This window comes from Stegostoma tigrinum, chromosome 2 (genome assembly GCF_030684315.1).
Source record: "Stegostoma tigrinum isolate sSteTig4 chromosome 2, sSteTig4.hap1, whole genome shotgun sequence".
In the NCBI taxonomy this organism is placed as follows: Eukaryota; Metazoa; Chordata; class Chondrichthyes; order Orectolobiformes; family Stegostomatidae; genus Stegostoma; species Stegostoma tigrinum.
In genome coordinates, this window is record NC_081355.1 from 46,059,107 (window position 1) to 46,347,464 (window position 288,358).

The following is a 288,358-nucleotide window of genomic DNA, read 5'->3' on the forward strand; positions in this document are numbered from 1 at the left end:
CCCTAAAGGAAGGAAATGGTGGCTCAGTGGTTAGCACTGCTGCCTCACAGCACCAGGGACTTGGATTCAATTCCACCCTTGGGCCACTGACTGTGTGGAGTTTGCACATTCTCCCCATGTCTGCATGGGTTTCCTCTGGGTGCTCTGGTTTCCTCCCACAGTCCAAAGATGTGCAGGCCAGGTGGATTGGTCATGCTAAATTGCCCATAGTGTTCAGGGATGTGTAGATTAGGAGGATGCATCTGGATGGGATGGCTTGAGAGTCTGTGTGGACTTGTTGGGCCGAAGGACCTGTTTCCACACTGTAGGGATTCTATGAAAAGACATTAGTGAAATTAGTGGATAATACAATAGCTGCGGCCAGATAGCTCGGGGTCAGTTTCTTGAACTTCGGAGATTCTCATCTCTTGGTTATGTTCATCAGCCAGGGTTTTCCTGTTTGGCCCAGGCTAACATCCCCAATCAATGGCCTTATGGTCAATGAGGTTAACCTGGTTCCAATCACTACATCCATCCCCACCTAAGTCCAGGGAAGAAGGCCTGGTCTTTCACTTGTAATTTTTCTTGTGATGTTTTCACCCCAAGTCTGATTCCTCTGATTTGGACTTTGACATGGGCAGCGAGTACCGGAATGTAGCCCACATCTTGCATCCAGAGTGTCTAGGGAGAATTTCGTCCTGTTCTTCCAGTGGTATTGATACCTAGGCCGTATCCACCTTGGACTCTGAGGTTTCCTCAACACCAGCCAGAGATGGAGAACCTTTGGTTTCCAACAGGCAATCTGGCTGTTCTGAGGCACCAGGTATGTTTTGCTCCTGCCCCATTTGGGAGATAATGACTTTCAGGCAATTCACACATTTGTTCAGGATGGTATCATCTACCCAAACTTTATAAGTGACGGGGCTTTGCGTCAACCTTGCCTCATGGCCGCACAGGGCCATTTCCATGGGTCTGGCACCAAACTTCGTCCCCTGAATTAAATTATCCACTCACTTAGAGGCAGCAGGTGGCTGACATTGGCATTCCAGCTAACAAAGTGTGAAGCTGGATGAACACAGCAGGCCAAGCAGCATCTCGGGAGCACAAAAGCTGACGTTTCGTGCCTAGACCCTTCATCAGAGACGGGGATGGGGAGAGGGTTCTGGAATAAATAGGGAGACAGGGGGAGGCAGACCAAAGATGGAGAGAAAAGAAGATAGGTGGAGAGGAGAGTATAGGTGGGGAGGTAGGGAGGGGATAGGTCAGTCCAGGGAAGACAGACAGGTCAAGGAGGCGGGATGAGGTAGTAGGTAGGAAATGGAGGTGCGGCTCGAGGTGGGAGGAAGGGATGGGTAAGAGGAAGAACAGGTTAGGGAAGCGGAGACAGGCTGGGCTGGTTTTGTGATGCAGTGGGGGGAGGGGACGAGCTGGGCTGGTTTTGTGATGTAGTCGGGGGAGGGGACGAGCTGGGCTGGTTTTGGGATGCGTTGGGGGAAGGGGAGATTTTGAAGCTTGTAAAGTCCACATTGATACCATTGGGTTGCAGGGTTCCCAAGCAGAATATGAGTTGCTGTCCTTGCAACCTTCGGGTGGCGTCATTGTGGCACTGCAGGAGGCCCATGATGGACATGTCGTCTGAGGAATGGGAGGTGGTGTTAAAATGGTTCGCGACTGGGAGGTGCAGTTGTTTATTGTGAACCGAGCGGAGGTGTTCTGCAAAGCATTCCCAAGCCTCCGCTTGGTTTCCCCAATGTAGAGGAAGCCACACCGAGTACAATGGACACAGTATACCACATTGGCAGATGTGCAGGTGAACATCTGCTTAATATGGAAGGTCATCTTGGGGCCTGGGATGGGTGTGAGGGAGGAGGTGTGGGGGCAAGTGTAGCACTTCCTGTGATTGCAGGGGAAGGTGCCGGGTGTGGTGGGGTTGGAGGGGAGTGTGGAGCATTCCTGCTGTTGTTTTAGTCTTATTTCCACCCAGGTCTGGGAATATCACATTTAACCTGATCTTCGTCTTCATCACATCAGCAGCTCTGTTAGAGCTATCCCCGTAGTTATGTCTGGGGTGGTCCTCTAATCAAACAGGAACTGGGACAGTTTAGTATTAATTAACATTGTAGGCTGCTTCTTTAACTCTGCCTTCAATGTTTGGACCACTCTTTCCACTAGACCATTGGACAATGGAAGGTATGGAGCTGTCCTTATACGCCAAATGCGATTTGACTTTAGGAAATATTCAAATTCTCTGCTGATAAATGATGTCCCATTGTCCATGACCGATATTTCCAGGAGTCCATGTATTGCGACAATGCTCGCAGCTTCTCAATCATCATCCCTGAATGAACTTTATGCATGTCCAACCAATTTGAATGGGTGTCCACAATGACCAAATACATTGAGCCCATGAAAGAACCAGCATAGTCAACAGGCAACCAAGTCCAGGGTTTTCCCAACTATTCCCACAATTGAGAGTGCTCTGCTGGCAATTTTTATCGTTGTTGGCACTTTGGACACTACCCCACTAATGCAACACTGTTGGCACTCAACTTCAACCACCGGACATTACTTCTTGCTTGTATCTTAATCTTAGATGACCCTGGTGGCGTTTAGCCAGTATATGGCGATAACCTGTACTCCAGACAATCACCCTTGCTCCCCAAAATAATATGTCGTCCTCTACAGTGATCTGGTCTTGCCAGATCCAGAAAGGTTTCAATCCTGGTTGGGATGGCCCTTTTGTTTCCCCCAGCACCAGCAGCTGTTTTAGTTTCACTAGGACAGGATCCTTTTGTGTCCACAGTTGGATATTGTCAGCAGTGGCTGGAAGGGTGTCCAGGAAATTCAAAACCACAAAGAACTCTTCCAGGGGAGGCGCCACCAGTGGAGTATCTGCCAGTGGGAGGGGGCTCAAGGCATCTGCGTTAGCCACTTGACTTCCTGCATGGTGTTCTAACTTGTACTTTTACTCACTGAGAATAAGGACCCAATGCTGAATTCTACCAAATATTATAGGTAGCACCACCTTGTCTTCCTCCATTAGTCCTAACAGGGGTTTGTGATATGTCACTATGCCAAATTCCCCGCTGTAAAGGTATTGGTGGGGCTTCCTCACACCAAAGATGACTGCCTAACCTTCCTCCTCTATCTGGGCATATTTGCATTTAGCATCAGCCAAAGTCAGGGAAGCATTCGTTTTCAGGCATTCCTCCCCATAGGGCCACCAGTGAGCTAATACTAGCCCTGATGTTGTATAAGCATGTCAGCACTACATTTGACTTCAATCACAGTGGGCCAACACTGTAGATGACGATAGCTGCTTTTTCACTTCCATAAAGGCTAACTCTTGGTTATGCATCATTTTTAAGGCTGACCCTTTTTCAATAGCACATGCAAGGGTACCAAGATGGAAGTCGGGTTATGTATGAGTTTTCCATAATAACTCACTAACCTGAGGAAACACCTAAACTCCAGTACAGATGTGGGAGCTGGGGCACCTTTCATCACCCTCACTTTCTCTTCCAATGGGTGTAACATAGTTTTGTCAACCCTGTAGCCCAAGTGGTCACTTGGGGTGCTTGGAAAATACACCTTAGAAGGGAAAATTGTATGCCTGCCTGGGAGAAATGTTTAAGCACCATCTCCAAGTTCTCCAAGTGCTCTTTATTGGTCTTCCCTGTTATTAATATGTCATGTAGATAAATGGCAACTTGGGATAGCCCTTGTAAAATGTTTTCCATGGTCCACTGGAAAAGGGTACAGGCTGATGATACCCCAAATAGCAATCTTGTATATTGATATAAACCCTTATGGGTATAACTTGTAGCACACTTTTGGGTCTCCTCATCCACTCACAATTGCAGGTAGGCATGGCTCATGTCCAGCTATGTAAAGCCTCCCTGCCAACTTTGTGTATAAGTCCAGTATGTGAGAGAGTGTTATTTATCCAGCTGCGAGAAGCGGTTTACCATTTGCTTTCAAAAATGAACTGAGTTATCAGGCTATGCAACTGATACAACTGGTGATGCCCATTCTGCAAATTGTGCTGGTTTGATGATTCCTGTGCTCTCCAGCCTCCTGATTTCTGCATCTACTTTTGTCTGCAAGGCAAATGACACTGGGAAGGCCTTGAAAAATCTCAGAATTGCTTCCTGCTCAACACGTAAAGTGGCTTTGGCTGCGTTGATAGTCCCAAGCCCTTCCTGAAATACTCCAGGGTATTTTACTAGGACTTCACTAAGGCAGCTATTTTCTAATTGAAAAATGATGAACCAATCCAGGTGAATCTTTCTTAACTGGCTTGGGCCTGAGCCTTTTACTATCAGAGTTCACTGCACCAACTGCTTCCCATTGGAGACCTGAACCGAAGACATACCCTTAATCTGCAATGGTTCCCCAGTACATGTTCTCAATCTGGGTGAGGTCTTGTACACACAATGGTTGGAGTCCCAAGCAAATATTGTTAAAGACTGATTCTGCAACCACAGATGCAGCTGCACCAGTATCACCGTCTAAAGGAATTGGGTGACCATTTAACCAAACATTAATTTTGATCGGTTCCGATTTTAATGCCATTAGGAATTCAGTTTTTCCAAACCACATGTAGAGGTCTTTCCACAATGTGCACTCTCCTGGGTACTGGCCTACAAGTTTTCTTACTTAAGTCAGGCTTAAGTAGGACATCTTTGCTGTCTTGTGTCCGCATACCAGCAGCAACTACAATGGCTTGCCGGCCCAAATCCTGGACAATTTTTTAGGCTGAGGCTGGCTTTTGTAATGGAGTTCTGCTGCGAGGCTCTGCAATTGCCTACAATCAAGTGGTGTTCCCCAAGCTCAGTCAGAGAGGTAAGGGATGCCTGGTAGCTTCTATGTTCTAATTGGCTCATTTTCTGATGACAACACCAGTTGTAGTGCCTTTTTGGAGTCCAGTTGGGCTTCAGCTAGTAGGCACACATGCATGGTCACATCATTAATCCCACATACCAAACAGCCTCTCAGCCTCTCACTCAGAGTTAACCCAAAATCACATGCCTCTGCTCGTCATCTCAACCTCGTCAAAAATTCCAATACAGATTCACCCAGTTCTCTAACAGCTGAATAAAACCAATAGAAGAGGTTTGGCATCGCAGCATTCCTTAACCAACCCCATCAACTCTTAGGAGGTTTTATTGTCTGGTCCTTCTGGGAAAGTTAAGTCCCTTGTAACGGAGAATGTTGTAGGTCCGCATTAGTCGTAAGGATTATTCATTGCTTTTCATCTGCCCCAATGTCATTTGCCTGTGAAAAGTATTATATTTTTCCATATACTGGGCCCAGTCTCCATTAGCAGGATCAAATGAGTCAAGCTTATAAAGTCATGATGCAAGAAATGCTTACCCAAAATCAAAGATGGCTGTTGCAAGTGAATATTCTTCAAGCATGTCCTGTTTTCTGTTATCGCTATTGAAATAACTACACTGAGGCCAGTATCCTGTTACCAAGTCACGCTTTGTTTACTTATGCACTGAGGAGATTCTAATTTCCTGGTTTTTTTATATAAATACCCCTACACTACTGCCATACAGCTGTAGTCCATATTTTCTCCCACACCCACACTGTGTGTGTAGGTGTGAGACACAGTAAAAACACCAGGTGCAAATTACTTTATTAGCATACCACCACCAAGAAAAACACTGATGTGACCAAAGAACCAGTAACAAGCAGTGTCCCATAGGGCCAATACATATGAGAATGAAAAAGTGGCGGGGGGGGCAGGGATCAAAGTAAAGTAGAGGTAGAGGGGGAATCTCCTTGTGAAATTGGTCAGCCAGGGCTTCCCTGATTGGCCCTAGTTAACAACCCCAATCTTGTAGTCAACGAAGTCAACCTTGTTCCAATCACTACAGATATAAATAGCATGGCTACACTGTTTCTACAAATTATATTTGTACATGAGTCTAAACTTTGTACTATGTACCTTGCTTTAAGATTGATTAAATTGTACTTAATTTATTAGTAGGTTGTCCTTTGTTCCTTTATTCGTAATTTTATCTCTGGCACCTTGTTTTGACAAATTATTTCTATCAATCATAAGATAACCAAGTGTGTAGCTGGATGAACACAGCAGGTCAAGCAGCATCTCAGGAGCACAAAAACTGACTTTTCAGGCCTAGACCCTTCATGATGAAGGGTCTAGGCCCGAAACGTCAGCTTTTGTGCTCCTGGGATGCTGCTTGGCTTGCTGTGTTCATCCAGCTTCACACTTGGTTATCTTGGATTCTCCAGCATCTGCAGTTCCCATTATCTCTGATCACAATTTTAACCTCACAGCGAAGCCTCTTCCAGGATGCTCTGATGAAGGGTCTAGGCCTGAAACATCAGCTTTTGTGCTCCTGAGATGCTGTTTGGCCTGCTGTGTTCATCCAGCTTCACACTTGGTTATCTTGGATTCTCCAGCATCTGCAGTTCCCACAATCTCTATTTTTATCAATCAGCTTGGTCTCTTAAATCATAGAATCCCTACAGTGCAGAAAAAGACAATTCGGCCCACTGAGTCTGCAGCACCTCTCCAAAGAGGATCCTGTCCTTTCCCTGTAACTGCACATGTAGCATAGTTAACCCACCTAGCCTAGCCTGCATATCCCTGACCACTACAGGGCAATATAAGCATGGTTAATCCACCTAACCTACACATCTTTGAACTGTGGGTGGAAGCCAGCGTACCTGAAGGAACCTCACGGAGGAATGGGGAGAACATGCAAACTCAACCCAGACGGTTATTCAAGGTTAAAATTGAACCCAAGTCCCTAGTGTTGTGAGATACCAATGCTAACCATTATGCCACCATGCAACTCAAACTGAATCAAATTTAGCCCAATTTAATTGGAGGGAGTATTGGTATTGCCATAAACACATTTTAAACTCCACAATGAGTTTCCCACAATTTTTTGCTCTTCCCATTCTTAACAGTTCAGGTAAATAATTACTCAATTCTAAAAATTTACTATTAACATTCCTAACATCTGGAAATGAGGAGTGAAGATTAAATGGTATAGCCAACGGATTCCACCAGGCACACTCCTGGTCTTGGATGGAAATTTTCTATTACAATTATCCCCTCTTCAGCTCATTAATCAGGCAGCCAGTGGTTTCAGTGCTTCATTCATGGAATCATGGAGGTGTGAAAGGTGGGAATACCGGCCACTGCCAAGACTTTGCAACATTCCCATTGCTGGCGCCATATTTAAACTCCAGCTCCAGGAAATTTCAGATGCTGGAAACCAAGGAATTCCCTTCACTCTGTGGTCCTGCACTATTATACCAAAGAAAATGGCTCAGGTGGTCAATTTAGCTCCTCATTTTCCCATGGGGACCAGAAGTGTTAGATGATGGGATGCTGGAAAGAAAAGCAGTACATTTTCCTGCTGATCGGCATAGGAGGCAACATCACTAGAAACGGCTAGCCTGGAGACAGACTGTGGCCCAGGTCAGTGGAGTGCTCAGGTGAAAAGTGGTACACAGCAATGCAGAGAGGTTAATGATCTGCTGCAGCTGAAAGGGTAAGTCCCACCATCTCGTCATAACTAGCTCACACTCAGAGGGCCATCATGCTCTGCACTGCACGCTCTTTTTACCAAGGCACTATCACTCTCATGACTGCATTCAAAGGCTCTCGTCCACCTCATGGTCTCAAACTACAAACCCTTCCTGCCCTCTGTGCTTCCTACTCACTCACTGGGGACATCTTTTCATCTTTCTTTCTCATGTATCTTCCATCCACATCAATCATTTTAAATTTGTCTCTGTCTTATTGCAGGAAATAACCTTGGAACTCTTGGAAATGTATGGTCCACTTTACTGACTGTAGCAGCATGTCCTGACTCATTGTAGTCTCCCGTAATTCTCATTAAGGATTAGACCATACGATTTTTGGACATGACCAATTGTATGAAGCATGTGCAATGTGTTTGCTGTATAATATACTGTTGCATGCTGTAGGTGTGAGATTAATGTATTACAGAGCAATGAACAGCAACATTTCCACTCATTTGACTGTTCAGCAGCTTGCCACTGAGGTAGAAGCCTCCATGTAAGCAAAAACTGAGATTTAAGAAAGTAATCTAAGAGCCACTGGAAGCATCCTGTATAGACATAATGAAATGTGCCACATCATAAGTGTCCCTGCTCATCAAAGTAGAGTTTTGAAAAGCTGATGTGGTGTGTGAGCTGCTCTTAACATAACCATATATTGATATAGTGAGGCTAGTGACTTGCCAATGCCCACTTGTGTAGATGAAAGATAGAAGATGATGGTGTCCATGGAGTATGCAGGATCACTATTGTGAGGACATGTTTGGAAGAAGACCTGGTGAAGTGAGCAGCAAGTTGTGGCACCAGATTATAGCTCTGAATCATAACAGTCCCTTAAGTGTGGAAAAGGCCATTTGGCCCATCAAGTTTGCAAAGACCTTCTGAAGAGCATGCACCCAGACCCAGCCTTCATCCTACCCATGTAACCCCACATTTATTATTGCTTATCTACCTAGACTGCACATTCCTGAACAATATGGGGGCAATTTAGCAATACCAATCGGCCTAACCTGCACAATCCCTGGTATCAAGTTACTGAATCTTTGTTGCACTTAGCCTATCACAAATATATCTTCTCTCAAGTAGGGAGACTAAAATAAACTGCAGAGACCAATATCCCATCACGAAGTCACCCTTTATTTACTTGTGCACAATACACTGGCTGTGGCCTGCCAGCTCAGAGTCAATCCCCTGAACTGAGGAGGTTCTAATTTTCCTGGTTATTCTTTTCATCTCATCTCCTGGTTATACATTTTTTGGAGATTCTAATCTCCTGGTTATGTAGTATTTATTTTCCCTAACACACTTGTTGTGTGTGTGCAGGCGTGAGACACTGTAAAAAACACTAGGTCTGCAAATAACTTCATTAATACTTGCAGTTTTAAGGGTGGCAAGGTGGTTGAGTGGTTAGTGCTGCTGCCTCACTGCAGCACCAAGGACTTGGGTTCAATTCCACCGTCAGGTGACTGTGTTGAGTTTGCACTTCTCCCTATGTCTGCATGGGCTTCTGCTGGGTGCTTCAGTTTCCTCCCACAGCCCAAGGATATGTAGGTTAGGTGGGTTAGCCATGCTAAATTGCCCGTAGCATCCGGGGTGTGTAAATTAGTTGGATTATATATGGGAAATGCAGGGTTACAGGTAAAGGCTGGGAGAATGGGTCTTGCTGCAATGCTCTTTGGAGGTTTGGTGCAGACTTGTTGGGCTGAATGGCCTGATTCCACACTGTAGGTATTCATTGAACATACCACTACCAGTAAAAACACCCTTATGACCAAAGTGTCAGTATCAGGCATCAAAGTGAGGAGGAGGGTAGAGATCAAAGGGGGAAACAAAGCACTCCACATGGTCTCAAACTACAAACCCTCCTCTCCCAAAAGGCACTGAGAACGCCAATGCATACTGCATGCTCCTTCTCCTGGGACACCCGTTCACGGATGTAGCCACAGAAAAGGGGCAGGCAGCCAACCATAATATTCCCCTCCGTGCCCTGCTGCTGGTGCCTATTAATGACCAGCTTAGCCAGGCCCATGATGAGACCCACGAGGAGATCCTCTGACCTGCCCATCTCCCACTGTACCAGGTGCCCAAAGATCAAGAGCATGGGGCTGAAGTGCCACCAAAAACACAAAAAGACGTCTTAGAGGTAACTGAAAAGGGAATGCAAGTGCCCATACGCAATATGTACATAAGTCCATGGCCTCTGCAGTGCTGCAAATCAGAGAGGTTGGCTGGGAGTCCATGAACGACTGAAAGCTGTGGTTACATGGGACTGCTGTGTGCAATACCCTCCACCCCAGATTCCCGAGGGAAAGAGGGAGGACTCCCGTGCAGAGCACAAAACCTATTTATATTTGTTGGCCATGGCTTCCTGATTGGCCCAAGCTAACAACCCTAATGAATGACCCCATAGTCAACAAGGTCCACTTGCTTCCAACCATGACAGAGACCAAAACTGCACTTAATATTCCAGGTGCAGTATCACCAAGACACCATATAATTGCAGGAAAACATATTTACTTTTGAACACAAATTCTCTTGTAATGATTGCCAACAAATCATTTGCTTTCCTAATTGCTTGCTGCCCCTGTCTGTTCAAGGACATCCAGATCCTTTTAAAAGTCTCTATTGTCCAAAATATCACCATTTAAGTAATAATCTGCCTTTCTGTTTTTTACACCTAAGTTAGTAACTTCTATCCACATATGCAATTTGTTTTCTCACACATTCGACTTGTCGAGATCACCCTGTAGAACATAGAACATAGAACATTACAGCACAGTACAGGCCCTTTGGCCCTCATGTTATGCCAACCTGTCATATTGAAATCAAGCCCATCTAACCTACACTATTCCATGTACGTCCATATGCTTATCCAATGACGACTTAAATGTACCCAAAGTTGGCGAATCTACTACCGTTGCAGGCAAAGCGTTCCATTCCCTTACTACTCTAAGTAAAGAAACCACCTCTGACATCTGTCCTATATCTTTCACCCCTCAATTTAAAGCTATGCCCCCTCATGGTCGCCGTTACCATCCTAGGAAAAAGGGTCTCCCTATCCACCCTATCTAACCCTCTGATTATTTTATATGTCTCAATTAAGTCACCTCTCAACCTTCTTCTCTCTAATGAAAACAGCCTCAAGTCCCTCAGCCTTTCCTCATAAGACCTTCCCTCCATACCAGGCAACATCCCAGTAAATCTCCTCTGCACCCTTTCCAAAGCTTCCACATCCTTCTTATAATGCGGTGACCACAACTGTACGCAATACTCCAAGTGCGGCCGCACCAGAGTTTTGTACAGCTTCACCATAACCTCTTGGTTCCGGAACTCGATACCTCTATTAATAAAAGCTAAAACACTGTATGCCTTCTTAACAGCCCTGTCAACCTGGGTGGCAACTTTCAAGGATCTGTGTACATGGACACCGAGATCTCTCTGCTCATCTACACTACTAAGAATCTTACCATTAGCCCAGTACTTTGCTTTCCGGTTACTCCTACCAAAGTGTATCACCTCACACTTGTCTGCATTAAACTCCATTTGCCACCTCTCAGCCCAGCTCTGCAGTTTATCTATGTCTCTCTGCAACCTACAGCATCCTACGTCACTATCCACAACTCCACCGACCTTAGTGTCGTCTGCAAATTTACTAACCCATCCTTCTACGCCCTCATCCAGGTCATTTATAAAAATGACAAACAGCAGTGGACCCAACACAGACCCTTGCGGTACACCACTAGTAACTGGTCTCCAGGATGAACATTTCCCATCAACTGCCACCCTCTGTCTTCTTTCAGCAAGTCAATTTCCGATCCAAACTGCTATATCTCCCACAATTCCATTCCTCCGCATTTTGTACAATAGCCTACTGTGGGGAACCTTATTGAACGCCTTGCTGAAATCCATATACACCACATCAACCAGTTTACTCTCATCTACCTGTTTAGTCACCTTCTCAAAGAACTCAATAAGGTTTGTGAGGCACGACCTTCCCTTCACAAAACCGTGCTGACTATTCCTAATCAGTTTATTCTTTTCTAGATGATTATAAATCCTATCCCTTGTAACCTTTTCCAACACGTTACCAATAACTGAGGTAAGGCTTACTGGTCTATAATTACCAGGGTTGTCTCTACACCCCTTCTTGAACATTTGCTATCGTCCAGTCGTCTGGCACTATTCCCGTAGACAATGACGAGTTAAAGATCAATGCCAAAGGCTCGGCAATCTCCTCCCTGGCTTCCCAGAGGATCCTAGGATAAATCCCATCCGGCCCAGGGGACTTATCTATCTTCACCCTCTGTAGGATTTCTAATACGTCTTCCTTGTGAACCTCAATCCCACCTAGTATAGTAGCCTGTATCTCAGTATTCTCCTCGACAACATTGTCATTTTCTAGAGTGAATACTGTCAAAAAATATTCATTTAGTGCCTGCCCTATCTCCTCTGACTCCACACACAACTTCCCACTACTATCCTTGATTGGACCTAATTTTACTTTCGTCATTCTTTTATTCCTTAAATACCTATAGAAAGCCTTAGGGTTTACCCTGATCCTATCCGCCAACAACTTCTCATGTCTCCTCCTGGCTCTTCTGAGTTCTCTCTTTAGGTCTTCCTGGCTACCTCATAGCCCTCAAACACCCTAACTGAGCCTTCACATCTCATCCTAACATAAGCCTTCTTTTTCCTCTTGACCAGAGATTCCACCTCCTGCATAAACCACTGCTCCCGCACTCTACAGCTTCCTCTGTGTCTGACAGGTACATACTTATCTAGGACACACAGGAGCTTTTTCTTGAATAAGCTCCACATTTCCAAGGTGCCCATCCCCTGCAGTTTCCCTCCCCGTCCTATGCTCCCTAAATCGTGCCTAATCTCATTGTAATTGCCTTTCCCCCAGCTATAACTCTTGCCCAGTGGTATACACCTATCCCTTTCCATCACTAAAGTAAACATAACAGAATTGTGATCGCTATCACCAAAGTGCTCACCTACTTCCAAATCTAACACCTGGCCAGACTCATTACCCAGTATCAAATCTACTGTGGCTTCGCCCCTTGTTAGCCTATCTACATACTGTGTCAGGAAGCTCTCCTGCACACACTGGACAAAAACTGACGCATCTATAGTACTCGAACTATAGTGTTCCCAGTCAATATTTGGCAAGTTGAAGTCCCCCATGACAACTACCCTGTCTCTCTCACTCCTATTGAGAATCATCTTTGTTATCCTTTCCTCTACATTTCTGGAACTATTCGGAGGCCTATAGAAAACTCCCAACAGGGTGACGTCTCCTTTCCTGTTTCTAACCTGAGCCCATACTACCTCAGTTGACGAGTCCCCAAACATCCTTTCATCCAACTGTAATACTGTCCTTGACCAACAATGCCACACCTCCGCCCCTTTTACCATCTTCTCTGTTCTTACTGAAACATCTAAACCCAGAACCTGCAACAACCATTCCTGTCCCTGCTCTATCCATGTCTCCGAAATGGCCACAAAATCGAAGTCCCAGGTACTAACACATGCTGCAAGTTCACCCACCTTATTCCGGACGCTCCTGGCATTGAAGTAGACACACTTCAAACCAACTTCTTGCTTGCTGGTGCTCTCTTGCGTCCCTGAAACTTTATTTCGGACCACCCTACTCTCAACCTTTTCAATACTCGAACTACAATTTTGGTTCCCATCTCCCTGCTGAATTAGTTTAAACCCACCCGAATAGCCTTAGCAAATTTCCCCCCCAGGATATTGGTACCCTCTGGTTCAGGTGAAGACCATTCTGCTTGTAGAGGTCCCACCTACCCCCAGAAAGAGCCCCAATTATCCAAGAATCCAAAACCCTCCCTCCTGCACCATCCCTGTAGCCACGTGTTCAACTCCTCTCCCTCCCTATTCCTCGCCTCACTAGCACGTGGCGCGGGCAACAAACCGGAGACAACAACTCTGTTCGTCCTAGCTCTCAGCTTCCATCCTAGCTCCCTGAATTTCTGCCTTAAATCCCCATCTCTCTTCCTACCTATGTCATTGGTGCCAATGTGGACCACGACTTGGGGCTGCTCCCCCTCCCCCTTAAGGATCTCAAAAGCATGATCAGAGACATCACGCACCCTGGCACCTGGGAGGCAACACACCAACCGTGAGTCTCTCTCGTCCCCCTAACTATGGAGTCCCCAATGACTACAGCTCTGCTCCTATTCCCCCTTCCCTTCTGAGCAGCAGGGACAGACTCTGCGCCAATGACCTTTGTCCCACTGCTTTCCCCTGGTAAGTTGTCCCCCCAACAGTGTCCAAAACGGTATACTCATTGTTGAGGGGAATGGCCACAGGGGATCCCTGCACTGCCTGCTGGTCCCCTTTCCATCCCCTGACCATAACCCATCTGCCTTTTTCTTGTACCTGAGGAGTGACTACCTCCTGTTCTCAGAATGTAGAGCTCTGGGGAAGGGTCACTCGACCTGAAAAGGTAACTCCTGTCCACAGATGCTACCAGATCGACTGAGCTTTTCCAGCAATTTTTTTTCTGTACTGTATATGCAGTGAATGAGCTCCCACAGTTTTCAATAAAGTAGCCTCTGAAATTCCTAAGTTAAATGACGGAAGGGTTTGAATGTCACCATTACAATGAGGAACCTGATGAGGTGTATCCTAAGACTTTGTGGAAGGCTAGGGAGGAAATTGCAGCGTCCCTAGTAGAGATATTTGAACCATCAATGGCCCCAGGTGAAATACCTGAAGATAAGAGGGTGGCTAATTTTGTGTCATTATTTAAGAAAGGCTGGAAGGAAATGTTTCGGATCTATAGACTGGCGTGCCTAAAATCTGTAGTGGGTAAGTTGTTCGAGGCAAGACAAGTGTGTTGTTAAGTGTATCAGAGATAATGGGAACTGCAGATGCTGGAGAATTCCAAGATAATAAAATGTGAGACTGGATGAACACAGCAGGCGAAGCAGCATCTCAGGACCACAAAAGCTGACGTTTCGGGCCTAGACCCTTCATCAGAGAGCAGCACAAAAGCTGACGTTTCGGGCCTAGACCCTTCATCAGAGCTCTCTGATGAAGGGTCTAGGCCCGAAACGTCAGCTTTTGTGCTCCTGAGATGCTGCTTGGCCTGCTGTGTTCATCCAGCCTCACATTTTATTATCTTGTGTTGTTAAGTGTGTTCAGGAGGAATTTCTCAGGCAGTCTGTAGATGGCCCAACTCAAGAAAGGGCAAAACTTGACCTCCCCTTGGAAAATACAGCAGGGTAAGCGATGGAAATGTTATTGGGGGAGCACTTTGGAACCAGTGACCATTATTCCATTTGTTTTTAAACAGTGATGGAAAAAGATAGGTCTTGTCTTCATGCTAAAGTTCTAAGATGGGGCAAGGCCAATCTTTGACAGGAAAGGCAAGGACTTGTTTGGGATAGTCCGTTTGTGCATGGGAAAACATGTCTCACAAATTTGATTGAGTTTTTTGAAGTGGTCACCAAGAAAATAGATGAGGGCAGTGGATTTTAACCATGCTTTTGATACAGCACTGCATGGTAGATTGTTGAATAAAGTTAACTCTCACAGGATCCAGGGAGAACTAAGCAATTGGATAAAAAATTGGCTTGACAGTAGAAGACAGAGGGTGGTAGTAGAAGATTGTTTTTTAGACTGAATGTCTGTGACCAGCAGTATGCCACAGGGATCAGTGCTGGGTCCATTGTTATTTAGCATTTTATAAATTATGTGGATGAGAATTTAGAAGGTATGGTATAGTAGACAGTGAAGAAGGTTATCTGGGAATGCAGCAAGATCTTGATCAACTAGACCAGTGGGTCACGAGATTGCAGGTGGCATTTAATTTAGATAAATGCAAGGTGCTGCATTTTGGTGGGACAAACCGGGGCAGGATTTACACAACGATTGACATTTAGACTGGTACAGATGGGATAGATTTGGAGAGATACGGATGAAGCGCAGGCAAATGGGTCTAGTTTAATTATGAAAATTGGGCAGTATGGGCAAGTTAGGCCAAAAGGCCTATTTCCATGCTTTAGACCAAAATGACTCTATGATGGTCTGCAGTTTTGTTGCTGGACTAGTAATCCAGAGACCCGAGTAATGCTCCGGGGGCAGGGCTTGAGCCTGACCATGTTGATGATGGAATTTGAACTTTAAAAATATGGAGTTAAAAGTCCTATAATGTCAGTGAAATTGTTGATTGTAAAAATCCACCCGAGTCAATAATGTCCTCACTTAGTCTGCGTGACATGTGATTCCCATCGCACAGCAATGTGACTGACTCCTAACTGCCCTCTGAAATAGCCTAGCAAGTCACAAGGTTGTATCAAACTGCAAAGTCTCAAAAAATTAAACTAAATGGGCCAGGTGGCACTGACCTAGGCATCATAAAAAACAACAGCAAACTCAGATTGTCTTTGCACAGTCTTCCTTACCAAGATATTGGGGATCATGCCTGAATTGGAAGCACTGTCCTGGATGATCTTGCTGCACAGTCGCAGAGTGAATGGATGACCCTTTAGAACTGAGGCAAGGAGGAATTCCTTCAGCCAGAGGGTGTTCAATCTGCTGAAATCATTGCTGCAGAAGGCTGTGGAGACCAAGTGACTGAGCACATTTGAGGCAGGGATAGACAGGTTTTTGATTAGTAAAGGGATCAAAAGTTATGGGCAGACTGCAGGTGAACAGGCTTGAGAAACATATCAACCATGGCAAAGCAGACTCAATGGGCTGAATGGCATAATTCTGCTCCTATATTTTATGGTCTTATGGAGTTTTTCCTCGGATTCCAACTAGATTTTGTGCTGGGAATCCCTGGTGCCACATTCGGTCAAATGTTGCTGTATGTTGTTAAGGGCAGTCACACTCATCTGATCTCTAGAATTCAACACTTTTGCACATATTTATATTAAGACTGAAATAGACCTGGAGCTGAGTGTTCTGGCAGACTTCAATCTGTGTGCTGGTGAGTACATTGTTGAGTAAGTGCCCAGTGATTGCATTGTTGATGACATTTTTCATCACATTATTTTAGACTGTACATAAAATGATGAGGTGCAGTTGGCTGGACTGGATTTGTTTTGTAGACAGCGCACACCTGGACGATCTTCCAAATTCTAATTTCTATAGAAGAGTCAATGGATTTGAAATGTTAACTCTGTAAACTCTCCACAGATGCTGCAAGACCTGCTGAGTTTTTCCAGCAATTTCTGTTTTTATGCATTTTTCACAGTGTTGGGTAATTGTCAATTTTGTGGCTGTACTGGAAAAGCTTGGCTGGGGAAGATCTGATTCCTGAGACTAAGTCTTCAGTACTACAGCCAGAGTTCTATCAGGGCTGTATCAAGTGCTTGCAGCTATTTCTTAATATCACATTGTTTGTATTTAATTGTGTGAAGATTGGCATGCATGATAGAGGGGACCTCAGCAGGGTCGAGCTTGAGATGGACTAACCACTCAGCACGTCTGGCTAAAGCTGTTTGCTAATGTTTCAGTCTTGTCTTTCACATTTTTATGCTGTATTTTGTTTTTGAGATGTCTCATGCATAGATGACAGTTTCACAGCAAAATGAATTTGCAGAGGCCAGCAATTTTACAGATGGTATGTTGCCTCCAGGTGCCAGGATCCGTGACAACTCGGATCATGTCTTCAACATCCTTAAGGGGGAGGGTGAGCAACCAGCAGTCATGGTACACATTGGTACCAATGACATATGTAGAAAAAGGACTAAGAATGTGAAAAACGAGTACAGGGAGTTATGTTGGAAGCTGAAGTCTAGGACAAACAGGGTAGTTATCTCTGGATTACTACCAATGACACATGGTAACGAGAAAAGAAATAGGGAACGACTGCAGCTAAACACTTGGCTACAGGGCTGGTGTAGGAGAGAGGACTTCCGTTATGTGGATAATTGGAGCACATTCTGGGGAAGGTGGGACCTGTACAGTAAGGATGGGTAGCATGTGGACAGGAAGGGCACAAATATCCTGGGAGGGAGATTTGCTCGAGCTATATGGGATGGTTTAAACTAGATTGGCAGAGGGTCGGGGACCAGATTTGTAATTCAGAGGATGAGGTATTCAGCCTTCCAACAGACACAACAGGTTGTTAAGAAAGAAATGCAGTCGATGGAGTGTAATTCTGGACACAGGGATGGTTTGAAGTGTGTATATTTCAATGCTAGAAGTATCAGAAATAAGGGGGATGAACATAGAGCATGGATCAGTACTTGGAATTACGATGTTGTGGCCAGTACAGAAACCTGGGTAACTCAGGGGCAGGAATGGTTGTTGGAAGTTCCCGGTTTTAGATGCTTTAAAAAAAATAGGGAGGGTGGTAAAAAAGGCGGCGGAGTGGCATTGCTAGTCAGGACTAGTATAGCAGGTACTGAAATGCAGTTTGAGAATGACATGTCTACAGTGTCAGTTTGGGTAGAAGTCAGGAAAAAGAAAAGAGCAGTCACTTTATTTGGATTTTTTTTTTACAGACCCCGTAATAGTTGCAGTGAAGTGGAGGAGCGGATTGGGAGGCAGATACTGGAAAGGTGCAGAGGTCACAAGGGTTGTAGTCATGGGTGACTTCAACTTTCCAAATATTGATTGGAAACTTTTTAGTTATATTAGTTTAGATGGAACAGATTTTGACCAGTGCATTCAGGAAGGATTCTGACGCAGTATGTAGATAGAACAACACGAGGAGAGGCCACTTTGGATTTGGTGCTTGGCAATGCACCAGGCCAAGTGTCAGACCTAGTGGTAGGAGAGCATTTTGGCGGTAGCGGTCATAACTCTGTTACTTTTACAATAGTCATGGAAAAGGATAGGTACATACAGTGGGTAAGGTTTATAATTGGGGGAAGGGTAATTCTGTTAGGCAAGAACTGGGTGACATAAAATGGGAACAGATGCTGTCAGGGAAGAGCACCATTGAAATGTGGAGATTGTATAAGGAGTGCATACTGTGTGTGCTCGATATGTTCGTCTCTAGCAGGCAGGGAAGATGCGGTGAGTGAGGGAGCCTTGGTTCTCAAGAGGTCGAATGACTGGTTAAGAGGAACAAGGATGCTTATATAAGGTTTAGGAAACAAGAAACAGAAAAGGTTCTAGAAGAATACAAGTTAGCCAGGAATGAGCTGAAGAAAGGGCTTAGGTGAGCTATAACAGGGCATGAGAAAACCTTGGCAAATAAAATCAAGGAAAACTCCAAGGCTTTTTACACATACGTCAGGAATAAAAGACTGACCAGAGAAAGTATAGGGCTGATCAAAGATTGTAAAGGGAATTTGTGCATGGAGCCTAAAGAGACAAGAGAGGTCCTTAATGAATACTTTTCTTCGATATTCACAATTAAGAGGGACCTAGTTGTAGGGGAGGGCAGTGAAACAGGCTGGCAGGCTTGAGGAGACCTATGTTAGTAAGGAAGATATACTAGGAATTTTGAAGAACTTGAAGGTAGAAAAGTCCCCCGAGCCTGATGAGGTTTATCCAAGGACTCTCTGGGAAGCGAGGGAAGAGATCACAGGGCCTTTGGCAGTGATCTTTTCATCCTCACTGTCCGCAGGTATAGTGCCGGAAGATTGGAGAGAGGCGAACGAGTAGGGATAACTCCGGAAATTACAGGCCAGTTAGTCGTACTTCAGTGGTGGGCAAATTATTGGAAAGGGCTCTGAGAGATAGGATTTATGATCACTTGGATAGGCATAATTTGTCAGTATGGATTTGTGAGGGATAGATCATGCTTCACAAACTTTACTGAATTCTTTGAAGAGGTGACCAAACACATGGATGAAGGTAGAGTAGTGAATGTGGTATACATGGATTTAAGTAAAGCATTTGATAAGTTTCCCCATGGTACGCTCTTGCAGAATGTAAGGAGGCATGGGATAGGGGGAAATGTGGCAGATTGCATTCAGAATTGGCTGACCCTTCGTCTTCTAAGGATGGTAGTGGACGGAAGATATTCAACATGATGCTCAGTTACGAGTGGTGTACCACAAGGATCTGTTCTGAGTCCTCTTCTATTTGTGATTTTTGTAAATGATTTGGATGTGGGAGTGGAAGAGTGGATTAGTGAGTTTGCGGACGATATGAAGGCGGGTCATGTTGTGGATAGTGCAGAGGGCCATTCTAGGTAACAAAGGGACATTGATAGGATGCTGAGCTGGGCTGACAAGTGGCAAATGGAGTTTAACCCTGAAAAGTGTGAGGTGATTCATTTTGGAAGGACAAACTTGAAAGCAGAATACAGGATTAACAGAAAGATACTTGGCAGTGTGGAGGAGCAGAGGGATCTTGGGATTCATTTCCACAGTTTCCTGAAAGCTGTCACCCAGGTGGATAGAGTTGTTAAGAAGGCGTATGGTGTGTTAGCTTTCATTAAAAATTGGGTGGAGGTAGATATAGGGAAGATGTCAGAGGTAGGTACTTTACTCAGAGAGTGGTAGGGGCATGGAATGCATTGCCAGTGGAGGTGGCTTCATTAGAGGTATTTAAGCAGCTATTAGATAGGCATATGTATGATACTATAAGGTAGGGGTGGAGGTTAGATAGGCCTTAGGATTAGGGTGAAAGTTCAGCACATTATCTTGAGCCAAAGGGCCTGTACTGCGCTGTGCTGTTCTATGTTCTATGTTCTATTTAATCATTACTACGCATATGAAGTATGATCTTTGCAGCAACAAATCCAAGAAAAATGCAAAGATCATCTGCAATCTTTCTATATACTCATCTTGATCTCACAGATGGTTTTGGCTTGGTCAGCCGGGACGGACTGTACAAGGGAGTCCTCAAATCTAGCTATCTGTAGAAATTCATCACCACCCTCCACCTGCTATATCCTTGCCAATGGATTCACGACAGAGGTGAAGCAAGGCTGAGTTCTGAAGGAGGGTCACTTGACTTGAAATATGAACTCTGCTTTCTCTCCAGGCCATCTGAATTTCTCCAGCTATTTCTGTTTTTTGTCGAAGCAAGATTGGATTATCAAACCAATGTCTTCTCCTCCTTCCTCGCTACAACAATACATTCCATGTCTTTAAAGCATCCGACTGTTGGGGACTATTCCACAGAATAAGTTGCAATCTGTTCAATTTGCATCATCTCCAGTCCAAAATTACTCTCGCCGCAACCTCTGCCATTGAGCCGCAGCACACAAATGATACTTGCACGAGTACACATGTAAGCTAAGCTCCAGACTATCATTATTGCATTTATAGAGGCATCTGAGGCCTTAGTTTAAATATCCGTCAGGCAAATGTCCACTACCAGTCACTCCAACTGAGCAACATTACAGTTCCTATAGCTTGGGAACCTCCTTTCAGCGAGGGCAGACACTGAAGATGCAATTCCACATCACCTTCTGCGTTGGAGTACTGTTTAAGGAACCGAATATTCATTTGACTAAGACCTCAAGCCTGAAGTTGGATTTTGGGGACACTTAAAAACTAAATTTTCCTGTGCAGAATGAGATTTCATTTAACAGCCATTACAGCAGTACTTAAGTTCGCAAAATTCTAGTATATGAAAACAAAGGGAAGAATTACAAGAAAATGGAGATCAAGATGCCCGTCGAAGTAGCATCAACAATTTATCTGGCACCAAAAAGACCTTTATAATCTGTGTGTTCTCAAAAATAAGTATTTACTCTCAGAAAGAATCCTAAGTTAACCCTCAGGAGAAGGCAGGTATGCTCTGCATCCAATCACCTCATGAATTTAAACAGATGATTGATACAGCATCGACAGCAAACCCCCAAAATAAGGTGTATTAACAGGGACAGGATGTTAGGATGGGGAAAGCAGATCCAGGGTGAGGAGCCACACTGTCTTCTAAGGGGAGACCTGGAGTTCTCTTACGTCAACCTGAGGAAGTACAAAGACGACTGTTTCCAGGACTATCAAAGACCATCAGACACCACCACGAAACGGCTTAGGACTAGTGGGGCACTTACCAGTGGGACAATGGGATTGCTTGGCCTTGACACCTCCATTCTATAGAACAGCTCTGGGATCAGTAAAACAATAGACAATAGACAATAGACAATAGGTGCAGGAGTAGGCCATTTGGCCCTTTGGGCCAGCACCACCATTCATTATGATCATGGCTGATCATCCACAATCAGTATCCTGTTCCTGCCTTATCCCCATAACCCTTGATTCCACTATCTTTAACAGCTCTATCTATCTCTTTCTTGAAACTATCCAGAGACTTGGCCTCCACTGCCTTCTGGGGCAGAGCATTCCATATATCCACCACCCTCTGGGTGAAGAAGTTTTTCCTCAACTCTGTTCTAAATGGCGTACCCCTTATTCTTAAACAGTGTCCTCTGGTTCTGGACTCACCCATCAGCAGAAACATGCTTCCTGCCTCCAGAATGTTCAATCCCTTAATAATCTTATATGTCTCAATCAGATCCCCTCTCATACTTCTAAACTCAAGTGTATACAAGCCCAGTCACTCCAATCTTTCGAAATATGTTAGTCCCGCCATTCCGGGAATTGACCTCGTGAACCTACGCTGCACTCCCTCAATAGCCAGAATGTCCTTCCTCAAATTTGGAGACCAAAACTGCACACAATACTCCAGGTGCAGTCTCACCAGGGGACTCTACAGTTGGAGAAGGACCTCTTTGCTCCTATACTCAATTCCCCTTGTTATGAAGGCCAGCATGCCATTAGGTTTCTTCACTGCCTTCTGTACCTGCATGCTTGCTTTCATTGACTGATGTAGAAGAACACCCAGCTCTTGTTGAACTTCCCCTTTACCTAACTTGACTCCATTTAGATAGTAATCTGCCTTCCTGTTCTTGCCACCAAAGTGAATAACCACACATTTATCCTCACTAAACTGCATTTGCCATGCATCCGTCCACTCACCTAGCCTGTCCAAGTCACCCTGTGCTCTCATAACATCTTCCTCACATTTCACACTGCCACCCAGCTTTGTGTCATCAGCAAATTTGCTGATATTACTTCTAATGCCTTCGTCTATATCATTAAAGTATATTGTAAATAGCTGCGGTCCCAGCACCGAGCCTTGTGGAATGCCACTGGTCACTGCCTGACATTCCAAAAGGGACATGTTTATCACTACTCTGCTTCCTGTCAGCCAGCCAATTTTCAATCCAAGCCAGTATTTTACCCCCAATACCATGTGCCCTAAATTTGCTCACTAATCTCCTATGTGGGACTTTATTAAAGGCTTTCTGAAAGTCAAGGTATACTAAATCCACTGGATCTCCCTTGTCCACCTTCATAGTTACATCCTCAAAAAACTCCAGAAGATTAGTCAAGCACGATTTCCCCTTTGTAAATCCATGCTGACTCTGACCTATCCTGTTACTGCTATCCAAATGATTCGTAATTTCATCTTTTATAACTGACTCCAGCATCTTTCCCACCACTGACGTCAGGCTAACAGGACAATAATTGCCTGTTTTCTCTCTCCCTCCTTTCTTGAAAAGTGGGACAACACTAGCCACCCTCCAATCCACAGGAACTGATCCTGAGTCTATAGAACATTGGAAAATAATTACCAATGCATCCATGATTTGTAGAGCCACCTCCTTAAGTACCCTGGGATGCAGACCATCAGATCCCGGGGACTTATCAGCCTTCAGACCTAACAATCTAACCAATACCATTTCCTGCCTAATATAAATTCCCTTTAGTTCATTAATTACCCTAGGTCCTTCAGCCACTATAACATCTGGGAGATTACTTGTGTCTTCCCTAGTGAAGACAAATCCAAAGTGCCTATTTAACTCTTCTGCCATTTCCTTGTTCCCCATAATAATTTCACCCGGTTCTGTCTTCAAGGGCCCAATTTTAGTCTTAACCATTTTTTTTCTTTTCACATACCTAAAAAAGCTTTTACTATTCTCCTTTATATTTTTGGCCAGTGTGCCTTCGTATCTCATTTTTTCTCCATGTAATGCCTTTTTAGTTATCCTCTGTTGCTCTTTAAAACTTTCCCAGTCCTCCACATTCCACATTTCCACATTCTTATGTGTCACACATTGTATACTTCCTTTCTTTGCCTAATTAACTAACGCATCATGTCCAATATACCACTTCTCAATAAACATAGAACATAGAACAATACAGCGCAGAACAGGCCCTTCGCACAAACCTGTGAACTAATATAAGCCCCTCCCCCCTACACTATCCTATCATCATCTATATGCTTATCCAAGGACTGTATAAATGCCCCTAATGTGGCTGAGTTAACTACATTGGCAGGCAGGACGTTCCATGCCGTTACCACTCTTGGAGTAAAGAACCTGCCTCCGACATCTGTCTTCAATCTATCACCCCTCAATTTGTAGCTATGCCCCTTTGTACAAGCTGAAGTCATCATCCTCGGAAAAAGACTCTCGCTGTCCACCCTATCTAATTCTCTGATCATTTTGTATGTCTCTATTAAATCCCCTCTTAGCTTCCTTCTCTCCAATGAGAACAGACCCAAGTCCCTCAGCCTTTCTTCATAGGACCATAGCACATCCTGGTAAATCTCCTCTGCACCTTTTCCAATGCTTTCACATCCTTCCTGTAATGGGGCGACCAGAACTGCACACAAAATTTCAAATGAGGCCGCAATTGCATTTTGTACAGTTGCAGCATGACATCACGGCTCCAGAACTTAATCCCTATACCTATAAAAAGTAACACACCGTAAGCCTTCTTAACAGCACTATCAACCTGGGTGGTAACTTTCAGGGATTTATGTACATGGGCACCAAGATCCCGCTGCACATCCACATTACCAAGAATCTTTCCATTGACCCAGTATTCTGCATTCCTATTATCCTTTCCAAAGTGAATCACCTCACATTTTTCCACATTGAACTCCATTTGCAACCTTTCAGCCCAATTCTGCAGTTTATCCACGTCTCCCTGCAACCTGCAACATTCTTTCACGCTATCCACCACTCCACCAACTTTAGTGTCATCTGCAAACTTACTAACCCATCCACCTATGCCTGCTTCCCAGTCATTTATTAAAATGACAAACAACAGTGGTCCCAAAACAGATCCTTGAGGCACACCACTAGCAACCGGACTCCAGGCTGAATATTTTCCATCAACCACCACTCGTTGCCATCTGACAGAAAGCCAGTTTCTAATCCAAACTGCAAAATCTCCCTCAATCCTGTGCCTCTCCATTTTCTCAAATAGCCTACCATGTGGAACCTTATCAAAGGCTTTACTGAAGTCCATGTACACCATGTCAACTGCCCTTCCCTCATCCACATGCTTGGTCGCCTTCTCAAAAAAACTTAATGAGGTTTGTGAGACACGACCTGCCCTTGATGAATCCATGTTGACTATCTCCAATCAAATTGTTACTTGCTACATGATTACAAATCCTATCTCTTATAATCTTTTCCAAAACTTTTCCTACAACAGACGTAAGGCTCACAGGTCTATAATTACCTGAGTCATTGCTACTGACCTTCTTGAACAAGGGCATGACATTTGCAATCCTCCAGTCCTCTGGTACTAAACCTGTAGACAATGAGGACTCAAAGATCAAGGCCAAAGGCTCCGCCACCTCCTCCCTAGCGTCCCAGAGAATCCTCGGAAAAATCCCATCCGGCCCAGGGGATTTATCTACCTTCACACCTTCTAGAATTGATAACACCTCCTCCTTACTAACCTTAATCCTTTCAATTCTAGTAGCCCGTAACTCAGTCATCTCCTCTACAATATTCTACTGTTTCTCAGTGAAAACAGATGAGAAATAATCATTTAGCACCTCTCCGATCTCCACAGGGTCCACACATAACTTCCTACTTCTGTCTTTGACTGGCCCTATTCCTACTCTAGTCACCCTCTTACTCCTCACATACCTATAGAAAGCTTTAGGGTTCTCCTTTATTCTACTTGCTAATGTCTGCTCATGTCCCCTCCTTGCTCTTCTTAACTCTCTCTTTAAATCTTTCCTAGCTAATCTGTAACTCTCCAACGCCTCATCTGAACCATCTCGTTGCATCGTCACATAAGCCTTCCTCTTCCGCTTAACAAGAGATACAATTTCTTTAGTAAACCACGTTCCCTTACCTTATCACTTCCTCCCTGCCTGACAGGGACATACCTATCAAGGACATGCAATATCTGTTCCTTAAACCAACTCCACATTTTGATTGTCCCCATCCCCTGCATTTTGCTAACCCATTCTATGCCTCCTAAGGCTTGCCTAATCGCATTATAATTTCCCCTTCCCCCATCTATAACGCTTGCCCTGTGGCATGTTCCTATCCCTTTCCATCGCTAAAGTAAACATAACCGAATTATGGTCACTCTCTCTAAAGTGCTCACCTACCACTAAATCAAACACCTGGCCTGGTTCATTACCAAGTACCAGATCCAGTGTGGCCTCCCCTCTTGTTGGCCCTTCGACATACTGAGTCAGGAAACCCTCCTGCACACATTGGACAAAAACTGATCCATCCGACATACTAGAGTTATAGCATTTCCAATCAATATTATGGAAGTTAAAGTCTCCCATAATGACCACCCTGTTCCTTTCACTCCTGCCCAGAATAGTTCTGCCAATCCTCTCCTCCACATCCCTGCAACTTTGCGGAGGCCTATAAAAAACTCCCAGCAGTGTTACCTCTCCTCTCCTGTTTCTGAACTCATCCCATACCACCTCAGTAGATGAGTCCTCATCAAAAGTTCTTTTAGCCACCGTTATACTGTCTTTGACTCACAAAGCCACATCTCCCCCTCTTTTACTATCAGAAAATTCTTATAAATCACTGGTTGCCTTTGTTAGTAACTGTAATCATGAATCTCTTAAAATCAACACTGACGCCAAGCTCATTGTCTACAGGACAGCAGTGTCACCACCCCTCCTGTGTACATCAGAGAACAAAGAACAAAGATCTGTACGGCACAGGCCTTTTGGCGCACCAAGATTGTGCCAACAAATGATGCCTTTTTGAGCTAAAAGCCTCTTGTCTATCCGCTGTCTGTATCCCTCTATTCATATATCCATCAAGATACCACTTAAACATTATTGTTGTAGGGAGGAGGCGAAGGCCTCTCACTAGGTTGTTAATATAGAGATCCATACAACATTCTGAGCACCCAGGTTTGAATCCTGTCATGGCAGATGGTGGAATTTGAATTCAAGAAAATATCTGGAATTAAAAATTTAATAATGACCATTAATCCATTGTTGATTGTCAGAAAAACTAATGTCCTTTGCGGAAGGAAACTTCCATCCTTACCTTGTCTTGCCTACATGTGACTCCCGACCCACAGCAATGTGGTTGACTCTCAACTGCTCACTGGACAATTACAGATGGGCAATAAATGCTGCCTAGCCAGTGATGCCCTCATCCCATTAATGAATAAAGAATAAAGTATCAGTCTCCACGACCTCATCTGGCAGCACATTCCAGGCACTCTGTGTAAAAAGAACTCGCCCCTCACGTGTCTTTTAAATTTACATGCTTTTACCTTAAATCTATTTTTTGTATTCATTCACAGGATGAGGGCATTGCTAGCTAGGCCAGCATTTATTGCCTATCCCTAGAAAGACTGTTTAGGCCCTTAGATGATGAGAAGGGAGGAAGTAAAGGGGCAGTTGTTGCATCTTGTGCTGTTATATTGGAAGGTGCAGTGGCAAAGGGGAGTGGTGTTGTTGGCTGAGAAATGTCCTGCACCACCCTCCCCTTTCCACTTCTTGGATACCATCCCCTCCCGTCGCTCAGAGCTGATCCCTTACTGTCCCTTAGCACGGTCCCCTTCCCAGCCTCAGATGCCAGCCCCTTCTGTCCCCCAAAGGTCACTCACCCCGATCCCAGCCCTCGCTGTGTTTTCATCATACCTCCTGACATTCCCCTCTGTCAAGCTGAACATACTGTCCTCAGCTTCATACATTTACAACACCATCTTAATGAATTTTGGGCATGCCATAATGTTGAACTGTTTTTCCGTCACCTCCATCTTGACGCTTACTTCTCTGGGTTGGACACCCCTCCTCCACTCTCTCACTGATCCCTTCACTCATCTCCAGCATTCATCTTCTACATGGATGCCTTCCCCTGGTATTTACAAGCCCTAGATCTCCTAATTGAAAACTGTTGGCGTAACATCGACAGTCTCAATTTCTCTGCTCCTCTCACCCACCCTAACCTGTCTCTTTCTGAAATTGTCAACTCTGCACTCTCAGGTTTGACCCTAACTTTGTCATCAAACCCACCAACAAGGGTGGTACTGTTGTAGTCTGGTGCACTGATCTTTGCCTTGCAGATACTCAACTCCGACTCTCGGGCACTTCCTTCAACCCTCCTTAGCCCCAAATCCATTGTTGCCAGGACTGTCATTGACCTCATTACCTTCAGAAATCCTCCTCCTCCTGCTTCCAACATTACAGTTTCACAACCCTGGACAGCCCGCTTCTCCTCCTTCACAAATTCCACAAACCAAACTGTCTCAGTGGGCCTGCTGTATTCAGCCTGTTCCTGCTCCACTGAGCTCATTCCTCCCACCTTGACTCCATCCTCTCTCTACTTGACCAGACACTGCCCACCTACGTCCGTGATTCCTCTGATGCCCTCTGCCATATTGACAACTTCCAGTTTGCTGGCTCCAACTGCCCATCTTCACCATGGTTGTCCAATCTCTCTATATCTCCATTCCCCACCAGGATGGTCTGAGAGTTATTGGCTTCTCCCTCGACCAGAGGCCAGAACAATTCCCATCCACCACCACTCTTGTCCACTTGGTTGAACTTGTTCTCACACTGAACAAATTCTCCTTAATTCATTTCATTTCTGCCAAATTGAAAGAGTGGCTATGGGTACTCGCATGGCTCCCATTTATGCCTGCCTATTTGTGTCATATGTGGAACAATCCTTGTTCTGGTCTTACACTGACCCCTCCCACAACTTTTTTTTTGGTTCATTGATGACAGGTTCAAAGCTGCTTAATGCTTCTGCCTGGACCATGAAAAATGCTGCTTGGCCTGCTGTGTTCATCCAGCCTCACATTTTATTATCTTGGAATCTCCAGCATCTGCAGTTCCCATTATCTCTGATCCATGAAAAATGTGTTCATTTTGCCTTCAATTTCCATCCCCCTACAACATTCACATGGTCATCTCTGACACTTCCCTTCTTTTCCTTGACCTCTCCATCTCCATTTCAGGGAATAAATTATCCTCTATCATCCACTACAAAGCTACTGACTCCCATAGCTACCTTCATTACAACTCTTCATATCCCATGTCCTGTAAGGACTCCATCCCATTCTCCCAGTTAATATGCCTATGTCATAGCTGTTTGTATGATGCTACCTTCTAAACATCACTGCTGACATGCCTTCCTTCTTCCCTAACCATGGTTTCCTGCCCACTGTGATTAACAGGAGTCTCAACCGTATCTGACCTATCACCGTACTTCTGCCCCTGCCCCTTCCCAACACACCCAAAAGCATGATCAGGTCCCCCTTATTCTCACTTTTCATTCCTCCAACCTCTACATTCAAAGGATGATTCTCTGCCTTTTCATACAATTCCAGAACACCACCACCAAACACATCTTCCCCTCAATCGTCTGTCTGCATTTCACAGGGAACCCCTTTCCTCTGGGAAACCCTAGCCCATTCCTCAAAGCCCATTCCACCAACCCCTTCCCTAGACACCTTCACATGTAACCACAGAAGGTGCAACACCTGCCCCTTCAACTCCTCCCTGCTCACCATCAAAGAGCTTAAACAGTCTTTCCAGTTGATGCCGCATTACAGCTGTAGCTCCTCCAATCTGGTCTATTGCATTCTCTGCACCTAATGTGGCCTACTCAACATTGGAGAAACCAAAAATAGACTGTGTGACTGCTTTTCAGAATGCCTCCAGTCTGTGCGAATGACCCCAACTTTCCCAATGCTGGTCATTTTAACACATCATCCTGGTCACATGCTCACTCGAACTGAAGGAACAACATCTCATCTTCAGACTAGCAATTTACAACTGGACTTAATATTGAGTTCAGCACTGTCAGATTGTAAATCCATTCCCATTCCTTTCCCTTTCTCGAGGTCAGCCACCTGCATTCTGACCCCACTACCAAGGATATATTTCCCTACCCATCCTTATCTGCCTTCCAGAGAGACCGCACACTCCACAACTCCTTCATCCACTCCACTGTCCCCACTAGCTCCACTACCCCCGGCACCTTTCCCTGCAACCGCAGGAAGTGCTACACCTGCTCCTACACCTCCACCCTCACCTCCATCCCAGGCCCCAAGAAAACCTTCCACATTAAACAGCTGTTCTCCTGCAAATCTGCTAATGTGGTTTATTGTATCCACTGTTCTTGATGTGGCCTCCTCTACATAGGGGAAACCAAACAGAGGCTTGGAGACCGCTTTGTGGAGCACCTACACTTGGTTCGTGACAAATGACAACACTTCCAAGTCGCAAACCACTTCAACTCCCCCTCCCACTCCTTGGATGACCAGCGCCACAACAATGCCACCCAAAAACTGGAGGAACAGCACCTCATACTCCGCCTGGGAATCCTACAACCCAAGGGTCTCAATGTGGACATTACAAGCTTCAAAATCTCCCCATCCCCGACCTCATCCCAAGACCAGCCCCCCATTTGTCCTCACCTCCTTGACCTGTCCGTCTTTTCTCCCACCTGTCCAGTCCTCCCACCTCACTGACCAATCCCCATTCCCACTTCCTACCTACACTCACCTCACCACTACTAGCCTCATCCCCACCTCGTTGACTGTCCGTCTTCTCTCCACCTATCTGTTCCACCTTCTACCTTCTATCATTGCCTCTCCCCTCTCTATTTATTTCAGAGCGGCCTTCACCTCCCCCATTTCTGAAGAAGGATCTAGACTCAAAATATCAGCTTTTCTGCTTCTCTGATGCTGCCTGGCCTGCTGTGTTCATCCAGCTCCACACCTTTTTTCCCAGACTTTTTCTTGGGTGTCATTTCTTTGGCAGCTCACTTAAAAACGGAAATATTTTGCTTCTCCCAAATTCCGAAAAGAAAAAGTTGACGGGCTACCATGTTTACAACACAGCTACCCCACTATGTTAAGAGTTACTGGATCAGATGCAAATTTTATGGACCCTAACAATTCCTAACTTGTTTCTTTAGATATCTGGAAAAGAACATCTTAGAAGCAAAGACATTCTCCCAACCCTCCTCTTCCACTTTGAAACTAAAATTACTTTGCAATCTGTGACTTATCTGGATTAGATGGACTTCCAATATTAACCCACAATTTGGAATATTGTAGACTGTATGCATGTAACAAAACAATGAGAATTGTGCATACAAATTAACAAATCCCAGGATATTCAGCTTCAAGTTTATCATTGATGCTTCTACATCTTTGGACAGTGGCTTGAGCCTTGTATATGAATACCTGCAAAAGTCTGTAGGAAAATGTCTAATCCCTCCCATTCCCAGTACCATTTCAGGAGTATTAATCATCAAACACTCACATGCTTACAGAGCTTCATGTAAATTAAGGTGTTTCCTGAATTTTCAATTCTGACAATTTATTGGTTAAATTTTAATCAATACCCAGAATTCACACAAGAACAATTCTAACTGGTCTCCCATCTATTGTCCCACACTTTAAAGAATTACTACCAGTTAGCAAGTTCAAATTAAATTCATAAGGAGTGAGTACATGGGAAGACCAAGAACTGAAATTTCCATTCAGCCAACAAAAATATAGAGAATACACAATGAAACATGATTAGGGATCACAGAACCCAGAGGCAGCCAATTAAAAACCATTTCCATGCTACTAATTCCATAAGGCAGGCAGGGGTATCGGTCTGAGTGGAGCACTCTTTGGAGTGTCAGTGTGGGCTTGAAGGGCTGAATGACCTGCTTCCACCCTGTAGGGATTCTATGATTCTATTCTATGTTCTCGGGACCCTGTTCAGCATTCAACTGTATGGGGCCCATCCAGCTGAACTTTGCAATCATTCAAATGAGGAAGCAGCACAAAATCTATTTACTGTCTGCACCAACATGATTGGGCTTGGGCTCATCATCGTGATCCCCTGACCTGTATCTATCATTAGATACAGACCAATTTTTAATCCGTTGAGTATATGGAATTGTGAAAACAAGGGAAACTGGTTTAGCAGCCTCTTAAAGAGGTACTTACTTTTATTTCCATGCTAACCCAGCCGCTATTACCCATTTTACACAACTGCAAATAGTCAAATATGATATTATGGCTCAAAATTAGGGCAGCATTTTTGTTTTGGAACCAATTGAACATTTTGATTAATCTTTGGTTTAATTTGGTTGAGGTAAAGATGCAGGAATTTCTGTATGCCCATTGCAGACCCTAAAAACAGCAAAAGCAAGATGTCACTGAGCTAATGACAGAACAGGAAAGTTCATTATACCTACAGGAATACCAACATGGCTACTAGTCTCACTTAATAACTACAACAGTTCAGTAACTAATTTTTCTGATCATACCACCAGTAAATCAACATTTTCCCAAGCACAAAGAACAGGAAAAGGAAATTGCCAGATCTCCACCCTTCAAAAGCGAAATGTTATCCCCACATTCTTCACAAATGTTGGTTGATTGACTAATCGTTTCCAGCAGTTTCTGCTTCTATGTGTCAGATTTCTAGAGTTTTCCTGGGACAGGGAGTAAAGTTTCACAAGAGACACAACTGTGTTCTCAGTTTTCTGACTCGCTTTCCTTTTCGGATGCTGGCTGGAAGCCTACAACTGCAACACTTCGGCCTGTCTCCAAATCCCTGCCACACAGAGAAGCATGAGTCAGGCAAAGAATTTTCAGACGTAACTTGAAAAAATGTTTTCATTCAGATAGTCCAAAGACCTAGAAGCTGTTGAGCACTGTGTTCAGAAAGACCAGAGAGCCAGCTACAGAACTAAGAGAACAGACTACTGAAAGCCTGGCACAGCAAATCTGAGTTATCTTCGGTCTGCTCAGAAACAGCAAACTTCATTCTCACAGCACTGTCACATGTGTGGGGAAGGAGGCAGGGTTATATGCAGGCTTAGTCCTGGAAAAATACAGGAATGTTGGAAACCTGACATGATCCTGCCCAATTCTGAGTTTCACTGGAATATATTCCAGTGCAAGTAGGAAACTTGCTTTGGAACTGACAAAACAAACAAAAAATTGCTGGAGAAACTTCTGAAGAGAAAACTGAGCTAATATTTCGAGTGGGGCGGCATGGTGGCTCAGTGGTTAGCACTGCAGCCTCACAGCGCCAGGGACCCAGGTTCGATTCCAGCCTCAGGTGACTGTCTGTGTGGAGTTTGCATATTCTCTCCGTGTCTGTGTGGGTTTCCTCCAGGTGCTCTGGTTTCCTCCCACAGTCCAAAGATGTGCCAGTTAGGTGGATTGGCCATGATAAATTGCCTGTAGTGTTCAGGGGTGTGTGGGTTATAGGGGGATGGGTCTGGGTGGGATGCTTCAAGGGGCAGTGTGGACTTGTTGGTGAAGGGGAAAAGGAGTGAGCAGAGAGTTGGAGATGGAATCAAAAGTGAAAGAGAAAAGGATGGGAAAGCAGATAAATAGATTGTTGAGTCATTTAAGGAAAAAGAGAAGTTAAATAGCTGATAACAGGAACTATGAGCAGCTGAAAATGGGTTGGCTGTGCTGAAACTTAACCATTTCTTCTCAAAAACAGAATTTGCTGGAAAAGATCAGCAGGTCTGGCAGCATCTGTGAAGAGAAAATCAGAGTTAATATTTTGGGTCCAGTGACTCTTCCTCAGAGCTGTTCTGAGTTCTGAGGAAGGGTCACCAGATCTGAAATGTTAACTCTGATTTTCTCTTCACAGATGCTGCCAGGCCTGCTGAGCTTTTCCAGCAGCTTCAGTTTTTATTCCTGATTTACAGCATCCGCATTTCCTTTGGATTTCATTTCATCACAGAATTGGGATATAGGGACGTAAGGAATGGACATGGAAGGAGGTGTTCATCGTCTGTAACTGTCAAGATCAATCTTGAATCCTGAAGGTGGTAAGTCCCTTAAGTAGAAGATGAGGTATAGTTCATCCAGCTTGCATTGATCCTCGCTGGAATACTCCAGTAAGCCCAAAACAGAAATGACAACATGGTGGTGTGTTGTTGGGGCAGGCACCTGGAAAATCTGCATCATTTTTATGGCATGGAGCTTAGGAATTCTGCAAAGTGGCCTCCCAGTTGTATTTCATATCCCCAATGTAGAAGTGAACACACTAGTGAGGAGCGAATACAGTAGACTAGATTGAATGAAATGCTGATAAATCACTGCTTTACCTGGACAGTGTGTCATATGCTTTGGATAGTGAGGAGGGAGTAAGCAAAAAAGCAAGCACCTTCAGTGATTGCAAGGAAAGGTGTCATGGGATATAGGAAGATCTTGGGAATAGAGGATAAATGGGCCAGAGAGCATCTTCCAGTGGGTCATCAGATGTTAGTTTGCTCAGTTGACTAGAAGGCTGGTTTGCAGAATGAAGTGTTGCCAACGGCATGGGTGCAATTCCTGCACCATCTGAGCTTACCATGAAGGCTTCCTCTTTTCAATCTCCCGCCTAAACTGAGGTGTTAAACCACCATAAGTCACCCCTTTTTAATGAGAGAGTAGGATTACAGTGGCTTTACTTCCTTCTGCACTGCAATGATTGTCAAACTCTATAACAAAAACAGAAATTGCTGGATAATTTCAGCAAGTCTGAGCACCTGTGAGGAGAAAGCGGAGTTAATATTTTGGGTCTGGAGCATTCTGAAACATCTCTCCATAAAATGCTGCCAGGTCTGCCAAGGTTCTCCAAAAGTTTCTGTTTTTGTTCCTGATTTTTAAAAAATCTGTAATCATTGTTGATGGTTTGAAATCTTCATTTAACATTTTCTGCTTGTGGGGTTCGTTGGGGTGGGAGGCAGGTATCAAGGCCATTATGCCAAAGGGCAGCATGGTGGCTCAGTGGTTAGCACTGCAGCCTCACAGCACCAGGGACCCAGGTTTGATTCCAGCCTCGAGTAACTGTCTGTGCAGAGTTTGCACATTCTCCCCATGTCTGCATGGGTTTCCTTTGGGTGCTCCAGTTTCCTCCCACAGTCCGAAGATGTGCAGAGTAGGTGGATCGGCCGTGCTAAATTGCCCGTAGTGTTCAAGGGTGTGTGGGTTATAGGGGGATGGGCCTGGGTGGGATGCTGCAAGGGGTGGTGTGGACTTGTTGGGCCGAAGGGTCTGTGCCACACTGTCGGGAATCTAATCTTTCTACCGCTGTATGCGAGTTCAAATCCAGCAGTCACATAAATGAAGAGCTGTGTCAGATGAGCTCTCTCCATGTTGTATACATTAAAAGGAAGCTGTACAGCTTCTCTTAGACCTTGTGATAGTTAAGGTGATTAACTCTCTGAATGATTCAACCCCCACTTTAATTAATTAGGAAGAAGTCAGTTCACACTTCCAGAAGATCATTATCTCTGTCTCCAACCCAAGGAGGCATTATGGAGACACACAGTGATATAAATTAATTGTCAAATTAATTTTGACAATCGGTGGTTTTTTCAATGTTCTTTGTTTCATTTAAGAGCTAACTTTTAAAATTCCAACATTAGAAACAGCTGATTAAATCGCACTTTTGAATTTGAGATTAACATATTTTTCTAAGAAGTCAAAGAAAAGATTCACCACCAACTTCTTAAGGCCAATTATTGATAGGCAACAAATGCTGACCTAGCCAGCAATTCCCACATATTGTGATTTTTTAAAAAAAATGTTTAAGTGGTTGGGTAGCGTGCCAATCAAGCAGGTTGCTTTGTCCTGGATAGCGTTTAGATTCTTGACTATTGCTGCACTCATTCAGGTAAGTGGGGCTTATAGCACCTCTTGATTTATGTCTTGCAGATGGCGACCAGGTATCACAACTTGAAGATGGTTATTCTTGGCTTAATTGCCTGCTTCTGGCTTGCTTTTGCAAACATAATGTTTATGTGGGCACTGCAATTAGGTTTCAGATCTTTGACAACTTCCAGAATGTCGATGGTGGGGGTTTGGAGATTGTAATTAGTATTGTGTCATTAATGCCTTTGAATGTCAAGGCATCATGGTTAAATTCTTTTTTATTGGATATGGCACTTGTGTGACATAAACAATACTTTCCATTTATCAGCCAATCTTAATGTTTTCCTTATGATGCTGCATGTGGGCATGGACTGCTTTAGTATTCTTTGTGAATGTTACTTAACATTACACAATCATCAGTGAACATCTCCACTCTGACATTATTATAGAGGAAAGATTTTTGATGAGGCAACTTAAAATTAGCCTTGGACGTTGTCCTAAGGAATTCCTGCAACATTTGTCCCGTAGCCTCCAACAACCAAAGCAATCAGCTTTTTTTGCCAGGCATGGCTCCAGCCCATGGAAACTTTCCCCTAATTATCTGATTACCATTGACTTCAATTTTACTAGGGCTTCTTGATATTCCCTTTGATTTCAAACACAGTTATTCCCATCTCAACTCTTAATTTTAGCTTTGTCCATATTTGGACCAAGTAATGAGAGGTCAAGCTAGTGGCCCTGCCAAAACCCAAACTGAGCATCAGAGAACGGGTTATATGCTGAGTAAGTGCTGTGAGTAAAATACTGAGGAAGTCAAAGACTGAGGGTTGGCACTAGAAAAAGATATGCCTCTCACTATTGATCTTATATGGTTATTGAACATCTTGTGGCAGAATGTATCCATGCTCTCAGGACCATTGTCTTAGGCATTCCTAGACATGACTGCTTAGTTTGATCCCTGGCCTCTTCGTCCCTTCCCCAAGAAACAACTTTCACATAATACTCCAACCAGGACACTCAGGCCCATAACTCTATGTAAAATGGTTGGAGTATGGAAATGAACCCAAACTAGATCTGAGCTATATCAGAGATAACAAAGTGTGGAGCCGGATGAACACAGCAGGCCAAGCAGCATCTTAAGAGCACAAAAGCTGATGTTTTGGGCCTAGAGCGTTCATCAGAAAATGTCGAGGCCCAAAACATCAGCTTTTGTGCTCCTAAGATGCTGCTTGGCCTGCTGTGTTCATCCAGCTCCACACTTTGTTATCTCGGATTCTCCAGCATCTGCAGTTCCCATTATCTCTGAGCTATATCTGATATGTGATACATGGACTTAATTTCACCTAATTGTGAAATTTTTTAAATGCCTGAATTATTATTGATTAAGTTGTTGGTACTGACACACTGTATTCAGGGCATTTTGAGCCAGAATCATATTGAGATGTGTTTGCACCGGAAGCTGGACTCTGAACTGTCTGTGGCTTAAGTGATCACCAGCAGTTTCCTTGGAGCAGAGTCAAGAGGCAAATGTAAAATTCTGATTCCATGTCATACTACAGTGTGACATACTACAGCTCCTGAACTGCATTGACTTATTTATCAAATCAATGGGGAATGATTTTCCATTAAGTTTTAATGCGACAGCAGTGAGTTCTCGAAGCACAGATCTTCATTGCAGGTGCACTGGCAGCTAGCATTGGGAAAAGACTGCAGAAGCGAAACTGTACACAGGAACAGGATTCTAGCTCCAGGATTAGACCAAGCTGCAACTCAGGATTGCTTGCTTGGTCTTTTAGCACTCATTTAGCATCTTATTGTATGCTTGCACCAATGCATGCTTTGCATTACCTTGTCTTGCTGTGCCGATAACCTCTGTCACATAATCAACTAGCTTGCTTTGCTGCTCAGTTGAGAAGGTACACATCTTGCTGTACTACAGTGTGCTATGTCAATCTTGCACCAGTTGCCAGCAGCTTACACAACATATACACTGTGTGTGCAGTAAACAGGCATCATGTTTCAATGTTTAGGGGATTGGTCTCCACCAAGGCCCATGGAGGGTCCCATCATAGTAAGTCAAAGGCAGCCTCTGATATAAGTCCAGAGGTTATGGCCACAATCAGGCATATGCTGGGAATTAATCCAGCATGCAGCCCATTCCCTTGAGGTCTGAAAAATGAGTTATGGCCAGTGTTGTGACTTCATAACAGCCTGCCCCATTTGGGTATGCAGTTAGGGCTAACATAGCCTGGGAAATGTACAGCCTCCAGCTAGGGATCTGGATTCTTCTTAGACTGTCTGGGCTTAGACACTATCAGCTCATCAGGTCCTTTGATAGAAACTAAAATTAAATGGAGATAGCTTAATTAGGTTCATGGACTCCCAGCCTGTAAGTGCTAATCAAATTGCAAGAAAGAAAACTTATAACTTATCAATTTCTGCTACGTACTGCGTTCTATGTATGAATGCGTTATAGCAGATTTCAGCCCTCATTCAGTACTGAAGAGTGCTGTTTTTCAATCTTTGGATGTAGTTCAGGCCCTGATCTTTGGCCTCTCAATACAGACATGAGTGAATAGATTAGAGGACCTTCATATGAGTCAGTGCTTGGGCCTGGCCCAAGCAGCAGACCCTGGAGGAGGCCACTAGACCTGACTACCTGCCTGCTTTCTGCAATTACATCCTGAGTATCCACAGAGAAGGAGCATCTGGTGTCACTGACTCACTTCAGATCTTCTGTTGAGTGCATCATTTGCCCCAAAATAACATTTCAAATTAAAATCTTTTTTTTCCGATAGTTCTCCTTTAGGAAGCTGTTAAAATGCAATTAATTAAATAATTTCTGAAGAAGGGTCTAGGCCCAAAACTTTCCTGCTCCTCTCTGGCTGTTTAGCCTGCTGTGTTCATCCAGCTCTACACCTTGTTATCTCTAATTAAATAATTAGTTGTTTGTTTTCTGGTTCTAGAAGGCGCTTGATAAGGTGCCACATCAATAGTTATTGTGAAAAATAAATGTTTATTGGTGGTACATTTGGCATACATAGAAGAATGGCTGGCTAACAGAAAACAGAAAGTAGACATAAATATAACTTTGATAAATGGATCTTTTGCAGGTTTGCAAAATGTAAAGAGTGATGTGTGCTACAGGGATTGGTGCTGGCGCCTCAACTGTTTACAATTAATACATAATAATTAAGATGAGGGGATGTTAGGATAAGCTGTCAAATTTGCTGATGACATAAGTTAAAAAGCAGAGCCTCAAAAGTTCCAACTTCGGCATTATTACCTGAGCCACAAATTGGAAATTTTTGCAGACTTAAAATGGACAAATCCACCGGTCCAGGTGAGATGTATCCCAAGCTGCTGTGGAAGATGAGCGAGGAAATTATAGGGGTCCTGACTGAAATTTTAAATCGTCTCTGGCCAGGGGAGGTACTAGAGGCCTGGAGAACAGTTAATGTGGTTCATTTTACAACAAAGATTGTAGAGATAGACCAGGGAACTATAGACTAGTGAGTCGAACATCAGTGGTAGGGAAACACTGGAGAAACTCGTGAAGGAGTAAACTAATCTCCATTCAGAGAGGCAAATTTATAATTCAATTAGCCAACTATTTTAATTGCATCAAATTGCCATACATTATGTATCTACTAATCACCTGAAAGCATCCTATTCTATGATTTTGTAAGATATCACATTATGGGCTTCTTCATCTTTATATCATAAAACTCTTTTTTTACTGGCCCATTCACAAGCGCTCTATGTTTAGTATGACTACTGTTCTTGTTCATTCATAAACTTTACTAACGATCCATTCACACATGTTCTATACTTACTACTAATACTGAGTTCTGATTCATTCATAAATTTACCACCCACACACCAGCACATTAAGCTAACTATCACGGCATTCCATTCATCCACTCATAGGATAGCGGTCTTGATATTTCATGATCATCAAATAGAGTTTCCGTGAAATTGAATGAATAAATAAGTAAACGAGCAGTAGTAGTGAAATCCCAAGACGTGGCTGTGACACTCTTTCAGAGTGAGTGAAATTCCAAGACACAACTGCGGCACTCAGTTTGTTGCTCTCTGTTTATTTTGCTAAGTTTGTAAACAATTCTTCACTTAGTTAAATCATATATGCCTAATTATTTTCTCTAGTATTTTCTAACGTAAAGATAAGGGGACTAACCTTTCTTAATCCTTTGGATTATTTGTTCTTGGGTATGAACCTCGTTTAATCACTTCTGATGTATGTGTACATGACCCTTAGAACAGAACATAGAACAGTACAGCACAGAACAGGCCCTTCAGCCCACAATGTTGTGCCGACCATTGATCCTCATGGATGCACCCTCAAATTTCTGTGACCCTTATTTTGTAATATTTGTTTGATCATCACTATGAATTCCTGATTTCTTATTTATTCCTAGTTTACCACACTTGCTTGATTAAAAACTTGAATTTTGATGTTCTATTTATGTAAAGTCTGAAAATGTTGTTTGATCTCAGTTGAGTGTCAGTTCCTAACATGCTATTTGCAAGAGTTTAGTTGTTTGAGTGTATGTTGTGCTTTGCTTGAGCTTGGATGATCGTATAGTAACCACACAGAAATTGGTCTGTGATCATGTGATCCATCATAATTCATGTTCAGGATTACGAGGAGGAAGTGTAGCCAGATAGATCACTCAAAGTGGCAGAATTGGATAATTCGCCAGGCATGTTGGGAAATCAGGCCAAGCATTGGCCAAAGCACCTATGCAAAGATACTGAAATAAACAAGCTGCTATGAAGTGAGGTTGGATAAGCTTGGGTTGCTTTCTTTGGAGCAGAGTAAGTTGAGAGGGATAAAGTTAGGGTTAGAAATGTATAAGAGTATGAGGGGCATGAACAGAGTGAATAGAAAGTAGCTTTCCCTTTAGTTGAAGGGTTAATAACAAAGAGACATAATTTTAAAGTGAAAGGCAGGAGGTTTAGTGTCGATTTAAAGAAGTAACATTTTCACGCAAAAGGGTGTCAGGGGTCTGGAATGCACTGCCCGGGAGGGTAGTTGAGGAAGAAAACCTTACAATCTTTAAAATGAGCATCTAAAGCATCACAATATTCAAGATTATGATTCCCCAAGAGTAGGAAAGTGGTACAAGTGTAGGTAGTGGTATATTTTTGGCAGGATAGACTTGATGGGGCACAATGCCTCTTCCCATAGATTCATAGAATTATACAGCACAGATTTATAGCCCTTTGGTCAATCATGTCAATGCCAACAAACAAACACCCAAAAACCTGCACTTGGCCCATTGCCCTGGCATTTTAAGTGCACATCCAGTTATCTCTTAAATGTTGCAACAGAACCTGCCTCCACAATACTCTTAAGAAGCACATTCTTAATTTCTACGATTCTTTGGGTGAAAAAATCATTTCTCAAATGCCTGCTAAACCACTTGCTCCTCATCTGAAACTAATGACCTCTGGCCTTCTATACAATGCGATTCTGTAATTCACATTCAAATTGGTGAAGTGCAAATCAGCTGAGAGAAATGAATATATAGCTCAAAGACTGGGCTGGGAGAAATGAGAGAAATGTTTTGTGGGGACCAATACTGGAGGTAGTGGAATCTGCACCATTGGGCCTGTCTCCATCTGAACTGTGTCAGGGCCACTGTGTTGGCCAAACACATAATTAAGAAAGTAGAGAGAGTTCTAAATTAAATATTGGGGAAAGGGATCGAATTTCCGAAAATGCAGCCAAGGCACGGCTAAAGAGAAAGGTATTTTTGGGGAAATGACAAACAGATTATGACAGGAAAGCGTAGTGAGTATGAATCAAAGAGTCAACCAACAGATAAAACTAGAATTTACAAAGAGAGTAAAAAGATAAAACTAATGGCTCGGTGCATGAATGCACATAGCAGTGAGGGCAAAATGAATGAACTCGGAGAGTAAATAGAAATGAATGATCCTGATCTGATAACCATTACATAGACATGTCTGTAAAATGATACGTGCTGGGTTCTGAATCTTGGAGGTTATTGATATTTAGGAATAGTCATCCCTCAACCTCCTACATTCCAGTCCCAGCCTATCCAGTCTATTCTTATATCACGATTCAATTTTATATCTCTATTCCTGGCAACATCATAGTAAAGATTTTCTGAACCCTCTCCAGTTTAATAATACCCTTCCTATAATGGGGTGATCAGAACTGAGCACAATACTCCAGAAGAGGCCTCACCAATATCTTGTAAAACCTCAATATGACATCCCAACTGCTACACTCAAAGGCCTTAGCAATGAAGTAAAGTGTTATAAACGCCTTCTTAACTTTGTCTCGCTATGATGACCCCTTCAATCTCTCTGTTTAACAGCAACACCCGGGGACCTACCATTAATTGTATAAATCTTGTCCTTTGTTGTATTACCAAAAAGCAATACCTCACATTTGACCAAATTAAACTCCATTTGTCACTCTTCAGCACATTGACCCAATTGATCAATCTTAGATAACTCCTTCACTGCCCAATGTACCACCAATGTTGGTGTCATCCGCAAACGTATTAACCATGCCTTCAATATTCTCATGTGAATAATTTATATAAATGACAAACAAAAGCGGACCCAGTACTGATACCTGTGGAACGCCTCCAGGTCAGAGACCTCTGGTCCAAAAAACAACCACCAACCTATGTCTCCTACTATAAAGCCAATTTTTTTTATCCAATTGACAACTTCAACCTGAATGCCATGTGACAGAATTTTACTATATTAATATATATAGAATCGCTACAGTGTGGAAACTGGCCCTTCAGCCCAACAAGTCCACACCAACCCTCAGAGCATCCCATCCAGACCCATCCCACGATAACCCACTGAAACTACACTCCCCTGAACATCACAGGCAATTCAGCATGGCCAATCCACCTAACCTGCACATCTTTGGCCTGTGGGAGGAAACTGGAGCATCCAAAGGAAACCCACACAGACACAGGGAGGATGTGCAAACTCTAAACAGTCACCCTAGGGTGGAATTGAACCCAGGCCCAGGCAACAGTGCTAACCAATGAGCCACTATGTTGCCCAAATTACTAATTAGTTTAACATGCAGGACCTTGTCAAAGACTTTACTAAGACCCAAGGAAACAACGTCAGCAAGGCTGTTGCCGTTAGGTTCTTACCAAATTGTGGCTCCATACCATCAAAGCTTAAAGTTGCCCTCAGGTGTCAGTATCTGAGGTGGGCAGAGATTCAAGAGTCAGCCTTGCAGATGCTCCTTGTAAGCCTTCTGTACTCTTCTCCTCAGAGGTGAAGGTGGTGGCGTCTGGGTGAATTGGGCTTTTTGCCACAAGGATTGTGGAGATATTGGCTGTACCTGCAAGATGCAAGAGCAAAAGCCATCTTAGCCTATAGCTGGAAGTGGTGTACAAGAATGAGACTGATAGCAGGCCTTGGATATCTCTATATCCCGGCAGGAATAGTAGTGAACTTCTCCTGTGAGAGTCAGGATTCACCCCTTGAAAGGGGGCGAGGAGCTGAATTTTGGGAACCTCCCCACCATTATTTTCTCACTGAGATAAAAGGAGGGGTTTAATGAGATGAAAATGGTGGCACATCTGTTGGTGCTAGTGTGATGGGTAGACACGTGGTGAGGTGTTCCAAGGCAGTGAGGAAGCAATGCAGAGGACATGGTGGGTTAGTGATGTGGGAAATTGGGTTAGGTGAGAGTGAGTGAGGGTAAATAGTTTAGGTATGGTTTAGAAGGGGTGGACGCTTGGAAGTTGTTTCCGGTAGGTGGGGAGACTAGGATCCGTGGGCACAGCCTTAAAATTAGAGGGGGTAAATTTAAAACTGAAATGAGATGACATTTCTTCACCCAGAGAGTGGTGGGCTTGTGGAATTCATTGCCGCAAGTGCAGTGGAGGCCGGGATGTTGGATGCCTTCAAGGCAGAAATTGACAAATTCTTGATCTCAGAAGGAATCAAGGGCTACGGGGAGAGTGCAGGGAAGTGGTGTTGAAATGCCTATCAGCCATGATTTAAATGGTGGAGTGGACTTGATGGGCCGAATGGCCTTACTTCCACTCCTATGTCTTATAGTCTTATGGTCTTAAGATAATAGTAACAGTGGCAGCGTAAGAGCCTTCAAGCTAGGTTGTCAGTATCTAGTGTTACTGTCTCCTCTGCAGTCCTCTGGAAAGAGAGCTTTTCTCTGCACAATCTTCTCAAAAAGAATTTCCATGTTCCTGGTGGAGAACTATGGCGCCATCTCCACCTTCTCTGATATGTTCAGGTTCTGTCCACCTATGAGTACAGCAGCTTTGGAATGCCATTGCTCAACCGGATGCACAGCCAGCTTGTAAAGATTCTACGGACATACATACTCATTTGGCATATATTCACTGAGTTCTAGGAATAGTGTCTCACAGGATGAAGCTGAAATTATTAATGAAAGATGCCATAATGGGATGGCAGGTAATTAATGTGACACTTTTATTAACATATGGTAGGGCAGCAAGGTGGCTCAGTGGTTAGCACTGCTGCCTCACAGCACTAGGACCTGGGTTCGATTCCACCTTGTCTGGGCGGAGTTTGCACCTTGTCTGCATGGGTTTCCTCTGGGTCCTCTGGCTTTCTTCCACTGTCAAACGATGTGCAGTTTTAGGTGGATTGGCCATGCTAAATTGCCCATAATATCTAGGTGGATTAACCATGGGAAGTGTTACAGGGATGGGGAGGGGGTCTGGGTCTGTATGGGGTGCTGTTCTGTTGGTGTGGACCCAATAGGTCGAACGGCCTGCTTCCACACTGCACAATAGTTGGCAGGCACCAAAAACAGCATGCCATACTTAAGAGTAAATCAATCTGGTTAGCAAGTTCTCAACCCTCTCAGACTACCAGTGTAGTCCAGGTATGGAAACTTATCCTGGAAGATACAGTTTACAGATTGAATTCAATATTTGCAATTTAAACCTGAGGCTTGTGCCATATACTTCCTTTGTCAGTGCTTCTGGTTCTCAAAATGCTCTGCTTTGAAGTATCTAAGATCTTTTTATTACATGAGAGGTGCTTTAAAATTGAAAATTAAAAGCAAAAGAACAGTGAGGTTGGAATTATCACAGCCGTTGAACTACATAGGGATTGACAAATCAATTGGGAAAATAGAATGAGATCAGGAGAAATGAGAATCTAGATAATAAGAAGAAAAATTTGATTCTCCAACCAAGGTGAATCTCACTAGAGAGTGAATATTGAGACAATTTTCTTCTAATTGGAGAGCTGGAATGGTTTCGTAAAGCATTGATAATGTTTGACAAATCCAACTGAATGTTTTGAAGGGATGTCTAAAGTAGTGGACAGGGATTTGTGTTTATACTTCCGGAGGGCATTTGATAAAGTACATCATAAGAGGCTGTTCACAACTGTTAAAGCCTACGGAATTGAAGGCACGTTATTAATCTTGCTAGGGGATTGACAATGATAATGGGCAGAGGATAAGGATAATGAGAAGGTGCTCACATCGCAGGATGCAAATAGTGGTGCCTTACATGAATTTGTGTTCGGGCACCAAATATTCACAATAATTATTGAAAACAACCACACATTTTCAACATACACAAAGATGGGCAGCATTGTAAGCAGTGTCAGCTGCAGCATGAAGCTACAAAGTGATATTGATGGATAATTGAAGGAGAACTCTGGCAAATGGATTTCAATGATGACAAATGTGAGATTATCCCATTATACTGAAGAAGGACAGAATAAGGTACTTTCTAAATGGTGGAATACTTTCTAAATATTTTCTCACACATATAATAAATAAATCACTCATACATAAAAATACTTTCTAAATACTTTCTAAAAGTTGGAATCAATGGCCATCCAAAGGCTCTTGGGCACCCAGACACAAAAATCATTAAAATGTCATGAACAGGTCGAGAAAATAATTTTTAATAAAGGTTAATAGAATCTTGGCATTTACATCTAGTGGACAAACATACTGAAATCACACTTTAGGCATGCAAAGCCTTGTTTAGGCCATATCTGATGTGGTGTGAATAGTTCTGATACCATTCCTTCAGAAGGCTAGATTAAACTTGGAAGGAATGCAGCCTTGATTTGTCAGAATCTGAATGATACCAGTGCTACAGAGTTAACTTCTGAAGCCATATTACAAAAACTGGGATTGCAATCCTCGGAAATGGATAAGTAAGGGCTGAATAATCAATGTTTTCAAGACGTTAAGGGGAATGGTTAGAGTAAATAGAGAGAATCAATTTCCATCAGTTGGTGTATTCAGAACTGCATTCTACTAATTAGAGCCATCTGCTATGAGTACCTCTTCAGTGTTGTTGTGAAGGGAAACTGGGGTCGCATGGTGGCTCAGTGGTTAGCACTACAGCCTCACAACACCAGCAACCCAGGTTCAATTCCACCCTCAGGTGACTGTGTGGAGTTTTCATGTTCTCCCCATGTCTGTGTGGTGTGCTCAAGTTTCCTCCCACAGTCCAAAGATGTGCAGGATAGGTGGATTGGCTGTGCTAAATTGTCCATAGTGTTCAGGGCTGTGTAGATTAGGGGGGTGTGTCTGGTGGGATGCTCTGAGGGTCAGTGTGGATTTGTTGGGCTGAAGTGCCTGTTTCTATACTGTAAGGATTCTATTTGCTGTAAAATCCAGGTTTTTGGCCCAAAGAAAGAGCAATATATTTTCAAGTCAGTTTAGTAGTCTGTGGTATGGAGGGAATGATGGTGTTTCCATGTGCAGATCTTTAAAAAAATGATGGAAATGCATATATTTGCATAGGAGCAATAGAGTCAGCTGCGGCTCATTTCCCACGGTCTGAGTGATGTGGCTGTAGCAAGATGTGTGAGAAAATCAGGCAACAAGTATGGGAAGTCCCGCATTGATATTGGGATCATCTCACTTCATCTCTTATGCTTTTTATGAGCAATGTGGTGAGATTCTTGCTACATAGCGACAGGATACCATTTGAGGATCATTGTTCCTTGTTAAAGGTCTAGATCATGCCACAATTCACCTAATAGCACACTCCCATTAGACTTGATAAAAAAGTTAGATGCCAAGAAAATGCAACATTGAAACCAGAAGAAGCACCTGGCAGATTTAGCTCACTGTTTGCTTCAAATCACCTCCATGTTGGACACTTGGACACTAACATCTTAGGGCGTGCTCCATGGGCACTGCTTACATCCCACATCCATGGACACTGGCATCTGACTTATGGCTCTGTCTAAGAATTCTCATGGTCCATCTCTAATCCACTTACAAATCACCTCTGTACTTCTGAACTATATCATTCAGGTAACTATCATGGTAATGCTGAATTGACTGCAAATCCCTGTGCACTTAGAGACAAAAACCCAGCTCATGGACTGGACCAGGCTGCATCTCTAGGCTTTTCACTTTTGTCACCGTGTTCACTCACTTTCACACTGCCCGGATCCCCACAGCTTTCCTGCCTTGCATTACCTTGCCCCCTCAACCAGGGACACCAAGTTTATACTGCTGCAGTCTTGCCTTGCTGTTTAGCATAGACACAAAACCAGGAAGTTCTCATAATTGACAGTAGGGCTATTCTCAGGGGATCTTAGTTCAGTAAGTCAAGGACAGCTTTCAATACCTGTCAAGGACGGCTTCCTATATCAGTCAAGGCTTTGCCCAGGGCAGTCAGATTCAAAATCCTTTACTCATAATGGATGAGGAATGTATAGAACCCCTACAGTGTGGAAGCAGGCTATACAGCCCATCAAGGCCACACTGATCTTCCAAACAGCATTCCTCCCAGATCCCTCACCTACACTGTACCCATAAACCTGCATTTCCCATGGCTAACCCACCTAGCCTGCCCAACCCTAGATACTATTTACTTGCTACTACATACTACATACTACAATTCACCATGGCTATTCCTCCTAACCTATACATCTTTCGACTGTGGGGGGAAACCGGAGCACCCAGAGGAAACCCACATGGACATGGGGAGAATATACAAATTCCACACAGACAGTCACCCAATGGTAGAATCGAATCCAGGTCCTTGACGCTGTGAGGTAGCATGCCCACTGAAACATTTATGATGTGGAGAGGAGTCACTGAAACAACTACATTGCAAAATCAACAAGTTTCATCCCACAATCAGGCTTAACATGGACTAGTCTTTGGAGTCAGTCTCATTCTTGGACACACACATCTCCATCAAGACAGACACCTCTGTACCTCACTCTACCGCAAGCCCATGGATAACCGCATGATGCTGCATTTCCCTAGCTTCCACTCTAAACATCTGAGCCATCCCTTATGGACAAGCCCTGCGCATACACAGGATCTATTCAGATGAATAGGAACGAGACAGATATCTGAAGGTGTTGAAGGACGCCCTCATAGGAACAAAATATGATGCTCAACTCATTGATTGCCAGTTCCGATGTGCCACAGAGAAAAACCATCGTAACCTCTATAGAAGACAGACATGGGATAGGTCCAATAGGATACCCTTCATCGTCAAGTGCTTCCTAACTACACCATGTTCTTCACAGCCTTCAACACATTATCAATGACGATGACCACCTCGCCAAGGTCTTTCCCATGCCTATACTTCTCACTTCAAACAACCACCAAACTTGAAACAGACCATTGTTTGCAGCAAACTACCCAGCCTTCAGGACAATATTGACCACAACACATTACAACCCTGTCATGCCATCTCTGCAAGACATGGGCGCTACCACCACACGTAGAAACAACAATGATCATGTGCACAGCAGATACTCATATGATTCAGCCAACGCTGTCTATCTCCTGTGCTGTAGGCAAGGATGCCCCGAAGCATGATATATTGGAGAAGCCATGCAGATGCCATGACAACGGATGAATGGACACCTCACAACAATTGCCAGACAGGTAATTTCCCTCCCAGTGGGGGAACACTTCAGTGATCAATGATGCTCGGTATCAGATCTTTGGGTAAATGTCCTCCAAGGCAGACCTCGGGATACACAAAAGCACAGAGTCGCCGAGCAGAGGCTGATAGCCAAGTTCGGTACCCATGAGGACAGCCTCAACTGGGATCTTGGGCTCATGTTGCACTATACGTAAGCCCAAAACACTGTACACTCTTTCACACACACAAACATACATACGTACACACACACTTACTTACACAAACACATGCACACACGCGCACATACACACACTCACATGCTCACACACAGATCCTCTCTCATACAAACACTGTCTCTCAAACATACAGATACTTTCTCTCTTTCTCCCCCTACCTCCCAATCACCCACCACACACACACACATGCACACACGCACGCATGCACGCACGCACACACACGTGAATTTATGGGGTGAATTTGTATTTGCAGATACATTCTATTTTGTTCAAAAAGCACATAATTTATAGACAATCAATGTGGCGTTTTATAAATTCCTACTTTATAAATTCAGACTCCAAACCAAAACTCAAACTGATTGTAAACAAGGCCTCACAACCAACATGCACTGTCTGACCTAAAATGACACCTCCACTTTACACTGATAAAACATTTAGTTCTCTCAGGACAGTAACTTGAAAGGAATTTGGGGATTTACATATACATATTAATCAATTAAAACGACCTAACTGATTAAAGATTTAACCCGCATCTTAAGTTTGTTTAGTACATCCTCATTAGTGGTATGACCCTTTGATCTTTTACTTCTAAATGTTGTATCTGATACTACCTCTCTCACTAACACTTGAAGAAGGAGTAAGGCTCTGAACCAAAGAAACCTGTTGAACTATAACCTGGTGTTGTGTGATTTCTGCCTTTTTTTTAAAACCCGTAATTTTCTCTCTTCATTCCTTGATGCTGCCGCTTTCAACCAAATGATGGGCTAATGGTTTTAGGGGGTGGGAAAGATGAAAGTTAGGGAAGCTAGTGCAGACAATAGTAAGAGTGGTAAGTATGAGTCTGTGTACAGTATGAATGGGAGATATCAGAGAGAAGGTGATGGTAGTGCAATGGAGAAGGGTGTTGACCTTCTTCCTACATTTCTGGGCAAGAAGATGATTAAGAGTGCTTTAAACTGAGTGATAAACTCAGACCAGGCTGGTGTGATCTAGTGTTAGACTATAAGACCATAAGACATAGGAGTGGAAGTAAGGCCATTCGGCCCATCAAGTCCACTCCGCCATTTAAATCGTGGCTGATGGGCATTTCAGCACCACTTCACTGCACTCTCCCCGTAGCCCTTAATTCCTTTTGAGATCAAGAATTTGTCAATCTCTGCCTTGAAGGCATCCAATGTCCCGGCCTCCACTGCACTCCGCGGCAATGAATTCCACAAGCCCACAACTCTCTGGCTGAAGAAATGTTGTCTCATTTCAGTTTTAAGTTTACCCCCTCTAATTTTAAGGCTGTGCCCAGGGGTCCTAGTCTCCCCGCCTAACGGAAACAACTTCCTAGCGTCCACCCCTTCTAAACCATACATTGTGTTGTAGTCTGAACTACTGGTCCTGGGGCTAGAGGAAGTCCTGCATGATGTCACCCTGTCCAGCAGGACCTTTATGATTTCTGCTAACAAAGTTGGGTGCCGAATTCTCCTGTCTGCTAGGTCCAGGGTAAATGTCAGGAACTAGCAGCTCTGGACTGATAGTTCTTGCCCACAATGGCTTTTTAAGGAAAACACATGCACCTAGACATTTATGAATTCTGGGGTATCTGCTGAATGATGAGTTAGTCCAGGAATGGAGTGTAGTAAGATCAGATGGGAGAAATGCCATAGGAAAGTGATAGGTATTGAATGAGGTGTGTTTGGTGTGATAGGATGAGAAACCCTCCGTAAAATCCTACACGACTTGAATTTAGCCAACAAAATATGATTTTCAACCCATCAGTCTGCTACCCATGTCCTTTTCAGTGTTGGAGATCACATGTCTGGAATGTATTGCATGAATTACTGCATCCAGTAACTAGTACTCACTTTTACCATTGCTGGTGATGAAGACAGTGAATGCTTAAGGTGGTGGTTGTGGTGTTGCTCAAGCTATTTGTTTTGCCTTGATGTTGTATGTTTTGAGTTGTCTTAGTACCGCACCCATTAAAGCAAATGGCAAGTATTCTATCACCCTACCGTCTTGTGCCTTGTGGTGTTGAACACAAGCTTTGGAGAGTCAGAGATGGGTTACTTATCACAAAATTCCAATGTTTCACCTCATCTGTAAATGGAGCACTTAGCTGGCTAGTCCAGTTAATTTCTGTCAATGGCAACCTCCAAGACTTTGATAGTGAGTGTTTTAGTGTATGTCAAAAAGAGATGGTTAGATTCTTGCTGGAGATAATCATTTGTTTGGCATTTGTGTGACACAAATCATAATTGAGTCTTGCACTTTGCATAATTGTCCTGTATTTTGTGGGCATTACATATCTGGGCAGTTTTCAGTATTGTTTATTAGAGGCCAATGTCATAGCTGTACTGGGAATAGATTGGGTTGGGGGCACAAGCAATTTGGGAAAACAAGTTTTCAGACCGAGGGTCGCTCCATCTAAAACATTAACTCTTGAGTTCTCTCCACAAATGCTGCCAGACTTGCTGAGCTTTTCCAGAATTCTCTGTTTTTGCATCTAATTTACAGCATCCACAGTTTTTTCAGTTTTTATTCAGGATCTGAGACATTGTGAATGGTGCTTAACAGTTAGTGTTATGTTTAATCGTCAGTGAACCACTCCCAGTTCTGACCATATAATGGAGGGAAATTCTTTGATTATGCAACTGAAGAAGGCAGGATCAAGGTCATGATACTGATGAACTCAAGCAGCTGAGATAATCAGCCTCAACAATCGCAACTAATCCTTTTTTTGGGTTAAGTATGATGTTAAGCAGTACAGGGCTTTCTTCCTGATTTCTATTTACATTAATTTTGCTGAGGCTCCTTGATTCTGCATTCAGTCAATGCTACCTTGATGTCATTCTCATCTCACTCTGGAGTTTGGCTCTTTTGTTCACATCTGGACCAAGCCTGCAATGAGACCTAGAGTTGAATGGTCTTGATGAAATTGGCCATTGCTACTTAGAACATAGAACATAGAACATAGAACAGTACAGCACAGAACAGGCCCTTCAGCCCACAATGTTGTGCCGACCATTGATCCTCATGGATGCACCCTCAAATTTCTGTGACCATATGCATGTCCAGCAGTCTCTTAAATGACCCCAATGACCTTGCTTCCACAACTGCTGCTGGCAACGCATTCCATGCTCTCACAACTCTCTGCGTAAAGAACCTGCCTCTGACATCCCCTCTATACTTTCCACCAACCAGCTTAAAACTATGACCCCTCGTGCTAGCCATTTCTGCCCTGGGAAATACTTGACAGCACTTTCAAGGGCATTCATATTTCTGTATTGCTGATTGAGAATATACTGATGAAATGATAATTGGTCTGATTGCTTTGTTCTGCATTTTGCGGGCAATGCATACCTGGGCAATTTTCAGCATTGTTTGTCAGATGCCAATGTCTTAACTGTACTGGAATACATTGGCTAGGGGCACAAGTATTTGGGAGAACAAGTCCTCAGTACTACTGTTGAGATGTCAGATGTCCAGGCTTTGCTATAACTAATTTGCATCTGTTTCTCCAATTGGCATGAATTGAGTTGGTAGTTAAAAGCCACCTGAAATGGTCAGCCGCACCATATACCACAATGCATCATGTGCATAGCACTTTTGATTGTAAATGCTTCAGAACTGTCTTTAACTCTCTTTATGGCTACCCCATCATTGAGGATAGGGATAATAAAGTGTGAAGCTGGATGAACACAGCAGGCCAAGCAGCATCTCAGGAGCTCAAAAGCTGACGTTTCGGGCCTAGACCCTTCATCAGAGAGGGGGATGGGGTGAGGGTTCTGGAATAAATAGGGAGAGAGGGGGAAGCAGACCGAAGATGGAGAGAAAAGAAGATAGGTGGAGAGGAGAGTATAGGTGGGGAGGTGGGGAGGGGATATGTCAGTCCAGGGAAGATGGACAGGTCAAGGAGGTGGGATGAGGTTAGTAGGTAGGAGATGGAGGTGCGGCTTGGGGTGGGAGGAAGGGATGGGTGAGAGGAAGAACAGGTTAGGGAAGCAGAGACAGGCTGGACTGGTTTTGGGATGCAGTGGGTGGAGGGGAAGAGCTGGGCTGGTTGTGTGGTGCAGTGGGGGGAGGGGACGAACTGGGCTGGTTTAGGGATGCGGTGGGTGAAGGGGAGATTTTGAAGCTGGTGAAGTCCACATTGATACCATTGGGCTGCAGGTTTCCCAAGTGGAATATGAGTTGCTCTTCCTGCAACCTTCGGGTGGCATCATTGTGGCACTGCTGGAGGCCCATGATGGACATGTCATCTAAAGAATGGGAAGGGGAGTGGAAATGGTTTGCGACTGGGAGGTGCAGTTGTTTATTGCGAACCAAGTGGAGGTGTTCTGCAAAGCGGTCCCCAAGCCTCTGCTTGGTTTCCCCAATGTAGAGGAAGCCACACCGGGTACAATGGATGCACTATACCACATTGGCAGATGTGCAGGTGAACCTTTGCTTAATATGGAAAGTCGTCTTGGGTCCTGGGATAGGGGTGAGGGAGGAGGTGTGGGGGCAAGTGTAGCATTTCCTGCGGTTGCAGGGGAAGGTGCCAGGTGTGGTGGGGTTGGAGGGCAGTGTGGAGCGAACAAGGGAGTCATGGAGAGAGTGGTCTCTCCGGAAAGCAGACAAGGGTGGGGATGGAAAAATGTCTTGGGTGGTGGGGTCGGATTGTAGATAGCGGAATGTCGGAGGATGATGCGTTGTATCTGGAGGTTGGTGGGGTGGTGTGTGAGAATGAGGTGGATTGAGGATAGGGATGTTTGCGGAGCTTTCTCCTCTGGTGAATTGTTTAATTAAACATTGGATGTAGCAGAACTTTTCTTTTGAAAAAGATCCAAATACTGCTGCCATGCACATCATTTATTGCACATTTCCTGATTTACTTGAGTGCCTCGCTGGGCCATTCAGACAGTAATTAAGGGTCAATCACATTGCAGTGGGTCTGTAGTCACATGTAGTCCAAATTGTGTAATGTTGGCAGATTCCCATCCTTAAAGGGCATTAGTGGACCAGATTTATATTTATGATGGTTTGATAGTTTCATGAATATTATTGTTGAAATTAGCGTTTTATTCCAGATTGCTAAATTGAATTTAAAGTCTTCCAGCTTCCATAATGGGATTTGAACCCAAGGATCTAGAACATTAGCTCAGGCCTCTGTGTTCCCAGTAATATTATCAGTATGCTAGCATCCCCCACGACAAAAAACTGATTCATTGGTTGTAAGATTGTTACACTCTATTATATGCAGCTTCCATTGTATAGCATACAAATAGTTGTGTTGCACCTTCATCAGGTTGGCACCTTATTTTAGCATTGTGTTCTCTGTGCTTCTGAACCAGGACCGATGCCTTAGCTTGACGCTAACGCTTGAGTGAGGGCTGTGCTTGGCTATGATCCGTAAATATTATGGTTGAATTCTGCTGATGATAGCTCACAACGCCCCATGGATGACCAGTTTTGATTAGTCCTCACTATCCATCACAGCAGAATCCTGCCTCCCTTTAAATCTTTGGAATATACTTTAAAGACCAGCAATTCTTCTAACTGACAATATTTTAAGCTTTTCAAATTTGGATACATACTACTTCTTTTTGTCACGTTTATAAGGCATATGATTTCGTTTAATTCCGTAGGCTTGCCATGCCTCTGCTGCTATTTCGCACCGCAGTGATCCACTTATTTTCTTACTTCACTGGCGTTTTGATCATAGCGCTAAATATTAAAGGGACCCTGTCCCTGGGACCTGGGGTGTCGGCAGTGAGACTGGCGCGTTGAGGAGGGGCTGGCAAGTGGCACTATTATTGGGCCCACGTGTTTGTGCCTCATCACCCTACTGCTATCCTGAGCCGCTGTTCGCTTTTCCTTCACTCATCATGTTGTCTCTGGGCACGGCGAGTAGCGTGATTGCGAGAGGCTTGTGGGTGTGAGTCACGATTGTTTCTGGCTCGTTTGCTGTACTGTTGGTCGTTGTTTTTCGCCCTCCTTGTTTACTGCACAGCAAAATGGCAAATGCGGCAGAAACTTCTGGGCGAGCTTCTCTTTTATATTGTGTGGAAAGAAAAGAGGTTGTCAGCTCTTCCAACCCAGTGTATTTCTGCTGAAATCCTCCTCTCTTTCCTTCCGAGTCTCATCCATCTGTGCATGTCGACTAGAAGAAGCAGGTGCCATGCTGAAAGTGACCGGATTTCAGACCCATTATTGGCCATTGGTTCGGTTCCTCGTCCCCCTGGCAATCACTAATATAGCAGTAGATCTCGGGGAACAGGTCAGTGATTTTTTAAAAAAATTTTCATTTTTTAATGATTTAATTTATGGTGTACTTTCACTTTCTAGTGGTGTATTATTAGCCGACGGCTACTGTAATATTTAGTATGCGCCACTGGGCGCTTTAAGTGTCTGTACGAAATATTATCGCGAAGACATTGAAGTGATAGGACGTTTTCTGCCGGGCTCTTAGGCTTGTCACCTTGATCAACCGGGCACTGATCGATAACACCGCTGCAGCCCCCTGACTGTGGTGTCACGTATAATCAGCGCGTAAGTCTCTGGCAGGCCCGTTATTCTGTTTATTTTGAGTAAAATTTTCAATTGATCAGTATTATACCTGAACTAAATTTGACTCCTGTGGAATCCCGGTCAAAGTGCGTGGATATGAGGCAGGCATCCGTTGGATCACTTGCCATTCCTCGGCCATGTTACGCAGAATTCCACATCCTATAATAGAATATTAATGCATCAGATCCTCCGCCCCCCCACCTCCGCTGGCAGAGTTCTTGGTTCAAAAATAGATCAATTGCAGTGTTCATCTGTTATATGTATGTTTGTTATGTAAATCCTGATTCCATGTCTCGATTTTCAAATACCCAACCTCTTCCATTCACTTCCATTATTTCCTAATCATGCTGTCTGGCCATCAAGGTCTAACTGTACCAAGTCTGCCTCTCTGGCGACTGCTATCTCAGTTGCAGCTGGGGAAAGGTTCATTTCATCAGCCAGATTGTGTGTCCACAGATTAATCTACTGTGTTTGCATAATGCTGCTGATTCAAACTGTTTGTTTACTGACTGGCTGCATTCCTTAGTATAAGAGACAATCTCATAAGGTGGCAAAGCTGGTGAAAAATTCTGCAATTGAATTTGCTTCAAAATTAGAGGCACCTCTATGATTAATACATTTGCAATTATCTTTTTAATGTCCCCTGTACTGATGGTTAAAATGACCAGTGTAATTTCTCTGGAGGTAGCAATAAGTCATGTTGAAAGCTTCCTTATATCTACACCAATTGTTATATTTAACTTGTCTGCAGTTAAAAGGTGAACAAGCAGCCAGGATATCCACCTATCTTGGCTGCAAAGTGAGCATGCATGGATATCCATTAGAGTACAGGTTGAGTTATCATGCCATTCTGATTGTTTGTTGGCAGACTCCATTCAATGTGAAGGCTTGCATATGATGAATGGGGAGTGGGTAGGAGAGTTGAAAATTAACTTGTCCTGTCAGCACCAACATCCATGGCTGCTTGTTTTCTAAAATGTCACCTGCAGTTCTATTATCAGTTCTACTTCTGAGATCACATTAAACTTAAGTTTGCAACCTGTGTGCTCTTTACCATTTGCCCATATGGGTATTCCATGAAACATCATGAATTATTTTGCCATATTATGGTGCAATATATAATCTTGGAAATTATAATTAGCTGCTCAAGGTGGCCTAACCACAGATCACTGTATACTTTGTATGGCGGCATGGTGGTTCAGTAGCTAGTGCTGTTGCCTCACAGCACCAGGGACCTGGGTTTGATTCCACCCTTGGGCAACTGTCCGTGTGGAGTCTGTGCATTCTCCACATGTCTGCATGGGTTTCCTCTGGAGATGTGCAAGCTTGGTAGATTGGCCATGCTAAATTGCCCGCACCGTTCAGGGATGTGTAGATTAGGTGAGTTGTAAGGGGATGTGTCTGGGTGGGATGCTCTGAGGGTCAGTGTGGACTAGTCGAACCAAAGGGCCTGTTTCCACACAGTAGGGATTCTATGAATTGGAATTAGCCTAGATTAAAGAAATCTGAATTTCATTGGTGGATTGGACATGGTTTTTTCTCCCTTTCTGAAAATCTGTCATGATCATATTAATTTCCAAAATGGCCAATTCTCATGTAATCATTCTGATAATGACCAAGTCAGCAGCCCTGTATAATAAGAGATGCAAAATTGGAGGAACAGAAATGAGGTGATATCCATGAGGCGTTGACGAAGGATGCTTCTTTGAAGGCAACAGGTACTGGCATATGGAAGCAAAAATTGCAGTGCTGGTCATTATGGATAGGCATTGAAGATGTCATCCAAAGAAAGAGGAACACAGTTGTGACTTTGAAATATTTTCTACTTGTGCTTGGAGTAAAGTCAGTGTTTAAATAGCTTTAAATAGTTTTGCTTGTTCTAGACCATTACTGAATACATTCTATGTTGTGTGTCTGATATATACAACACTTCATTTGTTTGTTGAAGTTATGGCATGTATAATGTTGTTTCAGCAGGATAACAGACACTGAATCAGCTTGATCCTTAATTGGGGGATATCTCAGTCTGATCCTTTGATAGTATAAGGGTTGCTTTACATAGAAATCACACCAAAGAAACAGACCATTCAGCCCAACAGCATTCTGAAGTGTTTATGAGTCTTCTTTATGTCACGACTTTTGTCTAATTAACATACTGATAAAGTTCCAAGTTTTCATGATTAAATTTACTCAAATATTAATGAGTTGGGTTCAGAGGCAAAATGCAATGGTTCGCTGACACTGTACAAGTAAATTGTTGACCATATTTATTCGTAGCAATCCACAGGTGACATGAATCCCTTCCAGTCTGACTATAAACAATAGAATTTGTCCTATGAAGTAATCAGCAGACGAGAATGTTAATAGTAAAACATTAAATTTAAGACTGCTTTCAGATGGCCCCCTTGTGGCATAGTGGTAAGCATCCCTACCGGGTTCAGGTCCCACCTGCTCCACGGATGTGTAATAACATCGCTGAACAGGTTGATTAGAAAAATAGGTTAAATTAAGAAAAAGAGTGCTTTCAAGCAAAATATGACGAAAGGCAGAATAGACTTCCAGGTCAACCAGTGATGATGGCATTTCTGAAACTATTTCAGAACAACTAGATGTTCAAAAGTAGTAGGAGATTGTTGGTTCTGCACAGGGATGAAACCAGATGCATCAGCTGAGATCCCTCATCAGAAGACACATTAGACCTCCCTGAAGTATTATGTACAAATGTAGATACCATGTTATAAAATAGATGCAAATGCATTGGAGAGAGTGTATAATTGATTTACTAGAATGAATGAGAAGTTTCAGTGTGAGGATAGATTGAAGAAGTTGGGACTTTTCATGCTGGGGGAAAGAGCTGAGAGGAGATCTGATTGAAGTTTTGAAAATCGTGAGCAGGCTAGACAGAGTAGAGCTATTTCTGATTCACAGAAGATCATAGATCATAGAATCCCTACAGTGTGGAACAGGCCCTTCTGCTCAACAAGTCCACTTGGACACAAACACACAAAAACAAAGTTGCTGGAAAAGCTCAGCCGGTCTGGCAGCATCTGTGAAGGAAAAACCAAAGTTAACGTTACGGGACTGGTGACCCTTCCTCAGAACGGATAGAAGGGTTCCCGGACCCATAACTTTAACTCTATTTTTTCCATTCACAGATGCTGCCAGACCTGCTGATCTTTTCCAGCAACTTTGTTTTTGTTCTTGATTTATAGCATTCAGTCTTTCGGTTTTTATTCAGTCTACACCGGCCCTCAGAGCATCCCACCCTGACCCAACTCCCTTACAACTCACCTAATCTACACATCCCTGAACACCTTGGGCAATTTAGCATGGCCAATCCACCTAGTCTGCACATCTTTGGACTGTGGGAATAAACCAGAGCACCCGGAGAAAACCCACACTGACACGGGGACAACATGCCAACTCCTCATGGTTGCCCAAGGATGGAATTGAACTCTGATCCCTGGTTCTGTGAGGCAGCAAGGGGGCATAGATTTCAGGCAATGTACAAATGAAGCAAGGGTGTTATAAGAAACACATTTTCATACAGTGAGCAGATAGGGTATGGAATGCGCTGCCTGGAAATGTGGAGGAGGCAGGTTCAACTGATGCTTTTGATTGTTACTTAGGTAGTAAATTGTGCTGGGATATAGGAAAAAGACAGGAGGTTGACACTAGATAATAGTCAGAGAAGGCATAATGGGCCAAAAACCTCATTCTGCAATTTTGTGATGAATTATCTTGTCACCTGATTAAAAGGCTGTGTGTTATTCCAGGCTTTGAGGTTAATCTAGTTCCTATAGTCTCTAGAAAACAACTAATAATTTTACACACACACATCGTATATGTCACTGGAATTTTGTGAAGTACAATCAGTCATAGTGCTGTTTAAAACTAACGGTGGCAGCAATGAGTTAGTGTTCTGTCATGACATTGTCCATCCTCCTCTCACAACAAAAATAAATTTGCCAGTGCTGTAATGTATTATACTTTTATAAGTTGAGCCAATGTTTAAAAATGCATGTGAAAAATGAGATGTGTGGATTCCAAACCTGAACTTTATGCTTTTCATGAGAGAACATTGCAAATCCTTAATTTGTGCATTAACGCACTATTTACCCCAGATGTGCACAAGATTTCCCAACATGGTGTAGTGTAATTTATTTGCACTGTGCTGCAGCATTGAAAATTTCACAGCCAATCATTAAGTTTTGTTTTACAATTGCTGTATAATCCCATACTCTGATTCAAGGCTAAAACCAGTACAGAAATATTGGTGTGAACTACATGGCTTGACCTTGAAGTAGTGTTTCTCTGAAGTCTTTATAGTAAATGAACTAAAACAATGTTTTACATGACTTTGGGTACTACACAAATTCTAATGCTATCATGTGTGTGCAAAGAACAGTACAGCAGAGGAACAGGCCCTTTGGCCTACTGAGACTGCCAACACAGCTTTGCTTCTACACTGTTTGTGTCTACCTATTCATATCTGTCAAGATGCCTTTTAAACGTTGTTAAGGATCCACTTCCTCCACCATCTCTGGCAACGCATACCAGGCACTTAAATCACTTTTTTTTTAAAAAGAAATTCCCTGTATATTTCCTTTAAACTTTCCACCTTTTACTTTAAACCTATATCACATTGTAATTGACATTTCTAACCTGGAGAAAGACTCTGATTATCCATTCTATTTATGCCTCTTAGAATTTTGTAAACTTCTACCGGGTTGCCCTTCATGCTTTGGTCAAATGACAACAAACCCAAGTTTGTCGATTCTCTCTTCATACTTAATACCTTCAAAAACCAGCAAAATCCTGGTAAGCCATTTCTGTACCCTCTGCAAAGCTAACACATTCTTCTTGTAGTATGGTGGCTAGAATTGGACTCAAATGTTGCTGAACTAAAATTCTATACAACTGCAACATGACAGACCAATTTTTGTACTCAGTGCCCGGCAAATAAAGGCAAGCATGCCATATACCTTTTTGACTAACTTATCCATTTGTGCTGCCACTTGCAGGGAACTGTGGACCTGGAGCCCTGGATCCCTCTCTATTTGATGCTGCTAAGGGTTTTGCCTCTTACCGTATACTTTTCTCCTGAATTAGATCTCCCGATTTAAAAAGAAGTCTGTCCCTACACTGTCCATTTCCCTCTATTGCCTGCCTGTTCATATATATCTGTCAAGATACCTCTTAAACTATGCTATTCTATCTGCCTGTGCCACCACTTCAGGCGGTGCATTCCAGTGCATACCTGGGAGTGTCTGTCGAGAAAGAAAGAGTTAACGTTTCAAGTCCGATAGTCTAGCATGACTCTTCAGAACTGAAGAAAAGTTGTGCTAGAAATGAAAAATTAACTCTCTTTCTCTCCATCCATGGATGCTGCCAAACCTTCTCCTACAAACACAGATTGTTGGAGTCTGAAATCACGCTTGCACTGAAATTTGTGTAAAATACTACATTTTTGTGATAGGCAGACATCTTTTAGGCATAAAGACGGCATTCTGCTAGTGACAAATAAACACTCATGTTTGTATGTCATGGTATCAGCATGAAACAATGACCTTCATCTGTTGCTCAAACCTTTCGGATATTCTACCCCTTCAGTGTAGATGTTTTTAAATCCAGTCGTTCAGCTATGTTATGACAGACATATAGGGCAGATTGGGACTTGAACACGGACCTTTTAGCCCAGTGGTAAACGCATACCAATGCACCACAAGTCCTGTTAAAACTGTGATCTGCAGTGTTCCAACTTGCCCAGGGATGGAGCAATAGATTTCCAATCCATAGCCTTAACTATGTGGTTACAACTACATATAATCATAGTCATATTGTTCTGAAAAGGCTATTTAGCCCATTGAGTCTCTGTCGATTTACACTGCAGTGCTAACCACTGAGCCTCACAGCACCAGGGACCCAGGTTCGATTTCAGCCTCGGAGGACTGTCTGTGCAGAATTTGCACATTCTCCCCATGTCTGCATGGGTTTCCTCCGGGTACTCTGGTTTCCTCCCACAGGGTGGTGCGGACTTGTTGGGCCAAAGGGCCTGTTTCCACACTGTAGGGAATCTAATCTAAACACTAATTCCCGTTTCCAATGCTTTGCCCATAGCTTTGAATGTTATGACATTTCAAGTGCTCATTCACCCTTTAAAGATTCAGGTTTCCCGCATCAGCTATCCTCCCAGACAGGGCGTTCCAGACGTCTACCATTCTCTGAATGAAAACATTGAGCCTTGAACCCCCTTTAAACATTTAAAATCATGCCCCCTTATTATTTACCTTCCAGTTGATGAGAACAGTTGCTTCCTATCCACTCTGTCCATGTCCCTCATAATTTTATTTACTCCAATCAGGTACCACCTCACCCTTACCTGCTTTAAGGAAAGCAAGCCTGGCCTATCAAACCTCTCTTCATGGCTAATGTAGTCCAGCCCAGGCCACATCCTGGCGAATCTCCTCTGCACCCTTTGCAGTGCAATCTCATCATTCCTATAGTGAGATGACTAAAATTGCACGCAGTACTCTTGCTGTGGCCTGAACAAAATTTTTTTATGGCACCAATGTGACCTTCTTGCTTTTATAATCTCTGCCAAAACTAATAATGGCAAGCATCCTGTGTTGCCTTAACTATACCTTTAACCTGTCTTCAGGGATCTGTGGACAAGCATCATAAGATTCCTCTATTCCTCTGAGTGTAGTGAAAGGAAATTCTTTAGAGGAGATACCAATCAGGGTAGATAATAGGGAGCTAGCACATGTAAATTATTTGAATTTCCAAAATGCATTTGATAAGATGCTGCATGTAAAACTGCTGAACAACATAAGACCATGATGTTGTAGATCATATATAGTGTGGATGGAATTGGCTAACTAATGGAAGAGAGGGAATTTGGATAAAGGGGCACATTCAAGTTTATAAACTGTATCTAGTGGAGAGTCAGAACTCGACTCCTGTATAATAGCACTTGGAGCAGTCCTTCCCGGACCTAGGCAAGCTGAGACTTTGGTCACCAGGTCCTGCCAATTCGCTGGCCAGATTCCTCGGCCGGCTAAGGTAGACCCCAGATACAGGAGATGGGTGGTACTCTAACTCCTCTGGCAGAGAGTCCACCCACCATGGACTGACCACGAGTCCAGAACATTTGGCTCAGTTGTCCCTGGCAGAAGATGCTGCCAAGTACACTGCCTGGCACTTGCATATTCTCTCTGGCTCAGCTGGGTTGGTGAACATGAGGAGCATGGTGTTGGTGTAAGTGAAAAGGATCATGGCCGTGCCTGGCCTGCACAGAACCTGCCCCGACAACATTGTCCACAAGAAACACAGGAAAGGCTCCACAGCTGGCCAGACAAGGGGTAGACCTGAAGCGAAGGGGTGTCATAAGGGACATGTTAACTTTAACCAGACACTCTGTGATGGTGGTCAAAAGTCGGATCTGGGCAACGAACTGTGTCCCTAACCGGAATAACCAGTCCAGGGCAGATATTCGTGATCGACCCTGTCAAGTGCCTTCTCCTGATCCAGGGACAGGAAGGCACTCAACAGACCAGTCCAGTAATAAAAATGGATCAGGTCCTGGACCAGATGGACATTGCTGTTAATCCTCTGGCCCGGTACCACGTATAACTGATCAGGGTGGATCATGCGGGCCAGTTTGGATGCCAGATGAGAAGCCAACATTCTGGTGAAGATTTTATAATCCGTGCTGGGGAGGCAGACCGGACATCAGTTCTTAAGAGAATGAAGGTCCCCTTTCTTTGGCAGCAGCACAAAGCCTCTCCTGTGTCAAGAAAGGGGCAACTCTGTGGCCATGAGACACTCTCCAGGACCTGCGTGCAGTTGACAAACCCCCTCCCCCACCCCAGGTTGTCCCAGAACAACTCCACAGTCAGCTCATCCAGCCCCAGGGTCTTGACCCTTGAGAGCCAGGGGAGTGTGCCTGTCACCTTCTCAAGTGATGGGATGTTGAGTCTTCTGGCATCCTCTGGGCTGAACTGCAGCAGGTCCTTCCAAAGAATTCTGCGAGCATTCTTGCTGGATGGATTCGGAGAGAACAGAGCTGCGTAGTAGGTGTTAATCTGGGCCATTATGCCCTGCCGATCCAAGATGAGGGACTTGTCATCGGCCAGCAGCAGAAGGAGCTTCTGATGGATACCACACCTATTTTCCAGCAAGTAAAAGAAGGTGAAGCGTGGTCCAGATCCTGGAGGAGCCAGATCCGTGACCTGTAGGTTGCAGAGTGCGGCCTTCTTTTCTTCGTTCCCCCCGTCACAGGGCTGTGCACCTCCTTCTTCAACTCATTGATCCTGGATTTCTGCCTCTGTCGAACCCGTTTCATGCTTCTGACAGAAGATGAGACGTGAGCCTTGCCCATGTCCCACCATAGCCTCCAGGAGGGGAAGGATCCCATCCTTCTCCAGTTGACCCAGAAGCAACAAAACGAGCCCTGGAACAGCTCATCCTCCAGCAGCAGGTTGTTAAAATGCCAGTACCCAGACCTGAGAGTGCACCGAACAGGAGCTTGCCCATGCCAGGCGATCATCCATCCAAGGGGGATGGGTCTGGGTGGGATGCACCAAGGGTCAGTGTGGACTTGTTGGGTCAAAGGGCCTGCTTCCACACTGTAGGGTTTCTAATTCTAATGCATAGTACCTGCCACATGGAAGCTGCTGGAATGCAGGTGTACATCCATGAAACGTACAGGTATTCCATCCTTGACTGCCCAACCCCAGACCTCGTGAAGGTCAAGGTGATGGAGTCAGGATGGTGATTCTGCCTGATGTCCACAAGGTAGAAGGACGTGACTAAGCTCTCCGACATCAAACCAAACTGGGTGGATGCGAGTGGGGGTCCAGGCAAGGGCAACAGTAGCAAAAGCAGAGGTGGAAGGCCAAGGTGATGACAGCAGCAGTGGATCCAGGGAACCCCAGGCTGCAGTTGCAGCGGCAGTGAAAATAGGAGGCGTACACAGCCAGGAAATAATTGAGTTGACGGCACGGCCCAACAAGCAGAGTTTCCTTCTCATCCACGGTACACTGGCTGTGGCCTCACAGCTTGGAATCAGTTCTCCACTAAAGAGATTCTAATCTTTTTGTTAGGGGGTTCTAATTGCCTGGTTGTATTTTTTTTCCTTTTTGCCACTTCAGAATCTCCTAAGCTTGGAGTCAGTCCTCAACTGAGGACATTCGAATCTCCTGTTTTAATTGGTCAGTCAAGGCTGTCCTGATTTGTGATTTTTAACCTGGACCAATCAAGAGCCTCATTGCCAGTGAGATCTACCTGGCTAAAATCACTACAGAGATCAAGGCTGGATGTTGTCCAGATTTTTCCACATTCGAACCTGAATTGCTTCAGTAGCTAATGGTGTTGCAAATGGTGCCTAAACATTGTGCATTCATTAGTGAACATCCCCATTTCTGACCTTTTCAATGATGGAGCAAAGTTCATTGAAGCAGCTGAAAATGGCTGGGCCTAGGACACCCTGAGGAAATACTGCAGAGGTGTCCTGGAGCTGAGATGACCGACCTCCAACAATCACAACCTCTTCTTCCTATAGAACAGTACAGCACAGCATGTGCCCTTCAGCCTCTGCCAGGTATGACTCTAATAAGTGAAAATGTTGTCCACACGCCCCCCCCCCCCCACCAATACCCATTGATCCCAGAGATGTTGCTGGACCTGCTGAGTTTCTCCAGCATTCTCTGTTTATTCCTTTTAGAAGCTTTGTTTTAAGAAGCAAGCAGCAAATATATCACCAGCTGCACAGGTAAACAGATAGCACAGGCTTGTAGTGGCCTCTTGTGGTATAGAAGTGGTGTCTCTACCACAGAGCCAGGAGGCCTACATTCAAGTCTAACCTGTTCCAGAGGTGAGTAATAACATCTCTGAGCAGATTCCTTTCAAAACAAAAATCAGCTCAAGCTCATAGTGGCTTCTTGTAGTGCTGTTATAGTTTCCCTACTTTTGGGCTATGAGGACTGGCTTCAAGACCCAGAGGTGTTTTACAACATATCGAAAAGCTGTGAGGGAAATAGGTAGTCATAGAATCAGACAGCTGTACCGCATGGAAATAAGACCCTTTGGTCCAACTCATCCATACCGACCAGATAACCTAAATTAACCTCGTCCCATTTGCCAACATTTGGCCCATATCCCTCTAAACCTTTCCTATTCATGTAACCGTTCAGATGCTTTTTTAAATATTGTAATTGCACCAGCCTCCACCGCTTCCTTTGGCCCCTCATTCCATACATGCTCCACCTGTTGCATGAAATAGTTGCCTCTTGGGTTCGTTTTAAAACTTTCTGCTCTCACCTTAAACTAATGAACTCTAGTTGTGGTCTCCATTGCGCTATTCACCCTATCTATGCTCCTCATGATTTTATAAACTTGTGTAACGTCACCCCTCAGCCTCTGAAGCCGCAGGGAATATAGCGCCAGCCTTTCCCTTGAGCTCAATCCCTCCAACCCTAGCAACATCCTTGTAAACATCTTCTGAACCCTTTCAAGTTTCACAATATAGAAAGAAAACCAGAATTAAGTGCAGTATTCCAAAAGTGATCTAACCAATGTCTTGTATAGCCTCAACATGAGCTCCCAACTGCTCTGAGTCTGGAATCAGTTGAGGTGCAATTGGGCAATGGCATTCTAGAACATAGAACATAGAACATTACAGCACAGGCCCTCGATGTTGTGCCGACCTGTCATACCGATCTCAAGCCCATTCTAGCAGTAAGTTAGACCCCTCAGGAAAATGTGAAAAACTTTCCTGAAAGGCTCAAAAACCCAGGGGGCACGTGGCCGTAAGACACAAAATTTAGGATTATGTTGAGATGTGGGGGAATCAGGAAAAACAAATTTAAGTCCACTACAAAAGAAGATGCAGAGAGAAAAGTACAAATTTACCTTTTTGCCAAGAAAAATGGCACATATAATCCCAACAAGAAGAAAGAATGGAGTGAACCTTTAACAGTGTTCAAAAAGGCATGATACATCGCAAAAAGACAGTAATCCTCCATTTTGATTTCTAAAACTGGAGTAAAATATTGAACAATTTATAAGCTTGAAAATGTTTAAAAATAATTCAAAAGCTTTATCAGAAAGATATTGCTATACTAAAGAATTTTAAAACTTTAAAATGTTGCAGCTGTACCAGACATTGTGTAGGCCTCTTTTGGAATACTGCATTTAATTCTGGTCTCCCTGATATAGAAAGAATATTGTGAAACTTGAAAGGATTTAGAAAAGATTTACAAGAATGTTGGAGGGTTTGAGCTGTACGGAGAGACTGAAAAGGCTGGGGCTGTTTTCCCTTGAGTGTTGGAAGCTGAGAGGTGACCTTACAGAAATTTGTAAGATCATTAGGGGCAGGTATCAGATCTTGTGGTGGGAGAGCATTTTGGTGATAGTGACCATAACTGCCTCACATTCTACATAGCTATGGAGAAGGAGAGGATTAGGCAAAATGGGAGGATATTTAATTGGGGAAGAGGAAACTATGATGCGATTAGACATGAGTTAGGAAGCATGGACTGGGAGCAGTTGTTCCATGGTAAGGGAACTATAGACATGTGGAGACGGTTTAAGGAACAGTTGTTGGGAGTGATGAGTAAATATGTCCCTCTGAGACAGGCAAGAAGGGGTAAGATAAAGGAACCTTGGATGACGAGAGCGGTGGAGCTTCTAGTGAAAAGGAAGAAGGTAGCTTACATAAGGTGGAGGAAGCTAGGGTCAAGTTCAGCTAGAGAGGATTACATGCAGGCAAGGAAGGAGCTCAAAAATGGTCTGAGGAGAGCCAGGAGGGGGCACGAGAAAGGCTTGGCAGAAGGAATCCGGGAAAACACAAAGGCATTTTACACTTACGTGAGGAATAAGAGAATGGTCAAAGAAAGAGTAGGGCCGATCAGGGATAGCATAGGGAACTTGTGTGTGGAGCCTGAGGAGGTAGGGGAAGCCCTAAATGAGTTTTTTGCTTCTGTCTTTACGAAAGAAACCAACTTTGTAGTGAATGAAACCTTTGAAGAGCAGGTGTGCATGCTGGAATGGATAGAGATAGAGGCAGCTTATGTGCTGAAAATTTTGTCAAACATTAAGATTGACAAGTCGCCAGGCCCGGATCAGATTTGTCCTCGGCTGCTTTGGGAAGCGAGAAATGCAATTGCTTCGCCACTTGCGAAGATCTTTGCATCCTCGCTCTCCACTGGAGTCGTACCTGAGGACTGGAGAGAGGCAAATGTAATTCCTCTCTTCAAGAAAGGAAATAGGGAAATCCCCGGCAATTATAGACCGGTAAGTCTCATGTCTGTCGTCTGCAAGGTGTTAGAAAGGATTCTGAGGGATAAGATTTATGACCATCTGGAAGAGCATGGCTTGATCAAATACAGTCAACACGGCTTTGTGAGGGGTAGGTCATGCCTTACAAACCTTATCGAGTTTTTTGAGGATGTGACTAGAAAAGTTGATGAGGGTCGAGCTGTGGATGTGGTGTATATGGACTTCAGTAAGGCATTTGATAAGGTTCCCCATGGTAGGCTCATTCAGAAGGTCAGGAGGAATGGGATACAGGGGAACTTAGCTGCTTGGATACAGAATTGGCTGGCCAACAGAAGACAGCGAGTGGTAGTAGAAAGAAAATATTCTGCGTGGAAGTCAGTGGTGAGTGGAGTTCCAAAGGGCTCTGTCCTTGGGCCTCTACTGTTTGTAATTTTTATTAATGACTTGGACGAGGGAATTGAAGGATGGGTCAGCAAGTTTGCAGACGACACAAAGGTCGGAGGTGTCGTTGACAGTGTAGAGGGCTGTTGTAGGCTGCAGCGGGACATTGACAGGATGCAGAGATGGGCTGAGAGGTGGCAGATGGAGTTCAACCTGGATAAATGCGAGGTGATGCATTTTGGAAGGTCGAATTTGAAAGCTGAGTACAGGATTAAGGATAGGATTCTTGGCAGCGTGGAGGAACAGAGGGATCTTGGTGTGCAGATACATAGATTCCTTAAAATGGCCACCCAAGTGGACAGGGTTGTTAAGAAAGCATATGGTGTTTTGGCTTTCATTAACAGGAGGATTGAGTTTAAGAGTCGTGAGATCTTGTTGCAGCTCTATAAAACTTTGGTTAGACCGCACTTGGAATACTGCGTCCAGTTCTGGGCGCCCTATTATAGGAATGATGTGGATGCTTTGGAGAGGGTTCAGAGGAGGTTTACCAGGATGCTGCCTGGACTGGAGGGCTTATCTTATGAAGAGAGGTTGACTGAGCTCGGTCTCTTTTCATTGGAGAAAAGGAGGAGGAGAGGGGACCTAATTGAGGTATACAAGATAATGAGAGGCATAGATAGAGTTGATAGCCAGAGACTATTTCCCAGGGCAGAAATGGCTAGCACGAGGGGTCATAGTTTTAAGCTGGTTGGTGGAAAGTATAGAGGGGATGTCAGAGGCAGGTTCTTTACGCAGAGAGTTGTGAGAGCATGGAATGCGTTGCCAGCAGCAGTTGTGGAAGCAAGGTCATTGGGGTCATTTAAGAGACTGCTGGACATGTATATGGTCACAGAAATTTGAGGGTGCATACATGAGGATCAATGGTCGGCACAACATTGTGGGCTGAAGGGCCTGTTCTGTGCTGTACTGTTCTATGTTCTATGTTCTATGAGGGGAGTGGATAGGGCAAATAGACAAGGTCTTTTCCCTGGGGTGGGGTAATCCAAAACTAGACGTCAAAGATTTAAGGTAAGAGGGGAAGGATTTTAAAAGGGACCTAAGGGGTAACTTTTTCATGCAGAGGGTAGTGTATGGAATGAGCTGCCAGAGGAAGTGGTGGAGGCTAGCACAAGGTGCAACATTTAGAAGGCCTCTGGATGAGTACATGAACAGGAAGGGTTTAGAGGGGTATGGGCTAAATGTTGGCAAACGAGACTAGATTTATGTAGGATATCTGATCGGCATGGACAAGGGTCTGTTTCTGTGCTGTATATTTCTATGATTGACTGACTCTATGGCTCTAATTCAAGAAATACAAATGCTTTCAAACATTCAAAGGACGGAAATAGCAAATCACTACAGAATAACAAACAAATGTAATTGAAAACAATGTTAGAAGAATTTTCTGCAGTTCATTTGTGATACAGACTTGACTAAATTGAATAAACAAAAAGTATATAGATACTATCCATGTGATCTTTATAGATGAACGAGGAAGTGGAAGGGTGGGTCAGTAAGTTTTCCGATGATGCAAAGGTTGGTGGAGTTGCGGACAGGGTGGAAGGCTGTTGTAGATTGCAATGGGACATTGATAGAGCTGGGCAAAGAAGTGGCAGATGGAATTCAACCCAGAAAAGTGAGAAGTGATTCCTTTTGGAAGGTTGAATTTGAATGCAGAATACAGGATTAATTCTCAGTAGTGTGGAGGAACAGAGGGATCTTGGGGTGCATGCCCATTGATCCCTCAAAGTTGCTACCCAAGTTGATAGGGTTGTAAAGAAGGCATATGGTGTGTTGGCTTTCATTAGCAGTGGAATTGAGTTTAAGAGCTGTGAGGTTATGCTGCAGCTCTATAAATCTCTGGTTAGACCACACTTGGAATATTGTGTTCAGTTCTGGTCACCTCGTTATAGGAAAGATGTGGAAGCTTTAGAGAGGGTGCAGTGGAGATTGCCTGTGCTGGAGGGCAGGTCTTATGAGGAAAGGTTGAGGGAGCTAGGGCTTTTTTTCATTGGAGTGGAGAAGGATGAGAGGTGTACAATATGATGAGAGGCATAGATAGAGTGGATAATCAGAGACTTTTTCCCAGGGAGGAAATGACTCTTATGAGGGGGCACAATTTTAAGGTGATTGAAGGAACGTATAGGAGAGATGTCAGAGATAAGTTCTTCGCACAGAGAGTGGTGGGTATGTGGAATGCAATCCTGGCAGTGGTAGTGGATTCAGATACTTTAGAGACATTTAAGCGACTCTTGGATACGCACATGGAGGATTGTAAAGTGTAGGATATGCAGGGTAGTTTGATCTTAGTAGGATAATAGGTTGGCACAACATTGAGGGCCGAAGGACCTATACTGTGCTGTAGTGTTTATGTTCTATGTTCTATACTATCAAGCTTTATAATGATTTAAAATAAGTTTGTGTTCCTGAAGACAAGCCTATAGAACTTCGATTTGAAACAATATAGGAGTGGTTAAAATACTTCCAGAGTAAAATATTTTAATCAGTAAGAAGGTGTAGAAAAAGACATGATACTTTGTAACAGATTCAACATCAGAAATGGTTCTAACGGAGCACAATATTAGAATTCATAGAGAAAACAGTCTCTTCAATACAGAAGTTCTTCCAAATTGAATATCAAATCAGAAATAGAACATGTTCATGTGCTTCAATATTTGTCAGGGCCTGCAGCTGATAATGTTGTAAATTGCCAGAAAATAAAAGTTACTGACGTTTTTGACCACAAGAAAGCTCTGTGCAATTTCTTTACCTCAAGAACAAATACAGTTCTTTAATCAATGTTTTAATAGAGGAGTTCAATTTCCAGGAGAATCTAGTCAATTTTAATAATAAACTCTATAGATTAATTTGAAATCTGTGAATATGGAGCCTTGCAGTCAGAATTGAGAGAGAACTAGAAGCATAAATACTTGTTGATATGTTCACCTTCACAGTCGGTGAGGTGAGGTTGCTAGCTTCTTGCTGAGAACACTTCCTCCACCCTCTTCCGCTAGTTTGTTTTGCGTTGTTGACTCTCACCTTTCTCCCTCGCCCTCCCTCTCCTATAGTGCAAGGATAATGCATACTACTGCACCCATTTCTCAAAAGACTTTGTTTGTTAGACTGTGTATTTCAGGACAAAGTCCTTCAAAACCTGCCACACCACTCCCTGTGGACTTTAGCAACTTGGAACAATTCTGGACATTACCAACACAGCCACAGTTGTAGCACTAGCTGAAGTAAATTGGTCAATCAGCTACTAACCTAAAAAGTATTACTCTCTTCAGTTAACACTGGTGGAGTTTGCAGTTGATGAACGCCTGTTCAGCAGTCTGAGCTTGAGAGCATGTATTAACAGGAACATTGAGCCCCAAGATGCACTACTTAAGTCAAATCAACAGTGCTTGCTCATTGATATTGTCGTCTGCTTGGTCTAATGGTGTTGTGGTGTAGTGGCATTGTCCTTACTTCTGGGCCAGAAGTTCTGGATTCAGGTTCCACATCTGTATACTTCTGGCCAGAGCTTCCTGCACACATGCCACACCTTCACTGAAATGGCCAACTAATGTGTCTTGCATCACAAGTGTTTGTTGCAGGCATCATTTGGATGATAAGAGGTTTTTTTGGCTCTGACTGTCAGTGGTCTCATTTCTCACATCTGTTTTATTTATGTCAAATTTGAATACGGAACAATTTTATTAATTTATTGTCAATCATATAAATAATTTAAATCATTTGATGCCAGATCTTAGTATATGCCATTTGGTTGCCCGTTGTGTTGTGTGATAGAGAAACTATGCCAATTAGTTTGAGTAAAAGAACTAACTACTTTAAGGAAAGGTGAATGCATACTGATGGCTAGTCTGAGAGACAGCACTTAACAGTTGGTGTGTGCAGCTTTTTTAAGCATTTACAGGCTGAATCTAGTGTTAAAAAATATGGATTACATGTTTTCCTCCAAAGACTTGCAAGTTACATTTTTTGACAATTTTTTGAGCTGTGAACTACATTCGTGTGTAATTGTTTAACCTCCTCGCTTTCTGTAACCTTGTAATGACCTATCCTTGACCCACGCTGGTTTTCAATGCTTTGAACGGGATAGTTGTAGATTGCCAGGCATTCTGTTTTATCTGTCAGAAGTTTTGCATTATGAATATTGTGAATTCCAAGTTACCATGGCAGTGAGAGAACTTAAACTCAATTGACTAAATAAATCTAGAATAGACATCTGCCCAGTGAGAGTAATAATCAGATTTAGAGTTTAATATTGGCACTTGGAGCTCTGACCACAGCAGTGAAATCTAGTGACTCTCCCACCAACCTGATGAGGGCAATCCTGATTAAGTTAAGTGTTGTGCCATATTGTAACAAAATTCCTGCTGCTAAGGATCTTTAATTCACCTTGGACATTAAATCATTGAACCATCTAGTGGGCTGACACCCTCTCAACCCCCCCTCCCCCACCTAAGTTAACAGATTCCAGTACCAACAATGCCAGAAGGAAGGATGAGCATTGGTGGTAATGGTAAGGTTTACCAATGGATCTTTTAGAAACTGCATAACTGCTGAATCCCAGGGGGTGGGTTTGCCTGGGGAGAAAAGGAAGTGAAGCAGGACAATGACTTCCCTTCTTGATACCCAGTCTCTGGGTGTACAGTTCTCTGAAAGTTGAGTCACAGGTAGATAGGACAGTGAAGAGGGCCTTTAGCACACTGGCCTTCGTCAGTCAGGGCATTGAGTACAGAAGTTGGGAAGTTATGTTAAAGTTGTACAGGATGTTAGTGAGGCTGCAGTTGGAGTGTTATGTTCAGTTTTGGTCATCTTGCTGTAGGAAAGATATTATTAAACTGGAAAGAGTGCAGAATAAATTTATCAGAATGTCGCCAGGACACAAGCAACTGGGTTATACAGAGAAGTTGGACAAACTGGGACTTTTTCCTTTGTAGCACAGGAGACTGAGGGGGAATCTTGCTGATCATGAGAGGCATGGATAAGGTGAATGCACTCAGTCTTCTTCCCAGGGTTGGTGATTTGAGGACTAGAGGGCATCAGTTTAAGGTCAGAGGGGAAAGAATACATGGGAACCTGAGGAGCAATTTTTTTTTTACACAGAGGGTGGTACGCATATGGAATAAGCTGCCAGCAGAAGTATTTGAGGTGGATACATTAACAACATTTATAAGGCATTTGGACGAATATATGGATAGGAAAGGTTTAGAAGGATATGGGCCAGGTGCAGGGAAATGGGTTTGCATGGATGGACATTATGGTCAGCATGGACCAATTTGGATTGAAGGGCCTGTCCCCTTGCTGTAGGACTCTATGACTCTAATTCCTACAGTTCAATATTGTCTTTCTCGTTGAATTTGCTATGTAATGGCCAAAATATATTCTCCTGAATGCATTTAAAAATTCTTACTACTTCTTTGGCTTAAATCCTGATTGGATCTCCATTAAGGGGCAGGGACCAAGGGATTTATGTGCATAGATTTTTGAAGGCAACATAATACAGTGAGAAGTTATTTAACACATCATAAGGAATCATCACTTTCATAAGGAGAGGCATCAAGTACAAAATGCTGAACATTTTTTTAAATCATTCTATAGACGTGAAGCTGCTGGAAATGGAAGATTTATCACATTGCACAAGGAATTTTACTGAAGTGAGGTTGGAGGAGCTGGAGTTGTTTCCTTTTTGGAGTAAAGGAGATTTTGATAGAGTCGTCTAAGATTATGACATCTTTTGATAAGAGAACCCAGGAAAAGGCTACAATGATAAAATGAACAAGTTTAGCAGCATCTGTGGGGAAAGAAAGTTAATATTTTTGAGTCCAGTATAACTCTTCTTGTCTGTAGTATTTTGCTTTGAAAAAAAGATGTTCTCATTAAGTGATGGTCCAGCACTAGGGGACAGACTTAGGGTTTTGAGATGAGATGCTGAGGAATATACAAAAGGACTTTGCTAAATGTTCCTTGATGCTATACTTGGTCAAATGCTGTCTTGATGCCCAGACATTACTGTCTGTTTTTACATGTTTTCTAATGAAACTGTTGAGAAATGTGGAGCAAATGGGTCTTGAATCTGGGTCTCCTGCCTCAGAATGGGGATGCAGCACTGTGTCACTCGGTATGTCTTTTTATGCTTTTCATTATATTTTCTCGTGTGCCAATTTCTCCATCTAAATTTGCTTTCGGTCATCCTTTGCAGGACTGTAACATGTTCCCAATTTTCTGGCCTACCACTAATCTTTGCAGCATGGTACAACTTTCAACTGATACTTCCTTAATCTCTAAGTAGCCGCTGAGGGTGTAGCCTTCTCAAAGTCTTTTCTTTCTCAATGGAATATATTTTTATCAAGAGTTATGAATTAACTAACAGGGTAACATGATGGCTCAGTGGTTAGCACTGGTGCCTCTCGATGTCAGGGACTCAGGTTCAATTCCAGCCTTATGTGACTGTCTTCTGTGTGGAGTTTTCACCAGTTTCACCATCTCTGCATGGGTTTCACCAGGTGCTTTGGTTTCCTGCCACAGTCCAAAGACATGCAGATTAGGTGGGTTGGCCATGGTAAACTGCCCCACATTTGTCCAGGGATGTGCAGGGTTAGTCATGATAAATGCAAGATTGAGGTTAGGCTGGGGAGCTGGGTCTGGGTGGCATGTTCTTCAAAAGGTCAGTGCAGACTCAGTGGGCCGAATGGCCTCTTGCTGCGCTGTGGTGATTCAATGATCTCTTGTAAATATATGTTACTGCTCTATACCATCTTAGTTTTGAATCTATTTTCCCATTCTACTGTAGCAAACTCTGTTTAGATTCCCTGAGAATTGCCTTTATTTAAATTAAGACTCCACTTTCCAACCTATAACTTTCATTCTCAAAGTGAAAGTGAAATTCTAATAAATTATATCAGAGATAATAGGGTAGTTCCTATTATCTCTGATACAATTTTAGCCCCACTGCGAAGCCTGTTCTAAGGATGCCTACCCTGAAGAAGTTACCCTCCTCCCTCTGGACAAACATTAGTGGATCTCTCTTCCACTGCAACTCGCTTGCAATCTCTTCAGTCCTAAAACTGCTCAACCATGTATCTAACAAATTATGGCCACTGTTAACAAGAGGAACCCTTTTGGTGAGGTCATTAATTAATCCCACATTATCAGATCAAAGCTAGCAGGTTCCTTGGTTGGTTCCAGAATTCATTGATCTAAGGAACTGTCATAAGCATATTCTTTGAATTCATCTATGGGCTCCTTTGCCAATTTGATTAATTTGACCCTGTGCATGCTGTAATATTTGCAGAAACATTTGAAAATCACTTAATATTTGATCTTTAAATTCATATTAACTGTACAGGTCTGGTAGTCTGGTATTGGAAGTGTGAAAGTTCACACATAAAAATCAAATTGAGTGTAAGATTTCAAGCTTCTGTGCAGCAATACGATTCACATTGTTGATAATGATTTAGAGGAAAAAATGTAATAAATCTCATGATAAGGAGATAATTTTATCTTAGGAACGAATTTTCCACGCAATAGCCTAAACATTGGGTATGTGGTTAGGTTTCAAAACAACTGGCTCAGGTCCCATTACCCTCTGCCTATTTTCAGCTCTAAGCAATGACGTGGGAGATGTTTATTTCCAAATAAAAAGCTTATCCCCACCCAGCTGCTTTTGAACCACCCATGATCCCTCTTCAAGTCCATTTTGAATGTTATATGAGTACTCATTGGTTTGTACCCTTAAATAAGACTTCCAGCCTTACAGTGCTATGGGTACCAAAGGCTGCAGCAGTTCAAGAAGGCAGCTCACCATTGTCTCCAACCTCAGCATGGTCTTTTTCCAATTGTTGGAATTAGCTTAATTGAAGTGTTTCTGCCTTGCAGTTTCATGTAGAAAAGGTACATAACATACTTACCACTTTATGACTTAAAATATAGTGGCTATTTCACCTCAGACTTTCCATGTATGTTGAAGATTTTTAGGTCCGCAAACAACTCAACAATTTTGCGCACAGCAAGACTCGAATCCCCAGGTTCATAGTTTTTTATTTTTATTCATTCATGGGAAGAGGGTGTCATTGGCTAGGAAATATTTATTGCCCATCCCTAATTGCTCAGAGGGCAGTTATGAGTCAGCCACGTTGCTGTGGTTCTGGAGTCACATGTAGGCCAGACCAGGAAAGGATGGCTGTTTCCTTCCCTTAAGGACATTAAAGTTTATTACACGGTTGTTCCTAGTATAGGCTAGGTACCTGTAGCCTGTTCAGTAAGAGACAAGGGAAGACTTATGTTAAGTGATGCTCAGTGGTTAGCACTGGCAATTTCACCTTCTGGCAACTGTCTGTGTGGATTTTGGACATTTTTCCCTGTGTCTGCGTGGGTTTCTTTCAGGTACTCCAGTTTCCTTCCACGGTCCAAAGGTGTGCAATTTAGGTGGATTGGCTATGCTAAATTGCCCATAGCGTCTAGAGTGAGAAATGCAGAGATATGGTAGGGGGTGGCTCTGGGTGGGATGCTGTTTGGAAGGCTAGTGTGGACTCAATGGGCTGAGTGGCGTGCTTCCACACTTTCGGGATTCTAAGGAAATTTATTAGAGTTCTTAGAGAATGTAACAATAAGTATTGGTAACTATGCCCTTGACGTTAATCATGACATTTTATAAAGCCTGTCTCTCTCGTTGGTTTTCTTGATGGGGCTGCACACTGGCTTCCTGCACTTTCACTGCTAGCTTGTGTGTTTGAGGGGCAGAGACACTGCCTGTTTTTTGGATGGGGATGGTGCATATGTGTAATATAAATTGCCAGTTGAAGTTTAACTTCGTAATTGTCCCTGTCCACAGAAAAAGCAGACAACCAGCTTTATCCAGCACTGTTTTGCTACTCAACTACAGTAAATCTATCTTCAAATGTATAATTGTAAGCATACTGAATCAAAAGTTTCAACACTTCTCAGGATTTATGTGTGAAATTGTATCATGTAAAAAAGCATGCTGCAATACATTGTTTTGTAATTTTACAAGTCACATTTCACATTGTGTGGGACTTAGACATGACTTTTTTTGCTGAAACTGAGTCTGTTAACATCAGAATGGAGGCTAAGTTGAGGCTTTTGGCAGCATTGCTTAAATGTGCCATTATTGCAATGACTATCAACAGCACATTTGAAAACTGATCTTGCGCTGGCTCATTCTTGCCAAGTAAGTTGAATGACTTGTGCAAAACTGATTTTTTAAGGAAAACTCTTGAGGGCACTGTAACCATAGGGACTCAGTGTTGCTAGTAAATCTTAGGTTGCTCACACACAAAGTAAAATCACATTAAATCCTATTGAATTGATATTAAAAGGTAACTTTATGGATTCCACTGTAACTGCTTCTCTCCCATCTTCTGTCATCTCTGAATAGGCACTAAACAGGGGTATAGCAGCTGTTAAAGAGGATGCCATTGAGATGCTTGCTAGCTATGGGCTGGCCTACTCCCTCATGAAGTTCTTCACTGGACCAATGAGTGACTTTAAGAATGTGGGACTAGTATTTGTTCACAGTCGGCGCGATAGAATCAAGGCTGTCCTGTGCATGGTCACAGCTGGTACTGTGGCTGCCATATTTCACATTCTAATAGGTAACTTTTCTATCTTCATATCTGAGTGTGATTTTGAAAGTTTAGTTAATTATGTTAGTTCATTATTCTGAGAAGTATTGGATATCTGTTTAAACTTCTTTGTATTAAAGAGTCCTACAAGAGTCAACGTTAACTCTGTTTCTCCCTTCATAGATGCTGCCAGACCTGCAGTGTTTCTCCAGCACTTTTGATTTTATTTCAGGTGTCCAAATTCCACCACATTTTGTTTTTCTTTGTATTGGTATTGGACTAGCTTGCATGCTTTTTAGTTTCTTAAAATCCTGCTGAATTATTTTATCCTTGGCTTGTTGCATGTCCAGAAGTGAATCTTGAAGGAAGCACCAATGATATTTCATAGAACAGGATGACAATACTTTGTATTTTTTTAATGCCTTTAATGTGACGACAATAAAAATTCGTAAGTTTGTTATCAAACAGCATTTGACACAATAACAAATTTGAGCAGAATTAAAACAGCTTGATTAAGGGGATAGGTTTAAAGGAGGGAAGAGAAATAAGTTCTTAACCTTTTGAAGCATGACCAATAGTGGAAGTGTGATTAAAATGGGAGTGGGGAGGCGAATGAAGATTTTCAATAAGTAGAAAAGAAGGAGTGTAGCTATTTCAGAGGCTGGAGTAGATTGAGGATTAAAAAGGGCCTTGAAGGCAAGAATGTGAACTGCTAATATTGACATATTGCTTAACTGGAAAGCATTGTAGCTCAGGGCATGCTAAATGAACAGGATAATGAGATATTTTCATTTCCTGCCAATATGGCACAAAATCTTCCTGGCTCATCAAGAAGACCTGGACGGAGGATGCGCAGAGTGAGCTATGGAATGGCACCACATACTAGGTCCAGTGCAGGTAAAGGATAAATGACTTATCCTTGCAGAGTGAATTGGACTGACAAGTTGGTGAAATGTGCAATAAAAGTGGGTGGGGACAGAAGGAGTACTTGATTATTATGGCTGTTGATTCATGCACTGTGCCTCTTACCTGCTTTAGTTGCAATGTCTGCATGTTTGTGTGTCACAGAAATCTTCTACTTCTATGTGGCACCTACCTTTCACGAGACTTAAACTTGGGAAAGGCATAGTAACCCTTCATGTATCTGTTGAACAATTCAGCTGTACAGAGGTTCTCCTCTGCTCTGCTTGATGCCTAACTTGTTTTGTCCTTGTATGGACAAAAGCAAAGAGTGGGGAAAGAGGAACAGGTATTTGTCTGTTCACCACAACAACCTGGAGGCATTTGAGCTCCAATGGAGCAGCTACTCAGAAATTGAGTTTTGAGTGGCAGACGTGGGAAGTGTTTGTTTGAGTATCAATAAAAAGATTGATGCACACATAGATGGGAGTGTACTATTTAATATTCATGCAGCTAATACTAGTTGTTTTCCTGCCGCAGGTTCGACTGCAGCAGAGACTCGCCAGTGAACCTTTTCAGAGCTCCTCTGGAGACAATAGTCCAACATAGAGTCATAGAACTACCATACCTACCTGGGTGAAAATATCTTTCCTTAGATCTCCTCTAGGTAGCCTCTCCAGTTTTTAGATCTATAATACCTCCTCAAGAAAGACCTTCTCTGCAAATCAGTTACGTGCTCCTCCTATCTCTAGCACTTCCTAAAAGTTTACTGAAAGTTTCCCAACCGAGAATTGATACTTCTTTCATGAGTAGCATCCAGTCTCTCTTTCTGGGTGGAATTTCCTCTTTATGACAAGAGAGGTGCCGAAAAGTGCAAATAAGTGGGCAAGTTGGCTCTGGAGAAATAGTCTTCCCCCTTCGTGCCACCTCAGCAGTTGAGTGCTGGGTGAGTACGTCCTTTTAGGGATTTTGTCAACTAGGGTGGCACGGTGGCTCAGTGGTCAGCACTGCTGCCTCACAGCGCCAGGGTGAGGGTTCAATTCCACCCTCTGTGCAAACTCCACATAGACAGTCACCATTCTCCCCGTCTCTCTACGTGGATTTCCTCCAGGTACTCTGGTTTCCTCCCACAGCCCAAAGATGTGCAGGTTAGGTGGATTGGCTTAGCTAAATTGCCTGTAGTGTTCAGGGGTCAGTAGATTAGGTGCAATGTAAGGGGGATGTGTCTGGGTGGGATGCCCCACGGATTGGTGTGGACTTGTTGGGCTGAACAGCCTGTTTCCACACTGTAGGGATTCTACGATTCTCTGATTCACCAGCAATTAAGATTGTTAAGTAGTCAATCAACAGTCACTTAAGGGCTTCAACTCACCACAAGCCTGATTACTTAAAATGGGGCCAATTAAAGGCTGTTATGGGTACAAGGGGTGACTGCCTGTAACACCCTTCTCCCGAAGCTTCTCGACCAAAGCGAAGTAGAAGAAAAATGCTTACCCTATCCCTGTTGGATTCCCCGAGACCTAGGCCCCAACCAATGGCCTGTAAAATCCAGAATCTGTGAGCCTTTGATTTTGGTGAGATAGGACTCCACAGTTGAAGTCTGTAATTGACCAAGAAGTGTTAAACCAGCTCAATGGAGCTTAACTGAGCAGGCTTTCTTGGTGGGGAACTGTGTCACTCACCATTGAACATGACCATTGGGGGGGGAAACAAAAAACTCTTGAGCTATCTGGCATAAGAAAGTCATCTAAGAATCTTTGGCCAGGTCAATGGCTGTGAATCCTCTGGTGAATAATGTACTTCCTGACTTCCCAAAGTCTGTCCACCATCTATGATATACAAGACAGATAACTCTCCACATGCCTAGATAAGCAACTCTGATAATATACAACAAGCTCCACACCACCAACAGATCGTCCAACCCTTTTGATGAGTACTCCATCCACCACATTAAGCATTCTGTCCTTGTATCTCTGGTGCACAGAGATAGCAGAATGTGCCGGCTACAAGATACATTGCAGTAATTTGTCAGGCTTTGTTTGACAGTATCTTCCACACTGACCTCTACCACCTGGAAGATGGAGAACAGAAAACACACAGAGCACTGAAAATTCCTGGTCAAGCCACACATCATCCTGACTGAGAACTATATCACCATTCCTTCATTGTTGATGGGTCAAAATCCTGGAATCCTGGAATGCTGGAACAGCAGTATGGGTGTTCCACACCACATGAAATGGCAGCAGTTCACGAAGTTGGCTCATCACCTCGCGAGTAGTCAAGACTGAGTAATAACTGCTAGTGACGTTTGTTGCCCATGGATGAAAATACATGGTTTAATACATTTCTTGGGACCTGGCTTTCTGTGCCAACCCAAGGGCTACAATGAGTTTGGAATGTTTTTCCCACATTTTCTAATGAAAGTGAATGCATAACATAAACAAATGTGTGGAAAGTACACAGTAAATGGTATGAACTTTAGGAGCATTGATATACAGAGGGATCTTGGGGTGCTAGTCTGTAGCTCTCTGAAAGTGGCAACACAAGTGGATAAGGTGGTACAGAACACCTATAGCATGATTGCCTTCATCAGTTTGGGCATTGAACATGGAAGTTGGAAAATCATATTCAAACTGTGTAAAACATCAGGCCACATTTGGGGTATCTTGTACAGCTTTGGTCACCATGCTGTTGGAAGGAGGCTGTGGATAAGGTACAAAAGAGGTTTTCTAGGATGTTGCTTGGATTGATCTGTATTAGCTATAAGGAGATGTTGGACAAAATTGGACTGGTTTTGCTAGAGTATCAGATGTTGAGGGCCAACCTAATAGAAATGTACAAAATTATGAGAAGAGTGGATAGTTGTGTGTTTAACTGGAGTCTTTTTCCCAGGGTGGAAATGTTAAGTGCTAAAGGGCATAGGCTTTAGGTACGAGTCAAAAAACTTTTTTATACAGAGGGTGTTGGGTGTCTGGTACATGCTGCCAGGAAAAGTCATAGAAGTGGAGACAATAGCAAAGCTTAAGACCAACACATGAACAGGCAGGGATTAGAGGGCCATGTGCAGGTAGATGGCATTAGTTTAGAATGACATTCTAGTTGGCACAGACATGGTGGGCTGGAAGGCCTGATCCTATGCTATCATGTTCTAGAATCTATGTTAATCATAATACATAATTTTGTACAAAATTCTATCTTGTTAGAGAGGCCAGAAGAATGGCAGCCTTGTAAAATGAAAATATTAGTATGGGTAAAATAGAGGTTAGTATTTAAAGCATAAAGTACAAGGGTACAGAGAGTGTCACTTTACTGTTGGCTTTACCTGATTGATCCTGAACGTCCTAAACAGGAATTTGTTCCATTTCACAATACCAGAGCCACTTGCTTTCCAATAAACATGAATGTTTAACAAAAAGAATGTATGAGTTTTTTTTGTTGATTTTAAAGTTGTTGTCATAGTATTATATTTCAGTAAACTGTGTCAAATGTTGCACAGAGCCTAATTATTTATTTGTAAGCTTTTATTTACAGAAATGTATATTGTGTACCATGCAACCACAACAGAATAATATTTTGGCTGCAGTTATTTGTCAATGAATACCCAACACTTGAATACAATTAACTCCCAAATGGTATATAATTAATAAATGAGAGCTGTCTGGTTTGAGTCTGTATCTTAGCCTTTTGTGTGTATAGAAGCAAACTGTTGGTCACACTGATTCCTTAGCTGCAGGGTAATATTTTAAAATGGCTATTATGTAGCGTCAGGTACACTTTAAATACTATAATAGAGGTTGTAGCTGACATCAAACATTTAAAGAGATTTTATTTTAAAATGGGGTTATAGAGAAAGACTAACTGTACAAATTTCAGGGATCAATCAGCTGCTAGGTATGACTTTGACTATGTTCAATTTACCCCCCTTTTATTTTGTGTTTTCAGCATATACGGATCTGGGATATTACATTATTAACAAATTACATCATGTGGATGATTCTGTGGGAAGTAAAACAAGAAAGGCTTTTCTATACCTGGCTGCCTTCCCGATGCTGGATTCCTTGGTAAATTAAAATCTTTAATTTTTGACAAATGTTACTTAAGCTTTTGTTTCCTACAGTGAAAGGCAAATATTGATCTTTCATAGGAACCTATAATTATGAATGGAAAATAGAAACCAGACGTCCTAGTTTCAGCAGGCTGTAAGGTCTAGTGCTCCGTTTAGCCCTTAGCAACCAGTTTAGTGACCCAAATTAAAGGGCTACTGTTCAATTAATGAGGATGCATGGATTGTACTAAGTTTGTTGACACTGGTCTCAGACTGGCAGGTTCTATTAAGTAAGGGTGGTTCATTGAGTGGCAGAGAGCCTTCATTCCCACATGGGCCTTCTTTGTGGGACACAATGTGGCTCAAAAGGACAGCCCCCAACTCCAAAATTCCAGGTTTCACTGGTCAATTTGCAGTGTGGAACTGGCTGCTAAGGGCATGAAGTGGCCTAATATTGGCCACCAGGTGGGCAACTGATCCATCAATTTACCCAATGCCTTTTGTTGCTATTTTTCCAGCTTTTCTACCCCTTTCCAGCTTTTATTTGAAATCCAAGTTAAATAGCAAAGGAATAAAGCTTGGTTGCCATACTGTCAGCTGTAACATAATTTCTCAACTCATATCAGCTAAACGTATCAAATTTGAAGCACAAATCTTTGCCTTAATTTAAGTTAAAATTTGTGTGGATGGACAAGTGGACTGATGGTTCTGGCCTACCATAAGTCATTTTATTTGTTTGTTATTTCTGAAGATAGCTACCTCCAATAAATAATTTTCCGAGAATGCTGTCTCGCTGTCAGTTGAGGCCCTTATAATCTTACCCACTGACCACTTGTGTGCCTCATCCACTGGTGCTGCTACTAACCCAATTATAGTTTCATCTGTAACATCAGGAAGCCAGAACAGAACAGACTGTCTGGGATAAGTCTGCAATTTTACAGTATTAAAATAGTTAGTGTTGTTAGTCAACCTCAAGACATCTGACTCAACAGGAGACTGACTCTGTGGTTTGTTATGCAAACTGACGTATAGAAAACCACAAAGTGCATCACAGTGATAATAGCTTGCAGACTTCAGTCATTCAGTAAGCCCGACACACCACATGGGTAACATCAGAAAAGCTGAAGCCTTTACCTCCATCTAAGTAACATACCCTAAAATAACGAGGCAACAATGGCAGTGATGGTCATAGCATGTAGACATGAAAATCTAGTAATGACTGCTAATCAGTGGCAATTAGTGGATGCACCAACCCTCCAAAGAGCATCCCACCCAGATCCTTGCCCTATCTGTTTTACTCCACATTTTACCATAGCTAATCCACCTAGTCTGCAATCCCTAGTCACTGTGGGGCAATTTAGCAGGACCACTCCCCCTAACCTACACATCTTTGGTCTGTGGGAGGAAACTAGAGCACATGACAGAAATCCATGCAAACTCCACACATGCAGTCACCTGAGGCTGGAATCGAAGCCAGGGCCCTGGTGCTGTGAGGATAACCATTGTGCCACCCTATGGAATGTCGAAATGACAAGAGCCAATTCAATTTCTTTAGTTAAATCTACTCCTCAACCAGTATTAGACATGAAATAAAAACCAAAATAGAAGTCATATAAGAGATACAGGATATAGAATGAAAGTCACTGAAATAACTGCACAGAAGCTGGTAGCCTATCATCAAGTTAATCTTTATTTACATGTGTACATTACACTGGCTGTGATCAGCCAGCTTGGATATAGTCCTAGAAGTCAGGAGACTCTTTGAATTCGCTGTTTATTGTTTTGTTTTGGTTACCTCCACACTACTGCTATCCAACAATAGTGCTTTTTTACCCCCACAATGCCTGTGGTGTCTGTGTGTAAGTGCAGGGACTCAGCGAAGACACCATTGTACAAATAATTTTATTCAATATTTCCACCACCAGGAAAAACACCTACATGGCTGGGAACCAGTCACAAGCAAGACCTGATAGGGGCAATGCTTTTGTGGGGAATAAAGAAGCAAATGGGGATGGTGGTATTTAAATCAAAACAGAGTTGAAGGGGGAAATAAAGCAGTCAGCCCCAATGGGTGCCCCTGCTCCCTAAAGAAGTTGAGAGAAATCCTCAGTTTCTATTCTTTTTATACCCCTACAATGCCTTACAGCAGCAGAGCTTATTTTACCCCACAGCACCTGTGTTGTGTGTTGAAGTGCAGGAATCAATAAAAACACCATGTGCAAATAATTTTATTCAATACTTTCCACTGCCAGGGAACCAGTATCAGACGGAGCCTGGTAGGGGCAGTACGTAAGTGAAGGGAAGGATAAGGATCAAATCAGTACAGAATTGGAGGAGGTAAGTAAAGCACTCCACCGTCGCAGTGCCCACTTCTCCCTCGAGGGATTGAGAGAAATTCTGTTTTTATATTTGTAGCTAGGGGTTCCCTGGTTAACGACCCAAATCAAGGATTTCTTGTCAATAAGATCCATCTGGTTCCAATCACTACATCCATCCACCCAAGTCCGGCAGTCTAGGTTTGGCCTTTCTCTGATCACTTCTCTTGGGACATTTTTGCCCTAGGTCTGGTTCCTGCCACTTGCACACTGGCGATTTGTACTGGACCATAGCCCATCACTTGCTTTTGGAGCATCATGGGAGAGTTTCCTCCTCCTCTTCCAGCAGTAATGGTATTGAGGCTGCATCTGTCTTTGGTCTTTGTGGTTTCCTTGATGCTAGACAGAGGGGGAGAAACCACAGTTTCTGACAGGCCCATCTGGCTGTTCTGAGGGGTCAGGTCTGTTTTGCTCCAGCCCTGTTTGTGAGGTAGCAGCATTCAGGTGATCTACATGTTTGTTCAGAACTGCCTCAAGTAGCCAAACTCCGTATGTCATGGGACCTGACCTCACCTTGTAAATGCGGGGACATTTCCATGGTTCCAGCACCAAACTTCATCTTCTGGAGTCATGTTTTTCTTGTTTTAAGGAAGCATGTGGCTTTCTCTTTTTAATGAAGCATGTGGCCAGTATTGGTATTCCTGCTTCTATTATTTTCTTGCTTGTGCGCTCTCTCTCTAACATTTTCTCTCATGCACAATGTCACCCTCTCACTGGGAATAATAGGTTTAACTGTATGAGGAGTCTTCATCACATCAGCAATTCTACTGCAACTATCCCTGTAGTTGTGTGAGGGGTGGTCCTTTTAATCAAACAGGAGCAGGGACAGTTTGGTATCAAGGACTGCTGTTTCCATCGGACAATTGGACAATGGACGATATGGAGCTCTCTAAACATGTGGAATGTCATTCAACTTTAGGGAAGACTTGGATTGCTTGCTGGTAAATGAGACCCTATTGTCCGTGACCAATACTTCTGGGAGTCCATGTATTGGAAAACGATGCTTGCGGCTTTTCAGTAGTCATCCCTAAGTGTGCAGAACGAATTCTATGCCTGCCCAATGGGCACTTACAATGACCAGGAACATTGAGTCCACGAAAGGACCGACATAATCAACATGTAACTGAGTCCAGGATTTGCCTAGCTGTAGACTGGTGGTGGCAATTTTTATTCTTGTTGGCACTCTGGGCATTAGACCCCTCCCAAAGCAACTATGTCAGCATCCAATCTTGGCCACCAGTTAAAATGTTTGGCCATATCTTCATTTTGGAAACCCTGGATGACCCTGGGTGAGTTCAACAATGATCTTTACTGAGGACAATCACTATTGCTCCATGTAATAATATGCCGAGCTGTGTGGTGATCTGGTCTCAATGTGTCCAGAAAAGTTTCCGTCCTGGTTGTGATTGACCCATCTGTTTTCCCCCACTACCACCAGCTGTTTTAGTTTTACCAGGACACGATCTTTTTGTGTTAACAGTAGTATATTAGCAATGAGCAGAACTGTGTCCAGGAAGTTTAAAACCAAAACAGTCTTCCTGGGAGGCACCACACATGGATTTTCTGCCAGGGAGAGGTGGATCAAGGCATCTGCATTAGCCACTTGGCCTCCTGGACAGTGTTCCAACTTGTGTATACATTGAGAATAAGGGCCCACTGTTGAATTCGACCAGAAGCAATGGGCAACATGGCCTTGTCTTTTTTTGGTGGCCCTCGCAGAGGTTTGTGGTCCTTACCATGACAAATGTACATCCATAAAGGTATTGGAACCTCCTCACACCGAAGGTGACCATCAAACCTTCCTTCTCTATCCGGGTGTATTTGCATTTGACATCAGCCAAAGTCTGGGAAGCAAAGGCTACAGGGCATTCTGGTCTGTTGGGCCATCTGTGAACAACACTTCCCTGATACAGTATAGGGAGGCAGCGCATGACAGAACCATATCTTGCTTCAGATTATAGTGGGCCAACACTGTAGATGACGATGGTGAAGTGAAAAAACAGCTAAAGGGACCATTTCCAAGGCTGAGTCTTTTTCAATAGCAGGTGTAAGGGTGCCAATATGGAGGCCAGGTTACGCATGAATTTTTCATATTTCACCAACCCAAGGAAAAGTCTAAGGTCTGGTACAGACATGGGAGTTGGGGCATTGTTGATCACCCTCCCTTTGTTTTCCAATGGGTGTAACCCAGTTTGATGACTCTGTAATTGAAGTAGATCACTTAGGGTGCCTGAAACACACATTTTTTCCTGTCTAAGACATCCCCACCTGGGAGAAATATTTAAGCACTATGTCCAAGTGTTCTTTATTGGTCTCCCCAAATGTCAGCATGTTATCTGGAGAAATGGCAACCTGGGCTAGCCCTTGTAAATTGTTCTCCATCATCTGCTGGAAAAGGGCACAGGCTGCTGATACCCCAAATAGCAGACTTGTACATTAGAAGAAACCTTTACGGGTATTAATTGTGGCATACTTCTGGGACCTGTCATCTGTTTGCAATTGCAGATAGGTGTGGCTCATGCCCAGCTCCATAGGATCATATATCGTAGAATCTCTATTGTGTGGAAACAGGCCCTTTTGGCCCAACAAGGCCACACCGTCTCTTGGAGCATCCCACCCAGACCATTCCCCTATAACCCATCTAACCTACACCTTCCTGAACACTATAGGCAATTTAGCATAGCCAGTCCACCTAGCCTGCACATCTTTGAACTGTGGGAGGAAACCGGAGTGCCTGGAGGAAACCCACACTGACCCAAGGAGAATGTGCAAGCTCCTCACAGACAGTTGCCCAAGGTTGGAATTGAATCCAGATCCTGTGAGGCAGCAGTGCTAACCACTGAGTCACCATCCAGTCTCGCAGGACAGCAGCCCCTCCTCCCGTCAATTTTGCGTACATGTCCTGTTATGTGAGAGATTGTATTTTTATCCAGCTGCAAGAAGCAGTTTACCATTTGCTTAAAATCCCCACAAAGATGACCCAAACTGTCAGGCTTTACAGTTGGGTACAACGGGTGCTCTGTTTATATTCTCAGCCTGGCTGACGTGTTGTGCAAGTTTAAGGGTTGGTGTCCAGACCAAATCTAGTTAAAGACAGATTCCACAACCGCTGATACAGCTGCGCTGGTGTTAACCTCTATGAGAACCAGATGACCAATTCACCAAACATTAATTTTAATTGGTTCTGACTTGGATGTTGCTAAGCAATTTAATTGTTCCACCCGAAACATAGGCAGGCTTTCCAGGGTTTGTACTTTCTGTATACTGGCCTACAAGTTCTCTTACTCAGTTCATTCCTTGTAGAACTATTTTGTTGTCTTAAGTTCACAAACCGGTAGCAACTACAATGCCTTGCTGGTTCAGATCCTAAAGAACAGTTTAGCCATTTGACAGAGGCTCAGCTTTGTTATGGGGTTTTGCTGTGGACTTGCCTAGGATCCTTCTGCTCAGGTTCTGCCCTGGGAGAGGCTCTGCAATTGCCTACACTCAAGTGGTGTTCCCTAAGCTTGTTTGGACAGGTGAAGGTTTCACTGGCATTGGGATGCCCTGTTGTTCCCATGCTCCAGTTGCCACACTTTCTATTGAGAAAGCCAGTTGTAGTGCCTTTTTGAAGTCCAGTGTGCTTCAGCTAGTAGGTGCTTTTGTACTATTATGTCACTAATCCTATATACCAAATTGTCTCTCGGCATCTCATTCAAGGTTAACCTAAAAACACATCCCTCTGTCAGTTGTCTTAACCTTGTCCGAAATCCTGATACAGCTTCACCTGGTTCTCGATCAGCTGAACAACGTGGATATTATCTCAAAATAGGTGATTCAGGGTTGTAATATTTCTTACCAATGCTGTCAACTCTTGGAAGGTTTTGGTGTTTGGTGCCTCTGGGAAAGTTAAACCCTAATAATTGAAAATGCTGTGGATTTGCAAGCAGTCAGAAGGATTAGTCATTGCTTTTCATCTGTCCCAATGTCATTTGTCTGGGAAAAAAGTAATGCATTCTTTCCACATACTGGGCCCACTCTTCAATGGCACTTTAGAACAAGTCAAGCTTCCGAAATAAAGGCATTATGCCAGAAATGCTTACCTCATCTCAAACATGACTATTACAAGTGAATGTTCTTCAGCCACATGCTATTTTCACTCATTGCCACTGAAATAGCACCAAGGAGGCTGGTATCCCATCATCAAGTCACTCTTCATTGACATGTGCACAGACTGAATCCCCTCATTATTGATCCTTTGACTAATATGTCCCATCCCAGGCAACACAGTGGATCTCCTCTACACCTCACCCAGGATATTTTTGTGAAGAAAACAATCAGAATTAATGTTTTGGTTCTGGTGACCCTTCCTCGGAGCTCACCAGACTTGAAACGTTAACTCTGATTTTCTTTTCCCTGACAGATGGTGCCAGACCTGCTGAGCAAGTTCTGTTTTTGAGCCTGATTTACAACATCTGCAGTTCTTTTGGTTTTTACAGAGTATTTTTGTGACTGGAAACCTGTGTCAGGTTTACCAAGGATTCCGTGCTGGGTCCCTTGCCGTTTTGTAGTGTATGTTAAGGTTCTAGCCACAAATACATGCGATTTAGTCAGTAAATTGGCAGATGACATGACATGTGAATCTCTGCTAACTAATTCTTCTGATTAGATGCTGTCATATGTAATATAAAAGAGCAAAATGCCTTCTCTTCTGCACACACAACTTCCCAACTCCACTGAAAGCACATGGCACAAAATGGAAAAAAAGATTATGTTGCTCCACTCCAATAAAACTTCAGTCTCTGTTTGCTGCTTAGGATATTCCCTGATCCCATGTGGAAAATGCAAGTCACTCAACCTCACCTATTTATTCACGCCTGCATATATTTCTGTGATATAAATGCTACAAACTTGATTCAGTGCTCTTCATTTATACTGCAGTCTTCCTCAGTTGTACTAAAATACATTTCCGAGACAAGAGCATGACTGGGCATACTTGTCCAGAGATGGACAGAATGCATTGTACCCTATAAGTTCCAGAACACTCGGAGCACAGGTGCAAGGGAATACACCTGGGGAAATTACTAGACCTACTTAAGCATCATTGAGAATGCCCTGGGGGGAAAAACATTAGTGATTTTCAAAAGGATTTTTCTTGAAACTTGAAATGACTGCTGTATTTTAACAGTACAATGACAAATTGGGCTTACATGACAACCGTAAGAAGTTATTATCTCATTATGACCACTCATTAGAATGTGTGTACAATTATTACAGAGACATCATTTTACTATAACTTCAATGAATTAAATCTAAAAAATGAACAGTTCTGTGTTGGAGCTGTGGAATTATTTACAAAGCAAGCGGCAAAAGATTCCCATTGATTGGAAATACATATTGCAAATGCAAGTAAAACCTTCATGCAGACATGGGAAGGTGCTATATTCTGTTTTGTGTTCAGGCACATCTAAATCTGCACTTATCAGAGTGACTCACATGAAAGCATGTGAAGAAATTTTGTATAACTTTGAATTTTTGCTTGTACTGACAGGTTCAGGATTTGAGAGATTCTTACATTGTGTTTATGATCAATGGGCTTGAACATTACAGAATACAATTTTCATACAAACCTTATGCGGTTTCAGAAAGACAATGATTTCATTGATTATACTGAGACTCAGGAGTTTGTTTAACAGAATTTAAGTAACACTTTTTTACAGGATTGAGCAGGATAAGATCTGATTAACTTTGTTTATTTTTCTGTTTTCCTTGAGCTTTCTTTCCCTACCATTCTGTAGAGTGATTTTTTTTTGCATGTTTGCCAGGATTGCACCTGCCCTCTTCTAATATGTTGGTGTTGAATGTGAGATGTGTGACAAGAGAGTCAATGCTGTTCTCGCCTGCATTCACTTGCCAAACTGAACAATTAGAAAGATACAGAAACTCATTCAACTCCATTTTCCTATTCCTGGAGTTTCAAGTATAGTGCAGTCTGTTCTGCAGTGTCTGCCAAACAGGGGAGGGAAAATTAGGGAGAGTTCTTGGTTATAAATAGTCCTTGATTAGATTGGTTAGGTGTATCTATTTGACAGGCGCAGATGTGATGTGCCACAGGGCGGTTTACTGTGCTGAAGATCCTTATGATTGTATGATGTTTACTGGCAACTGGCTACATTGACAATGGATTCAGAACTGTTTCTCAATTTGAGGGTGGTGAATGAGAAACAGGAAAATACACAAGAAAATGTTTTTTTTTCTCTCACCATAAAGCCATAAAATGAAAAAGAAGAGTTTTAATGACTTTTGCACTGGACCAAACCATTTTGCATAAATGGATACATTGGCATCGATGGGAATTGGTTCTGCTCTGGTTTGAATGTATAACCTATTTGCATGTACAACAATTGGAAGCTCATTTTGTGTTACTGATCTTCAGTAGAAATGTGACCTGAATTGAATTTTATTTAATACTCCTTTTTTTAGGCATGGACCCATGCTGGCATTCTGCTGAAACATAAATACAGTTTATTGGTGGGCTGTGCCTCAGTTTCAGATGTCATTGCTCAGGTAAGAGGCCAATGATTTGTGCCGTCAAAAACTTGGGGAGAGTAGAATGGGGAAGCGTAAAGATTTTAAAGCTCATGATCTGCATCTAAACAATTCGGTAGAATGTTCTATATTTTGCATTCTTTCCTTGATTTCCTTCATAATTAATTGAGAAATGTGCATTAGAGGTTGGTGGGAGAAAATAAAATAATTCATAAAGATTTAAATTGTGCTTTGCTGGACAGCTATCTTAACATAGATTAATTATAAATTGTGATTGAAATACATATTCAGTGTAAGTCCGTGATCCATGCTGAATTCTACATGTGGTACTTTTGTACTCCGGAAACAAGGTACAGTCAGTTCGTACACCTTATCCCGGACCTAATTAATAGGAGCATAGAGTAAAAGAGCAAGGAGGTTATGGTGAACAAGAGATAATGGGAACTGCAGATGCTGGAGAAGGGTCTAGGCCCGAAATGTCAGCTTTTGTGCTCCTGAGATGCTGCTGGGCCTGCTGTGTTCATCCAGCCTCACATTTTATTATGGTGAACAAGACACTTGTTAGACCTCAGCAGAAGCATTGTGTATAATTCTAGGTTCCATACAATAAGGATGTGAGTGTATTTGGGAGAGGGTAGTTTGAAGAGGTTGAGACTGCCTCCTCAGAGTGAAGAAGCCTAAGGAGAGATCTAATGGAAGTTTTCAAAATCATTAGAGGACCAGATAGGATAACTAAGGAAAACATGTTCTAACTTGTCAAATGGTCAAGAGTGAGAGTGTGCAAAGATGTGATTTGTAAATGTAACAAATGTGCTGTGAGACAAAACTTACTCACACAATGAGTGATTCAGGTCTGGAAATCCAGTGCCGGGAAGTTTGATGAATGGAATCCCTACAGTGTGGAAATGGGCCCTTTGGCCCAACAAGTCCACGCCGACCCTCCGAGCATCCCACCCTGACCCATCCCCCTATAACCCACCTAATCTAAATATCCCTGAACACTACGGGCAATTTAGCATGGCCAGTCCACTTAACCTGCACTTTGGACTGTGGGAGGAAACTGGTGCACCCAGAGAAAACCCACGCAGACATGGGGAGAACGTGCAAACTCCACACAGACAGTCACCTGAGGGTGGAATCGAACCTGGGTCCCTGGCGCTCTGAGGCAGCAGTACTAACCACTGAGCCACCGTACCGGAGAGAGAATCCATTGAGGTATTCAATAGAGCATTATAGATCTCTATTTGAATGAAAGCAATGTGTAAGGGTGTGGAGAAAAGGCAGGAGAATGGCAATAGCTTGTCAGAGATAGTAAGAACTGCTGATGCTGGAGTCTGAGATAATGGGGTATGGAGCTGGATGAACACAGCAGGCCAGGCAGCATCAGAGCAGCAGGAAAGCTGCCATTTCGGGTCTGGACCCTTCACCTGGAATGTCAGCTTTCCTGCACCTCTGATGCTGCCGGGTCTGCAGCATTATGTTGTATTGCTTGTTGGACAACCAGTGCAGATGTAAGGACAAAGAACATTACAGCACAGGAACAGGCCCTTTGGCCCTCCAAGCCTGCACCAACATGCTGCCCATCACAACTAAAATCCCCTACCATTCTGGAGAACACATCCCTCTATTCCCATCCTATTCGTTGTCAAGACGCCTTTTAAAAGTCACTATAGTATCTGCTTCTACTACCTCCCCTGGCAGTGAGTTCTAGCCACCCACCTCCCTCTGTGTTTTAAAAAAAAATGTCTTGTACATCACCTTTAAAACCTTGCTCCTCACATGTTGAGCTTATGCTCCCTGGTAACGGACTCTTCCTCCCTGGGGAAAAAGCTTCTGACTGTCCACTCTGTCCATGCGCTTTGTAATCTTTGTAGGGCTCTATCAGGTCACCACTGATCCTCTGTCGTTCCAGTGAGAACAACCCAAGTTTATTCAATCTCTCCACATAGTTAATGCTACTACCAGGCAGCATCCTGTACCCTCTCCAAAGCCACCACATCCTTCTGATAGTGTGGCTACCAGAATTGAACACAATATTCCAAATGTGGACTAACTAAGGTTCAATAAAGCTACAACATTACCTGCCAGTTTTTAAAATCAGTGCCCTGGCCGATTGAAGGTAAGCATGCCGTATACTTTGCTGACTACCCTCCCCACCTGCATTGCCATTTTCAGTGACCTGTGTACCTGTATACCCAGGTCCCTCTGCCCATAAGTACTCTCAAGGGTTATGCCATTTAGTATATATTTTCCATCTGGTTTAGAACTTGCAAAATGCAATACCTTAACACGTCCTCTCTCCCCAAGTCACCAACTGATCTATATCCTACTGTACCCTTTGACAGTCCTCATCGCTATTCATAATTCCACCAGCTTTTGTGTCATCGACAAACTTACCAGTCAAACCAGTTACATTTTCCTCAAATCATTTATATACGTATTACAAATTGTAAAGGTCCCAATATTGATCTCTGAGAAATGCCACTAGTCATAGCCCTTCATTCAGAAATGTACCCTTCCACTGCTACCTTCTGTCTTCTATGGCCAAGCCAATTTTTTTTATCCATCTTGCAAGCTCACCTCTGACCGCATGCGACTTTACCTTCTGTATCAGCCTGTCCTGTCAAAGGTCTTACTGAAGTCCATGTAGACAACATCTACCACCCTACCTTCATCGATCATCTTCATCACTTCATCAAAAAACTCAACCAAGTTAGTGAGACATGACTTCCTCTTCACAAAATCATATTGCCACTTGCTAATACGCCCACTTATTTCCAAGTGGGAGTAAATCCTGTCTGGAAGAATCCTCTCCGATAATTTCCCTATCACTGACATAAGGCTCACTGATCTGTAAGTAGATGGATTATCCATGCAACCCTTATTAAGCAAAGAAACAACATTGGCTATTCTCCAGTCCTTTGGGATCTCCCCTGTAGCCAGTGACAATACAAAGATTTCTCTCAAAGTCCCAGCAATTTCCTCCCATGCCTATCTCAGTTTCTGGGGTATATCCCATCAGGCCTTGGGGACTTAATGTTTTTCAAGACCTCCAGTACCACCTCCCGTTTGATCTCAACAGGACCCAATCTATCTGCACACCTTTCCCCAGACTCCTCACCCACCAAGTCCTTCTGTATGGTGAATACTGACGCAAAGCACAGATTTAATACCTCCTCCATTTCCCCTGGCTCCACACACACATTCCTTTCCCTGTCCCTGAGTGGGCCAACCCTCTCTCTGGCTACCCAAATGCTCCTTATGTATGAAAAGCCTTGGGGATTTTCCTTCATCCTGTTGGCCAATGACTTTTCATGACCCCTTTTAGCTCTTCTGACTCCTTGCTGAAGTTTCTTTCTACTTTCCTTGTATTCCACCCTTGCTTTGTGTGTGGCCACCCTCCTAGCCTTGATAAATGCTTCCTTTTTCTTTTTGACTAGGCTCATAATATCTCTCATTATCCAAGGTTCCCTCAACTTGCCGTGCTTATGCTTCATCCTTACAGGAATGTGCTGGTTCTGAGTTCCCAGCAACCTACACTTGAAAGCCTCCCACATACTATTTATGACTATTTGGAAAAGCATAGCGTGATTAAAGGGAGTCAGCATGGGTTTGTGAGGGGCAGGTCATGCCTTACAAATCTTATTGAGTTCTTTGAGGAAGTCACGAGACAGGTTGACGAGGGTCGAGCAGTAGATGTGGTGTACATGGACTTCAGCAAGGCATTTGATAAGGTTCCCCATGGCAGGCTCATTCATAAAGTCAGGAGGTATGGGATACAGGGTGATTTGGCTGTCTGGATTCAGAATTGGTTGGCTGACAGGAGGCAGAGAGTGGTTATAGATGGTAAGTATTCTGCCTGGAGGTCAGTGCTGAGTGGTGTCCCGCAGGGCTCTGTTCTTGGGCCTTTGCTCTTTGTACTTTTTATAAATGACTTGGATGAGGAGGTTGAGGGGTGGGTTAGTATGTTTGCTGATGACACAAAGGTTGGAGGTGCCGTTGATAGTATCGAGGACTATTGCAGGCTTCAGCGAGACATTGACAGAATGCAGAGCTGGGCTGAGTCATGGCATATGGAGTTCAACCTGGATAAATGCGAAGTGATGCATTTTGGAAAGTCGAACTTAAATGCTGAATATAGGATTAAATGCAAGATTCTCGACAGTGTGGAGGAACAGCAGGATCTGGGTGTTCAAGTACATTGCTCCCTGAAAGTTGCCACCCAGGTTGTTAAGAAAGCATATGGTGTTTTGGCTTTCATTAACAGGGGGATCGAGCTTAAGAGCCGCGAGGTTATGCTGCAGCTCTACAAAACCCTGGTGAGACCACATTTGGAATATTGTGTCCAGTTCTGGTCGCCCTATTATAGGAAAGATGTGGAGGCTTTGGAGAGGGTGCAAAGGAGGTTTACCAGGATGATGCCTGGACTGGAGGGCTTGTCTTATGAGGAGAGGTTGACTTTTCTCTCTGGAGAGAAGGAGGAAGAGAGGTGTACAAGGTAATGAGAGGCATGGATAGAGTCGATAGCCAGAGACTTTTCCCCAAGGCAGGATTGACTGCCACGAGGGGTCATAGTTTTAAGGTGTTAGGAGGAAGGTATAGGGGAGATGTCAGAGGGAGGTTCTTCACCCAGAGAGTTGTGAGCGCATGGAATAGTTTACCAGTGGTAGTCGTGTAAGTGGAGTCATTAGTGACATTTAAGCGACTGCTGGACATACACATGGACAGCAGTGAATTGAGGGGAATGTAGGTTAGGTTGTTTTATTTTTGGATTAGGATTATTCCACGGCACAACATCATGGGCCGAAGGGCCTGTACTGTGCTGTACTTTTCTACTTTCTATGTTCTATACTAGAGGTTGATTTGCCCTCAAACATCTGCCTCCAATCTATATTCTTCAGTTCCTGCCTATCATGGTCAGTTTGAGATTCTGTGAAACATGCCAAAAAGCATGTAGTTATTGGATATAAACAACAGATTTTTGTTGTTTGGGTATGTTTTTAAGGATATCTGCAGCAATTCATGGAATAATGCGGTAAATGCTGTATGATAGCACAGTTATGGTCAAAGTTCAAAACTTGCATTGCCAAGCAAACACTGGATATAAAGTTTGGCTCTTTCTTGAGGTCTGAATTGAATGTTTTAAAATTTCTGACTAAGAGACATTTATACAGAATGATGTACAAATAACATACCTGAAAGATTGTAATTTTGAGATGGTATAAAATTATGTCTGAAGGTAAGAGACCAATTTCACGGATTCTTGAACCATTCTTTCGCTCTTAAGAAGTGATCATAAGTGGTGAGAGCTTTCATTCCTCTAATAAAAATGTGAAGTAGCAGGAATTTGAGACATTTCTACTAATGTGGATGAAGGTCAATTTGATTCTTCATTCCAGAATATCTACCTTAACATCATCTTATTACAACATCTCTTTCTTGTGATCCTCAACAATTATTCCCAATTGCTGGGTTGAGCCATTGGTAATTTTCTTCAGAACAATGTAATTTCTGAATTCTGTCATAAACTTACACTTACTGAGCTTCTACCTTCTTATCCAGCTGACTTAAATATAAATATTGTTACAAGTTGATTTTTGCTGATTACCTTCTACGCACTTCTGAAAAATCTATAACACTTCTTGTGAGTATTCACTTCTTATTATATGTCCTTTATTGCTCACCCTTCTAACATTGTGAATCATACTTATAATTGTCCTCTACATTGCCTAACAGTCATAGAACAGAGCTGTGCATCACTCTGCTTCTTTCCACTTCATTACACAGAGAAAGGGGGGATAAAATGAAGATGGTTTAAAGCAGAAAATCTCAAGAGGATGAAAGGAGATAGCAAGGTGGAAGCTGACCTGTGTTGTGCCCAATGTGCAAATCCATGTGGTGAAAATGGAAATTCATTTGACTTCCTCAGTAACTGTCAATAATACTGTCTTCTCAAGTTGCCCTCTTGCCATTATCATAGTGATCATATTGACAACTCGTATTTATATAGCACTACCAATGTAAAACGTGCCAAGGTATTTATGTAGAATGTAGTCTGTTTATGGAATATAGTTCACTTCACAAAATCAGTATTACAAGAGGTTGGTGGTCAAATGATTTTTTGCTTTATTGTGTTTATTAACATGTACTTCACATTCATTTAACTATTTGCAAGTCAGAAGCTGGTGTTTAGCTTAATCTTTACTTTCTTTCCAGATTGTATTTGTATCCATTTTGCTGCACAGTCATCTAGAATGCACAGAGCCGCTCCTGATTCCAATTCTGGCCTTGTATATGGGAGTGGCCATCCGCTTTACCATGGTGGGGCTTGGATATTATAAAAATGTGCATGACATCATTCCTGAGAGAAGTGGACCTGAAATGGGGGTAAATATCAAGTTCACTTAATTAATGACAGGAAAAGATTTTAAATAGTGTAATGCTGGTAATAGACGGAATATTTAAGGGAATGTATGTAGAAAGTAATAAAATGATCTTCCATATCAGCATGAAAACTTTGGACAGAACGCCCTAAGTCTGCATTACAGACACAACTGAAATGTGCAATGTTTTAATAAATCTGATGTTTCAGGATTGTAGTTATGTTGTGGTTTGTGGTATAGTTTCAATTTTGCTTCGAGCAGCTGTGCAGCATCTCTGGTCTTAGGCTCGTATCAATCTATATCTGACTGCTTTGGAATTTATATAAGCACAGCTTAGAATGATGCATATCCTGTCACGGTGCCAAACCTTCAAACATAATCTGCCCTAAATGCTGAAGTTTGAAGTTAACAATTGCCATCATTATGAGACACTCACAGCTGTATAGCATAGAAACATGACTTTTGGTCCAACTCGTCTGTGCCAACCAGATATCTTAAATTAATCTAGTCCCATTTGCCACCATTTGGCGCATATCCCTCTAAACCCTTCCCATTGAGATACCCATCAAGATGCCTTTTAAACGTTATATTTGTACCAGCCTCTACTACTTCGTCTGGCAGCTCATTCCATACATGAAACGCCCTCTGCCTGAAAAGTTGCCCTTCAGTTCCCTTTTAAGTCTTCCCCCTCTCACCTTAAACCTATGCCGTCTAGTTTTGGACTAGAGAAAAGACCTTGGCTATTCATCCTATCTATGTCCATTATGATTTTATTCACCTGCTGTGCCTTCTTTCCCAAGAATAGGTCAGGATTTGCTCCTTCTCTAATAGTTACATCCATATATTGAATCAGTAAATTTTCTTGTATGCACTTAACAAATTCCTTTCCATTCAAGCCCTTAACACAATGGCAGTCCCAGTCTATGTTTGGAAAGTTCAAATCCCCTACCACTGCCTCCTTATTATTCTTGCCCATAACTGAGGCCTCCTTACAGATTTGCTTCTCAATTTCCTTTTGACTATTGGTTGGGTTGAGGTGGGGGGGGGGGGGGGGGTCTATAATACAATCCGAGCAAGGTGATCGTACTTTTCTTCTTCCTCAGTTCTACCCAAATAACTTCCCTGGACATGCTCCCAGGACTGTCCTCCCCAAGTACAGCTGTAATGTTACCCCTAAACAAAAATGCCATTCCCGCTCCTGTTTTGCACCCCCTTTCTAACCTTCCTAGAGAATCTATAGCCTAGAACAGCCCTGCCCATCCTTGAGCTATGTTTCTGTAATCACCATGATATCCAATCCTATGTTCCCAACAATGCCCTCAGTTCAATTACCTTCCCGGTCAGGCCTCTTGCATTGAAATAAGTTTATTTTAATTTATCAGTTCTACCTCATTCTCTGCTTTGTTCCTGCCTGCCCTGACGGTTTGACTCTTTCCTTTGCCTAACTACACCACTCTCAGACTTGGCCAATTCTGTTTTGAATTTGCCACTTGGAGATAGCAAGAACTGCAGATGCTGGAGTCAGAATGAACGTAGTGTGGAACTGGAGGAACACAGCAGGCCAGACAGCATCAAAGGAATAGGAAATTCGACATTTCAGGTTGGGACCCTTCTTCAGAGCTGTGAAATAAATAGAGGGAGGAGGGGTGGGGCTGGGGGTAGTTGGTATGATGGTGATAGGTGGATGCAGGTGAGGTGTGGTGGGGATTGGTCAGTGGGAAGGGTGGGGTAGATAGGTAGGAGAGGAGGTGGACAGGTTGTGTCCGGTCAAGGAGGTGGCAGGTGGGATGGCTGAGGCTGGGGAAAGGTGAGTGGGATGATCATAGATGGATGCAGGTAAGAGTAGTGGGGATTGTTTCAGTGGAAAGGGTGGGGCACATAGGTGGGGAAGAAGATGGACAGGTTGTGTCAGGTCAACTAGGCGGGGAGGAAAGGGAGGTTTGGACATGGAATGAGGTCGGGGGTGGGGACAATTTAAATCTGGTGAAAAGTGTGTTCAGGCCATCGTGCTGTAGGCTCCCAGGCTGAATATGGGGTGTTGCTCCTCCAGTCAATGTGCAGCATCATTTGTGTCACTGGAGGAGGCCCAGGATGGACATGCCATCAAGGGAATGGGAGGGGGAGTTAAAATGGTTAGCAACTTGAAGGTGGTGTTGATTATCACGTACAGAGCACAGATGCTCCACGAAATGGTCCCCGAGTCTGCGCTTGATCTCTCTGATGTAGAGGAGGCCACATTGGGAGCAATGGATACAGTTAGTTTACTGTTTTGAATGCTAATTGGATGATGTAATCAAAATGTTTAGGGGATGAGTCTGTTGTTTTGTTTGCTTGTTAAAAACATTAACATATCAATTCACATGAGATTATCCAACTTGGCTGCCAGTTAAATCTCTCAGAGATAATGGGAACTGCAGATGCTGGAGATTCCAAGATAATAAAATGTGAGGCTGGATGAACACAGCAGGCCAAGCAGCATCTCAGGAGCACAAAAGCTGACGTTTCGGGCCTAGACCCTTCATCAGAGAGGGGGATGGGGGGAGGGAACTGGAATAAATAGGGAGAGAGGGGGAGGCGGACTGAAGATGGAGAGTAAAGAAGATAGGTGGAGAGAGTGTAGGTGGGGAGGTAGGGAGGGGTTAGGTCAGTCCAGGGAAGACGGACAGGTCAAGGAGGTGGGATGAGGTTAGTAGGTAGCGGGGGGTGCGGCTTGGGGTGGGAGGAAGGGATGGGTGAGAGGAAGAACCGGTTAGGGAGGCAGAGACAGGTTGGACTGGTTTTGGGATGCAGTGGGTGGGGGGGAAGAGCTGGGCTGGTTGTGTGGTGCAGTGGGGGGAGGGGATGAACTGGGCTGGTTTAGGGATGCAGTAGGGGAAGGGGAGATTTTGAAACTGGTGAAGTCCACATTGATACCATATGGCTGCAGGGTTCCCAGGCGGAATATGAGTTGCTGTTCCTGCAACCTTCGGGTGGCATCATTGTGGCAGTGCAGGAGGCCCATGATGGACATGTTATCAAGAGAATGGGAGGGGGAGTGGAAGTGGTTTGCGACTGGGAGGTGCAGTTGTTTGTTGCGAACTGAGCGGAGGTGTTCTGCAAAGCGGTCCCCAAGCCTCCGCTTGGTTTCCCCAATGTAGAGGAAGCCGCACCGGGTACAGTGGATGCAGTATACCACATTGGCAGATGTGCAGGTGAACCTCTGCTTGATGTGGAATGTCATCTTGGGGCCTGGGATGGGGGTGAGGGAGGAGGTGTGGGGACAAGTGTAGCATTTCCTGCGGTTGCAGGGGAAGGTGCCAGGTGTGGTGGGGTTGGAGGGCAGTGTGGAGCGAACAAGGGAGTCACGGAGAGAGTGGTCTCTCCGGAAAGCAGACAGGGGACGGGATGGAAAAATGTCTTGGGTGGTGGGGTCGGATTGTAAATGGCGGAAGTGTCGGAGGATAATGCGTTGTATCCGGAGGTTGGTAGGGTGGTGTGTGAGAACGAGGGGGATCCTCTTTGGGCGGTTGTGGCGGGGGCGGGGTGTGAGGGATGTGTCGCGGGAAATGCGGGAGACGCGGTCAAGGGCGTTCTCGATCACCGTGGGGGGAAAGTTGCGGTCCTTAAAGAACTTGGACATCTGGGATGTGCGGGAGTGGAATGTCTTATCGTGGGAGCAGATGCGGCGGAGGCGGAGGAATTGGGAATAGGGGATGGAATTTTTGCAGGAGGGATCTCAGGCAACCAGCTTGTAACTGATGTCCATTTCAAGCCAGCACATCCCTCACCTTCCTGGACCTCTCAGTCTCCATCTCAGGCAACCAGCTTGTAACTGATGTCCATTTCAAGCCATCTCCAGCACATCCCTCACCTTCCTGGACCTCTCAGTCTCCATCTCAGGCAACCAGCTTGTAACTGATGTCCATTTCAAGCCCACCGACTCCCACAGCTACCTAGAATACACCTCCTCCCACCCACCCTCCTGCAAAAATTCCATCCCCTATTCCCAATTCCTCCGCCTCCGCCGCATCTGCTCCCACGATAAGACATTCCACTCCCGCACATCCCAGATGTCCAAGTTCTTTAAGGACCGCAACTTTCCCCCCACGGTGATCGAGAACGCCCTTGACCGCGTCTCCCGCATTTCCCGCGACACATCCCTCACACCCCGCCCCCGCCACAACCGCCCAAAGAGGATCCCCCTCGTTCTCACACACCGCCCTACCAACCTCCGGATACAACGCATTATCCTCCGACACTTCCGCCATTTACAATCCGACCCCACCACCCAAGACATTTTTCCATCCCCTCCCCTGTCTGCTTTCCGGAGAGACCACTCTCTCCGTGACTCCCTTGTTCGCTCCACACTGCCCTCCAACCCCACCACACCCGGCACCTTCCCCTGCAACCGCAGGAAATGCTACACTTGTCCCCACACCTCCTCCCTCACCCCCATCCCAGGCCCCAAGATGACATTCCACATCAAGCAGAGGTTCACCTGCACATCTGCCAATGTGGTATACTGCATCCACTGTACCCAGTGCGGCTACCTCTACATTGGGGAAACCAAGCGGAGGCTTGGGGACCGCTTTGCAGAACACCTCCGCTCAGTTCGCAACAAACAACTGCACCTCCCAGTCGCAAACCATTTCCACTCCCCCTCCCATTTTCTTGATAACATGTTCATCATGGGCCTCCTGCACTGCCACAATGATGCCACCCGAAGGTTGCAGGAACAGCAACTCATATTCCGCCTGGGAACCCTGCAGCCATATGGTATCAATGTGGACTTCACCAGTTTCAAAATCTCCCCTTCCCCTACTGCATCCCTAAACCAGCCCAGTTCATCCCCTCCCCCCACTGCACCACACAACCAGCCCAGCTCTTCCCCCCCACCCACTGCATCCCAAAACCAGTCCAACCTGTCTCTGCCTCCCTAACCGGTTCTTCCTCTCACCCATCCCTTCCTCCCACCCCAAGCCGCACCCCCCGCTACCTACTAACCTCATCCCACCTCCTTGACCTGTCCGTCTTCCCTGGACTGACCTATCCCCTCCCTACCTCCCCACCTACACTCTCTCCACCTATCTTCTTTACTCTCCATCTTCGGTCCGCCTCCCCCTCTCTCCCTATTTATTCCAGTTCCCTCCCCCCATCCCCCTCTCTGATGAAGGGTCTAGGCCCGAAACGTCAGCTTTTGTGCTCCTGAGATGCTGCTTGGCCTGCTGTGTTCATCCAGCCTCACATTTTATTATCTATAGTTAAATCTCTCAGCAGTTTTTAAAAATAAGGAACAAAGACTTGTCTGTCTATTAAAATTATTTGAATTTATAACAATGAACTTCATCCATCGACTTTCTTTAAAAATCATGTCAAGGCATTTTACAGAAGCATTCAGCTAAATATTTGACAGCAATCCAAAAGTGGTGGTGGAGATGGCCAAAATCTAAGTCAACAAGGTGGATTTATTAAGAGGTATCTTAAAGGAGATAGAGCTGGAGACTGGAAGAGATTAATGGCGAGAATTCTAGTACGAAAGGACTAAGTAACTGAAGGCATAGAGACCATTCGTTAATCAAAGGGAGGTGCAATTCTCAAAAAAGAGTCAAAGCTTATATAAAATCCAAAGTGGTCAATTATAGGCTGACATGAACCTAAAACTAGAGATGTTGCACAGTTATTCAAAGCAAAGATAGAAATATACCACAAACCATAAAATAATTACAATCCTGAAACATCAGAATTCAGGGATTGCGTTGTAGGACTAGAGGATGTTAGAGATAGAAAACATGAAGAAATTTAAATCTTAAAAGTTTTCTACTTGATGCCATGGAAGATTGGCTAGCAAAGTATATTGAAGCTTGAACTTGGAGGGGAGAAAGATATGGTATAGGGTTTAAGTGGTAAATGAGCTGCAATGATAGAAGAGGTGTGTGGAGGAATTGTTCATATTGTTATGAAAGTGGAAATAAGTTGTCTTTGCGATAGAAAAGATAGATAGGAAGAGAAATATATCAGAAATGAAGGTTGACATCAGAAAAAGTGCTAAAATTGTGAACTGTTGGATTTAAACTCAGATGATGTCTAAGGAATGGGATGGAATTTTTGTTTATAATACTGACTTTATGATGGGGGCAAAAGACAATGGCTTTAGTCAACCCAGTGATTAACTTGAAGGAAATTGCAGTTGAAATGAAAATGTCTAGCACAGATTCTGACAACAGAGGGATGAAAAAGAAGGTTTTCTAGGAGACAAAGGCATCAATGGTGGAGGTAAGAAACCAGCTCAATAAATGTATGGATTAAGAAGGTATATGGAAAAGAGAGAGTCAAGTATCTGTTAGTTAGGACTTTGGAATTGCAGTTAAAAACAGTTTGGGGATGAGTTATCATTCCAGGATTGGATACATAAACAATAATTACAGCACAGATGGAGGACATTCTGTTTGTTTCCCTCTCTCTAAGAGAACTTTAGGTATTCTTGCTCCCTCTGCTTGATTCCATTGCCATGTAATTTTATATCCTTTTCAAACGTTTGCCTTTTGAAAGCTGCGGTTTATCCTTCACTGTACTCTCAAGCAACACAGTCCAAACACTTAATATTTTTTCCCAGTCACTTAAACTGCTGTGTTCAGTTGTTGACTTTTCTGCCAAAGGGAAACAGCTTTCTGTGTACTCTAATAAAAACTAAAAGAACTGCAGATGCTTTAAGTCAGGAACAAAAACAAATTTGCTGAAAAAGCTCAGCAGGACTGGAGGCAAAATCGATGGATCTGCCTGCAAAGTTCATTGTTTCAGCCTGCTCCTAACCCTCAGAACACCTCTCTTCCAACTTTGACTCAGTCTTCTTTCCCCTGGTCCAATCTTTGCTCACATACGTCCATGATTCTTTTGACACCTTACACCGGTTTCAAAACTTTCAGTTTACAGGTTCCAGCAGCCTGCTCTTCACCATGGACATGTAATCCCTTTACATGTCCATTCCCCACCAGGAGGGTTGTAGAGCTGTCCACTTTGCTCTTCCTGGAGCAAAGCCCTGAACCATCCCTACCTCCCACCACCCTCCTCAGCTTGGCCGTACTCGTCTTCACCCTCAACAACTTCTCTTTTAACTCCTCTTGTTTTCTTCAGGTAAGAGGGGTGGCCGTGTGTCCCCGCATGGGCCCTCGTTATGCCTGTCTCTTCATGGGGTATGTGGAACATTCCTTGTTGCAGTCCTATTGTGGGCCCCCACCCACGACTCTTTCTCAGATACATTGATGATATCATCAGTGCTGCATCCCTCTCTTGTCCAGAATTGGAAAAGTTCATTGATTTGGCCTTCAAATTTCATCCTGCTCTACTTTCACCTGGTGTATCTCTGATACCTCCCTTCCCTTCCTCAACATTTCTGTTCCCATTTCTGGGGATAGATTGGCCACTAATATCCACTAAAATCCACCGACTCCCACAGCTATACCGTACATTCTGACTATACATTCTCACATCCTGCTTCCTGTGAAGACTCCATCCATTCTCTCTGTTCCTGTGTCTCCGTTGTATATTTTCAGATGAGGCCAACTTCAAGGGAGCCTTCGAAATGTCCACCTTCTCCCTCAACTGAAGATTCCCCACCTCTGTTGTCGACAAGGCCCTCAAGCAAGTCCAACCCATTTCCTACACTTGCGCCCTCACCCCTTCTCATCCCTCCCGCAATGGCAGTAGGGATCCCTTTGTCCTTACCTACTACCTACCAACATCCACATCCAGAAGATCAGCAGATGCCATTTCCACCACCTCAGGTGAGATGCCACCACCAGACACCTACTCCCCTCGCCTCCCTTGTCCACCTTCGGCAGGGACCGTTCCGTCCAGGATACCCTGACCCACACTTCCTTCAACTCCAACACCTCCCCACAGCTCTACAGCATCTTCTCCTGTAACCAGCAAAAGTGCAATACCTGCCCATTTACCTCCTCCCTCCCCGGTATCGAAGGGCCCAAACATACCTTCCATGTGAAGCAACACTTCACCTGCGCTTCCCAGAATCTAGCCTATTACATTCGCTGCCCACAATGTGGTCTTCTCTACATTGGGGAAATGAAAGGGTGAACACTTCACAGAACATCTACATTTTGCTCGCAAAAAGAACCCTGAACTACCTGTTGCCTGCCCTTTAACACACCACCCTGTTCTTTAGCCAACATCTGTGTCCCTGGCTTGCTGCAGTGTTCCACTGAAGCTCAACATTAGCTGGAAGAACAACACCTCATTTTCCGCTTGGGGACCCTACAACCCTCCAGACTCCATGCCGAGCTCAGAGATAATGGGAACTGCAGATGCTGGAGAATCCAAAATAACAAAGTGCGAAGCGAGATGAACACAGTAGGCTAGGCAGCATCTCAGGACCCGTCTCTAGGCCTGAAACGTCAGCTTTTGTGCTCCTGAGATGCTGCTTGGCCTACTGTGTTCATCCAGCTTCACACTTTGTTATCTTGGATTCTCCAGCATCTGCAGTTCCCATTATCTCTGAACTCGGCATGATGGGAACTGCAGATGCTGGAGAATCCAAGATAACAAAGTGTGAAGCTGGTAGAACACAGTAGGCCAAGCGGCATCTCAGGAGCACAAAAGCTGACGTTTCGGGCCTAGAGAAGGGTCCTGAGATGCTGCCAGGCCTGCTGTGTTCATCTAGCTTCGCACTTTGTTATCTTCAATACCGAGTTCAATAATTTTAAGGCCTAACCTCTCCCATATCCCAGCCCCCTACTCCATACACCAGGCCTTGTTATCACATAGTTTGCCGTTGCACACCACCTTGTTATTAGTCACTAACAGTCCCTGTTAATGATCAGGCTGCAAGGATGAATAGTTGTTATCAAGTCCTTTGTCTGTCCAACTGTTCTCCGGTTTCTTTAGGCTCAGTTCTATCGTTTACTCCCTATCCCACTCCCTCCCCCTATTTTCTGCATACAAACTGTTGTTTTTCCAGCCACCATCAGTTCTGAGGAAGAGTCACCGGACCCAAAACATTAACTCTGGATTTTTTTTCTTCAAGATGCTGCCAGGCCTACTGAGCTTTTCCAGCAACTTCGTTTTTGTTTCTGTCTACACTGTTTGGACCTTTCATGATTTTGAACATCTTTAAATTTCTTGTCAATACTCTCTCTCTTCTTTAAGGAGAACTGTCCCAATTGCTCCAATCCAACCATATAACTGAAGTCCCTCTCCTCGAAAACCATTCCACTAAGTTCTTTTTTTCTGTACCATCTCTAATGCATTAATTCTTCCTGAAGCAATGTGACCAAAATTGGATGCGGTGCTCCAGTTGAAAACAAGTCAGCATTATTTTTTAAAAACTGGACCAGAAACTACTGGAGAGACTCAGCTGGTCTGGAAGCATTTGTGGAGAGCAAGCAGAGTTAACATTTTTATTCTAGTGACCTTTAACTCGAAACATTAATTCGGCTTTTCCCCACAGTTGCTGCCAGACCTTTTGAGTTTCTTCAACAGTTCCTGTTTTTGTTTCAGATTTTCAGCGTCTGTAGTTCTTTGTTTTATTTCAGAATTTTAGGAAGTTTCATTATAATTTCTTTGGATTTGTTTTCAAATGCCTTTATTTGTGAAACCCAGAATCTTGTCAAAGCAAAATACTCAAGATGTTGGAAATCTGAAACAAATACAGAAAATACTGGAAAATCCCAGCAGGTTGGGCTGCAGCTATGGAGAGAAAAACAGTTCATTGTTTCAAGTCTGATGAGATTCTTCTACTGAAGTTCTTCTATTCTCGATGGGGTAGATGTGTGAGGATATTTCAACTCCTGGAGGATCCAAAAATGGCAAGCTGAATACAGTTTAAAATGAGGGTTCTCCCATTTAAGATTAAAATGACGAAGAATTGTTTATCTCATTGAGCTGTTATTTGTTGGAGCTTTCTGCCTCTGAGAGCAATGGAAACGGAGTAATTGAATATATTCACGGCTGAGTTTGACAGACTTTTGATCAACTGGTAATGGGGCCAGCTGGAATATGATGTTCACAAAAAAAGAATCAGCCTTGACTTATCAAATGGCAGAGCTGAGTAGGCTCAGCGAGCCAAATGGCTACGCTTGCTATTCTCCATTATGTCCTGATGTCTAGCTGCTACTGTACCCTTTTCAATATTGCGTCCCCTTGTTCTTCCTAACGGAATTAATTTGTTCTATGTGTTAAATTTCATATGCCATTTTTCTTCCCATTCAGTCAGCCTATGTCCACTTGAGGTTTGTCACTGTTATCCTAATGGTATACAATACTTCCAAGTTATCCCATGCAAATTTTGAAATTAATGTTTTACTTATAATATTTTGGATAATTAGTCTAGGGGCCATGGTGGTATGGTTGTTGTAAAATCAAACTAGTAATGCAGGAGACCAGGCTAATGGTTCAGGGACATGTGGTCAAATCCTACCATGACAATCAGTCGATCTGAAATAAAAATAAAGCTAATCCTTGCAGTGGTGACCTTGAAGTATTCATGAAGTGTTCATCAAATTGTTGTTTAAAAAAGAGCCTGTCTGCTTCATTCCTTGCTTGGCCTGCTTTCCTTGTAACTTCAGACTCACACCAGTGTGGCTGACACATGATTCTCCTCTTAAATGGCCCAGGAAGCCAGTTGGCTCAAGGGTAATTAGGGCTGGGCTAGTTTGACAGCAATGGCTAAATCCCATGAAAAAATAAATGTTTATCTAGAAAATCAATGATCCTATTATATATCATCCTCCTTTCCAAACAAAGTCTAATTACAATGCTGTGTTTTCTGTCACTTTGCTAAATTCATATTCATGCTGCCACTGCCATGTTAATCCATGTGCTTTGATTCATCTGGCAAGCATATTATATTGGATTTTGTTAGATTGCATAAGGCACCTGAACCACATTACCATCATGAACCCTGTATTATTTCATCAAAAACTCAATTGGTTAGTAAAACATCTTCAACAAATCCGTGCTGATTTGGCTAATTAATTTGCTTTTGTCCCAGACTATTGATTTCCACTACTGTGGTTAAACTGATTGACCTGTAATGCTAAATACACCTTTTATTGAAGAAGTTTGCAACATTTACAATTCCCCATCTTCTGGCATCATACCCAAGGAAGACTGGAATTTTATGGCTCAGCAATTTTCATCCTTACTTTCCTTAGCATTACATCCAGTTTTGATGACTTACCAATTTAATTACAATTAGTTCCACACATTAAGCTATCTTATAAGAGTCCATTGTGTTGGGTATATTAGCATACACTAATAGAAGACTGAGTTTTGGGATAAAGGGGCATTTTCAGGATGGCAATCTGTAACTCGTGGAATGTCACAGAGATCAGTGCTGGGGCCACAATTATTTACAACGTTTGTTAATAATTTGAATGATGTAAGTGAATATATTATTGCCAATTTTGCAAATGACCCAAAAATAAGTGGCAAGGCAAATGGTGAGAATGACATCGAGTCTGCAGAGGATAGGCAAGTGGGAAAAACTCAGCATATAGAATACAGGAAAATATGAGGTGGTGCACTTTATCAGGAAGAATAGAGGAGCTGAGTATTATTTAGGTGGAAAAAAATCCAGAAAGCTGCAGCATTAAAAAAAACTTGGGGGATCCTCATGCATATATCACAACAATTTAGCATTCGGGTTCAGTGGTTACAATGGAAGGCAAATGGAATGTTGGCCTTTCTTAAAAGGGAATGAAGTTTGTAAGCAGGAAATGTTTGCTAAAATTTACAAGACACGAGCTAGATAACATCTAGAATACTGTGAGAAATTTTCATCCTCTTCTATAAGGAAAGGTATGGTAGTGTTGGAAGCAGTTGAGAAGTTTAACTAGATTTATCTTGGGTAAGGTTTGACTTTCTTATAAGGAGAGGTTGAGTAGATTAGGCCTATACATGGAGTTTAGAAGAATGATTTTTTTGTTGGCTTATTTCGGTCAATTCGTGGGAGAGTCTAGGATCTATCTCGGAGTAAGGAGTTGCCTAGTTGGGACAAAGATGAGGAGAAATTTGTTCTACGAGCATAATCAATGGAATTCTTTACCACAGGAAGCTGCTGAGCCTGGGTTGTTAAGTATATTCAAGGTTGAGATAGACAGATTTTTAATTTGTGCGTGAAACATGCTTATGGGGGGAAAAGTGTGAAAATGGAATTGAAGGTTACAAGATCATCCATGATCTTGTTGATTGGCAAAATGGAATCGTTAAGCTGAATGGTCTGCTTCACTCCCATGTCTAACAATCTGAACTGCCTTTCCTGGGAACCTTGGTCACAGGATGCTAATACAGTAACTTAGTTAAAGAGAGTTAGCAAAGCCAAGTATTTGACAACTGAGTTCCTGCTGTTTTGAACAGGACTAAGATTTAGTGCTGTATGCACGAAGTGTGGAGCCCATGTCTTCATGTGCAACTGATTCCCCAACCGCATCAGTGAGAGAGCTCCCCACATCAATTTCCAATCTTAACCTCCAGTCTCAGTTTAAGAGCTGACAGGTGAATTTCTCACAGAATCACAGCCCTCAATATTCGTGTCCTGCCCCACCAGAAGTTGCAGGCCAATCGGGCTGGCAGTTTCTGGGTCAGAGAGATTGTCACTGGAGGCCCAAGTTTTTTTAGGCCATCAACCAGTGATAAGTTTAATTTCCCCCTTTTTGTTTAGTGGGTAATGTTGGGAATTTGGAGGAATTCCACCCATTCTTGCTCTTGATTGATCCCAGATTAGTGCAATTAGAGGCCCTACTTTCAACCCAACAAATAGGACAGCCTCTCACCTACCAGGAAGGCAGGTAATCAAGCTTGTAACCAGATGATGGCCTTGAGGTTGAACATTTTGAGCACCTTAATTGGCGATGAGTGATAAACGTCCACAAGGATTTTCCCAGTGCTTAATTTCATGAGTGCTGAGAAGCAGTGTGTATGTCTCCAACACTGTCTAGTCAAATTATTTGCCCTTCTTGCCATGTGATAATGGGAACTGCAGATGCTGGAGAATCCAAGATAATAAGTGTGGAGCTGGATGAACACAGCAGGCCAAGCAGCATCTCAGGAGCACATAAGCTGACATTTCGGGCCTAGACCCTTCATCAGAGAGGGAGATGGGGTGAGAGTTCTGGAATAAATAGGGAGAGAGGGGGAGGCGGACTGAAGATGGAGAGAAAAGAAGATAGGTGGAGAGGAGAGTATAGGTGGGGAGGTAGGGAGGGGATAGGTTAGTCCAGGGAAGATGGACAGGTCACGGAGGTGGGATGAGGTTAGTAGGTAGGAAATGGAGGTGTGGCTTGGGGTGGGAGGAAGGGATGGGTGAGAGGAAGGGATGGGTGAGAGGAAGAACAGGTTAGGGAGGCAGAGACAGGCTGGGCTGGTTTTGGGATGCAGTGGGGGGAGGGGAAGAGCTGGGCTGGTTTTGGGATGCGGTGGGGGGAGGGGAAGAGCTGGGCTGGTTTTGGGATGCGGTGGGGGAAGGGGAGATTTTGAAGCTGGTGAAGTCCACATTGATACCATTGGGCTGCAGGGTTCCCAAGCGGAATATGAGTTGCCTTCGGGTGGCATTATTGTGGCACTGCAGGAGGCCCATGCTGGACATTTCATCTAAAGAATGGGAGGGGGAGTTGAAATGGTTCGTGACTGGGAGGTGCAGTTGTTTATTGCGAACCGAGTGGAGGTGTTCTGCAAAGTGGTCCCCAAGCCTCTGCTTGGTTTCCCCAATGTAGAGGAAGCCACACCGGGTACAATGGATACAGTACACCACACTGGCAGATGTGCCGGTGAACCTCTGCTTAATATGGAAAGTCATCTTGGGGCCTGGGATAGCGGTGAGGGAGGAGGTGTGGGGGCAAGTGTAGCATTTCCTGTGGTTGCAGGGGAAGGTGCCGGGTGTGGTGGGGTTGGAGGGCACTGTGGAGCGAACAAGGGAGTCATGGAGAGAGTGGTCTCTCCGGAAAGCAGACAAGGGTGGGGATGGAAAAATGTCTTGGGTGGTGGGGTCGGATTGTAGATGGCGGAAGTGTCGGAGGATGATGCGTTGTATCCGGAGGTTGGTGGGGTGGTGTGTGAGAACAAGGGGGATCCTCTTTGGGCGGTTGTGGCGGGGGCGGGGTGTGAGGAATGTGTTGCGGGAGACGCGGTCAAGGGTGCAGAGGAGGTTCACCAGGATGTTGCCTGCTATGGAGGGTGCTAGCTATGAAGAGAGTTTGAGTAGATTAGGATTATTTTCATTAGAAAGACGGAGATTGAGGGGGGACTTGATGGAGGTCTACAAAATCATGAGGGGTATAGACAGGGTGGATAGCAAAAAGCTTTTTCGCAGAGTGGGGGACTCAATTACTAGGGGTGATGAGTTCAAAGTGAGAGGAGGAAAGTTTAAGGGAGGTATCCGTGGGAAGTTCTTTACACAGAGGGTGGTGGGTGCCTGGAACGCGTGCCAGAGGTGGTAGACGCAGACACGTTAGTGTCTTTTAAGATATATTTGGGCAGGTACATGGATGGGCAGGGAGCAAATGGACACAGACAGTTAGAAAATAGATGATGGGTTAGACAGATGATCTTGATCGGTGCAGGCTTGGAGGTCCGAAGGGCCTGTTCCTGTGCTGTAATTTTCTTTGTTCTTTGTTCTTCGTTCTTTTATACCCAAAGTATGTAATGTTTGACATTCATTATATTGCATTTAAACTCAAACTTTTCACATTGCAGGGCGAAGCCACTATAAAAAAGATGCTGGCCTTTTGGTGGCCTCTGGCTTTGATTCTAGCAACTCAGCGAATAAGCAGACCCATTGTCAACTTGTTTGTTTCTCGTGACCTGGGAGGTAGTCCAACAGCCACAGAGGTGAGTTTGCCCTAATTTACTAGAAATATTTTTACTTACTGCTGTAAAGTTATCACATTGTAAGTTTGTAGTTCAGAGTCCATGTAGAATCCTAATCCAGGCACTATTCCCAATTAGTGGTAACATAACATGTTGGCGTTTGCAAACAGTTTTTTCATCCACCTTGGCTTATTATAGTTATAAGGATTTTGTTGCCAATTATAGAGGATTGATAAAGTGTTTTAACAATTAAAATTTGGACTTTAAGAATGTTCTCTTGCATTGTTTAATAAAATAAGCACTACCTTCTTGGAAAAAAGAATAAAGCAAATATTTTGATCAGAGATAATGGGAACTGCAGATGCTGGCGAATCCCAGATAACACAGTGTGAAGCTGGATGCACACAGCAGGCCAAGCAGCATCATAGGAGCACAAAAGCTGATGTTTCGGGCCTCGACCCTTCATCAGAGAGAGAGGGTCTGATGAAGACCCTCTGATGAAGGGTCTAGGCCCGAAACATCAGCTTTTGTGCTCTTAAGATGCTGCTTGGCCTGCTGTGCTCATCCAGCTTCGCACTTTGTTATCTAAACAAATATTTTAAGTTTAAGTTTGTTTACTAATGCATGATTCCTTATATTGCACCAACAGTCAGACATCATCATTGGTACCTACTCGTGTGGCTGCAGTTCCTCTGCCTCTTTTCTGAACGTCAGCAAAAGAAATGTCAGTCATCCCCTCATGATGCTTGTGTGCCTCTATAAATAACTCACAGTAGCTGTTTTGGAAAATTGAGCATCTGATGTGAAGTGTTGCTCAATCATTTGAGAAATTATTTGGAATGTAGCTATTGCTTTAATTATTTGTAATGCAGACAACTTCATAGCACTTAGAACTGGAGCTATGATGTAACAATTCCTGTGGCAGTGTTAAAGCAGCACTAAAATTGATTGTGAATCATTTTCTTGTAAATGCTGCAAGCTGAGGTGAAGTTATAACATCTTTAAATCACTTAGTTATTTCAAAATCGTGAATATAAAAATGAAGAGGAAAATGGAAGTAAAATAAATGGGGTTAATTTCAGTTCCTGCAGGTTCTTTGTTTCTCTTTGAAGATTATTTTTAGATTTGAGGAATGCACAGGGTTTACAAGTGTGATTTTTTTTTGTATGGCTACAGTTGCAAGCAGGTCTATTGCTTGTTTGGCTCATACGCCTCCTGAGCAAAAACCTATATTTTTACACTTAGAGGATGAGTAGGAGGATAAAGGAAACAGGAATGCTACTCAGCAACAGGAATGCTAGGGACGACTTTTTTCCTTCCAATGAGGTGTGCAGACCATGGTAAACATTTCTGCCTCGAGTTATTCTCGAGGAGTCTCTGCTTTATTAGGTAGGTATTTACGGACAGGTCTCGTCCTGCAAGATGGCCTCCAACCAACCTCCAGAGAAAGCAATGGTCAGGCATGATATTTTCTTGCCAGCAGCCTTTTTTTTTGTCAGATAATCTATAGTTTATGAAACAACTAAGTAAATAGTATCAAATTAACTGGAGGACATTTCTTCTTAACTTCCCTTGTTAATGAAAGAAACCTGAAAATCAGATTGTGTGTATCTTGAGAAGCAATTCACAATGACCAATTTATAATCTGCAAACAAACTTAAAATTACCATATGTATGCAGAGATATCTGACTATCTGGCACTTTATACGTCAGCCCTTTTGACATTTTTATATCTGTTTTATTTTCACTTCCAGGCTGTTGCTGTTCTAACAGCCACATATCCAGTGGGCCACATGCCTTATGGTTGGCTGACTGAGCTCCGTGCTGTTTACCCTGCTTTTGACAAGGTAATGCTGGACATGACAAACTGATGAACAGTCAACAAGAAAAACCAAAACAAAAAATATAGTTAGTAACACTGCAATACTTGAAAAGGAAGTTGACCTAAGTTGTGCAAGTTGCTGACACAAATTGCTGATTTCTGTTAGTTACCAATTTAGGCTGTTACAGATATTTAGCATTACACTATGTAGTATCTGTTTATTGACCTACTCCAAATTTATTAATTCCTGTATTTTACTTACAATTTGTCAATGTAACAATTTTTTTTATTCTTTATTAAGAAAGTTTAAGTTAACATCCTATATTTTCCTTTTTGTTCCTAATGCTTAGCTACAAAAGAAAATGAACCAGTAATGAGCATTTCTGGTTTTTACTGCACCTGCTCTCGTGCATGGTGCATGGTGAGGATTGTTAAGTCATTGTCCATAAACAAATGTGGGTAACTTCTAAGAATGATGTTAGTTACTCACAGTCAAACTGAAGTAGTTTTACAAAGGAAAAGCAAGATTTCAAAACATTAATAGAACACTAAAAGAAGTAAAGAGTATTACTAAAGACTTTGTTTTCAGTGACCTTAACTGTTTATTCAATAGTGCAGAGGCATTGAACAATCTCGTGACAAAAACACGTAAGAAGTTAAGAGTCTTTTAACCAACAAGCTAATACCATCAAACTTGATTTCTTATCTCAGTATGGACATATGAACTACTACTTTAGATATCCAGTTCATAAGAGTGTTTATGTGCTATAAATAATTTGGAAATACAAAGATCAAAAGGTGGTATCAGATGTTTGAGGGAAATATAGCTGGAATATCAAGGAGGTACATTGCTCGTAGAATGAAATGATCCGAGGCAGTTGCCTTACCAAAGCCAGCAAATAGGCGTAGCTTCTTCTTTGCATTATTTTGACACCTCCAAAAGCAAATTCACAATTTCACCTGGATGTATGGTAACCTGGCTGCTTGGGAAATCTGAAAGTATCATAATTAGCAGGTATGTGTTAAATTTCATTTTAAAAAATTTTTGGCTAAAGATCTAGATTGCAGAGGGCAACTTAAACAAACTGCCCATAAGAATCCAGAGATACAAACACTCAACAATTAAGAAGTGTTTAGATGTATACTTGTGATGTCAAGGCATACAAGGCTGGACATGGGCCAAGTACTAGAAAATAGGATTATAATAGTTTCGTGGTTGTTTTTGACCAGTGTGAATTCAATGAGTTCAAAGGGCCTTTTTTTCTGTGCTGTGCACCTCTATGACACTTGATTGCAAACAAAATACATACAGAAAACAAAAGTCATGTACCTATCATTTTATTGGAATTTGTTTACTACAGTAAGAGTGTAAATAATCATTTTAATTTTGAAAGCATTTTTAAATGCATGAGTCATTCTGAACTTTAATTATTGTTTCTAATTTTAATCTTTGGATTAGAACATAGCAAACAACTCTAGTATTTATTCAGCCTCCCAAACAGCCCTGGAGAAGGTTTTGGTTTTGGTAATGACCGTCTTGACCTGCTACCATCTATGTGGTATAGACTGTGGTTTCAGTAGCGACATTCAATTTCCACATGTTTCAGAGGATGTTTAAGACGCAGTTACATTGCTAATGATAGTGAGTCATGTACACTAAACTGGGCTGGTCAGTAAAAGCTGATTACTTGAAGAACTCAGAATAACTGATTAGTGAAACCAACATCTTAAGATCCCGATGTAATGCAAGATCAAAATGAAAAACATAAGATTTTTACTGGAAAATAGTTTAGTAAAAACTGAATAAGCGATGGAACATCGTGCTGCATTGGAGTGAAAGGCCTGTTAGTTTATTTCCAGGTGATGTTCCCATCATGTATGCGGTAGTATACGCTGCTAATCACAAAAATGGCTCTGCCCTTTCTTTCTGTGCCGCTCGATTAATTTGTAAAATTAAAGACAATGAATTGAGACAAATATACAAAAACTTTAAAATCTCAGTGCAGTTGTTGGCTACTAGTACAAGAAATGTTGACTGCTGTAAAATTCACATGACCTACATATTAGGTGTAGCATCATTCAGATAGATTCACTGTCCCAAGCCATACTGGTTCCACTTGACCAGTATTGAAGATTAGGATTCACTGCCCTGCAATAACAGCATTATAGATCTGTAATAAAGTGATTGGCTGCATTTCTAATGCTGTGAGCAAGTTCTCAGCCAACTTTGTATTCTGAAATCTTTCTTGCAAGTAAAACATTTTTTGCACTTTTTTGTACTTCCCCTTCTTCATGTCCACACAGCTTTGCATCTACTTATGCCTTGAATATGTGTTCTTTTAAGTTTGTCAGTTCTTTAAGATTTCCTGCCAAGAACTGAATATTATGGAGACAGCACTGACACTGTTGTATATTGCCATGATTCATGCATACCTTGCACACCACAGTCTGTTCTGCACTCAAACATTGCCTTCATTGTTATCAACCTGCTTATCAGCTCTTTCAGACGTTTCTGAGAAAATGAATTTACTCTGCAGGTGTTCAAAAAGTTTTTTTTCTAGTAACTGTATATTATGATACCTAAATGCTCACCTTTTTGAGAAGTTGAGAACTATGTTTGTCATAAATCATGTCTTGAACAGGAATAGATATTTCAAATTCCGTGATTTTATTACCATAACATGAAGCTGGCAACTGAGTTTTTTTTCCACTTATTACAGAACAATTCAAGCAATAAACTTGGGCACGTGATCAATAAGTCACATATCAAGAGATTTACATTCACCTGTTTGGCTATCTCTGTCACAGTAAGTATACATACTTCATAAATGTTCTTTTGTTTAGAATTAAGCTGATAATGGTGGGAGACAGGTTTATTTTAAAATTCCATTTATCCTTGAGATTCAAGTAACAGATATGCCTGTGCTTTGTTTTTATTGAAATATTTGACCAGGATATTAAAACCAATTGTAAATATGTTATATTTGCTAACGATGCAAAGTATGAATGGTAGATAATGAAAACAGCAAAATAAATATGTAAAGGGACTCTGTAATTCTCATCAGTTAAACAGATGATAAATGCAATCGCTGCATGTAAAATCCTACTTGCCTACATTGGAAGGATATGCAAAGCTGAATAAAATAGATTCAACATGAGAGGTATAAGGTTAGTTTGGTCTAATAAGAAATTGGACCTCCTCAGTGTGTATGAAATATATAAAATGCTGCAGGTATGATAAATTAAAATGCATACTTCCTAAGAAGATAAGACCAGAATATGTAACTGGAAATGAATAGAAAAATAAGTAATTATCCAAATAGGTGCAAGGTTAGAAATCACACCACACCAGGTTATTGTCCAACAGGTTTATTTGAAAACACAAGCTTTCAAAACCTCAGTCTGCTTTCCGGTGTTAAGTGAGAGAGGTAGTATCAGACACAGAATTTATGTGTAAAAGATCAAAAGTTCACACCATTGAGGATGTACTAAACAAACCTAAGATGCAGTTAAATCTTTAATCGGCGAGAAGATTTTAATTGATTTATATGTACATGTAAATCCCCAAATTCCTTTCAAGTCATTGTCCTGAAAGGACTAAAGATTTTATCAGTGTAAAGAAGAGATGACATTTTAGGTCAGACGATGTATGTTTGGTGTGAGATGTGGATTAGAATCTGTTTTAGTTTGAAGTCAGACTGCTTCTATTTATAGAGTAGGAGTTTATAAAGTTTTGTATTTGGAAATGCTCTTTATTTTGTTCAAAAAGCACACAATTTATAGACAGTTAATATGATGTTTTATATAGATAAAACCAGCCTGACTCCAAACTAAAACACAAACCGATTCTAAACAAGGTCTCACACCTAACATGCATTGACTGATTTAAAGTGTCCTTTCTTTATACCGATTAAAATCTTAAATCCTCTCGGAACCATGACTTGAAAGAAGTCGGGGATTTACACATACATATTAATCAATTAAAACCTTCTAAGTGATTAAATATTTAACAGTGTCTTAGGTTTGTTTTGTACATCCTCATCAATGGTGTGAACCTTTGTTCTTTTACTTCTAAATTCTGTGTCTGATACCACCTCTTTCACTAACACCTGAAGGAGGACCGAGGCTCTTAAAGCTTGCATTATCAAATAAACCTGTTGGACTATAACTTGATGTCATGTGATTTGACCTTTTCCCCCCCCCCCCCCCCCCAAACCCTGGTCTAACACCAGAACCTCCACATCCTACGTAGGTACATTATCTGAAAGTGTTGATTGTATATTTTTATCTGGTTTTGACTGATAGTTGGAAATTACTTAATTCCTCAGTAACAGCATTGAATACAAAAAAATGCAAGTGGTTTTGATATGTTATGACCAGACCACTAAATTTTTGTTGCAATGGGACCTGTCGTTTCTTTTCAAAGTTGACATGGTGTGAGATCCCACATACTTGCTAATAGGATAAAGCCACAATTGCATAATTTTGTATAAGAAATAATAAACTTAACTATACAAAATATACAGGCACATTTAAGGTATTTCTCAGAGCTTATATTCTAACATCAAACATGTGGATCATACACAAGTTGTGGTCAAAGGCCTCACAGAACACAACAAACAACAGATATAGTAAAAACAAATTCTGTAGATTTCTCAGCAATCCCAACACATTGCTGTCACAGTGGGTAATCAGTTCTCATTAAAACATTTCAAAGGATTACAGTTATTCCACTTTCGGATATCTGGCTTTCAAAATTCTCTAAAAAGACACTCCATCATGGTCTGCCTAAGTGACTGCTTACTTAGGCAGTGCATGATGGGGCTACCATTTCTCTTTTCCTGGGATTGTGCTCTGTTGAATTCTAGACACTACACCCTAGTGATTATTCATCGCCACTATTGGCAGGACAAGTTAATATGGTAGTTGAGGCATATGGATTGCTGGCCTTTATCGGTTGTGGCATAGATTATTAGAGCAGAGATGTTATGTTCAAGCCATATAGGACTTTTGTTAGGCCACAGCTGGAGTACTATGCGCAGTTCTGGTCATCGTGCAATAGGAAGAATGTGATTGCACTGGGCGAGCTGCAGAGTGGGTGCACCAGGACATTGCCTAGGTTGGAGCACTTTAGCTATGAAGTTAGGCTTGATGAGTTCAGGTTGTTTTCTTTAGAACAGAGAAGGCTGAGAGGGGAATCTGTGCTATATGAGGTTATGATGGGCATGGACAGGGTGGATAGAAAGCAGTTGTTCCCCTTAGTTGAAGGGTGAATAACAACGGCACAAAATTTTAACGTGAAAGACAGGATATTTGAGGAAAAGAGTTTTTACGCCTGGAGGTGATGGGAGTTTGGAATGCCCTGCCTGGAAGTTGAGGCCGAAATCAATCCATTTTTAAAATGTGCTTGGATGAGTACTTGAAATGTCATAATATTCAAAGCTGTGGGCCACGTGTTGGAAAGTAGGATTAGTGGAGGTTTAGAGTAGTTTTGGTGCAGACCTGATGGGCTAGAGGGTTCCTTCTCTATCTCTAGAATCATATAAGGAATGCTAGAAAAATTGAACATACACTTTAACTCTGTCTTCTCAGAAGACCAATTACCCCCAAGAAAAGTTAAGGAAACAAGGATCTAGTGTGAAGGTGAAATTGGACGAAAGCAGTTTTAGGAGAAAATGTTGCTAGTATAAATAATGAGATTAGAGGCTGGCAAATCACCAGGGTCTGATAATCTACGTCCTCGAGTACTCAAGAAAGAGGCCTTAAATGCTAGATGCATTGATGCCCATACAGATTGGAGGTGACAAATGTAACCCCGCTATTGAAAAAGGGAGGGAGAGAAAAACCCAGAATTACAGGTCAGTTAGCCTAATATCTGTGGTGGGGTAAATGCCAGCACAGGTTTAAGAAAGGCAAATCATACTACAGTAGATTTTTAATGCATTTTGGGGATGCAACTAATAGAATAAACGAGAGAAAACCAGATTATGTGGTGTATTTGGATTTTAAGAAGGTTCTTGTAAAGAACAAAGAAAATTGGAGCACAGGAACAGGCCTTTTGGCCCTCCAAGCCTGCGCCGATCAAGATCCTCTGTCTAAACTAGTCATCTATTTTCTAAGGGTCTGTATCCCTCTGCTCCCTGCCCATCCATGTACATGTACCTGTCCAGATACATCTTAAAAGACACTATCGTGTCTGCGTCTACCACCTCTGCTGGCAACGCGTTCCAAGCACTCACCACCTTCTGTGTAAAGAACCTTCCATGCATATCTCCCATAAACTTTCCTCCTCTCACTTTGAACTCATGACCCCTAGTAATGGAGTCCCCCACTCGGGGGGGGGGGGGGGGGGAGCTTCTTGCCAGCCACCTTGTCTGTACCCCTCATGATTTTGTAGACCTCAATCAGGTCCCCCTCAATCTCCATCTTTCTAATGAAAATAATCCTAATCTACACAACCTCTCTTCATAGCTAGCACCGTCCATACTAGGAAATATCCTGGTGAACCTCCTTTGCACCCTCTCCAAACCGTCCACATCCTTTTGGTAATGTGGCGACCAGAACGGCACAGTGGCTCAGTGGTTAGCACTGTAGCCTCCCAGCACCAGGGACCTGAGTTTGATTCCAGCCTTGGGTGACTGTCTGTGTGAAGTTTGCATATTCTCCCTGTGTCTGCGTGGGTTTCCTCCGGGTGCTCCAGTTTCCTCCCACAGTCCAAAGATGTGCAGGTTGGATGGCTCGGCCATGCTAAATTGCCCGTGGTATTCAGGGGTGTGTGGGTTATAGGGGAATGGGTCTGGGTGGGTTGCCTCAAGGGGCAGTGTGGACTTGTTGGGCCGAAGGGCCTGTTTCCACACTGTAGGGAATCTAATCTTAAAAAAAACTGTACGCAGTACTCTAAATGTGGCCGCACCAAAGTCTTGTACAACTGTAACATGACCTGCCAACTCTTGTACTCAGTACCCCGTCCAATGAAGCAAAGCATGCCGTATGCCTTCTTGACCACTCTCTATTGACCTGCGTTGCCACCTTCCGGGAACAATGGACCTGAACATCCAGATCTCTCTGTACATCAGTTTTCCCCAGGACTTTTCCATGTACTGTATAGTTCGCCCTTGAATTTGATCTTCCAAAATGCTCGCATTTGCCCAGATTGAACTCCATCTGCCATTTATCTGCCCAACTCTCCAATGTATCTATGTTCTGCTGTAATCTCTGACAGTCCCCTTCATTATCTGCTACTCCACCAATCTTCATTAAGTCCCTAATTATCATAGAACCCTGACAGCGTGAAACCTACACCATTCAGCCCATCGAGTTCACACAAATCCTCCAAAGAGCACCCACCCCAGCCATGTAACCCATACTAGCCATGGCTAACCCACCTAGCTTGCATATCCCTAAAAACAATGGGCAATTTAGCATGGGAAATCTACCTAACCTGCACATCTTTGGAGGTTAGTAGACAAAATTAAAGCACATGGGATTGTGTGCAATATATTAGCATGAATTGAGAACTGGTCGACAGGTAACAAATAGTGTGGGAATGAATAAATCTTTATCCAAGTAGTAGGTAGTCATTAGTGACGTACTGCAAGGATCAGTGCTTGAGCCCAGCTATTCACAACCTATGTAAATGAGGATACCAAATGTAGCATTTCAAACTTTGCTGACAACACAACAGATCCTAGAGAGGATTGAGTTGTATGGCAGCTCCAAGTGATTTTGGACAAATTGTGTGTGTAAGCAAGCATGTGGCAGATGCAGTATATGTGGGTAAATGTGAAATGATATATTTAGATATGAAAAACACAGATAGGAAGCGTATTATTTAAATGAGGATAAATTGGGAAATGCAGTTTGTAAAGTAGATTTTATTATTTAACAGTACCAGTGCAGAGTTTTTCATGACAGTAGCATATCAAATGACCAAAGTGATTTTGTGTAAATGATCAAACATACAGACAGCAGATTGGACAGTGATTACTGAACTTTAATTCAAGATGTGTATTCCCATTGCAAACTGCTGTTATGTTGAGAGAGCAAAATTATGCTTATCTTCTAGCTGTATATAAAGATATAATTCTGTGGAATAACAAAGAGGGGTTGTGATGCACAATGATACACGACAGGGAAACCCACCAGATGTGCAATCCTGAGAAAATACTGAATACTATTGCTTTATCCAATCTGCAGATACAAAGCTGCTGGCAGTGCTGAAAACTACACTGAATGATACCAAATTAGAACAAAATCAGTTCTTAGCAGTTGCTGATTGGTAAAACCACATAACACAATGTCAGTGATACTGTTGTGGTGTCCTTTAAGCTTAAATACACGTTAAAATGTCTTCTGAGTGAGCGACTTATATACTTCATGCAGATTATAGGTTTTTTGAATGGAAAAATCCTTTAAAATTAAGTTTTGTTAATTATGGGATTTGCACATATCTTGGATAAACATGTTATAAATACAAACAAACAGTTCTTCACTGATTTTTACGCACTTTGTTTCTTTTATATATGGTGACATCAGGACATAGTTAACATGATGTGTAAGATTTTTAGTGGAATCAGCACAATGCAGGCAGGCATAAAGCATAACAAGGATATGTTCTTCATGGATTTGTTGAACAAATTAATCAAGATTTAAAATTATAAACTCAAACGGTTACAATAAGATGCATTGTAAAAGAAAATTACATTGCAGCAAGCAGCAAAAATTGAAGGGTTGACTTTTGAAAAACTATGAAATTCACTCTTCAAATACCTTTTTAAATTTCAGGGTATCCTGTAATAATGACCTCATAATAAGAGGTTACTCTAGAACACAGTCAAGTAAGTTGAACGTGGGGTCAGTAAATTTTAATGGCTTGATATACATGGCTGAATTTTCTATCTGCAAAGCACCAATTTTTGGTTTTGCTCTTTAATCACTTTAAACCCAATAAGAATGAGGAGACATTTTTGATCTAATTCGAGAAAATGCAGTGAGTCAGATTTGAGAAATGGTGATCATAATATAGTCAGGTTTTGAATAATAAATAAAAGGACATCGAACAATCAGACTTAAGCTAGCCCACTCCAGTTTTATCATTTTCTGAGAATTGGAAGAGATCTGGCACAAATAGATTGGAATCAGATATCCATAGGCAAATAGCGTGGAGGTCCCTTTTAAAGGGGAGATCTTTCAAGCACACTAGATATATACCTATGTGGGAGAAAGGAAGAGGATGCTAGGCTAGAGTTCTATGAATAATTAAAATACCAATTAATATAAAGGGGGGGAAAAAGGCTAATTACAAAAGTTAATAATACAGAAGAGAACCAAGCTGAAAGTAGGAAATTTGGAATTCCAACAAAGGGAATAGAAGGGTAAGGCAAAAGTATGAGAATGTATAAACTCATAAAATGTCTTTTCTAAATACACAAAAAGCAAGGAGAAGTTGAAGGAAGTACGATGCTCCTTAGAGATCAAGTTATTGATCTTTATTGTGGAGGAAGAGAGGGTGTCTGAGGTACTAAATAAATACTTTTTTTTATTCCATTGCCAGGAGACAGAGGAAAGGATACTACCAATATAACAATAAAGGAAGAGATGATAACTATTTGTATGTCATAAAATTGATTGAGGAGCTACAAGGACTTTTTCTCAGATGAGAGGAGAAAGCTTTTTTTAAAAAAAAGAAATGACGGGCAATTTTTTTACACAGTGGTTCATGTATAGAATGAACTTCCAAAGGAAGTGGTAGATGCAGGTACAGCTACATCATTACGGCACGGTGACTCAGTGGTTAGCACTGCTGGCTCAGCGCCAAAGACATGGGTTCAATTCCACCCTCAGGCAACTGTTAGTGTGGAGTTTGCACATTTTCCCCATGTATGTATGGGTTTCCTCCGGGTGGTCTGGTTTCCTCCCACAGTCCAAAGGTGTGCAGGGTAGGTGGATTGGCCATGTTAAATTGCCCGTAGTGTTCAGGGGTATTTAGGTTGGGTGGATTAGACCATGGGGAAATGCAGGGATAGTGGACTGCGTCAGGGTGGGATGCTCTTCGGAGGGGTGGTGTGGACTTGTTGGGCCGAATGGCCTGTTTACACTCTGTAGGAATTCTGATTTTAAAAGGTATTTAAATAAGTATATGCATAGGAAATATTTGGAGGGATAGGGGCCATGTGCAGGGAAGTGGGATTAGTTTAGTTTGAGATTATGGTTGGCATGGACTGGTCAGACTGAAGGGTCTGTTTTAGTGCTGTACTCTACAGAATTCCATTTTCAGACCGTATTCTGGTAGTGATGTTTGTAAATAGTTCAAGGAACATTTTTGTTTTAGTTCTGTTCCTGCACATATGCCAAAATTGCATTGTAACTGCAATGCAAGGAAACACAATGCCGGCCACTTGCCGTGTTTCCCAACGCACTCCCTCCCACTCATCACTTCACTCTCCTTCCTGCTCCAAGCTCACGTTACTCTGTTGCTTTGAAAGTCTAATAGGTGTCAAATTTGCGGGTATTACCAGCTAATTACCTGAGTTCCTGTGATGTCATTCTTTGCTTTGTGCTGAGCTGCCAATTCTAGGCTTCGATTTATCCTCTTAAATAGAACTTACAAACTATATGAGCCAACAATGCAAGAAAAAAGCACCTCTTCCTGCCTGCACCTGATTTCCCACAGAATCTGGAGCAACACACTCTGCCTGTGATCTCTCCATCCTGACCATGTAAAGCTTCTCATGCCTCTCAATTTTGTACACCGACTGACTTCTACTTTTTCGTAACTTTTTTTCATAGCTGAAACACTTCAGCTCAAGCACTGGTGCATCTTCTCTGTGCTTTTTCTGGTGTAATCACATTCTTCCTATCGTATGGCAATCAAAACTGAACACAGTTCTTCATCTGAGACCTAACTAACATCTCATATAGCTTCATCACATCTTCCCTGCTGTTTTGATTTAATGCTTGACCAATAAAGTCAAGCACTAAACTCCTATAGTACACCACTGCACACATTGTTAGAGTCACAAAAACAGGCGCTGGCCTATGCATCCTGCAACTAAACCAATTTTGGATCTAATTTGCCAAATTGCCCTGGATACTTACCTCTTACCTTTTTCTTAAACAGTGTCCCATGTGAGATCTTGTCAAAACCCTTGTAGATGTCCATGTAGACTCCACCAACTGCACTACTCTCACATCTAGTCACCTAATTGAAAAACTTTGATTAAACCGTAATTAATCTCCCTTTTACAAAGACATGCTGACTCTCCTTGATTTAATCTTTTCCTCTTCTAGTGAAAATTAATCCTGTTCCCGAGAATTTCTTTCTATAGTTCACGGATCATTTGATACTAGATTCACTAACCTATCGTTCCCTGATTTTGTCTTTTCACCTTTCCCCTTCCATCATGTGAGTGGTGAATGAAAAGGAAACACTTCTGAGGGCACATAAGTGGCATGCTGAAATGTTTTGAAGATACGAGTGCATTTCATAAATGCATACCGCTTTACATCAGCTGTTTTCTCTTCCAAAGTGCATTACCTCTCATCAGGGTTAAATTGCATCTGCTACTGATCTGCCCATCTGACCAACCTGTTTATATTCACCAGTAACCTAACATGTCCATCCTCATTATCAACTACCTATTCAGTCTTTGCGTTTTTCACAAACCTGTCACCCTCACCAATTTAACCCGCATCCAAAAATATTTGTAAGGATGTTAGTGAGACTGGAAGGTTTGAGTTATAAGGACAGGCTGGATAGGCTGGGACTTTTTTCTTGGAGTGTAGGAGACCAAAGGATGACCTCTACGATTAATGAAAGGCATAGATCAGGTGAATAGCCAAGCTCTCTTCCTCAGTGTAGGGAAGTCCAAAACTAGAGGGCATAGGTTTAAGGTGAGAAAGGAAAGATTTGAAGCAATTGAGGAGCAACATTTTCACAGAGGGTGGTGCGTATATGGAACAAGTTGCCAGAGGATGTGGTAGAGGCAGGTAAAATAACACTTAAAAGAAATTATACAGGTGCATGGATAAGAAGCTTTTAGAGAAATGGGTCAAATACACGATAAGGGACTGATTCAGTTCAGGAAACCTGGTCAGCATGGATGAGTTGGGCTGATGCACCGGTTTCTGTGCTGTATGACTGTAAAAGTGATGAGCAGATTATAGTAGCAGTTGCAAAAGAATCCAATAAGTATGTGGAAGGGGAACGGAGTGGGACTAATTAAATAGCTCTGCCAAAAAACTGCCACGGATAAAGTAAGCTGTATGGCCGAATACAAAAGAGGAACCATTTTAATTGATGTGAGGCTGGTCTGTATTATATGCTGAATTGCAATGGATCAAAGCTTGAACAAGTTGACCCCTGGTTTGTTAATGACTCATTTTTTTGAATCGTGGAAGTGGGCAGAGTGTAATAAAATATGGGCAAATTTAAGATTGAGTGTAAGACTTATGCTGTAAATTTAAATGGCTCTTTGTCTAGATTTTGAATCCAGCCTGATACAAAAGGTATCAAAACCATTTCAAATAAATAAAACTACTAACAAGCTCAGCCATTTTAGAGATAATAGTAACTGCACTGGCCAAGGGTGATTTTTATCAATGTTACCTGCACCAGTAATCTTTGAAGCACAATTTGTTGTTGATTTAGTTTTCTTTACAATTCATCCTATTATCTGTAAAATTGAATGAATTGTCTGCGTGCGTTTCCTCCGGGTGCTCCGGTTTCCTCCCACAGTCCAAAGATATGTAAGTTAGGAGGATTGGCCATGCTAAATTGCCCATGGTGCTGAGGGATGTGTAGGTTAGGTGGGTTGTAGGGAGATGGGCCTGGGTGGAATGCTGTGAGGGTTGGTGTGGACTTGTTTGGCTGAAGGGGGGGAATGGCAGGAAAGTGGACATGAGGAATATAAGATCAGCCATGATCCTATTGAATGGCAGAGCAAGCAGTATGGGGAGACTGGCCTATTCATATTTTAATGGTCCTGTGGTGTCAGGAATACAGAATGTACTTTTAGTTGGGAATTCTGGTACCTATCACAAGTGTAGCTAAGTCATACCACTACTGAACAGGCTGACTGAGTCCTGAGGACATAGTACTAGGCTGGGTTAACTGTAAGTGGTGAGAAAACCAACAACAGAGAAAAACTTACTCAAGCTTGTCCTCACCCAGCTATCAAGGTATCCATCATCAGCAGCAGCAGAAGTGTACTGAAACATAATCTGTAAAGTCACGCCACAAAATGATTTTACCATTGTCATCAAACCAAAAGATCAAACTTAGTTCAATGATGAGTGCAGGAGAGTATGCCAGGAGAATCAGCAAAATGAGACTTTAGCCTATTGAAGCTACAGCACAGGATTAATTGCATATTCAATAGCAGAAGCCGCATTCAATAAGCACAGCTATGCAACCCCACAACCAGTGGGCCGTATCTAAGACCTGTAGTCCAGCCACTTGCAAATGGCGGTGAACAATTAGAAAGAGAAAGATACTCCACAAATATCCCCTATCTCAGCAATAATGGGATGTGGTGGGGAGGGGGTACATATGCAGGCAAAAGACAAAGACTAAAGCATTTGCATCCATCTTCAGACAGATGCACTGATCCATCTTAACTTCCTCTGGAGTTTCCCAGAATCCCAGATGCCAATATTAAGCCAACTCTATTCACTCCATGTGGAATCAAGAAAAAGCACTTAATACCGAGAAAGCAATGGGGCCAGCAATGCTACTAGAGACTTGTGCTCCAGAACTAGTTGTGTCCCTAGATAAGCTCTTCTGGTAAAACTACTATGTGGAAAATTTTCAAGGCATGGCCTGCCGACAAAAGTAGCACAAATCCAATCCATCCAGTTAATGCCTCCTCTAGATCACCAAACTTGTGGAACGTGTTATTCAGTTGTTCTTTTCAGGCAGCATTTACACAGTGATAAGTGACTGATCCTCAAATCAGGTTCAGCCAGGGCCATTCAGCTCCTGATCTCGGTAAAACCTTGGTTCAATCATGGACAAAAACACTCAAGTTTAGAGCTGAGGTAAGGCAACAGCCCAATAACTCAAGGCAGTATTTGACTGAATACAGTATTGAGGAGCCCTAGCAGAAGTAGAACCAGTGGACATTTTGGTGGTGGGAAAGATTTCTCTGCTCGTCAGTTATGCCTAATGCAAAGGTTGTTGGAGCCCAACTATCATCTGTCTTAGTAATGAACTTCCTTCCATCATAAGGTCAGAAGTAGAGATGCACCATCATCAGTGAACAATGTTCAGCACCATTATTCCTCATATGCTGAAGCAGCCCATGTCCAAATGTAACAAGTCCTGGACAATATCCTGGCCAGGGCAGAAAAGTGATAAGCCACACAAATTCTAGGCAATGACCATGTCCAATAAAAGACAATTTAACCAGTGCCTTTGATATTTATTGGTGTTACCGTCACTCAATCAACATCCTGGGATTTAATGTTGATCAGATGCTTAACTAGACCTACCATATAAATACTGTGGCTACAAGAGTAAGTCAGAAGCTACTGCAGTGAGTAATTCCCCTCCTGCCTCCACAAGGACTGTCCATAATCTGCAAGGCATAAGTCAGGATTCTGATGGAAATAATCCCTATTTGCCTGGATGAGTAAAGATACACAGGAACACCATCACCAGCATGTTTCCCTCCAAGCAACGTTCTTACCAATAGATGGGTCAAAATTCTGAATTTCTCACCGTAATGGCATTGTGGGTCTACCTAGAGCACATGGACCACAGAGGTTCAAGAAAGCAGCTCCCATCACCACCTTAAGTGCAAGTCAAGATGGACAATAAATGGTGTCCCAGGCAGCGCTGCCCACATTTCAAAAAAGAAGAGGAAGAAATATCAAATTTAAATTTAGGTTTGTGAAGGGATTACAGTTTAAAATTGTAGGTTTGACAGGCTTCAACCTGTAATTTTAAGATGTGTGTGAGAGTCGGGAGTAAATTTTTCCAAAACATTTTTTTTTGGCTTGGCATAATATTTCTATCCTACGAACTGAAACAGTTGCAACCAATTTCAAAAATGTTTCAATCAAACACTAATACAGCTAACTTTTGAAAATTATTTTCCTTCCAAATCCTGTGGACCAACAGGCAATTTTGCATAGGTTTAAGTCGAAGTGACCTAATTGAAAAGTAAAAGGTACAATGATCCAGTTTTGTCTTACTAAGGCATCTCTGTTGCTACACTGAGCAGAATATTCCCATTCCTTGAGTAACATGGGCTATGAAGACAAATGTGATTGAATTGTTTGTGAAATTGAATGAGGTCTTTCTTAATGTCGGAAGCAGTGAGTCACGTTTTCCAACCAAAAGAACTGTGGATGCTGTAAATCAGGAACAAAAACAAAGTTGCTGGAAAAGCTCAGCAGGTCTGGCAGCATCTGTGGAGGAGAAAACCGGACCTGAATTGTTAACTTTATTTGCTCCTCCACAGATGCTGCCAGATCTGCTGAGCTTTTCCAGCAACTTTGTTTTTAGTCATGTTTTCCAGTTAAGTCCTGGACATTGAAGAGATTCTCGCAAGTGAGCAGCAAGAAACCTATTAATGAGTATTATGGCTCATATGTTCCTTCAATGAGAATGACAATGAACAAGAGTATGCCCTTCAGCCCCTTGAGACTGCTCCTCCATTCAATAAGATGATGGTTGATCTTTGGCCAGACTCTGCATGCTTGTCTTTGGCCCATATTGCTTTATATGCATGCTTAATAAAAACTTGTCAATGTCAGATTCCAATTTAACAATTGAGCCAGTGGGAATAGTTTATTCTTGTCTACCCTTCTTTCCTTATTAATATCCTGAAGACCTTGATCAGACCGGCCCTTCACGTTCTAAATGCTGGAAAATAAACGCCTAATTTGTTTCATTTCGCCTTTTAACCCCTGAGGTATGGGTATCATCCTTCCAGGGTCAAAACATCTTTCCTAAGTGTGAGCTGTGGTGTTGACATGTGGTTTCTCCATGTACTGCATCGGGGTAGTATTGGCTCACTGGTAGCCCAATGGAGAAGAATGCCTGATAGAATATGCTTCCTGGATTTTGGTTGATGCCTAATGAAGGTACGCCATGATAGAGAAGAAAGGTGTGGTGGCCATCTTTTGTGTGAGAAAGTTCCACCAATATCTTCACACGTACATTTGTTATAGTAACAGACCACAAACCCCTGCTGGGTTAACTTAAAGGGCACAGGGCCGTGCTGCCCATAGCTTCAGGTTGAACTCAGTGGTTGGCTATTATACTCAACGCGTACAATTACAAGTCCGAACACCTTCCAGGAGGCCAAGTGGCAAGTGTGGAAGCCTTGAGCCACCTCCCACTGGCAGATACACCACTGCTGTTGCTCCCACTGGAACAGTCAGCACTAGGTTTTAAATCTGCTGGACACCCTTCTAGTCACTGCTAACAATATCCAATCGTGGATGCAATAAGATCCTGTCCTGGCAATACTAAAACACCTGGTAGTATTGGGGGAAACTAAAGAGCCATTGCAACCAAAATTAAAACTTTTCTGGACTTGGAGAGACCAGATCACCACAGAGGACAGCATATTATGGGGAGCAAAAGAGATTTTTTTTCCTCGAGTTGAATTGGGGAGGGATAGTAAAATGGCATCAGGAACACCAATGCCAGGCATAAGACTCGTCTAAACGAAGAGGCAGTTTTCTTCATGGGACAAAGTTTCGTGGCACAACAAGGGAATACCCCTACGTGGGTAAAAAGCAAAACATACCCGGCCCCTCAGAACATCCAGCAAGGCTGCCAGAACCTGTAGGAACTCCCCAAGTGGTGTGGGACAAGATGGACGTGGCAGATCTCGATGCCGTTACTGCATGAAGAAAATGTATTTTGGCCAAGATACTCCAGGTGCAAGAGGTGGGCTGTGGTCCAGTACACATCACTAGTATTGGAGGCAGTCGTTGGCTTTGCCTTCAGAAAATGTGGTGAGTGGAGCTTATGGATTATAGGGTGTGTTGGTGGAAGTGGACACCCTTGCCTGGCTGACTGAGCTGGGGAACATCATTGAGTGAAGGTAATTGCATAGTCTCACTCAGTACCTATCCTGAACAGAAAAACTCTAGGACAGCTCTGAACAAAACCCCAGAACAAAGCCAAGACTCAGGTGAACAATTAAAATTTTCTCAAGGATACAGGCAGACAAATCATTCTAGTTACTGCCAGTAGGTAGACTCAAGACAGTAAAAAAAGAGACCCACCAAACATGAATTAAATAAGAGAATGCATAAGCCTGTATCCTGAAGTGTGCACTTCCTGGAAAATCAACCTAATAGCTGGGTTGGAACAATTAAATTGCTTAGCAACATCCAAATCAGAACAGTCAAAATAAACATCTGATTAAATGGTCAGAGATAGTAGGGAACTGCAGATGCTGGAGAATCTAGAATATAGAGAACATAGAACATAGAAAAGTACAGCACAGTACAGGCCCTGCGACCCACGATGTTGTGCTGTGGATTAATCCTAATCCAAAAATAAAATAACCTAACCTACACGCCCCTCAATTCACTGCTGTCCATGTGCATGTCCAGCAGTTGCTTAAATGTCACTAATGACTCCGCCTCCACAACTACCACTGACAAAGTATTCCATGCGCTCACAACTCTCTGGGTGAAGAACCTCCCTCTGACGTCTCCTCTATACCTTCCTCCTAACACCTTAAAACTATGACCCCTCGTGGCAGTCAATCCTGCCCTGGGGAAAAGTCTCTGGCTGTCGACTCTATCCATGCCTCTCATCACCTTGTACACCTCGATCAGGTCACCTCTCTTCCTCCTTCTCTCTAGAGGAAAAATGTCCGCGCTCAGTCAACCTCTCCTCGTAAGACAAGCCCTCCAGTCCAGGCAGCATCCTGGTAAACCTCCTTTGCACCCTCTCCAAAGCCTCCACGTCTTTCCTATAATAGGGCGACCAGAACTGGACGCAATGTTCCAAGTGTGGTCTCACCAGGGTTTTGTAGAGCTGCAGCAAAACCTCGTGGCTCTTAAACTCGATCCCCCTGTTAATGAAAGCCAAAACACTATATGCTTTCTTAACAACCTTATCCACTTGGGTGGCAACTTTGAGGGAGCTATGCACTTGAACACCCAGATCCCGCTGTTCCTCCACACTGTCGGGAATCCTGCATTTAATCCTATATTCAGCATTTAAGTTCGACCTTCCAAAATGCATCACTTAGCATTTATCCAGGTTGAACTCCATCTGCCATTTCTCAGCCCAACTCTGCATTCTGTCAATGTCTCGCTGAAGCCTGCTGAAGCCCTCGATACTATCAATGGCACCTCCAACCTTTGTGTCATCAGCAAACATACTAACCCACCCCTTAACCTCCTCATCCAAGTCATTTATAAAAACTACAAAGAGATCATCTGAGATAACAAAGTGTAGAGCTGGATGAACACAGTAGGCCAAGCAGCATCAGAGGAGCAGGAAGGCTGACGTTTTGGGCCTAGACCCTTCTTCAGAAATTGGGGAGGGGAAATGGTCACCCAGTTTTAATGGTGGTCAATACTGGTGTGGCTCTGTGATTGTGGGACTAATCTTTTCCAAAATTCAGTCTGGACTTGAGCCATGAGGTTTGGGTAAGACCTCAACGAGGCTGAGAAGCTATACAAGAGAACCTCTAAGGGTACAGCTTTGTTTCCAGTCTCATGAGAAGCAGCTGGTTCAGATTACAACCTATTTATAGTAAAAGCCTCGCTTCTAGTTGATGGAGCAAAATTAGTTGAAGATGCAACTTGATTGGCTCACCATTTTTTGATTGCAAAATGGCTGCCTGTGAGAAGTCCTGAATAAGTACCATAAGTTTTTCAGGAAGGTCTAGGCTCTATCAAAGGGGCCAAAGCCACCTCGTGTTGACCAAGAAACAATTCTACAATTCTGCACGGCCCGCAGAATGCCATTTGCCTTTCGTGCAAAAGTAGAGCCAGAAATCAGTAAGTCAGAAAGCGAATCATCAAACCAGTACATTTATAGAATGGGCAGTATTGCTCATACTGATTTGTGATGCCTGATGGGTTGGTTCACCTTAGTGGGGATTTCAAACAAATGGTGAACTACCTTTCTCAGCTGAATGAATTCCCAGTCCCTTGCATAGAGAACTTAAACACACAACTGGAGGGGATCTGTCCTTCATGAAGCTGGACATGAGCCATGCATACCTGCTATTGTGATTACTTGAGGATTCCCAGAAGTATGCTACAATTAATGCACACAAGGTTTTTTTAACCAATGTATGATACTGCCTGCCTTTTGGGGCATTGCTAGTCTGTGCTGTTTTCCAGCAGATCATAGAGAACATTTTATAAGGTCTGTAGCAGGTCACCATTTATCTGGATAATAACCAGGAAAACCAATAAAGAACACATAGAGAATTCAGACATAGTGCTAAAGTATTTCTCCACAATTGGGATATGCCTAAGGAAGTGAAAAATGTGTTCCAGGCACTCCAAGTGCCATACTTGGGCTAGAGAGTTGTTAAGACTGGGATACACTGTTAGAAGATGAAGTGAGGGCAATCAAAATTGTCCTGGCTCCCATGTCTGTACTGGAGCTTTGACTCTTTCCTTGGTTGGGTGAATTATTACAGAAAATCCATATATAACCTGGCTTCCACTCTGGCACCCTTACATTTGCCATTGAGAAAGAGTCAGCCTTGGAAATGATCTCGTAGCCAAGATATAGCCTTTAGGGAAATGATCGTCTATCATCGTCTAAGGTGTTGGCACACTGTGTAATGCCAAGCACTACACTACAATGTGGTGCCTCGATCTGTTCTTAGTACTAAATGGGATTTAACAAGGGTTTTGTATAACTGTAGCATTTTAAACTGCTAGGCACCTGAACCCCCAAACCTCATTAGACACCGCTATATTTAACTCTGGACCTACTAAAGAATACCCTGATCTATCCTTTTTGGTCCAAAATGGATAACCTCATATTTACACTAAAATCCATCTGCCACAGTTCTGCCCGTTTACCTAATCTATCAATATCCCTTTCTAATTTTATGCTGTCGTCAACACTGTTTGCAGTGCTCCCCATTTTTCTATCATTATTACTTATCTCCCTTCATTAAACTGCTTTCTCCAATTCTAACAGCCATGAGACAGAAACAAGATGGATACCTGGTGACTTCAGCACTTTGCTCTGCAAACTTCCATCTTGGACAGCAAGCACCAACATCTCAGAGCATAGAACAAGAACAAAGAACAAAGAAAATTACAGCACAGGAACAGGCCCTTTGGCCCTCCAAACATATGCCAACATGCTGCCCATCACAACTAAAACCCCCTACCCTTCCAGGGACCGTATTCCTCTATTCCCATCCTATTCGTATATTCGTCAAGACGCCCTTTTAAGTCACTTTAGTATCTGCTTCCATGACCTCCCCCGGCAGCGGGTTCCAGACACCCACCACGCTCTGTTTAGAAAAAAAACTTGCTTCATACATCACCTATAAACATGCCCCTCGCACCTTAAACCTATGGCCCCTGGTAACTGACTCTTCCACCCTGGGAAAAAGCTTCTGACTGTCCACTCTGTCCATGCCCTTTATAATCTTGTACACCTTTATGAATGACACAAGTTTCTCCGACCTCTCCTCTTAGCCAATGTCCTCCATACCAGGCAACATTCCAGTAAATCCTTTCTGTACCCTCTCCAAAGCCGCCACATCCTTCTGGTACTGTGTTGACCAGAATTGAACACAGTATTCCAAATGCAGCCTAACTAATGTTCTATAAAGCTGCAAAATTACCTGCTGGTTTTTAAACTCAGTGCCCCAGCCAATGAAGGCAAGCATGCCATATACCTTGTTGACTACCTTCTTCACTTACGTTGCCACTTTCAGTGACCTGTGTACCTGCTACACCTAGATCTCTCTGTCTACCAGTACTCTTGTGGGTTTTGCCATTTACTGTATATTTTCCAGCTGGATTAGACCTTCCAAAATGCATTACCTCACACTTTTACGGATTAAACTCCATCTGCCATCTCTCTGCCCAAGTCACCAATCAATTTATATTCTGCTGTATCCTTTTGACGGTCCTCATTCGCAATCCGCAATTCCACCAACCTTTGTGTCATTGATAAACTTACTACAGATCAGTTACATTTTCCTCAAATCATTTATACATTTTAAGAATAGTAAAGGTCTTAACACTGATCCCTGAGAAATGCCACTAGTCACAGCCCTCCATTCGGAAACACACCCTTCTTACTCCCAGCCAGTTTTTTTTATCCATCTTGCAAGCTCACCGCTGACCCGTGCAAATTTACCTTGAGTATCAATCTGCCATAAGGGATCCTGTCAACGGCCTTACTGATGTCCATGTGGACAAGGTCCACTGCCCTACTCTCGTGGATCAACTTTGTCACTTCCTCAAAAAACTGAACCAAGTTAGTGAGGCATAAACTTAATAAAACCGTGTTGCCTCTCGCTAATATGCCCACTGATTTCCAAGTGTGACTAAATCCTGTCTCGAAGAGTCCTCTCCAATAATTTTCCTAACACTGATGTAAGGCTCACTGCCTGTAATTAGCTGGATTATTCCTACCAATCATCTTAAACAAAGAACACATTGGCTATTCTCCAATCCTCTGGGACCTACCCTGTAGCCAGTGAGGATACAAAGATTTCCCTTGAGGCCCCCACAGTTTCTTCCCTTGCTTCTCTCAGTATACTGGGGTATATCCCATCAACCCTGGGGAATTGTCTATTGTAATGCTTTTTCAAGACCCGCTGTACCTCCTTCCTTTTGATCTCAACATAACCCAAACTATCTGCACACCCTTCCCCAGATTCATCATCCACCAAGACCTTCTGTATGGTGAATACTGATGCAAAGTACAGATTTAATACCTCGCCCAGTTCCTCTGGCTCCATGCATAAATTCCCTTCCCCTGCCACTGAAGGGGCCAACCCTCTCTCTGGCTACCCTCCTGCTCTTTATATATGTATAAAAAAACCTTGGAATTTTCTTTAATCCTGTTGGCCAATGACATTTTCATGACCCCTTTTAGCCCTCCTGACTCCTTGCTTAAGTTTCTTTGTTCTTTTGTTCTTTGTTGAAAGTCCAAAGAAAATTACAGTACTAGAACAGGTCCTTTGGCCCTCTAAGCCTGCACCGATATGCTGCCTGTCACAACTAATCCCCTCACCCTTCCAGGGATCGTATCCCTCTATTCCCATCCTATTCATGTGTTTGTCAAGACGCCTTTTTAAAAGTCACTATAGTATCTGCTTTCACTACTTCCCCTGGCAGCGAGTTCCAGGTACCCACCACCCTCTGTGTTAAAAAAAAACTGACCTTTTGCATCACCTTTCCTTGTATTTCCCACCTTTGCTTCATGTGTTTCTAGTCTCCCAGACTTGATAAATGCTTCCTTTTTCTCTTTGATTGGGATCACAATATCTCTGTTATCCAAGGTTCCCAAACTTGCCATACTTCTCCTTCACCCTTAAAGGAAAGTGCCAGTCCTGAGTTCCCAGCAACTTACATTTGAAAGCCTCCTTCACACCAGATGTTGATTTGCCCTCAAACATCTGCCTCTGATCTACATTCTTCAGTTCCTGCTTAATATTGTTGTAATTAACCTTCCCCCAATTTAGCACCTTCAACTGACAACTACCCCTATCCTTATCCGTCAGTACCTTAAAGCTTACTGAATTGTGATCACTGTTCCCGAGTTGCCCCCCGACTGAGATTTCGTCTACCTGGCCAGGCTCATTCCCCAATACTAGGTCCAGTATGACCCCTTTCCTAGTTTATCTACCTACTGTTTCAAGAAGCCCTCCTGGATGCTCCTTACCAACTCTGCCCCATCCTAGACCCAGTCAAACCCAGTCAATATATGGGAAGTTAAAATCACCCACAACAACAACCCTGTTACTTTTGCATCTTGCCAAAATCTGTCTAAATATCTATTCTTCAATCACTTACTAGCTATTGGGCGGCCTATTAGTAAACTGCAAACAGTGAGATTGCACCCTTCCTGCCCTGAGCTCGACCCACATTGCCTTGCTATATGAGCCCATAAAGGTATCCCTCCACATTATAGCTGTGATAATTTTCCTTAACAAGCAGTGCAACTCCCCCACCCCTTTCGTCTCTCCCTCGACCCCGCCTGAAACATCTTTATACCTGCTCCATGGTCATTCCAGTACATGCTGTTGCTCTTTTTGTCTTGCTGTGGGCTGTATTCCCCCAGAATACAAGAACAGGAGGGATTGAGAGGAATGAAATTGGGTGGAATATTTGTTGGTGTCAGGGAAATGTAGTAAGGTATCCCAATTGAATACCTTGAAAGCACAGAGACTGTGATAACAAAGTGTGGAGCTGGATGAACATAGCAGGCCAAGCAACATCTTAGGAGTGCAAAAGTTGATGTTTCGGGCCTAGACCCTTTATCAGAAAAGGGGGATGGGGAGAGGATTCTGAAATAAATAGGGAGAGAGGGGGAGGCGGATTGAAGATGGATAGAACAAAGAACAAAGAAAATTACAGCACAGGAGTAGGCCCTTCGGCCTTCCAAGCCTGCGCTGATCGAGATCCTCTGTCTCACCTGTCATCTATTTGCTAAGGGTGTGTCCATTTGCTCCCCGCTCATCCATGTACCTGTCCAGATATATCTTAAAAGACACTAACGTGTCTGCGTCTACCACCTCCGCTGGCAACGCGTTCCAGGCACCCACCACCCTCTGCTTAAAGAACTTTCCACGCAAACCTCCCTTAAACTTGCCTCCTCTCACTTTGAACTCATGACCCCTAGTAATGGAGTGCCCCACTCTGGGGGGAAAAAGCTTCTTGCTATCCACCCTGTCTATACCCCTCATGATTTTGTAGACCTCAATCAGGTCCCCCCCTCAATCTCTGCCTTTCTAATGAAAATAATCCTAATCTATTCAAACTCTCTTCATAGCTAGTACCCTCCATACCAGGCAACATCCTAGTGAACCTCCTCTGCACCCTGTCCAAACCATCCACATCCTTTTCGTAATGTGGCAAACAGAACTGTACACAGTACTCCAAATGTGCCTGAACCAAAGTCTTATACAACTGTAACATGACCTGCTAACTCTTGTACTCAATACCTCGTCCGATGAAGGAAAGCATGCCGTATGCCTTCTTGACCACCCTATTGACCTGCATTGTAACCTTCAGGGAACAATGGACCTGAACACTCAGCTCTCTCTGTTCATCAATTTTCCCTAGGACTTTTCCACTTACTCTATAGTTTGCCCTTGAATTAGATTTTCCAAAATGCATCACTTCGCATTTGCCCGGATTGAACTCCATCTGCCATTTATCTGCCCAACTCTCCAATCTATCTATATTCTGCTGTAATCTCTGACAGTCCTCTTCACTGTCTGCTACTCCACCAATCTTAGTGTCACCTGTAAATTGCTGATCAGACTACCTACACCTTTCTCCAAATCATTTACTTATATCACAAACAACAGGGTCCCAGCACAGATCCCTGTGGAACACCACTAGTCACAGGTCTCCAATTTGCGAAACTCCCTTCTACTACTACTCTCTGTCTCCTGTTGCCTAGCCAGATTTTATCCATCTAGCTAGCACACCCTGGACCCCATGTGGCTTCAATTTCTCCATCAGCCTGCCATGGGGAATGCTATCAAACGCCTTACTGAAGTCCATGTATATGACATCTACAGCCTTTCCCTCATCAATCAACTTTGTCACATCCTCAAAGAATTCTATTAAGTTGGTAAGACATGACCTTCCCTGCGCAAAACCATGTTGCCTATCACTGATAAGCCCATTTTCTTCCAAATGGGAATAGATCCTATCACTCAGTATCTTCTCCAGTAGCTTCTCAACCACTGACGTCAGGCTCACCAGTCGATAATTACCTAGATTATCCTTGCTACTCTTCTTAAACAAGGGGACAACATTAGCAAGTCTCCAGTACTCCGAGACCTCACCCGTGTCTAAGGATGCTGCAAAGATATCTGTTAAGGCCCCGGCTATTCCCTCTCTCGCTTCCTTCAGTAACCTGGGATAGATCCCATCTGGACCAGGGGACTTGTCCACCTTCATGTCTTTTAGGATACCCAACACTTCCACCTTCCTTATGTCAACTTGACCTAGAGTAAGCAAACATCTATCCCTAACCTCAACATCTGTCATGTCTCTCTCCTTGGTGGATACCGATGCAAAGTACTCATTAAGAATATCACCCATTTTCTCTAACTGAGCCCATAACATTCCTTCTTTGTCCTTAAGTGGGCCAATCCTTTCTCGAGTTACCCTCTTGCTCTTTATATCTGAATAAAAGGTTTTGGGATTTTCCTTAACCATGTTTGCCAGCAATATCTCATGTCCTCTCTTAGCCCTCTTAATCCCTCGTTTCAGATTCGCTTTACATTCCCGATATTCTTGCAAAGCTTTGTCTGTCTTCAGTCGCCTAGACCTCATGTATGCTTCCTTTTTCCTCTTGGCTAGATTCACAATTTCACCTGTCATCTATGGTTCCCTAATCTTGCCTTTTCTATTCCTCATTTTCACAGGAACATGTCTCTCTTGCACGCTAATCAACCTCTCTTTAAAAGCCTTCCACATATCAAATATGGATTACCTTCAAACAGTTTCTCCCAATCTACATTCTCCAGATCCTGCCAATTCTTGGCATAGTTGGCCTTCCCCCAGTTTTAGAACTCTTCCTTTTGGACCACTCCCTTCCTTGTCCATGAGTATTGTAAAACTTACAGAATTGTGGTCGCTATTTCCAAAGTAGTCCCCTACTATAATTTCAACCACCTGGCCGGGTTCATTCCCCAACACCAGGTCCAGTATGGCCCCTTCCCGAGTTGGACTCCATACATACTGCTCTAGAAAACCTTCCTGGACACACCTTACAAATTCTGCTCCATCTTGACCCCTAACACTGAGTGAATCCCAGTCAATGTTGGGAAAATTAAAATCTCCCATCACCACCACCCTGTTTCTCCTACACCTTTCCATGGTCTGTTTACCTCTATCTCACGCTCGCTGTTGGGAGGCCTGGAGTACAGCCCCAACATTGTTACTGCATCCTTCCTGTTTCTGAGTTCTACCCATATTGCCTCACTGCTTGAGTCCTCCATGGGGCCCTCCTTTAGTACAGTTGTGATATCGTCTTTGACCAGTATTGCAATTCCTCCACCCCTTTTACCTCCCTCTCTATCCTGCCTGAAGCATCGATATTCTGGGACAACTAGTTGCCAATCATGCCCTTCCCTCAACCAAGTCTCAGTAATAACAGTAACATCATACTTCCTGGTACCGATCCAAGCCCTAAGCTAATCTGCCTTATCTACTACACTTCTCGCATTAAAAGAAATGCACCTCAGACCACCTGTCCCTTCGTGTTCATCATCTGTCCCCCGACTACTATTCTCTTTAGTCACACTGACTCCATTATCTAGTTCCCTACAGGCTTTTGTTACTACCTCTGTACTGTCCAATATTTGGTTCCCATCCCCCTGCCACATTAGTTTAAACCCTCCCCCACAGCATTAGCAAAAGCACCCCCAAGGACATTGGTTCCATTCCGGCCCAGGTGTAGACCGTCCAATTTGTAATAGTCCCACCTTCCCCAGAACCGGTTCCAATGTCCCAAAAATCTGAACCCCTCCCTCCTGCACCGTCTCTCAAGCCATGCATTCATCCTGGCTATTCTTTCATTTCTGCACTGACTAGCATGTGGCACTGGTAGCAATCCTGAGATTACTACCTTTGAGGTCCTACTTTTTAACTTGGCCCCTAACTCCCTAAATTCTGCTTGTCGGACCTCATCCCGTTTTCTACCTACATCATTGGTGCCTATATGCACCATGACAACTGGCTGTTCACCCTCCCCCTTCAGAATGTCCTGCAGCTGATTTGAGACATCCCTGACCCGTGCACCTGGGAGGCAACATACCATTCGGGAGTCTCATTTTTGACCACAGAACCGCCTATCTACTCCCCTTACAATTGAATCCCCAATGACTATCGCCCTTCTACTGTTTTTCCCACCCTTCTGTACAGCAGAGCCAGCTACTGTGCCATTAACCTGGCTACTGCTGCCTTCTCCTGGTGAGCCATCTCCCCCAACAGTATCCAAAACAGAATACCTGTTTTGGAGGGAGATGACCGCAGGGGACACCTGCACTGCCTTCCTGCTCTTCCTCTGCCTTTTGGTCACCCATTCCCTTTCTCTCTCAGCAATCCTAATCTGGAGTGTGATCAACTTGCTAAACGTGCTGCCCACGACCCCCTCAGCATCACGTATGCTCCAAAGTGAGTCCATCCGCAGCTCCAGAGCCGTCATGTGGTCTAACAAGAGCTGCGGCTGGGTACACTTCCTGCATGTGAAGGAGTCAGGGACATCAGCCATGTCCCTGAGCTCCCACATTGAGCAAGAGGAGCACAACATGGGTGTGAGATCTCCTGACATTGTTAAACTTAACTTAGATAAATGAAAAAGGAATGATAAAAGTTATTGACAATCACACGATATATATAAAGAAACGTGAAATAGAAAAAGCCTTACCTTACCTACACACCACCAAGTCTTTTTTTTGGTTAGAGGAGGAGGGCAGGTGGGAGACACTACACGCATAGTGCCTCGGGTTCAGCCACTGCCCAAATAAATGAAGACCGCTCCCGATCGAGGTAAGCTTTTTAAAATAGGGAAAACCTTACCTTCCCGGCAGCCTCCTGGTGCTCTCTGTTTCTCTCTCGCTCTCCTCCCGAAAAATCAATAGAGGAGAAGATAGGTGGAGAGGAGAGTATGGGTGGGGAGGTAAGGAGGGGATAGGTCATTCCGGGGAGGACGGACAGGTCAAGGAGGTGGGATGAGGTTAGTAGGTAGGAAATGGAGGTGCGGCTTGAGGTGGGAAGAGGGGACAGGTGAGAGGAAGAACAAGTTAGGCAGGCTGGGACGAGTTGGGCTGGTTTTGGGATGCAGTGGGGGGAGGGGAGATTTTGAAGCTGATGAAATCCACATTGATACCATTGGGCTGCAGGGTTCCCAAGCGGAATATGAGTTGCTGTTCCTGCAACCTATGGGTGGCATCGTTATGGCACTGCAGGAGGCCCAGGATAGACATGTCGTCTAAGCACAGAGACCATTCAAGGTTAGCAGTTTGAAGGAATTAGATCATCAAATTTTATAGTACAGAGGAGGCCATTCAACCGATCATGGCTGCACCAGCTTTTGAAAGAGCGACCAAGCAATTCCCACTCTCCAGTCTTCTCTCCATACCCCTTTAAGTTCATCATTTTAAAGTATATATCCCATTCACTTTTGATATCTTCTATGGAATTCACCCACACCACTGTCAAATTGGGCACGTTCCAAATCCTAAGAGCTCTGAGTAAAGATGTTCCTCTGAAGTCGCTTGGCATCATCCTCACAATTCGTTGTTCTCCTTAGCTTAGTATTGTCAGCAAATTTTGAAATTTTGCCCTCAATGCCCAGCTCCAAACTGTTTACATAAATTAGAAAAAGCAAGGATCCCTGGGGAACACCATTTTCAATTCTTCAATCTGAGAAAAGCCGATCTATTCATACCTTTTGTTTCCTATCTTAGAGCCAACTTTTAAATGATGGTGCCAATGACTCATTGATCTCAAACATTACTAATTTGCTAACCAGCCTGCCATGCGGCACCATATCAAAGCTTTCTGAAAGTTAGACCATATCAAATGCTTTCTGAAAGTGATGTGTAACAGCAAGTTAGGGAAGATGTTGCATGCAGTAGTGAGCATGGTAGAGCAAGATCCTTGGCAAAAGGTGTGTATATAAGTGTATAGAAACAGAGAGGGTGTGTGTGAGGTTACAAATGGTAACACTTAGCTCGTCAGTGCAGAGAGTACTATTGGCCATTCCTTGAGAAAGCTGAGACTTTTTGAGTTGATTAGGAACCTTGGACCAGGTTCACAGGGCCTAGTGTTATGATCTCAGATGACGTCCCTCTTCTGCACCATTCAGTCAACTGCAACCTCAGAATCTATGTGCGCAAAGCAGGGCACCAGTTACCACAAATGTCACAAATTGTGCAAGGTAGTTCTGGATTGGCTGTTCTTGAAAGGGTGCGCAATAGCTCTTTACAGCTGGTGCCAAAACTAGGGATGCCAGAATATTCCAGCTGTAGCGGGTGGGAGGAACAGGTGGGCATTGGACAATAGGGGTGCCCTAGGTTTGTGGTGGGTAGGTAACAAGGCAAGTTTGGAATAATGGTGCAGGAAAATACGCTCAGCCTGGTGGACAGAAATCCTCCGTAAGACATAGGAGTGGAAGTAAGGCCATTTGGTCCAACGAGTCCACTCCACCATTTAATCATGACTGATGGGCATTTCAACTCCACTTCCGTGCACTCTCCCCGTAGCCCTTGATTCCTTGTGAGATCAAGAATTTATCGATCGCTGCCTGGAAGACATTTAACGTCCCGGCCTCCTCTGCGCTCCGTGGCAATGAATTCCACAGGCTCACCACTGTCTGGCTGAAGAAGTGTTTCCTCATTTCTGTTTTAAATTTACCCCCTCTGATTCTAAGGCTGTGCCCACGGGTCCTAGACTCCCCACCTAACGGAAACAACTTCCCAGCATCCACCCATGACGCTCAAAAGAAATTGACAATGACTTCCTTGTCCTCCTGTCCTCCACCTCCTTTCTTCACCTCGGCGCTACTTCTCATCCAATCTTCCTCCATGCTTTCCGGAAATATGAATTTGTTGGTGAGGTCAGCATTTATTGTCCTCCTCAAGGTGCACTTCAAAGGTGACTTTGGGCTTCATTCTTGAACAACTGCAGAAGGTGCTTGCACAATGCTGTTAGCCAGGGAATTCCTGGATTTTGGCCCAGTGAGAATGACTGTTTATTAACAAAACCATGTTTTATGCAGTGATGAATCTGTTTTCATTCTAATGACGGGTGATTTTTGTTTTGGCTTGGACGTTAAGGTACAGAACTAACTGAAAACTGATGCTTTAGACTTGAAGGTGATTGCATCAAAATGATGAACAGACATTTCTGGATGTGGATTCAAACCAATCCTAACTGAAAGAGTGGTGTTATTTATTTTCAGAGTCAACTGTGAAGTTTGTTTGGTCAGTTGGGTTAATCAGTTATGTGCAATTTTAGTGTAACCATGATAATAATTTGAAAAATTAAACTACTTTTTTATGTATTCACAGGATGTGCATGTTGCATGCTAGGCCAGCATTTATTAGCTATTCCTAATTACCCTTAAGAAGGCAGTGATGAGTCACCTTTAGAGAGAAGAGGGTTAAGAGGCGATTTGGTTGAAATTTTGAAAATGGTGGCAGATTTGGACAGAATAAATAGGGAGAAGCTGTTCCAAACATATATTTATCAAGATAAAAGGTCATTGATGTAAAGTGATTTGTAAAAGAAGTTGATGTGAGACTTTTTTAAAAAAACATTCACACAAGTGATTGGTGTCTGGAATGCAGTGCTTGGATGTATGGTGGAGGCAGATTTAATTGATGCATTCAAGGAGGCATTGGTTGGTTCTGTTTAAATAGTCAAAGTGGAAAGGAGGGGAGACTGGTACTACGCCATGGTGCCCATTTGGGGAGATGGGGCAGACATGATGGTCTGAGTGGTCTCCATGCATCGTAACAATTCTGTAATTCTTGAACTGCAGCAGTGCTTGGGGTGTAAGAACAATTCAGCTTGCATAATTGAATTACTGTACAGTTAGTCAAATCCTGTAAATAAACTGTCATCTAGTGAAGGAAGACACCAGATGTTTCATTATTCTTTCAAGAACTTTCATTATGCAGTTCAATTTCAAAACCAAATGCACATGAATGTATCCTGCTTGAACGCAGCTATTTGTGTGTGGATTTTTTTTTGAAAAAAGCATTATTCAATTCTGAAATGAAGATGGAGATATTAAATACTGTGTGTTGGTATAAATTGCATGATAAATGCTGTTCTGATTTAAAAATAATTTTAAAACTGAAGAGATTAAAATTCATCCTTCTGTATGGGATAGAAAACTGGGTGCATTAGACTACCAGGCCTCACTGAGTCCTCTACTGATGTCAGTGGAAAGTAATATTAATTTTAAACTGACAAGATCATTTGGATAAAAGAAGAAATATGCAGTTGTAATGTCGCGTCTCAGTAAGGCACACAGTTAATCTAACTCTTAGAAATTATACCTATCTGTTTCATTCTATGACTCCATTACGTTCAAATTAATGAATGGAAAATTTTGGAAACACCACCCCTGGTACCTGAAGTTTGTGATGAATCTTTATGTCATGCATTCAAATTCATACAATTATCTCTAGTTCCTTGGACTTCAGTAAACCTTTGACACAGGAGATTGTGTGACAAGGACTAGGAAGGGTGTTACTGAAGTTGCATGGAAATGAATAGACCATGAGAAAAGGGAAACTTCAGGGGATGGTGTTGCTCTGGAAAGAAGCAAGTGTGATGCTTCTTAGATCAGTTTCAGCCCATTGTTGCACATAACGATTTGGAAATAGACAAAACAAGCAAAGCTCACTGTTGATATTAAATTTAAGAGATGATTAGGATGCAAATTAGAGCAAAAAAGCAGATTGCAGGTGAAAGAAGATTTAACAGATTGGAATGCTAGCTTGGTGAAAGACTTGCTGTTTCCTTTGAATAAAATTGTGATAGCACTGCCTGTGTGGGAGGATAAGGTAAATGTTGGCATGTTAAGACCATAAGACACAGGAGTGGAAGTAAGGCCATTCGGCCCATCAAGTCCACTCCACCATTTAAATCATGGCTGATGGGCATTTCAACTCCACTTCCCTGCACTCTCCCCGTAGCCCCTGAATCCTTGTGAGATCAAGAATTTGTCGATCTCTGCCTTGAAGGCATCCAACGTCCCGGCCTCCACTGCACTCCGTGGCAATGAATTCCACAAGCCCACCATTCTCTGGCTGAAGAAATGTCATCTCATTTCAGTTTTAAATTTACCCCCTCTAATTTTAAGGCTGTGCCCACGGGTCCTAGTCTCCCCGCCTAATGGAAACAACTTCCCAGCGTCCACGCCTTCTAAGCCACACATTATCTTGTAAGTTTCTATTAGATCTCCCCTCAACCTTCTAAACTCTAATGAGTACAATCCCAGGATCCTTAGCCGTTCATCATACGTTAAACCTACCATTTCAGGGATCATCCGTGTGAATCTCCGCTGGACACGCTCCAGGGCTAGTATGTCCTTCCTGAAGTGTGGGGCCTAAAATTGGACACAGTATTCTAAATGGGGCCTAACTAGAGCTTTATAAAGCCTCAGAAGCACATCGCTGCTATTATATTCCAACCCTCTTGAGACAAACGACAACATTACATTTGCTTTCTTAATCACGGACTCTACCTGCAAGTTAACCTTTAGAGAATCCTGGACCAACACTCCCAGATCCCTTTGTACTTCTGCTTTACGAATTTTCTCACCATTTAGAAAATAGCCCATGCCTGTATTCTTTTTTCCGAAGTGCAAAACTTCACATTTACTCATGTTGAATTTCATCAGCCATTTCCTCGACCACTCCTAAACTGTCTAAATCTTTCTGCAGCTTCCCCACCTCCTCAGTACTACCTGTCTGTCCACCTATCTTTGTATCATTGGCAAACTTCACCAGAATGCCCCCGGCCCCTTCATCCAGATCATTAATATACAAGCTGAACAGCTATAGCCCCAGCACTGAAGCCTGCAGGACACCACTGGTCACCGGTTGCCATTCCAAAAAAGAGCCTTTTATCCCAACTCTCTGCCTTCTGTCAGACAGCCAATCCTCAATCCAAGCCAGTAGCTCACCTCGAACACCATGGGCCCTCACCTTGCTCAGCAGCCTCCCGTGAGGCACCGTATCAAAGGCCTGTTGGAAGTCTAGATAGATAACATCTACTGGGTTTCCCTGGTCTAACATACTTGTTACGTCCTTCAAAGAATTCTAACAAGTTTGTCAGGCACGACCTCCCCTTACTAAATCCATGCTGACTTGTCCTAATCTGACCATGCACTTCCAGGAATTTAGAAATCTCATCCTTGACAATGAATTCTAGAATTTTATCAACTACCGAGGTTAGGCTAATCGGCCTATAATGTTGTAAGATACAGACAGAGATCTAGGAATAATTTTGGACAACTGCCTGAAACCATTGGCTTTATGGCATGGCACCACCAGTGATGAGCAAAAGAGTTGCATACTTGACAAGCTAGCATTCCAATCTGTTAAATCTTCTTTCAATGATACAGTAAGAACTGATCTTGTGCAGAATTTGTTTAGACTCATTTGGAATAATGTATATATTTCTAGCCACCACATTTTATTGGAAATATTTTTGGTTTTGGAAAGGATGTGGCAAAAGAAATTAAATTAACAGCTGAGAAAAGGCATGTGAGCTTTGAGGAAAGAACAAAAAATTTAAAATGTTCATGTTTAAAATAAAGAAACTGTGGAATTTTATGGGGGTCTGAGTGATGTGGGCTTTGACGAAACCGTTGGCAGAATGGATGATAATTCTGACAAGGCTTATCTCAACATGGGAGCATTTTGGTCAACTTCTGTGCTGTTTGTTTCAGTTGCTGCGCTTGTATTGCTGGCCTAGGCCCAAAGCATCAGCTTTCCTGCTCCTCTGATGCTGCTTGGCCTGCTGTGTTCATCCAGCTCTGCACCTTGTTACCTTAAAGAATAGTGGTCATGGGTTTGTAAGGTGCTCTCTAATGATCGTTGGTGAATTTCTGTAGTTCATCTTGTAGATTGTGCATGCTGCTACTGCTATTGAGAGTCATTGATGGTGGCAGAGGATATTTGTGGATATGGTACCAATCAAGTAGGCTGCTTTTGTCCTGGATTGTGTCAAGCTTCTTGAGTGTTACTGGAAGCTACAGTCGTCTAGGCATGTGGGGAGTATCCCATCAATTCCTGACTTGCTGCAGTATTTCTAGTTTCTGACTTGCAGCCGTAGTATTTTTATGGATAATCCAAGCCTGTTTCTAGTCAGTGGTAGGTAAACCCCAGGATGTTGTTTGGGAGGCTTCAGTGAAAGTAACACCATTCAATGTTGTGAGACGGTGGTTAGATTGTCTTTTGTTGGAGATGGTAATTGACTGCCTTTTGTGTGGCACAAATGTTACTTGCCAATTGTCAGACCCAGCCTAGATATTGTCCAGACCTTGTTGCATTTGGACGTGGACTGTTTCAGTATATGAGTAGCATCAAATGGCAAACATCCCCGCTTTTGACATTATGATTGAGGGAATCAGCAGAAGATAGTTGGGTGTAGGATATTACACTTTGGGTATTCCTGCTGAGATGATTGTCCTCCAAAAATCACAACCATCTTCCTATGCACAGGTATGACTCCAACTAATGGAGACCCGAGCCCCTTATTTACATTGATTCTAGTTTTGTTAGGGCTCCTTTGTTCTACACCCAGTTAAATGCATCTTCGAAGTCCAGGGCAGTCACTCTCACCTTAGCTTCAGCAATGAGGTTTGGAATTCAGTTGCCCTGGTAGAACCTGTCAGTAAGCCAGGGTTATTGCTAAGTGCTGGAGATAATGGGAACTGCAGATGCTGGAGATTCCAAGATAATAAAATGTGAGGCTGGATGAACACAGCAGGCCAAGCAGCATCTCAGGGATGCTGCTTGGCCTGCTGTGTTCATCCAGCCTCACATTTTATTATTATTGCTAAGTGCTGCCTGATCATAGGTGGCATCAACAGTGCTGTCACTTCTATTGCCAATAATCGAGAGTAGACTGATGGGGTGGTAATTTACCCTGCTTTATTGCACAGGGTGTTATTTTTTTACATTGGGTGGATGCCAGCTTTGTAACTGTGCTGCAAAAGCTTGACTGGACTTGCAGCAATTTCTGGCCCACATGCCTTCAGTACTATTTCCAGAATACTGTCAGGGCCCATAGTCTTTGCAATATCCGGTGCCTCCAACAGTTTCTTGATATCATGTGGAGTGAATACATTGGCTGAAGACTGGCACCTGTGATGCTGGAGATCTCTGAAGGAGGCCAATATAGATCACCCAATTAGCACTTCTAACTAAAGATTGGTTTGAGCGCTTCAGCCTTCTCTTTTGCACTGATATTCATCATTGAGGATGGTGTTGTCCAGGAAAGGGTGGCTCTAGGACCCTGTGGACTCACTCAGCAAAGTGAATTTGTCTAAGTACATTTGCGTGTATCAGGGAAAGGACTACGCACAGGAAAGAAGCCTCTCCCCCGATTGAAAAGCAAGCTGCTCTGCTCCCTGTGGTTGTGTCCTGACATGACAGTAGGCTGGAGATTGGGATCAGGTCAAGCTCTGCCAGGGCTGAGTTCTTTCATCTTCCTGGATACCTTCTCAAATTTTCCAAGGACTTGACCAATCGGGGCATTGGGTGGTGTTCTTAATGTCTTTTAAAGGTTTGCTAACGGTGAATCCTTTGTCTTCTTTGGGACTTGGATACCTGGCTTTGGCCTAGAATATGCAACAGGTCCTTTGTTTTATTGAGGCACATCTGAACCATGTGTCTAGTGGTGATCTGTTTGTCAGGAAATGGTGAACTGCTCTTTTACACTTGCTTCAGAGATAATGGGAACTGCAGATGCTGGAGAATCCAAGATAACAAAATGTGAAGCTGGATGAACACAGCAGGCCAAGCAGCATCTCAGGAGCACAAAAGCTGATGTTTCAGGCCTCTCAGGTTTTCAACAGTGTGGGCAGTCCAAAGAAAGGCCCATCTAAATGCTAAATTGCCCATAGTGTCCAGTGATATGTAAAATAGATGGATTAGCCATGGGAAATGCAGGGCGGCCTGGGTCTGGGTGGTATAATCTTCAGACAGCCGGTGTGGACTTGATGGGCCAAAGGGTCTGCTGCCACACTAGGGATTCTGTGGACTCTTGTGTGTCTTCATGTCTTGATTGAAGTATTCCCAGCAACCTTGCTTTATGATCAACTTCTGTGCTGTTTGTTTCAGTTGCTGTGCTTGCATTGCTGGCTTTACGGTTGCAGTTAGTTCATACAGTCATACAGCATGGAAATGGGCACTTTGGTCCAATTAGCCTATGACGAACATAATCCCAAACTAACTTAGTCCCACCTGCCTGCTCCTGGCCCATATCTCTCCAAACCTATTCATGTACTTGCGTTGTAATTGTATCCACATCCACCACTTCCTCAGGAAGCTCATTCCACATGCAAACCACCCTCTGTGTTTTAAAAAAAAATGCCCCTCATGTCTTTTTTAAATCTCTCTCCTCTCACATTTAAAAATGTGCCCCGCAGTCTTGAAATCCCCCATCCTAGGGAAAGCACAACTACCACTAACTGTATCTATACTCCTCATTATTTGATAAATTTCTATAAGATTGCCTCTCAACCTCCTACAGTCCAGTGAAAAAGGTCCCAGCCTATCCAGCCTTTCTTTATAACTCAAACGTTCCATATCTGGCAACATCCTGGTAAATTTCTTCTGAACCCTAAGCAGCTTGATTATATCCTTCCTGTAACTGGGTGAGCAGAACTGACACGTTGTTCCAAAAGAGGCCTCACTAATGTCCTGTACAACTTCAACGTGACTCCCCAACTCCCCAAGCATTGAAGGCAAGCAGGCCAACCACCCTTTTGCCTACTCTGCCTATATGTGATGCAGACTTCAGAGAATTATGTATCTGCACCCCTACGTCTCTCTTTTCTACACTACCCAACGCCCCACAATTAATTGTTTAAGCCGTACCCTTGTTTGTTGTACTAAAATGCAATACCTCACATTTATGCAGATTGGACTCTATTGATCATTTTTCAGCTCACTGACTCATTTGACCATGACCCCTTTGTAATCTTAGAAAACCTTCTTCACTGTCCACTATGCCACAAATTTTGGTGACATCCGCAAACCTACTAACCATGCCTTCTGTGTTCTCATCCAAATCATTTACATAAATAATAAACAAAAGAGGGTCCAGGACTGATCCCTGTGGAACACGGCTGGTAACAGGCCTCCAATCTGAAAAGCAATCCTCCGCCATTACTCTGTCTACTGTGGTTACCTTTTCAATCAAGTTATTTTACTTGAGCAGTCACTGGCTATTACAATAGGGATAGTTGTGGAGCCGCTTGCTCTAGCGAGTTGTTTAATTGTCCACCACAATTCACGACTGGATGTGGCAGGCCTGCAGAGCTTAGATGTGGTCCGTTGTTCGTGAGATCACTTTCTCTCTGTCTGTTATTGCTATATATATATGCTGCTTGACATGCAAGTAATCCTGTTTTGTAACTTCACCAGCCTGGTGCTGCTGCTGGCATGCTGTCCTGCACTCTTCTTGGAGCCAGGATTGATCCTCTGTCCTTATGATGATGGTAGAGTAGCGGATATACTGAATTATGAGTTTGCATATGTGTTTGAGTACAGTTTTGCTGTTGCTGATGGCCCATAGTGCCTCATTGATGTTCAGTCTCAAGTTGCTAGATCTGTTTGATGTCTGTCCCATTTAGAACAGTGACAGTGCCACATAACGTGATGTGAGGTATTATGTATGTGTGAGGGTGGAACCCTGTCCGCACAAGGACTGTGCAGTGGCTAGTCTTACTAGTACTGTCGTAGACAAATCCGTGTACAGCAGGTATATTAGTGAGGGTGAGATCAAGTATGTCTTTTGCTCTTGTTTGTTCCCCCACCACCTGCTGCAGACAAAATCTAGCAACAAGTCCTTTAGGATTTGACCAACCTGGTTTGGTAGTGCTGCTGCCAAGCCACTCTTGGTGGTGGATTTGGAAATTATGCAATCAGAGTACATTCTGTGCCCTTTTCACCCTCAAAACTTCCTCCAAGTATTGTTTAATATTGGAGGTGTACTGATTCATCAGTTGAGAGAGGACAGTACCTGATAATCAGCAGGAGTAATTGCTCCTTGTCCATGTTTGACCTGAAATCATGAGAGTTCATGGTGTCCAGAGTCAATTATTGAGGCGTTGCACTCTGGAAAATCAAATCAGGGAATGACTTAAACAATAAGTGGTAAGGTCCGAAGGAGTTTGTGGAACAGAGGGACCTTGGAGTACAAGTACATAGTTTGTTGAAAGCGGCGTCACAGGTGGACAGGGTGGTGAAGAAGGCCTTTAGCATGTTGGCCTTCATCATTCAAGGCATTGAGTATTGGATTGGTACCTTATGTTACAGTTGTATAAATCCTTGGTGAGGCTGCACCTGGAGTATTATGTACAGTTTTGGCCAGGCTTCTTATAGGCAAGACATGGTTAAGCTGGAAAGTGTGCAAAGAAGATTTACGAGGATGTTGCCAGGACTATTAGGCCTGAGTTATGGAACATAGAACATAGAAAACTACAGCACAGTACAGGCCCTTCGGCCCATGATGTTGTGCCGTGGAACAATCCTTATCCAAAATTAAAATAAAATAACACTATAGGGAACGGCTGGACAGGATAGGACTTTGTTCCTTGGAACGTAAGAGAATGAGGGGTGAACTTATCAAAATCGTGAAGGACATTGATAAGATGAATGCATGTAGCCTTTTTTCCCAGGGATGAGGAATTGAAAACTAGAGGACATAGGTTTAAGGTGAGAGGGGAAAGATTTAAGAAGGATCTGAGGGGCAACTTCACAGGCAGAGAGTAGTGCGTGTATGGAATGGGCTGCCAGAGAAAGTGGTTGAAGCAGGTACAATAGCAATATTTTTAAAAAAGCATTTAGATAGGTATGTGGATGGGAAAAGTTTAGAGGAATATGGACCAAACACAGGCAATTGCAACTAGCTGAGTGGTCACCATGGACAGCTTGGACCAATTTGGGTTGAAGGGCCTGTTTCTATACTGTACTTTGACTCTTTGACATCCAAGGCAAATCCCTCCCCACAATACACCACCGTGCCACCACCTCTCCTGGGTCTATCCTGCTGAACATATCCAGAGATGTGCATGATGTCCCTGGACAAGATTTGACTTTGTGTGAATCACTGTGTCGGCTTGTTGCTCGACTAGTCTGAGGGACCGTACTCCCAGTCTTGGCACCAGGCTCGGATGTTAGTAAGAAGAACTTTGCAGGGTCGCCAGGGCTGTTTTCACCATTGTTGATGCCAGGTGGTCCATCCAGTTTTATATCTTTTGTTTCATGCTGCTGAGTGAATATTTGAAATTATGCCACCTTTGTACCCTGAGAAGCATTTGTTTGTGTTTACCCTCACACAATGTCCACTGCCAGCGCTTGACCAGCTGCAGGGTTGCACTTTAAAGATATCATGAGTGAATGAAACCCAAGATATCTCAATAGTGCCAAGTACTTCCACTTACAGCAAATGGGAGAACAGAACAAACATGGCGCCGTGGAGTGTTTAGGTAATAAAATGAGCTTGAGAAGATAGCATGGGAAAACTCGCAAGGACTTGCGGAACGAAATCCTCCATGAAACATACCAAAATTGATGCTTAGTCAAATTTTGTTAAAATTCAGTTGATAGTAATTACCTCTTTTGTATGGAAAACTGTTCCTAAATAAGTGTGTAGGGGATATAAGCAGCATTGTATATTAAGTCTCAGTTGGAGAGAGTGGAAGGGCGTCACAAATACCAGTCAACACAGTCGATTTCTTCCTTACTAAAACAAGTATTGCACTGATCCCAGAAACAGATGAAACAATTTCATAAAATGAGTAAAGAGCTGGTTGGGTTAGCTGCCCCGTGTTGTGCCTGGATGTTTGATCCAGTAAAATTCATTATGTCCCGTGTAAGTTGTACAAAGATAAAACGCTTTATTCGCATGACTTGCATCTTTGCTACTCATAGTAAACGTGTGTATATTTTCTGAGATTTTCCAAGAGCCTGCATGTCTGGCAAGGCCTCAAGCAACAGTCAGCTTATCAGAACATTACACGCATTTTCTGAGAAGCTTTCTATGGCATGCAATGCCTCATCAATGGTAAGGGAATCCTTGAAAAACTAAACCTCATACTTTGAGCTAATGTTCTGAATCTGGAGGTGATTTTTAGTTAGAAAATAGAATTTAGATAATCCTTAACTGTGGTGGTTTCTAACTTAAAATTTCTCCTGTATTCCCAGTTGTGCTTTATTGTGTTCTGGACTCCGCATCTATCAGAGAAAATCCTGGTTAATCTGATAGGAGTGAATTTAGCTTTTGCTGAGCTCTGCGTGATACCTCTGAGGATTTTCTCCTTCTTCCCTTTCCCAGGTATGAAGCTTTATTAAAGGGCCACAGTATTCTAGAGATGCTGTGGTAGGTTGACTACTAAATTGCACTATATTTTCCAGAAATGCTAAGAAATGTTTGGTGGTTTAAATCTTCTTACTGTAGCTACCAAGGGAGAAATAATAGGGTTGGATGCATTTACCCAGCTTCTGTATTCTTGTTTTAGTATTAAACAGTCATCTAGGCCTGCTTCTACAGTGTAGGCTTCTTCAAGATGTTGAGAGTATTAGGGGGATTAAAGGGATGTGGCGGTAATGACACTTGTAATCCAGAGTCCTAGGGTAATGTCCCAGGAATATAGATTCGAAATTTGGTGAAATTTAAATTCAGAAAAAAATCTGGAATATGAACTTCAACTAACATGACCCTGTAACCACTGTCAGTTGTTACAAAACTCGTCCAGAAAATCTGTGGACCTTGCTTGGCCTGGCCTACATGTGTGTCACAGCAATGTCGTTGACACTTAACTGCCAAGTGGACAACTAGGCATGGGCTCATCCTATGAATGAAAAGACAAAAAAATGAAGAGTTAAGGGAATTTTAAAGACCCAATTCTATTTGTGGAAACCCTGATAGTACATTACCTTTGCTTCTAAAATATCGTTCCAAATTTCTCTTCATCTGAAGAAGTAATCACAATAAAATATAAGCAAAAAATTTTGCAAATGCGCCATAACCTCTCCCACAAAAATTATGGTGAAAATATTCGTGTTCATTTTATTATAAAAGGTGTTACTATTTTAAATTTAAATATTTGCAGAAAGGACTTTCTTCTGAAGATTATATCCATTGTGACAGGTTTTAAATTGTTGTTACATTCAAAAACTCATGTAAGCATATGCTGCTCAGTTAGTTCTGTTGGCTGAATGGCTGGTTTGTGTTTTGATCAAGGATGATGATGATGAATGCTCCACTCATATGAAAGGTATGTGGAACACCATTGTAAGGCAATGGTAGCCTAATGGAGTGGGGTCAGTGGCAGTGACCATGACAATGGTCTTCACAAAGTGAGTTTCATTAATGTACAACACCCAAATTCAGGAGCAAGGAGGATAGTTTCAGACAAAGTTCAAATGTGGTATGTCTCCAGAATGGGGATGCTGGGTGGAAATGGACTCTCAGGGTTGTGTGAGGTAACGAAAAGCATGGTGCTTGTGTTTGGGGTGGGATGGGGACTGTTGCAACCAGGTAGAGGTCATGGTGTCCACTGTGAGCTGCATTCCATCTATCACTTGACATTTTTCTAGCTGCAAAGTGTTACTAGAAAGTGGCTAGGACAATGCCCAGGGTGGGTGGAGTTAGTGTCAGTTTGATGGGCAAAAGTACATATCCAAATTCGTTGAATGCTAGGTTATTGGCTGGGACAATGCTCTGAATAATTGGCCGAGGCTGTTTTACTGGATGCTGAGGAGTTGGTGGAGCAGAAGTAGCATTCCAAGGAGGACAATAAGGAGATTGGACAGGAGAAAACGCATTGCCTATGACAGAGCTTGAACTATTGGCCAGACAGGATCTGATTGACGCCTGGTTCCAGAAGTTGAGGACTGGATGCTGGAGACCGTTATGGAACATAAAATAGTCTTTGGTCACAGTGCCATTTTTTCCTTTTTATCATTGTGGGGGCAAGCATCAGCCTCTATTGGTTTTGTTGGTAGTCCTTATTTCTGTAGAACACTGAACAGTACAGAACAGGCACGAGCTCTTCGGCCCATGATGTTGTGCTGAACGTGACATCAAAGTCTTCACTCCTGCCTGCCCTTGGTCCATGTCCCTCCATTCAAAGAACAAAGAAAATTGGAGCACAGGAACAGGCCCTTCGGCCCTCCAAGCCTGCGCCAATCCAGATCCTCTATCTATACCTGTCACCTATTTTCCAAGGATCTGTGACCCTCTGCTCCCTGCCCATTCATGTATCTGTCTAGATACATCTTAAATGACACTATCGTTGCCGTCTCGACCACCTCTGCTGGCAACGTGTTCCAGGCACACACCACCCTCTGCGTAAAGAACTTTCCACGCATATCTCCCTTAAATTTTTCCCCTCTCACCTTGAAATCATGACCCCCTAGTAATTGAGTGCCCCACTCTGGGGGAAAAAGCTTCTTGCTATCCATCCTGTCTATACCTCTCATGATTTTGTTGACCTCAATCAGGACTCCATCAACCTCTGATAATAAAATGTGAGGCTGGATGAACACAGCAGACCCAGCAGCATCTCAGGAGCACAAAAGCTGACGTTTCGGGCCGAGACCCTTCATCAGAGAGGGGGATGGGGTGAGGGTTCTAGAATAAATAGGGAGAGAGGAGGAGGTGGACCGAAGATGGAGAGAAAAGAAGATAGGTGGAGAGGAGAGTATAGGTGGGGAGGTAGGGAGGGGATAGGTCAGTCCAGGGAAGATGGACAGGCCAAGGAGGTGGGATGAGGTTAGTAGGTAGGAGATGGAGGTGCGGCTTGGGGTGGGAGGAAGGGATGGGTGAGAGGAAGAACAGGTTAGGGAGGCAGAGACAGGCTGGACTGGTTTTGGGATGCAGTGGGTGGAGGGGAAGAGCTGGGCTGGCTGTGTGGTGCAGTGGGGGGAGGGGACGAACTGGGCTGGTTTAGGGATGCGGTGGGTGAAGGGCCTGTTTCTATACTGTACTTTGACTCTTCGACATCCAAGGCCAATTATAGCAAAATTCAGTAGGAGCTAGGGAATGTGGATTGGGAGCAGCAGTTTGAGAATAAATCCACATTTGATATGTGGCAAGTTTTTTAAGGAGAGGTTTTGCTATAATTGGCCTTTCTCCAATTTAGCACTCTTTCTTCAGGATCATTCTCGTCTCTGTCCATCAGTATTCTAAACTTATGGAATCATGATCACGATTCCCAAAGTAATCCCCTACTGAAACTTCAACCACCTGGCTGGGCTCAAGCCCCAGAACCAGGTTCAGTATGGCCCCTTCCTGAGTTGGTCCATTTACGTCCTACTCTAGAAAGCCCTCCTGGATGCTCCTTACAAATTCTGCTCTTTCTAAACCCCTGACACTAGAAAATCGCAGTCAATATTAGGAAAATTAAAATCTCCATTCACCACCACCCTGTTGCTCCTCCACCTTTCCATAATCTGTCTACATATTTTTACCTCTATTTCGCTCTGGCTGCTGGGAGACCTGTAGTACGGCCCCAACATTGTGCCTGCACATCTCCTATTTCTGAGCTCCGCCCATATTGCCTCACTGCTAGAGTCCTCCATAGTGCCCTCCTTCGGCACAGCTGTGATATCCTCTTTGACCACTAATGCAACTCCTCGACCCCTTTTACCTCCCTCTCAATCCTGCCTGAAGCAACTATATCCTGGGATATTTGGTTACCAATCTTGACCTTCCCTCAACCAAGTCATAATCATAGCAATAACATCATACTCCCAGGTACTAATCCAAATCCTAAATTCATTTGCCTTATCTACTACACTTTCCATTTTAAAACAAATGCACCTCAGACCACCTGTCCCTTTGTGTTCTACATCTGCTGTCTGCCTACTCTTCCTCTTAGTCACACTGACTTCATTATCTAGTTCCTTACAGGCTTTAGTTACTACCTCCTTACTGTCATTTGGTTCCCATCCTCTTGCCATATTAGTTTAAAACCTCCCCAGCAGTGTTGGCAAAAGCACCCCCTAGGACATTGGTTCCAGCGCTGCCCAGGTGTAGACCATCCGATCTGTAGTAGTCCCACTGCCCCCAGAACCAGTCTCAATGTCCCAAAAATCTGAACCCGTCCCTCTTGCTCCATTTCTCAAGCCACTCATTTATCCTGCCTATTCTTTCATTTCTACTCTGACTAGCACGTGGCACTGGTAGCAATCCTGAAATTACTACCTCTGAGGTCCTATTTTTTAACTTGGCTCCTAACTCCCTAAATTCTGCTTGTGGGACCTCCTCCCATTTATTACCTATATGATTGGTGCCTATATGCACCACGACAGCTGGCTGTTCACCCTCCCCCTTCAGAATGTCCTGCAGTTGATCTGAGACATCCCTGACCTGTGCATCCTTGCATATTCATGCGTTTATTGTAAAAGTAATTTAAATGCCCCTACGTTATCTGGGTCCATCACTACTCGTGGCAGCACATACCCAAATCCTACCAATCTCTGTGTATAAAAACAAAATAAAAACCTGCCCCTCACATCTCCTTTCAACTTTCTGCCTGTCACCTTAAATGTATGCAGCCTAGTATTAGACTTTTCAACTCTGGGAAGAGAAAAGGTTCATGATCAGAACCTATTAATGCATCTCATAATTTTATAGACTTCTATCAAGTCTCCCCTCTGGCTCTCCAGAGAAAACCACCCACATTTTTCAAGCCTCTGCTTCAAAAGCTCATACCCTCTAATCCAGGCAGCATCCTGGAAAACCTCTTCTGCACCCTCTCCAAAGCCTCCATGTTCTTCCTGTCATGTGGTGATCAGAATTGAGCACAGTACTCTAAATGTGGCCTAATCAAATCCTTGTAAATCTGCAACATGAATCCTGACTTTTGTTCTCAATTCCTTGACCAACAGTGTAAGCATGCTATATCTCTTCTTTACCACCCTGTCTAATTGCATGGCCATTTTCAGAGAGCTATGGATTTCAACCACAAGACCCCTTCATACATCAATGCTGTTCAGAGTCCTGCTATTAACTGTACACTTGGCTCACACTAAACCTGGATTAAACTTCATCTGCTATTTCTCTATCCACATCTGCAACTGATCTACATCCCACTGTATCCTTTGACAATCTTCTACACAATTCCATTGGCCTTTGTCATCTGCAACTTTCTAGCCCAACCATCTACATTTTCATCCATCACAAACAGCAGAGGTCCCAGTACTGATCCGTGCGGAACACCACTAGTCATGCACCACCAGCCAGTAAAACACCATTCCACCACTAACTTGTCGAAATCTTAACTAAAATCCATGCAGGCAGTAACCACTAGTGACAGGTTTGGAGCGGAGAGCAGTTTCAGCTAGTAATGGAAGGGTGTATATAAGATCAGAGATTGTAAGAACTGCAGATGCTGGAGAATCTTAGATAACAAGGTGAAGAGCTGGATGAACACAGCAGGCCAAGCAGCATCATAGGTGCAGGAAAGCTGAAGTTTCGGGCTTAGACTCTTCTTCAGAAAAGATTTTCAGTAAAGCCTTGGGTTTTTCTGCAAATCTGTTTTCCCTTACATGTGCCTTCCACTAGTCGTATTCAGCTTCAGCAGCAGCTTGGTAGTTCCCACCAAGTCAGTGGCTTTCCTGATCAACTCATCCAAATAACATAGGGCAGAGCCCCTAGGTAATGATAAGAAAGGTAGGACGATACAGTGGGAATGAAGAGATTGGATTCTCTACATTGTGAAAAACCTTTCCTCAGGCTCTAACTGGTGACATTAGATTCTCTTCCTTGAGCGGCAACTACCTTATTTCCGTGTATTTGCATTGTGATAAAATCCTGCCTCACCTTATTTATACACCACTTCCGCTTGTCTTTCCTAGATCTCTGGACTAGAGTCTGGGGATCTTTGATTTTACAATCCAGCGACTGGATGACAGTCAGTCCTGCAGGTGGCTATCCTGTTTTTGGAGGATATAAAGTGAAAGTCAACAGCTATTAACTGTGGAATGCATTGAAACAGGAGTCACTCCTGACCTTGCTTCACTTCTATGTGCGTAAATTTTGCTCCTATTCCAAGTTGTTTGAATACAAGTATATCAATTAAATAGCTCAAATATTCAATGCAATTGTGTTTTTCCAAAATTCAGCCCCACTGGGGGGAGGGTAACGCTTATACTGGATTGTAAAAGGTGATCATATTTTTAACAAAGGTATCTGTATTGAGAACATTGAAGCAAGTTTTAAACTTTGGATTTAAAGGGTTATCTGGGTTTTGCACATTGAGAAATATTGAGATGGATGGTTTGTAAAGTGTGTTGTGACACATGATTTCCTATTCATTTAACTTTGCCACAATGTGTTTCTCCTCTATGCTGGAGTTGACTTCTGTCGATTTGTAGTGTTTGCCTGTTGCATACCGTGAATACTATTATAAAGCATATAACCAGATAGTGAGAAAAGCTCCATACAGTAATTTATGTAAGCTTTATCCAAATGAAACTACACCCAGTGTACAATTTAATTATCATTCATTATAATTAAATTATCATTTCTCTATCACTTAGTGGAAAATCAGTCATGAGCCTGAATAAATCGTCACATAATGGTCACTTCTAGATACTTAGCAATTTTATTAATTTCTGTTTCTAGTGCAGAGCATCACCTGGTATGCTCATTTTTCCTGTCTTTTCACTCTCACTGCTTCCTTCCAGAACCAAGGCTTGTTGGTATCATCTTGATTACTTGGCTGACATTACTGTGGTTACTTGATCTCTCATGAGCTTGGATACTGCAATAAGGACTGAAACAGAATACAGCTAGAGTTCTGTTTCATCACCCATCCAAAGTAAATCTTTGGATCTGGGGAAATTTTAGGTATTTGACATTGTAATACATGCACTGCATCTGAAGAGATTAGCAAAGATCACTATTTTGATTTTCACACAGCTTGAAAGTGGGTCGTCTATTTCAAAAACACTTGCATCGCCTAAATCTAACAGTGATACAGAAACAGATTTTTTTGGCTGTTTGAAACGAAAATGAACATCTGTACACAAGTTTTTGTTTTGAAAAAAGATAAGGGGTACCACAATATGTTATTAACCACTCACTTTCTTACAGTTACAATTCGAGCACACCTGACTGGTTGGCTGATGACCTTAAAGAAGACTTTTGTGCTGGCACCCAGTTCAGTGCTGAGGATAGTGCTTCTCATTACAAGTCTGATCATTCTTCCTTATATGGGGTTAGTATTAGTCATGTTTGTGATTGTAACGTAATTCTTGGGTAGCTGTTGGACTTTGTCTTCTATCAAAAGCTGAAGTGTACTAACATCATCCATAGCATCAGCCTTGGTTCAGCATTCTCACCCCTGAGACAGAGATTTGTCCCATTCCAGAATTTTGAGTACACAATCCAAAGTGACCCTTGACATATGAGGTTAGGAGCAGAAATATGCTATTCAGCCCTGCAAGCCTGCTCTGCTATTCAATAATGTCATGACTGTTCCTTTCATATTTTTAATTCCACACCCACTCTACCTGCAATAACTTTGAATCTGCTGTCAAACAAGAATCTAATCTATATCTATCTTAAAAGTATTTACTCTCCTGACTTCCACTGCCTTCTGTGGCACAGAATTCCAAAGTTGCAAAATCCTTAGAAAAAAAACTAATTTCAACTGCCCTAAAGGGGTGGCCCCTAACTTTTAAACAGAGCCTGTAGTTCTGGATTAGCCCATCAGAAGAAATACCCTTTCCGCACCCACCTTATCGAGGCCACTTAAAATCTTACTTACGTCATACATCAAGTTTTTCCTCACTCAGAACTGCAAAGTTGTAATTGTGCAGAAAGAGTCCATATGGCCCATTGTGTCTGCATCAGCTCTCTGAACATTTTGATAATACCCTGCTTTTTCCCCAATAACCCAGCACATTGCTTCTATTAAAGCAACTATCCAATGCCGTCTTGAATGCCTCCACCACACTTCCAGGCTGTGCATCCCGAACCCAAACCACTTGCTGTGTGAAAAACACTCGTGAACGTAAGAATCACGAGCAGGAGTAGGGCATTCAGCCCCTTTAGCCTGTTCTGCCATTCAGTGAGATCATGGGTGATCTGATTGTAACGTCAAATCTACATTTCTGTCTACATGATAACATATAACCTCCTTGGAAAAAGTTGTATTTTTTTCTCACCTTGCATTTGCATCTTCTACAAAACACTTTAAAATTATGCTGTTCGGTTCTCAATCCTTTTATAAGTGAGAACAATTTCTCCATATCCCCTCTGCACAGACACCTCATCTCAACCCAGAATTCCTTTCTCTAAGGAACAGTTCTAACTTTTCCAATCCATCTCCATAACTAAAGTTTCTCATGCCTGGAACTGTACAATTAAATGTCGTCAGCAATTTCTCCAATGTGTTTACATCCTTCCTAAATTGTGGCACCCAGAACTGTACACTGTGCTCTAGTTGCTTTTGCACTCCCTACTTTAGTACTCTATGCCCCTATTAGCAAGCTTAGAATGCTGTTTACTTTTAACAGCTCTCTGTACCTGTTCTGCCGCCTTTAATAAATTATGCACTTCTAAGTCAAGGTTTCTCTGTTCCTGCACACTATTCAGAATAGTAACCTCTATTTTATACTGTCTCACATGTTCTTTTGTACCAAAGTGTTTCACCTACATTTCTCCAAACTGGACTTTATCTGCCTCCACATTGTTAATACCTGTTTGATTTTCTACATTGTCCTTCTCTCAGTTTATAATTCTGCCAATTTTGTCAACTGCAAACTTTTGAAATTGTCTGCTGCACACCAAGATCTAGATCATTTTTATATATGTATATATTTGGAAAACCAAAGATGCCAGTGAAATCCCTGCATAGTTTCACTTCAAACTTTGCTCCAGTCTGAAAAGTACCCATTATCCATTTGAATAAAACTAAAATACAGTGGATGCTGGAGAAACCCAGCAGCTCTAGCAGCATCTGTGGAGAGTGGAAGAGTCAACATTTCAAGCCTGATACGAATCTTCCAACACAAACAGTGTTCTGGAGAAGACTTGTATTGGACTGAAAACGTTAACTGTGCTTTTCTCTCTACAAATGCTGCCAGACCATCTGAGTTTTTCCAGCATTCTGTGTTTGTACCCATTAACTAATACTCTGTTTCCTACCCTTCAGCTAATCTTGTATCCACATTGCAGTTGTGTTTTTTATTCCATGGTCCATAATATTCCCCATAGGTCTGTTATGTGATACTGAATCAAACACCTTTTAGAAATCGAAGTAGACCACAAAATGACCTTTTCCCTCGCAAACCTTGTTACTTCTTTAAAAATATGCAGGAATTTAGTTAGATATGATTTTCCCTTTACAATTCCATGCTGACTCACTAAATTAACCCAGGTGATTATTAATTTTATCCCAAGTAAATGTAGCTAGAAGTCTCCATACCACTGAAGTAACTGACTGTAAATAGTCTGTAATTGTTCGTCCCATCTTTTTTTGAACAAAGGAGTAATATCTGCAATTCTCTAGTCCTCAATACTGGTACTCAGGAAAATTGAAACATCATTGTCAGTGACTCTAATTTTCGCTTCCACTTCCTTAGATGTATTTTGTTTAGTCCCAGTGGCTTGTCACTAAACTCATGTGGAATTGAACCTGGTCTGGTTAACCTTTCCTGAGAAGACAGCCTGCTAACATCAATCTAGTAAACCTCATCTGAACATCCAATGCACTTACATCCTTGCTTAAAACTGCATAAAATAGTCAAGATGTGGTCTCACCAATATCCTTTATATCTGAAACATTACATTCATAATTTTGCATTTAGTGTTCCTTTTGTAATAAAGGATAACATCCTATAAATTGTCTCAATCACTTGCTGTACCTGCAACCTATCTTCTTGTGGCTCTTGTACTTAGTTTGCTGTGGTCTGCACCTCAGAATTCCTGCAGTCATTCCCTGTTTATTACACTTTGGCATAAAAAATGTATTATTTACTAAAGGAGTACAGAATCGTCAGATGTGCCATTTGATGGAATGTTAAAACTAAGGCTCTTCTTGAGCTTTCAGGTGGACACAAAAGATGGTTTAGTGCTGTTTCAAAAAAGAGTAGGTGCAATTTTCCTGTTATTTTGATCAATAGTTATCCCTGAACAAGAATTGCTAAAACACATCTGATCGATGTCCCATTGATGTATGTCAGATACTGCTGATTGTTGAAGCTAGGTGCGCTCATTGATTGCCAAAATTCGTACATGGGTTGGGATGAGGAGGGGTGGTTTAGACATGTTGGCATGTGTAGAAGATTGGTTGGAAAACGAGAACCAGAGAGTAGGAACAAACGTGTCTTTTTCAGGCAGCAGGCTGGTACAAGTGGTGTGCCACGTGAGTTGGCACAGGGACCTCAATTCTAAAATAGCAAAGAATTAAGTTTAAATTAATCATTCACTGAATAATGGAATGATTTCTAGAGTTGTTTTACTTTTATAAAATTAAATCTATTGTCTGTATTAAAAAGTGACTAAATAATTTCCCACATACCAAAATTATACAAGAGCACATATGCATGTCCCTTGAAGTATTCAGTAGAAAATGAGATTATGATCAGTAAATATAATCTTATAACCTAATTAATAAACTGAATGATGTCAAATATTTGGATAATTTTGCATGTTGTATAAAGAAATTCTGAATTGTTTACTTTTTCAATAATGACATTGTATCTACTTATAAAAGCATCTCTGTATTGCTTAGGATACATGGAGCTGCTTTAGGTGTTGGTTCGCTTCTTGCTGGTTTTCTGGGAGAGTCGGCAATGGTAGCAATAGCATCTTGTTATGTATATCGAAAAGAGGTAAATGTTTTTCCTCCAGTTCTTTGATGGTTGTTTTATTTTGTTGCTGCATTTGTGTGTGTAACAGAACATTGTCTGTGCAATGGTACCCTTAAGATGCAGTGTCAAGCTTTTGAAAGAGATTTAGAGAGAACACTTTAATTCTTTATGTGAAAAACAAAGTGGCTGCAAAGGACTTCAAGGAAAAAGAATTATTCATTTCCTTGGTCTAGCAGTAAAAATTTTAAAAAGAGGAGCACAAATGTGGGCCTTTGATCCCGCTCCACCATTTAGGAAGATTACAGATGGTCAGCTATGTCATCAAAAGTCCGCTTTAAATCACTTGATTCACGTGATATCCAAAAGTCTGTTATTCCCTGTTTTGAATACGTTCAGAAACTAAGGATCTATAATCTCTTACATGAGTCATCAAAGAGTTTCTATAGATATTTAAAAGGAGAAAAAGTTAACGATGTGAATGTAGGTCCAAAAGAAGGCAAATCTGAGGAATTAATATTGGAAAATAAGGGGATGACCAATGACCTGAACTGGTATTTTGCATCAGTATTCACCATAAAGAATATGAAGAACATCAAAAAATTAGTTTCAAATCAAGAAATGAAAGAGAGGGAGGAACTCAAACTTAGAATCACCAGGGAGGTGGCACTGAGCAAATTGTTGGAGCTGCGGACTGACAAGTCTCAAAGTCCCAATGGACTTTCACCATTGGGTTTCAAAAGAATTGTCTAGTGGGATTATTGAAATACTGGGTTTAATTTTCCAAAATTCCCTCAATTCAGGGAAGGATCTATTGAGTACAAATTAGTGAACTCCCTTATTCAAAATGAGAGGGAAACAGAAACCAGGAAACTACAGGTCAGCCAGCTTAACATCAACTATAGAGATGATGTTAGAAGTCTGTGATTAAAGAAACAATAGCAGGTCTCTTGGAAAGTTCAAGGTAATCAGGCAGAGTCTTCATGATGTTTTGAAAGGAAATCATGTTTAACAAATTTATTGAAGTTCATTGAGAAAGTAATATGGGCTATGGATAAAGGCAAATCAATAAATTATTTTCCAGAAGGTATTTGATAAGCTGTCACATCAAAAGCTATCATGAAAAGTGAAAGCTCATGCTGTTCACATATTGGAATGGAAGGAAGATTAGCTGGCTAATATAAAACGGAAAGCAATCATAAAAAGTTGGCAATATGTAATAAATAGTGTTTCATAGGGGATCAGTGCTGGGGCCTCAATTTTTACACCCTTACACAAGTGCCTTGGATGAAGGTTCCAAACGTAATTTGCTGAAGATAAAAAGATTAATAGGAAAATGAGTTGTGAAGAGGACACAAGGAAGCTATCAAAGGATTAACGATAGGTTAAGTAAGTAGGCAGAAAATCTGGTTCAAGGAGTATATTGTGAGGAAATGTGTAACTATTCATTTTGGCATGGAGAATTTTTTTTAAAAGCATGTTAATCTAAATGGTGGGAAATCACAGAGCTCTGAGGTGTAGAAGGACCTGGGTATCCTTATTTGTAAAAGGTTAATAGCAGGGTAGAGCAAGTAGAGAAGAAAGCTAATAAAATGTTGTTTGTTATTGCAAGGGCTATTGGACACAAATCTAAGCAGGTTATACTTCTATTAATCAAAGCAGTGAGACCATATCTGAATTATTGTACCGTATATGGCACGGGTCTCCTCATTCAAGGAAATGTGTAAATGTGTCAGAAGTAATTCAGAGAATGTTTACAAGACTAATAGGTGGAACAAGTAAGTTGTCTTATGAGGAACTGTTAGACAGTTTAGGCATGTATATGCTGTGTAAGACACAACTTGTACAGACTTCCTCAATGTGGGGAAGAAAATAAATCGGGAGATAGAAAAGGCATGTCAGAAAGGCACTATTACAATAATCATGGGGACTTCAATATACGGGTGGACTGGGAAAATCAAGTTGGTAGTGAATCCTGAGAAAGAGATTTTTTTTAAAATGGAGCAGCTTGTGGTAGAGCCCATTAGGGAACAGGCAAATCTGTCTTTCGTGATGAGTAATGAGACAGGCTTCTTAATGAAGCCTAAGGTGAAGGACCCCCCCTAGGGAGCAGTGACCATAAAATGATAGAATTCACGCTGCAGCTTGAGAGGAAGAAGATGGAATCAGATGGAACCATATTACAATTGAGTAAAGGTAACTACAGAGACATAAGGGAGCTGCGGATTAGTTAGAGAGTTGATTGTAAGGGGAGCCCAAGCAGGGAAGATGTTTGTGCATCAGTGGTAGGAATTTCTAAGGGTAATTCTGGAGGCAGAGCAGAAATTCATCCCGCAACCGTATGAAGGGGAGCACTAGGCAATGGTGGCTGACAAGGGAAGTCAAGGACAGCATAAAAGCTAAAGAAAAAGCATACAATATGATGAACAATAGTAGGAAAACAGAGGATTGGGAAGCCTTTAAAAACCAGCAGAGGACAACTAATGACATATGAGGGTAAGCTAGCTAATAAGATAAGAGTTTTTTTAGATATGCAGAAGGTAAGAGAGAGGCAAACGTGGAAATTGGACTGTGGAAAATGAGGCTGGAGAAGTAGTATGGAGAACAAAGAAATAGCAGAGAACTGAACAGCACTTAGCATCTGTCTTCGTGCTGGAAGACACCAGTAGTAGAGCAGAACTTCAAGAGAGTCAGGGAGCTGAGGTGAGTGTAGTGGCCATCACTGAGGCGAAGGCACTGGGGAAGCTGAAAGGATATCTGTTTTGGATAAATCACCCAAGCCAGGTGGACTACATCCCAGGGTCAGAATGAGATAGCTGAGGAGATGATCTTTCAGGAATCAAGGAGTCAGGGAGGGTCCCAGAGGACTGGAAAATGGCTGATGTAACACCCTTGTTTAAAACAGAAGGCAGGCAACAGACTGGAAATTGTAGACTGGTTAGTCAGACCTCAGTCATTGGTAAGAATTTAGAGCTATTAAGGATAAGATTGTGGAGTTCTTGGAAGTGAATGGTAAAACAGATGGAGTCAGCATGTCTTCGCCAAGGGGAGGTTGTGTCTGATAAATCTGTTAGAATTTTTTTGAGGAGGAAAATAGCAAGTTAGACAGGAGAGCTAGTGGATACGATATATTTGGATTTTCAGAAGGCTTTTGACAAGGTGCTACAAGGAGGCTGCTAAATACAATAAAAGTTCACGATGTTAAGGGCAACATACTGGTATGGATAGAGGATAGGCTGACTGGTAGAAGGCAGAGAGTAGGGTTAAAGGGGTCTCTTTCAGGATGGAAGCCAGTGACTATTGGAGATTGGTCAGAACCACTTTTCACGTTATACATTATTGACCTGGATGAAGGAGCTAAGGACATTGTGTCTAAGTTTGCAGGTGGCACAAAGATAGGTGGAGCAACGGGTAGTACAAAGGAAGCAGGGAAGCTGCAGAAGGACTTGGACAGAGTAGCGGAATGGGCAGATGGAATACAATGTGGGAAAGTGTGAGATCATGCACTTTACTAGTAAGAGTAGAAACATAGACTATTTTCTAAATGGGGAAAGGCTTCAGAAATCTGAAGCACAAAGGGACTTAGGGCTATGGTTCAGGATTCTTAGAAGGTTAACATGCAATTGTCAGCTAGGAAATGTTAAGGGCCAGACCAGCCCCTATTCACATATATCAGGGAGATAGCCTAGACTCTAACTTTTTATTTTGTTTAAAGGCAAGTGGAAGGTGTTCTGTCCCATATGTAATTTGATTAGTCACACTACTAGGCTTTACACAAAACACATTTTATTGTTGTCCTACAGTTAAAATGCAAATAACAGAAAGAAGAATTAATGCAACTTCAACTCTATTGGAAAATGTAATAGAATAATAGACTATTTAACTAATAAACAACAACTGATCCTATATAGTAAGATCCCACGAGCACACCTTTGGCAAGCACAAATTCAATAAAATAGATTGTCTCACAGGCGACGTTGCATAAGGAGAGAACTGCAGCTTTTTGCTGTGATCAGAGAGATGTATGGTTTCCACAGCTAATTTAAAGCCCCAAAAACCACTGAAAGCTAAACTGGACTTCAGTAAGGCGTTTGATAAGGTTCCCCATGGCAGGCTGATGGAGAAAGTGAAGTCACATGGGGTCCAAGGTGGGCTAGCTAGATGGATAAAAAACTGGCTAGGCAACAGGAGACAGCAGGTAGTAGGAGAAGGGAGTTTCGCAAATTGGAGACCTGTGACCAGTGGTGTTCCACAGGGATCTGTGCTGGGACCACTGTTGTTTGTGATATATGTAAATGATTTGGAGGAAGGTATAGGTAGTGTGATCAGCAACTTTGCAGATGACACTAAGATTGGTGGATTAGCAGATAGTGAAGGGGACTGTCAGAGATTACAGCAGAATATAGTTAGACTGGAGAGTTGGGCAGATAAATGGCAGATGGAGTTCAATCCGGGCAAATGCGAAGTGATGCATTTTGGAAGATCAAATTCAAGGGTGAACTATACAGTAAATGGAAAAGTCCTAGGGAAAATTAATGAACAGAGAGATCTAGGTGTTCAGGTCCATTGTTCCCCGAAGGTGACAACACAGGTCAGTAGGGTCGTCAGGAAGGCATATGGCATGCTTTCCTTCATTGGACAGGGTATTAAGTACAAGAGTTGGCAGGTCATGTTGCAGTTGTATAGGACTTTGTTTCAGCCACATTTGGAGTACTGTGTACAGTTCTGGTCACCACATTACCAAAAGGATGTGGATGCTTTGGAGAGGGTACAGAGGAGGTTCACCAGGATGTTGCCTGGTATGGAGGGTGCTAGCTATGAAGAGAGGGTGAGTAGATTAGGATTATTTTCATTAGAAAGATGGAGATTGAGGGGGTCCTGATTGAGGTCTACAAAATCATGAGGGGTGTAGATAGGTCGGATAGCAAAAAGGTTTTTCCCCAGAGTGGGGGACTCAATTACTAGGGGTCATGAGTTCAAAGTGAGAGGAGGAAAGTTTAAGGGAGATATGCTTGGAAAGTTCTTTACACAGAGGGTGGTGGGTGCCTGGAACGCGTTGCCAGTGGATGTGGTAGACGCAGACACGTTAGTGTCTTTTAAGATATATTTGGACAGGTACATGGATGGGCAGGGAACAAATAGACACAGACCCTTAGAAAATAGACAGGTTAGACAGAGGATCTTGATCGGCGCAGGCTTGGAGGGCTGAAGGGCCTGTTCCTGTGCTGTAATTTTCTTTGTTCTTTGTTCTAAAACTCTGGTTCTGTGGGAACCTGATCACACCCATTCAGATCAGAGAATGGGGTAGCAGGTGTACAGGCAGGTAGAGCAAGCAGAGAATCTTTGAGGAAGGATAAACAGTTGATAGGACAAATAGTGTCAGGAATAAGGGTGACAAACTTATAGCATGGATCAGTACTTGGAACTACGATGTTTTGGCCATTATGGAAACTTGGATAACACAGGCAGGAACGGATGTTGAATGTTCTGGGGTATGGGTATTTCAAAAGAAGTAGAGAAGGAGGTAAAAGAGGTGGAGGAGTGGCATTGCTAAACAGGGATGGTATCACAGCTGCAGAAAGGACGATCATGAAAGGAGGGCTTGTCTACTGAGTCAGTTTGGGTGGATGTCAGAAACAGGAAAGGTGCAGTAACTTTTTTTGGGGAGTTTTCTTATCAACCCCCAATAGCAACAGAGACACCGAGGAACAGATTGGGAGACAGATTTTGGAAAGCTGCAGAAGTAATAAGGTTGTTGTCATGAGTGACTGCAACTTCCCTAATATAGACTGGAATCTCCTAAGTGCGAATAGTTTGGATGGAGCAGATTTTGTCACGTGTGTCCAGGAAGGATTTCTGACTCAATGTGTAGATAGACGGACTGGTGGAGGCCATTTTGGATTTGTGCTTGGCAACGAACAAGGCCAGGTATGAGATCTCTCGGTGGGAGAGAATTTCGGTGGTAGTGATCACAATTCTCTGATCTTTACTACAGTTATGGAGAGGGATAGGAGCAGACAGTATGAGAAAAGTATTTAATTGGAGGAGGGGGAATTAGAATGCTATTAGGCAAGAACTGGAGGGCATAAATTGGGATCAGATGTTCTCAGGGAAATACATGACAGAAATGTGGAGGTTGTTTAGGAAGTAGTTGCTACAAGTACTGGACAAATACTGGACACTGGATATTACTGGATACAAGTACAAGTACTGAGACAAGGAAGCAATGGTAAGGTGAAGGAACCTTGAATGACAAGACATGTGGAATGTCCAGTCAAGAGGAAGAAGGAAGATTACTTAAGATTGAGGAAGCAAGAATTGGACAAGGATCTAAGAGGTCTACAAGATAGCCAGGAAGGAACTGAAGAATGAACTTTGGAGAGCTGGAAGGGGGTATAAGAAAACCTTGGCAGGTATGATCAAGGAAAACTCCAAGGCATTGTATGCTTATGTGAGGAACAAGAGAATGACCAGAGTGAGGATAGGGCCAATTAGAGACGGTGGAGGGAACTAGTGCGTGGATTCATGGAGATGGGGAGGTCCTTAATGAATACTTGCTTCAGTATTCACCAGTGAGGTGTCCTTGATGTTTGTGAGGACAGCATGAACCAGGCAGATATGCTCGAACAAGTTGATGTTTGGAAGGAGGATGTGCTAGAAATTTTGAAAAAAACATGAGGATAGATAAGTCTCCTGGGCCAGATGGGATACACCCGAAATTAATACAGGAAGTGAGGGAAGAGATTGATGTCCCTTTGGCAATGATCTCTGTGTCCTCACTATCCACTGGAGTAGTGCCAGATGATTGGATGGTGGCAAATGTCATTCCGTTGTTCAAGAAAGGGAACAGGGATAATCCTGGAAATTACAGACTGGTCAGTCTTACTTCTGTGGTGGGCAAATTATTGGAGAGGATTCTGAGAGATAGTATTTATGATTATTTGGAAAAACACAGTTTGATTAGAAATAATCAGCATGCCTCTCAAGCATTTTTAAATTCTTTGAGAATTGACAAAACACATTGATGCAGGTAGAGCAGTGGATGTTGTGTATATGGATTTTAATAAGGCATTTGAGAAGGTTCCACATGATAGGCTCATTCAGAAAGTAAGGAAGCATGGGATTCATGGAAATTTGACTGTCTGGTTACAAAATTGGCTGTCCAGTTGAAGGCAGGGTGATAGTAGATGGCAAGTATTCAGCCTGGAGCTCGGTGATCAGTGGTGTTCCACAGGGATCTGTTTTGGGACCTTTGCTCTTTGTGATCTTTATAAATGACTTGGACGAGGAAGTGGAAGGTTGGGTCAGTAAGTTTGCTGATGACCCAAAGGTTGGACAGTGTGGAGGGCTGTTGTAATGGGACATTGACAGGATGCAGAGCTGGACAAAGAAGTGGCAGATGGAATTCAACCCAGAAAAGTGTGTAGTGATTCATTATGGAAGGTCGAATTTGAATGCAGAATACACAGTTAATGGCAGGATTCTCGGCGGTGTGGTGGAACAGAGGGATCTTGGGGTCCATATCCATAGATCCCTCAAAGTTGCTACCCAAGTTGATAGGGTTGTTAAGAAGGCACATGGTATGTTGGCTTTTATGGGCAGAGGAATTGAGTTTTAAGAGTCATGAAGTTATACTGAAGCTCTATAAAACTCTGGTTAGACCACACTTCGAATATTGTGTTCAGTTTGGGTCACCTCATTATAGGAAAGATGTGGAAGCTTTAGAGAGGGTGCAGAGGAGATTTACCAGGATACTGTCTGGACTGGAGGGCAGGTCTGATGAGGAAAGATTGAAAGAACTAGGGCTTTTCTCATTGGAGCGAAGAAGGATGAGAACTGACTTGATTGAGGTGTACAAGATGATGAGAGACATAGTGAATAGTCAGACACTTTTTCCCAGGGTTGAAATGACTATTACAAGAGGGCATAATTTTAAGGTGGTTGAAGGAAGGTGTAGCAGAGATGTCAGAGGTAAGTTTTTCACACAGAGAATGGTGGGCCTGTGGAATGCGCTGCCGGTAGTGGTAGTGGAGTCAGATACTTTAGAGACTTCTAAGCGACTCTTGGATTTGCACATGGATGAAAGTAAAATGTGGGGTATGCAGGGTAGATTGACCTTAGTAGGATAATTGATTGGCGCAACATCATGGGCTGAAGGACCTGTACTGTACTACTGAGTTCTATGTTCTACGCTGCTTCTGTTGTTCCAAGTTTTTTAACAAAAGAACCCAAGGCCTCCCAAGCTATTTTCTTTATTGGGTTCAAATAGACAGCTTTTCACCTCTCTCTTAAAACCTGCCTTCAAAAGAAAAGCAGGACAAAATACACCTCTCAAAAGCATTGTATCATCACAGAAAGCAAGTGAAATGTCAACAATCATTTCAAAAGGGCTATAGTACAATAGCAGGAATATACTACTTGAGGCTGTATTGGACTCTGGTCAGACTGCATTTGGAATGTTGTGAGCAGCTTTAGACCCTGTATCTATGGAAAGATATGCTGGCCTTGGAGGATGTCCAGAAGAGGTTTACAAGAATGATCCCAGGGATGAAGGACTTGTCATATGAGGAGCGGTTAAGAATTCTGAATTTGTACTCAGGGGAATTCAGATAGATGAGGGTATATCTCATTGAAATTTACAGAATACTGAGAGGGCCTAGATAGAGTGGACATAATGGATACCAGTAGGAGAGATTTGAATGGAAGGCACAGCCTCAAGTGTAAAGAACAGAGATGAGGAGGAATTTAAGTCAGAAGGTGGTTAATCTATAGAACACATATCCATAGACCCCTGTGGAGGCCAAGTCATTGAGTGTATTTAAGACAGAGATAGTTAGGTTCTTGATGTGTAAAGGATTGAGGGTTAAAGGAAGAAGGCAGGAAAACGGGCTTGAGAAACTTATCAATTGCGATTGAACGGTGGAGCAGACTTGATGGACCCAAATAGCCTAATTCTGCTCCTGTATTTAATGATCTTGTGGATTAAGGGAACATCAGAAAGAAAGTATTTCTATTGGATTTCTTAAACTTGACAGCAGCATCGAAAAATTAGAGCCAGATCTTTCAGGGGTAAAATTCAGAAAGACAAATACAAAAAGGAAGCTAAAAATTCAGAACTCTCTTTATAAATGGTAATATATGCTAGTTTATTGTAAATTTTAAAGTTGAGATTGATAGAATTTAGTTACCCAGCAGTATTAAGGGACTTGGGGTATATAGTTAGGTCGCAGATCAGCCTGCAAGAGGGTTAGGTTTCTCATTGAATATAAAAACTCAAGGACCTAAATGGCCTGCTCCTGTTCTTGTGATCCTATGGGGGAGTCCATGATGTGGGATCTGGAGGCTCATGAAAGCCAAATCAGATAAGACTGGCAGAATTCTTTCTCTACAGGACATCTGAGGGGCTGTGATTTGAATGCAACCTTGAACCAAGATTCTAGTTTCATGTACATTTTGATGGAGAAGTATTCCAAAGTACAACAGGGAATTCACTTAGTCTCCTGGTAAATTGTCATTCCTCAATTAACACGAGCGAAGAAAGGCAACATTTTAGTCAGCTATGATTTACTGAGACCCTTTGCAAAGTTAATGCAGAACAATGGAAACAATTCTGTCAGCCATTTTATCACAGTCCGATTGACAAGTGAGTTATTGCCTGATTGAGCAGGAAAGTTACATAAAGGATGTCTAGAGGAAAAATAACTTGTCCTGACTTTTGAACAATATCCTTTTGTACTTTTTAAAATGCTGGGCAGGATTAGGTACACACTTTCTTCTCATTTTGTTATTGCCTGTAATTGGTATTTTGCAATTCTTTGCCCTATAGAAATAAACTTTTCTGACACATTTCCAGTAGCAAAACACCAGGTGTTACACCTAATTTGGGGGCAAGGCTGTGTATGGAAACGCACAGAGTACAATTGCTCCTGTTCCAATTTCAACTGGTCCTGATAGAATCTGAATCTGAGGGACTAAAAACCATACCAAAGAAATGAAAATTAATGCTGTAGCTGAAGCCTGTGAAGCTAGGCCTATTCTCTTGACACCGTAACAGAGAAGGTGCATTGTAAAGGTGGATAACACACACAGTATCAGTTCTGTAGCCAAATTATAAGCAACAAGTTTGTGCAAAATCAGCATTCACAATGTAGTTCAGGAAAGTATTCAAACACAGATGAACAAATGTATGCAGTTACCGTAGTAGTGGGCTTGTAGTACCTGTGGATTAATGCTTGGAAAATTGAACTGCAAACAGAATTTAGTAAATATCTGAGTTAATTAGTTAGTTCAATTATGAAAGCTCTGTGATGCTGCTGACAGACAAACTGCACAATTTCCAGTAAACAGGCACAGGCCATCAGGACTGTAGTTTCCTGCGGAACAGCGATTTAAGATGCAGCTCGGGCACCTCAATTCTTCATGTGCTGATTTTCTGATCTACCTGTTCCAGTGTAACAGCTTGCCAGCTACCTTTGTATATTTTCAATTGAATAGGACAGGATCGAGTCTGGACATCATCAGTAAAACTATAAAGAAGAATAAAGTACAATAAAACCTTTGGCAGAGCCTTATTTTACTGGAGGTTAAACAAGTGCAAATGGAATCTAAAGAATGGTATCAGATTGCCAAAATATAATCTATGCTGCAAAAATTGTTTTTATACAGAAAAATAGAAGATCCCTGGATGAAGCAGCAGCTGAGGGAGAGGACTCTGCAATGAATTCTGCAGTAAACCCTGAGGAGACGTCTGAGGTAGTGGAGTTAGATGAAGATGAATGAGCAACATTTATACACTGCAGAAATCAGTATGGTTCAGCATCACAATATTAAACTACCTTTCTCTTCTGCTATATTCTTCCTGTTATTTTTCCGGAAAAAGTTTCTGTCCTCACCAAAAACAGCTTCTGTCGATGAGCTAATCCTTATCATAGAACAGTCTCAGACATGAAGGGACCTTCTTGCATGCAATTCCATTTCAGCTAATATGTGAATGGAAGCAGCTTCAAAAGGTAACACCCAGCAAGTCTTCCATAGTTAAGTTGGCTGACGTCCTTCTATCCATGGTATAAGCAACATATCTAAAACCAAAGCACCTTTCTTCTTTTGACTATACTGGTTTTCCGTCAATATTCTTTTATAGACTATTATTGTATATTGGGATTTTTACATTATTTAACTGCTTTAATAGTATTAGTGTTTTTTTTAATGTACACTTGCAGTTATGTTTCCAGTGACCTGTGTGGTGTATTGCCATAATGTTGCTGCTTGAGAGGTGGAGCTCTGAAGATGCCATGACCATAAAGGACACAATTTTGTAAAAAAAAGGAAAAACCGTAGAACATATCAAAATATTTTTTTACATACCAGAAGAGTTTGATATCAGTATATTGAGAAGACTGTTGTGCATGTGATGGTGACTTGTAAGTAAAGCAGTAAACATAGGAAAATTAACACTGAAAAACATAGATATGATTTGAATTTTATAAGCTTGTCATATTCAATAGCACAAGTGTACATTACTTTAATGAAGTGAAATTTTAAGGTGGTGTGAAATTTGACAGCTATATAATTGGTTCATAAGTGGTTAACAAAGTGTTTCTGAACACAAGTGTTACACCATCTTGATACATGTACTGATTCAGAGCATTGTATATTGTAAAGCAGTGGATACAATGTAGTTCAAATGAATTCAGCATTTTCTTTTCCATTGCAGCTTATTAGACAACTGGTTATGTGTTGAAGGATGGCCGTTTATTACAATTAATGAATGTTGCAGCTTGATTGGTTAGTTTGTGGAAGAATGACACCAGCATAGATTTGGTCCAGTTGTACCGGTACCCTTTTACTGCACACAGCAACGTGTATTTTTGTTTTCACGTTACACCAAAGACTCGAAGTATCCTAGCTTTCAGTCATTGTTCACAAAGCTCCTAACTGCATCTCAACCTCCACCTCAACATCTTCCTTCCCAGTTCCAGCTTGTCTGGGGTTCATTTTCCAGACCACTTTTATTTTAATCCAATCCTTCCTGAGTTTTATTTGCTTCAAATTTGAGATGAAACCGCATCAAAGAATTGCCTTTAACTTGTCACAAAAATGGCAGTATCATTGAGAGACTCCATGGTTCAAAATGGGAATGCAGTCTTTTTACAATTTGAGACAGAAGAGTACTGTTGGGGTAGAATGGAGGAAGCTTTATTCTCTTGCTAACTATGCTACACTTGGCCAGAAAGTACTTGATTCAGATTTTGGGTACACAATTAGGGAAAATTCCAAATTTCAGCACTTACTTCTTGAGCAAAGAACAAGGAACAAAGAAAATTACAGCACAGGAAAAGGCCCTTTGTCCCACCAAGCCTGCACCAATCCAGATCCTCTATCTAAACCTACATTCCAAGGATCTGTATCCCTCTACTCCCTGCCCATTCATGTATCTGTCTAGATACATCTTAAATGACACTATCGTGCCTGCCTCTACCACCTCCGCTAGCAATGCGTTCCAGGCATCCTCCACCTTCTGCGTAAAGAACTTACCACGCAAATCTCCCTTAAACTTTTCCCCTCTCACTTTGAAATCGTGACCCCTAGTAATTGAGTCCCCCACTCTGGGGGAGAAAGCTTCTTGCTATCCAGCCTGTCTATACCTCTCATGATTTTGTAGACCTCAGTCAGGTCCCCCCTCAACCTATGTCTTCTAATATAAATAATCCTAATTCTTCTCAACCCCTCTTCATTGCTAGAGCCCTCCATACCAGGGAAATCCTGGTGAACCTCCTCTGCATCCTCTCCAAAGCATCCACATCCACATGTGGCAACCAGAGCTGTATGCAGCATTACAAGTGTGGTTGAACCAAAGTCCTATACAACTTTAACATGACCTGCCAACTTTTGTACTCAGTACCACGTCCAATGAATTGAAGGCATGCAATATGCCTTCTTGACCACCCTATTGACCTGCATTGTCACCTTCAGGGAACAATGGACCCAAACACCCAGATCTCTCTATGCATCAATTCCCCACCCCCCAGGGCTTTTCCATTTACCATATAGTTCAATCTTGAATTGGATCTTCCAAAATGCATCACCTCGCATTTGCCTGTATTGAACTCCATCTGCTATTTCTCCGCCCAACTGTCCAATCTGTCTATATTCTGCTGCATTCTCCAACAGTCCCCTTCACTATCTGCTACTCCACCAATCTTAGTGTCATCTGCAAACTTGCTAATCAGACCATCTGTACCTTCCTCCAGATCATTTATGTATGTCACAAGAGTCTAGGAAAAACAATAAAGCCAAATAAATTTTTAAAAATTTCACAATCTCACTTTTCTAAATTATTGTAATGCTGAGTGTAAATAAGCATTTTGCAGCTGTAGGAAAGTTGATGTAATTTGGATGGAGAAACTGCTATTATTATATCTTTAATCAAAATGTTTGTTAAGCAATTTACTCATGCTTCAGGGTTTAAAAGGGCTTGATAGCTCTGTTGACAGTGTAACAAGTAGTCAAGCTCTATTGTGGATCCCTAATACTCAAGAGTTTCAGATATTCTCTACTGTATATTTTCAGAAAATAAAACAAGCCCTGGACCATTTTTTTTCTGTATTTAAACAACATATCTTTATTTTATTATTGCTAATTTGTTCAATATTTCTTGTAAAAAGGTAAATTAATGTTTATGTAGTTGAGTGGAAACTGTCCTCGATTATAACTAAACTGGTTATGCAACATGCTTTCAACTCAAATTTCACCAAGCAGTAAATTATTTTTTTAAAGGCAGTGCAAGTTTTCAATCATTATGTTTAAAGTAGTTAACTATATTTAATATGCAAGCATAATTTTAAAATGCCAAATGTAGATTGTTCTTTCTAACTATATGTGTATTTTTTCATTAATTGAATAGAATTGAATATTATTTTGGATCTTTGAGCTTGTGCCATTGTTTTCAGTTGGCTACTCAATTAAAGTGTTTTTCTCATCTTGATTATGTTTTCATGATGTATATAAAGATCTTGCATATATAAAATACTTTTAAAATCCAAACTTCAGTCAAACCCACCCGGAAACAGGTCATCAGAAAATATATGCTGGCACTGGTGCAGGGAAAAAAAATCAAGCATGTACTGCGAGAGCTACCCAGACCATTTTCCTGACAACTGACATGTTATTGAACGGGGAATGATGGATACAAAGCATCGATTGGGATTTATAATAGACATTGGACGTTCGGTGTAAGATAAAAAGGACCATCATACATGGCTAGTGATAATGGGAACTGCAGATGCTGGAGAATCCAAGATAACAAAGTGTGGAGCTGAATGAACATAGCAGGCCAAGCAGCATCTTAGGAGCACAAAAGCTGACATTTTGGGCCGAGACCTTTCATCAGAGAGGCTCTCTGATGAAGGTTCTAGGCCCGAAACATCAGCTTTTGTGCTCCTGAGATGCTGCTTGGCCTGCTGTGTTCATCCAGCTCCACACTTTGTTATCATACATGGCTAGATTAGTTTAATTAGACAACCAACATCATGGTATCAGTAACTAATGATTAAGCACCATTCGTTACCCACAATAACAAAGCAAAATGCTTAAAGGTTAGATATTACCAATTCCTGTCTCTTTCACTCTTTTGATCTATTCTTATCCCTGTGCCCTCAATACCATGCAGTATCATGAGCATGATTGGCTCAGGGAAGATCCTATCAGTAGTCCATTGAACTCATAACTTGTGTTCCTCCTTCTGAATATTTTCAGTTGTTTTCTGCAATACAAACTGCAGTAATTGTATTTTCTGAACCTGCCCAAAGCATTAAGAATGGGGCAGGGAAATTTAATTGGGCAGGAGGCAAAAATGCAGATTCCAGATGGTAGGTTAAGTTTTGCTAAGTTCTCAGAACATTTCACGATGGTTTGAGTTTCCCACCTGTTTTGCATTCTTTAGTTTGTATTCTTTGTATATTCAGTAACACCCCAGCCTTTTGGAATTATGTTCGTAGGCACAATCTTATTGGATGAGAAAAGAGAGCCATGTGTTCACCAAACCAACTATACAAGATGTTAACCTGGCTGGGTAGATTTCCATCCAGCTCCTTCAAATAAAAAATTAAGCTTTTTTCCTTTGTGCAAATACTTAAAATTTAAGGGGTGAGGCCTGACTGGGTCATCTAGCTTACGAGAAGTCTCAATGGCATGTAGATTGTTTTCTTGTAGTTAAACACCTGCAGCATAAAGGCTGTAGCCTCTTCTTGTTTAATAGTCATGAGAAATCTCATTGATAAGTAGTTCTCTGTCTTGCAGTTAAATGCTAACATTTGTTTGGGCTGAATACTCACTAGCCTCCCCAAATCTGTCAGCTACACTGATTCCACCAAACCAACTGGAGCAGGCAAATAAGACTTAAACAAGAGCATAAACTAAAAGAGAAATCAATGGATCCTCTTCTGGCACACTGATAGCATCCCTACCACCAGATCAGGAGACCAAGGTTCAAGCCCCACCTGCTCCAGAGGTGTGTAATAACATTTCTGAATAGGTTGATTAGAAAAATAGGTTAAGGAAGAAAATAAAAGATGGATTAACAGAAAAGTGGGCTCCTTGGAAAGGGATGATAGTGAATGAAACTTGAAATGGGTATGGTTGTTGTGGCACTAAGAATCTTGATGAATGGAGAAGGCAGTCTTGGATGTGGGGGAAGAGTTAGTGTTGGAGCAACAGCGACATGGAAGGACAGGAGCTGCATATTTATAGCCAAGGGCTGACGCTTTGATTTCTTCAGTTGGATGTGTTTGTATTGTGCTGTACTGTGCTGGATCGGATCACATGGAAACAGAAATGGGGTTCCTTCTGTTTGTGCTGCTCATTTTCAAAAGTTAAACCTGCCAGAGAATAATTTTTAAAACTGTGGTGGTTGTCAGCTGTTCCTTCAAGTCCTCCCTTCATTCTCACCCTCCTCAAGCCCCAACACTGCCTTCTCCTTTGCTGTGGCATCCCCTTTGTCCTTCTTCAATCTCACCTGACAATTTCACTATATTTCTCAATATTCCTTCCCTTTGCCCTAATATCACTCCCATCCAGTTACCCATACCCAGCCTTAACCTACATCTAAGGTGCTGACAGTTCCTCTGTAGCTAGTTCTTCATGGTGGCTGCCACATTACTCATGGAGGCAGTCATATCCTCAAATGCTGGAGCAATGAAATGAGACATAACTCAGGCAGACTCCTCCATCTTCTCACCTGCCTGCACACAATTATTATCTTTATCCAGTGTTACACTGTTTATCTGTATTTTCATCAAGTCATTAACAGCAGAGTCCAGAGCTTAAGGTAATGTAACCTATTATCTTTATCACATAAGAAGTTCTTCTTGTTACTCAAATACATACCTCTTCTACCAAAGACTCATTAAAAATTAATCCTTCACCATTCTCTAGTAGTAAATTCTATAGATCAGTATTACAAGAGTTGACGGTAGCCAATCTACCCAAATAAAGTCCAATCAGAAACAAGTACCAACTCTGGGCATTTCTTACGACGATCTGTTGTGTTTATCAGGGGACTGTTCTCCAGCGGTCCCATTTCATTCTCTGCCAACTGCAGGCCTGTGTCAATGCTGTACTCACCTGAATGTGACACCAAGTTTACAGTAGATAGATTACCATGAAATAAATATCTCTTCAGATTAAGTGATCAGAATGTGAATGTCAGAACAGTTGTACACCATTGTACTGCCATTCTCACATTCCGATCACTTAGTCTGAACTATCAGCATATCTTCTCCACAACACCCTCCACCCACTACCCCCATATCCACCCAAACCACGGCATAAATGCTGTCCCCTCAACACCTCAGCTCTGATGAAGAGTCAAGTAGACATGAAATGTTAAATTGCTCTCTCCATGGATGCTGTCTGACCAGCCAAGATCTCCAGCATTTGTTGTTTTCAGTACAGATTCCAGTATCTGCAGTAATTTGCTCCTAAAGGATGTGTGAAACTTGAAAGGGTTCAGAAAAGATTTACAAGGATGTTGCCTGAGTTGGAGGGTTTGAGCTATAGAGACTGAATAAGCTGGGGCTATTTTTCCTGGAGTGTCAGAGGCTGAGGGGTGACCTTATGGAGGTCATGAGAGACATGGATAAGGTGAATAGCCATGTCCTTTCCCCAGACTGGGGGAGTTCAAAACCAGAGGGCATAGGTTTAAAGTGAAAGGGTAAATGTTTAAAAGAGATGTAAGGGGACAACTTTTTCATGAAGAGGGTGGTGAGTGTATGGAATGAACTGCCAGAGGAAGTGATGGAGGTTATACAATTACAATGTTTAAAGGGTATCTGGATGGGTATGTGAATAAGTAAGATTTAGAGGGATAGGGTTCAAATGCTGGCAAATGAGACTAGATTAGTTTAGGATATCTGGTTAACACTGACAAGATGAACTGAAGGTCTTTTCATGCTGTACAGGTCTATGATTCTACCCGTCATAATTTGGTATACCTCAATCATGTCACCCCTCAGCCTTCTCTGTTCCAAGGAAAACATCACTACCTCTCCAATCTGACATCATTCCTGCAATTTTCCAGTCCTGGCAACATTCTAGTAAATCTTCTCTGTGCTCTCCAGACCAATTATATCCTTCTTGTAAATGTGGTGACCAGAACAGCACACAATACTCCATTGGCCTCACCAGTGCCTTATGCAGTTTTATCATTATATTCCTACTTTTGTATTCTATACCTCTGCCAATGAAACAGAGCATTCCATATGCCTTTTTTTACAATCTTATATACTTGTACTGCTACCTTTATGGACCTGTGCACTTACATGCCAAGATTTCTCATTTCATATATCTGTCTCAGCTTATTCCTGTTTATTGTGCACCACCCTTTATTGTTTGATCGCTGTAAACACATTATCTCGCACTTATCTGAGCTGAATACCATCTGCCATTTGTCTGTCCACTATACCAACCCGTCTACATCATTTACAGTTTACAGCTATCCTGTACACTTTCTACTACGCAGTCAATTACAATGTCGGCTGTAAATTTCCCAATTGCGCCCCTCAACAAATCGTTCATGTATAAAACAGCAGCGAGTCTCAACACTAAGAACCATGGAACACCCACTTGAAACAACTTTCTTCAAAAGGACAGCTATCAACCATTGGTGTTTGTTTCCTGTTACTAAACCAACTTTGCATCCAATTTGACACTACCCATGGGCTTATTACTGTTTTGGTAATCTGATATGTTGGACCTTGTGACTCTGTCAAGGAATTCAAACAAATTTGTAAGGCATGACCTTGCCTTAACATAGCCATACTGATGATCCATGACAATTCCATGCCTTTCTAAGTGACAGTTAATCTGACCTCTAACAATTTGCCCACCACTGAGGTAAGACTAACTGGCCTATACTTATTTGACATTTCTTTTGTTTTCCCTAGTGGAATCACACATGCATTCCTCCACCTTTGGCACCTCACCTTTGTCTAGCAAAGATTGGAAACTAATCCACAGAGCATCTATTAATTCTTCTCTGACCTTTTTCAACCTGCCAAGGTACAATCCACCCAATCCTAGCAATTTATCCACTTGAGGATTCCAACTCCTCTAACACTTCCTCTCTCGTTAAGATTCTCTTGTTCAATATTTCACACAGTTCCTCCTGCATTACTATATCCCCATTATCTCTTTCCTTTGTGAGAACTGAGATGAAAAATTCATTTAAAAATTTTCCCATTTCCTCTGCATCCTCACAGAAGTTCCTATCTTCCTCTCTGATAGGTCCCACCTTTTTCTTAGCTGTTCTTTTGCTATTTATATACCGGTAAAACATCTTTGGGTTTTCCTTTCTCTTGCTTGCTAATTTTTTTTGTGCCTTCTCCTTTGACTCATTTCTTTTTTCACTTGATCCCTATACTTTCTATACTGCTCTAGGGTATCTACAGGTTGAGTTTTTTGTGATTATCATAAAGTGTCTTCTATTTAATCTTCCCCTATATTTTTCTAGACAACCATGGTGGTCTAGAGTGATAATGGGAACTGCAGATGCTGGAGAATCCAAGATAATAAAATGTGAGGCTGGATGAACACAGCAGGCCCAGCAGCATCTCAGGAGCACAAAAGCTGACGTTTCGGGCCTAGACCCTCCATCTGATGAAGGGTCTAGGCCCGAAACATCAGCTTTTGTGCTCCTGAGATGCTGCTGGGCCTGCTGTGTTCATCCAGCCTCACATTTTATTATCATGGTGGTCTAGATTTGGGAGGATCATTCTTATTTTTGAAGGAGATGTGCCCGTTTTGAGACCTAAGGATCTTGTTTTTTAGTGTCTCCATGGGTTTACCACGGATTTAGCCTTTAGCCATCCTGTCCAGTCCACCTCATCCAAGTCAGTTCTCAGGTTTTTAGAACTGGACTCCCCTGTTAAAAAATTTACTCATGATTTACCTCTGTCATTTTCCATAATAATACTAAATCTAACCGAATAGTGGTCATTATCCCTGATTATGGTCATCCACTGTCAATATACTCACTTGTCCTTTTTCCATTTCCCAAAACTAAATCCAGAATTAAAAGAAAGTTCCTGGACACAGTGCATGAATTTTTCAGCCTCCATGCCTCTTGTATTTTTTGAACAACAGTTGATATTGGAATAATTGAACTCTCCTACTATTATTACCCTCTTATTTCTAGAATCATAGAATTCCTACAGCATGGAAGCAGGCCATTTGGCCCATTGAGTCCACAATGGCCCTTTGAACAGCATCCTACCTACCACCCATCCCTGGAACCCTGCATTTCGCATGGCTAACACCTAGCTTAAATATGGAACAAACACAAAATTGTTGGAAAAGTTCAGCAGGTCTGGCAGCATCTGTGGAGAAGAAAACAGAGTTAATGTTTTGGGTCCCGGTGACCTTCCTCAGAACTGTTCTGAGGAAGGGTCACCTGACCTGAAAAATTAACTCTGTTTTCTCTTCTACAGATTCTGCCAAACTTGCTGAGCTTTTCCAGCAATTTTGTTTTTGTTTATGATTTACAGCATCTGCAGTTCTTTTGGTTTTTACCTAGCTTAAATATTCCTGGACACTGCGGGCAATTTAGCATAGCCAATCTACCTGATCTGCACGTGTAGTCAAAGAGTCACAGAGACATACAGCGCAAAAACAGACCCTTCAGTTCAACTTGTTCATGCCAACCAAATATCCTAGATAAATCTAGTCCCATTTGCCAACATTATCCATATCCATAAACCAATCCAGATGCCTTCTAAATGTTGTGATTGTACCAGCCTCCTCCACTTCCTCTGGCAGCTCATTCCATGTACACACCACCTTCTGCATGAAAATGTTACCCCTTAGGTCCCTTTTAAATCTTTTCCCCTCTCCCTTTAAACCTGTGCCCTCTAGTTGTAGACCCCGCCACCGAGGGAAAAGACCTTGTGTATTTCCCTATCCCTGCCCCTCATGATGTTATAAAGCTCCATAAGGTCACCCCTCAGCTTCTGATACTCCAGGGCAAAATGCCCCAGCCTATTCAGCATCTCCATACAGTGCAAACCCTCCTCTTTTCTGAACCCTTTCAAGTTTCACAACATCCTTCCTATTGCAGGGAGACCAGAATTGCACATAGTATTCCAAAAGTGGCCTAACCAATATCTTGTAACATGACCTCCCAATTCCTACACTCAATGCACTGTCCAATAAAGGCAATCATATGAAACAACTTCTTCACTATCCTATCTACCTGTGACTCCGATATCAAGGAACTATGATCTTGCACTCCAAGGTCTCTTTATTCAGCAACTCTCCCCAGAACCTTACCATTAAGTGTCTATGTCCTGCCTTGATTTGCCTTTCCAAAATGCAGAACCTCACATTTACCTAAAATAAAATCTATCTGCCTCTCCTCGGCCCATCTGATCGAGAACACATTGCATTCTCAGGTAGCCTTCTTCGTTGTCCATGCTACCTCCAATTTTGGTGTCATCTGCAAACATACTAACCATATTTTCAATGTTCACATCCAAATCATTTATATAAATGAAGAAAAGCAGTGGACTCAGCATTGATCCTTTTGGCACACCACTAGTCACTGTCCTCCAGTCTGAAAAGCAACCCTCCACCACTAGCCCCTGTCTTCAAGCCAGTTCTGTATCCAAATGGCTAGTTCTCCCTATATTCCAAGTGATCTAGCCTTGCTATCATGAGGAACCTTGTCCACATAGATCATGTCCACCACTCTGCCTCATCAATCCTCTTCGTTACTTCTTCAAAAAACCCAATCAACTTTGTCAGCCATGACTTCCCACTCACAAAGCTTTGTTGACAATCCCTAATCAGTCCTTGCCTTTCCAAATACATGTAAATCCTGTCTCTCAGGATTCCCTCTAACAACCTGCCCACCACCAATGTCAGGTTCATGGGTCTATAGTTCACTGGCTTTTTCTTACCACCTTTCTTCAATAGTGGCACCACATTAGTCAAACTCCAGTCTTCTAGCACCTCATCTATGGCTATCAACGATACAAATATCTCAGCAAGGGGACCAGTAATCACTTCCCTCGCTTCCCACAGAGTTCTAGGGTACGGCTGATCAGGTCCCAGGGATTTCTCCATCTTTGTGTGTTTAAGACATTCAGCAACTCATCCCCTGTACTATGGGTATTTTTCAAGATATTGCTATTTATTTCCACATATTATGTATCTTTCATTTCCTTCTCCACAGTAAATACTGATGCAAATACTCATTTAATATCTCCCCCATACCCTGCGGTTCCTCACATAGGCAGCCTTGCTGATCTTTAAAGGACCCTGTTCTCTCCTGAGTTACCTTTTTGTCCTAAATGCATTGATAAAATCCCTTTGGATTATCTTTTTTACCCTATTTGCCAAGACTATCTCAAGTCCCCTTTTTGCCCTTCTGATTTCCCTCTTAAGTATGCTCCTGTTGTCTTCAAACCCTAAGAATTCACTCAATCTCTGCAGTCTATACCTGACATATGTTTCCTTCCTTTTCTTGATCAAAACCTTAATTTCTCCAGTCATCCAGCATTCTGTACACCTACCCATCTTGCTATTCATACGAACAGCAACATACTGACCCTGGATGCTGTTTATCTCATTTTTGAAGGATTCCCATTTTCCAGCCATCCCTTTACCTCCAAGCATCCTCCACCAAGCAACTTTTGAAAGGTCTTGCTTAATACCATCAAAATTGGTCTTCGTCCAATTAAGTATTTAAAGTTTTAGAGCCAGTTTATCCTTTTCCATCACTATTTTAAAACTGATAGAATTATGGTCGTTGGCTCCAAATGCCTCCACTAACACCTCAGTCTCCTGCTTTGTCTTATTTCCCAAGAGTTGGTCAAGTTTTGCACCTTCCCTAGTAGGTACATCTACATATTGAATCAGAAAATTTTCGTGTACATACTTAAATCCTCTCCATCCAAGCTTTAACACTATGGTCTATGTTTGAAAAATTAAAATACCCTACCATTACCAATGTGCCCCTTTTTGTATTCCTAAACTCAACCTGTAAAGCCTCATTTGTTAACCCATTTAGTATATCAGAGACAGGTTCTTTACTCAAGAGTGGTAAGGGCATGAAATACCCTGCCTGCCAATGTAGTTAACTCAGCCACATTAGGGACATTTAAACAGTCCTTGGATAAGCATATGGATAATGATGGGATAGTGTGGGGGAGGGGCTTAGATTAGCTCACAGGTCGGCGCAACATCGAGGGCCGAAGGGCCTGTTCTGCACTGTATTGTTCTATGTTCTATATCATGCCTTCTTACAAAGGTAATTGATTCTTTAAACAATATACTACTCTGCCTCCTTTTTTGTCACCCAGTCTATCTTGCCTTAAAATGCTACATACAGGCCACAATTTTCCCCTCCTTTAGCCAGGTTTCTGTTATAGCAACAACATTGCAGTACAATGTGTCTATCTGTGACCTGAGTTCATCTGCCTTGTTTGTAATACTGTGACCTAGAAGAACGTGACTGGTGAAAAGCTGTCAGATGTGTATATTCTCCTCATTGTGGTGGAGGTCAATGAGCTGACGGTGAGCTGCTGAGTGTCCTAGCTCCCTTTATGTTTTGGCAGATGTGTGAGAGACAGTACGTGGCTATTATGGAAATGTAGGTAACTCAGGGATTTGATTGGTTGTTGGAAGTTCTGGGATTTAGATGTCCTAAAATGGGGAGGGTGGTAAAAGAGGCGGCAGAGTGGCATTGCTAGTCAGGGCTAGTATAGCAGCTACTGAAAGGCAATTTGAGAATGATGTCTACAGTCAGTTTGGGTTGAGATCACAAACAAGAAAGGAGCAGTCACTTTGGGGTTTTTTTACAGACCCCCTAATAGTTGCAGAGAAGTGGAGGAGCGATTGGGAGGCAGATACTGAAAAGGTGCATAGATCACAGGGTTGTAGTCATGGGTGACTTCAACTTCCCAAATATTGATTGGAAATTGTAGATGGAGCAGATTTTGTCCAGTGTATTCAGGAAGGATTCCTGACACAGTATGTAGATAGACCAACACGAGGAGAGGCCACTTTGGATTTGGTGTTTGGCAATGAACCAGGCCAAGTGTTAACAAAGTGTGTAGCTAGATGAATACAGCAGGCCAAGCAGCATCTCAGGAGCACAAAAGCTGACATTTCGGGCCCAGACCCTTCATCAGAGAGGGGGATGGGGAGAGGGTTCTGAAATAAACAGGGAGAGAGGGGGAGGCAGACCGAAGATGGATAGAGAAGATAGGTGGAGAGGCGAGTATAGGTGGGGAGGGGATAGGTCAGTTTGGGGAGGATGGACAGGTCAAGGAGGCAGGATGAGGTTGGTAGGTGGGAAATGGAGGTGCGGCTTGAGGTGGGAGGAGGGGATGGGTGAGAGGAAGAACCGGTTAGGGAGGCGGGACGAGTGGCCCAATGGTATCAATGTGGACTTCACAAGCTTCAAAATCTCCCCCTCCCCCACTGCATCCCAAAACCAGCCCAGCTCATCTCCCCCCTTCCACTGCATCACCAAACCAGTCCAGCTCGTCCCCGCCTCCCTAACCTGTTTTTCCTCTCACCTATCCCCTCCTCCCACCTCAAGCCGCACCTCCATTTCCCACCTACCAACCGCATCCCGCTTCCTTGACCTGTCCGTCCTCCCCGGACTGACCTGTCCCCTCTCTAGCTCCCCACCTATCTTCTCCTCTATCCATCTTTGGTCCACCTCCCCCTCTCTCCCTATTTATTTCAGAACCCTCTCCCCATCCCCTTCTCTGATGAAGGGTCTAGGCCCGAAACAGCAGCTTTTGTGCTCCTGAGATGCTGCTTGGCCTGCTGTGTTCATCCAGCTACACACTTTGTTATCTTGGATTCTCCAGCATCTGCAGTTCCCATTATCTCAGGCCAAGTGTTAGACCTGTTGGTAGGAGAGCATTTTAGCAGTAGTGATCATAACTGTGTTACTTTTACATTTGTCATGGAAAAGGATAGGTACATACAGGGTAAGGTTTATAATTGGGGGAAAAGTAATTATAATTCCGTTAGGCAAGAACTGGGTAACATAAAATAGAAAATATGCTGTCAGGGAAGAGCACTATAGAAATGTGGAGATTATTTAAGGAATTCATACTGCACGTGATCAATGTTTGTCCCTAGCAGGCAGGGAAGATGTGGTCGAGTGAGGGAACCTTGGTTCTTGAGAGGTGGAACAACTGGTTAAGAGGAAGAAGGATGCTAATGTAAGGTTTAGGAAACAAGGAACGGAAATGGCTCTAGAGGGATCCAAGTTATCCAGGACGGAGCTGAAGAAGACGCTTAAGAGAATTATAAGGAGGCATGAGAAAACCTTGGCAAATAGGATCAAGGAACACTCCAAGGTTTTTTACATGTACATGAGGAATAAGAGAATGACCAGTGAAAGGGTAGGGCCAATGAAGGATTGTAAAGAGAATTTGGTTGGCCCTACCCTTTCACTGGTCATTCTCTTGTTCCTCATGTACATGTAGAAAACCTTGGAGTGTTCCTTGATCCTATTTGCCAAGGTTTTCTCATGCCTCCTTAGAATTCTCTTAAGCCTCTTCTTCAGCTCCGTCCTGGATAACTTGGATCCCTCTAGAGCCATTTCCGTTCCTTGCTTCCTAAACCTTACATTAGCATCCTTCTTCCTCTTAACCAGTTGTTCCACCTCTCAAGAACCAAGGTCCCCTCACTCTACCAGGCCTGATAGGATTTATCTAAGGATTCTATAGGAAGCGAGGGAAGAGATCGCAGGGCCTTTGGTGAGAATCTTTTTGTCCTCACTGTCCATGCATACAGTGCCAGAAGATTGGAGAGTAGCAAATGTCATTCCCCTGTTCAAGAAAGGGAATAGGGATAACCCTGGAAATTACAGGCCAGCTAGTCTTCAGTGGTTGATGATTATTGGAAAGGACTCTGAGGGATAGGATTTATGATCACTTGGATAGGTACAGTTAGATTTGTGCTAGCATAGATTTTTGAGGGGTGAATCATGCCTCATGAACCTTATTGAATTCTTTGAAGAGGATACAAAATACATGGATGAGGGTAGAGCAGTGGATGTGGTTTACATGGATTTAAGTAAGGTGTTTGATAAGGTTCCCCATGGTAGGCTCATGCAGAAAGTAAGGAGGCATTGGACAGGGGGAAATGCAACAGATTGGATTCAGAATTGGCTGACCCTCAGAAGACAGGTGGTAGTAGACAGAAGATATTCAACATGGTGCTCAGTTACCAGTGGTGTACCACAAGGATCTGTTCTGGGTCCTTTTCTTTTTGTGATTTTTGTAAATGATTTGGATGTAGGAGTGGAAGGGTGGATTAGTAAGTTCGCGGATGATACAAAGGTGGGTCGAGTTGTGGATAGCGTGGAGGGCTGTTCTAGGTTACAAAGGGACATTGATAGGATGCAGAGCTGGGCTGAGAAGTGGCAGATGGAGTTTAACTCTGAAAAGTTGAGGCGATCCATTTTGGAAGTACAAACTTGAAGGCAGAATACAGGGTTAATGGAAAGATTCTTGGCAGTGTGGAGGAGCAGAGGGATCTTGGGCTTCATGTCCACAATTCCCTGAAACCTGCCACCCAAGTTGATAGAGTTGTTAAGAAGGCGTGTGTTAGCTTTCATCAATAGAGGGCTCTAGTTCAAGAGCCTTGAAGTTATGCTCCAGCTATACAAAAGCCTGGTTCAGCCACACCTGGGGTATTGTGTCCAGTGCTGGTCGCCTCATTACCGGAAAGATGTGGAAGCGTTGGAAAAGGTGCAGAGGAGATTTACCAGGATGTTGCCTGAAATGGAGGAAAGGTCTTATGAGGAAAGTTTGACAGAGCTAGGGCTTTTATCTTTAGAAAGAGGAAGGATGAGAGGTGACTTCATAGAGGTGTACAAAATGATCAGAAGTTTAGATAGAGTGGACAGCCAGAGACCTTTTTCTAGGGTGGAGGTAGCTATTACAAGGTAATAGCTTTAAAATGAGCGCAGGAAGATACAGGGGAGATGTCAGAGGTAGGTTCTTTACTCAGAGAGTGGTAGGGGTGTGGAATGCATTGCCGGAGAGGGTAGGCGAGTTGGCCTCATTAGGGGTTTAAAGTGACTATTAGATAGGCATAAGGATGATAGTATAAGGTAGGGGTGAAGGTTAGAGAAACCTTAGGTTTAAGGTAAAAATTTAGCACAACATCGTGGGCCAAAGGGCCTATACTGTGCTGTACTGTTCTATGTTCAATGTTCTAAGTTAGAAGTAGGAAATCATTTTCTGTAAACTAAAGGAACACGTTCAAAAGGTTCTCCCTGTTTCAAAGTGTAGCGGAGCTTGGAAACTCTGGTTCCCCATTGTTTTCTTTATTCGATGCCTTGGCCAATGAGAGTTGACTTGTCAAGCAGTGAACACCCTTTGCTCCTTTAAGAGTAAATTTCTGTGATGATGTGAAATTTGATGTCACTGTAACTGCCCTGATGTGTGATATGAAAAAGTCGGTACTTTTCAATCTCTGTTCAACCAATGTGCATACAACTTTATGGTATAGCAGTATCAGTAACATCACTATCATTTTGTTGATGACTGATGGGCTGCTAGCTGTTTTTGTGTTTTATGCCAGAATGTCTGTCTTGTGCTGTAGTGGACAACTTGGCTGGAAATCAGCTAATTCTGGAGAACAATATGTTAGCACTGCAAAGATTTGTCAGGAGTTCGTGGCCTTTGCTACATCCAGTGCACTCAACCTTTTCTTGAAGCTATGTAGAGTGATCAAATTGGCTGATGGCTGGTTTTGGTAATGCTTGAGATCGCAGGACTAGAACAAGACACAACATCTACTTGGCCTTTTTAGCACTAGTCAAAAACAATTCAGGCTTGGGCTGGTAAGTACCAAGTAATTTACATGTCACCTAAGCGCTGCACAATGACTGTTTCGAGTAAGGGAATTTAACCATTGCTCCTGAACAATCAATATCATTACCATTGCTCTCTACAAACATTCATTGACCAGGAGCTGAACCTGCATAAAAATAGCGTGCCTACAAGAGCAATTTAGCAGCTAGAAATTTTGTGGCCGATAACTCGTCTGTCTTCCCAGTGCCTGTCCATCATCTACAAGATTCAAGATGGGTGCGTAATGGAATGCAGCTCCAACAGCACTCAAGCTTGACATCATCCAAGAAAAAGCAGCCAGTTTGATTTGTATCACATCCACCACCTCATTCGCTCAACTACCATTGCAAATTGGCAGCAGCGTGTTCTCCCTACAAGATGGACTGCAGTAACTCAGCAAACTTCCTTTCATACATCTTCCAAGATCTGATCAATGCCATTGGCGATGTCCACCTCTACCTAAAATGTTAAGCGCAGCTGAATTACAGAAACACCAGTGCCAACACATTGCTGTCTATCACACCTACCTGAATTGAAGATACATTGCAGCTCCTTCATTGTCACCAAGTTAAAATCTTGAAATTTATTTGCTAACAGCATTGTGTGTCCTTAAATCAGGGAAATACAACACTGGAAAAAGATTTACTTCAATATGTGGCAGCTTAAACAAAAATTCTAAAACTATGCTGAAGAATGTCAAAACTGTGTCCACTAAAATGGCATCTAGCTGACATAATAATTTAAAAAAAACTTGAAGTGACATGATTATCTCAAATGTTTCACTTTCAATTAAAAAATTTGAATATTGATTTTGCCAAAATAGGAGTGGTTCTGCATTAATTAGAAACCTCCCTGATCTTCAAATTAAAACTATGTAAAATGGCAATATCACTATGCAACAGACTCAAAGAAAAGCTATGTATTCTTCCACAGAAATGAAGTATTTGTTCTCTTTCTCTAGCTCTACATCTTATTCCTGAAGAACATTTAAAAGCTTCTGAGCTTTTGACGTTCAGATTCGTTCCCATTTGTGTTATCAACCAGAAATTTATTATTTGGCCCCCCTTTTCCACTTCATCTTAATCTCCACTTCTCAACCAGCTTGCAATAATGATTCCTGGGACAAAGATCTTCAGAAACATGATCTGATTTAAGAAGCTGGGGCTAACCTTCTTGGAGACTGTTGAAAGGACATATTTTAGGAGGTTTAACATTGCAAAAGGGTCCGGATAAAGTAAATAAGGATAAATCGCTCCCACTTGCAGAAAGATTGAGAACCAGAGGACAAGATAAAATGTGAGGCTGGATGAACACAGCAGGCCCAGCAGCATCTCAGGAGCACAAAAGCTGATGTTTCGGGCCTAGACCCTTCATCAGAGAGGCCTGAAACGTCAGCTTTTGTGCTCCTGAGATGCTGCTTGGCCTGCTGTGTTCATCCAGCCTCACATTTTATTATCTTGGAATCTCCAGCATCTGCAGTTCCCATTATCTCTGAGAACCAGAGGACACTAATTTTTGGTCCATTTCTTTGTACAACAGAAAAAGTTAGGATTTCTTGAAAGGTATCATGACAGGCAAGGAACAGAAGGATATGGGCAGTGCAGAGGCAAAAGGATTTTAGTTTTGAAAGGTATCATATGTTGGCACAGCATTGGTGAGCCAAAGGGCCTGGTCCTGTGTTGTCTTTTTTTTCTTTGATTTGTAGCAAGATGAATAGAAGACTGCTGGAATCAACCTTAATTGTGACTTCAAAAGGAAATTGGGTAATTATCCAAACAGAAAAAATTGCAGGTTTACAGGGAAAAGGTGGATAAGTGAAACTTGATCAGACATTCTTGCCTGGAGCTAGCATTGATGTGACTAGCCGAATGCCGCTGCTCTTGTACTATAATCATTCTATGATGCTGTGGGAACAGCTAAATCACATTTGTAAATGGGGTGTAGCGACAGGGGGAAAGGGAGTGGTATTGAGCTTGTATGAAATTGGGCAATCTTTCACTTCCAATCATGTAAACAACAAGTTGAATTCAAACAGAGATAATAGGAACTGCCGATGCTGGAGAATCTGAGATAACACGGTGTGAAGCTGGATGACCACAGCAGGCCAAGCAGCACAGGAGCAGGAAAATTGACGTTTCGGGTCTCAACCCAAAACGTCAATTTTCCTGCTCCTCTGATGCTGCTTGGCCTGCTGTGTTCATCCAGCCTCACACCATGTTATCTAAGTTGAATTCAAATATTAATCACAATATTTCCCATGCTTTTTCCACTGTCTACAAGTATCAACATTATTTTTCTCCACTCTCAAGTTTCCCAAATGATACATCAAGTGATTGGAGACACTAGTTTTGATTAGCAACCTTTACTCAGCATTAATTTATATCTGATTAATAGCACCAATGTCTTCTGATAGATGTACCAGCATGTTGCCTGTTATGGTGGGCATTAGCTATGAGGAGAGGTTGGAGAAACTTGGGTTGTTGGCAGTGGAACGACAGAGGTTGAGGGGTGACCAGGCAGAGGTCTACAAGATTATGAAGCGCATGGACAGAGTGGAAAGTCAGAAGCCTTTTCCCAGGGTGGAAGAGTCGCTTACTGGGGTGCATAGGTTTAAGGTGTGAGGGGCAAGGTTTAAAGGTGATTTACGAGGCAAGGTTTTTTTTTAAACAGAGGGTGGTGTGTGCCTGAAACTCGCTGCTTTGGGAGGTAGTGGAGGCAGATACGATAGTGACTTTTAAAGGGCGTCATGACAAATACGTGAATAAGATTGGAATGGAGGGATACAGTCTCCGGAAGGGTAGGGGGTTTTAGTTGTAACAGGCAGCATGTCGCTGCAGGCTTGGAAAGCCAAAGGCCCTGTTGCTCCGCTGTAATTTTCTTTGTTGTTTTCTGTTTGTAATAGCTGTTAAGTAATTGAATATTCACAACACAGGTAACTTGGCTGAGTCCTATTCATCTGGAAAAGCAGGTAACTGATGGACATCCTCTCCAAATTTAAAGTCACACTCAATTTTACCATTTTCAGTCAAATGCGATAAAATGCTTTTACATAGAGAAGTGAGACATGGCGCTGATTTTTCACGTCTGCTCCATCACCAACACTTTACACCAGGTCAGGAATAGAGATTACAGGATTAAAATTGCTGGCATAACCAGGCATATCAATTTGAGGACAGTGTGCATGCAGTTAGGAGCTTCTGGACAATGGTTCTGCAATCTCCATTTTTTCCTAAATTAGATCTTGTTGACATGCCATTTAGTTCCAGTCTATATTTAGTACCGCAGCCTGCGCCTCTCTGAAACTGGAAGATTTCAGATTGCCCTCTTAACAGCTTCAAGATTCCACCTATCATCCCCACACAGGGAACTTATCCAACATCAATTAAAGGCTCATCCACATAAACATCTCAAGTTAAAACAAACACCAATTCCCCCACCCTGTTTCTCTTGCCACACAGGCAAAAATACACAATGCTAATTTCCTAGGGTCCCACATGGATCTATATTTTCTCAAGTTGGTTGACTGATTTTGCTTCTTTATCCAATTTGTTTAATTATTGTTCTTTATTTTATTGACATTATCTTCCTGTTTTGTCTGGTTTCCTCACATAACTTAGATACAGCAACACAATTCCTTCAACCATATACTTAGCCATTCACTCAGTTTATTCTGAATCCATACAGCTTTCAAAATTCAGTAGTCTTTCACATAAAACTCTGTCAAGTATGTGCTGAAAATCTTGATGGACAATACTGGAAGATGTTCTGCTGTTAATGCACATTGATCAGTTTCTAAAAAGATTAAGTCAACTAGATTGATAAGGCAGGAACTGTCCTTTTGAATCCATGCTCATGTGAGCTGAATACTTACCAGAGATAGTAGGAACTGCAGATGCTGGAGAATCCGAGATAACAAGGTGTAGAGCTGGATGAACACAGCAGGCCGAGCAGGAAAGCTGACGTTTCAGGCCTAGACCCTTCTTCAGAAATGGGGGAGGAGAATGGGATTCTGAAATAAATAGGGAGAGAAGGGGGTACAGATAGAAGATGGATAAAGGAGAAGATAGGTGGAGAGGAGACAGACAGGTCAAAGAAGCGGGCTTGGAGCCAGTAAAGGTGAGTGTAGGTGGGGAATGAGGTCAGTCCAGAGAGGACAGACAGGTCAAGGGAGTGGGATGAGGCTAGTAGGCAGGAGATGGGGGTGGGGCTTGAGGTGGGAGGAAGGATGGACAGGTTAGGGAGGCAGGAACAAGCTGGTCTGGCTTTGGGATGCAGTTGTGTGAGGGGAGAGTTTTAAGCTCGTGATGTCCACATTGAACTGCAGGGTTACCTGGTAAACACTTACCACCCTTGTATTATAACTGGTTTCTACTTAGATGATTTTGACTATAATTCTGAGGATAGGATTTTCCCATTTCTCAAGCACCATGGGCAATGGTGAGAAAATACAAGAAGAAAACTATAACATTTACAGCATTGAGAGTTTTTTTCCTGACTCTCTGTTCAAGATCTAAACACAGTTCCAAATCTCACTGATGAGCAGTAACTACCTTATGTTTGTGTATCTACATCTTATTAACAGCTAATCTGCTCTCATTTCTATGAAGTTCCCAATTCTCCTCTCTTTCCGGTAGAAACTAGACATTGCTAATTCCTAACTTGAAAGAGGTTATCTGGTGCCAAAGCTCACCACTTGTTTCTCTATCGCTTCTTCCAGCTCCATTGTCACTACCATTTCCCCACATCTTCCATGGTCATCAGCTTCTTCAATCTTCTGTCCATGCAAGTCGGCATAGTCAAACCACCAGCATTCCAATCATTATGGTTGCAACCAAATGGAACAACACTGACCCCTTCAACTCTTCACGAATTATGTGGAGTTCATGGACACACAATTTGCATGCTTTGTTCAGTAATTTTGCAGGCAAGGACACAGACACAATTACATTCATTACAATGCATTTTATGGTTCTTAGTTTGCTTTCTTAGCATTCAATTTGCACTATGTGCTAAAAATGTGCGTTAGCATCTAGGCTTGCCAGCCAAAGCTTACAGTCTGCCAGCTTCTCCAGTTTAGCAAAGATGAAAATATATACAGCTTGTCACCACACAATGTCATACCTGCAGCATGTGTTAGTGGATTACGCATGAAACACACTGCATGTGCCTCAGTCAAACAACCATGCCTGAAAGTAAAAGGAGACTAAGTCCTTAGTGGAGTCAGGTAGGAGTATAGTCAGTCAGTATGTGCTGCCACACTCAATCAAGGAGCTTGTCAAATCTCAATCCCAGCCATGGTCAGTTAGGTGCTTCATCCAACCTGAATCCAGGGGTCAGGCTATGCTCAGCTGAAGCTGTGCTCCCAAGTCAATTCAAAAGGGTGGGCCATAATCATTCTGTGATTAGGACTATTAAGGATCAATAGACTCATCAAGAGGCAATCTGCAGAGTCCCAGGCAAAGTAGGACGGTCAATTCAGATGTTGAGGTTTATTGGTCTTGATTGCTGACAATGATGATGGTGAAAAAGGACAATTTGAGGCAGAAGGGTGAGGTCTCATACAGCAGAAATGGAAAGCTGTAGAAGAGGGACTTTGAACAACTGACAATCTCTCTAACCTCAGTATGAAGTGCATGGCCAACATGGACAAGGCAGCTTGCAAAACCAAGAGGGTGAATGGGGAACATTAAAAGTAACATAAAGGAGTTAAACACAATTCAGGAGGAGGTTATAGACCATTGGGAATGCAGGGACAGTAAAACAAAATGAAACGTGATGGATGGAACTCGGGCAGAGCCTGCAACTCAAGTTCGTGAAGTTGAAACCTTACCATCTTCTCACTAAACTCAGCTGTGCAATAAAGACAAAATGGTTTCCACTGCGATTTGGTAGAGTTAGTTACTGCTATTATCTTCAGGGGTAGCATGCAATTATTTGCGTGAGAAAATGAACTAGGGACATTTATAAAAATAACGCACCCCTGATTCTGTAACACCACCCATCAACTGTCAAATTGAATTCAGTGGAAATACAATTCTTCTGGCAACTATTACAAGTTATCGCGTCAAGCAATTATGACTATCATGTACTTCACATCAATTGATTTCGTCACATCACAAGAGCAAAGCCATGCAGATGCACACTTAAAAGCACTGTTTTTCATACCTGGCAGTGATACACAATGCTTCAGAGCTGCCACAGTCTCTCACCTAACTACAATAAATGACATGGCCTGTGATGTTAAATTAAGATTTATTCTGGAAAAAGATGCTATCACAGCAGCAAAGTGCCTGCATTTGACTCACCCACCGCTGGTGCTTTGGGTCTGCAACATACAACTGCACATGGTTACAGAATTCAGTACACCTAATATTGGCATGACATTGTGGCATGCAGGCTCTACATTCATAAAAATGCCGAAGTATGAAGCCATAGACATATCACTTCATTGTGACTAATGTGAGGGGCCAGATACGCTGTTCTATTTCTGACATTACCTACACCCGATCGCCTCATCTGAGATGGAACCAGCAGTCTCGGGACTTTTTTTTGTGGAATGGCTAAAAATCACATAACAGCAACAATATTGTCCAAGCTCAGCAATAACAAGCACATCACATAGCTGCTGCACAGCTTTCAGATGGAAGACTAGCCAAAGGAGATGGAGGAATTCCAAACAGCAAGAGGGGTTAGTAGCTTTGGAGGATTAGATGAGTGGGAGCCATTGGGTGAACTGTTATATGCAGTAGTGATATTTGTAGTCTGCGAGTCTTGATGAGAACCATGTGCAGTAGCAGAGAGTTTGACTGTGATGTATCATAGAAAATAATAAAATAAACTACCCTTTCTCAACAACCTTGTCTGCTATCACTTCCAGGTTTCTATCTGCAAAGCAGAATGCCAGATTCCCGTTGTGAGCCATTTGCTGAGTCCCAATGGTAGAGAGCCACAGCGCAAAGGTCAGTTCCTAGCTTTCTATGTCTGAAGTGCTATGGAGCTGGTTTTTAAACATAGCACAAATGACACAAATTCCAGGCAATGTTAAGCACTTCCACCACTCCATCCACACAACTGCATGAGGAAAGTTGACATGTGGCATGGCAGACCATCTGTCATGAATCTCACTTAAAAAGCACTTTGCCAAAAAAAGGGATTCAATCAATCCACTGCAAATGGCAAAATCTGATTACTCCATGTCAGCTCCAGTAAACTATGATGAACAGAACTGGTAGATGTCTTAGTTAAGTGAGAAAGAGTAAATTTGTTCAAAGACTTGCTCTGGCAGGGCTAAAATAAAAATTCACAGCAGTCATGAATTGATATCAGAACCTTTAACTATGGAAACCAAAAGAACTGCAGATGCTGCAAATCAGGAACCCTCAGTTCTGAGGAAGGGTTACCAGACCCTAAATGTTAACTCTGTTTTCTCCTTCACAGATGCTGCCAGACCTGCTGAGCTTTTCCAGCAACTTTATTTTTGTTCCTTTAACAATGGAATTCAGCAAACTGTTAGACATACGTATCGCATCAAAGAAAATTTTGAAACAAAGAATGAAAATATCTATACCTATCAGCCAAAAGAAAAACAAAAATGTTTAAGACTCAAATCATTATGCATTGCAACAGTTGTATTTAATCACTAATGCTTATTTACACCATACCCAAGAAACACTTAAAATGGCATTTTCTGACTTCTATATAGATTTAGTCAATCATTTCACAAAATGTAAATGGATAGCAGAAGTGCATAACAACAAATCTACCATTTTAAATTTATTTTGCTTGCTCCTCTGGCTGACAGGTTCGGGCAGTCAACCCCTTTTATTTACAGAAGCTTATTTCTTAAACTTTGAGCCATACATTTTCCAGTTTATGTATTTTCTGCTGCAGTTTCTCCCCCTACAATTAAAAGGTTAAAAAGCAGTACGCTCAGATCAACTGAAAAGTGTAACAATTTATTTCGAGATCAAGGGAATAACATATTGCAATGAAATTCATCTTATATTTGGGTCACTTGAGCATTCTCCACAGGTACATTATAATGTCTGTCATCCTCAGTTATTAGCGTAACCATTGGCCAGTCTTCTTTATGATCATTAGGATAGAAAGTGACAAACTCATCAGTTCCAAATTTGTATAGCCTGAAAACTCTGATAGTTAACTGTAGGGAGTATCCCAGAAGAAACATTTCTACCTAAAAAAAACCAGATTATACAGTCATTAATAAGCTTGTTCACTGCTTTAGAATGAATAACAAACGATGTATAAGTACATAGCCAATCAACAGCTTAATTCTCAAAGCCTTAATTGATCAAAATGTAGCTTCTCGTTGTGCAACACATAGCCAACCTGCAAATTGACTCTCTTTGCTGAGTTGGTACATGCCGAAGTCCAATGGACTTGGTTATGTCAAGTTACAGTGGTTTGCTTAAGCATGGGATTTTTGGAAGGTTCTCTACATTTCTTTTACCCACAAAATATGGTCAGTCCAATTATGTTGTGTTTACTTTGCTAAAATCCAGTGCCCGAGTAATTTGAAAGATCAGCAACCTGATGTTTCATACTATGAACTAGTCCTTCTGTACTGTGCGATTATATTTCAATTTAATGTGGTATAAAAACAGTAGATGAGAAAGACTTAATCCACTTAACACATGTAAAATGTTACTCCAAACTAATTCCAATCTGGTAGGATTTTTGATCAGCAATCTAAGTCAACATCAAATTTTCATGAAAAATTAAACCTCTTCAAGGATAAACTCACCAAACTGTCTTTTCAAACAAAAAGAAACCAAGGCCATATCTGCTTTGACTTTAACAGTTTGGGGTGATGTTGGGGAACTGATAGAGAGAGGGAGGTTAGGAGTGAACAGAGTTGCTTACAATTAACTATTCATTGAGAGAAACAAAAATGTTCCAGGGGATTTTGGGACACAACCTAAATAATGGAATAACTTGCCTATTCTATAATTTCTGGGACTTTAATGGCATAAATCGAACCCTGCCCACAGTGTTCAGGACTGTAATCTCTGCTGTGCTGTCCTGTGCATTTAATCACCCCTCCACAGTTTCTTCCCACAAAGCTAAATTAACTCAATAGTGTCATCACCACATAATACAAGCTGCCCTCATATTGTACCAATCAAAAAATCCCATTATCCCTGTACTTATTTATACCATCACGTGAAAGTGCCTTTCAGCCCATCACTTAACTACGCTAATCCTATTTTCCAGCACTTGGCCCAAGGCCTCGTACACCCTGGCATCACAAGTAGACATCTAAACATTTCTTAAATATCATGAAGGTTTAGGTTTCTACCATCCTGACATAGCTCAACCAACATTTTGTACAGTTCCAGTATCACCCCCCGCCCCCCCGGCTCTTAAATTCTATGTCTTGTCAAATAATGGCAAGTAATCATATTCCTTCTGAACAAATTTAGCTACCTGTCCCTATCTTGAGGTACAAGTGCACATGCACACCAAGGTCCTGCTGAATCATCAATACTTCCCACGGTCCCACTATTTATTATGTATTCCCTTGCCTTTTTGGTCCCATCCAATTGCATAATCTCATGGTCACCCAGACTGAATTCCATCTACCACTAATCAACTCATTTCCATCCTTTTGTAATCTAAGGCTAATTTTACTATTTATCACCTCACCAATTTTCATATCATTTGCAAACTTACTGATCAACCCTCCTACATTCAAGTCTAACAAATCACAAATAGCAACAGCCCCAAAACCCAGCCGTCTGGAAACTCAATGGAAACAGATTTCTTGTTTCCATCATCACCCTCTGCTTCCTGTCACTCAATCAAATTTCCTTGGATCCCAAGGGCTCTTACATAGACTGTACAACTATATAAAACATGAATGAGCCCCTTGACCTGCCATGCTGTACCAACATGACATCAAGCTAAACCAATCCCTTTAATCTGCCCTTGATCCATATCCCTCCATTCCTTGCATATTCATATGCTTATCATCGGTGGCACGGTGGCTCGCAGCACCAGGGACCTGGGTTCAATTCCACCCTCGGCCAACCATCTGTGTGAAGGTTCACATTCTCCCCTTGTCTGCATTGGTTTCCTTTGGGTGCTCCAGTTTCCTCCCACAATCCAAAGATGTGCAGACTCAGTGGACTGGCTACACTAAATTGCCCAGTGTTAAGGGATGCATAGATTAGGTGGGTTATAGGGGGATGGGTCTGGGTGGGATGCTCTGCTCTAGAAGTTCCTTAAATGCCCTATCATATCTGCCTCCACCACCACCACCGCCCCAGCAGCGTGTTCCACACACCTACTGTTCTGTGTTAAAAGCCTTGCCCCTCACATCTCCTTTGAACATTCCAACCTCACCTTAAACGCATGCCCGCTAGTTTCAGACATTTCACCTCTAGGAACAAGATTCTGACAATCAACTCTATTTATGTATCTCGTAATTTGAATGGATTTCTATCAAGTCTCCCCTCAGCCTCCATGCTCTAGAGAAAACAACTTGAGTTTTTCTAGAGATAATGGGAACTGCAGATGCTGGAGAATTCCAAGATAATAAAATGTGAGGCTGGATGAACACAGCAGGCCAAGCAGCATCTCAGGAGCACAAAAGCTGACGTTTCGGGCCTAGACCCTCCTGAGATGCTGCTTGGCCTGCTGTGTTCATCCAGCCTCACATTTTATTATCTTGAGTTTTTCTAGCCTTGCCTTATAGCTTATTCTTCCCAACCCAGGCAGCATGTTGGTAAAGCTCTTCTGCACCCTCTCCAAAGCCTCCATATCCTTTCTATAATGTGGAATTGAATGCAGAACTCTTAAGAGTGGCCTAACCAACATCTTATAAAGCTGCAATATTACATCCTGACTCTTGTACGCAATTTCCCGACCAATAAAGGCAGGTATACTTTGCCATCCTATCTACTTGTATAGCCACTTTGAGGAAGCAATGGACTTGAACCCCAAGATTCCTCTGCACATCCATGCTGTTCAATGCTGTATACTAACTGTATACTTTTCCTTAACGTTTGATCTCCTAAAGTGCAGCACCTCACACTTACACAAGCTAAATTCCATCTGCCATTTCTCCACCCATATCTGCAACTGATCCATGTCCCGCTGTATCCTGACAACTTTCTACACTACCCACAACTCCATCAATTTTTGTGTCTTCTGCAAATTTACTAACCCACACATCTACATTTTAATCGAAGTCATTTATATATATCATAAACAGCAGAGATCCCCAGAACGAATCCCTTTGGAACACCACCAGTCACAGACCTCCAGCCCCAAAAAGCAACTTTCCACCACTAACCCCTGCCTTCTATGGGCAGGCCAATTCTTAAACCACGCAGCCAAGTCACTGTGGATCCCATGCACATCAAACCTTGTCAAAAACCTTACTGAATTCTAAGTAGACTATGTCAAATGCATTGCCCTCATCTAAACACCTGGTCCCTTCTTTGAAAAATTGAATCAAGTTAGTCAGACATGATCTCCCCTCATCAAACCAATGCTGACTGTTCTTGATTAATTTCTGCCTCTCCAAGTGATTAATTTTGTCCTTGGGAATTGCTTCCAATAGCTTCCCCATCACAGAGATGAGACTGATTGGCACATAGTTCCCTGTTTTATCCTTTGCTCCCTTCTTGAATAACAGTACCACAGTGAATGTCCTCAGGTACTTTTGTAGCCACAGAGGAATTGAAAATTCCTCCTTTGTTGTTTCCTGCCTTGCCTCCTCAGCAACCTGGGATGCACTTCATCTGGACCTGAAGATTTATTCACTTTTACGCATACCAGACTACTCAGAACCTCCACTGTCACAATGCAAATGTATTTAAGTATATCACAGTCCTCCCTGATTTCTATATTCACGTCATCCCTTTCATGAGTGAACACCAACACAAATTATTAATCTAAAACCCTGCATAATGTCCTCTGGTTCCAGGCACAAATTATCACCGTGGTCCTTACTGGGACCAACTCTTTCCCTATATCCTTTAATGATTAAACATACATGTTCAATAACTAAGCATTTTCCTTAATTTTACCTGTCAATATCCTTTCATGCACCGTTTTTGTTCTTCAAACTCCCTTTTTAAGTTTCCCTTGTACATTCTATATTTCTCCAGGGCTTCTGCTTTCTGAGCCTTCAACATCTGCCATAAGCCTCCCTTTTTCTCTTCATCCAATCCTGAACATCCTTCAATATCCAGGTTCAATGGAATTGTTGGGCACCACCCTTTACTTTATTGGCACATGCTAGTGCTGTACTCTCCCTATTTCCTTCCTGAATGCATCCCATAGCTCTGACACATAAATCCCCAAAAGTACAAGCTCCGAGTTCATTCTGGCCAAATCACAACTTATCTTATTAAAATGGTCCTTCTCCTGGTTTAGCATTTCAAATACAGACCTTTTTTGTAATAAAATTGCTTCTCTACTGATAATTACAGACAACGAAGCCAGCAAGTTGTTGAAGTAAGTCAAGGTCTGCACCCTCACTTGTAGGCCATCTACTTATTAGCTTAAAAAGCTCTCCTGAATGTATTTTAAGAATTCTGCTCCCTCTGAACCTTTCACTACAGGTACCTCCGTTAAATGTTGGGGATGTTGAAATCCCCCACTGTCACTGTATTATTACTTCTATACTTCACTGAAATTTGCATATCTATCTGCACTTCCCTTCCTTTCTGACTATTAAGGGACCTGTAGAAGAAACTCCTACACTCATGGCAGAAAAGCCTTCTAGGTGTTAGTTTAATCCCTCACAAGATGTGGGCATCACAGGCTCGATCAGCAGTTGTTGTCTATCTTCAACTGTCCTCGAGAAGGTGGAGATGAGCAGTTTTCTTTAACTACTGAAATCTATGTGCTGTAGAGACACTCACAGTGCTGTTAACAAAGGGAATTGGGAACAGAGGAGGAGGAGAAGGCCATTTAATGCCTCAACGTGTTCCACCATTCAAAGAAATCTTGGTTGATTTGAAGTCCTAACCCCACGCACCCGCCTTTGGCCCATACTCCTTAATATCTTACATAATTTTTTGTTAAGAAATGTCAGATTTAAAATTGACAACTGATGGAGCACCCACTGCAACTGGTGGAAGAGAGTTCCAAACATCTACCACCCTTTTGGTATAAAAGTACTTCTTAACATATCTCCTGAATGCTGCGGCCCTAATTCTCAGTCGATGTTCCCAGGCTCTGGAATCCCCAATCAGTGGAAGTAGTTTATCTTTATCTATCCTGCTTTGTCGCAGTAATATCTTGAAGACTTCAACCACATTACCCCCTCAATCTTCTAAATTCTGGAGCAAACAGGCCTAATTTGTATAATCTCTCCCCACAACTTAACTGTGGAAGTCCAGGTATTATTCTTGTAAAGCTACATTGTACATCTTCTAGGGCAAAACATTCTTGTGAATGTATGGCGCCCAGATCTGCTCACTGTACTTCAAGGGGGATCTAACCAAGGTTTTGTATAACTTCAGCGTAACATGTGTCCTTGTCTATCAGTCCTCTAAATACAAAGGCCAGTATTCTATTAGCTTTCGTGGCTATTTTCTGCACCTGTTCATGGCATTTGAGAATCTATATACCTGAATACCCAAGACTCTTTGAAAACCAACTGTAGTTAACTTCATAATATCTATAAAATACTCTGATCTATCCTCTGTTGGACCAAAACGGATAGTGTCAATCTTACTTACATTGAACTCCACCTGCCACAGTTTTGCCCATTCACTAATCAATATCCCTTTGTAATTTTATGCTATCACCCACCCTGCCTACAATGTAGCGTAACTTTGTCTCACTAGAAAATTTGGAAATATGAGTTCCTATATCATTATTAATGAGTGTGAATAACTGAGGCCCTAACACAGAGTTTCAGGATTCTGATGTGGTGACAATGAAGGAACAATACTATAGTTTTAATTTTGGATGGTGTGTAGCTTGGAGGAAACATGCAGGTGAGGGTATCCCAATCTGTCTGTTGCCCATAGTAGAGATAGATGATAAAGATAATGGAAGTGGAAGGTGCATTCAAAGGAATATTGCTGAGTTCCTCATTGCATTTTGTACATAACATACACTGTAGTCACTGCACATCACTAATGCATGGAGTGATGTTTAGACTTGTGGATAAGGTGTCATTGAGAGAGTGCTGCTGAAGCCTGGAGGGTACTGAGCTTCTTCAATGATGGAGGATATGCAGCCATCCAGATAAGCCAAAAAAAATTACATCCCACTCCTGATGTCACGAAGCTGAACAGTCTTCAACTCCAGATACTTTGCAAGTAAAATCCACAAGTTGCTATGGTGCGATTTGAACCCCGGTAATTTAAGCATTAGAGTGGGCCTTTGGATTACTAGCCCTGTGACACTTCCAGCATACCACCATCTTTCCTGCTGGTAACACGCTTCAACTCATGTGCACTTACTTCCATGACCCATACTTTCAATGGTAAAATTGCGGAAAAGGTGGGGTTTAGCTGATCTCCCCAGTCTAATGTCGACTCTACTTTTTTTTATGGCAACTGTCTGCATCTAGGACATTAATTTAGTCAATTTTCCTTTTGTTTTCTAGGCAATTTTGGATATTTCAGATTAGCCTTGTGACTATTAAACATGGAGTTCTTGGTGCTTTCTACTTCAACACCAGCTGATTAGTAAGTTCACAGATGATACACAAATGCAGGTGGTAAATAGTGAGGAGGATAGTCTTAGATTACAGAAGCATACGGACAGGCTGGTCAGTGTAAGGCAACACACTTGGGCAGGACAACCAAGGCAAGGGAACACATGATAATACACCACATATCACAGAGATCTTGGTGTGCACGTACACCAGTTCCTTAAGTTATCAGGAAAGTGGACAAAGTCATAGGAGGTACGTGTATACGAGTCTTTATTAGTTAAAGTACAGAGTTTAAGAGCAGGGACGTTAAGCTGGAACACTGGTCAGACTAGCAGTTCTGGAATTGACATTGGAGAGATGCGATAGCACTGGAGAGGGTGCAAAGAAGAATTACCAGGATAATGCCTAGGCCGAAAAATTTCAGTTATGTCGACAGATTGGGTCAACTAAAGTTGTTTTCTTGGCAACAGAGTAGATTGAGGGGGGACATGACTGGGATGTATAAAAATTTAAGGGCCACAGATACAGTAGACAGGAAGAAACTTTTCCCCTTGATGGAAAGATCAATCGGGGAGCATAGATTTAAGGAAAGTGGCAGAAGGCTGAGAGGAGATGTGAAGAGGAATATTTTCACCCCTATAGTGGCGGGAATCTGTAGCTCACTGTCTGAAAGGTGGTAAGGGAGAAACACTCAACATCTAAATAGTATTGAGACGAACACTCATGAAGCCAAGGCACACAAGGCTATAGGCCATGTGCTGGAATGTGGGACAAGAATAGTTCGGTGGTTACTTTTGACTGGTGCAAATGCAATGGCTTTTTTTGTGCTGTAGATCTCAGTGACTCTGATGTTTTATAGCTAACCTTTCTAGTCACTCAGAAAAAATTAACCCCTTGAGAAACAAAGCTTTTCCTCAATCTGTTTTCACTTTTCTGAAGAAGGGTCCCGAACTGAAATGTCAAATTTTCCTGCTCCTCCGATGTTGCCTGGACTGCTGTGTTCCTTCAACTCCACATTGTGTTATCTTTCACTTTTCTTCCTGTTTTGTGTGCTTAAAATAGGAGGCATAGTACTTTCATAGATTAGATCCTGCCTGTAGTCAGATTCAGGGGGATTATAACAGGGAATTTTCACAAGCACTTAAATGTTAATGCTCAAGTTTGTTTAGAACATAGAACATAGAAAAGTACAGCACAGTTCAGGCCCTTCAGCCCACAATGTTGTGCCGTGGAATAATCCTAATCCAAAAATAAAATAACCTAACCTACATTCCCCTCAATTCACTGCTGTCCATGTGCATGTCCAGCAGTCGCTTAAATGTCAGTAATGACTCTGCTTCCACGACTACCACTGGTAAACTATTCCATGCGCTCACAACTCTCTGGGTGAAGAACCTCCCTCTGACATCTCCTTTATACCTTCCTCCTAACACCTTAAAACTATGACCCCTCGTGGCAGTCAATCCTGCCCTGGGGAAAAAGTCTCTGGCTATCGACTCTATCCATGCCTCTCATTACCTTGTACACCTCAATCAGGTCACCTCTCTTGGTCCTTCTCTCCAGAGAGAAAAGTCCAAGATCAGTCAACCTCTCCTTGTAAGACAAGCCCTCCAGTCCAGGCAGCATCCTGGTAAACCTCCTTTGCACCCTCTCCAAAGCCTCCACATCTTTCCTATAATAGGGCGACCAGAACTGGACACAATATTCCAAGTGTGGTCTCACCAGGGTTTTGTAGAGCTGCAGCATAACCTTGCGGCTCTTAAACACGATCCCCCTGTTAATGAAAGCCAAAACACCATATGCTTTCTTAACAACCTTATCCACCTGGGTGGCAACTTTGAGGGAGCTATGCACTTGAACACCAAGATCCTGCTGTTCCTCCACACTGCCGAGAATCCTGCCTTTAATCCTATATTCAGCATTTAAGTTCGACCTTCCAAAACACATCACTTCGCATTTATCCAGGTTGAACTCCATCTGCCATTTCTCAGCCCAGCTCTGCATTCTGTCAATGTCAGCCCAGCTCTGCATTCTATCAATCACAGCACTTAGGAGCAACGGATCTGCAGTTCTTGAAGAATGACTGCTTACTAGAGGCAGCTGCAAATTTCATCAGGATCCTTGGAAAGGAGATGCCAAGTGTCTTCACCCTGGCCAAGTTGAAATGCTCTACTCCAAGCCACTGTGCCAACTCCATCTTGCAAAAGCTATGCTTAGATTAATTTTGTATAGGTGTACTGTTATGAAGCAAAAGATAACAAATGAAAGAACTACACAGAAAAGTACCATAGGTGATCCGCAGAATAAAATCATTGGGTAATTTTGGACTTCCGAAGCACTGCTCCTGGACCTTGATATTTTATTCCAAGATTTTTAATATTACAATCACTTACCTGATCCAGTCCACCAGTGTAACCAACATGATTCAAATGATTCTTCATGAACTGATAAGGATCAGCAGAAGTATCACGAGCAAATAGCAGCCAACAGAAGAGAGGGATTTCCTTTTCTTGCACTTGATCATTCTTGAGTTCAATAGCCTTGGCCAACATGAGAATTTTCATAGCTTCATACAACCTGTATTCTTCCTGGTTATTTTTGAATATCTCTTCACAAACAGCTTGTCGTTCTTTCACAGAATCAATTTCACAAATCTGTATCCACTAGAAGAGAGAGAAAAACACAAATCACAACATATTCATTCTGGTTAAATCAGATGAAATTATGTCATTTCAGCTATCTGTGCCCATTTGGAAATAATCTGACGACATAAAAACTGAAAGAACTGCAGATGCTGTAAATCAGGAGCAAAAAACGTTTCTGGAAAAGCTCAGCAGGTCTGGCAGCATCTGTGAAGGAAAAAACAGAGTTAACTCTTCGGGTCTGGTGACCCTTCCTCAGAACTGTTCTGAGGAAGGGTCACCAGAGCCGAAACGTTAACTCTGTTTTTCCCTTCCTGTACAGATGCTGCCAGACCTGGTAACTTTTCCAGCAACTTTGTTTTTGTAATCTGATGTCGTGATGCTTTGCTTAAATTTGCATTGAGATTCAAAATAAAATCTGGTGTTCAAAGAGCTGCCATGTCGTCTGGGTCACTCCTTTGCATACAATTCCCCATGAGATAACATCCTGCACTGAAGACTAGCTAATGCTAATAATGGGTCAAGTCCAGCTTGGAGTGAAGAACTAGGGATGGAACAGAAAAAGGAAACTAAACATGCAACCATTCCTATCAGAAAAGAATATGGAGGTTCTCTATGCCCATGCATCCTTGCACAGAATTCACAAACCTAGGCTTCATTTCAAGAAAGTTCTGAAAGATGTTAACTCTGATTTCTCTCCACAGATGCTGCCAGACTGGCTGAGATTTTATAGGCAATTTTTGTTTATGTTCCAGATTACAAGCATCCACAGTTCATTCATTTTTTTTTCTCCACATGCAGCTGGTTGAATCCATGTATTTTATTTAAATCACTGTTGATGCTACTCCTCTTGCTCATTTCAAGAGCTCTTGCACTCAGCAAGAGTTCAGGAAAGAGAAGTAGGAAGTGGGAGGATTTAAAAAATACATATATATTTATTTATATAAAAAATATATTTATAACAGACCCAGCTTGACTCTTCTTACCAAAGCCTGCACTTGATAACCCTGGAGTATGGGATTTGTATCTTCAGTGGAATTGCAAGTTTAACAGAAGGAAGCAGCCAAAGGGTGAGTCAAGGAGCGGGAATTTTGGGAGAAGAGGGTCAGAGAGGGGAAGGGTCTTTAACAATCATGACAATCAGGAGTGGAAAATTCAGGAAGCATGACTGACAATTAGCAAGAGTCATTCTAAGCAGAAAAGTTCCTTATACTTGTGAACTTTCGCAATTATTTTACCAATGTAGGAATTTAAGAATGCAAAGTACTTCAACTAGTAGGGTATAACTTTTCTTGCTTGGATAGGGATAGTTCTACAGAATTTTACCTGTTTTTAATATTGGTTTTGTTGGAAGTGCAGTTTGCTTGAAGTTGCAATTTTCAAGAATCCAACGTCAACTGTAAATGAGGACTTTACTAAAGAACTTATCAACTGTAAATGTTATGCAAACAGGAGTCACTTGAATCAAGCTGATGTCTTCACAGAACGACCAGTGACAGAGGCAGAAGTATCTTCACGTTTCTATTAATTCATGGAACATGAGCATCACTGGCTGGGCCAACATTTACTGCCCATCCCATAATTGCCCTGAAGGTGGTAGTAATGAATTATTTTCTTGAACTGCTGCAAACCATGCATTGTAGGTAGAACCACAATGCCTTTAGGGAGAGAATTCCAGGACACAGAGAGAGAGTGCTCATGGAGGCACCGGTCTAGTGGTATTCTCAATAGACTATTAATTAACAAGCTCAAGTAATTTTTCTGTGGACTTTGGTTCAAATCACACCATGGCAGAAGGAAGAATTGGAATTCAATAAATATCCAAAATTAAGAATTTAACAATGACCATGAAACCACTGCTGATTGTCAGAAAAACCCATCTGGTTCACTGACATCCTTCAGAGCAGAATATCTCATGGTAGAAAAAGTATCATGATGTCAGGTCAAATTTGGGGAAGGAAACTTATACCATTCTCCCCCAGTTGATGACTCTGTGCTCCTCCATGTTGAGCAGGACTTGGAGAGGAAGTGCTGAGATGGTGAGGATGCAGAACATACTCTATGTGGGGGACTTCAATGTCCACGAACAAGTGGCTTAACAGCAGCACTACTGATCAATCTGGTCCGGTCCTAAAAAGACTGTTCCAGTGGCGGGTGTTGAGGTAACCTCAATGATGACAGTACCACACAACATGATCTGTAGGTGGGACTTTGTCTTCACCGGAACTGTGAGGTAGTCACTCCTACCAATACTGTTATGGACAGATGCATCTTCAGCAAGCAAATTGGTACGGTTAAGGTCAAATATATTTTTCCTCCCGAGTACCCATAACTGTCTACCATCTACAGGAGGCAGCATGGTAGCTCAATGGTTAGCACTGCTGCCTCAGTGCCAGGGACCTGGATTCGATTCCACCCTTGGTTGACTGTCAGTGTGGAGTTGTACATTCTCCCCATGTCTAGTGGGTTTCTTCCAGGTACTCTGGTTCCCTCTCACACTCCAATGATGTGCAGATTAGGAGGATTGGCCATGCTTAATTGCCCCTTAGTGTCCAGTGATGGGCTTAGCTAATGAAAATGCAGAGTTATAGGGATAAGATGGGTCTGGGTGAGATGCTATTCTGAGGGCTGGTGAGGATAAGGCCAAAGCATTCATAACAAACTTCAGTCAGGTGTCCTGAGTGGATGATCCGTCTCAAACTCCTCCAAAAGTCTCCAGCATCATAGATGTCAGTGTGTCTTCAGCTAACTGGATTCACTCCACATGATATGAAGAAATGGTTGGAGGCACTGTATATTGCAATGCTAATGGACCCTAACAATATTCCAGCAATAGTACTGACGAAGTGTCATCCAGAATTTGTCACACCCTTAGTCGAGTTAGTGCAGTACAGCTAAAGCACTGGCATTTACATGACAATGTGAAAAACATGGTATGCAGGGTAGTTTGATCTTAGTAGGATAATAGGTTGGCACAACATTGTGGGCTGAAAGACCTGTACTGTGCTGTGCTATTCTATGTTCTAAAACTACTCAGGTGAGTCCTCTACACACAGTGCAGGACAAATCCAGCCTAGCCAAGATTACATCATTTTACTGATGATTGACAGCAATGTGCTATTAACAATACTATGAAGCAGCATCTGCTCAGCAATAAACTGCTCAATGATGCCAAGTCTGGACTTTGCCAGGACCACTCAGCTCCTGATCTCATTACAGCCTTGGTTCAAACAGGGACAAAAGAGCTGAATTCTAAAAATGACATGGAAGTGACAGCCTGTTGATACCAAGGCCACATTTGACAGCGTGGTAACAAGGAGTCCTAGTAAGACGGGAGTCGATGGGAATCAGAAAGGAAACTCTCCATAGTTGGAGTCATCTGACATACAAAAAGTTACACTTTTTGGAAATGAGCCATCTCAGCTCTAGGAGTTCCTCAGGGTACCGTCCTCGGCTTCAACTGTTTCAATGACCATCCTCCATCACAGGGTCAGAAGTGGGAATGCTCACTGATGACTGCATAATATTCAACATCATTTCTTACTCCTCAGGTATTGAAGCAGCTCACGTCCAAATGCAACAAGATTTGGATAATATCCAGACTTGGACTAAACAGCAACAAGTTACATTAGAGCCACACAATACCAGGCAATGACCATCTCCAATAAAAGAAAAACTAACCTCTGACCATTGACATTCATTGGTGTTACCATCATGAATTCCCAACTGTCAAAATCTTGGGGATTACAACTGACCAGAAACTGGATTTGATATATATATATAGGAGCTATAAGAGGAGACTAGGAATCCTGAAGTAAGCAACTCACTTTCTGACTCCTCAAAACCTGTCCACCATCTACAAGACACACGTGAGGAGAGTGGTGGCATACTCCCCACTTACCTCGATGAATGCAGTGCCAACAACACTCAAGAAGCTTGACATCATCCAGGACAAAGCAGCTCACCTGGAAGCCACCTCATCCACAAATTCTCAGTCATTCCACCACTGGCCTCACTAGCAGTATTTCCTGTGGAATTTTGAAGAATTTCTTCCGACAGCATTTTCCAAACACACAACCATTTCCATAGGACAGGGCAGTGGATATATGGGAACACCACTAACTGCAAGTGCCCCTCCATGCCAATCACTATCCTGACTTGGAAATATTCTGCCATTCCTTCAGTGTCACTGGGTCAAAATCCTGGAATTCCTCCCTGATGACAGGAATTGTGGTTCTACCAATAACACCTGGACAACAGTGGTTCAAAAAGGCAGGCAACTTTTTCCAAGGGTAACGGAGGATGGGCATGTTGGCCCAGCCAGCAACACCTACACACAATCAATGAACAAAAAAAAGGGAGGGACAAGAGTGGAAGTGTAGGAAAAGAAGTAAAGTATGTGTGAACCCTAAGAACAAGCCAGACATATTCCTCAGCCTCCCAACAGTTGCCACCACTGCATCTCAACTGCTGAGCTGTACTCTCACTCGGGTAACAGGCGTTTAGGCACGAATCTTTGCAAAGAATAAAAATTCTGGCTGTTGAATATTTTCATTTTATATTTATGGTTAAGTAAGGTAGCAATCTGTGAACAAACTCAGGCTGCAAAAATATTTGGCTTCATAGTTAAGGTTTTGTTCCAGCTCATCATGACTGACAAATCTGGTAAATGCATGTTGAAACTCTGCTTATATTGGAGAAGAGGTAGTCATGCAGCAGGGAGTAACACGAGTTCAGCACTGGCTCAGCCATTGTGCAAATATCCAAGAAAATTCTCAGTAACCCTTCATTTGAATTAGAGAGCTCCACACTGAAAACCTTGAAAGTTTATTATTTCCAGCCATGCGTTTATTGATACCTTAGCTGATATTGTGTAGAATTTCCATTGAAGTTTCCAGGAGCAACTCCTGTAATTTTGGCAAAAACTCCAGGTAAAGAACATCCACTTCACCAGTGTCTCTGGTAATCCCCTGCTAAAGTTATAGCAGGAAATGAAGAAGCACTTTTAAAATTAGGGATTGCCTTTTCAGGACAGATATGAGGAGAAATACTTTCTCTCGGAAGGCTGTGCAACATTAGAACTCTCAGCCTCTAAGTGGAGGTGGAGTCATTGATTATTTCGGAGAGAGATGGATAGATTCAAGATAGGCAAGAGTTTCAAGGGTTATTAGAGATAGATGGAAACTTGGAAAGCAAAACAAATAGATTGATCACGATCTTATTGAATGCCAGAGCAGGGCCATAGGGCTGATTGACCTACATCTGCTCCAATTTTGTACAGTAATAAAAAAATGAAGAAATTTTAGCTAACTTGTATCCAAATGATACAAGAATCAGGAGTGAATTGTAACTTGAAACAACTGCATTACATATTTGTTATATCTACAAACTTTGTGGAGCTGTAGATCAGTTTCAGACAACTGTTTGGAATAGAAAGACGTACAGTTAAAATTTAACATTGAACATTATCGTACACACACACTTAAACTCAAAAAAAATGCACCTGTTGTTTCAGTACTGTCAAATATTCCATCAGTTTTTCCACAGGATTTTCATTCCCAGAGTCTTGAACTCCAAAATACCACTGCTTGATCCAGATGTAGTTTGCTGCAATCAGCTTTTCTGGAAGCTAGAAAAGATCATTTTGCAATTAAATACTAATCAGCTGATCAGTCCCATTTTACAATGAATCACACAAGGTCCTAATGAGCTACAGTACTGTGATAAGAGGGGACATCTAGTGGTACAAACAGAAAACTTACATTCATGCTCACACTGACAGTCAAAAAGGATTTCCCTGTCCTTCCTGCTCTATCTTTTTAATAGACTGAAGATCAGGTTAATTTAGCTTTAAAGTATCCACTGAGAACAGAAATAAGAAACCTTTTATTGCTTTGGTTCAAATGGCAATACTGGCCCAAATCAGTGATCTAACAAGTGAGGATAGCTTTCCTAAGTAATTACAGCATTTTGAATAAAGTGCATTAAAACAGGAAAGCTCACCTTACTTACATTTTTCCAAAGGAAATGAAATGAATGTCTTAGAATGCATGTCCGTCTCAGAACTGAAGAAGAATCATATTAAACTCAAAACTCTTTTTCGTACCATAGATGCTGTTGGACCTGCCAAGTTTCTCCAGTTTTCCATTTTTATTGTCGCTGGGTAAAAAAGATTTCTCCTGAAATCACCATGATTTACTAGTGACCTTAATTTTTTGTCTCCTACTTAACTAGAGCAAAACTCATAGGTGATTTAGGAATAAAGATTAGATTACCTGCAGTGTGGAAACAGGCCCTTCGGCCCAACAGGTCCACACCGCCCCTTGAAGCATCTGACCCAAACCCATCCCCATTCCCCTGTAACCCACGTACCCCTAAACACTACGGGCAATTTAGCATGGCCAATCCACCTAGTCTTCACTTCTTTGGTCTGTGGGGAGAAACCGGAGGAAACCCACGCAGACACGAGGAGAATGTGCAAACTCCGCACAGTTACCCAAGGCTGGAATCGAACCTGGGTCCCTGGTGCTGTGAGGCTGCAGTGCTAACCACTGAGCCACCGTGGCGCCCTTTGATCTGCCTGTACTGCTTGCAAAAAATCTTTTCACTGCGCTTAGGTATGTGACTACAATAAATCAAAACTAGAGACTTTTGTATAAATCCAATAATGACAATAGTAAATTGTGATTGCTGCAAAATCCCAACTGATTCATCGATATGCTTTTTTCAAGAACGAAAAATTGCCATCCTCACCTGGTTTGGCCTACATGCAATTCCAGATCCGCAGCGTTGTGACTGACTCTTAACAGCCCTCCAGCTAGTCACCTCTATCGTACGCAATTGCTAAAAGTTTTGAAAGAAGTAAATAAAAGCATACACACCTGCTGGGGCTTTGAATTATGCATTGGAAATCGCAATAACAAACTCAGCTCTTGCAGAATTCTCCTTACTGGGATGCTACAGCCAAAACTGGAAGAGAAATAGCCAGACAGTCATCCTTATGAAATAAAACCTAATAATGTACCAGGCACTGTTCTGTCAGTGGCACAGGACATACAGCACAATATAAATCAGGAGGAAGTCAAGACAGAGCATCCAGGAGGCACTGAGAACTAACAGCAACAGCAGAATTTTACTCAAACACAAGGTGAAACCTCATGGCCCAGCGCATCATTACAATCAAGCCAAGGGATCAACCAGAGTTCAAAGGGCAATAAAGGAGGACATGATAGGAGCAGCACGTGGCATGCCTGAAACAGATATTATCCTGAAGGTTACAGCACAGACCACCTGTGTGCCAAACAGCATTAGCACAGTAATAGTCAGGGCTATATAATTCTAAAACCAACATCACTACATAACTTAGTATCAGAGATGATGGGAACTGCAGATGCTGGAGATTCCAAGATAATAAAATGTGAGGCTGGACGAACACAGCAGGCCAAGCAGCATCTCAGGTTGTTGGGGCCAAATTGGGAAGGCTGAAATGTGGACTGTAGTCCCTTTGGGATGATCTGGTTCCGTAGGCAGGTGCTGAGGAAGGTGATGTGGCTGTGGTACCTGGTTTGCTTCAGGACATGGTCGAGCAGTTTCAAGGCCGAAGAGATTACAAGAGAGTGGCAATGGGAGAGAGATTCCCTGAGGTTGGTCCGGAGGGAAGAGGGTAACTTCTTCAGGTTAGGCATCCCTGGAAGAGGCTTCGCAGTGAGGTTAAAATAGTATCAGAGATGATGGGAACTGCAGATGCTGGAGATTCCAAGATAATAAAATGTGAGGCTGGACGAACACAGCAGGCCAAGCAGCATCTCAGGAGAGATTACAAGAGAGTGGCAATGGGAGAGAGATTCCCTGAGGTTGGTCCGGAGGGAGAAGGGTCTAGGCCCGAAACGTCAGCTTTTGTGCTCCTGAGATGCTGCTTGGCCTGCTGTGTTCGTCCAGCCTCACATTTTATTATCACTACATAACTTTGCAGCCCTACTAGCTGTGAATCTTGGTGGACAACTAATTAACTTAAGGAAAAGGTTTGCAAATATCTCTTCAATGACAAGAGAGACTAGTAAATCACTGCAAAAACTGAAACATTTGCGATAATTTTCCAACAAAATGTGAAGTTACAAGACAGGGCTGTCTGCACACCAAACAGCATAAGGAGTAATAAACAGATCTATAAATTTCCAGAATCAATAGATTTGGTCCAAGCCCTGCCATCCTGCCACATCCAGTGATCAACAGAGGCAGCAGCTCCACAAATATTCTCATTCTCAATGATAGGGGAGCCCAACATATCACTACAAAAGACAAAACTGAAGCACTGGCAAAGTTCTTCAGCTGGAAATACTGAGTGCATTACCCCCCTCAGTTTTCTCCAGATGTTTTCGGCATTACAGACGCCCATTTTCAGCTAAATCAATTCACTTCACATAATATTAAAGAATGTCTAAAACATACTGCAAATACTATAGGCCGTGACAGCATTCCAGCAATAATACTGAAGACCTGAGCTCCAGAACTTGCCACATCTTAGCCTAGATGTTTTAGTACAGTTCCAACCACTTATCTACCTGAAAATGAAAAAAAACTGCCCAGGTATAAGCAATACACAAAAAGCAGGTAAGACCCGACCGAGCTAATTACCACCCTATCTATTTGCTTTCAAATCAGTTAAGTGATGGAAGAATGATCAATGTACTATCTAACAGCAATAACCTGTTCATGATGCTTAGTTTGTGTTCTGTCATTGCCACTAAGCTTGGGACCTCATTAAAGCCTTGATTCAAATTTGAACCATGAGCTCATCTCTAAATGGGTAGAAGAGAGTGACTGCCTTTGACTTCGAAGCCACATTTTACAGTGTGGCAAAGATTCATACAAGTGTCAGGCAATAACCATCTTCAACAAAATGGAATTTAACCAACTTGTTGACATTGAATGGCATTACCATCACGAATTCCCTATGATCAACATCCTTGGGGTGGAGTTTAACCAAATCAATGCAGCTCCAATGGCACAAACAGCTTGACATTACCCAGTAAAAGCAGTCCATTTTATTGAGGATGTGGTACCAATCATTCACTCCTTCCACCACCAAAATACAGTTACAGCAGTGTTCATGACCTACAAGACAATGCAGAAATTCACCAAGGCTATTGAGTCTTTATTCCAAAGCCACTCCCATCCAAAAGAACAAGGGCAACAGATTTGAGAAAACCGTCACGTGCAAATTTCCCTCCAAGCCATTGTCATTCTGATTGGAAATATATCCACGTTCCTTCACTGCCACTGCATCAAAATCCAGATACTCAAAAAGACAGCTCACCACCACCTTTTCAAAGGTAACTAGGGATAGGCAATAAGTGCTGGCCCAGCCAGTAACATTCACATATTATGAATGAATAGGTAAAGTTTCAGCTGGTTCAAGTATTATATATTTTGTTTGACTGCTGTTATTTTTTGATAAACTCAACTATATTGTGTGATAATTCTTCCAAAAGGAGGCTAAAAAGTATTAAATTAGATATAGGGCTTCTCCTGGATAGAACTTATTAATTAAATCGGTCTCACATTTCTCTTCTTCCATCCCAGCTGTTTCTGCTTTGCACTCTTTGAGGAAAGCCAGTTTCTTCAACAAATGTACTACTTCCTAAATAATGCACAGTAGCAGCAGTTTCAATTTGTGTATTCAAGGCCTTGATTGAGACGCAAAGGCAAAAAATGCTACTCTCAAATCATAATTGAGGCAGTTCCCTCCTGATATTATTTTGGTGAACCTTTAAATAAAAATAAATTAACTAATTGAACTAAGTTTATACAGGCATTGTAATACAAATCAAAATTTGAAAAGTCTCCACTGAACTTAAATCAAATTGCTGATTTAGTGGTGTGGGTTTTGGGAGCAGTTGGTGGTGGTGGGGGGCAAATGAATGCTTTCTAGTCCCTAAGGTGTCCAGTAGTCATGCAAGTGTTCAAAAATACAAGAATATTAGAAAAAGGTGTAAGCAAATCCAGCCTTCAAGACCACTCTGTCACTTAATGAGATCGCAGTTGATCTTCCACTTCAATGCCATATTCCAGCGCTATCACTTTATATTTTAATACACAGAAATCAATCAATCACAGTCTTTGAACTTATTCAATGATTAAGCCTCTAGTGCAGAGAATTCCAAAGATTCAGACTCTCAATGAAGAACTTTCTCGTCACAATCCAATATCTTATTCTGAGACAATGTTCTCGAAGCCCACCCACCAAACTAGGCAGACATTCTTCCTGCATCTACCCTGTTGAACTCTGTAAGAATTTTGTACATATGAATTAAATGTCGATATTCGAAACTGCAAATACAGAGGACGAGTTTATTTAATCTTTCTTTACTGGGCGATCCCTCCGTTCTGGAAATTAGTTTGGTGAACCTTCATTACACTTCCTCTAATGGTAAGCATAGCATTTTTCAGGCAAGACGACCAAAACTGCGTGCAATACTCCAGGTGTGCTCTCATCAAGACTCTTTCCAACTGCAGTAAAGTATCTTTACACCTATGCACATATTCTCTAGAAGTTTGCTTGTCTTTGCACCAGCATGTTAACGCATGAACAGGGACACCCATATCTCTTGATAGTTCAACACTTTCCAACCTCTCAGCATTTCAGAAAAGCTCCATTTGTGCTTTTCCTTCAAAAGGAAAAGGAAAAGAAGGAAAAATAAACTCACATTTCCCCAATTGTACTCCATCTGCTAATTTTTGGCCCACTCACTTTCCCTCTCCAAATTCTTGGAAAATACCTTTGCATTTTCACGATATCTCACAATTCCACTCAGTTTTGTGTCAGGTACAATTTTGGAACGCAAGCAAGCTTTTTATTAACTAGCACCAATGGGGCCAGGAGTATATCGGTTGATCAATATTCCGGTCAAACAAAAGGTCCACATAATCAATGTAAAAAAATACGCACTAAGTAATAGAAAAGAAATGCATGGGATCACTGTTGTACTTTATTTACACTTACCTTCTCACTCGCTCCTTCAATTGACTATTCAAACATTGCAGTAATCACAATAATATAGTAAACTTCCAGTATTTCAAGTACATAATTTTTGACAGTTTGTTGAGACAGCCGGTTCATAAGGTGCAGGTTAAAGCAAAAAGTTTGTTGTATTACTTTCAGGACCCACATCCAAACCACTGGTACTCATTGTGAACAATCAGGATCCAGTACAGATCCTTGCAGTGCCTCTCACCCTGCTAATTTGAAAACAATCCTATTCCCTGTCTCCTGTCCATTATTCAGTCCTTAATCCCTGAGAGTTTATTACCCCAATCCTTGTGCTCTAAACTTGTTCACGAACTTCTTAAATGCAATTTATCAAAGGCTTTCTGAAAATCTCAAACATAACACATCCTCCAGTTCACCATTATATATCTTGTGAGTTACATATGGAACCAAAATCTAATGATGACCAAGAAACCACTGCTGATTCTCACAAAGACCCAAGTGGTTCAGTAATGTCCTTTCAAGGAGGAAATCTGCCATCTTTGCCTGGTCTGGCTGACCTGTCACTCTAGCCCAGCTGTGTGGGTGGCTCGTACATCATCCTCTGAGCAACTCAGTTATCTCAAACACTTAAGAAAGTGTCCAAAAAATGAAACCAGATGGACCATCTGGCATCAGCCTAGGCACCAAAAACAAACTCAGGCCAGTCAACTCTGAGAAGTCATTCTTACCAAAATCTTGGGGGCTAATGCCAAAATTGGAAAAACTGTTACAGACTAGTCAAAGAATAGTCTGACATCGCTGAATTGTTATGGAGCTGGAAGCAACCATCATTGGTCCCATGTCTGTGCTGGTTCTTAAAAAAGCATCATGAGCTAATTTCAATCTCCTGTCTTTTCCCCATATTACTGGGTACTATTTCTATCCAAATAATCATTGCCCTCTCATGTGCCTTAATTGAATCTGTCTCCACCACATATCTGGAGATGCAACGGCAAGATTGCTACTTTCAAACCATAATTGAGGCAGTTCCCTCCTGATATTATTTTGGTGAACCTTAGTTTATACAGGCATTGCAATACAAATAAAAATTTGACAAGTTTCGAGGCAGTACGTTCTACACTCTAACTACTTGCTGTGTGAAAAAGTTTCTTTCTCCTCTCGCATTGCATTTTTTTTGCATGTTACTTTAAAACTACATTGTCTCATTCTTGTCACTTTCAGAATGGAAAACATTTCCTGATCTACTCTATCTAGCTTCCTCTTGATTTTGAAAACTTCTTTTATATCTCTTCTCAGTCTTCTCGCTAAGGAGAACATTTCCAACGTCTCCAATTTAACCTCATAACTGAAGTTTCTCAATCCTGGAGCCATTCTTGTAAATCACTTCTGCACTCCCTCCAATGCATTCACATCTTTCCCATAATGTGGTGGCCAGAACAGTACAGAGTATTCCAAGCGAGGTTTAGTAACTGTCTTGTACAAGTTCAAGATCGCCTCCCTGCTCTGGTACTTCATGCCCTCTTAATAGAGCCAAGAACACTATGTTTTCCTTCTTCTCCTACACCCCCTTTAGAATTAACTCACTATTTTATATTACCTTCAATGTTCTTCCTACTAAGAGTATCACCTACAACTGAACTTCATTTGCAACCTATCTCACCACTCAACCAACTTGTTAGTTTTCTTTTGGAGTTTCACACTGTCCTCCCCACAGCTTATTGTTCCCTACACATCAAGAACCAGATCACATACAACAGTGACTCAATGGATGTTTCTCCAACCCAAAAAATATCATCACCACTACTGAGATAGTAGGAACTGCCGATGCTGGAGAATCTGAGATAACAGTGTGAAGCTTGATGAACACAGCAGGCAAAGCAGCATTAGAGGAGCAGGAAAGTTTGATGTTTTTATTCTGAAGAAGGGTCCCGACCCGAAACGTCAAACTTTCCTGCTCAGATAATAAAGTGTGAAGCTGGATGAACACAGCAGGCCAAGGAGCATCTCAGGAGCACAAAAGCTGACGTTTCAGGCCTAGACCTTCATCAGAGATTTTGTGCTCCTGAGATGTTGCTTGGCCTGCTGTGTTCATCCAGCTTCACACCGTGTCATCTCATCACCATTACTCACTGGTTCTTGTTACTAAGCCAATTTTGCATCCATGTTGCTTCTTTCCCTTTTATACCGTGACCTTTAACATTTCATCACAAGTTTGTTGTTTGGCACTGTATCAACCCTCTGAAAACCTAAGTAAACAGCATCAACAGCTTTACCCTCATGTATTCTTTCTAGATAGATGTTATGTCTTCTAACAAGTTTGGCAAGTTAGTTAAACACAATTTCCTCTTAGGAGATCCATGCTGATTCTTCTTATTCAATCCACTATTTTCCATGTGACTCTTAATTCTACAATGAATTATAATCTTCAGAAGCTTGTCCACCACTCAAGTCAGACTAACTGGTCTGTTTATGTGCAGAGTCAGTATAATCATAGACAATACAGACACAGTCACACTCACATACTCATGTCTTATAATGTCCCAGACAACACTATCAAATCCCTGAATTTTTCCTGTTGCATCAGTAGTTTAGATCTAACAGAGGTGACAGCACATTAGTAAATGAGTAAATTAGTATTGAGTCTTCAATACTGGATTTCCAGATCACATTAAGCATCAGATCAAACTTGAGCAAGGAAATCTCCTGATTACCACATTCTATGAAAGAGAACTACTGTGTGGCAAAAAGCAAAAAGTCGAAGACAAAGCCAAGTGATTTCATAACGTTTGGATTAGATCTTTCCTCATTCAGTCATGAACGATTTTCAGACAAGTAAACAATTCACTGGAGGAGGAGGTTCTGCAATTATTCCCACCTTCAATGATGGGGGAAGCCAGAACATCAATATAAAGGATAAGGCTGGAAAATTGCCATAATCTTCACCCAGAAATGCAAAGTGGACGATGCATCTTAACTCCCTCCAGAGGTCCCCGGCATCACAGAAGGCAGTATTTTTGATTGGTTCTACGTAATATCAAATCATCACAGAAGGCACTGGATGCTGTATAAGCTATGGACCCCGATAACATTATAGCAACAATACTGAAGACCTGTGCTCCAGAAGTTCCCGTGTCCTTGGCCAAGCTGTTCAACACAGGCCTGACATCGACCCAACAACGTGGAAAATCACCCAGGTATAAATCAGGACAACCCAAACCAGTTAATTACTGCCTCGTCAGTCTACATTTTGACTCTAGTAATGTTTTGTCAGAACTGATTATGTTGGAGCTGTAAAAAACTCTGTTTAGACCATACCTGGAATAATGTGTGCAGTTCTGGTCACTGCTCCAAAGGATGAGATTACACTGCAGTGGGTGGAGAGTAGATTCTCCAGGATGTTGCCTGGGATAGAGCAGTTTAGCTATGAAGAGAGACTGGATAAATTTGTTTTCTCTAGAGTAAAGAAGGCTGAGTGGGGACCTGATTGAGAAGTATAAAATTATGAGGGGCATGGACAGGTTGGATAGAAAGCAGCCAAGCCATTCTCCTTAGGTGAAGGGTCAATAGCAAGCATGCAAAATTTTAAATTTTAAAAATGAAAGGAAGAGGTTTGGAGGGGATTTGAGGAATGACTGTTTCACGCAGAGTTTGGTGGGAGATCTGCCTCGGAGAGTAGTTGAAGTGGGAAACATCACAATCTTTAAGAAATGTATGGGTGAGCAGTTGAAATGTCATAACTTTCAAGACTACTCACCAAGTGCTGGACTAGTGCAATGTGGACTTAAGGTAGTTTTCTCAGTGCAGACACAATTGAAGAAGGGCCTTTTCTATACTGTATGATTCTATGACAGTATATAACTTCTAAAGGTCATAAACAGATTGACATAAAAGGCGACAAGGTGGCAGATGGGGTTCAGTGCAGAGAAATGTAAGGTGAGGCACTTTGGTAGGAAGAATATTGAAAGACAATATAAAATACGGGGCACAGGAGCAGAGGGACTTGGATGCATATATACATGGATAATTGAAGTATGGCGGGACAGATGGAAACAGCAGTTAATAAAGTTTATACTGTCTGGGCCTTTATTAATCAGGGCATAGTGCAGAAACAGAAGGACCGGGGTCTATGCAAGTCAATAAAGGTGGTAGGGTAGGTGCAAAGAGCACTTAATAAAGCATACAGCTTCCTGGGCACAGAGTTCAAGACAAAGGAAAGTATGCTGAACTTGTACAAGTCACTAATTAAATTTCAGCTGAAGTAAAGTGCCTTTTGGAAAGTTGTGAATGCATTGGAAAAATGAAGTTTGTAACTGGTTCCAGAGATGACAAAGATACATGGTAGAAGGTGGAACTTTTCTCCCCAAAGACAGGACTTGACAGATTTGACAGAAGTTTTCAAAACCATGACTGGTCTGAAAATTAGTAGTATACAGAAACATTACCACTTTTAAAGGCATTAAGACCAAGAGGGCAGAGGATCAAAATGATTTGCAAAATAAGCAAATACAAGGTACTGTATAAGAAAATCTATTCCTGGGTGGTACAAGTCTGAAAAAAAAACACGCATGGAACTTTGGTGCAGAGTAGTTCAAATAAAGGCATCAATATGATATTAGATGACTATTCAAATATAAATAATGTGCAATGGCACAGGGAAAGGGCAGGGAATAGGTACTAAGTCAAACAGGTCATTTTTCCGAATAAATTGAGGCTTATAAGCAAGGACCCTTGGAAATTGACAGATGGAAATTCTAATTCTAAGAACCCAATTGCAGTTTTTTTTAAATTACATGCCTATTTGATTTACGATAAAATAGAACTAGTAATACCAACCAATCTCAGATTTATTTAAAAGTGGCAAATATTAGAATTACTGAGCAGGTCTGACAGCATCTATGGAAAGATAATTAGAGTTAATGTTTCAGGTGATGACCTCTAATCAGAAGTTCTAAATCTATCACCAACTCCAACCTCATTCCTGTCTCAACATCACCAAAATAACCTGTAACAAGTATATCCAACTTATACAATCTGCATGCAGGGTCTACGTGTAGAAAAATAGTATATTTTTTAAAACTGCCAAATCTTAAAAGAAGAAAGGTACATCTGGGTCAAAAATTCAATAATGCACAAAGGTACCTGGATTAGGTCATCTTGTTGCAGGCAGGGAAGAAGTTTAACATTACTCAATATTTGAAACAGTGCAGCTCTTAAAGCACAATAATTATCACCTCGAACTCTTCTAACAGAACTGAAAGTTTGACGTACAGCTTCATATGCCTGTTTAAAACAAAACTACTTGTAGCATTCTCAAATGTCTTGTAAAATGTTCATCACAGCAGTCCAAAAGGAAAATTCCATATTTACATCAACATTCAGATCATTTTTTTTTCTGGTTTTGAAATGTAATTTCACACTGGAAGAGAGAGAAGTCAAGAGTTGATTATTCAGACAGTAGCTAACATTGCGAAGTTACTCCTGGCAAGGACACATATTACCAGAATTGCAAGAAATCAAAAGGATTCACTTTTGTAGCACCCTATGTAAAAATATGAGGTCTTCCCACATTTACCACAATTAATTTCAAATTGAAATTGAAAGTATGCAGTTCCTTTTGCACAAAAATACAAGATTTTTATATTATACACAGACCACTGTCCAAATTAAAACACAGGAACAAGTGAATAAAAGTTGCATCTAATTTAAGGACAAAATTGAAAGCACCAAAAGTAGTTATCCACCTCTTTCATTAGTTGTGCTTTTGCTGTGTTTCCCTTCCATTCCCTGGCACAATATTCCAAAACATCTACACCAGGTTCAACAGTGGACCACTTTGTGGCAGCTGAATCAGGAAAAATTAAATCAAATAAAAACCGTAATCAGTCAATTTTGTTATTTTGCAAAAAACATGAACAATTGCAACACCAATTCTAAACATGAGGATTTTATCAAGATATAACATTAGACGATAGTGCAAGCCTTCCTCAGGATTTAATATCTACTTTCTGCCAATGCTTCAGTGTATTTGTAGATTCTTTGTACAGATGCTTGCTTTTAGCTAATCTGTTATACGGCAGCACTAACTACCTGTTCAGGAGTGTCCTCACCATTCAGGCTTTAACCAACATCAATGGGTCATCTCAATGTCATACACAGATTTGTTATTGCATGCAACTCCGTGGCCATGCTTCAGGACCAACTAATTTATTTTAATTATGTTGGAAAATTCCAGAATTTCTTTGAAAGGTACAACATATATATTTTTTCTTTTATCCTTAACCACCTAAATGGAATCTCATCCAAAATACTTAACTTGTGAAAGTGGAAGGACCTATGTTGACAGGAATTATCTCTCGTTGATCACTCTCTCAAAGTCCTGAAGCAGCAAAAGCAAAATAGTACAGTTGCTGGAAGTCTGAAACAAACACAGACAATGCAAAAGAATGTAGGAAGTCTGGCAGCATTTGTGGAGAAATCAAAATTCAGTTCTGAAAAGTCATCAGACTGGACTCAAAATATTAAGCTTGTTTCTCTCACCACAGATGCTGCCAGACTTACTCAGTTTCTCAAGCATTCTATCAGAGATAATGGGAATCACAGATGCTGCAGAATCCGAGATAACAAAGTGTGGAGCTGGATGAACACAGCAGGCCAAGCAGCTTCTTAGGAGCACAAAAGCTGACATTTTGGGCCTATACCCTTCATTAGAAAAGGGGGATTGGGAGAGGGTTCTGAAATAAAGACGGAGAGGGGGGGAGGCGGATCAAGATGGATACAAGAGAGTTGCAGTGGGAGACAGATCCCCTGAGATTTGTCCGGAGGGAGGAGGGTAACTTCTTCACTCCAGCATCTGCAGTTCACATTATCTCTGATATAATTTTAACCTCACTGCGAAGCCTCTTTCATAGAACATAGAACATAGAACATAGAACAGTACAGCACAGAACAGGCCCTTCAGCCCACAATGTTGTGCCGACCATTGATCCTCATGTATGCACCCTCAAATTTCTGTGACCATATACATGTCCAGCAGTCTCTTAAATGACCCCAATGACCTTGCTTTCACAACTGCTGCTGGCAACGCATTCCATGCTCTCACAACTCTCTGCGTAAAGAACCTGCCTCTGACATCCCCTCTATACTTTCCACCAACCAGCTTAAAACTATGACCCCTCGTGCTAGCCATTTCTGCCCTGGGAAATAGTCTCTGGCTATCAACTCTATCTATGCCTCTCATTATCTTGTATACCTCAATTAGGTCCCCTCTCCTCCTCCTTTTCTCCAATGAAAAGAGACCGAGCTCAGTCAACCTCTCTTCATAAGATAAGCCCTCCAGTCCAGGCAGCATCCTGGTAAACCTCCTCTGAACCCTCTCCAAAGCATCCACATCTTTCCTATAATAGGGCGCCCAGAAAGGATGCCTAAACTAAAGAAGTTACCCTCCTCCCCCCGGACAAACCTCAGGGGATCTCTCTCCCACTGCAACTCTTGCATCCATCTTCGATCCACTTTCCCTCTCTCCCTATTTATTTCAGAACCCTCTTCCCATCCCTTTTTTCTGATGAAGGGTCAAGTCCGAAACATCAGCTTTTGAGGTCCTAGGACACTGCTTGGCCTGTTGTGTTCATCCAGCTCCACACTTTGTTATCTCAAGCATTCTAGTTTGTTTCTGTAATTTTCTTCTTCTGATGGAAATCTGACCTTGCACGGCCAAACAAAAGAGAAATTAATCAATTTTCAAGGGCACCATCACAATAGATTCCAATGTCCAGCCAAATCTTACCAATGTTGAGTGAACTGGAATACCTCAATTCGAGGGACTGTGTAGAGGATAATGAGAAGGCTGAGACCAGATATTCCTATGGTATTGAGTGGAAATCAGAAGTTGTCAACAGCAGGAGCTTTGACCGTGAAATTGGGCACAAGAAGCCGAGCTCGATGGCAGTGGAATCATCTACAGCTGTGGCTTCTCATGTCAATGTGAGCAATTTTCACTTTTCCAGAGGGAAGCAGGTTAAATACTAACAAGGTGTTTTCGTTCTTCACTGATGAAGAAAACATCATAAAGCTGATTGAAGAAGTACAAGGACAGGTCAGCTCAGTTGGCTAGGTGGCTTTGCGATGCCAGCAGTGTGGGTTCAATTCCCATATAGGCTGAGGTTACCATGAAGGACACTCCTCAACCTCGCTCCTCACCTGAGGTGTGGTGACCTTCAGGTTAAATGACCACTAGTCTTCTCTCTCCAATGACAGAACAGCCCTATTATCCTCCGGGACTGTGCCAACCTTCGCCTATCTTACACTTGCTGAAAGTAATTAGACCGCTGTAATTTCTGTGTAGAAAGGATTCCATTACATATTGTCTTACGTTAATATATGACTACTCTCTGAAAGGCAGTGCACCTAGATCTTTGAGATAGTAGGAAATGCCGATGCTGGAGTCTGAGATAACAAGGTGTGGAGCTGGATGAACACAGCAGGTGAGGCAGCATCAGAGGAGCAGGAAAGCAGACGTTTCAGCTTGGGACCCTTCTTCAGAAGTGGGGGTGGGGAAGGGGACTCTGAAATATGTAGAGAAATGGGAAGGCAATGATAGAAGGTGGATAATTAATCAGGTAGGTGAAATGATGATGGAGAGGTCAAGGAGGCAGGGACGACGGGGTGCTGGTCGTGGGAGGAGGCTGGGGGTGGGGAGATTTTGAAGCTTGTGAAGTTCATGGAGACCATTGGGTTGTAGTGTTTTCAGGCAAAGTATGAGGTGCTGTTCCTCCAGTTTTCAGGTGGCATCGTTGTGGCACTGGAGGAAGCCCAGGATGGACATGTCGTCCAAGGAGAGGGAGGGGCTGTTGAAGTGGTTCATGATTGGGAAGTGTAGCTGTTTGTCATGAACCGAGCATAGGTGCTCCACAAAGCGGTCTCCAAGCCTCCACTTGATTTCCCTGATGTAGAGGAGGCCATATCAGGAACAGCAGATACAATATACCACATTAGCGGATGTGCAGGTGAACATCTGTTTAATGTGGAAGGTTTTCTTGGGGCATGGGATGGGAGTGAGGGGGAAGATGTGTAGGGGCAGATAAGAGTGGGGAGGGAAATGTATCCTTGGTAGTGGGGTCGGATTGCAGGTGGCAGAGAATGATGCGTTGAATCTGGAGGTTGGTTAGGGTGATACGTGAGGACAAGGGGAGTTGTGTCTTTATTGTTATTGCGGGGAGGGGGTGTGAAGGCTCATGTGTGGGAAACGCAAGAGATGCAATCGAGGGCTTGTTCGACCACTGTGGGGAGGGGTGGAATTGTGGTCCTTAAAAACGAGGACAACCAGGATGTCCGGGAGTGGAATACATCTTGGGAGCAGATGCAGCACAGGTGAAGGAATTGGGAATAGGGAATAGCATTCTTGCAGGAAGGCGAGTAAGAGGTGGTGTAGTCTAGGTAGCTGTGGGAGTCAGTGGGCTTGAAATAGATATCAGTTTCCAGGTGATTACCAGAGATGAAGACAGAGAGGTCCAGGAAGGAGAGAGAGGTATCAGAGATGGTCCAGGTGAACTTAAGATTAGGGTGGAAGGTCTTAGTAAAGTGGATGAACTGTTCAAGCTCCTGGTGGGAGCCCGAGGCGGCGCCGATCGATGCAACGGAGGAAGAGGTGGGAGATAGTGCCAGTGTAGCTGCGGAAGAGGGACTGTTCCACGTATCCTACAAAGAGGCAGGCACAGCTTGGGCCTATGCGGGTACCCATGGCCACCCCCTTTGTCAGTAGCAAGTGGGAGGAGTTGAAGGAGAAGTTGTTAAGGGTAAGGACGAGTTCAGTTAGGTGGATAAGGGTGTCAGTGGAGGGGGACTGATCGGGCCTTGGGGAACAGGAAGAAGCAGGGGGCTTTTAGGCCATCTGCACGCGGAATGCAAGTGTACAGGGATTGGACATGTGGGCAACGGAATTGGAAGTTTTGGAGGAGGTGGAGGGCATGGGTGATGTCATGGACGTAGGCGGAGAGAAAACGGAGTCGAGATAAATGGAGATAAGTTCAGTGGGGCAGGAGCAGGCAGAGACAGAGACAATAGGTCGATCAGGGCAGTCGGTTTTATGGATTTTGGGAAGGAGACAGACACAGGTGGTGTGGGGTTGGGGAACAATGAGGTTGGAGGCTGTGGGTGGGAGGTCAACTGAGGTGATGAGGTTATGAGGTTACGGATGGTCTGGGAGATGATGTTTTGGTGGTCAGGGATGGGACCATGATCAGGGAGGTGGTAGGAGGAGGTGTCAGAGAGTTGGCACCTGGCCTCAGCGATGTAGGGGTGAGTGCATCGTACCTCAACTATCCGCAGGTTTTACAGTGCGGTTAGGGTTGGAGCGTGGGGAACGGAGGGCTGCACGTTGGGTGGGGAAAAGAGGATGGAGTGAGTGAAAGAGGTGGAGAGGTTGAGGCGATTGATGTCGTGCCGGCACTTGGAGATGAAAAGGTCAAGGGAGGGTAGGAGGCCTTGGGGTTGTGTTAGAGGTGGGAGAAGGGGGTCAGTGGAGGAGAGGTTAGACTCGCTCCAGGACGATAGGGTGTTTCCTTCCATTTATGTGTACTTCCAATCTCAACTGCAGTTACATGTGGAACCTTATTTTGTACAAATTAGTCTCCATGTATGCTGAATGACTATATTTCGAAAAAATATTTCCATTGTCTGTGATGTAGGATGTCCTAAAGCTGTGTAAGGTACTACAGATATCTAATGGTGTTTATTTTAAACCAGAGGTCACAGATTGAAGAGAATTGGTGAGGAACCAGAGACATGAGAAACATTTTTACACAGCAAGTTATTAAGAACTTGGATGTACTGCCTGAAAGGCTGGTGCAGAGGAAGTTTCAACTTGGAACTGGAGAAAAACTTGAAAAGCAAGTACTTGCAGGTAGTTGAGGTAGGCAGCCTCACAACCTTTTAAAAAGAAGTACTTAGATGAGCACTTGAAATGTTATAACATTCAAAGTTTTGGGCTGAGTGATTGAAAAGCAGGACTGGAGCAGATTTAGTGTAGTTTTCTGGTACAAACTGGATCAACTGAAAGGCTTCTTCATTACTGTGTGATTTTATGATTTGAACTGTTACATATCTGTCAGGAAAATCTTCAGTACCAAATTAGTATACTGAATAGTGGATGATTATATTTCGTTAAAAACTGTAAAGCACCAAACTTCATCTAGCTCTAGTAGCTGATCATTTGACCATCTAATCTATGTAACTGCAACATTCTTGCCTTTTCAACAGCAGTTTTATTTCATTAAGCAGCATAAATCATAGCCCCAAGTGACGACTCTGCAACCCTGCTGATTTAATTGTTGGGAAGATGAAGATGTCACTAGCAACAAAGTCTATTTGTGAAAGAGAGAAACAAGATTACCTGCCGGTTGACTTTCAGAGGTCAATCTCTGATTTTTTTCTTTTTCTATCTCAGCTTCGTCACGGTAAAGGTCTTCCTCTCTTCAAGAAAACAAAATAATTTCTGCTACACAATTTATTTTCATCATAGGTTAATTACTCTGTTTATGCATCTTTTAGTGTCAGCATCACTTTTATAAAAAATGATTTCGTCCATGTTTCTTATCTTGCACTCATCAGAAAATCTGGCAAGAAATACCAACGTAAAAGGAAAAAGAAACACATTTGTACTTTGGTATGGGTGCTGCCACAGAAATTGCATTAGATGATGAATTAAAAGTAATTGCCAAGCTTAATTGTGGTTTCCTCTCTCCCACTTCTAATGTTGTATGTAGTGTACAACATGAATAAGCAAATCAGCACTGGATTTTCTCGAGCTGATAATTGTATGGGAAATGCTACATTTTAAATGCAAAAAGTAATGTAGCCTTTATAAGGTTACTATGCAAATAAATGTAGCAGCATTAACACTTATCTGCAGGTTGTGTTCATCAGCTATCATTACAATTAAAATATCCCAGGACGCTTTGGTTGAACTGTGTTTAAAGTCAGTACCTCAAATCTCATTTCTCTTCACTGATGGAAGGACTGCCCATGGGATATTCACTAGTAATACAAATGGTTAAACCAATTCCATGTACCTGATTAATTGAAATGCCATCAGTCACTTCTGTAAGTATAGTAAGATATTATTTTTTAAATTTGGTGGATGTGAGCCTTGTTGAAAAAGGCAACATTTATTGTTTATCTTTAATTTCCCTTAAGGAGGGGATGATGAATTGCCTTATTTTGCAGTTTGGTTACTGTGGTGATCAATCACTGAACATATTTACACAATATACTCTCAATGAAATTAACAAGAAATGTGAACCTATACGCAAGGCATCTAGAAAGATCTTAACAGACATGGTGTAACACTAATGTCATTAACTAATAATCCAAAGCCAAGGCTAATATTCTAGGGACAAGGCTTCCCAACTCACCATGGCAGATGAAGAAGTTTGAATTCAATAAAATAATCCTGCAACAAGAGAAGGTGAGAAGCTTGGAATTCTGCTATACCCTCTAACTATTGAAACCCTTTTCATCCCATGTAAGTCACAGTCAAGAATATAATAGAATACTGTCCAGTTCCCTGGACGTGTTTGGCTGCGGATGGGCTCACCAATGAGCCTTTCAACAACAAACCCAGAACAGAAAACAGCCTGTGACTGTAGGGGCATCAAGATAATGAGAACAGCCAATGAGAGTCACTAGGGTAGTAACAGCAAACAGCTGCGTCCAGGGTGATGGTCTGATAGAATTTGCTCTGCAGGTCGAGAGGGAAAAGCTGGAATCAGATCTAACAGTATTACAATTGAGTAAAAGGCAACTATAAACACAAAGGAAGAGCTGGCCAGAGTTGACTGAAAGACAAGTCTAACAGAGAAGACAGTGGACCAAGACAGCAGAGGTTTCTGGGGATAACTTGGAAGGCACAGCAGAAATTCATTCCAAAGAAGGAACATACCTAGAAGAGGACGAGACAACCACAGCTGTCAAGGGATATCAGGGGACAGCATAAAAACAAAAGAAAAAGCATGCAACATGGTGAAGATAAGGGGAGACCCAGAGGATTAAGAAGTCTTTAAAAGGTAGCAGAGAATAACTGAAAAGCAATTTGGGGGAAAGAAGATGAAATACAAGGCTAAGCTAGCTAGTAATGTAAAAGAAGATTGCAAGAAATTTCTCGACATTTAAAAAGGTAGGAGAGTGAAAAGCAGACATTGGACTGCTGAAAAATGTCGCTAGAGAAGTAGTGTGGGGAACAAAGAATTGGTGGAGGAACTGAATACAGGTAGTTCTCCTATAAACGTGACAGTTACTTTGCATTCTTGTGTGACCTCATGCTATAGAAAATTAACACTGAAAATCATGTTATAGGGAAATCGCTATACCTGTGCAGCAGAAAGTTTGTGTTATCCAAACAGCATCCACTGTTCATCAATCGTGTTACAGCCAATTCGTGTTAACAAAACATACGTCATAGCAGAAATACCTGTAGGTACTTTGCATCAGTTTTCACAGTGGAAGACACTAACAGCATGCAGAATTTTAAGACAGTCAGGAGGCAGAGGGGAGTATAGTGGCCATCATGATGAAGATACAGGAGCAGCTGACAGGTCTGAAGGTGGATAAATCACTTGGACCTGATGGGCTACAACCCAGAGATCTGAAAGAGAGTGGAGGAGATTGTAGAGGCTCTGATGTGATTTTTCGGGAATCACTGGAGGAATGCCAGACAACTGGATTATGGCTAATGTAATGTCCCTGTTTAAGAAGGGAGGGAGGCAGCAGACAGGAAACTATAGGCCAGTTACCCTGACCTCAGTCACGTTAGCATCTATTATGAAAGATGAGTACTTAGAAGTTATTGGTAAAATCGAGCTAAGTCAACATGGCTTCGTCAAGGATAGGTCACACCTTACGAATTTGTTAGAATTCTTCAAGCAGGTAATGAGTAATTCAGACAAAGGAGAACCAACAGACTTGGACAGGCCAGGGGAGTAGGAGAAGGCAAAGAAATGCAGATGCAATGTGATATAGGAAAGCGTCAGGTAGGAAGAAGAGCCATAAACTATATTCTAAATTGTTCTTGGGATATGGGTATCATTGGCAAGGCTTTTACGCCATCCCTAAATTGGCCTTCAATTACGAGGCTTGCTAAGCTATTTCAGAGGGTAGTTAAAAGTGAACGACATTACTATGGGTCTAGAGTCAGATGCTAGACCAGGTAAAGATGACAGATTTCCTTCCATAAAAGAACATTAGTGAAGCAAATGGGTATTTCAAATCAACAATCAGTGCATGGCTGTCATTTGGCATTTATTATTCTGATTATTAATTCTTCCAATTTTTGCTTATACTGACCTTGAATTTCACCACCTGCCACGGTGGAATTTAAACCCATGTGCACAGATCATTAGGCTAGGGCTCTGGTTTATTACTCAAGCGTTTTACCTCTACGCCACTTTCTTCCCATGGACTTAATGAAACATATTGAACTTTGCACTTATGATTTGAAAAACTTCAACCATTTGGATTCAGTTTGGAAAATTTCCAGATTTCCATGCCAGCACATGGAGTTGCACAGCATATTATACAACATACCCATCAAAGCATTCTTGATTGCAGGCCTTCATATTTTCAGCAGTTTCTTCAGCGATGCCTGCTTCCCAAAAGCTTCCTTCATCTTTGGAGAGATCTTCTTTCAGTTCTGGAGTGTCTGACACCAATTCAATAACTTGTGCACTTGCACAAATGAGCTCATCATTTGGCTGGCAATTGTTCATTTCCTCCATTCTACAATCAGATTGTTTATTTTGAAATGTCTTGGCTCTCTCTTCATCCTCATCCAAGACCATTTCTGCTTCTCCATCCTCCTCTTTGAGGCTACTGCCAAAATAAAGAAAACTTAGAAAATACAAAGTAAACAACTACGTTTATAACCAAGATAACAAAGTGTGAAGCTGGATTGAACACAGCAGGCCAAGCAGCATCTTAGGAGCACAAAAGCTGATGTTTTGGGCCTAGACCCCTCATCAGAGAGGGGGATGGGGACAGGGTTCTGAAATAAATAGGGAGAGAGGGGGAGGCGGACCGAAGATGGATAGAGGGGAAGATAGGTGGAGAGGAGAGAGTATAGGTGGGCAGGTAGGGAGGGGATAGGTCAGTCCGGGGAGGATGGACAGGTCAAGAAGGCGGGATGAAGTTACTAGGTAGGAAATGGAGGTGCGGCTTGAGGTGGGAGGAGGGGATAGGTGAGAGGTAGAACAGGTTAGGGAGGCGGGAACGAGCTGGGCTGGTTTTGGGATGTAGAGGGTTGAGGCTTTCCACTCCCGCACATCCCAGATGTCCGCATTCTTCTTGGACCGCAACTTCATCCCTCCAGAGTGGTCGAGAACGCTCTCAACCGTGTCTCCCACATTTCCCGCAACACTTCGCTCACACCCCGACCCCGCAATACCTGACCAAAGAGAATCCCCCAGTCCTCACATTCCACTGCACCAACCTCTGGATACAACGCATCATCCTCCGACACTTCCGCCATCTACAATCCGACCCCACCACCCAAGACATTTTTCCATTCCCACCCTTGTCTGCCCTCCAGAGAGACCACTCTCTCTGGGACTCCGTTGTCCGCTCCACACTCCCCTCCAACCCCACCACACCCGGCACCTTGCCCTGCAACCGCAGGAAATGCTACACTTGTCGCCACACCTCCTCCCTCACCCCCATCCCAGGCCCCAAGACTTTCCATATCAAGCAGATGTTCACCTGCACATCTGCCAATGTAGTATACTGCATCCACTGTACCCGTTGTGGCTTCCTCTACACTGGGGAAACCAAACGGAGGCTTGGGGACCGCTTTGCAGAACACCTCCGCTCGGTTTGCAATAAACAACTGCACCTCCCATTCGTGAACCATTTTAACTGCCCCCCCTCCCATTTCTTAGATGACATGTCCATCCTGGGCCTCCTGCAGTGCCACAATGACGTCACCCGAAGGTTGTAGGAACAGCAACTCATATTCTGCTTGGGAACCCTTCAGCCCAATGGTATCAATGTGGACTTCACAAGCTTAAAATCTCCCCTCCCCCCACTGCATCCCAAAACCGGCCCAGCTCCTCCCTGCCTCCCTAACCTGTTCTTCCTCTCAACTGTCCCCTCCTCCCACCTCAAGCCATACCTCCATTTCCTACCTACTGACCTCATCCTACCCCCTTGACCTGTCCATCCTCCCTGGACTGACCTATCCCCTCCCTACCTGCCCACCTATACTCTCCTCTCCACCTATCTTCTCCTCTATCCATCTTCGGTCCGCCTCCCCGTCTCTCCCTATTTATTTCAGAACCCTTTCCCTATCCCCCTCTCTGATGAAGGGTCTAGGCCTGAAACATCAGCTTTTGTGCTCTTAAGATCCTGCTGTGTTCATCCAGCTTCACACTTTGTTACCTTGGATTGTCTAGCATCTGCAGTTCCCATCATCTCTAAGTTTATGACCATCTGGCTTAAAATGGTGGCTCAGGCTTGTGCCCATCATTGTTACATTCACTATCTTGGTTGGACAGTTGCATGAGCATCGTGCAACAAGTATTTTGCAGACACCTCACCTCCTAACAATTGAAGAAAACAAAAAGTTTTAAAATTTAGTACACCATTTTCTGTCCAAATGTTCTATTATTATTACTTTTCTTCTCAAGCAGCATCAGTAGCCAGGAGGTGTTAAACTCTATGGCCACTAGAAGGAGGCCAGAGAATATCTAGGTGGCAGAGGGAAAAGAAAATAGGAAATAGGAAATAATAAACCGATGCATCAAGTCCTATTCAGTGAATCAAACATCCACCGCTTAAGTCATACAGTGACTTTATTTCAAATGTTGCAACCCATGACTCTTGCTTTATATTCATATTTGTCAATTACAACCTCTAGGGTGAACTAGTTGGGAGACAGACAATAGTCTTTCACGATTCCTCTTTGCAATTCTTGGTAGCACTTTGTTAGTGTCATTTCGTGGATGCAGAATTACAATTGAACAAGTAGAAAGATACCAATTGAATAGGAACTAAAACTAACAAGTTTTACCAACAAAGCTTTAATCAAAGGCACAAGATTAAGAGGCATAAGGCAAACAATTAATTGTGAACCATCTTTTTGAATGTCATCTTAACCTTCTCCAAAATGTTGACCAGATATTGCTGAAAAAAAAATTTAAAGTCAGCATTGCGTTCTTGAAAATCACAATTTTAACTGAAAAGATAAAGTGAATCATTGATAACAAGGTGTAGAGCTGGATGAACACAGCAAGCCAAGCAGCATCAGAGGAGCAGGAAGGTTGAAGTTTCGGGTCTGCACCCTTCTTCAGAAAATGCTGCCGAAAATGACTTTCTGAAGAAGGGTCCAGACCCGAAATGTCAACCTTCCTGCTCCTTTGATGCTGTTTGGCCTGCTGTGTTCATCCAGCTCTACATCTTGTTATCGCAGATTCTCCAGCATCAGCAGTTCCTACTATATCTCTAAGTGAATCATTGGTTCCCACAAGAATCAACATCAAAACTGGAGTTTGGTTCTACACGACATTACTGAACTGAGAACAATTAGAACATTAAACCAATACCTTCTAAATTGAAATACAGCACTTCAAATGTCTTCTTTCATTTACCAATGTATGAATTCACATTAAGTAAATGTAAAAATGCCTGTACAGAAACAAAAGTGTTGAGTTTTTCCTGGTGGGCATCCCACAGGCCCAATGAGAGCATGCCTGTGAGGTGTAAGTTATCAATGACCGTACGGGCCAAGGGAGAAGAGCAGAGAGATCTGCTGAGTGCCATAGTTCCTGATGCGTTGCCAGCCAGGGGATAAGTGGACTACTGCTGAGGCTCTGACATCACTGATACTCTTGGGCTGGGAGGAAGAGGGACTGTCAAGTTCTTAAGTTGCTGGACTTGGGAGGGGCAGTGACTGCTATGATGGTGGAAACATCTGGCAACTCCAGTTGGTAGTCTGGGGCATGGTGTGTACCTGTTGCAGATCTCAGGTAGCGATGCAGCACTGGGAGGAGCTGCAAGTCACATCAAAATAGTGCCAATCAGGTTAGGTAATGTTCAGTAACTGATACGATGAATTTTGAGATGCTCAATGAGATTTCTGATCCTAATAATATATCAATGTTAAAGCAAAAGAATTCTAAACAGGGATAATGGGAACTGCAGACCCTGGAGAATCCGAGATATCCAAGTGTGGAGCTGGATGAACACAGCAGGCCAAGCAGCATCTTAGCAATTCTACACAGGATCACCTTAAATGCAGATTCCCTGTAGAAATATGTTGCCAAGTTTACAAGAAAAGGTATCTCTGAAATGTCATCACACAGTTAGAAATGTTTATTTCCACTACAGGTTTGTGCCACAGCAAATCCTGAAGATCAGTAATGTCTTAACATTAGGTCTAGAAGCTCAAATCCACACAGAACTTCCAGTCTGCATGTTTTAGTTTGAACATTCCAATCAAGAACAAAACCAGCAATTCAGAAGATGTCAATATTTAAGGCCTATTCTCATATGACAGCAAATTCCGGCCAGAAAAGTTCAACAAAGTTAAATGAATACTTTGACAAGAAATTATTTATATTAAATTATCTGTGTATATAAACGTCTTCTAAACATAGTCATAAACATTACTCTGGTTTGATTTCTACTCTGTTAATGTACAAGTCCAGGTTAAAACTTCTGGAGCCCCTTCTTACAAAACCCAAATAGCAATTAATCACATTACGTCAATATTTGTCATTAAGTTTACATAATGCCTTTGCATTATGAACAGGGAGAACCTGGATGTATTTAAGAGCCTAGGCACACTAAGCTGTAAAATACCTTTATTAGAGTCATAGAGATGCACAGCACAGAAACAGAACCTTTGGTCCATGCAGACTAGATATCCTAAATTAATCAAATCCCATTAAACCCTTTCATCCCTCTAAATCCTTTCTGTTCATATACCCATCCAGATCCTTTTAAATATTCTAATTGTACCAACCTCCACCACTTCCTCTGGCAGTATATTCCATACAAACACCACCCTTTGCGTGAATAGGTTTCCCCTTCAGTCCCTTTTAAATCTTTCCCCCTCTCACCTTAAACCTATGCCCCCTAGTTCTGGACTCACCTACCGTGAAAAAAGGACCTTAACTATTCACCACATAACTGCCCCTCATGATTTTACAAACTTCTATAAAGGTTAGCCCTTCAGCCTCCAACCTTCCAAGGAGAATAGCTCCAACCTAATCAGCCTCCTCCTATAGCTCAAACCATCCAGCACTGGCAACATCCTTGTAAATCTTTTCTGAACCCTTTCAAGTTTCACAACATCCTTCCTATAGTAGGGAGACCAGAATTGAACACATTATTCCAAAAGTGTTGTCTACATGGCCTAAACAATGTCCTCTACGACTAAAACATGACTTTACTCCTATACTCAATTCACTGACCAATAAAGGTATCCGTACCAAATGCTTTCTTCACTACCCTGTCAACTTGTAATTCCACTTTCAAGGAACTATGACCCAGCACTCCAAGGATTCTTTGTTCAGCAACACTCCCAGGGACCCCACCATTAAGTGTATAAGTCCTCCCCAAATTGCAGCACCTCACATTTGCCACTCCTCAGCCCATCAGATCAAGGTCCCGTTGTACTCTATGGCAACCTTCTTCACTGCCCAATACACCACTAATTTTGGTGTCATCTGCAAACTTACTAACCATACCTCTGACATTCACATCCAAATCATTTATGACAAAAAACACTGAATCCAATATCAGTCCTTGTGGCAGATCGCTAGTCACAGACCTCCTGCCTGAAAAGCAAACCCCTACGAGCGTCCTGACTCCTACCTTCAAGACGGTTATGTATTCAAATAGACAATTCTCCATTAGTTAGAAGTGTAGAGATTGCCAATTTATTTGCCTCCCAACCTATGTCCTCTTTTACCTAGCCAAACTATTTCCTGACTGTCCTATTTAAGGATTGTCAGCTTATCTGTCAAACCAAAATATGTGCTCTCCATCGTGCTCGGTCATCTTTTCAATTAACTATAACACCAATGAATCACCCAAGACCTTGAGCGCTTTCAAAAAAGAATTGCAGTTCTAATTTTAAGTCAACTCAGAAAACTTCTTATAATTTAAATTTATCCTGCATTCAAACAACTTTTTAACAAAGTTAAGTGCAAAAAACAAAGAGAACTCACCTAGCATTGCAGTTACTGCCTTGAAAAATTCTTGCTCTTTTTGCAGCGCTTGCTGAATTGTCCATAATAGAGGAGTATGTTCCAACTGCAGATTGTGTTAACAAGTTGCTCTGACATTTTTGTGACACAGTATCAACCACCTCCTTTCTTTCATTGTTTTTCATAGTTTTTTGCATTGCTTCAATGTGAACATATTTCTCCTCCTTTTCAGGGTTCTCAGAAGTGCTGCACACAAGTTTTTAGTAGCACTTAATGTAAATTGATTCACTGATAGGACAATCACAAGATCTTAATGAAATCTTTATATCGCTTTGTTACAAGGGCGGCACAGTGGCTCAGTGGTTAGCACTGCAGCTTCACAGCGCCAGACGCCCAGGTTTGATCCCAGCCTCGGGTAAGTGTCTGTGCAGAGTTTGCACATTCTCCCCATGTCTGCATGGGTTTCCTCCAGGTGGTCCGGTTTCCTCCCACAGTCCAAAGATGTGCAGGCTAGGTGGATTGGCCATGCTAAATTGCCCATAGTGTTCAAGGGTTCATGGATTATAGGGGGATGGGTCTGGGTGGGATGCTTCAAGGGACAGTGTGGACTTGCTGGGCCAAAGGGCCAGTTTCCACACTGTAGGGAATCTAATCTAATCCATAGGTCAGTCAAAAAGTATGGTAGTTTCACTTACTGTCTTTTTAATTACACAAAATATGATGGATACATAAAATACAAAATGCCAACACTCCATAGTTAAAGTTACTGAGATCATAAGTCCACCCAATTGTATAGGTTGATACATTTTGTAAGGAGTCAGAGAACGTAAGTGCAATGAAATCAAGGTAACTCAACATTGATGTTTAGGCATTGCAGATTGCAAGTAGCAGAGTTCATAATTTTAAAATAAAAGAAACAGAATCAATCCTTATCTGAAAACCAATATGACAAACCAATTATGGTTATTCTGTTTGGCACTCAGAAGAAAGAAAGTAGCACAGAAAGGCAGCTTTAAAAACACAAATAAATGTCAATGACGGCTTAGTAAGTTATTAAAACAACTGACCAAATTTTATGAAATCTTGTCTGAGAATTAAATATTCTTCAAAGCCTCAAAAATAAACCTAGTTCACTTCCACAAGATAAACCTATCAGGTAACCCTCAAAAAGTTAATATTTTATTAGAAGTATTGAGCCTACAGTTTTTCTTGATTATCGGATTTTCCACCAATTTATTAAACTAAGCTAAAATTCAATTTTTACTCGTGTACACTGGAGAGACTGTGCTTCCTCATGGAGCTGCAGCACAGAGAAAAGTGCATTCAGTACACTCAAAGGGGTGGGAGAGGCGACGGAATTAATAGGTAAATGCACAAATGTCAGAACTGCTTTGAGGTAACTGAAGAAAGTCATACATCTTAAAATCTACCACCTTAACATCGCACCCCTGCTAACACTTGTCTTCTGTGAGTGGAGTAGGATGGGGGGAGGGGGGCACACAGTGACAGGATGGGGTCATGAGCAATATCAGGAGCAGTGGCAAGAGTAGGTGAGAACAGAGCCAGGAATGCTGGTTTCATGGAGCAATGGAGAGGAGATGTTGGTGAGTGGATGTGGCAGTGTCAATGATGCTGGAGACATGCAGCAGTAAACACTGCAGGAACTACTATGGGATTACGGGTTTAGGAAACCAGGACTGAAGGAGTCAGAAACACAGGAGTCCTTGCACGCTTCTGATTTAAAGGCCTGGGTTCCTGAAGCTTCCTTCACATCTGCTAAGAACAGTTCTAAATAATTCAGATAATTTATTGGGTAAGTAGCATGCTGGCAGCCCTGGTTTCCATACTGATTACGTTCACTGACTTTGGAGTGGCGCGGTGGTTCAGTAGTTAGCACTGCTGCCTCACAGCACCAGGGACTCAGGTTCAATTCTACCCTCGGGCAACTGTCTGTATGGAGCTTGCACATTCTCCCCATGTCTGTGGGGTTTCCTCTGGGTGCTCTGGTTTCCTCCCACAGTTCAAAGATGTGCAGGTTAGGTGGATTGACCATGCTAAATTGCATATATTGTTCAGGGATGTGTAGATTAAGTGAGTTACAGGGGGATACTCTAAGGTTGGTGCGGGCTTGCTGGGCCAAAGGGCCTGTTTCCACATTGTAGGGATTCTATGATTCATACTGGAAAGTCCACACCCATGTGCTTTATTGATTTCATTATCAAATTATAATCAGCCTGCAGGGTGCCCAACAATTTGGAATTTAGCACTGACAGTGTGCCTACATTAGATGGACTTCAGCAGTTTGAGACGGTGGCTCAACACCACCTCCTCAAGGAAAATTAGTTTAACCCACGAAGCCCACTTCCCGTGAAATAAAAGAAAAAAATGATCAATTCTATGGGCATAAAAAAATGATTAAAAAGCTAACTTGAAATCTGTCCAATTACCATAGAGGAACAAAGTTTTATAGTTATTCTTCAGAGGACTACTAATTTATTAAAGCAAAATTTAAAAAAAACTCAAGTGGCAATAATCGCTTGATATATTTTGTGGAAGTTAGGTTAGAATTGCAGATTAGGTGTATGAAGCAAATTGAGTTCATTTACATAAAATATACCTTATTCTTTTCCAAGAATTAGAATCAATTTGGTGATCTTCTGCACTTGTGATACCGTTCACAGTATATGCTAGTTTGACTTCCTGTGTAGCATTGGTATCCTGAACTTTGCCAGCAGGTTTCTGAAGATTACTTTCACTTTCTATCCGCTGTGCAGTGTGTAGAGAGTCATCCTTTTCATCCTGCACAACTTTCAAATCAGGTCCAGTCTGAGTTGAAGCTCTTAGGGGGAAACTTTAAAACAAAAACACTTAGACGATAGTCCTGAAGAGTCAGATATCAATATAGAGCAGTTGTTCTCATGTAACAGATTTCCTGAGATGTTGAACCAATTTTTTTCAGATGTGTTGCCATTGTTGGCCAAACTATAGCCCAAACTGGCTACAATTTAAAATATTTAGCAATAATGTGGCAATAATCCATATGACTATAAAGACCTTTCTGAAAGACAGTGAAGATGGAACTTGATCTTAAAATATCAAAATCAATGTACTGTGTAAATATGAACACACAACACATGCATTTAACATCCATGATGAAAAGCTCAAATCCTAAACCCTATCAAGGACTAACATTCTTGCAGCTGGAGCAGCTAAAAATAAAATAAAGTTTTTAGTAAAAGGACACTTGCAATAGGAACAATTCACTTCTTACTCTCTCACCTTCACAAGCTTCCAACGTAGAAGGAGTGATGAAAAAAGCTTTCATGTAATCTGAGCAACCATGACTGTCCAGAGCTTAGCTAAACTACTCCATGAATTATAGCTGATAATTTTGCAACAGAAAGCAGATAGTTGAAGAGAAACCAGATCTCTTTAAAAAAGCTGACCGATTAAACTAACTTCCTCACAGCAGATGTGGTCATACTTCTACTTAATTTACTGGTTAAATTTACCTTCCAAGTATGGTCAATAAAAAAAACCTATTATACTAGATAACAAAGTGTGAAGCTGGATGAACACAGCAGACCAAGCAGCATCTCAGGAGCACAAAAGCTGACATTTCGGGCCTAGACCCTTCATCAGAGAGGGAGATGGGGAGAGGGAACTGGAATAAATAGGGAGAGAGGGGGAGATGGACCGAAGATGGAGAGAAAAGATGATAGGTAGAGAGGAGAGAATAGGTGAGGAGGTAGGGAGGGGATTGGTCAGTCCAGGGAAGACGGACAGGTCAAGGAGGCGGGATGAGGTGGTAGGTAGGAAATGGAGGTGCGGCTTGAGGTGGGAGGAAGGGATGGGTGAGAGGAAGAACAGGTTAGGGAAGCAGAGACAGGCTGGGCTGGTTTTGGGATGCAGTGGGGGGAGGGGAAGAACTGGGCTGGTTTTGGGATGCAGTGGGGGAAGGGGAGATTTTGAAGCTTGTGAAGTCCACATTGATACCATTGGCCCCAAGATACCATTGATCCCAGGCCCCAAGATGACCTTCCATATCAAGCAGATGTTCACCTGCACATCTGCCAATGTGGGATATTGTATCCATTGTACCCGGTGTGGCTTCCTCTACATTGGGGAAACCAAGTGTAGTCTTGGTGACCACTTTGCAGAACACCTCCGCTCGGTTTGCAACAAACAACTGCACCTCCCAGTCGCGAAACATTTCAACTCCCCCTCCCATTCCTCAGACGACATGTCCATCATGGGCCTCCTGCAGTGCCACAATGATGCCACCCAAAGGTTGCAGGAACAGCAACTCATATTCTGCTTGGGAACCCTGCAGCCCAATAGTATTAATGTGGACTTCACAATCTTCAAAATCTTCCCTTCCCCCACTGCATCCCAAAACCAGCCCAGTTCGTCTCCTCCCCCCACTGCATCCCAAAACCAGCCCAGCCTGTCTCTGCTTCCCTAACCTGTTCTTCCTCTCACCCATCCCATCCTCCCACCTCAAGTCGCACCTCCATTTCCTACCTACCACCTCATCCTGCATCCTTGACCTGTCCGTCTTCCCTGGACTGACCTATCCCCTCCCTACCTCCTCACCTATCCTCTCTACCTATCTTCTTTTCTCTCCATCTTCAGTCCACCTCCCCCTCTCTCCCTATTTATTCCAGTTCCCTCTCCCCATCCCCCTCTCTGATGAAGGGTCTAGGCTCAAAACATCAACTTTTGTGCTCCTGAGATGCTGCTTGGCCTGCTGTGTTCATCCAGCTCCACACTTTGTTATCTTAGATTCTCCAGCATCTGCAGTTCCCATTATCACCTATTATACTAGAATGCCTTTAGGTATGTACAATAGGTTACGTTCGATTAGGGTGTTGATTTTTAAACAAGTCAAGCATTTCCTTGGGTGGCACGGTGGCTCAGTGGTTAGCACTGTAGCCTCACAGCACCAGGGAACGCGGGTTCGATTCCAGCCTCAGGCGACTGTCTGTGTGGAGTTTGCACGTTCCCCCCATTTCTGCGTGGGTTTCCTCCAGGTGCTCTGGTTTCCTCCCACAGTCCAAAGATGTGCAGACTAGGTGGATTTGCCATGCTAAATTGCCCGTGGTGTTCAGGGGTATGTGGGTTATAGGGGGATGGATCTGGGCAGGATGCTCCGAGGGGCGGTGTGGACTTGTTGGGCCGATGGGGCTGTTTCCACACTGAAGGGAATCTGATCTAATCTCCATGAATTAAAATCTTAGGTCAGGTAGAAAAATAATGCTTTAGATTTTCTGATTGCCAGTAAACTGAAAGTGCAATGCTTTTATTATACTCTCACCTGCCCACAATCTTTCAATAATTAATGAAATGCTGCATTCTGGATTAACACATGAAGCATCATCTTCAAATACTTCAAAACAGATTTGTTTTTATTCACCAATCTTCTGTTAGTTCAGTTTGATTCTTACCCTCACCCCTAACCCCCTAAACAACCCTCACACTTACACTAGTAATTTAGACATTCTTATGGGTCTCATTTGGAAAAAAATACAACTTACTTTACGTCTTGCAATGTTTCATCATTAGAACAACAATCTTCAGTTCTATTGCATACAGATGGTGTAATTAGCTTTGAAGCTACAATAGTTCTCTCCCCTGTACAAGTTTGTTCTTGATGACTGTTTTTTAATTGTTGTATATTGGTACCATATCTTTCACTTTCAAAATCTGCTTCAATTGCAACTGAAGACTGTGGGGAGAAACTTTTTTAAAAAAGGTACTCTTTGTAGAGCTAAGCTAATAAAATGTGAGGCTGGATGAACACAGCAGGCCCAGCAGCATCTCAGGAGCACAAAAGCTGACGTTTTTTCGGGCCTAGGTCTATTCAGTGTTCATCCTGTGTTCATCCAGCCTCACATTTTATTATCTTGGATTCTCCAGCATCTGCACTTCCCATTATCACTCTTGTAGAGCTGTTAACACCGACGTCATTCCTTCAACAAATGCAGTAGAATGCCTCAGACAGGTGCTAATGATTCAATAAACAGAGTAATGTAAGAAACCCAACCAAAATAGTAAATGCTTTAATTGCACACCCCTTGCACATTTAGATTCAAAGGAATTCAAATCCATCCAGCTTTCACCACTTTGTTCTTGCACACCCAGCCAACCACACGGAGTTTACATGATCTTTTTCCCTCTCAACAATGCCACCCAAATATCAAAGTTGGATTACAGGTTTGGCATTTATTTTTAACACAGTAAGTTTCTGAAAGACTGCGGACTGACACTTGAAAGCACATTAGAAACTGGATGCAGATGAGATTTTGTAGATTTCCACAGCTTCATGCTCTTCACTATTCATAATTATTAGAAGTAGCATTCTGAATCCATGTGGAGCATTTAAGTATTGTCATATTGATGAACTAATGTATCAAAGGTAGTATATATCAGCATATGGATAGAGTTAAAAAAAATCACTGCCTAAATGGGACACCCTTTAATTTTAAATGGTTCTCAAGTTCTAGTCTCTCCCACAGGAGAGAAAGATCCTTTCAGCATTCATCCTGCCAAAACCCTCAGGATCCTATGTGTTTCCATAAGGTCACAACATGTCTTCAAAGGATGCAGCCCCACCCTGTACAACCTTTCCTCACAAGACATTTGGGATGGGGAGGGAGTTATCAACTAAGTTAATTTCTTTGAACTGCTTCTAATGCATATGGATCTTGTCTTAAATAAGGAGACAAAAATGTATGGAGTACTCCAATGCTCAAAACACCCACAATGAAACCTCCCTATTTTTACATTCCAATCCATAGAATCCATACTATCTCTAGAGTGTGGGAACTGGCCATTCAGCCCAAAAAGGTCCACACTGACGCTCTGAAGAGCATACCAAGCAGACTCAGTCCCCTATCCTGTCCCTGTAACCCTGAATTTCCCATGGTTAATTCACCTAACCTAACCATTCCTGGACACTTTGGGCAATTTAGCACGACCAATCCATTTAACCTGCACATCTTTGGAATGTGGGAGGAAACCAGAGCACCCGGAGGAAATCTATGTAGAAAGGGGGAGAACGTGCAAACTCCACAGGTTGGATTTGAACTGGGATCCATGGTGCTGTGGGGCAGCAGAGCTAGCCACTGAGCCACCAAACTGCCTCATGCAATAAATCACAAAATATTGATTGATTTGCGGATCTGTTTGCATGTTGTACAGTAATTTTTTTGAGATTCATAAACCAGGACACCCACATCCTCTGTATCTCGGGTTACTGCAATTTCCTTCCATTTAAATAAGGGCCTACATTTTCCAATCAGGATTGGAAACTTTTCACATCCTGGACTCAAATCTGCCTTTGAAATGGAGCTGTTAAATGAAATCCTTTTATTTGGTGTGTTAGTTATGAAATCTACCATGGATACTGTTACTACCATATACCACAAACCTTCACTGGACAATATATGCACTGAGATCCCTACAGTTCTACACAATATAAGATTGCCATTATCAGAAGCTTCATAAATAGCGTTCAAGCTATTTGCTCACTGTACCACTTTGATGCTGAAATAGCACACATCAAAGCCATCCTGTGGAGGTAGTGGCTATCCTTATCAGAGATTTTCTCACCGTAAATGGTGCTACAGAGTCTAAGGCCACACTTCTAGTCCTGAAGAATACTTTTGCCTCAGGCAGTATCTGAAAATTTAAGCAACTGGCAAAACCAATTACATTCAGTAACAAATGAGTGATGTTCACCATTAACAGGACACTGCCATCAAACCAAAATAACTTTCTGCCAGTCATGCAAATGAGTAATGTGATTTATGAAGCTCAGTGCCAGTGTGATCCTACGTATGTAGGCTGTGCCCCTTTAAGATTAGCAGATTGCACTAAACAGCATGTTACTTCAACTGTTCCTAACACGCAAAATATTGACTGCACCAAATCAGTTCATGTTCACAAAAATTCTAAACAGTGTCCAACATTAAATGTGACTCTGCAGTTGGTTAACACTGTAAATACCCCTGATTTTGCTCAGAATGTGGGCGACAACCAATTTAAGAATGTCAGCCGAGAGGCTCTTTGCCCCTCCAATCTTGCACTGACACATTTTGCCCTTCCATACCAAAACTGTCTTTGCTAACAGGATCCATATTCCACTTCCTATTCATGTTTTCGTCCAGGTGCTTCTTGAATGCTGCTACTGTCTCCGATTCCACCACTTCCACCGGCAGCACATTCCAGGCACTCACCACCATTTGTGAGAAAAACCTGTCTCACACATCTCTTTTATACTTCTCCCCACTGTACCTTGAAGCTGTATCCCTCAGTAATTGACCCCTCCAGCCTGGGGAAAAAGCCTCATACTTTCCACTCTATCGTATGCCATCCAGAATATTATAAACTTCTATCATGTCGCCCCTCAACCTCCTGCATTCCAATGAAAACAAATCCAATCCATCCAATCTTTCTTGAGAACTGAAATCCCCCATACAAGGTAACATCTTGGTAAAGCATCCACATCCTTCTGGTAGTGTGGTAACCAGAACTGTGTGCATTATTCCAAGTGTGATCTAACTAAAGTTATATAAACTACAGCATGACTCATCTATCCTTATACTCAATACCCCTTCCAATGAAGGCAAGCATATCACAGGCCTTTTTTACTACTTCATCTACCTGCGCTGTCACCATCAGTGATGTGTGGACATCTGACAATCTTCCTCAGTATTCACAACTCCACCAATTTTTGTATTGTCCACAAACTTACTAATTAGATCAGGTGGAGGCCTGATATAGGGGAGGTGATGGCCTCGTGGTATTATTGCCTGGACTGTTAATCCAGAGACCCAGATAATGTTCTAGGGCTCTAGGTTCGAACCCCACCCTGGCAGATGGTGGAATTTGAATACAACAAATATCTGGAATTAACAATCTAACGTTAATTAGATTAGATTAGATTAGATTCCCTACAGTGTGGAAACAGGCCCATTGGCGAAACAAGTCCACACCGCCCCTTGAAGCATCCCACCCAGACCCATCCCCCTGTAACCCACAGACCCCTGAACACTGCGGGCAATTTAGCGTGGCTGATCCACCTAGCCTGCACATCTTTGGACTGGGGGAGGAAACCGGAGCATCTGGAGGAAATCCACGTAGACACAGGGGAGAGAATGTGCAAACTCCCCATGACCATGACCATGAATCCATTATCAATTGTCAAGAAAAACCCATCTCATTAGTGGGTTTTAGGAAAGGAAACTGCCATCCTTACTTTGACTGGCCTACATGTGACTACAGATCCACAGCAATGTGGTAGGACTCTTCACTGCTCTCTGGGAATTAGGGATATGCAATAACTGCTGCTTTGCCAGTAATGCCCTCATCCCATGAATGAATAAAGACAAAAAAAGTACACTTTCCTCCAAATCACACTATAACCATAAACAGCAGAGGTCCCGGCACTGATTCTTGTGGAACACCACTAGTCTGCCCCCTATGACTAAGCCAGTACTGAATCCATCTTGCCAGCTCATCCCTGCTAGCATGTGACTTCACCTTTTGTACTCTGTCATGAGGGACCTTGTCAAAGGCTTTATTGAAGTTCATATAGACGACATCAACCACGTTTCCCTCAAATCATCTTTGTCACCACTTCAAAAAAAAATCAAATTAGTGAGACATGAACTCCTCCGCACAAAACCATGCTGTCTACTGCTAATAAGTCCATTTGCTTCTAAATACATATGGATCTTATCCCTAAGAATCTTTTCCAATAATTTCCCTATCAACATGAGGCTCAGAGGCTTGTAATTTCCTGGATTATCCCTGCTACCCTTCCTAAACATTGGGACAACATTGGCTACTCTCTAGTCCTCTGGCACCTTACCTATGGGTATACTACAAGCCTCACAATAGCCAGGAGATAGAGGTGAGAATATATAGACAGATTTTGGAAAGATTAAAAACAGCAGTGTGGTTATGGCGGGTGATTTTAACTTTCCCCTGTACTGACTGGGACTCACGTTGTGCTAAGGGCTTGGAGGGGGCAGAATTTCTGAGGACCATTCAGGAGGGATTCTTGACATAGCATGTGAACATCCAACCGGGGAAGGGGTTACACTGGACCTGGCTTTAGGAAATGAGCCCAGTCAGGTGTGAAGTTTCAGTGGGGGAGCATTTTGGGAGCAGTGATCATAATACCCTGAGTTTTAAGATACTCGTGGATAGGGATAACAGCAGTCCTCATGTGAAGATGTTAAATGCGGGGAAGGTGAGCCATAACAATATTAGGCAGGAATTGGAAATGTTGATTGGAGGAGATGATTTGAGGGTAAATCCACATTGGACATATGGAAGTATTTCAAATAGCAGTTGATAAGAGGTCAGGAGTGGCACTTTCCTGCAACAATGAAGGGTAGGTATGGCAAGTTATGGGAACGTAGGATGACCGGGGATGTTATTAACTTTGTCAGAAAGAAAAAGGAAGCATACGTAAGGTACAGGAGGATGGGAACTGATGAAGCCCTTGAAGTATGCAATTGTGCCACCCTGTGATGTTGGGATGTCTGTCAGTTCTCCAGCAATTTGTTCTGTTGCCTCCCTCTATATTATGGGACAGATCCCACCAGTATCCAGAGCCTTATGTACCTTAATATTTTTTAAGACGCACAACACCTTATCCTTTTTGATATCAACTTTGCTTAGAAATTCAACATTCCGTTCCCAGAAATCATCCTCCAACGATTCCTCCTGTTTGGTGAATACCAGCAGACGGTATTCATTTAGGACCTTGCCCACCTCTTCTGGCTTCACACAGATTCCATCCTTTGTCCTTGAGTAGTCCAACCCTTTCCCTGGCTACCATCTTGCTTGTATATATCTATAAAAAGCCTTGGGATTCTCCTAAAATCCTGTTTTCTAATGATTTTTCATGACTCTTTTTAGCCCTTCTAATTCTTTGTTTGAGGCCTTTCCTATTCTGCTTCTGGGAACTCTTGTTCTTTTTGATAATTATATATAAATGTGGTAAATAGGCTACAATTTCAATATTTGTGGATGAAAAATCATTAGAAAACAGGATTTAGGAGAATCCCAAGGCTTTTTATAGATATATAAAAGCCAGGGAAAGGTTTGGCCTACTCAAGGACAAAGGACAGAATCTATGTGTGAAGCCGGAAGAGGTGAGTGAAGTCCTAAATGAATACCGAGTGCTGGTGTTGACCAAACAGAAGAAATCAGTGGAGGATGATTTCTGGGAAGGGAATATTGGATTTCTAAGCAAAGTTGATATCAAAAAGGATAAGGTGTTGTGCGTCTTAAAAAATATTAAGGTACATAAGGCTCTGGATCCTGGTGGGATCTATTCCACAATATAGAGGGAGGCAACAGAACAAATTGCTAGAGCACTGACAGACATCCCAACATTGCAGGGTTGCACAATTGCATGCACTGGAAGCTACATGTATTAGAAGGCAGAGCCTTGTACTGTGCAGATAGAAAGACACAGTATTCTCATACAATATAAAAATTTTATTTCCCTTTAAATTGGTATTCTTGCAAATTGCCCTGATAAATACAAGATGAAAAGCTTTGATAAAAAGTGACTTTTTCAGTCAAGACCTGTTCAACCAAACATCCATTAATTACGAAAAGGTTACCGCATTTTTTGGGGGGCAATTGTTAAGATAAAGTCAATCAAAACCATCCAAAGTCTCCAAGTTTACCCAAGGTCACGGACATTTTCAGATGGTTCCAAACATCAAATTATTTCCTCACAGAAATTTCAACTTCCCAAGTGTTTGCATGTTCCTGATATACAATTCGAGTCTGCAGTGCTGTAATTATGATATTCCTCTTGGAAAATCTGGATTAATATGCTGCTTTCCTATTTTTCTTACTAAACAGGGCAAGTTCACATTTCCTCACCTTGTATTCCATCTGTTCACTGATTGACTTCAGTCAAACTGTTGTGCAGAGGTGAGCAGAGAATCAGTCACATCAGCCCATATACATTTCATCAATAGTCTCCAAACACCATCAGCATGCTCTAAAACTACTACTAGCCCCAGTATATCACCTCAAATGAATCAATACTTCCATTTCTTCCAAAAGGCAGGCAACTCAGAAGTAAAGGGGCCCACAAATATTTAGAACTTGACAGAAGGTAATTTTAGAACCTCAATTCCCATCTAGACAGTATCAACTACAAGATTCCGATACTAAGAATCGACTAAAGTGGACACCATAAACAGTTCAACAAACCCAGGAAATCATAAGAATTCTGAACATTATGGGTCTGGCTGTAAAGAAAGCCAATTATCCAAGTAGAGAACTCTTAAAAGTGTACAATCAGTCAATCAGTCTCAATCTGCTGCTCTTCCTCTATAACCCTCTAAATGCCTTCCCTTAAAGTACTTATCTAATTCACTTCTAAAAGTTACTACTGAATCTGTTTCCATCATCTTTATAAGCAGTATATTCCATAGTCACAACAATTCCTTGCAGTAAAAACAAAACATCACTGGTTCTTTTGTCAATCACATGGATCTTCCTTTGGTTATGTGCCTTTTTGCAAACAAAAATAACTTTTCTTATTTACCACATAAGCACCCAGCTAGACTGTGAACATCTTCAACAAATCTTTCAACCCTCAGGTCTAAGGAGGACCTCAATGACCACAATTCTCCATGTAAATGAAAGTCTTAAGCACTGTTTACCAGATTAGTAAATCTGTTCTGCATCTTCCCAAAGTCTGGTACTGAGAAGTAACCTATAAAGGTTTAATATAATCTCTCAATTTTGCTCTCAATGCATTTATAAAGAAATTAAGGATCCTGTAATGTTTAACAGATCTCTTGACTTGTCCTATTACCTTCAAAGATTGGCAAGCACAACCACTCCAATCTTTGCTCGAGCATCTCTTAACATTGGACCATTTAATTTATGCTATCTCCCATAATTTACCCAATCAAACCACTTGAAAATGGAGTCTATTTGCCCATTAAGTCAGTCTATGCACTCCATTATTTACTGTGTATCTGAGTTCTGCATCATCTGCAAATATTGAAATTGCAGCCTGTTTACCACACTAATTTATAATTATCAAAAAGAAAAAGAATTCCCATACCAACACCTAAGGTTTATCGTTGCATATTTCCCTCTAATTTGAAAAGAACTTTAGCCAATTTTGTATCCATATCGTCAGTGCACTTTAATTTTGCTACCAGACCCATTATATTTGGATCAAATTATCCGTGAAAAATCCATAAAGACATCAACCAGATTATACCCAATCATCTAGATTACAAGAAGCTCAAGTTAGTCCAATGCATTCTTCCTTTAACAAATCAGTGCTGATTTTAATTTATTATTATATCGTTCCACAAGTACCACTTGTGTCCCCCACGCTGTGATTGGTATCTTTTAAAGTTATCCCACCAATAGTATTTAGCTAACTCCCTTTTTCGAAAACAAGGAGAGAGCATGTTAATCTTTGTCACCCACTATTAGTAAACAATATTGTCACCCATGTCCATGGGTTATTATAAAACTGTAGCCAGAACCTCAGCAAAACCTAGATATTTAAAGCTTGTAGTACTAAATCTAGCTACACAATCTACACTGTAAATTCTGGAAACTAGAAGAGAGATATGTGGAAATATTTAAGAGTGAAATGGTAAGTTACAGTTTCATCAACAGAAATATTTCAGTTTAATTTTCAGTGACAATTTTTTTTTATATAGTCAGAATGTCATAGAGTAATGCAGCGCAGAAAGGCCATTCCCACTATCATACAGTCATAGCTGTAGAGCATGGAAATAGATGCCCTTGGTCCCAGTTGTCCATGCTGACCAGTAATCCTACATTAATTTAGTTCCATTTGACAGTATTTGGCCCATATCCAACTAAACACTTTCTATTCGTATACCCAAACAGATGCCTTTTAACTGTTGTAATTGTACCAGCTTCCACCACTTCCTCTGGCAGCTCATTCCATACATCGGCACAGGCTTGGAGGAACATTGGGCCTGTTCCTGTGCTGTAATTTTCTTCGTTCTTTGTACATGCATCACCATCTGCATGAATAGGTCATCTCTAAGTCCCTTTGATGCCTTTCCCCTCTCACCTTAAACCTATGCCCTCTAGGTTTGGACTCCACCACCCTGGGGAAAAGACCTTGGCTATTCATCCTTTCCAAGCCCCTCATCATTTCATAAACTTCTATAAAGGTCAGCCTCTGACCTTCCAGGGAAAATAGCTCCAACCTAATCAGCCTCCAACATAGCTCAAACACTCCAACCCTAGCAACATGCTTGTAAATCTTTTCTGAACCCTTTCAAATTTCACAATATCTTCCAACTGCTGGAAGACTAGAATTGAATGCAGTATTCCAAACGCAGTCTAACCAATGTTCTGTACAGCTGCAACATGACCTCCAAACTCCTACATTCAATTCAATGATGAATAAAGGCAAGCATATCAAATGGCTTGTTCACTATCCTGTCAACATGCGACTCCATTTTGAAGGAACGATGAACTCGTACTCCAAGTTCTCTTTGTTCAGCAACACTCCCCAGAACCTTATCATTAAATGTATAAGTCCCACCCTGATTTGCCTTTCCGAAATGCAGCACCTCAAATTTATCTAAACTTAACTCCATCTGCCACTCCTTGGTTCAACCACCCATCTGATCAAGGTCCTGTTGTACTCAGGGGAAAGTTTCTTTGCTGTCCACTACACTTCCAATTTTCCTGTCATGTGCAAATTTACTAACAATACCTCCTATATTCATATCCAAATCATTTATATAAATAAAGAAAAGCAGTGGACCCAGCACCGATCTTTGCAGCACACCACTGGTCACAGGCCTCCAGTCTGAAAAACAACACTCCACTACACCCTCTGCCTTGTACTTTGGAGTCAGCTCTGTATCCAAATGTCTACTTGTATTGTAATGTCTCCCTCTATTCCCTGTGATGTAAGCTTGCAACCAAATCTACCATGCAGAAGTTTGCCAAACCCCAGTCCATACAGATCACATCCAACACTCTGCCCTCAATCAAATTAGTGAGGCATGACTTCCCAAACACAAAGCCATGTTGGCTATCCCTAATCAGTCATTTCCAGTTACATGTAAATCCTGTCCTTCAGGAACCCTGCCAACAACTTGCTCATCACTGATGTCAGGCTCCCTGGTCTACAGTTCCCTGGCTTTTCTCTACATCTTGCTTAAATCGTAGCACCACATTAGCCAGCCTCCAGTCTTCCGGCAACTCACCTGTGGCTATCAATGATACAAACATTTCAGCCAGGGGCACAGCAATCACTTCCCTATGTTCCCACAGAGTTTATAGTTCTGGCAAAGATCTGTGGCTCAGGTTGAGGATGAGGTTGTTGACATGCTTGCCGAGCTGGCCCGTTTTTGTTCAGACATTTCGTCACCATCCTAGGTTACAGCATCAGTGGAGCCTCTGATGAAGTGATATTATTCTACTCCGACTGGAATTTATACTGTCTGGTCCATTATGGTGGATGCTGTCATTTCCAGTTCGATCTGTATGGGTTTATAAATAGGATCCAATTATATATGTTCATCGATTGAAGTATGGGTGGAGAACCATGCCTCTAGGAATTCCCATGCGTGTCTACGTTTGACATGGGCTACAATGGTTACTTTGTCCCAGTTAAACTCATGGCCTTCATTGTCTGAATGTACAGATATTAAGGTGAGTTCATTTTCCAGTTTTGCTGCTAGGGTACGTCTGATCAGGTCCCAGGGATTTATCCACCTTTACATGTTTAAGACATGCAGCATCTCCTCCTTTGTAATAAGGACATTTTTCAAGATGTTGCTATTTATTTCCCCAAGTTCTCTAGCTTCCATATCATTCTCCACAGTAAACATTGGATGCAAAATACTCATTTAGTATTTCCCCCATCTCCTGCAGTTCCATACATTGGCGGACTTGCTGATCTTTAAGGGGTCCTATACGCTCCCTAGTTATTCTTTTGTCCTTCATGTATTTGTCAAATCCCTTGGGATTCACCTTAATCCTATTTGCCAAAGCTATCTCATGTCCCCTTTTTGCCCTCCTGATTCCCTCTTCAGTATTCTTCCACTGCCTTTGCACAATTCTAGGGACTCACTCAATCCCTGCTGTCTATACTTGACATATGTATCCGTTTTTCCTCGACCACAACCTCAATTTCATTAGTCATCCAGCATTCCCTACACCTATCAGCCTTGCCCTTTACCCTAACAGGAACATACTGTCTCTGGACTCATCACCTCATTTTTGAAGGCTTCCCACTTTCTAACCGATCCTTTATCTACGAATCTCTGCTCACAATCAACTTTTCAAAGTCCTTACTTAATACTATCAAAACTGGCCTTCCTCCAACTTAGAACTTTAACTTCTAGATCTAGTTGATCCTTTTCCATCATTATTTTAAAACTAATAAAATCATGGTCACTAGACCAGCAGATGATGGAATTTGAATTAAATAAATATCTAGAATTAAGAATCTAATGATGATCACCAACTCATCTGGTTCACTAATGTCCTTTGGGTGAGGAAACTGCCATCCTTACCTATTCGGGTCTACATGTGACTCCAGACCCAATGGTGACTTTTAGCTGCCCACTGAGCTATTAGGGATAGGCAATAAATGCTGCCAGCCAGCAACGCCCTCATCACATGAATGAATAAAGATGCCACAAAGTGCTCCCCCGCTGACAACTCAGTCACTTGCCCTGCCTTATTTCCCAGGAGTAACACAGGTTTTGCTCCTTCTCCAGTTACTATATCCACATGCTGCATCAGAAAATTTTCTTATACACACATTCCTCTCATTCCAAGCCCTTAACACTATGGAAGTCCCAGTCGCTGTCTGGAAAGGTAAAATCTCTGACCATTACCACCCTATTATTCTTATAGATAACTGAGAACTTTTTACAAATTTGCTTCTCAATTTCCTGCTGACTATTGAGGGGTCTACAGTACAATCTCAATAAGGTGATTATCCCTTTTTTTATTTCTCAATTCTACCCAAATAATTTCCCGGGTGTACTCCCAGGAGTCTTCTCCCCAAGTACAGCCATAATATTAACCCTAATCAAAGATGCCACTATTCCTCCTTTGCCTAACTTTCTATCCTTCCTATAGCATCTATCCCCTGGAACATTAAGCTGCCAATCCTGTCAATTCCTGAGCCATGTCTCTGTAATCGCTATGACCATCCCAATCCCATGTTCCCCCGAGTTCATCTGCCTTACTTGTTTGGCATCTTGCATTGCAATAAATACAGCTTAATTTATCAGTCCTACCTCATTCTCTGCTGTTTCTGGCTGCCCTGACTGTTTGACTTGCTCCTTTTCCCAAGTTATCTCTTTTCTCACTATCTCCCTGCACACCCTATTTTTCAAATTCCTGCCTAATTTTCTATATTCACTCCTCAGAATCTCATCCTTTTCTCTTCCTTAGTTCATATGTGTATAGTGACATCTTGCTGGTGCCTCTCCCCTTTGAGAATATTCTGCATCCTCTCCAAGATATCCTTGATGCTGGCACCAGGAAAGCAACACACCATTCTTATGTCTCATTGTCGGCTGCAGGAATGTCTGTCTGAGCCCATGACTAGAGAGACTCCTATCACAATTGATTGCTTGAAACCTGATGTACCCTTCCTTAGAGTAGAGCCAGTCCCAGTACCAGAAACTCAGCTGTTAGTGCTACATTCCCCTGTGAGTCCATCAACCCCAATATTTTCCAAAACACTACATATGTTTGAGATGGGGATAGCCACAGGCTGCCTGCCTACCATCCCCACTACCTTCCCCCCACCTTTCCAGGGGTTACCTCATCAATCGTACTGTTTTTGTATCTTACTGTATCTGTGGATTTTCTCCCTTCCTGAAACTGTCATCCATCACAACCCCAGCTCCTGTAAATTCCTCATTGCCTCTAACTGTTGTTTCAACTGATCCACACAATCTGATAGGATTTGCAACCAAACACACTTTCTGCAGACATAATCAGTAGGAAAGTTGAAATTCTCTGAAATCTCTCACATTCAACAGGAAGAGCACATCACTCTACTGAAGGCCACCCTTGCACCTTAACAATCTACAGACCCAGAAAACAGCACAATCTCACCACTCTTAAAAATGCTGCTCTAGGATAACTTAGTACCTATGTTTTGTATTTTTAAAAGTTTAATCAAGAGACAGATCTCAATGAAACATATGATCACAAAACCCCACTCCAATGTAGATTTACAAAAAAAGTTCATTTAAAAAAAACACTTAGCTGTTCCCCTGCTGTGAGTTCCCCACACAGGTTTCTCCAAGGTCAGCTGTGAATTTCACTGTTTTTCTTAGAAGGAACCAAGACTGCACCAATAACTACTACTAAAGCTGCACACTAAACCCAATTTCCTGCACTTGTTCCATATCCTTGAAAGATAACATTCAAGTGCTCATCCAATTTTTGTTTTAAAAAGTTGTAAGGTTTCTGGCCTCCGCTACCCTCCCAGGCAGTCCATTCACCCTCTTCAAGAAGAAGTTTTATTTGATAGGAAACTATTTCTCAAAGTGTGTGACAACTTCAGTCTGGCTCTGTAATGAAACCTCTGGTGCCGATGTTAAATGATCAATATAGTACTAACGGAACCTGCCCGAAGCCCCAGGGTTGAGATCAGCCCCATAACAATCTGGTAGTAACCTGGAACTCACTGAAGAATGCTTAATCACATCAAATCTACTTACCCCTCATCATCAGGAAATTACAATTGAACTCAACCGAGGAACAGATTGAGTAAAACTCCCGAAGCCTATGGTTTGCAACAACTTTTATACTGTCGTTCCTAACCCTGTTCAGGACCCTAATTTACAGGGTGTGTGTGTCTCTCACGCTCGCGCTCTCTCTCTCTCACTCACCTCCAGTGGGCGGGGCTTAGATTCTACGTGATTAGTGCCATCCTGCCGAATGAGGCGTGTCCGGTTATATCACGCCCCTTCCCGGAAGTGCTTTGTGACGGAAGGTTTGGGTTAACAACTTGTTCTTGAACAAATGCGGCAGGTCAAACTTCAACCCATAATCTTTGGCCCACAAGACCTCAGTAAAGCCCTCCAACAGTGCAGTATCCTAGCGAGTTTTGAGAAGATTTGTAGCTCAGGTTGAGGTTCTGGATGTGAGCAAACTCACATCCAGTGCAGCGTCCCTTAGAGATAGCAGAAACTGAGATAACAAGGTGTGGAGCTGGATGACGACAGCAGACTAAGCAGCAAAGCTGAGTTTTTGGGCCTGGACTTTTCTAGGTCTAGAGAAGGGTGTAAGCCCGCAACGTCAGCTTTCCTGCTCCTCTGATGCTGTTTGGCCTGCTGTGTTCATCCAGCTTCACACTTTGTTATCTTGGATTCTCCAGCATCTGCAGTTCCCATTATCTCAAGACAGCTTGCAGTTGTAAAGCAATGCTGGGTGGACAGTCAACATAAATTTCTATTATCTGCCTAAAAGTTGAATAACGAGTACAATTTAAAGGGAATGAAATAATTGCTTTAAGTATATTACTTTCCCCCTACGTACAGCACATGGGTTACAGCCTTTTAAGAAGGCAACTCACCACACTTTCTCAAGGACAACTAGAGATGGCAACAATGCCAACCAGTGATACACACATCCCACATGCAAATAAAACAAGAAATTTACAATTAACAATAAGGTCATATCACTAATCTAATACAAACTTTGCCATGAAATAGCAATGAAGCTGATGAAAAGATGGAATCAAGAGTACTGAAGAAAAGGCAATTTACCTCTTTGTTGCAACAGCACCATTATTGCAAATACCAGCACTGCCAATTTTATTTTGCAGTTGACTCATATTCTGGCTGAAAACAGAGTTCTGTGAAGACGTTATCTGTTCATTAACAACACATGAGCTGCATGAACTTAATAAAGCTTCCCGCTCATTTTGCAATCCAGGTTCTTGTTCACTATGGTGAGAAGGATTTCCACAACAAAAATTCCCCATTTTATATTTTTGTCAAGAGCTAATCCATGTTTAAAAGCCTGTGTAATGTTGGATATAGCTACCAAGTGACCTTTTTAGGCCTTCACCAGTATTTCCAAATTTGTTTAAATGCAACCGTATAGAAGTGCAGAACCAAAGTTTGCTTGAACTAAGTGTTGATTCCTTGGTATAAATGTTGCAGGTATACACCAACCTCATCAACGCATTTATTTTCACAGACCTACAAGAGAAAAGTATTGAGTTAATAAGCCAGAATTGGCATACTGTAAATTCTCTTCCTATTTTTTTACTGGAATTAAATGTACAATTAGAAAACACTCAGATGTTAAGTTTGAGTACATATGTAGAACATAGAACATAGAACATAGAACAGTACAGCACAGAACAGGCCCTTCAGCCCACAATGTTGTGCCGACCATTGATCCTCATGTATGCACCCTCAAATTTCTGTGACCAAATACATGTCCAGCAGTCTCTTAAATGACCCCAATGACCTTGCTTCCACAACTGCTGCTGGCAACGCATTCCATGCTCTCACAACTCTCTGCGTAAAGAACCTGCCTCTGACATCCCCTCTATACTTTTCACCAACCAGCTTAAAACTATGACCCCTCGTGCTAGCCATTTCTGCCCTGGGAAATAGTCTCTGGCTATCAACTCTATCTATGCCTCTCATTATCTTGTATACCTCAATTAGGTCCCCTCTCCTCCTCCTTTTCTCCAATGAAAAGAGACCGAGCTCAGTCAACCTCTCTTCATAAGATAAGCCCTCCAGTCCAGGCAGCATCCTGGTAAACCTCCTCTGAACCCTCTCCAAAGCATCCACATCTTTCCTATAATAGGGCGCCGAGAACTGGACGCAGTATTCCAAGTATGTGCAGAAAACATACAAACTACTCAAACTACCAATGTAAATATTAACTATTTCAATATGAGATTGGTGATTCAGAGCTGTAGCTCCAACTTTGGTTGGGTTATGCACTGGTTGCTTTTATGCTAAGTAGCGATCATGCTTGATAGTGACTTTTACATTGTATTCTTGAACAGTGTATTGCACATTCAGAATCAGGTCATATTTTATCAAAAATATTTTTATTCCACTGAAACTAAAACGCTGCGCATTGTCAGGACTTTACATAACTGTTGCAACCAGCTTCTTTGAACTAAAATCAGCACTCTTCATTAAAGTTTCAAGTTTGACTTGATGTTTTTATTTTAAAAGGCCAATATAGAAACATCGAAGATAGGAACTGGAGGAGGCTATTCAGCCCTTCAAGCCTGCTCTGCCATTCAATACGATCATGGCTGATCATCCAACTCAATAGACTACTCCTGCGTTCTCCCCAGAATCTTTGGAATTCATTACTACGGGAAGTAGTTGATGCCAAAACATTGGATGTATGCAAGAGGCAGCTAGATATAGACTTGGGGCAAATGGGATCAAAGATGCATCACTGTTTGGATGAAGAAATGTCTCCTCAGCTCAATCCTTAATGGTTTCCCGTCAATCCTCAGACTGTGACCTCTTATGTGGGACTTTGTCAAAAGCTTTCTGAAAGTCCAAATAAACCACATCATTCTGGACACACCCCCATCTGGAACATCCTCCCGACATCTACTCTGTCCAGTCCTGTTAGAATTTTATAAGTCTCTATGATTTCCCCCTCATTCATCTGAACTCCAGCGAAAGCAATCCTAAACTAGGCAATTTCTCCTCACATGTCAGTCCCACCATCTCCGGAATCAGTCTGGTAAACCTTCGCTGCACTCCTGCGAAAGAGAACCACCTCCTCAGAAAAGGAGATCAAAACTGCACCCAACACTCTAGTTGTAGCCCCACCAAGGTCCTGTATAACTTCAACAACACATTCCTGCCCCTGTACTCAATACCTCTCACAATGAAGGCCAACAAACCATTTGCCTTCTTTACCGCCTGCTGTACATACATGCTTACCTTCAGCAACTGGTGCACAAGGACATCCAGGTCCTGCTGCACACTCCCGTCTCCCAATTTACTGCCATTCAGGTAGTAATCTGTCATCTTGTTTTTGCTTCCAAAGTGAATAGCCTTACATTTATCCAAATTATACTGTGTCTACCATTGATTTGCTCACTGACCCAATCTGTCCAGATCATGCTGAATGATCTCTTCATCCTCATCACAGCTCACCCTCCCATCCCACTTGGTATCATCCACAAAACTGGAGATGTTACATTTTATTCCCTCATCCAAATCATTAATATATATTGTGAATTGCTGGGGTCATAGAATCATAGAATCCCTACAGTATGGAAACAGACCATTCGGCCCAACAAGTCCACACCGCCCCTCCAAAGAGCATCTCACCCAGACCCATTCCCCTACCCCTATATTTCCCATGTCTAACCCATCTAACCTAAACATCCCTGAACACTATGGGCAATTTACCTACCCTGTACAGATTTGGACTGTGGAAGGAAACCGGAGCAATCAGAGGAAACCCATGCAGACACGGGGAGAATGTGCAAACTCCACACAGACAGTCGCATGAGGTCCCAGCACCTGTCCCTGTAGCACCCCGGTATTTACTGCCTGATGATCTGAAAAGGACACATTCATTCCGACTCTTTGTTTTCTCTCTGCCAACCAGGTTCATATCCATCTCAATACACTTTCCCCAATCCCATATGCTTTAATCTTGCACAATAATCTCTTGTGTGGGACTTTGTCAAATACTTTCTGAAAGTCAAAATAAACCATATTGACTGGTTCCCACTTGGGAACTCTCCTAGCTACATCTTCATAGAATTCCAATAGATTAGATTCCCTACTGTGTGGAAACAGGCCCATCAGCCCAACAAGTCCACACCGCCCTCTGGAGCATCCCACCCAGACCCACACACCCCTGAACACTGCAGGCAATTTAGCATGGCCAATCCACCTTGACTGCACATCTTTGGACTGTGGGAGGAAACCAGAGCACCCGGAGGAAACCCTCGCAGACACGGGGAGAATGTGTAAACTCCACACAGACAGTCACCCGAGGCTGGAATCGAACTCGGGTCCCTGGTGCTGTGAGGCTGCAGTGCTAACCACTGAGCCAGCGTGCTATCCTCAATAGATTTGTCAAGAATGATTTGCCCTTCATAAATCCATGTTGACTCAATCAGATCCTGCCACTGCATTATAAATGCTCCGCTATAAAGGCCTTGATAAGAGATTTGAGAATTTTCCCCAATACTGATGTTAGGCTTACTGATCGATAATTAATTCTGTTTTCTCTCTACCTCCCTTTTTGAATACTGGAGTGACATTACCTACCCTCCAATCTGCAGGGGCTGTTCTAGAGTCTATAGAATCCTGGAAGATGACTACCAATGCATCCACTATTTCTAGAGCTACTTCCTTAAGTAATCTGTTATGTAGATAATCAGGCCCTAGCAATTTATCCTCCTTCAATCCCATCAATTTTCCCAGCACCATTTCCCTACTCATATTGATCTCTCTCATTTCTTCCCTCTCACAAAATCTTGCATTCTCCAACATTTCTGGTATCTGGTTTGTGTCCTCTTTTGTGAAGACAGAACCAAAGTATGTATTCATTTGCTCAGCTATTTCTTTGTCCCATACTATACATTCCCCTGTTTCTGTATGTAGAGGACTTACATTTGTCTTCACATACCTATAGAAACGCTTAGCGTCCGTCTTTATGTTCCCTGCAAGCTTACATTTGTACTGTATTTTCCCCTTCTTAATCAATCCTTTGGTCCTTCTTTGCTGAATTCTAAACTGCTCCGAAACCTCAGACATTTTTCTTGGCCAATCTGTATGCTGCTTCCCTGCATTGGATATTATCTTTAATTTCTGGTGTAAGCCATGGATTTGCCCTCTTACCCCATTTCGCTTTTGTGCCAGACAGGAATAAATAGTTGTTGCAGTTGCCCCATGTATGCCTTGAATGTTTGCCATTGCCTATCCACTGTCATCCCTTTAAGTAACTTTCCCCAATCTATTTAAGCCAACTTATGCCTTGTTCTTCATTGTTTCCTTTATTAAGATTCAGCACCCCAGTCTCTGAATCAACTATCTCACTTTGCACCTTGATAATAAATTGTATTATGTTAGGTCACTCATCCCTAAGGGGTCTCATACAGCTAGATTGGCAATGATTCCCTTCTCATTACACAGTACTTAGTCTAAGATGGCCTGCTCACTAGTTAGTTCCTCCACATATTGCCAAGTAAACATTCCATATACAGTCCAAGAATTCCTCCTCTGTGGTGCTGTGGCTAATTTGATTTGTCCAATCTAGGTGTAAACTAAAATCATCCATAATCATCAATATTCCCTTATCACATACATTTCTAACTCTCTGCTTAATGCCATTCCCAATGTCACCACTGCAATTTGGGGGTCTATATATGACAGCCACTAATGTTTATTGCCCTTTGGTATTTCTCAACTCTACCCATATGGACTCCACATTGTCAGAGCTAATATCCTTTCTCACTATTGGGGTCCGATTTCTTAGCTTTCTTCCGAGCTCCCTGTATTCTGCGTTTAGGGCCTCATCCCTTCTTTTTTACCTATGTCGTTTGTACCGGTGTGTACCATAGCTACTGGTTGTTCACCCTCCTCCTGAATGTCCCATACCTGCTGAAACATCCTTGGCCTTAGCACCAGCAGGGCAACACACCATCCTGGAGTCCACTTTATGCCCACAGAAATGCCTGTCTACTCCCTTTACAATTGAGTCCCCTGTAACCATTGCCATGGCACACTTTTTATCCCTCCCCTCTGTAACAAAACCATGGTGGAACGAGTTTGGCTGCTGCTGCTTTCCCTGAGAGGTCAACTGCCTCAACAGTATCCAAAGTGGTATATCTGTTTTGCAAGGGAATGGCCACAGGAGATTCCTGTATTACCGCCTACCTTGCTCGTCTGGTGGTCACCCAGTTCCCTCCTGTCTGCAGAGTCTGAGCCAGCGGTGTGACCACATCCCTGCCTGACGGATGCTCCATGTTGTCCCCAGCTGCTGCTCCAGTTCTGAAACTCAATCTGCCAGGAGCTGTGATAATAACGTGTGAAGCTGGATGAACACAGCAGGCCAAGCAGCATCTCAGGAGCACAAAAGCTGACGTTTTGGGCCTAGACCCTTCATCAGAGAGGGGGATGGGGTGAGAGTTCTGGAATAAATAGGGAGAGAGGGGGAGGCGGACCGAAGATGGAGAGAAAAGAAGATAGGTGGGGAGGTAGGGAGGGGACAGGTCAAGGAGGTGGGATGAGGTTAGTAGGTAGGAAATGGAGGTGCGTCTTGGGGTGGGAGGAAGGGAAGGGTGAGAGGAAGAACAGGTTAGGGAGGCAGAGACAGGCTGGGCTGGTTTTGGGATGCAGTCGGGTGAGGGGATGAGCTGGGCTGGTTGTGTGATGCAGTGGGGTGAGGGGACGAACTGGGCTGGTTTTGGGATGCGGTGGGGGAAGGGGAGATTTTGAAGCTGGTGAAGTCCACATTGATACCATTGGGCTGCAGGGTTCCCAAGCGGAATATGAGTTTCTGTTCCTGCAACCTTCGGGTGGCATCATTGTGGCACTGCAGGAGGCCCATGATGGACATGTCATCTAAAGAATGGGAGGGGGAGTTGAAATGGTTCGCGACTGGGAGGTGCAGTTGTTTATTGTGAACCGAGCGGAGGTGTTCTGCAAAGCGGTCCCGAAGCCTCCGCTTGGTTTCCCCAATGTAGAGGAAGCCACGCCGGGTACAATGGATACAGTATACCACATTGGCAGATGTGCGGGTGAACCTCTGCTTAATATGGAAAGTCATCTTGGGGCCTGGGACCCCACCACACCCGGCACCTTCCCCTGCACCCCCATCCCAGGCCCCAAGATGACTTTCCATATTAAGCAGAAGTTCACCTGCACATCTGCCAATGTGGTAGTGGTGCCAATGTGGTATACTGTATCCATTGTACCCGGTGTGGCTTCCTCTACATTGGGGAAACCAAGCGGAGGCTTGGGGACCACTTTGTAGAACACCTCTGCTCGGTTCGCAACAAACAACTACACCTCCCAGTCGCGAACCATTTTAACCCCCCCCTTCCCATTCTTTAGATGACATGTCCATCATGGGCCTCCTGCTGTGCCACAATGATGCCACCTGAAGGTTGCAGGAACAACAAGTCATATTCCGCTTGGGAACCCCGCAGCCCCATGGTATCAATGTGGACTTCACCAGCTTCAAAATCTCCCCTTCCCTCACCGCATCCCAAAACCAGCCCAGTTCTTCCCCTCCTCCCACTGCATCACTTAACCACCCCAGCTCTTCCCCTCCCCCCACTGCATCCCAAAACCAGCCCAGCCTGTCTCTGCCTCCCTAACCTGTTCTTCCTCTCACCCATCCCTTCCTCCCACCCCAAGCCGCACCTCCATTTCCTACCTACTAACCTCATCCCGCCTCCTTGACCTGTCTGTCTTCCCTGGACTGACCTATCCCCTTCCTACCTCCCCAACTATACTCTCCTCTCCACCTATCTTCTTTTCTCTCCATCTTCGGTCCGCCTCCCCCTCTCTCCCTATTTATTCCAGAACTCTCACCCCATCCCCTCTCTGATGAAGGGTCTAGGCCTGAAACGTCAGCTTTTGTGCTCCTGAGATGCTGCTTGGCCTGCTGTGTTCATCCAGCTTCACACTTTATTATCTTGGATTCTCCAGCATCTGCAGTTCCCATTATCTCTGCCAGGAGCTGTAGCTGGAGACACACGGCACACATACTGACCCGGGGGACTGGAACTGTTCCAGGTCTGCCACAAGGAGCAAGAGGCACAAACCAAGATTTTGAGCTCTCCTGCTCAGCAGTTTGCAGAAGTTCTGATACCCGCCAATATGTTATATTATCCTTCTGCTCTAACGGCTAGTTTATTTATCAAATGTCAAAGAATGTCTTCCAACTGCATAGACATTAAAAATATAATCCACCCAAACAAGCGACGATTTAGTGAAAACCAAAAAAAACCTGCGGATGCTGTAAATCAGAATCAAACACAGAAATTGCTGGAACGGTACAGCAATATGGCAGCATGTTTTTTTAGAAATCAGAGGCAACGTTTCGGGTCGAGTGATCGTTCCTCAGAAAATCGCTTTTCCATCCATCTCAAAGTCTTTTATCAATTGAATGTATTTTTGTTCAGGAGTATAAAGTAACTCCCTAAATGGCTGCCATTGTAGCTGATTATCCGTTTTACCTTTGGACAAATCATATTGGTAAAGGTAGACGAGGATGACTTTGAAACAGTCTCTTTAAATATGATTTGGAACTAACCCGAGAATGGCTTTTACACCTACTTATGGTTTTTCAGCAATTTCTGATTTGTGGTTGAAAAGACTTAATGAAGGCTCGCCATGATTCTGAGACAGGTGTCAGCTCAGCATTGTTTACTTACTCGCCGGAAGGAAGAAATGCCAGAAGACATTTGTCACGGATATACTGTATATACCGTGAGCCGGAACACGTTTACACACCCAAAATTCAAATTAAGAATTCAATTTGCTGCCGGCCTTTCGGCTGAAATTTGAGTGGTAGCGGACAGAGAGCAGGCAAATTCCCGACACGGACCTACAGTCAGCCTTGGCCAAGCCTGTTCATGTATCCGAAGGGTCTTCAACAGATTCATTCGCTTTTCTGTGATCTTTTGGTAAGAGTTTTGGTAACCGATATCCTCTGGGGATTTGTATACTTCCAGAAAACTTGCGAGCTGACAAAGTCTGAACTAAACGGAGTACGAGATCGCGCAGGATTGTGAGCAAAACTACCGCATTCCGCAGCAGCCCCGCCTCACAGTGTACATTTGTATTCCACTTTTTTAATGTATTTAGCAGACAGTTTATGTCTGGAAACTCCTGGATTAAATGAAACACTCGCCCACGATCCGCGCTGGCGGCCAATTAAATTTGGCCCTTTCAGCAGCAATAACCTCAAACTTCATCAATAAATAATAAAACTCGAGTGTTTCTGTCTAGGTCACTGGTCAGGCGGACGACTCTCATTACCTTAATAAAATTCCGCCGTAATGGCCTGTGTGCGCGCGTTTTCACTGACCATTCGTCCATGAACTATAGGAAGTGATCCCCTTTAAAATATTCTGGTTTCGCTTTCACAATAGTGGTTCCGCAGTGATCACTTTCTACTTAATGTTCTACTAAAATTTTATTTACATAAACAATAGGATCCAATTCCAGTAGTTACAGTATTTCAAAACTTTATTGTAACTCAGAAAAATAATGTATTTAGATGACTTTTCACGTTAACGAGAACCATTGCTTAACAAACAAATTTACAGCCAACATACACAAAACCACACGCCACTGTACAAAACTCTCGTCCCTCTCACGAGAGGACTTAGTTTAAGGTTGAGCATATGATGTCCAAGTCACATGACAACTGTTCCTGCCACACCTGTATGTGTTCTTGCATTTTTCCGGTGAAGTTTACGAAGAGGTATTGGTTTAAGTTCAGAAGCTGGCATACCTGAGCTTCTGAGAAGCAAGCATTAGCCATGTGACTGAGTAAAAGAAACCACGGGCAAGAAAATAATGACTTGCAGAGGAAAAGCAGAGGTCGAAGAAGGAGTAACTTACTGATATTTTACTGTTTATTAACGCTGGTGTAGCGGTCAGATTTGCCTCCACACACATAAAAATATAGAAGTACACAAAAAACCCTCTCATGTATCTTCTAAAAGAGTGACCTCTAATTTTAAAACTGGGTTCCCTCGTTTTGGACTTGTCCATGAGAGTAAATGTCATTTTTACATCTGTCTCATCAAGACATAACTTTAAAATCTTATAGACTTCAATCAATCAGCTGTTCTAAAGTCCAGTGAAAACAAGCCCAGCCAATTCAATCTTTCCTTACAAGTCAACTTCTTAAGCAATGGTAACTCAAAGCATAAATGCATTGCTGATACCCTATTCATAGCCAGTAATAATCCTGTTATTAGTACTCACTTTGAAACTGAACCCAGAATCTTCTGCACAGGGTAAAGTCAGAGTCTGCAATCAACTGTGCTCTTAACCAACCTGCCTTTCTCTCTGGCTTCTTGTTCTTTGATTTTGTATGAAGGTGAGAGTTGTAAACTAGGAGTCAGAGGTATATATGCTTGTACTTCAATTGCCAAAACAGCCAGCACAGAACAAACTGAACAAAACTGAAACACTACATAAAGGAAAGAAAAAAGAACTGAATCTGGCCTCTGGTATGCATGCCTTGCCTTGTTATCTCAATGCTCCCAGGCTTTTATTATATTCGTCCTTTGCAAATACTTTTCTCATTCCATTTTGAATGGGACAAGTATCTACAAGATGCATTGCAACAACTCACCAAGGTCCTTAGATAACATCTTCCAAACCCACAGCCTCTATTACATAAAAGGACAAAGACAGTAGATATTTGGGAACACCATCATCTGCAAATTTCCTTCTAAGCCATCACCCTCTGCTTCCTACCACTTACCCAATGCTGGATCCAATTATCCAAATCTCCTTGTGTCTCATGAACTCAACTTTCATTTTCAGTCTCCCACGTGGAACCTTAACAAAAGACTTCTGAAGTCCAAGTAGACTATATGGAATGCATTGTCCTCATCTACATGCCTGGTTACCTCATCAAAAAATTTCAATCAGTTTGGTCAAACGCGATTTCCTTTTGACAAAACCATGCTGACTATTCTTGATTAATTCCTGCTTTTCCATGTGAAAATTATGAAGAATTGCTTCCAATAGTTACCCCACTACTGAGGTTAGACTGACTGGCACGTAGTTTCCTGGTTCATTTCTTGATAAGAGTACCACATTCGGTGTACTCCAGTCTTCTGGCATGTCTCCTGTGGAGGAATTGAAAGTTATTTCCAATGCTCTTTCTTGTTGAACTGGACACATACTGCTGGAGGAAACTCACCTGAACACAATCTAGAAATGCTTGCCCCTTAATGCCCCATACACTATCATTATTCTCGTCAATGTTTGGGAACTGAGTCTTCCATAATAACCGCTCGAAAATGTTGGATGGGCAGGACTGGCAATGTGCTTAGGATGATACTTGAATGAGACAATGACAAAGGAAGCATTTCAAAGACTCCCTGAAGGCTTCCCTGAAGAGATGCAACATAGGTGTCAATGCATTGGAGACCCTCATTCAGAAGAAACTGATTTGCACGAAACTCCTGTAGAAAGTGACACCTGTGGCAAGAGGAAGTAAGGAAGAGGAACCTGAGAAAGGGAGACCAATGATCTCAAGACCAAGGACCACTTCCACCTCCTGGTAACGCCTGCCAAATGTATGTCAGGGGATATGGCTCTTGGATTATGGAACAAGCTCCCAGATGAAGTATTGGAGGTGGGTACAATTACATTTGGAAGACATCTGGATGGGTGTATGAATAGGAATGTTTTAGATGGATTTGGGCCAAATGCTGAAAAATGGTACAAGATCAGATTGGGAAGTCTGGCCAGTCCTGACAAGTTGGTCCAAAGGGCCTGTTACCATGAGGTATGATTCTATGACTCTATCAGAACGTGATAGTATTGTAGCCTTTTGATAACGTGTTGTGAAATACACTATATCTCACTTGCAAGACATACAATGCAGGGAGCTCTCGGAAACCATGAAGTGAACACTGTTAATCATACTGGCAATCACAACTTATTTTGTAATTTTCCACAGTCAATGTCCTGTCTATAAGCTAAAGGAGAATTTAAGAAACACATTCCCCTTTGTATGGATATTGTCACTTACAATCATAGATATAATTTTAACCAAATATATTGACAACTGTAAATGTCCTGCATTTATAGTGTATTTTGCAACGCATTATCAAAAAGCTGTAGTACTGTTAAAATCTGGTAGAGCCATAGAGTCATGCAGCATGGAAAGAGACCTTTTGGTCCAACTTGTCTGGATCGACCAGACATGCAAATCTGACCTCATCCCATTTGCCAGCATTTGGCTCAAACCCCTTATAAAACCTTCCTATTCATATACCTATTCAGATGTTTTTTAAGTGTTCTAATTGTACCCGCCTCCAACACTTCCTGTGGCAACTTGGTCCGTACACGCACCACCCCTGTGTGAAAAAGTGACCCCTCAAGTCTTTTTTAAAATCTTTCCTTCTCATCTTAAACCCTCTAGTTAGCCTCTAGTTTTGGATTCTACCACCATGGGAAAAAGACCTTGGTTATTCACCCGACCCCACATGATTTTGTAAACCTCAATAAGGTTCCCCTCTGCAGTTAATTTATACAGCAAATGTGAAGCTATAACCATGTAAATTAACAGAAAACTTTTCCATACAAAATAATTTTATATATGAGACAACAAGGTGTAGAGCTGGATGAACACAGCAGGCCAAGCAGCATCACAGGAGTAGGAAAGCTGATGTTTCAGGTCTAGACCTTTCTAGATGCTGCTTGGCCTGCTGTGTCCATCCAACTTTATACCTTGTTGTCTCAGATTCTCCAGCATCGGCAGTTCCTACTATCTCTGCAACAATTTTATACATTCTATTTTTCAGTACATTGGTCTTCCACTGGTCATATTACCATAGTCATCAGACCTAGCAGTAATTTTATAAATTATGCAGCCTTAGACCATAAGATGCAGAAGTGAATTAGGCCATTAAGCCCACCAGTTCTGCTGTGCCATTCAATAAGATCATGGCTGAACTGATAATCTTCAACTCTGCCTACCTCTGCATTTTCTCCATAACCCTTAATTTCCAAACTGATTAAAATCTGTCTATCTCAGCTTTAAACATACCAGTACAGACCTCCACCATAAATTTTCACAGATTCACAGCCCTGATATATTTATGAATTGAGGATTAAGAGATACCACACAGGGCCCCAGTAGATTCTTGGAAGCAGCTAATTGTATTTTTAAAAATTGTGCAGTTGTCACTTTGATAGCTGCGAGGATAAGGCGGCCTTCAAATAGCAAATCCTGCTCCAATAGAAGGCACACTTCTGTGACAAATACAGCTGGAGCTTGGAATTGTGCAAGAATGAATGAAATCATGCCAGAACATGATCCAAGAAAGACAGCAATGCATATAAGAACATACTGGCAAATATTTACAATTCAACAATAGAAGAAATTAGCTCAGTTCCCTTGTGTAACCAATGAGGTCTTGGAATTTATTTGTAAAATGTGCCCTACTGGTGACCTTTTAAGGTCACTTGCAATTGCTTCTACTTCACACAGCTAACTATTATAAATTTGTAATAACCAATGAAATCGCTAACAAAAACAGAAGTTGCTGGAAAAGCTCAGCAGATCTGACAGCATCTGTGAAGAAAAATCAGAGATAACGTTTTGGGCCTGGTGATTCTCCCTCAATGAATGGTAGCTACGGAATTGTCAGTGTATATGCAGAAGATAGTGTGGGGGAGGGTGTAAGGTCTAAGCAATCGGTGGGGATAGAGCCCAAGAGAGAGAACAGTTAGAAAGAAAAAGGAGGGTATAACAATCTGGTTAGGAGGGTGAATAGCTGTTAAAGGAGACTGTTGATGACTAACAATAGGTAGAGTGTAATGGTAGGCTATGTGATAATAAGGTCTGATGTGTGTGGTAGGAGACTAGGACATGGGAGAGTTCAGTCCCTAAAATTATTCTCCATGATATTGAGTCCGGAGGGTTACAGGGTCCCCAGGAGGAAAATGAGGTATTGTTCTTCCAGCTTGCGCTGAGCTTCACTGGAAAGTCTGCAGCAAGCCTGAAACAGACATGTTGGCCAGGGAACAGGGCGGTGTGTTAAAGTGGCAGGCAGCTGAAGCTCACGGTCTTTTTTGCAGGCAGAACGTACATGATTCCCCAATATAGAGGAGACCACATTGTGAGCAGTGAATACGGTAGACTAGATTGTGGGAAATGCAAGTAATGTGCTGCTTTGCCTGGAAGGTATGTTTGGGCCCTTGGATACTGGGGAAGGAGGTGGTAAATGGGCAGGTGTTACACCTTCAGCAATTGCAGGGGAATGTGTCATGAGGCTGTGGGGGGTTGTTGGAAGTGAAGCAGGGTGTCCCAGAGGGAATGCTCCCTGCAAAAGGTGGACAAGGAAGGGGAGGGACGGTAAGGACAAAGGGAACCCTTTTGATGTTGTGGGAGAAAGTGTGGGAGATTGGTTGGACCCAGTTGAGGGCCCTGTCGACAACAGTGCTGGGGAATCCTCGGTTGAGGAAGATAGTGAACATTTCGGAGGCTCCCTTGTCAAAGTTAGCCTCATCTGAACATATAGGACAGAAACAGAGGAACTGAAAGAATGGGATGGAGTCTTTACAGGAAGCAGGGTGTGAGGATGTATAGTTGAGATAGCTGTAGGAATCCGTGGATTTGTAGCGGATATTAGTGGCCAGTCTATCTCCAGAAATGGAAACAGATGTCAAGGAATAGAAGGGAGGAGTCAGGATAGACCAGGTGAAAGTGAGGGAAATGTCGAAATTGGAAGCAAAATCAATGAACTTTTTTCATTTCAGATGAGAGAGGAAAGCAGCACTGATGATCAATATGTTGGACAAAAAGTTGTTGGTGAGAGCTGGAATAATACTGGAACAAGGAATGTTCCACGTACTGCATGAAACGATAGGCATAACTGGGACCGATGAGAGTACCCATTGCTACCCCTCTGACCTGAAGAAAATGAGATGATTAAAAGAGAAGTTGTTGAGGGTGAGGAGGAGATCAGCCAAGTGAAGGAGAGTGGTGGTGGGTGGGGACAGTTCAGCTCTTTGCTCCAGGAAGAAGTGGAGAGCGCTCAGACCCTCCTGGTGGGGAATGGACATGTAAAGGGATTGCACATCAATGGTAAAGAGGAGGCAGCTGGAGCCTTCAAACTGGCATAAAGTGTTGGAGGAATCACAAATGTATATGGGCAGGGTCTGGTGCAGGGGAAAAAGGACTGAGTCAAGGTAGGAAGAAATGAGATCCGTGGGGCAGGAACAGGATGAAACAATTTGTCTGCCTAGGCAGTCCTGTTTGTGGATTTTTGGAAGGAGGTAGAAGTGAGCTATGCAGAACTAGGGGAATATCAGCTTGGAGCCAGTTGGAGAGAGATCACCAGATGAGATGACTTCAATTATCATGGTTGATACAATGGCCTGCCTGGAGCAAAGTCCTGACCATCACTACAGATTCATTTCAACTCATTTGATGATCTCCCCCCAATTCCTTCCTAGCTGATAATAATGATAGTAATAGCCTCCCAGTTGCACATTGCTCGCTTATACCTCCTTCCAAAAATCCACAAACAGAACTGCCCAGGCAGCCCCAGTGTTTCAGCCTGCCCCTGTCCCATAGAACTCATCTCTTCCTGCCTTGGCTCAGTCTTTTCTCCCCTGGTCCAGTCCCTGCTCACGTTCATCTGTGATTCCTCCAATGCTTTATGCCCATTTCAGAATTTCCAGATTGCAGGCACCTGCAATCTCCTCTTTTCCAGGAATGTGCAATCCCTTTACGTGTCCATCCCCCATCAGGATGGTCTCAGGTCTCTCCACTTCTTCCTGGAGCAAAGGCCTAAACCATCCCCATCCACCACCACCCTCCTCCATTTGGCCAAGCTCATCCTCACCCTCAACAACTTCTCTTTGAACTCCTCTCATTTACTTCATGTCAGAGTGGTGGCCATGGGTACCCACCCAGGCCCCAGTTATGCCTGGGGCTGTATAGTTATGTGAAATGTTCCTGTTCCAGTCCTACTCCAGCCCCCACCCACAATTCTTTCTCTGATGTATCAATGATATCATCAATGCTTGTATAGAAGGGAAAAACAGGTCGAAAAGGATGGAAAAATAGGTGGGGAAAGTTAATAATGATATTTGATGACTGTGTGACCCTGCATGAGTCCTGTGAACATTCTTTTATGGGCTGAAGGTGGCAGCAGCAGCTTGTTTTTCTGTACTAACAAACAGCTTTGTCTTCTGTGATAACAAAGTGTGGTGCTGGAAGAACACAGCAGGCCAAGCAGTATGTGAGGAGCACAAAAGCTGACGTTTTGGGCCTAGACCCTTCATCAGAAAAGGAGGAGGGGGAGAGGGTTCTGAAATAAATAGGGAGAGGGGGAGGCGGATCAAAGATGGATAGTGAAGGTAAGAGGAGAGGGAGCGGCAGAGGCGGCGGAAAAACTGCTCGATATCCAAACGTGACTGGTATTTGTTGATGTGTGCATGGAGGGAGACAAAGGTTTGTCTTCTGCATCTGCTTTCTCAGTGCTGGCTGTTTGTTACACTGTGTAAGAGACAGAGAGTTTTGCTCCGGGAGTTGGACTTTGCCTTGGACCGGCTTCGCGAACGGTGCCAAGAACGAACCTAAGACTCCAGACATGCCATCGGCTGAAGGATCTCCAATGGATAGAGTGCATGAGACTTTTTTTTCCTTTCTTTTCCATTTTTCACTTATTATTACCATTATTATTACTTAATAAACATCCACATTTAAGCAAATTGCTGTTGTCGAGTCTTCTCTTAACTATATTTAACCAAATCCAAAAGAACCACTTGGATACACCTTATGTCCAAGCTACTTCTGGTGACATGGATGGGATTCGGGAAAATATTTAAGGGAAAAGAAAGGCAACCTGATGCTCTGGGCACCTTGCGTATTCAAGGATGGAATACTGCAGACTCTGGCTTTGGTCCATCAGTAATTTGTTAGCTCAATTAGGATCCCCACAAGAACGGGAGACAGATATAAGTGAAAAAAGAGAGAAAAGAGGTTTATTCACACAGACTGCCGTACATGAGTGTTGACAGGAAATGGGCTTCCCCAAAGCAAGCACAGTGTACCCCAAATGGGATGGATATTGTTAACAGCTTTGCAGTCTATGTGTAGTGAATTGGTAGGCCAAAAACGGGCAGCTTGAGGCTGCATTGAGGGCAATATCATCACCTTAATAATAGATAATGAAGTGTGAAGCTGGATGAACACAGCAGGCCAAGCAGCATCTCAGGAGCACAAAAGCTGACGTTTCGGGCCTAGACCCTCTCTGATGAAGGGTCTAGGCCCGAAACGTCAGCTTTTGTGCTCCTGAGATGCTGCTTGGCCTGCTGTGTTCATCCAGCTTCATACTTTATTATCTTGGATCCTCCAACATCTGCAGTTCCCATTATCACTCATCACCTTAATAGTAAGGTTGCTCTACAGAAGCAGTTAAGACAGCGCAGAAGAGCGCTGAAAATGCAGAGGAGAAACAGAACCAGATAGTATGCCATCTGGGGACAGTACAACAGAAAAAGAGCAAAATGGCACACTTGGAAAGTCAACACAGTCAAAGTGTGCATGTTATTACCCACATAATGGGATGCATTGGATGTTCCGCATTCACTATTACCCTCAAGTAGCTGGTCTTGTAGAACCAATCAGTGGACTGTTAAATCAACAAATTAAATTATTGACCCTAATTCCTTGTTTCAGGGGCGGCCCAAAGTGCTGCCGCAGGCATTGTATAATCTGAATAATTGGTTACTGAAAGGAAGGACACCCATGAGTCGAATATTTCAAGGGGTGGCCAGCTACATTATCCCAATAAACCTACAACATCCAATGACCTTTGTACAGAGGGAAAGGTGTGGGTACACGACCCACAATACCCACCTAAGCCTGGTGAGATACTTGCCCATAGGCAAGATGATACCTACTGGATATTAATAATGGGGCAGGAAGCACCAGAATGTATAGACAGAGAGAAATTAATGAAAAGAGAGTGGATTGTCCAATTGCAAACTGTTATGATATGATTTCTTCACAGAACCCTGAGAATTTATGGATGCTGCTGTGGATGATTCATCAGTTGGTAGCTGCTGTACCTAACTTCATGAAAAGACCACTGCGGTCATTAATTTGATGATGGACTGTGTTGTTATATTATTCATATTGATGATGGCTATTTTCATTGTAGTTGTAATTTTCTGGTGTATGTTACATACTCTTACACATTTTCATGCGGTTATTGCTAACTTGTGTCTGCATTTGCGATTGTAACATACGCTGTCAAATATCACCAGGAGTGGATTGTATAGGATGGGAAAACAGGTAAATTGGATGGGAAATAGGCTGGAAAAGTTAATGATGATATTCAACTGCTGCATGACCTTGAATGAGTCCTGTGAACCTTTTTTTACAGGCCAAAGACAGCACCAGGAGCTTGTTTTTCTGTACTAACAAGCAATTTTGTCTTCTCTATCTATTTTTTCCGTGCTGGCTGTTTGTTAAATGGTATGAGAGAGAGTTTTGCTCTGGCAGTTGGACTTCTCCTCGGACCAGGATTGTGAATGGTGCCAGGAATGAACCTAAGCCTCCAGGCCAGCTGTCGATAGAGGTGTCCCTGACGGCCAGAAGGGTGTGAGACTTGTGTTTTTTTCCTTTCTTTTCCATTTTTTACTCATTATTATCATCATTATTATTACTGATTAAACACCTCCAGTTAGCAAATTGCTGTTGTCAAGTCTTCTCTTTACTATATTTGACCGAACCCAAAAGAACCGTTTGGATACACCCTGTGATCCAAAACAATGCTGCCTCTGCCTCTCGTCCAGAATTGGAAATGTTCAGTAATTTCACTTCCAATTTCCAACTTGCTCTCACTTTCACCTGGCCTGTCTCTGACTCTTTCTTTCCCTTATTCAACATCTCTGTTTCCATTTCTGGAGATAGGCTGGCCATTAATATCCAATATAAAACCACCAACTCTCACAGCTACCTGGACTATACATCCTCACATCCTGCTTCCTGTAAAGACTTCATTCAATTCCCCCAATTCCTGCATCTCCGTCGCATATGTTTCGATGAGGTCAGCTTCAACAAGAGAGCCTCCAAAATGTCCACCTTCTTCCTCAACTGAGGATTTCACAGTGCTGTTGTCAATAGGGCCTTCAACTGGGTCAGACCCATTTCTCACACTTGCGCCCTCACCCCCTGTCTTTGCTCAACAACAGCTGTAGGGATCCCCTTGTCTTTATCATCCATCCCATCAGTATCCACCTCCAGAAGATCATCAGCTGCCATTTCTGCCACATACAGCGAGATGCCACCACCAGATACCTTCCACTCCCTTGTCTGCCTTCTGCAGAAACTGTTCCCTCTAGGACAACCTGGTTCACTCTTCCTTCACTCCCAACATAACCCCACAGGCCCATGACATCTTCCCTTGCAACTGCCAATTGTGTAACACCTGCTTATTTATCTCCTCCTTCCCCAGTATCCGAGGGCCCAAACATACAAAGAAACAAAGAAACCTACAGCACAGGAACAGGCCCTTCGGCCCTCCAAGCCTGCGCCGATCAAGATCCTCTGTCTAACCTGTCATCTATTTTCTAACGGTCTGCGTCCATTTGCTCCCTGCCCATCCATGTACCTGCCCAAATATATCTTAAAAGACGCTAACGTGTCTGTGTCTACCACCTTCGCTGGCAACGTGTTCCAGGCACCCACCACCATCTGCGTAAAGAACTTTCCACGCATATCTCCCTTAAACTTTCCTCCTCTCACTTTGAATTCATGACCCCTAGTAATTGAGTCCCCCACTCTGCGAAAAAGCTTTTTGCTATCCACCCTGTCTATAACCCTCATGATTTTGTAGACCTCAATCAGGTCCCCCCTCAATCTCCGTCTTTCTAATGAAAATAATCCCTAATCTATTCAACGTCTCTTTATAGCTAGCACCCTCCATACCAGGCAACATTCTGGTGAACCGCCCCGCATCCTCTCCAAAGGATCCACATCCTTTTGGTAATGTCGCCACCAGAACGGCACACAGCACTCCAAATGTGGCCGAACCAAAGTCCTGTACAACTGCAACATGACCGGCCAACTCTTGTACTCAATACCCCGCCCAATGATGGAAAGCATGCCATATGCCTTTTTGACCACCCTATTGACCTGCATTATCACCTTCAGGGAACAATGGACCTGAACACCTAGATCTCTCTGTTCGTCAATTTTCCCTCGGACTTTTCCATTTACTGTATAGTTCGCCCTTGCATTTGATCTTCCAAAATGCAGCACCTCGCATTTGCCCGGATTGAACTCCATCTGCCATTTATCTGCCCAACTCTCCAGTCTATCTATATTCTGCTGTAATTTCTGACAGTCCCCTTCACTATCAGCTACTACACCAATCTTAGGGTCATCAGCAAACTTGCTGATCAGACCACCTACACCTTCCTCCAGATCATTTACATATATCACAAACAACAGTGGTCCCAGCACAGATCCCCGTGGAACACCACTAGTCACAGGTCTCCAATTTGAGAAACTCCCTTCTACTACTACCCTCTGTCTCCTGTTGCCCAGCCAGTTTTTTATCCACCTGGCTGGCACACTCTGGACCCCATGTGACTTCAGTTTCTCCATCAGCTTGCCATGGGGAACCTTATCAAATGCCTTACTGAAGTCCATGTATATTACATCTACAGCCTTTCCCTCATCAATCAACTTTGTCATGTCCTCAAAGAATTCTATTAAGTTGGTAAAACATGACCTTCCCTGCACAAAACCATGTTGTCTATCACTGATAAGCCCATTTTCTTCCAAATGGGAATAGATCCTATCCCTCAGTATCTTCTCCAGTAGCTTCCCTACCACTGATGTCAGGCTCACCAGTCGATAATTACCTGGATTATTTTTGCTGTCCTTTTTAAACAAGGGGACAACATTAGCAAGTCTCCAGTCCTCTGGGACCTCACCCGTGTCTAAGGACACTGCAAAGATATCTGTTAGGGCCCCGGCTATTTCCTCTCTCGCTTCCCTCAGTAACCTGGGATAGATCCCATCCGAACCTGGGGACTTGTCCACCTTAATGTCTTTTAGAATACCTAACACTTCCTCCTTCCTTATGTCAACTTGACCTAGACTAAGCAAACATCTATCCCTAACCTCAACACCTGTCATGTCCCTCTCCTTGATGAATACCGATGCAAAGTACTCGTTAAGAATGTCACCCATTTTCTCTGACTCAGCGCATAACTTTCCTTCTTTGTTCTTAAGTGGGCCAATCCTTTCTCTAGTTACCCTCTTGCTCTTTATATATGAATAAAAGGCTTTGGGATTTTCCTTAACCATGTTTGCCAGCAATATCTCATGTCCTCTCTTAGCCCTCTTAATCCTTCGCTTCAGATTCGCTCTGCATTCCCGATATTCTTGTAATGCTTCGTCTGTCTTCAGTCGCCTAGTTCTCATGTATGCTTCCTTTTTCTTCTTGGCTAGTCTCACAATTTCACCTGTCATCCATGGCTCCCTAATCTTGCCTTTTCTATTCCTCATTTTCACAGGAACATGTCTCTGCTGCACACTAATCAACCTCTCCTTAAAAGCCTCCCACATATCAAATGTGGGTTTACCTTCAAACATTTTCTCCCAATCTACATTCCTCATATCCTGCCGAATCTTGGTATAGTCAGCCTTCCCCCAGTTTAGTACTCTTCCTTTAGGACCACTCCTATCCTTGTCCATGAGAATTGTAAAACTTACAGAATTGTGGTCGCTATTTCCAAAGTAGTCCCCTACTGTAATATCAACCACCTGGCCAGGTTCATTCCCCAGCACCAGGTCCAGTATGGCCCCTTCCCGAGTTGGACTACATACATACTGCTCTACAAAACCCTCCTGGACACACCTTACAAATTCTGCTCCATCTTGACCCCTAACACTGAGTGAATCCCAGTCAATGTTGGGAAAATTAAAATCTCCTATCACCACCACCCTGTTTCTCCTACACCTTTCCATTATCTGTTTACATATGTGTACCTCTATCTCATGCTCGCTGTTGGGAGGCCTGTAGTACAGCCCCAACATTGTTACTGCATCCTTCCTATTTCTGAGATCTACCCATATTGCCTCACTGCTTGAGTCATCCATGGGGCCCTCCTTCAGTGTGGCTGACATATCGTCTTTGACCATTACTGCAACTCCTCCACCCCTTTTACCTCCCTCTCTATCCTGCCTGAAGCATCACTATCCTGGGACAACTAGTTGCCAGTCATGCTCTTCCCTCAACCAAGTCTCAGTAATAGCAATGACATCATACCTCCAGGTACCAATCCAAGCCCTAAGCTCATCTGCCTTGTCTACTACACTTCTCGCATTAAAAGAAATGCACCTCAGACCACCTGTCCCTTTGTGTTCATCATCTGCTCCCCGACTAATATTCCCTTTAGTCACACTGACTCCATTATCTAGTTCCCTACAGGCTTTCATTCCTACCTCTTTTCTGTCCAATATTTGGTTCCCATCCCCCTGCACATTAGTTTAAACCTTCCCCCACAGCATTAGCAAAAGCACCCCCAAGGACATTGGTTCCAGTCCGGTTCAGGTGTAGACCGCCCAATTTGTAATAGTCCCACCTTCCCCAGAACCAGTTCCAATGTCCCAAAAATCTGAACCCCTCCCTCCTACACCATCTCTCAAGCCACGCATTCATCCTAGCTACCTGAAACAGTACTTTATCTGCAGCTCTCTGGACTCAATATCAAGTTCAATAATTGTAGGGCCTGACATCTCCCATGTCCCAGCCCCCAACCTGACACACTAGACCTTGTTATCATATAGATTGCCCAAAGTTTTGGCAAAGATCTGTAGCTTGGGTTGTGGGTGAGGTTGTTGACTTGCTTGTCGAGCTGGCCTGCTTTTGTTCAGACATTTCATCACCAGGCTCGGTGACATCATTTGTGGAGCCTCTGATGAAGCAATGTTATTCTACTCCACTTTGAATTTATACTGATTGGTCTATTATGGTGAGTAGTGTCATTTCCGGTTTAAGCCGATGGCCTTCATTGTCTGAGTGTACTGATATTAAGAGAATTCATTGTGCCATTTTGCTGCCAGTCGATATTCTTGTATTCTGATGGCTAATTTCCTCCCTGTCTGTCCAAAATACCATGCAACAACTGCCACAAACATTACATTGGACAGATAGGAGGGAAACTAGACAAATAACTGTGACAAGGTAACCATAGTAGCCCAAGCTGCATAGATACACATGGGAATTCCCAGAGGCTTGGCTCTCCACCCGTAAAACACAGAATTAGACCCCCTATACAAGCCCATATAGATCAAAACTGGAAATGACACTACTCACCATAACAGACCAAACAGTATAAATTCCAAGAGGAGTAGAATAATATCGCTTCATCGGAGGCTCCACTGATGACGTCATCTAGCATGGTGATGAAACGTCTGAACGAGAACAAGACAGCTCGGTGAGCAAGTCAACGACCTCATATTGACTACCATTACTCTCTACTTATTGTTAGTCACAAACAGTCACCAAATTGTTATCACCTCTTTTGTCTTCCAACTTTTCTGTCTCTTTGCGCTCTATTCCCACCCTTGTTTACTCCTTATCCCCTCCCCCCACCCTATCTTTGTATATAAACCAACATTTTCCTAGTTACCATCAGTTCTGAGGAAGGTTCACCAGATCAGAAACATTAATTGAATTTTCTTCACAGATGCTGCCAGACCTGCTGAGCTTTTTCTGATTGTTCCTGATTTAAAGCATTTGCAGTTCTTTCGGTTTTTAATGGCACAGCTAAGATATTTTATGGCCAGGGTTTTTAACCCACATACTTGGACACTGCATATGTTTCACATGCAGAGCACTGTGATTACAGATGTCTTCAATCTGTTCTGTGAAAGTACCTGATTAACACAAGTACCCCTTGAAGGGCCTATGCGCCCAAAGAGGAAAAAAACTTCTGAAGAAGGGTCCTGATCCAATACGTCAGCTTTCTTTTTCCTCTGCTGCTGCCTGGTCTGTTGTGTTCCTCCAGCTCCACTCTGTGTTATCTTTGCCTACCCCAGGTGAAGTCACAACAATTTTCCATTTCTATTGCACACATGATTCAGATGAAAAAAGAAGGCAATGCAGATTGCATTTTGCAGATTCAGCCTGATTATCCAGATGACCCTTCCTCAAACCTTCATTATTTCCTTACAGTTCCTATTGACGCCATCAATTCTGAGCTTCCACATATTCTGATCAAACTTCTTCGTTTGCATCTTCATCTTCCAACATGACTCTTCAGCCTGGAACCCAGAGCTTATCCTTGTCAACCATCATCAGGCATTATCATCGAGCTGAACTGCCTACCTTTGCTCCCAGTTCTTATGTTCTGCTCCCAGTTGAAGCCAGGATGGTGGTTGATATGCTCCAACCCTGATATGTTGAGTTGCTTCCCTTCACAGTTATTGTCCCCACTGTATCCCAGCATGCTGTCTCCAATTCCCACAACTGACTTCTCTGAATTCCCTACTACATCAGATAGCCCTAATAATATAGTAGCTCAGTGGTTAGCACTGCTGCTTCACAGCACCAGGGACCCGGGTTTGATTCCACCCTCGGGTGACTGACTCTGTGGAGTTTACGCATTCTCCCAGTATCTGTGTGGGTTTCCACTGGGTGGTCCAGTTTTGTCCCACAGTTCAAAGATGTGCAGTTCAAGTGGATTGGCCATGTTAAATTGCTCATAGTGTCCAAGGATGTGCAGGCTAAATGGGTTAGCCATAGGAAATGCAGGGTTACACGGATGAAGTGGGTCTGAGTGAGATGCTCTTCAGAGGGGCACTGTGAATGTGATGAGCTGAATGGCCTGCTTCCACACTGTAGGGTTGCTATGACTATGACCCTCTTGACTTTCAATGAGCAAACCCTCAGGACCAGATTTCCTCCAAGATCAGCTGCAATTGTGCCTAGGACTGTAAGGCGCCTTGTTTTCATACATCACTACAAGGAGGCACTCAGGGGATCTTGGAAGGCAGGGGCTGAGTATTCATGATATTCATTTAATCCATTCGTTACCAGATCATTATCATCTCCTTTGTCTTCCACCTATTCTTCGGTCTCTTTGGGGTCTACCCCCACCCATTGTTTTTGGGGTCTGAGTGGAACCTAAGCCATAAGGAAGATAGCTGCTAGCAATTCATAGATTCATACAGCGCAGAAAAGTCCCTTCAGTCCATCGAGACTGCACCATCACACTTACCATTAAAATTGCGCTAATCCTGATCTCTTGCACTTGTCCGATATCCTTGAATGTTATGATATTCGATGTGTTCATCCAAATATTTCTTACAGGTTGCAAGATTTCCAGCCTCCACTGCCTTCTAAGATACAGTATTCCATATTCCCACCATCTGCTGAGTAAAATTGTTTTTATCCCAAATCCCCTCTGAATTGCCTGCCCCACACCCTAAAACTATGCCCTCTCATGGTTGACCCCTTAGCCAAGATGAACTATTGCTCTCTATTCACTCTTTCCATACCCCTCTTAATCTTATACCCCTCCATCATGTCCCCTTTAGTCTTCTCTGCTCTAAAGAAAAAAAACATTTAAGCCTATCTATCTCCCCTTGTAGCTCAATTTCTCCATCCAAGGCAACATCCTCTGTACCCCCCCCCCCCCCCACCCAGTCCTTCTTGTACTGACAGAATCAGAACTGTACAAAGTATTCCAATGGTGGCCTGACCTGTACAACACCCTGTTCAACTTCAACATTACCTTCTTGCTCATAGTCTATGCCATGACTGATGAAAACAAGTGACCCATATGTCTTCTTAACTATCTTATTCATGCACTCTGCCAATTCAGGGAGCTGGGAATAATTATCCCAAGAGCCTTCTGTTCCTCTAAGCTACCCAGTATCGTGCCATTCATTAAACACTTCCTCATTTTGTTTCTCCGAAAGTGTATCACCTCGTGCTTGTCAAGGTTAAATACCATCTGCCACTGGTCTGCTCATCTGACAAATCATCTATATCTTCCTGTAACCTACAACTATCCTCTTTGCTATTAACCACTCTACCAATCCAGATATCACCTGCAACTTTGCTTAACATTCTGCCCACATTTACATCTTATATAATTTATGTATACTACAAACAAAAAGGGTCCCAGTACTGATTCTTATTGTACACCACTGGACACTGGCCTCTAGCCACTCAAACAGCTTCCACGTTTGTGTCCTATTACTAAGCCAATTTCCTACGCATCTCACCAAATTTCCATCAATTCCATGTTCTTTAACCTTCTCAGTGTCCCATGTAGGACATTGTCAAATGCTTTGCCGAAATCCATGTGAATTACAGCAATTTAACTTACCTCATCCACACACTTGATCACCTTTCCATAAAAAGTTTTCAGTACCTCAAAACTCTTTTTCCAGCTATCAAATAAATGAGTCTTTACTTACCTGCTGCTTATGAAGGAAAGAAGTACAAAGTCACAGTAAAAAGTTACTTCAGTGACCCATTCAACATTCCACAGTTAGCCATTTCTATGCAATGCTTGCTTGTGAATTCAAAGGTGATGAAGACAGTCCAATCACTTGTTTAAGTTTGAGGATGAAATGTATATGGCTGTCACCCTGCGTCGTACATATGCCTAGCAGGTCATCTCCTGTGGCTGATGCATATGAATTAATGTAGACAGAGCCGTCTGCAGTGAATGCTGCAATGCAGATATTTTTCTGTAATGGGGCCAAGGGGGACAAAGGTGGTGGAAGTGCCCATGAGGGATACCACCTTTATCCTCTTCAGTGACATCTTCGGCCTTGGCTGGCCATCTAAGTGACTGGAGGGGAGCACTAGCTAGGATGCAACTTGCATCTAGTCCAAACACCACTGTACCTCTAACCAATACAATCATATATTATGGCATCCGTCCAATATATGCACTGTGTATTTCCTACATACTCTCCAACTGCTGCTGCATATGCTTCTCCATGAGACTGGTCACTTTCTTAATGGGGGCACTCATATTCTCAGAGCCATGAGCCAAAATGGAACACTTGAGCTCTACGGATACCCCCCACTCTCTGCCCTGCACTGTACCCGTGCACTGCTTCAGGAACTTCCAGAACTGGAACCTGCTGCTGGTGTTCTCAGTGAAGCATTGCTTCCAGTGACTCTAGAGGCTCTTTAACTGCATGGAGTTCAACAACGTTTTTTTCCTCCGAGAAAGCTGCCCACAACTGCCTCCAGGTCACCTTCCTCAACATGTGCAACGTTACTTGCCCAATGTTAACCTGTCTAATCTTGGCAAAGACCCAGTGCAAATGTCTGGCCCTTGATAATGTTGTTGAACAGAGAGACCCTAGGGGGTTCATGTACATAGTTCTTTGAAAGTTGTATCTCATGTAGGCAGGGCGGTTAGGTTTTAGTCATCTATATAAATGATTTGGATGTGTATACAGGAGGAATGGTTACTTGGTTTGCAAATGACACCAAAATAGGTTGTGTAGTAGACAGTGAAGAAGGTTATCTCAGAGTACAATGGGACCTTGATCTGATAGGCCGATTGGGGTAGCAAATAGAGTTTAGTTTGGATAAATGTGAGGTGTTACATTTTGGTAAGGCAAGTCAGGGCAGGACTTATACACTTAATGTTTGGGTGCTGGGGAGTAATGCTTAAAAAAAACCTTGGCGTGCCGGATCATAGTTTCTTGAAAGTGGAGTCACAGGTAGACAGTGTAGTGAAGGAGGCAACATAATCAGTAGTTGCTGGAAAACTCAGCAGGTCTGGCAGCATCTGTGAAGAAAAATCAGAGTTAATATTTTGGATCCAGTGATCTTTCCTCAGAATTGGTAATTTGGTACACTTGCCTTTATTGATCAGTGCATTGAGTATAGGAGTTGGGACAATATTTGTGGCTGTACTGGACATTGGTTTTGAGACTTTTAGAATACTGTGTTCAGTTTTGGTCTCCCCACTTTAGGAAAGATGGTTTGAAATGTGAAAAGGTACAGGAAAGATTTGCAACAACATTGCCAGGATTAAAAGGTTTGAGCTATAAGGAGAAGCTGAATAGGTTGGGGCTATTTTCCTTGAAGCATCAGAGGTTGAGGGTGACCTTATAGAGGTTTATAAAATCATGATGAATATAGGTAGGGTGATTAGTCAAGGTCTTTTTCCCAGAGTAGGGGAGTCCAAAACTAGAGAGCATAGATTTAAGGTGATGGGGAAAGATATAAAAGGGAGCTAAGAGGTAACATTTTCATGTGTGTGTGTGTGTATGTTCTTCCCTGGTCCTTCTTTCTCCCCATGTTCTTTGATCCCTTCTAACTCCATCTTGAAAACATATAATGCTTATGCCTTAATCCCTTTCTGTGACAGAGAATTCCACTGGCTCATCACTCTCTGGATGAAGAAATTTCATAGAATCCCTACCTTACAGAAATAGGCCATTTGGCCCATCAGGTTCATGTTGAACCTCCCAATGAGCAGCCCACCCAGACCCACCGCCCCACCCCATTCCTTGTAGCCCTATATTTTACTGTATAGAAGCTGTACATTTCTGGACACTATGGCCAAGCAACCTAAACTGTCCATCTTTGGACTGTGGGTGGAAACCAGAGCACCCGGAGAAAATCCACACAGACATGGGGGGAATGTACAAACTCAGCATAAACAATCATCCAAGGATGAAATCGAACCAGGGTGCCCGGTACTGTGAGACAGTGTTACCTACTGAGCCATTATGTTGCCTCCTCGCCTTATCTCAGACTTAGTTAGCCTACCCTGTATCCTTAGTCTGCAAACTC

The 288,358-nt window shown here is 42.6% G+C and overlaps 2 protein-coding genes across 9 annotated transcripts; one reads left to right on the plus strand and one right to left on the minus strand.

Moving 5' to 3' along the window:
- Positions 1–54,267: 54,267 nt before the first annotated feature.
- Positions 54,268–178,767, plus strand: LOC125460559 (progressive ankylosis protein homolog B-like). 2 transcript variants are annotated; one of them, XM_048548142.2, is made up of 12 exons: positions 54,269–54,748; positions 77,144–77,360; positions 82,173–82,291; positions 91,113–91,196; positions 97,395–97,565; positions 112,244–112,378; positions 114,112–114,204; positions 116,900–116,986; positions 154,301–154,430; positions 161,202–161,325; positions 164,848–164,947; positions 175,589–178,767. In XM_048548142.2, exons 1-12 carry the CDS (start codon positions 54,650–54,652, stop codon positions 175,700–175,702), a joined length of 1,473 nt encoding a protein of 490 aa, XP_048404099.1. In that variant the 5' UTR covers positions 54,269–54,649; the 3' UTR covers positions 175,703–178,767. The 2 variants fall into 2 exon arrangements, with proteins under 2 accessions (XP_048404108.1, XP_048404099.1); XM_048548151.2 differs by lacking the exon at positions 114,112–114,204 and having other exon boundaries at positions 54,268–54,748.
- A 21,146-nt stretch (positions 178,768–199,913) lies between these two features.
- On the minus strand, positions 199,914–268,909 carry LOC125464278 (ubiquitin thioesterase otulin-like). Of its 7 annotated transcripts, none has more exons than XM_048556589.2 (11): positions 268,827–268,909; positions 260,583–261,020; positions 243,392–243,625; positions 240,796–241,020; positions 235,157–235,441; positions 231,969–232,048; positions 226,324–226,424; positions 225,722–225,862; positions 215,096–215,221; positions 209,344–209,613; positions 199,914–200,497 (listed from the first exon to the last, which is right to left on the minus strand). In XM_048556589.2, exons 2-11 carry the CDS (start codon positions 260,798–260,800, stop codon positions 200,303–200,305), a joined length of 1,875 nt encoding a protein of 624 aa, XP_048412546.2. In that variant the 5' UTR covers positions 260,801–261,020; positions 268,827–268,909; the 3' UTR covers positions 199,914–200,302. The 7 variants fall into 7 exon arrangements, with proteins under 7 accessions (XP_048412546.2, XP_059509812.1, XP_048412554.2 ...); XM_059653829.1 differs by having other exon boundaries at positions 268,876–268,891; XM_048556597.2 differs by lacking the exon at positions 268,827–268,909 and adding an exon at positions 268,393–268,820.
- Between the last annotated feature and the right edge of the window lie 19,449 nt (positions 268,910–288,358).

Bases quoted from the DNA above. Each gene is read 5' to 3' on its own strand.
- LOC125460559 (XM_048548142.2), top strand. From the start codon at position 54,650: ATGCTGAAAGTGACCGGATTTCAGACCCATTATTGGCCATTGGTTCGG. The intron at 116,987-154,300 runs GTAAGTATACAT...CTGTATTCCCAG, and splicing joins GTTTGGCTATCTCTGTCACA to TTGTGCTTTATTGTGTTCTG. The intron at 164,948-175,588 runs GTAAATGTTTTT...GTTTTTATACAG, and splicing joins GTTATGTATATCGAAAAGAG to AAAAATAGAAGATCCCTGGA.
- LOC125464278 (XM_048556589.2), bottom strand. From the start codon at position 260,800: ATGGGGAATTTTTGTTGTGGAAATCCTTCTCACCATAGTGAACAAGAA. The intron at 209,614-215,095 runs GTGCATTTTTTT...TCTCTCTTCTAG, and splicing joins TGACAGTACTGAAACAACAG to TGGATACAGATTTGTGAAAT. The intron at 200,498-209,343 runs GTAAGTGATTGT...GGTTTTTTTTAG, and splicing joins ACACTGGTGGACTGGATCAG to GTAGAAATGTTTCTTCTGGG.